This window comes from Staurois parvus, unplaced genomic scaffold (assembly GCF_062004578.1).
Source record: "Staurois parvus isolate SC_StPar_1 unplaced genomic scaffold, SC_StPar_1.0 ptg000137l, whole genome shotgun sequence".
NCBI classification, from domain to species: domain Eukaryota; kingdom Metazoa; phylum Chordata; class Amphibia; order Anura; family Ranidae; genus Staurois; species Staurois parvus.
The window spans coordinates 3,932,785-4,188,742 of NW_028317933.1; the positions used below are offsets into that span (position 1 = coordinate 3,932,785).

At 42.8% G+C, this 255,958-nt stretch overlaps 1 protein-coding gene and 1 pseudogene across 1 annotated transcript; one reads left to right on the top strand and one right to left on the bottom strand.

The window, feature by feature from the left end:
* Positions 1-16,004: 16,004 nt before the first annotated feature.
* Positions 16,005-16,132, top strand: LOC149465756 (U2 spliceosomal RNA; annotated as a pseudogene).
* Positions 16,133-25,900: 9,768 nt separating this feature from the next.
* On the bottom strand, positions 25,901-239,580 carry LOC149465757 (fer-1-like protein 4). Its single transcript, XM_089673264.1, has 45 exons — positions 239,366-239,580; positions 200,519-200,574; positions 190,116-190,204; positions 188,515-188,614; positions 173,816-173,904; positions 171,898-171,942; positions 167,965-168,117; positions 167,108-167,165; positions 159,751-159,882; positions 157,388-157,450; positions 152,696-152,780; positions 152,360-152,519; positions 148,668-148,851; positions 146,943-147,129; positions 145,655-146,037; positions 145,107-145,215; positions 133,458-133,662; positions 129,823-129,943; positions 127,510-127,610; positions 127,137-127,224; positions 122,457-122,573; positions 121,874-122,026; positions 118,468-118,651; positions 113,464-113,588; positions 111,472-111,606; positions 109,803-110,003; positions 107,483-107,596; positions 104,993-105,154; positions 101,786-101,939; positions 95,830-95,927; positions 93,019-93,144; positions 89,661-89,703; positions 84,215-84,312; positions 78,947-79,078; positions 78,748-78,858; positions 75,212-75,339; positions 64,709-64,879; positions 59,572-59,726; positions 57,963-58,141; positions 52,390-52,475; positions 51,597-51,695; positions 51,091-51,332; positions 46,987-47,276; positions 38,794-38,894; positions 25,901-31,416 (listed from the first exon to the last, which is right to left on the bottom strand). The coding sequence occupies exons 1-45, from the start codon at positions 239,442-239,444 to the stop codon at positions 31,236-31,238; spliced, it is 6,072 nt and encodes a 2,023-aa protein (XP_089529390.1). The 5' UTR covers positions 239,445-239,580; the 3' UTR covers positions 25,901-31,235.
* Between the last annotated feature and the right edge of the window lie 16,378 nt (positions 239,581-255,958).

A 255,958-nucleotide genomic window follows, 5' to 3' on the forward strand; every position in this document is an offset into this window, starting at 1 on the left:
GCCTCCTCTCCTTCTCACCAGCAGCTGCAAGCACACAATAGGATACTTCAGGATGGAGAGTGGAAGTAGGATCCAGTAAATATTTATTTTATTTCAGGTACCTATATAGCACCGTCAATGTATGCAGCGCTTTACATTTATATTATACATTCATATCAGTCCCTAACCCTCAAGGGGCGTACAATCTAAGGTCCCTAACTTACATTCATACATACACATATTAGGGCCAGTTTAGACAGGATCCAATTAACCTACCAGCACGTCTTTGGAGTGTGGGAGGAAACCCACGCAGGCACAGGGAGAACATGCAAACTCCAGGCAGGTGGTGCCATGGTTGGGATTTGAACCAACGACCCTAGTACTGCCAGGCGGAAGTGCTAACCATTTAGCCACTGTGCTGTGTCCCATTTACCAGCCCCTGCCTTTCCATGAATTAATACAATGAGTGATCAGTACTGATCACTCATTGTGTTCATTCATAACTGAAGCATAGTAAACAGAGTCTTTTTTTGGGGGGGGGGACCCTGTCAGGTCAGCTCTATGGGGCCCCGTGGTTTCTAACAGCAGCCCTTGGCAGAAAGCACAAGAGGCTGAGCTACAGTGAATGAAGAGTATTGTCGTTCCAAGAGTACAGTATTGTATTGTATCTCTTTTTGTTATCACCTTTTTTGACAATTAAATTCATACTTTTTTAATACTTCCAGTACTTTCTAAGCCCTTAAAGTCCCAGTGTTAGGGGGTCTCTCCTTTTTCCAATTGTTCTCTTGGGGATGTTGGCTTATAATCAGGAATTTTCCCTTCTTTCCAAGAGTACAGATGTCCTCGGAGGATGGCTGATCCAATACATAGGCAGAGTTGTGGTACAGAGATTTGCAGATGGACCACTATAACTGGCAGGTAGAAGATAGGCAGAAGGTCGGTCCAGTTGGCAGACAGAAATGAGGTCAATAAATGGGCAGTTCAGGTGCCATGCAGAGACATGGTAAAAAAAAAAGGCAAGGGAGTCCGTGCACAAGGGATCAAATACAGTCCAATACTAGCATTTAGGGAAAATCCTTAATTACACCTGGCATAGGGTCCATAATGTCTGAATCAGGTGCCTTTGGATGGATGAACCAATTAGAGCAAATAGGAGGATTGAAGAAAGGCGACCAGAGGTCGAGAAGCTGAATCAAAGGAATACCACGCAACTGCATGAGTCAGAGACTAATGGAGAGCTGGGAGATAGAGGAGCCTGAAGTGCAGTTTCATTGTCTGGGTGACAGGCCACATAAGTCGCTAGCGGTGTACGGATGAAAGAAGGACCAGCGTGGGACACAGGGAGTTCGCAATCAGAAACTGCTGAGGCAATTAACACATTGGTCAGGGTGGAATATGTAATGTACAGTGGTGAGGACTTTGTTACGTACAGCACAGTGTATGGAGTACCATGGTCAGCACCAGGGGCGGACTGACAACTCATGGGTCCCCGAGCAATAGAGGATCATGGGGCCCCTGTGTCCTTGCCCAAACTCAAAAAAGCCTATGAAAAAGGTACCAGGGGCATCTCATGGGGCCCCCTACTGACCCTAGGCCCTCGGGCAGTACCCGAGTTTCCAAATGGTCAGTCCGCCCCTGGTCCGCACTATATGTCATGATGCCTTGTATATTGTTGGGAAGAATTAGGAACAGATGGCTGATGTCAACATGAGTTACAAAATGGCTGGAGTCAGTGGTCAGTGGAGGAAAAAAATCTCCAGTGTTGATGGTAAGGGGGAGATTGTGGGGTGGACTTACTAAAGGCAAATAGACTGTGCACTCTTCAAGTGCAGTTGCTCCAGAGCTTAGTAAATGAGGGGAAGCTCTGTTGACTTCCATCATCCAATCATGTGCTAGGAAAAATGCTGTTTTTTCATTTTCCTTGCATGTGGTTGGGTATTCTTTGCAAAGTGAAGCTTCACCTCATTTACTGAGCTCTGGAGCAACTGCACTTTGCTTAGTAAATCCACTCCAGAATGTCTGGCATCAGTAATCATGGAGAGCAGATACCCAGTATTTGTGGTTGTAGGGAGGAAAAACAGGCCATTGTCAATGGACACTGGAAAGAAAAAATGTTTATTATATTAATTTTGATTCAAAAGATCTATGTGTGATGTGATTTGTGGGTTGCTTTGTTGTATTTAGTGTAAGGCCTCTTGCAACATGGTACTGATGTTTGAGCACCTGTTTTTTTTTTTTTTAATGTAATTTCAGGCACTTCTTTTTTGCCTATTTGCGCAGACATGTGCGTATTTTGGTGCTTATGTACGTTCATGCATTTACACACACAATATATTCTCAGTCAATAATATTTATGCTTATATGCGCATATTCACACGCATATGCGCACGCACAGAGTAAATTACTTATGAAAAATGCAGATTTTCCTTTTTTTTCTACTGAGGAATACGTGGCGCTTATTTGCGCGCCTGTGTGCACAGGCACTTTGTAAATAATGGGCTACATTTTACCTCAGTAAAAAAAAAAAAAACTGTACTGAGCCTTTTTAAGCTGCAGTGTGCAAGAGGCCTACGTGTGTAAGGCATTGTTTTTAGGAGCAGCATTTAAAGTGGTTGTAAAATCTATACAATTTTTTTACCTTGATGCATTCCTTGCACTAAGGTAAAAAAAAATGTTTCCGTTAATGTTTTGCCCCTTCACCCCCCCAATACTTTCCAGAGTCCAGTCTCAATCCAGCGAGGGCCGTGCCCATGTGCTGTGATTCTCTAATCTCCTTCCTGCTTTCATGGGCTTTGCTGAGAGCAGCGGGAGCCATTGGTCAGTCAAATTCTGTGACATTGGGCAAGGCCAATCTTTGCTGTCTGTGTCAATGGACACAGACAGCGGGGCTCGGGATCGAGCACACAGGTATGCAAAGATAGGAAATTGCTTCCTATGGTGGCACACTGACATGAGTATCCAGGAGCTAGGGACCCGAGAAAAGGAGCTTTCTGGCCTGCTATTTGCAATTTCATTGAGCAGGTAGGTATACACCTGTTTTGTTATTAAAAAAAAAAATAAAAACATTAGACTTTACAATAACTCTAAATTTCATTGTATCTTCTTTGTATAATCCTAATAAAGGCTTTCTGGTCTGTTCTATTCTATTCGAATGCAGGGACTGCCCACTTACAGCCCTATTGTCCCCCAATTAATGCCTTTTGAGTTACTGCACAGATGCCATAACTCAAATAAAGTTGATGCTGTGATCCAAGGACATGGCCTGAGACACAGCATGGGTGAAACATCTATGATCTGGACCAGCTTGGCCCAGCGCAGGCTGCACATCATTGATCTGGACCAGCTTGACCCAGCGCAGGCTGCACATCATTGATCTGGACCAGCTTGGCCCAATGTGGGCTGCACATCATTGATCTGGACCAGCTTGGCCCAATGTGGGCTGCACATCATTGATCTGAACCAGCTTGGCCCAGCGCAGGCTGCACATCTATGATCTGAACCAGCTTGGCCCAGCGCAGGCTGCACATCATTGATCTGGACCAGCTTGGCCCAGCACAGGCTGCACATCATTGATCTGGACCAGCTTGGCCCAGCACAGACTGCACATCATTGATCTGGACCAGCTTGGCCCAATGTGGGCTGCACATCATTGATCTGGACCAGCTTGGCCCAATGTGGGCTGCACATCATTGATCTGAACCAGCTTGGCCCAGCGCAGGCTGCACATCTATGATCTGAACCAGCTTGGCCCAGCGTAGGCTGCACATCATTGATCTGTACCAGCTTGGCCCAGCGTGGGCTGGACATTATTGATCTGGACCAGCTTGGCCCAGTGTGGGCTGCACATCATTGATCTGAACCAGCTTGGGCCAGCGCGGGCTGCACATCATTGATCTGAACCAGTGTGGCTCAGTGTGGTCTGCACATCATTGCTCTGGACCAGCTTGGCCCAGCGTGGGCTGCAAATCATTGCTTTGGACCAGCTTGGCCCAGCTTGGCCCAGCGTGGGCTGCACATCATTGCTCTGGAACAGCTTGGCCCAGCGTGGGCTGCACATCATTGCTCTGGACCAGCTTCTGAACAAGACTAAGGATCCATTCACACAGGCATATGCGTATTTTCTGCATGAATGCAAATATGTATCTAAAGTACTTGTGATTAGATGCATACAGCGTTTAGTCACCGTCATACCGCTGCTATTTAAAATTGCTTGATTTGTGTGCAATTTCAGCGCGATTCCAGGTGCGATTTTTAAAACTTTATTGCTACTTGTGAAGATTTTCAACGATTTATTGCAGTTTGAATGTGATTTCTATTATATTCTAAGTATGTGAAATCACAACAAAACTGCAGAAAAAGTAATGCAAGAACTACTTTAGAGATTGCGCTGCATATGTTAAGACACTGACATTCACATTCATTAGTTGTGATTTCAGGTGCGATTTCAATTCACAAATGGCACCTGAAATCGCACTGGTGCGACCGGGCACTTAGACCTGTACAATTCTTTTCATTCAAATGAATGGCTTACATATATGCATATACACGTTTGTGGGCATTCATGCCTAAAATCTGAAGATCTGTGCGGCCCTGGACACAGAGGTGTCCTACTTTTTTTCTGTACAGCTGAACACATTTTCACAGATAAGTGTAGCTGTGTGTATAGACTCATTGACTGTGATATTGCTGCATTTAGATGAGCACAAAGCTATGCAGTGTTTTTTGTCTGCCTGTGTAAATTGCCCTAAAAATTGCCATTTTCAGGCACATTACACAGGCATAGTCCCCTGTTGCCACTTTCAAGAAACCCAGGGTGAAAAAAGGTTAAAACAATAATTTTCTGAAAATAAAACATAGTAAATGTTTAAATTGCACAGTGCTATAATGTGCTAAACATCACCCGGTTTATATCGACTTTGAATAAAAACATAATTTTAGCAGAAAAGATCTCTCATTTAATCACTGTCATGCAGTCATGCAATTGTGGTCACTCCGTTTTAAAGAAATTCATTATCCATCTTAACATTCAATATATCTTTTAAGATAAAGGCAATTTTAAGACATCGATTTCCCCAGAGGTTGAAAAGATGGATGCCTTTGTTACCGGTCTTCAATAGCTTGTCTTATTTCTTCTGTTTAAGATCTTTAAAATATACACACAGGGGACCTCTATAGGCATATCAAAATTCTGTCAAGTATAATCATTGTAAAAAGAATTATGCATAAAACAAAAGTTACTGGGGCCGTAATTAGCAAACGTTTCATAATTACCTTTATAGAGCATAAACCAGTCTACGCTAGGCTGTACACTTTCAGTATCTTAAAGGTGAAATTTATTCAGCCTATAATTTGTCTTCCCTGGTCTGTTTCCTTCCTCCCCCCTCATTAACATTCTAATGACATCTTTAAATTATACCTCATTTTCATTGCCTAATTTTAGACCCAGTAATGTCATTGCTGAGACTCTGTGCCTCTCTATGCACTGCAATGCAGATCATGGTGCTTGAGAGCAGTCCTGCCTCAGCGCTAGGGCAAGCAGTGGGGTTGGCTCTTGGGAGGTGTTAGGCAAATATTAAAATCCCTCATGGGTGTGTATCACCTGCTAGGTCAACAAGCCCCTTTAAGACATATAGTTACATAGTTATTCTGGCTGAAAAAAGACTAAATTCCATCCAGTTCAGCCATTAAAAAAAGTTATAATCTGATACCCACAGTTGATCCAGAGGAAGGCAAAAAATCCATCAAAGCATGATCCAAATTCCTTCCTGATCCTCCGAGAGGCAATCGGATATTCCCTGGATCAACTTTACCTATAAATGTTAGTATTCAGTTATATTCTGTGTGAAATGAATGGAAATACCACAAATAGCACTCATAACTCTCAAATACACTTAAATAAATGTAAAATTATATAACCAGTGTATAAATAAATATAAATAAACATATAAATATCTAGGAAAGACTCCAGGCCTTTTTTAAAGCCATCTACTGAGCTGGCCAGAACCAACTCTTGAGGGAGTCTATTCCACATTTTCACAGCTCTTACTGTGAAGAAACCTTTCTGTATTGGGAGAATAAATCTCTTTTCCTCCAGATGTAAAGAGTGCCTCCTTGTCCTCTGTGGTGATTTCAGGGTGAATAGCTCTACACCGAGTTCACTATGTGAACCACTGATGTATTTATAAATGGAGATCACATCCCCCCTTATGTATTATACATGGAGATCACATCCCCCTTATGTATTATACATGGAGATTATATCCCCCTTATGTATTATACATGGAGATCATATCCCCCTTATGTATTATACATGGAGATCATATCCCCCCTTATGTATTATACATGGAGATCATATCCCCCCTTATGTATTATACATGGAGATCATATTCCCCCTTATGTATTATACATGGTGATCATACCCCCCTTATGTATTATACATGGAGATCATATCCCCCCTTATGTATTATACATGTTGATCATATCCCCCTTATGTATTATACACAGAGATCATATCCCCCCTTATGTATTATACATGTTGATCATATCCCCCCTTATGTATTATACATGGTGATCATATCCCCCCTTATGTATTATACATGGAGATCATATCCCCCCTTATGTATTATACATGGAGATCATATCCCCCTTATGTATTATACATGAAGATCATATCCCCCCTATGTATTATACATGGTGATCATTTCCCCCCCTTATGTATTATACATGTTGATCATATCCCCCTTATGTATTATACATGGAGATCATATCCCCCTTATGTATTATACATGGAGATCATATCCCCCCTTATGTATTATACATGGAGATCATATCCCCCCTTATGTATTATACATGGTGATCATATCCCCCTTATGTATTATACATGGAGATCATATCCCCCCTTATGTATTATACATGGAGATCATATCCCCCCCTTATGTATTATACATGGTGATCATTTCCCCCCCTTATGTATTATACATGTTGATTATATCCCCCTTATGTATTATACATGGAGATCATATCCCCCCTTATTCTCCTCTTCCTAAGAGAGAATAAATTCAGTTCCTCTAATCTTTCCTCATAGCTGATCTCCTCCATGCCTCTTATCAGCTTGGTTGCCCTTCTCTGCATTTTCTCCAGTTCCCCAATGTTCTTCTTGTGAATTGGTGCCCAAAACTGAACTGCATAGTCCAGATAAGGTCTTACGAATGATCTCGAATGATATCTCTCTCTCTGGAGTCTATACCTCCTTTAATACAAGAGAAGATTTTGCTTGCTTTAGAAACCGCAGCTTGGCATTGCATGCCATTATTAAGTGATCTGTCAGAACTCCCAGATCCTTCTCCACCATTGATTCCCCCAGTTGTACCCCCCTAGTATGTATGATGCATGCATATTCTTCGCCCCCAAGTGCATAACCTTACATTTATCAACATTAAACCTCATTTGCCACATAGTTGCCCAATTAAACAGTGCATTGAGGTCGGCTTGTTAGTTGGAGACATCCTGTAAGGACGTTATTCCACTGCAAAGCTTGTGTCATCAAGTGTTCCCCCTCAAAGCTGCTCATATCTTCAACCATTTTGATTGAGAGCTGCAGAAAGAGGAAGGTTGGACTAATGATTTTATTAGTGGCTATGGCCAGATCTTTAACCTTCCACTAGCAACATGTAGGCAGATGCAGTCTATTTTCTCCACTGTAGGTGGTGCTTGTCCAGAGCAGTACAGCAGCTGGAGGGGAAGTCAAGGGAAACCTAGTTTCTGTATGGTTCCCTGGAGTAGCATTCTGGTTAGCTACACTGCATTCAGAAGATCCAGAAGAGGCTTTTTAAAGCGGTAGTAAAGTCTCATTCTTTATTTTTTAAAAATGGTCCCCTGTGCAGGCTTAGGTCATAATGTACTAGTTTGCACCGCATGCTAACACATTATGACAGATTTACCTGCAGATGGAGCCCTCCAGTGCTGCGCTGACATAGCTTTCCCTGGTCTCTGGTGGCTTCCATCTTCACCCAGTCTACCTTCCAAGTTCCCGATCTTCAGTCACTTGAATGGCTGGGCCGCAGATAATGTCACTTCGCCGTGGCACGATGAGCGGGCCGTAAATGTGGTCTGAGCTGCGCATGTGTGGCTCAGATCACATTACCCGCTGACTTTCAATTACAATACTTTAATACCATTTTGTGTCCCTGCCCCCACGTTTTGGCGCACATCTGCAAAGTGGCTGGTGTAGGGAGAGCATACCCATCTGTCAGAGACAGCACTAACTGTAGGGAGAGGTTCCGGAGCAGTAGGGAAAGAGCAGGGCCTACGTCTGCACTTCTGAAACCTCCCTCTGGAGTTGGACCAGCCAGGCTGCATTCCTTCCGTGACAAGCGGCGTTCTTAGTTCAGGCCTACTACCGCTGACTGTTAGCTGAAAGTTCCTAGTCTAGTGAGCTCCCCACCGGGTTGTTGTACTGTTTGCAAGTTCTTCAATACGCCATTTACTGCACTCTAGGCCTTTGTGTGATTACTGCCACTGCACCACTCAACAAACAGGAGGGGCAGGAGGATTCCTGAGTGAAGTCTTAGAGCAAGTGGGCCCAGGAAGAGAGGGGAAATTGCCCCCTTGTGCTGCTGGAACATAGTGTGCCAGGAACTAGTTGTTTTTATGCATAGACAAAGCTTTAAAGTGAGCCTGGGGATTGGGCTGAGCTGTTGAAGTACCCACACCAGAGAGAGAGAAAGCAGTTGTGGTATGGCCCGGGTCTGATTGTGCTTAGAGGAGCATGAGACTTTTCTTCTGTTGTTCTGTGCTGTTGTGAAGAGACCATGTTGTGATGAGCCATTCTGTCTGTAGGAGAAACTGATTGCTGAGAAAATCAAGCTGCTGTTCCAGTACCCTGTGGTTCCTGTACCCTGTTGTTCCAGTATACAGTTCCAGAATACAGTTGTTCCAGTATCTGGTCATCTCAGTGTTGCTATTGTTGTAGAGTTGCTTCAGGATCTTTGGAGGCAGTGAAAGCACTATTGCATTTTCCCACTAAGTCCACTAAGTCCATTCTGCCAAAGGGGACTGCTATCTATTTACACCCTGGGATTACAAATACTTCCTATCAGGAGTGGGTACTCCATCGTGGAACCCAAGGGCCCCCAGTGCTGGCACACTTGCCAGTGGTTTAGGTGGGAAATAGGTAGCCAAAAGTCATTATTGATTTGTACACGATTTTGCTGGTTCCTCACACTTTGCTCTTTGGCCTTGTTTATCTCTGTATGGTTTATTGCTGTATTTTATTGTATAACCAATCTTTTGCATTTGCCTTGGTCTTTTGCCTTAATAAAGCACTTTGAAAGGTGTTCAGGTCTGTAGGTGGTCCAGTATAGATCAGGTCATCACTGGTGTAGGGCAGAGGGATGTAAACAATCCAGCAGCACCTACAGGAATATTACAAGTGTGGGTTTCGATATCACTGTAAATGTTCTAAATTGAATTTTCCCCACAAGGCTTTTGTCTTTAAATAAAGTCCCTCTTTGTAAGTCACTAGGTGTTTCTGTGAGTTTTGGGTCAGTTTTGGGCAGGCCAGAAGGACAGAAGAATTTGACCAACAGTAGGTTCTTTGAGAGTGAGCGCTGCATATGGATGTCAGTCTTGAGAATTGGGTGTTTCTAGACAGGCTGCATTTGCATGCCGACTTACCTAGGTAATGCTCACATGGGATCCTAAACCACCATAATTAAAATAACTGAAATCCAATGAATGAAAAGGGCGGACAGGGGCCAATAAGCCTGGGGAGGAAGGAACTAGATGATGCTGGATTTGCTCAACTGCAGGTTCAGCCCCTAGCCCATAGTTGCCAACCCTAAAGTCCTATTGCAAGTATTTTTCTTTTAATTTTACCTTTTCAATGCAGGGTCCTTCATGGTTACACTGTGAGTACTGGGCACAGAGGTGGCGCCCCCTCAGGGAGTTGCTCCGGTAAACCCTGTACTCACAGTTCATTCTCAGTCTTCTCAGAGTATTGATGCCTGGTGTCATTCTGGAAGATTGAGGACATCTAGTAACGTAATGATATGACTATGACAGAGCAGAGGTGAAAAATGCAGTCTTTGGTGCGTATGTTTTAATTTTAAACCTTGTGGAATGACTATTGAACAAATGTATCTTGGTGTTGGGTTTTAAATGCTTTTTCCAACCAGCCAAATTCGACCACTCATTTTTTTGTTGGACCAACGGACTGCAGCAGAAAGTTTGTAACAGCACAGGTAAACGACTGAATTGTGTGACAAGGAGTACCTGTAACTTGCAGGTGAATTGACAAGTGTAAAGTTATGAACAATAAAGAAATGCCCGTAGCAAAAAAGAAAGAAGAAATGGCGCAGGGCATACATGACTAGGCCCAGAGTGGGGAAGGAGGAACAGAAAGGGTTAAGGCAGATCCAAGGGGTTTGTTTTGATAGTGGGGGTATTTGGTTGGTGGAAGGTTGAGAGTAGGTGGGGTTTCCTGCACCTTAGGGTGGGGGGTTTCAGTGAGGGGGCGTCAGTTGAGCTGGAAGTCAGGAGTGTGAGCTTCCCTCCCGCCCTCCCTGTTTTTGGTGAGTATTGGGTCCCTCCAGGTAAAGGGGGGTTATGTTGGTTCCTGGGCGGTTGTTGGTCTTTGGAGGCGGTTCTTATCTTGGAAGGTGAAAACAATGGTGTGGGACCCATCGGTGGTATGGGATGCCCGGGGACATTCCCAGATAACCAAGGTTTAACTGGAAGGTGGTGGTGCTGCACTGCGGACGGTATGGTTGTCTCCGAGCTGGTTGGTTGCGGCTGGAGGCCTAGTGTAGATGGTTGTCCGCAGGTGCATTTCGGATTGTTTGGGGGTGCCTTTGAAGACCAACAACAATTCTTTGGGTTTCTGTTATAAGGAATGGTTGGTGTATTTAAATTTGTGTTGTTAATAAAAGGCCATGTTGGCCATTTACTCCAAAATTGGTGTCATGTGTTTTGTAAGTATAATTGGTTAAGGGGAAAGGGGGGTTTGTACAGAACGGTCATGGTGGTAATGGGGAGTGGACAAGCCTATGTCTGGTGCAATAGTCATGTCAAACAGATTCAGCAAGGCAAAAACATGCATACAATGCAGAAAAATACAAAACAGATTTTGAAAGCTGCACAAACATTGACTCTTCACCGCAATGTCTCTGGGGCACAATCAGGCTAATGTGTGGTTGCATAGCTTAGTTTCTATAAGATCCCATTCACACCTGCGCAACTTGTCAATGCTACTTTGAACATCAGAGTTGTATGACAAGTCGTACCCCATGTTTTCCAATTAAAACCGTTTATATATGTTGCAGCGAAATCAAAGTAGTTCATGCACTACTTTGGTTCAATTTTCATGGAACTTGAGGCCCATAGACTTCAATGTTAACCCTCAAAATTGGCATGAAAGTCATACTGTATGTTTTACTTTCAACAGTGGTGCAACAGTGGGTCCGATATTGTAGAGGGACAAGGCAGATCCAAGTCAGACCCATCCAAAGTTGCGTCAAGGTTGCACCAAAGTTGCACTCAAGTGTGAATACAGCCTAAGACTCTAGCAACTCACTAACTGAAAATCATACCTTACTACCCAGTAGGGCAGTTCACGACACCAATGGTTGCTTGCATGTATCCTCTATAAATGGCATCCCTCTCAGTAATCTGCAGGGTAGCTCCATTACCACAGGTGAACAGCAGGAGGGATTCAGAACTGAGAACACGGGGGCACCTCACTGAAACTGCAGTAGCAAATGAGATGTTTCTTCTCATAGTTGCTGCATCTTCTGGAGAAGCTGTATGCTATTAGTCTCTGGCTTGGCTGCCCACACGTTGGTTCTGACAGTGGAGGACCTATGACCTGGCTGCATACTTTCCTAGCTACCTCTTCCTCATCAGGTGTGTCCTCTCTGAGATGCTGAAGGAGGAAAGCAGAGAAATATATCTTCCCTGGGCACGTCCGGTATGTTTTCCAATAGTATGCATTGTTTGGAAAGAAGCCCTACATAAAACTGTGTATTTTGTCTATTCTGCTTATGTTGTATGAGGCACCAAAATGCCTCATGGCAGCAAACGAGAAATAATTTATGTTAGTTATTGCTCTAGGGGTCAATATTATGTTTCCTTGTCTTTGTATAGAAGTTTTAAATTGATATTATAATGACAATTACTTTCAGAGTCCAATGAGATTTGAAAATTACAGTCACATGGGTAAAATTTAATTCCTTAACACTGGGTCAAAGTCGTGTGCTAAAAGGGATTGGAAATCCAAAATTTTACAGTTGTTATTGGAACAGAAGGTCATGGGGGAATGTTCCAGTGGGAATATTTGTTACGTATATCTAAGAGGAGATTTTTGTACAGAACAGGAAGTGAAGGGAAATCTCCCCAAAGAGACACAGACCGTATTTTCTCCGAATTTAACTATCTGCAACTCTATTTAAAATATAAAAAGTTAACGTATATGTAAACCCTAATAAACAATAGCTTATTTTATTTTTTTATAAAATACTTGTTTTTTACATCTTTGTTGCATCTCAGTACACTTTTGCAGCCTCTTTGTAACTACTTCCTGTCTACATGAACTCCAATAATGGCTGCATGGTAATTTTGAAGTTGAAATAGTGAGAACAGCGGACCATGCCTGCCTAATGTATTGAAATGGCAAATTGTAGTCTCCAACGGATGCCCATGTGACAGGGTGACAATGCAGGAGACCAACTAGGAGACAAGGTCAACCCATAATAGTAATTCTATATGGAATGCTGAATTTTATCAGCAGTTAGATTCTCCGTTCATTTGAATGTGGACACTCTATGATATATCATAACCAAGCTAATTCTTATATTTAGATGCTTGCCTATTATGTTTGCGTGTTGTTTTTTTTAAACAAGGACCTTAATGGCAGGATCACCAGGTATTCTTTCAACAAAAGCTGCACATTTTAAAATAATTGAAAATGATTCTTGAAATGACATATAGCTTAGATGAGAGTTTACTGATTGGGTTTAAATATACTTTAGACTAATGTAAATTAAGTGATGCCACCATTACAAGGCAGGGTAGCCTTTTGTCGAGCTCCCCGACTTACCAATAATCAGGTGTGGTTGTCAACCTCAAAGACATTTAAAGAAACACAGAGCAGCTGCGAAGAGTAGACTGCCAAAGTAGGTACGGCAATTATTCACCCAAGCAGAGTAGCTCACAAAATATAACTATGCTTTATTAGTTTCAGATAAAAAATGTGTGATATCTTCCAATAGTGAAAACCTTACACAACCACCTAAAAACACCATATAAAACCAAAACAATCCGGATTGTATAGCGCCAGTGGTACCTATTAAACAATAGTGAAGCATAGAAATTGTTGACGCTAAAAGTAATCAATGGTAATATATAGCATGTAATCTTAGTATTATCAATTTTGGACACTATAGAGAATATTACCTATTGTTAATACTAACATTACATGCTATATATTACCAATGATTATTCAGGGAGATTTATTGCCCAATCTAGGTGTCCGTTTATGACGCAGAGAATAGCTGCGATTCAGAGGATCATTCACAGTTTATGACACTCAGGAGATCAGCGGAGAACATGTTCAGCCCTTCACTGGAGATCTGTGTTCTCCCTCCAGATTCTCCAGCCCAGAGCTGGAGAATCGGAGGAACCGCAAACCAAGCAGCGATAATTTACCTCTGTTTAGTAAACTGATCTTTTACTGTAATCTCATGAGATTATAGTAAAATCAGCCGTTTTCCAGCATTTGTAGACCGTTTTCCAGCGTTTGTAGATCGTTCTCCCTTCGTTTGGAGAACTGATCTACACCGCTTCATAAAAGGCATTCACAGGAGAACTGTGTTCTCCGAGAATGCCGGAGAACTGAGCAGCGATCTATTACCGCTGGTTCATAAACGGACACCTTAGTTTCCATTTGTGAACTTTTAGCGTCAGTAATTTCTTTGCTTCACTGTTGTATAATAGGTACCATTGGCTCTTTGCAGCTGCTCTGTGTTTCCTTACACCTACTTTACCCAGAAATGGTTTTCATTTTTTCAATTTTGTTATACTGTGTGAAGTATTTGTAAGCATTATAGATATTATTATCTTCTCGGCTCTAGGATCACATTGTGTGCTAAGGGTGGTGCAGTAATATGGTATTTTGTATGTTCATAAGGTTTAAACAAATTTTTTTCCTTTTTTTTTTTTTTTAAAGCTGAACTCCATTCTGAAATAAAATACACACTTTAAAGGAGAAGTATAGTCAAACTTTTTTGGCTTTACTTCTATGGATCATAGGAGTGCAGTTACTTCTTGCAATCCGCTGAAAACCTGAGCCAGCCCCTCCCTCCCCCTCCACAGCCCAGTGTTCCAGTGAGCGCTGTGGGGAGGAGGAGCAGAGAGCTGGAACTAATCGATCACGGTTTTTGATCACTCAGTTCTCTGTGCAGAGCAGGCCGAGGACTCCACCTATGTGAGTATAATGTTTTCTTTTTTCAACAGCCAAATACTATAACCAGTACAACCAGATGTTAAGTTGATTCGACTTCTTTTTAAAATATCTACAGCCCCTTTCTCTTTTCTTATCTTTTTTTGTTTTGTTTTTTTGGCCAGTCTTGTAAGTGTGAGAGGCTTCAGTAGTATGTATATACCACATTTTGTCTACTTTTTAAATCTGGGTAATAATGCCCTTTGAAGTAACAGGAGCCAAGTGCACTTCTCCCTGTTAAGTGTGTTACCATTGCAGCATTATAACATACACCAGAAATTAATTGTACACTGTAGAAATAAAATAATAAGCAATTAATCCAGTAAGAGAAAAATTGCAAATGTGCAGATGGGAAATGATTATAAGGATTAATTAAAAATTTGGCAATGTCTGGAGTGAGAAAGGAATCAGTAGTGGCCAATTGGCACTGATGTGTTGGGTCACATGACAAGCACAAGAAATTTGTGTCACAATCAGGGAGGGCGCTAGTGAAAGCACCTTCCTGTCTGTTCACAATGAAGTAGACCTGTTACAATAAAATATAGTTTTGGTGTCCGTCTTCTGGTCCTCTCAGTGTCGAAAACATTTTCACATTCAGAAGAAAATAAACTGCACGTAGCATGAAGTCCACTTCTAATTAGCTAGACTTCTAGCCAATCAAGATTTACTTTCCTGGTGGAAAAATCTTGCCCCCTTCCTAGGGAAATTTTCGAATGCTTATATCTCTAAGGAACGTCCACCAAAAGATTGGTGACAAAAGAACAGGGATCACTATATACTGGAATGCTTATGTCCTTCTCAAAAATATATTCCTAAAGGTATAGGCAGGTGCCTAAAGCCCTGCTTCACATCTACCCGGTTTCCCTACGGCCCTATTTGCTCAGGCATAGCAGCCCATGCATTTGAATGGGCTGCTGTACCCTCCACAAAATGCAGGAAATAGGTCCCTGCGCCTTTTCAGAAAACACGGCTACAGGAGAACCACATAGTGCAGTGCAGTAATGGTCCAACCACACATCTCTTAAATTGCTGCACATTTTATTCAGCCCACACTATTGTGAACCTAGCCAAAATTGTTTTTTCGTATTATGTCTTTGTTGCTTTTTCAAATGTTTTATTTTGTATTGACTGCTATACTATACCGTCAAGTCCGAAAATATTGGGACATCGACACAATTCTAACATTTTTGGCTCCATACACCACCATAATGGATTTGAAATGAAACGAACAAGATGTGCTTTAACTGCAGACTGTCAGCTTTAATTTGAGGGTATTTATCCAAATCAGGTGAACGGTGTAGGAATTACAACAGTTTGCATATGTGCCTCCCACTTGTTAAGAGACCAAAAGTAATGGGACAATTGGCTTCTCAGATGTTCCATGGCCAGGTGTGTGTTATTCCCTCATTATCCCAATTACAATGAGCATATAAAAGGTCCAGAGTTCATTTCAAGTGTGCTATTTGCATTTGAAATCTGTTGCTGTCAACTCTCAAGATGAGACTCCCAATATTTATGGACCTGACTGTATGTCACATCTCTGCCTTTTGACTAAGATCAAGTGTAGTATCTGTTCTTATCAGTTTTCAGTTTTCCCCAGTTGATGGAAGAGCTCTCCCTAACTTCTAATGTCTTTCTGATTTGATTGGGGCTGCATTTGTGCTGAGATGGAATGTGCAGGTAATTGGGAGGGGGGGGGGGGAGGGTCTGCCCTGATGTCAAGGGGAGGTTCTGTGGCTTTTGGGTCTTTTGGCTCTCCCCATCCGGAGGGATCTCTCTTTGGGAGAGCCCCTCAGAAAGTACTTGGCGAACCAGACTCAGCTGGTCCCTAAGGAGTATGGTCCAACTGGCTTTAGCCTAGGTAGACCATGCCGTACTTTGCCTCTATCAGGAGCCTTGCTCCTTGGAAGGTTCAGGGTTAGAGGCCATTTCCCTTCAGAGGACTGGCCATACTGTACCCTCTGGGCACTTTTTTGTGTGCTGTAATTTCACTTTAAATCTTTTACTTTTTTTGTTTATAGGGGCTTCAACAAAGCACCACATCGAAAAGCTAGAAATTAAAAATTGACTGCTATACTGTGTCTTTAACTGCTTCCTCCAGGGAAGGAAAGGTTAAGCACACTATTCCTTTCACAGGTGTTCATTGGTGCTAACCCCTATCGGTGGAGATAAATATAAGAGAAGAGCAGCTTTGCCAGCACTTACACCATGTATGGGAACTAGAAAGGAGATTATGTCATTATGTGATTGAACTTTGCCTAATCATTCTCCCCTTGGTGAGAACCCAGTTGGGGTTCCTAGGACATGGACATTATGGACCTTCTCCTTATTGAGCTATGAGCTATTATGGGGCAATGGAAACAGGAGGTACCAGGAGCTAGAGGAGTCAATGACTGTGGAATTATGTTAACAAGAATTGTACTTTGAAGATGTAATGGATAAAGTATCATCACCAGTTCTGTTGTTTACAAGTTCTGCCTGCTCTGAAGTGATTCAAGTATACATAAATGGGGTGCATGCATGGCATTTTACATAACAAAGGCACATCAGGGGCCAAGGCAAAGCATAAAGGAGATGCAGTGTCCTAAAAGGGGTCAAGGTTACCTTATAAGAGTTGGGCTATTATTACCAGCGACCACAGGACTAATGTCTAAGTGCAATATAGCAGCCATTCGAGAAGCTAAGGTGGCTTGAAATAAGTGATGGAGGCGAGCACTAGAGCCTGTGTGCTTGAGGTCCTTCCCTAATGATCGGTACCCAAACTTGGGTCCCATTATGTTATGCTAGGGACCCTGCCAAGAAGACACGGAAAGATGGAATGAGGCCTGGGAGCATTAAAGCACAGATAAAAATGGTACAGAGTTTTCTGGTATACAAAACTAAGAAGGGAGATGAAGATTTAAACATGCTTACTAGTATCACTGAGATGAGGTGATGATTACTGAGCTGGTGGAACCCAGTACACACTACGTGTCTCCAGCTTTGGAATTCCGCATGGAAGAAGTGTGAGAAGGAGTTCATATCTGTGCTATCCAGTTGGAGAGAAGAGAGAGCTGAGGAACAAAATCCAAGAGGTAACGAAATGTCTGCAGGGAGAAAATGTCTCTCATAATGGAAAGAGCCATCTTAATTCCATACACCGTATGAGTATGCTGTCAACTCAGAGCGCTGTGCTGCAGCCCTGACTCCCATGCGCATGCAGGGGAGTGACTTCAATGTGGCTAGATCATTCAAAGGGCCGGGGCCCGCAAACCTGAAAAGAAGACTGGATGAGGAAGGAAGCCCTGTCAGCAGTGAGAGTGCACCACAGGAGTGCTTCGTTATACAGGTAAGTCTGCCATAATGTGCTAGTATGCGGTGCTATGCAGTGCATACCAGCCTGGCAGAGTGGTAGGATGTGCCCATATAAAATTAGGGTGATTAGCCAGTAGGGGTTGGTTTCTGGTTGGAGTATGGAGTGCTGTGTCGAGTATTGTGAGGCCTGGAGGGGAGCCCAGGGGTGGGGGCTCTGCCTCCAGGCAGGAGCTGAGGAAGGAAGGAAAGGAGCAGTTTGATCAGAGGGATCTTCACCACCCTTCAGTCTCGTCCAGGGGACACTCTGTATGGCATAGGAGGACTTGTACAGCAGGAGGTCTGAACAGCAGTCTTTGCCGAGCAGCAGGATTTTGGGACAATGTGAGTACCTCAAAATACCACCCCCAGAGCCAACAAAGGGAGATGGCAGCCAAATGCAATATTTAGCTAGCCTAAAAAGGGACAGTGTCACAACTTACCTTAACCCCACCCTTGCTCTTGGATTCAGTCATAGAAGCCAGGTGGGCTGGTATTTTCTACATAGAGCTCCTGCATACAGTTGGAACTTTGCTATTTATACTAAGAGGACATAGAGCTCCTAAAAGCATATTGGATATTTGCTGCTGATCCATTTTGTTGTCCAAATTGTACATGGAGATGTTGTCCTCCAGGTTAGGCATCTCATAACTCCTTATCCCCATCCAAGTTTATATTCCCTCAATAAAACATAAAAACAAGCCCAAGGACTGGTTATTGACCAAGAATGCCAGCTGGAAAAATGTGTGTTGCCTGGCTGTGCAGTCAATGGGGGACCCAAAATCCAGCGGCTCCTCAGGGAGCAAAGCTACACATAAATACAAATTCTTTGGTAGGTAGGATAGCTCTTGTATATGTCCATATCTCATCTGTGCATTTAACAGCTTGCTTGGAGTTCAGCTTTAAAATACTATAGGTCTTATTAAGACTCATTACATCACAACACCTCCAAAATTTGCCCAATGTTTAGTCCAGGGTTGGACAATACAAAAGAATTGCAGTGCCGCTATCCTCACAAAGAACCTATTTCGGTAATACAAATCTAAACCAACATGGCCACTGTCCTGAGGCAGTCAGGCTAGGAGACAACACCTTATGAAATGGTCTCATTATTCATAATTAGAATATCTGTCCAGACACCCTAAACACACATCTTGCCTATGTCCTACATGAGTTCTCATTGATTTTATCCTTGTATCACTTCAGGTGTAATGAGCCTTACATTCAATTGTATTTTATTTACTTGCACATCAAGAGATCCTTCGATTTTTCTGGGTCTATTTATCCAAGGCTCACTCCCTTTATGACTCTGTATGGCCTCCCTGTCCACACATTGTGTAATCATGGTATGTGCCCCCATTCTTGTCTCTTTTGTGAATTTTTTGTCCTGTCTAGCAGTAAACCAGAATTTATAAATTTAAAGCTGAATTCCAAAAATGTAAAAAAGAAAAACAGCACAAGGGACAGTAGTACATACTTTAAATGAGAAGTGTGCCGTAGGCTGCTGGCTGCTGTTTTAGTTGAAATTTCAAGTCATTAGTGGGATCAAATTGTAGTTTGTTTTCAACTGGAGCGGCCAGAAAATTCAAATGAGCAGAATGGAGATTTTTTATCGAATGAACAAATTTCTAACAGTGAATGTTGTTTTCATTTGAGAAATAAAGTAAAATTTCAGGATAAATCTAACTAATCTTAAAAATCTCCCCTCCCCCTCCTAAAACCTACTTTTACTAGCCTGTGTAAGAAAGATCTGTATACTTACCTATTTTCAGGCCCGCTCTGGTCCGGTCACATGCTCTCCCTTGTGTCAACCAGCTCTGATGGGACACCTGATGTAAAAGTGGACACCTGATGGGTGTTTATTTAACCACTTCCTGTCCAGAAACTTTTACCCTCTTCCTGTCCAGGGCAATTTTCATCTTTCAGCGCTATCACACTTTGAATGACAATTGCGCGGTCATGCAATACTGTACCCATATGAATTTTTTACCATTTTTTTGAGACAGATAAAGCTTTATTTTGGTGGTATTTATACACCGCTGGGATTTAAATTTTTTTTGCTATGCTTTGCTATTTTGAAAATAAATAATCTTTCATCATAAATCTTGACCAAAATGTATTCCGTTATATTTTTAGTAAAAAAAAAATAAGCCAAATTAGTTTATAACCAAACATTATAATTTTTAAACATTTTTTTTACATTTTTATTTTATTTTTTTATATTATTATTTATGTTTTTTTTGTTTTTTTTACATACTGTCACCCTAGCAGTACAGTGTCACCATGGTGACACTGTACTACTTGTGGGGGGTGATGAAATTTTTTTTTTTTTTTTTTTACAGTGATTGCTTTTACACCGATATAGGATGTAAAAGCAATCATTTCTCTTTCTCTCTGTCTGCATTCTTGCAGCCATTGAGAAATACTGAGTGAGCTGTGATTGGTCACACCTTGTCACATGGTACAAGGCTGTTGTGAATAGCCTTGTACCATGTGACCTCTGTGATCATTCACAGATTTCACACGTAGTAAGCAATGATGTCAGAAGTGCTTACTACTTTGCATGTGATCACTGATTGGCCAATCAGTGATCACATGTTCGGGACCTCGTATAGAGGTCCCGTCCAACGATGTGTGATTCACTGTGTCCGGAGGACACAGCGGGCACAGGATCGCGGTGCTGCGCGCTCCCAGGGAGCGCGCACAGCTAGAAAAGGCGGGTGCCGTTTATGAACGGCAACCCGCCCCTATAGTGCCACCGCCCTGCCATTTATAAACAGCAGGCGGACGGCAAGTGGTTAATATTTATTCTTGTAATTTTATTCTGCATAAAACATTAAACAGCGTCATTTCATGGAATAATTTACGAGGGCATGTTTAGGGGCGAGTTACTTTTAAGGTCTGGCTGGTAGCTCAGGATTTGAAATTTTGAGCCCTGCTATAGCCCTTCCAATGACTGCTCTCCATCGTTTCTCCTGCAGCTGCTGCTGGCTGACACAGGGGAGCCGGATCACGTGACCAAACTGGAGCAAACTTCTTACAGAGTTTGGTCAGCATCGGTGTTAGGAGGGGGGGAGGGAGCTTTTGTAAAGTTAGTTATGTTTATCCCGGCATTGATCGCAAAATCAAAGCAAACAAAATTTTGAAGTACTTTCAAACAAAATTCATCTGGTCATCAAATGTTGCAAATAATATTTGTTTTACCCCCTTCATTACCAAGCCATTTTCCAGTTTGGCACTGTGCTACTTTAAAGGGTAATTGCTTGGTCATGCAACATTATACTCAAATTAAATGTATATATTTTTTTTCACACAAATAGAGCTTTCTTTTTGGTGGTTTTTGATCAACACTGGTTTTTTTTTTTTATTATATAAATGAAAAAACTGAACATTTTGGGGGGAAAAAAACCAATATATTCCACTTTTTTGTATAAAACATATCTAATAAAAAAATAAAATTTTTTTTTATAAATTTAGTCCAAAATGTAATCTGCTACGTCTTTGGTAAAAAAAATCTCAATAAGTGTATATTAATTGGTTTGTGTGAAAGTTATAGATTCTACAAGCTATGGTATATATACTGGAATTTATACAGCAATTATGCTATAATGGCGGTGATCAGTGACTTATAGTGGGACTGTGATAGTTGTGCAGGCAATCTGGTGCTAGCTGACACTGACTGGGAGATACACTGACACTGACATCAATAGTGACACTAATACAGTGATCAGTGCTAATACTGTACAGTGTCACTGTACTAATGACACTGCCTTGGAAGTAATTAACATCTAGAGGCAATCAAGGGGTTCATTGTGTGCCTACCAATGTGTAATGTGTGTTATAAGTGCTGCTTTTACTTTACTGTATGGCTCTTTACTCTCCCTGCAGGGAGAATAAACAGCCAGATCACTGTTCCCTGTACACAGAGTTCCCTGTTTTGTAAACGCACAACTCTGTGTGTAATTGGACACAGACGATTAGTTGATTTCAGCCAAATTCATTGTATGAAATCAGCTGCCAAACTCGTGCTGTGTCCAAACACAGTGCAGGTCGGCAGGGGGCGTGGCCAGGGGTGTATTTACCACAAGGCAAACAAGGCATTTGCCTAGGGTGGCATTTTTCATGGGGGCAACGCTGCCCCCTGGAAGAAGAGACAGGAGAAGGGACACACGCGTCATGGGGACCGGGTGGGATCCAAGAGAGGCTACGGGCTCCTTGACGGTGTATGCAGAGCATGATTCTCATTCCAGGGGATGCCTGGAGCTGTGAAGGTGAGTGGGATCTCTCAGGGGGGTGGCTGGTGTATGGAGGGTGGTGGTAGTGGAAGGCTCTATTGGGTGAGGGTGGTAGTGTTGGTTGGTGTCAGGCTCTCTCCATGGGGGGCATCCAAATTTTGTGTTGCCTAGGGCAGCACAAAACCTAAAAACACCACTGGGCGCGACGTACTAGTATGTTGCCTGGCCTGGCTGTGCCAATCGCCAGCAGTACATGTACTGCTCGTGAGTGGCAAGTGGTTAAAAAAATCTACTAGCCAGGTTTTGTCTCTATATCATGCTGGTACCTTTATCTGTTTGACAAGTAGTAGTGTAGGTTTGTAGTAATCTGATAGCTGAGCTGGACAGAGATAACGTCTTTGTTCAGCAACAGATGTTCAGCTTCTGGAATATTGCCAATATAGACCTCTAACATATTAATGTATATGGTGTGCTGTTTGCATGAGATGAAGGGACTGCATGCTGTTTCAATCAATGGATTTCTCAACATCGCCAAATTTATGGCTTTTTTTTTTTTAAACACAATAAAAGAGCCACTATTGTTCTGTTAGCCTTTCTGATGGATCCATGAAAGGTGCCATTTGATCATTGATTCGGAGGTCAGCAGTGCAAGCAGTGCCTGTGGCAATAGGGCTCCCTGATTGGCCAAAACTGATGCTGAATTCTTGTTTTTTATAAACATCGGCATTATTTTCTGCTGTAAAACCTAACATAATATAAAATTCAATTGCTCATTATGTATTTTATGATTTACAAGCCACATTCCAGAAGACTTAAGGTGGACCTTAACTCAAAAAGTAAAGATTTGATATCTTATAACAAACATCTAGAAATTTTAATTTTACCTCAGCTGTACCATGAATATGTTTCCTTTTGTCTGGAATTCTCTCTGAAAAATATCAGTACACTTAATGGTATATGACGGTGTCTAGGCACTTCTGTGACTATAGCCCCCATAGTTGTATGTCTACAGTGAGAAATCTCAGGCACATTACCTCTGAATACTAATCTAACGAGATATGGAGTAAGATTTAGTGATATGTATCACTACTGGGCTGTTCCCTGTTCTCCTTGCTCAGACACGAGGAAGCAAAACCCTGCCTATACCAAGATGACTGTCTTCACAAAGTTAGTAAAGGTAAAGATCATCTGGGAGACCACAGGCAATACTGGTGAGTAAACCTTTGATCTCAACCTGTTTTTTTGGGCATAGCCTCTAGAGTTTAGTTCCTCTTTACACTGTTACAAAGTTGGTTTTTACCTACCTTCCTTCAGAACAGTTTTGAGTAAAGTTTTCTTCACCTACCTTCCTCTATGACAGTTTTGAGTAAACTTGGCTTTTACCTACCTTCCTCTAGAACAGTTTTGACTAAAGTTGCCCTTATCTACCTTCCTCTATGACAGTTTTGAGTAAAGTTGGTCTTTACCTACAGTGTCTTCCTCTAGAACAGTTTTGAGTAAAGTTGTTTTCACCTACCTTCCTATATGACAGTTTTAAGTAAACTTGGATTTTACCTACTTCCTCTAGAAAAGTTTTGAGTAACGTTGTACTTATCTACCTTCCTCTATGACAGTTTTGAGTAAAGTCAATCTTTACCTACCTTCCGTTAGAACAGTTTTTAGCAAAGTTAGTCTTCACCTACCTTCCTCTATGACAGTGTTGAGTAAAGTTGGCTTTTACCTACCTTCCTTTAGCACAGTTTTGAGTAAAGTTGGTCTTTACCTACCTTCCTCTAGAACAGTTTTGAGTAAAGTTGGTCTTCACCTACCTTCCTCTATGACAGTTTTCAGTAAAGTTGGCCTTTACCTACCTTTCTCTAGAACAGTTTTGAGTAAAGTTGGTCTTTACCTACCTTCCTCTTTGACAGTTTTGAGTAAAGTTGGTCTTTGCCTACCTTCCTTTAGAACAGTTTTGAGCAAAGTTAGTCTTCACCTACCTTCTTCTATGACAGTGTTGAGTAAAGTTGGCTTTTACCTACTTTCCTTTAGAACAGTTGTGTGTAAAGTTGTTCTTTACCTACCTTCCTATATGACAGTTTTGAGTAAAGTTTGTCTTTACCCATATTCCTCTAGAATGGTTTTGAATAAAGTTTGTTTTTATCTACCTTATCTACCTTCTTGTTTTTTTATAAACAACGGCATAATTTTTCTGTTGTAAAACCTAACATAATATAAAATTCAATTACTCATTATGTATTTTATGATTTACAAGCCACATTCCAGAAGACTTAAGGTGGACCTTAACTCAAAAAGTAAAGATTTGATATCTTATAGCAAACATCTAGAAATGTTAATTTTTCCTCAGCCGTACCATGAATATGTTTCCCTTTCTCTGGAATTCCCCCTGAAAAATATCAGTACACTTAATGGTATATGACAGTGTCTAGGCACTTCTGTGACTATAGCCTCATAGTTGTATGTCTACAGTGAGAAATCTCAGGCACATTACCTCTGAATGCTAGTCTAAGGAGATATGGAGTAAGATTTGGTGATATGTATCACTACTGGGCTGTTCCCTAGGATCCTAGTGGATATTGGCAGGGCAACCGATGATCCTGTGGCTATGTGAGTAAGTGATCCCAGTGCTGAAGTGTAGTGACTGAGTATAGTTTTTAAACTCTGGAAGGAGTACAGGTCACCATCAGCATAGAGATCATGTGGGATATTATTTTTTTCTGCACAGTACAGCCAGAAGTTGTATACAGTGCAGCCAGACGTTGAGGAGTCCCTTGAGTTGTTCAGTTCCACAGTTTTATGGGGTATCCCATGCTCCCTCTCTATATCCAAATTCATTGTTCCCAATACATATTCAAAAAGAAACCCCTAGACTGTTGTTTGAAACCAGTGGAAGAGGGCAAAACATTTTTGTGCCTGGCTATGTGTGCTCTAAGTGGGAAATAGGACTACATACACCAATGGCTCTTTAGGAGGTGCGCTACACCTCTCATGCTTATTTAGTGGTTTTGATACTTTCTGATGCACAGATTTGGTAGAATTATACAAAGTAGGGCCAGATTTGTACCTTGGGGAGCTTAGGGCACTTCAAGTTTTTGGGGGGTCTCTCATACACAGAATTGGTTTACATTAATGTAATGTGTGGTTCGCTTGAGCTGCCAAAATTCGTTTTTAAAAATGATACAATATGCCAGTCCAAAGTAAAAACTTTTACATTTTATGGCCAGCAATATATTACTTTACAAGATACTTTTATTAAAAGAAAGTTTTTTTTTAAATTTTATATTTTATACTATTGTATTATTATTTATTTTTTTCTATAATGTTTTTATATTGTTTTATGTTATTTTTGTATGGGGAGGGAGGGGGGCCTTTTGCCAGGAAGCCCAGGGCAGTTGCCCCTTTTCCCCCTTATAAATCCAGCACTGATACAAAGCATGAGTTGTGATTTGTAATTACATTCTAATAAGCATGCTTGTTAGGGTCACTAAATTTGAAAGTGTGGAAGATAACCAAGCAACTAGCATTTGCTGAAAAAAGTGAGCATTAGCAACTGCTGTATTTTTTTCTAAAGACAGGTTTCCTCTAAAAAACTGATAAGGGATTCAGGCACCCAGAATCTAGCCAAAACTGAAATATAAGTTTTAGGTGGACTAATCCTTTAAGCCCTCTTTTTCTTCTGCTTGCAAGAAAAAATAATCTTTACTAAACCAGGAAACTTTATTCTCCATTTCAAGCAATGGACTGATCCATATTGCACTACCTTGGCTGATTTACCTTTGATGTGCAGCTCAGAATATCACCTACCTTATCTAAACTGCACTCAGAGCATATTAATGAGGGACAAGAATAAAATGACGTGACTAAATTCAGCATTAAAAAGCAATAGCTTTTTTTATTTAATTTATTTAGTACAGCAGTAATTAAATACATACATTTGAAATCTTATCTATTATATATTACTCTCAAATAAAATTCATAGATTTTCACATTTATTAAACACTTAATTTCCTATATTAAAAATATCTATTAACAAAACTAATCAGGTGGAATTCCACATTCCATGCGTGTATGTATTAGCATTTCCCTAATGACATCTCGAACAAGGTTCTTTGACATAAAAAGTATTCTTAAATGATTTTCTGCAGTCTCAGATGTTGTTTAGCTATAATCTATGAACATTTTAATGTTGTTTTTGAAGATGGCAGGGCAATTTGCAAATCAGTTAAAGAGACGAAAAATCAGTTAATGTAACAGTTAAAGTGACAGTTAATGTGACAGTGTCTCTGTAAATGACCTGTAAAGGATTGTAGTAAAGAAAGTGTCCTTGTGCTGCACATTGTACACAGACCCGTTTAGGAGAAGTGAATGGCATTCTCAGCCTGGGCTCAAGCTAGGCCTTGCCCCAACATGTTTCACTCCACCCCGACTAAATTCCGAGGGTCAGTGCGAAATGTGTTAGAGGCGTGGCCTGGCTGGACCCAGGCTGATGCTGCCTTTCACTTCTCCAATACAGGTCTGTGAACGATGCGCAGGACACTCTCTTTGCTACACTAAAGTTTGGAGCTGAGGCTAGCTCCGTTCCCGGCCATCGCTCACAGTGGTTGGTTATGGACCAGTACCTCCAACCATGAGCGGCTCCCATTGTCTGTTTTAAGTTTTTTTTTTTAAATTGTGCCAAATGAATAAAGACTGGCAGAGGCAATGTCTAGTCTCCAATGCCTTTCTGTATGGCTAATCAGATTCCTTCACAACAGACAGTAGGTCACGGCCATTGGCACCATTAGAACCCTCCCTGTATAAACAAGCTTTTATATAATTACTAAATTTCCTTGGATGATGGGAATTCAAAAATCATTATAATATTTATACAAGGAAAGCCACCTCTTTTCCTCTACAGCCCATAGGCACAACACCACATTACTCAATGTTAAACTGGAACTTCACTCTCTCAATCAACAGTGACTTTTTTGAACCTTATGAAGCTAGCAATAGTAAATGGATAGAAAATCTATTATATTTACTTGTGTGAAACTTTTTTTCACATTTGTGCAGTTACTTTCTGGTTTCCAGGCCTAGACAAATGATGGGTGTCCAGTGCACTCCTCTACCTTTAAGGGGGGGTGGGCGATACATTAAATACATGTGCCTCTACTATGGGGACCAGGGGCGGACTGACCATTTGGAAACTCGGGTATTGCCCGAGGGCCCGGGGTCAGTAGGGGGCCCCATGAGATGCCACTGGTACCTTTTTCATAGGCTTTTTTGAGTTTGGGCAAGGACACAGGGGCCCCATGATCACCTATTGCCCGGGGGCCCCATGAGTTGTCAGTCCGCCCTGATGGGGGCTCTCAAAATTTGTAGCATTAGGAACTACAGAATATCAGGGTGCTCTGTAGCTTACGCATGCATTCCAAATGTGTGCTAACTAAACCCCTGTTAGACAGGTTAATTTGGTTTGTTTGAAGACTGGTTGGCAAGTTGAGACGGGAATTTTTCTCTTTTGTTGTTTGACTAGACAAATGATGTCATACATCCAGGGGCGGACTGACAACTCATGGGGCCCCCGGGCAATAGGGGATCATGGGGCCCCCGTGTCCTTACCCAAACTCAAAAAAGCCTATGAAAAAGGTACCAGGAGCATCTCATGGGGCCCCCTACTGACCGTGGGCCCTCGGACAGTGCCCGAGTTTCCAAATGGTCAGTCCACCCCTGCATACATCCCAGGTGTTTTCAGGTAGAGAGGAGTGACTTTCAAACCTCAGCACACCCCCCCTGCCTGTATGCCTGAGCTAAGGGCAAATGGATTCCAGGACGTAAATGTTACATGAACCATATGCCCTTACTCAAGATGGCCATGGATTTTTCAATGTGATTTCCCAACAAAATAAAGCATGTAGATATGGACGGATGGGGGAGTTTGCTTTGATTTTTAAAAATGTATTACTAGTGTTTTTGGTTTGTGGTGCTCAGATACAGTGTAGTTCCACTTTAAATCTGACGTGATGGCTAATGAGAATGAAGGAATGGGAACAGCTAAAACTCCAGGTAGACAGGTGCACAGAAAGGAATAATGAAAAGGAGATCTCTTACTTTATAAGATGCCAGCAGTTGACTTAGCCTACCATACTCCACCCAAAACAATAATATTACCTTTGGGAGTATTAGTTTGAGTAATACAGCAGTTCCTATAAGACCTCAGCAAGTTTTTCCTTTTCAAAATGTTATGGTTTCCTTTGCCATTTGCAATTTCAACAGGTTTGAATATAGTTTTGATAGTAGAAATGGCTGCAAAAGGATTCAAGAAGTGGCCAGTTCTATATCTTTTGGGTGGAAGTAGGTCAGTGCATCTAACTGCCATGTAATATGTATGATCAGCTTTAGTGAAATCTCTATAATTGGGATCTAACAAGCCAAATCTGGGAATGTGAAGATGTGAGATTCCAAACTCAAATCTATGCATTGTATTAACATTTGTTAGTATTACAAGAACTTCAAATATTTCTTATGTACTACTGTCAGTCGTTTACATTCCAGTTATAGACAGGCAGCGTTTTACAAGACAAGACGCAGAACAGCTTGGTACACCTGATGCACACCATTGTACTGTGATGTACTAATCACCTATTTAAAGTACTCAGCATGAACCTTGAGGGCCCATTCACACTAGGAACTGAAAGGAAATTGCACAGGAACGTTGCGTGTTCCTGTACAGTTCACATGCAGTTCTGTGCAGTGCGATTTCATTTCATTTTCAATGGGCTGAAATCGCACCACACCAAAATTAGTGCATCAAAACCGGAACGCATGGTACAAACGTACGGGTGCAGGCAAAAGCACTGCGTTTGTGACCTGCATTTGGGGTGTCGTTAACATTGCCCTGACACCCGCAAAGGTAGTGCGATTTGCATGCAGTTCAGGAAAACCAGCATGAGACACGTTCTAGAGTGAATGGGCTCTAAATCTGTCTAAATTCATAAAAAGGCAAGGGATTAAAATCATTGCTGATGTTGTCTCTGTGTGTTTAAAAGTGACTATGGAAAAGATAATAGCCGAGGGAAAATGGATCACATCATATAATGGAAATATTTGTTGATGCCGACATCAGTGGGAAATGTATCAAGTCATATAAATGGAAACATATTTGATACTAATGTTATTATCAACTTGAGTGATGGGTATACTTATGGATTATATATGACTCGGGGCCATAATAGAGATGCAATGGAACAATATATGGAATTAGCAGATAAATCTATATTGCTGTGCGGAGAACTTTTTCTCAATTAAAGCGGTAGTAAACTGCAGCAAAAAACAAAACAAAAAACAAAATCAATAAACACTTCCTGCCAGGGGCGGACTGACAGCTCATGGGGCCCCCGGGCAATAGGGGATCATGGGGCCCCTGTGCCCTTGCCCAAACTCAAAAAAGCCTATGAAAAAGGTACCAGGGGAATCTCATGGGGCCCCCTACTGACCCCGGGCCCTCGGGCAGTGCCCGAGTTTCCAAATGGTCAGTCTGCCCCTGGGTGCGGTATATCGCATGTGATTCGCGCAGGAATCGCACCGCATTCCTGTGCAAGTCACATGCGATTTGTGTGCGTTGCGATTGGAGCCATACATTTTGTATGGCTCTGATCGCACCGCACCCGCACCAAAAACGTGCAGGACCCTTTTTTTGGGTCCGCACTAGAATCAGATGGCATGGGTATTCACACCTATGCGATCCAATTTTGCACATCACACCGCATTTTGTGGACCGCTTTTGGGGTGTTGTTAACTTAACATATGCACCCGCAGCGATTCGCATGAATGAGGTGCGATTCTGATGATGCGGTGCGAAATTCGCACAGAAAACGCTGCGAATTCCGCACCGCATCAGTGTGAACCAGGGCTCCAGCATGAGACGATGAGATCATGGGGTTGATTTACTAAAGACAAACAGGCACTTTGCAAAGGAATTAACCTTAGAGCTTAGCAAATGAGGTGAAGCTCTGCTGACTTCCAACATCCAATCACGTGCAAGCAAAGATACTGTGGTTTTTTTTTTCCTTGCACATGATTGGGTATTCTTTGCAAAGTGAAACTTCACCACATTCACTAAGCTCTGGGGCAAATTCCATTGCAAACTGCATCTTGCCCTGTAAAGTGAATAACCTATTTGCCTATAATCACCCTATGTCTCACTCTACTGTCTATTGCTATCAGTACCTTTGCATGGAGCATATTTGATATGTTCACAGACCTTCCCTACCCTCACTCCGTCTGTGCTCTGCTGTAGTGGGAGTAGCAAGAACTAATTCTTGTTTATATTTTTATACTTACATTAGTTGCATTTAAAAATAATAATGATTTGTTGATACATGATTTTACTATATTTTACATTATTATTATTGTACAGGATTTATATAGCGCCAACAGTTTGCTCAGCGCTTTACAATATAATGGGAGACAATACAGTTCAATACAAGAGGGATAGGAGTGCCCTGCTCCTCAGAGCTTACAATCTAGGAGACCGTTCCATTTGCCTGGAGTTCGACTTTAACTGTGCAAAAAAATTAAACGCAATGACTCACAGCTACCAATTAGATCTCAGCTCTCTGCAGGTTATCATAGTCAGAACGGCAGTTGGTGTTTATTGATTGGCCACTGTGGGCTACCATGTTTTTTGTCTTGCCATTTGCTTTGTTAAAAGAAAACAGACTTTCAGAGACAATTAATAATAATTAATTATCACTGTACCTGAGATAATAACCATATAAAAAAAATTAATAAAGTGTGACCCTCTCCGATAGACCCACATCGAGAGCAGGGGTGGACTGACAGCTCATGGGGCCCCCGGGCAATAGGGGATCATGGGGCCCCTGTGTCCTTGCCCAAACTCAAAAAAGCCTATGAAAAAGGTACCAGGGGCATCTCATGGGGCCCCCTACTGACCCTGGGCCCTCGGGCAGTGCCCGAGTTTCCAAATGGTCAGTCCGCCCCTGATCGAGAGTATGGTCCTCCAGTCTACACCCCACTTAGCCAAGACCACTTATAGAACCATGTCAAGTCCCCATGTCCATGCGCTGCCATTAATCCAACTGGAGCATCATATTTCTGTAAACACAAGAAAGGTAGCTCTCCTCTGAAGAGGAGATATTCAAAACAATATATACAGATTGAAGTCAGATTATTTACACCGTCCATTATAAGGAAAGACGTTATCCATTGATGATCTTCTCACTGATGTATCCAGGCATAGTGTACAGGATGAGGACTAGGAAAACGGTCAGGATAGCGATGATGAGTAAGGCAATGATGTACTTCTTGTATTTCTTCCAGATGAAGAAAACAAATGTTTTTAGAGGGTTCACGAACCAGTTGAATGAAGTTTTGGGGCGGCTGAAAGAAAAAAAACCTCATAATATCAATGTATATATAAATCACCTGCTATGTGCTGTGTTTCAGGCAGTAGAGCAGGGTTTCTAAACCAGGGTTCCATGGAACTCTAGGGTTGCTAGGAGTTCCTTGAGCAATGAGCAATTTTTGCCTCTCAGATAAGTTCCTACTCAAACCACTGATCTTTTTAGCTATCTGCAAGGGGGCAATTCTTTCCAGTGACCACAATTGTAAGGAGCATTCTTCCCAGGGCTTTTTTTTCTCCGGAACATGGCGGAACTTCATTCCACCACCTCCGGCTCTGGTCTGCTGCTCCCCGCTCATTACTCTCACTTCTAAACACAGAAGTCCGCCATCTGCATTTAGATGTGACACCGTAGTTTTACCAGTGGCTTGCACAGATCCCTCTGTCTCCTACACTCAGGGCAGGACAAAGGAGATGCCGGAGCCCATAGTACAATGTGGTTATGGGCTGGAGGAGGGTGTCACATGACAGGCGTCACCCTCTGGTGTATCTCGTCTGTTTTCTGATGGCTGGATGCCGACACCCTACTGGATGTGAGAGAGACAGAGCCTACAGTGTTCAGGGAGGTAGCAGGACCAGTTGGGTGGTTTAGCAGACACAGCAACAACAGTAAGACATGCCGAAGTCTTCATTGTATACACAGCACAGCCCCTGAAACTGCATTCTATACATAGCGCAGCCCTAAACTTTGCACCCTACACATAGCGCAGCCCTAAACTCTGCACCCTACATATAGTGCAACCCTAAACTCTGCATCCTATACAGAGCGCAGCCCTGATCTCTGCACCCTATAGACAGCGCAGCCCTGAACTCTGCACCCTATATAATGCACAGCCCTGAACTCTGCACCCTCTACAATGCGCAGCCCCGAGCTTTGCACCATATACATAGCACAGCTCTGAACTCTGCACCCTCTACATAGTGCAGTCTGGATTTCTGCACTCAATACATAATGCAGCCCTGAACTCTGCACCCTTTGTATAGCACAGCTCTGAACTCTGCAATCTGTGTGTAGTGCACTCCTGAACTGTACATAGTGCACCACTGAACACTGCACTCTCTATGTAGGGTATCCCTGAACCCTGCACTCTGTTAGTAGCATACTTCTGAACCCTGCACTCTACTTAGCTGCACTCTATACTTAGCGCACCTCTAAACCCTGCACTCTGTACTTAGCGCATCTCTAAACCCTGCACTCTGTACTTAGCGCATCTCTAAACCCTGCACTCTGTACTTAGCGCATCTCTGAACACTGTACTCTATACTTAACACATCTCTGAACACTGCACTCTATACTTAGCACACCTCTGAACACTGCACTCTGTACTTAGCACACCTCTGAACACTGCACTCTGTACTTAGCACACCTCTGAACACTGCACTCTGTACTTAGCACACCTCTGAACACTGCACTCTGTACTTAGCACACCTCTGAACACTGCACTCTATACTTAGCACACCTCTGAACACTGCACTCTGTACTTAGCACACCTCTGAACACTGCACTCTATACTTAGCACACCTCTGAACACTGCACTCTGTACTTAGCACACCTCTGAACACTGCACTCTGTACTTAGCACACCTCTGAACACTGCACTCTGTACTTAGCACACCTCTGAACACTGCACTCTATACTTAGCACACCTCTGAACACTGCACTCTGTACTTAGCACACCTCTGAACACTGCACTCTATACTTAGCACACCTCTGAACACTGCACTCTATACTTAGCACACCTCTGAACACTGCACTCTGTACTTAGCACACCTCTGAACATTGCACTCTGTACTTAGAGTAACTCTGAACGCTGCACTCTGTACTTAGTGCATCTCTGAACACTGTACTCTATACTTAACACATCTCTGAACACTGCACTCTGTACTTAGCATATTTCTGAACACTGCACTCTGTACTTAGCACACCTCTGAACACTGCACTCTGTACTTAGCACACCTCTGAACACTGCACTCTGTACTTAGCACACCTCTGAACACTGCACTCTATACTTAGCACACCTCTGAACACTGCACTCTATACTTAGCACACCTCTGAACATTGCACTCTGTACTTAGAGTAACTCTGAACGCTGCACTCTGTACTTAGTGCATCTCTGAACACTGTACTCTATACTTAACACATCTCTGAACACTGCACTCTATACTTAGCACACCTCTGAACACTGCACTCTATACTTAGCACACCTCTGAACATTGCACTCTGTACTTAGAGTAACTCTGAACGCTGCACTCTGTACTTAGTGCATCTCTGAACACTGTACTCTATACTTAACACATCTCTGAACACTGCACTCTGTACTTAGCATATTTCTGAACACTGCACTCTGTACTTAGCACACCTCTGAACACTGCACTCTGTACTTAGCACACCTCTGAACACTGCACTCTGTACTTAGCACACCTCTGAACACTACACTATAATTAGCGCACCCCTAAACCCTGCACTCTGTACTTAGCACACCTCTAAACACTGCACTCTGTACTTAGCGCATCTCTGAACACTGCACTCTGTACTTAGCGCATCTCTGAACACTGCAGTCTGTACTTAGCGCATCTCTGAATGCTAAGCTCTGTACTTAGCGCACCTCTGAACCCTGCACTCTGTACTTAACACACCTCTGAACCCTGCCCTCTATACGTAGCGCATCTCTGAACCCTGCACACTGTACCAAGCGCACCTCTGAACCCTGCTCTCTGTACTTAGCGCACCTCTGAACCCTGCACTCTGTACTTAGTTCACCTCTGAACCCTGCACTCTGTACTTAGCGCATCTCTGAACACTGCAGTCTGTACTTAGCGCATCTCTGAATGCTGAGCTCTGTACTTAGCGCACCTCTAAACCCTGCGCTCTGTACTTAGCTCACCTCTGAACCCTGCACTCTGTACTTAGTACACCTCTGAACCCTGCCCTCTATACGTAGTGCATCTCTGAACACTGCACACTGTACGTAGCTCATCTCTGAACTCTGCACTCTGTTCTTAGTGCACTTCTGAACCCTGCACTCTGTCCCAAGCGCACCTCTGAACCCTGCTCTCTGTCCCAAGCGCACCTCTGAACCCTGCTCTCTGTACTTAGCGCACCTCTGAACCCTGCACTCTATACTTAGCTCACCTCTGTACCATGCACTCTGTACATAGTGCAGTCCTAGTATTTACTGTCCCATTTAAGACCCTGGTCGGGGTGTGTTTGAGTTCCTGCACCTATTTTTTGGAGAAAAAAAGCCCTGATTCTTCCCACTGACTGTCACATTAATGTATCATGAGTTGTAGATATAGTAATTTTTATCAGAGGTTCCCTGAGACAGAAAATATATTTCAATGGTTCCTCTGTGTTGAAAAAGTTGAGAAAGGCTGCAGTAGAAGAAAAAGGACTAGGGACATCTCCAGTGGTGACACTCTGGTCGGATGCTTCTACTTGGTGGAAAGAAGGTGCAGAACAGCTAACACAAGCTTTCATTTAGCGGCCTTGTCAAACAGAAAAACTACTACTGCAAACAAGACAGTGGCTTTCCACCTAAAAGGGAAAACTAGTGATGTTTTCAAAAATGTCAAGAAATTTGGTTACTCTATGTAGCACAAACCCACCTCTTGTTAAAGAAGTCCAATAGTTTTAAAAAATAAAATTCAGCTGCTACAAATAATGTAGCTGCTGACTTTTATGAAACAGACACTTACCAGCCCAAGCTGTCTTCACTGATCTTCGTATCCGCAGCACCTCCATCCTGAATGTGGGAGCCAGCTGTGATTTCCTGCTTTTTCCCAGCTGACTCCCCACTGCGCAAGATCGTGCCGTGCTGTCATGTTGGTCCCGCAGCCTCCTGGGACGTTTGTCCCAGGAGATTGTGGATGGGAGGGGGGCAGGCTAAGCTTGGGTAAGTGGGTGTGGTTACCTGTCAGAAAAAGGTACTCACCCCCCCAAAAAAACAACGACCACCTATGTTGTGGGGGGGGGGGGGGGGGTGGAGGTGTGTGAGGCCTAATACAGCAATGCATTGATCCTGTAATCAAGTCAGTTAAAGCTTAACTATGGAATATGCAAATAATTTCCAATTATAACAACCGTGTGTATTCTTCCTTGAATTTTGGTGTGCTTTGTGTATTTCTTCCAGATCTGTGCAGTAATCCAATGTAAAACTTTATCTCTATACAGGAGCTTCCTGTAATAAAGACCAGTCACTGCTGTTCTCACCCCTTATGCAGGGTGACTAGTCTGGTCTCCGCCCCTACTGTAGTTTTCTGCAGGCAGCCTGTAGTGGGTGGAGCTGCTGAGCCCCTCCCACAGTTCTGATCTCTGTACAGACTATGTACAGCAGAGTGATAATGTCACTGCTACTTTCACAAAGGAATATCTGTGTTTCCAAGGACATTCGGTGTACACAAAGTTTCTATTTTCTATCGTTTATGGCTATATATTTAAAGTGTTACTAAACCCAGGACCCTGCATTCACTATATCTGGTCTCCCAGGACCCTGCATTCACTATATCTGGTCTCCCAGGACCCTGCATTCACTATATATGGTCTCCCCGGACCCTGCATTCACTATATCCGGTCTCCCCGGACCCTGCATTCACTATATCTGGTCTCCCCGGACCCTGCATTCACTATATCTGGTCTCCCCGGACCCTGCATTCACTATATCTGGTCTCCCCGGACCCTGCATTCACTATATCTGGTCTCCCCGGACCCTGCATTCACTATATCTGGTCTCCCAGGACCCTGCATTTACTATATCCGGTCTCCCCAGACCCTGCATTCACTATATCTGGTCTCCCACGACCCTGCATTTACTATATCCGGTCTCCCCAGACCCTGCATTCACTATATCTGGTCTCCCCGGACCCTGCATTCACTATATCTGGTCTCCGAGGACAATGCATTCACTATATCTGGTCTCCCAGGACCCTGCATTCACTATATCTGGTCTCCCACAGTACACAGAACATGGAAATTCAATTATTTTATAAATATAAACTGCTAAATACCTTTTTTCATCAGTAGAATAGAGCAGTCTTGTTACTTCTATCAGTGTCCAGCTGAGAACTGGTTAAAGCTTGCAGGAGCTGTTTTCATTGTGCTGTGACTGTCTTATGAGGCTGCATAACCCCTTCCCCTCTGTCTGGATTGGCCCTGTGCTGATCATATGCACCCTCCCAAAGAAAAAAAAAAACAACTCTCTAGCAATGCACACCAAACTGAGCATGTGCAGAGTGCCTCCTAGAGCTCTGTACTATCAGCAGAGGGATTTCGGACAGTAGAAGAAGGGGAGGATCAGAGAAGACAGGATCAAACAGCCTTTTCTACACAGTGAGAGGGATTAACCCCCCAGGTTCCACAGAGAGTATAACAAGCATGCTTTACTGCATATACAGACTGATTTTACTGTTGTAGGTTTAGCAACACTTTAAATGAAAGGTTCTTTGCCCGGAGTATAGCTTTAACTCTGCATAACAGTCACAGTATGCAATACAGTATTTTAGCAATGCAGATGGTAAATGAAGAAAACTAAAGTCCTGGTCAAATATAAGATGCACTTTTTCCTGCATTCACTGACTTGTAAACTGACAGATTTTTACAAATGATTATAAGGCACAGCTCATTACACCTGCACAGCTTACACAGCTCATTACACACACATTCATGAATTTAAGTGTTAAAAACAAGAGCAAAAGCTGGAATTCGTAAGCAATGGCTTGAAATGCAAAGCACACTGTAGCGATAATGAATTGGATATTGACAAAAAGATGACAAGCATCAATACAGACAAGATCTGCATAAAGGCACTTGAGATGCCGGGATAACTCTTTGGCTTAAAGTGATGCTATGCTTTGCCAATGTTGGCCAAGCAACAGGTGCTCTTAAAGTGCAACTAAAGGTTCATTTAAAACAAAATGGCCGCAGGTTGGTTTTTATGGCAGAAAAGAGTTTGTTGGTTATTTCTGCCATAAAACCTCCCAATTGCTAACATTTTTTTTTAATACACTGACTGATGCGCATGCGCAGCTCAGTTTCAAATCCCCAAATCTAATAGCGGGGTGCAGGGATGAAGATTATTTTTTTTAATGTCTACCTGGAGTTCAGCTTTAAAAATACCTCTTATACATAAGCTGAAATCCAGCAGTCTCCTGGCCTGTCACATGACATCTTTGGGCCATCACCCGTTGTGGCCACGAGCAGTCTTCACCAGGGGCGGACTGACAACTCATGGGGCCCCCGGGCAATAGGGAATCATGGGGCCCCTGTGTCCTTGCCCAAACTCAAAAAAGCCTATGACAAAGGTAGCAGGGGCATCTCATGGGGCCCCCTACTGTCCCCGAACACTCGGGCTGTTTCCAAATGGTCAGTCCGCCCCTGACCTGCACATACTTGTACCAGCCTCCAGAGCCTTCCCATCAAGTCCAAATGGTAACGCTTTAAAACTTTCAACTACTGCCCGAGTTTCCAAATGGTTAGTCCGCCCCTGGTCTTCACTATGCATTACTGTGTTGTGAGCAGTGGTGTATTTAGGTTTTGTGGTGCCCTAAACAACACAAAAATCGTCTGCCCCCCATGGACACCAACCAACACAACCCCCTTCCCCCTCCCATGGAGAGAGAATGACACTGACCAAAAACACCCATACCCCCCCCCCCACCCAGGAAAACCTTCCACTCCCCGCCCCCCCCCCCCCCCGACGATTGAGAGACACTCACCTTCACAGCTCCGGTCATCCCTGGGAGCAAGAGTCAGGCTTTACATGCACCATCAAGCAGCCTGCAACATCTCTCAGATCCCACCTGGTTCCCGTGGTACACGTGTCCCTTCTTTCATCCCGTCTTCTGGGGGGAGGTGCTGCCCCCCCTGAAAAATTCTGCCCTAGGCAAGTGCCTTGTGGTAAATACGCCCTTGGCTGTGAGCCCAGGCTAACACAGTGATGCACCCCAAGACAGCCTAGGCTGACGTGAAATGGGGTGAATGATGCTGGCCATCGTTCAGCCCAGAAAAGACAAAATGAGCTTTTCAGCCAGAGCTGTTTTTTTTTTTTTTTTTTAATTTCCCAATATGCCTGAATATTTTGTTAAGTTGAATTGACACTTTAATTGGCCAACCCTTTGCTGCCAATACTCATCTTCCCTTTGCTCCACTGACACCCCCTTTGCTTGCCAAAGCAATGAAATTCAGGTACATCTGGGTATGGGGAGCATGTGACTCTCTCCCCTTCCAATCATGATGCAGAGTAGGTGGCCTGTGCAGCCAATTGGCTGGCCCGAGAGAACACTTTGCCATATATAAAATCCACACAGACTGGCTTGGAGCTTACACAAGGCTTACAAAATGATACAATTGCTAATACATACTTGGGTTTTTCCAGAGGTTCTGGCTCTTTGCGTCCCAGGCCTACTGGACTCTTCTCTGCCTCTTCCACAGTCAGTAGCTGGAACTCTGCTTCAACTTTCCCCTATAGCAAGAAAAGAGGCTTTGTTATCAAATAATAATTAAGTCTTAAAAGAGAAATAAAATGGCTTCTGGTTAGTTTTGCTTAACCTGATTATTCCTAAGTTGAACTCACGTCACTTTTTTCAATATATTGAAATACAATTCAAATAGGTGCAGTGTGGTGTGGCGGCAGAACACACTCAGTGGCCAGGTACAGAGTAACAGAAATATATTGCAGTAGAAGTTCTGCAATGCACAACATGCCCGACTGGAAGGCAACCTGACCGGGAGCACTCACAGGATGTGACAGCGATTTATCAGTAGCAGAGGGTCTCAGGTGTACCTACAACATCTGTCTGGAGGAGTGGAATGCGGCCTGGCTGGTTCACACCCAAGAGGAGGCTTCCAGGTAGGATGTTGTGTCTCTGCACTTTCCCTACTCTTCTGGAATAATAATAAGAAAGATAAGAAAGCAGGAACGTGGAGGTTTAAGTGTAGATTAATTGCAGAATATTTATTTTAAAGAAAAATTGAGGTGGGAAGTTGACCTTAGAATCCAGCTAGGGATTCACTGAACACTGAATGGGGTATGACCAAGTTTGTAATGCTTCCAATGTGGAAACAAATTGCAAAGAACTTCTTTGGTGGTACCTCGTGCCAAGCCATCTTGCTTGTGCGGCCCAAGTCCACTCTCCCAAGTTCTTCCACAGTTGTCTAGAACCAGACACATTTTATCATATACTGTATGATGGTCCTGTCTGGTAGCCCAGGGATTATGGTCATAGCTATGTTGACTCTATATTCTTCTCCAAAGATAGCTTCCCAAAAACTGTGTGACTTGGAATAGTAGAAAAGAAGGAATGCCCGATGTCCCAAAGAATGCACTTTTGAAAGCAGATTAGGAAGCATTTATTGACAGTAACAACAAGTACATCAAGCAAACACATTTCAGAGAAAAGACTCTCCCTTCGTCGGGGCTGTTGTTGCACGCTATTAAATGGGAAAAATTCCCACGTCGGTTATATATTTTCCAGATTTCGAAGGAAAAAATGACAGAGTGACCGCTGTCATTCCAGGGGCAGCCCTTCTACTATACCAAGTATACGTGTGGAAACGACCTTAAGGCTATACCAGAAAGGCAGCAGCCCAAACCCTAAGAGGGTTTACCACCAGTGTCCACCATTGGGTACAACTGATTGGAGGTACTTCACCCTACCCACCCACGCAACCACATACCTACGGCCAATGGCTAATCTAGTCAGTCCAGCGCAGTCTTCAGCACAAACAAGAACTGGGTGAGGCACTCCTAAACTTAAAAGCTGAGGGTATCTTAGAGCATCAACTTACACTGTACTGATGGCCACAAAATGAACAATTGCCAAGACATAGTTGCCTTGGCATGGTCTGAGACCCTTCATGTGTCTGAAGTTAAAAATAGATTTAATTGGACTCTGATCAATGACCAAATTGGCGGCAAAGCTTCAGGGCACCATGCCTAAATTCAAGAAGGTCGGGGAACTGAAGGGTCTCACCTGCCTTCTCGAATTCTGACATGAGTGGCACACTCCAACAACTGCGCATGGCTAGCTCCAATCTACTGCTGTCCTTTTCCTACCTGTTCTTTCCTTCCCCCCTCCTCTCCTCCCTGAATGCTTTTTTTCTTCTTTTGTTCCTTAATTGATCTCTCTGATGCATACACTACCTGTATATATTCCCAAATGTTGCCTAAATAAACTACTTATACTGTACATTTAAAGAGTAATCACATTTTTGTGAAGAAAAAATCATTCCCCTCTGGGTGATCTCTGTACATTGCAGGGATTTAACAAAACTTGTTGCAGATTCCTACCTTTTTATTCTGAAGAAATAGCTGTTTGTCTGTGTCCATGTGCAGAATGAATGTGAATGGGAGTGACTTTATAATTATCAGTCAGCTGCTGCAATTGCAGTGCTCTAATGAGGAAAGTGTCAGGGTCTGCATCCCTTTAGACGTGATTTCCCTTTGGGAGTATTTTTGTTGCAAGGGTGCCCAAACTCTGACAGAAAATCGATAAGAGAATCACACAAGCAGGAAATTACATTTCTAGGAGGCATTCCATATACCATCTATGTACAGCAGTGGTTCTCAACCTTCCTAATGCCACGACCCTTTAATACAGTTCCTCATGTTGTGGTGACCCCCAACCATAAAATTATTTACCCAGTAATTATAATTCATGAGTGTCGTTTTACCTCCAATACTGCTGCTTTCAACACAGTAGCTGCTTTTAACAGAGTAGCTGCTTTCAACACAGCAGCTGCTTTCTACACAGTAGCTGCTCTTTACACATCGGAAATATGTGTTTTCTGATGGTCTTAGGGAACCCCTGTGAAAGGGTCGTTCGACCCCCAAAGGGGTCGCGACCCACAGGTTGAAAACCACTGATGTACAGAATGCCTCCAGATTGCCATATTGCATCAGATTTTTACAGGTAACTACAGCGCTGCAGAATGAGAATAAAAGCTATTTTTTAATAACATTCAGTTACAATATGAGTTGTGTTACAATTGCATATGCTATAGATTTTTTTTTATTTGCTGTTCTTTTCCACGAAAGTGGAGTTAACCTTTAACTCTGGCAACTTCTGTGACTTTGAAAAGTTATTTTATAAAAATGATTGCACAAGAACAAAAAAAACGAAAAGGCTTTACATTCCCTTTAATGAGCAGGATGTTACATTCTCTCAAGAGAAAGCAGAGTACCGGGTGATTCTGTTCTGTATCACCGCTCAGCACCCTACAATTTGCTGTTTTGTTCAATTATACTGCAGAGAAGTCAAAGCCAATTGTAGCTTTGATCTATTATGGGCTAGCTGGGAAAATCTGTGTGACGCTGTGTAAAAATGGGGCAGGGATTGACGTTTTCCTGATCTGAGATTCTAAATGTTAGAAAGCATGAATATAAGCCTAAATCTCCTCTGAGCAATGGCGTCAGTCTCTTTGAGGTATGAAAATCCTGAAACCAAAAGGTATTTCTGTCCGTGACCTAGCTGCATCAGATGCATGTGAACTTAGTAATGGTGGAGCACATCACCATTGCGAGCATGTCCTCAGTAGCGGGGGCCTCTAGGTATCGCCATCACAGCAAGAAGACACAGTCACTGCTCTTGAAGCACTTGTAATCCCAATCACTAAAATCTCATGTTTAACTATTTTAAATATTTTCAATATTTTGAAGTCTATAGCTCTCATTAAATGAATACCTGCTTGTTTGATTAATTACTGTAAGAGATGTTGTTAAATAAAAGAAAAAAAATAAAAAAAACCTGGTTATTCAACAATGGAAGGTCCTTGTCAGGCACTTCCTGTTATAGTGTGACAATGCTCTGTCACTGCCTCCCAATTCTGATCCGGCATTGTCATCCTGGCATGTGTCTGATAGAAACTGCAATGTGTTTCAGCACACATTACACAAACACTTTCCGCTGTTGTTACCTTCAGGAAACTCACCCTGAGAAATGTCATACAGCCATCACTGGAGTGCATGTAGCCATGAAGTGGCTGTAAAGAGGCTAATAAAAGGTGAAAACAAGTATTTCACTAAAAAAAAAAAAAAAAAAAAAAAAAAAAAAAAAAAGCATGTGACAAAAAGTGCTTTAGCAAACTAAATGTCATTCAGCTAGGGAAACTGTAATTGTCTGTGGTCAATTGTATATGTTATATCTGTTTTTTTAACCTTTTTTAATTCAGGTACTTACACAGCACCATCAAAGGACACAGCGCTTTACATATATATATATATATATATATATATATATATACGGAACATAATACTACACAAACATTAGATGTTGCCATGGTTTAATTGCACATAACATGTAAACATTCACAGTGCAGGGAGGAAAAAGTATGTGAACCTTTGGACTTGCAAAAGAGCACCTGGATGTTCCACAGCACTACTGGCAAAATATACTGTGGACAGATGAAACCAAGATTAACTTGTTTGGGAAGAACACACAACACTATGTGTGGAGAAAAAAAGGCACAGCACACCAACATCAAAACCTCATCCCCACTGTAAAACATGGCGGAGGGAGCATCATGGTTTGGGGCTGCTTTGCTGCCTCAGGGCCTGGACGGATTGTTGTCATTGATGGGAAAATGAATTCCAGAGTTTATCAAGACATTTTGCAGGAAAACGTACGACCATCTGTCCGCCAACTGAAGCTCCGCAGAGGATGGGTGATGCAACAGGACAATGACCCAAAGCATACAAGTAATTCAACAAAACAATGGCCGCAACAGCACAGAATACGCCTTCTGGAGTGGCCCAGTCAGAGTCCTGACCTCAACCCGATTGAAATGCTGTGGCATCACCTTAAGAGGTTATTGGTTGAGGTTATTGCTGCCAAAGGAGGGTCAACCAGTTATTAAGTCCAAAGGTTCACATACTTTTTCCTCCCTGCACTGTGAATGTTTACATGTTATGTGCAATTAAACCATGGCAACATCTAATGTTTGTGTAGTATTATGTTCAGCAGACTGTGTTCTTCTATTGTGACTTAGATGAAGTTCAGAGCACATTTTATGCCCAATTCATGCAAAACTCCACGTAATCCCAAGGGGTTCACATACTTTTTCTTGCAACTGTGTATATATATATATATATATATATATATACACACACACACACACATCCAGGGGTGGACTGACCATTCGTACACTCAGGCACTGCCCAAGGGCTCGGGGTCAGCAGGGGGCCCCATAAGATGCCCCTGGTACCTTTCATATGCTTTTTTGGGAGTGATTTGAGTGTGGGCGAGGACACAAGGGCCCCATGATCCCCTATTGTCCGGGGGCCCCATGAGTTGTCAGTCTGCCTCTGCACATATACATATATATTAGGGAAGCAGTAATACCGTTTTTCTATTGGCAAGTACGAGTACCGATACGTTCAGTGCTCACCGATACCGATTACTGATACTTTGCGGTGCGTTTTGCGTTAATGGATGCAAATTGCACCGCAAAGAATAGCATGCCTTTTTGAACAGGAATGTGATTCCTGTCCAAATCGCATACGGTTTCCCCACTGCTCCTGTGTGAACCAGGGCTTGTCATAAGAGCAGTGCGGGAAACCTCCCTGTAGGCATTCCAGGATGAGTGTCAGTGGTAGGAGAGGAGAGAAAGCGTTGGGGATTTGAAATCCCCGCCACTTTCTTTTTCCTCTCCTTGCAGCGATAACAGTTCGGGCTCCGCAAATGATCGGTTAATGTATCGGTAGTAATTTCACGAGTACGAGTACTCTTGAAAATACTGGGCATCAGTGCATTCCTAATATATATATATATATATATATATATATATATATATATATATTTACATCAGTCCCTGCCCTCAAGGAGCTTACAGTCTAAGGTCCCTACCTCACATTCATACATACACATACTAGGTACAATGTTAGATAGGAGCCAATTAACCTACCAGCATGTCTTTGGAGTGTGGGAAGAAACCCACACAGGCACAGGGAGAACATGCAAACTCTAGGCAGATAGTGTCATGGTTGGGATTTGAACCGATGACCCTAGTGCTGCTAATTGGAAGTGCTTACCACTTACCATATGTATACGATTTCTTTTTGTATTCTTACTATTTATTTTTTACAAATAAACAGGATTTCCAGAGTGTTATATGTCATGTAAATTTCCAGCACAGCAAATCTAGCCTAGTTTCAGGCACCCTTTATCTTAGATAAACTTCTGACAACGCTATCCACTAAAGCATGAGTCATTGCAGTGACAGCTTGAGGTATTGATCTCTATAAAGAGCAGGCCTTCTACAACACTGTAGTACAGAAAAAACTGGAAAGCACATTAAAAAGGAGGATAGAACTCACCTCTGCTAGCTGGCTTTAAAATTGTACTGCATAATATTTTACATTTACTTGTTAAAGGAAAAATTTTTTAAACATTTTATTGTCCTTTAGATTCCTGATAAAAATTAATAAAGGAAAATATCTACAAAATCATTATTTAATCCTTTCAAACTAAATGTAAACCCTAACTGGATGACATTTAGTTTACTAAAGCACTGCGTTCATAAATGCTACTTTTTTTTTTACTTTACAAAATACTGTATTTACCAATTATTCTCCCTTTGTTGCATCTCAAGCCTGCTGATCTCCTGCAGCTTCTTCGCAGCCACTTCCTGTCTATATGCACTTGCTCTGGGGGAGCTACCATGATGAGCCAAACTGGCTCAAAACAAATGTCCCTATGACAGATTAATCTGTCAGCCCGCTGGATGTGCGGTATATACAGTATACTGCGCTGAGCCAAGCGGTTTCAAAACGTACCGGTACGTCCCTACTGTAATCAGCCCGCTGGATGCGTGTATGTACGGTAGCTGAGGCTACATACAGTATACACTGGGCCAATCACGGCGAGTGATGTATTCTACTAATAAATACAAAGCCTGCTCGGATTGGCTGAGTCAGAGAGGTGGGCTGATCATGTCACAACCTCAGCCAATCCGAGCAGGCTTTGTATTCATAGATGTCATTCATGAACTTATGATGTCAGAGGATGAACATGAGGATTTTGAAGGATTTTAAGTACCGGTAAGTCATAACTATTTCAATTAAAAAATCTGATGGTGTTGTCTCGGAAGGGGGGTTGTCTTATACGACAAGTATAACCCAAAACCTATGTTTTAACTGGAAAATTAGGGGGTCGTCTTATACACCCAGTCGCCTTATACGCCGGAAAATACGGTAGTGATGGTGCAAGCACTTATGGTTGCCGCATGTGACAGGATGATAAAGCAAGAGCACTATTGATAGAGATAGACTTAGGGATTGATTTACTAAAGGAAAATAGACTGTGCACTTTGCAAGTGCAGGTGCTCCAGAACTTAGTAAATGAGGGGAAGGTCTGCTGGCTTTCATCATCCAATCATGCTCAAGCAAAAATACTGCTTTTTTATATTTTCCTTGCACGTGATTGGGTGTTCTTTGTAAAGTGAAGTTTCACCTCATTTACTAAGCTCTGGAGCAACTGCACTTGCAGTGCACAGTATATTTGCCTTCAGTAAATCAACCCCAGAGCAGGGGCGAACTGACTATTTGGAAACTCGGGCACTGCCCCATGAGATGCCCCTGGTACCCTTTTCATAGGCTTTTTTGAGTTTGGACAAGGACACAGAGGCCCCATGATCCCCTATTGCCTGGGGGCCCCATGAGATGTCAGTCCGCCCCTGCCCCAGAGTGTTATCATCCTATAACAGGAAGTGCCTGAACAAGGACATTTGTGGCAGGATCAGCAGGTATTATTTTAATGATTTAAAAATGCTGAAAATTACCTTTTGATAGTACAGTCACATGGCAAAGCATAAATGTGACTTTACTGATTGGGCTTACATACACTTTAAGTTTGTTCACATACCATGCTACAAGGTAATGCTAAAGTAGTTAGATAAGGAAATCTTTGCACTTAGTGATACTTTCATGTCCCATTTAAAGCAAAATAACTGGTTTGTTAACTGACAAGGAGGAAAGAGCAGAGAGGTGGCCTCATGAGCCCATTGCTGTTCCTTCATTGTCTAATTCCAGGCTGGGGCTAAGGAGATGACCTGGCTGTGTTGCTGAGCTGCAGAAAGGTTGGGTTGTCCAGTAGGGCTGTAAAGACCTCAGGACTGACGGACAGAAGAACAGCTCCCATATATGTATTATAATTCTACTTTTAGCTGTTTGCTTGGAGTCCAACTCTAAATTCTCTAAATGTGAGCCACAGTGATTTGCAGGCCTCCCTGTAGGACAGTGGTTCTCAACCTGGGGGTCGAACAACCCTTTCACAGGGGTCGCCTAAGACCATCGGAAAGAACATATTTCCAATGTGAAAAAAGCAGCTACTGTGTAGAAAGCAGCTGCTGTGTTGAAAGCAGCTACTCTGTTAAAAGCAGCTACTGTGTTGAAAGCAGCAGTATTGGAGGTAAAATGACACTTCATGAATTATAATTACTGGGTAAATAATTTTATGGTTGGGGGTCACCACAACATGAGGAACTGTATTAAAGGGTCACGGCATTAGGAAGGTTGAGTACCACTGCTGTAGGATGGATGTGATTTTCTCATGACTTACCGCCAGAATGTAGATGTTTCCACTGGAATCAGTATACTGCACATCCTCTATTTTAACACTTTTCTTCTTCTTTTTCTTTTTCTTATTCTTCTTTTCCTCCTCCGCCTCTCGTTCTTCCCTCTCAATGTCCTCCTCACTCTTGAGCTTGACAAATGGCCACCAGCCTTTCATGCGCTTATTTCTAAAGATGGAGAAGCGTGGTGTGGCTTTGTCCTTGGCCAACTTGATGGTGCATTGTCCAGACGTCTTTGCACCTCGCACCATGTCGCTTAATTTCAGTTCAATCGATCCTGAAATATGAAAACGAATGTTTGTCGATCCAATAAATATTGTTTCTACTGTACCCAATTTAATTTCAACAGAAGTAAAATGCTGATGCAAAAATTAAGGCGAACATCTAATTTATTCCTGTGGGAAAAGTCAACACATTCCTTTCTTGCAGCACACGCATTTTATTTTTATTCCCAAATGTGTCTCAAATAAATTGCTAAAGGTAAATTACATTAGTACTTATAAATTTATTTTTTTAAAGCCCAAATGAGCTTTCAGTTGAAGGGTTCAAGCACACAACCTAAAATAGGTATTTTTTATGCCTAACCTAAATCTCCTGGAGCCACATACGGCCTGCTGTACAAGTGAATGGTTGTGTGCAGCCCAGGGGCGGACTGACAGCTCATGGGGCCCCCGGGCAATAGGGGATCATGGGTCCCCTGTTTCCTTGCCCACACTCAAAGCACACCCAAAAAAGCCTATAAAAGGTACCAGGGGCATTTCATGGGGCCCCCTACTGACCCCGGGCCCTCGGGCAGTGCCCGAGTGCTCGAATTGTCAGTCCGCCCCTGGTGCAGCCTTACTCTTCTACTTTGCATTGGCGCTTACCTGTGCATTTACATAGGACTTATTTTCTGTATGTGAAACCTCTGCATTCAGAAGTTGTGTCTGTTGTGCATGCTCCAGCAAACATCAATGCAAAGAAGCATCAACAGTTACAAGAGTACAGCTGCGTATAGCCGTCCATTTGTACGGCAGGACTTACGCAGCATATGTGGCTCCCCTGGTACAGGAAAGCTCCAGGAGATTCACGCTAGGTATAAAAAATGCCTATTTTAGTCAATGTGCATGATCCTAATCAACTAAACACATTCCATGTATTTCTAGTTAATTTTCTTTAGAAAGCAGCCACAATTTGAGTAGAAAAGCCTGTCCCCTGCCAGAATGCTGTAGAGAATGACCTTTGAGCTCATTCTGGTCTCTCTGCAGAGGTCTGACACACTCCCCGGCTGGAGATTTCCATTCAGCAGAGAGCATAAGATTTGCTGATTGCAGAGCTATATGTCTGAACCAGCAAGGGGTATGCTGGACCTTTGCAGAGGGGCTACTGTTTCCACACAGAAAGCAGAGGGCTCTTTTCTCTACATGATGCTGGCATGGGACAGGATTTTCTACTCAAGCAATGTCTGCTTTCTAAAGAAAATGAACCATAAGACTTTGCAGACCTTTTTTTATTTACCTGCAATGCATTTAGCGAATGTAACCTAAAGATTCCTAGATTGTAAGCTCCAAGGAGCAGGGCCCTCCTATCCCTCTTGTATTGAACTGTATTGTTCCTGTATTGTCTCCCGTTATATTGTAAAGTGCTGAGCAAACTGTTGGTGCTATATAAATCCTGTATAATAATAATAAAGGTTTTATAAAGAATTTAAAATAATAAAGAGAATATTTTTAAGATAACAACTAAGTATTAGTGAGCCAATGAAGATGGGTCTCTTAATGCAGCTGCACACTGATCCGTTGCAGTTTGACTGCAGCGTACTCGCGGAGGAGCGGTGTTTAGTACTTCTTGGGAGGTGGTGTGACCAATTGCAACTGAGGGGCGGGTTCCTTTTGGGTATTTAAGGGAGTGATGACAGGAGATGGACGTCTTGAGAACCCCCGATGGGAGGGGTGAAACGCGTTGACGTATTTCCGGTCTGCACTCCATGCGTCTGACGTCATTTCCGGTGAGTTGAGCGCACGCTGAGCGGTGCGTTTCTGCGGCCATCTTTGGGAACTGTGCTGGTCTGTGAGGATCCTCTGCTTTATCCTGTGGCTGTGATGTGGGATTCCTGAGTTAGGAGGCTATAAAGTGCTCATTTTCCATTTGGAGGCCATGGTTTCAATAAATGTGCTTTTTAAAGTTGCTGACATGTGAGTGGCCTTAATCTTTGCTTTTAATTATATTGTTGATTGGCAATATTACACTATTTGAGATTTTTTTCTCCCGGTTGAACGGTGGAGCCTATTCTGATGGTGAAGAATTCCATAGAGTGGATACTAAAGAGGGTTTAGGATCCCTTTAAAATCCCTAAAGGCTTCTCATTCATCAATATCTGGTGAGTGCATTTGATGTTGGTTTGCACGGGTGGAAGGTGGAAGCTTCTTTACATTTGAAGAATTTTGGGAAATTTCTATTTTCATCATACACGGACTTTTGATGTTTATTATTAGTGGGGACATTCACTATTAATTTATGGTTTATGATATATTTATTAGTATTATTCACTTTATGTAAAAAAGTTTTATTTCATTTAGAGGTCTATTTTTGTGCTGTTTATGTATATTTGGTATTATATCGGGTGGTTTTGATAGGTTTTCTAAATTTAAAAAAAAAGCACCAAAACCACCTGATATAATAGAAGTCTATGGCAAAGCGTGGCTAACCTGCACAAAAATTGTGGAAACACTGTGCTGCATCTGCACTCGATGGGAAACCGCAGCAGATCAATGTGAAGCCACATACTTTCTAGTCAATGGCTAAGTCATTTAGCAAGGATAAAGATTCGAGAGTTCGAAATCTTGCACATTTAAAGCTGAGATTCGGACAAATAGTTAATGCGGTGTTTACAGAAGAATCATTAAAGCTGCAACTGCAAACTGTTTGCATAATTTGAGCATATGGAAATCGGATTTATTCTTGTGGACGGGACATCTATTTTGAGCCCCAATAAATGGTGGCATCTCAATAGGGATGGAGAGTTTGCATCTTTCTGTGAAACACACAGCATGGATCTTCCAGGAGTGTAGACAGGTGAGTATATAACTTGGATGGATAAATATGCAAAAAAAAAAATCTCTGTACATCAGCTTGAGAGAAGGTCAGTACTAGAAGCCTGCTTCAGTCCAATGCTGATAGAAAGAGAGAGTAGGTTGAGTAAACCAAACCTTTGATTCTTCAGGGTGCTTTCATCTTTAAAGTGAACCTGTGCTTTGCTCCTGCATTATTCTCTATAGAGTCTAACGGAGCCATATCCCTACAGGCTTGCTGATGGACAGCTTTACCATTTGGGCATTTGGAGAAAAGCCACCTATACACAATACCATGCAGGCCAGTGGGCTTCAAAGATGATAGAAGTACTTCTCAGCTAGCAAAGGTTATGACTCCTACACTGGGTGCCCCTTGCTTTGAGCTTTATCTATCTATCTATCTATCTATCTAGTCGCATCCAACCCTTGGCGATTGCATGGACCGTCACTCATAAGTGACTTTTTTCTATGAATTCTCTTAGCAATTATTTTACAGGGTAGGTTGCCAGGTCTTTCCCCAACCCCTACCATGCAGGAGATCCCACGTGGCCAGGGATGAAACTAGGACAATTTAGACTGAAGCCAATTAACCTACCAGCATGTCTTTGGGGTGTGGGAGGAAATCGGAGTACCCAGAGGAAACCCACACGAACACAGGGAGAACATGCAAACTCCATGCAGGAGGCGCCATGGTTGGGAATTGAGCCCATGACCCAATTACTGCAAGGCAGAAGTGCTAACCACTAAGCCACTGTGTTGCCCATTTGAGCTTTATACAGGGGGTATATATTAGTTCGAAGAGGACAAAGGTAGGTAGGGCTATTAAGTTTAGGCTGTTTAAAAGGTATAGCTAGCCTAAAATAAAAGTATTTTTTTATATACTGTCTTGCAAATCTTATTACCATATCTTCTATACAAAGCAACTTTATTGATCTTAGGTGAAGACACAATTCATAAAATCTCATTTGCCTTTTTGTTAAATACAGTCACAACGTATAGTAAAGTCTTATGGAAATCCTATCTGGACCATAAGTTACATACCTAAAAAGTCGTTGGTAGATATACGATCATAGTCCCACACTTGAAGTGCTAGCACAGCAGGTTCCCGAAATTCGGACTCTTCTAGGGAAAAGAAGGACTCTTTCTTCTTGTATGTGATCTCCTTCTCTGTGGGAAGGTAGTCAAACCGGTACACAAACCTCCAGTTGAAGTTTCCCTCCCCAGTGAGGGAATTGAAATGCACATCTGTTTCTTGCTTTTCACCATCCAATCCTCTTATCCATCTAAAAAAAAATGATAATGTCTTTAGCAGCAACAACTACAGAGTCTATAAATCCATATGCTGCAATGTTGGGCACCAGTCATATGAATCTGACATATTTCACTTTTATCTCAAGAGGAAAAAAATTACTTTCAGCCCATTGAATACACTGTAAATTTACTCGAGACATGCAAATATCAGATGAAGTGCAGGTAATCTGTGTTGACTTTACATCGGAGTTTCAACACCGGCAAATAATAGAGAGTGTGAAAGCCATAGCACGTACCCTTTCACGTAAATGTCACTAGATGGCTCGCCAGTAAACGGGTTAATATCATCCAAGATGACATCGTCTGTGTTCCAGATGACCACACGCAACTCGTAACTACAGGAAAGACAAGTCAGGATGGAGAAAACCACTTAGTATCACAGCGCTGCTATCAAATAGTCGTAACATTTAATTGACCTTCAAAATAACTACAGAAGTTTAACGAGCAGATGGGGCTGGAAGGCAGCCGTTCCTTATGTGCTTTAATGAGATAATTAAATATATTAATTAGAGATATGAAGTATAGGAGTATAGAAGAGATAACTTACAGTGGTGGTAACATACATTTAAAGGGTACCTATCTCAAAAGATGATAAACTGGCATCTGGACTGCAGAGTAGTCACCTCCAGATGTCTACATGAATCTTTGACTCATTTCCAAAGCTCCCTTAGGAGCAGGGGCGGACTGACCATTTCGAAACTCGGGCACTGCCCGAGGGCCTGGAGTCAGTAGGGGGCCCCATGAGATGCCCCTGGTACCTTTTTCATAGGCTTTTTTGAGTTTGGGCAAGGACACAGGGGCCCCATGATCCCAAATTGCCCAGGGGCCCCATGAGTTGTCAGTCCGCCCCTGCTTAGGAGGCACAAAACTTGAGGCACTCTGTTATGTAAGCAAAGTTCAAATGGTTTTGCCATTCCACTACTCCCCATTATAATATTATTTGCCCCACTGAGGAGTACTTTTTTGGCCCCAGTTATGGCTCCAGCTCTCTGCAGGATGGAGGAGTTTGGAGACGTCTTGTATGCATACCTTATTGGTGCTCGTGGTTTGATGTTAACAGGAGGTGGTGCTGGAACATCGGTTGGAAACAAGTCAATCCACATATGAACAGATCCCTGAAAGACAAAATGATCTCCTTTATATCGTGGTTGAAGAAAAAGACAAAGGGTTGGCCTGTAGAAATTCTTAGCATTGTGGAAGGCAAGACACAACTCTTGCGGGAAGTCAAGGCACATTTCATAATACAACTGGCTCCAGTTTTGATGATCATGGGCTTTACTATTTTGTTCTGACCCCATAAACAACTGCTAGATAAATTCCTGGAATCAAAACATTCAACCTTGTCAATCTGGTGACACCAAGAGCACCAAAAGACTCTGACTGCAGCAGTCACTAATGTGTTACTGTACAGTCTCTTCTGTAAATACGTACCCTGATTTCACTGCACATTGTGAGTTTCTTACAGTGTGCATTAGAAACTACAGTGATTTAAATAGAACGTGCCTCATTTCCTGGCTGAAGGACACCCAGCATCATCTAACCATTTTTCATCCCAGCCTGACTGCCCCTGGCCTGCCCCTTTATTCATTGGAGTTCAGTTTTTGATCAGCATCACATGTGAGAGTTACACAGGGCAATTTGTATGCAAATGAAGTCTGCCTGGCAGGGGCAGACTGACCATTTGGAAACTCGGGCGCTGCCCGAGAGCCCGGGGTCAGTAGGGGACCCCATGAGATGCCCCTGGTACCTTTTTCATAGGCTTTTTTGAGTTTGGGCAAGGACACAGGGGCCCCATGATCCCCTATTGCCCAGGGGGGCCCCATGAGTTGTCAGTCCACCCCTGCTGCCTGGGAACGCTCACTCCTACAGAATGACATGCATCCATCAAGGTATTTGGATATTTGCATGACCCCTTCCAAGCGCCAGCCCACTTTTTGCATCAGGCCTGAAGGCTCCTAAGAGCAGTACTGACACAGAGTACTGACATCTTCAGGATGCTTTGTACAGTAGCCTGCCAGCCCCTTCCTCCAGCCATGATCTGCCTGCTTTGAAAAGAGAATTTCCGAGACCCAGTGATGACATCACTGGGTCTAAACAAAAGTATGTCATAAAAATAGAAATGTTTTACAAAAAAAAAGATAATAAAGATATTATTGAAGAGGGTAATAAGGCACCAGGGAAGGCAAAATATAAGCAGATGAAAGTGGTTGTAAACCCTTCCATATACTCAGTGAAGTGACTGGCCTCAGGTGATACACGGTGATGACAGGTGTACTTGTCTATCTGCAGTCTTCCCTTCTCTACATCCGTTCAAAGTGCAGACTTTATAAAGCATGTCTGAGAATTCAGGAAAAAAGGGAGGGTTGGAATTACACACAGCAGAGTTCAGTTAGGAGAACTCTGGGAGCTGATTGGAGGGAAGAGTGAGCCTCAGCCTCCTCCACACAGCACACAGGAGGCCATCAATCTGTTGGAGATCCCTCCCCTGTCACCATTTTTCTCTTGTCAAAAAAACTTGTCAGAAGTGCTTCATGCTGATAGCAGAGGAACAAAGCAGCAGACAGAAATGACACCTAGTGCTCTTAATGGAGACAAGTACACACTATAGAGGGATATGCTTTGTTCATATTTCATCTTTAAGGTTGACAACCACTTTAAGCTTCAGCTGTAAGCCACCTGATCAGGGTTGTACAGGCAGTAGATATGCCCCTGTGTGAAGCTGCCCATCTCATAGAAGATAATCACTCTTTGGTTAGGCAAAGGGAACTCTCAGCTAACCTGCTTGGACTTTTGCCCCTGAGATCCCCTTCCCACTCAAGACAAACATAGTGGATGAAATATGTAATGAGATAATAACCAAATATTTTAGCACTGAACTAGGCAGTTTGTGAACGTTTCCGTGAGAAGCTATATCACTCTGGTGTCTATAGTTCAGATCTAAAGTTACTAAACCCACAACGGTAAAATCAGTCTGTATATGCAGTAAAGCATGCTTGATATACTCACTGTGGAGCCTAAGGGGTTAATCCTCTGCATTGTGTAAAAAGGCTGTTTGATCCTGACTTCTCTGATCATCCCCTTTTTCCAGTGCCCTCTCTTATCTTCTGATAAGACATATCATGTGGAGTCACTCTGCACATGCTCAGTTTGGTGTGTATTGCTAGAGAGGTTTTTTTTTTTTCTTTGGGAGAGTGCATGTGATCAGCACAGGGCCAATCAGCACTGTCCAGACAGAGGTCAGGGGTCCTGCATCTTCCACAGCAGAAAGAAAACTCCTCCTACAATATTTAACGAGTGCTCTGCTGAAGTACACGATTGCTCTAATGGCTGATGAGAAAAGGTATTTAGCAATTTATATTTACTAAACTAATTGCACTTCCATGTTCTGTGTACTGTGGGAGACCAGATATAGTGAATGCAGGGTCTGGGGAGACCAGATATAGTGAATGCAGGGTCCGGGGAGACCAGATATAGTAAATGCAGGGTCCTGGGAGACCAGATATAGTGAATGCAGGGTCCGGGGAGACCAGATATAGTGAATGCAGGGTCCTGGGAGACCGGGTATAGTAAATGCAGGGTCCTGGGAGACCGGATATAGTGAATGCAGGGTCCGGGGAGACCAGATATAGTGAATGCAGGGTCTGGGGAGACCAGATATAGTGAATGCAGGGTCCGGGGAGACCGGATATAGTAAATGCAGGGTCCGGGGAGACCGGATATAGTGAATGCAGGGTCCGGGGAGACCAGATATAGTAAATGCAGGGTCCGGGGAGACCAGATATAGTGAATACAGGTTCCGGGGAGACCAGATATAGTGAATGCAGGGTCCGGGGAGAACGGATATAGTGAATGCAGGGTCCTGGGAGACCGTAAATAGTAAATGCAGGGTCCTGGGAGACCGGATATAGTGAATGCAGGGTCCGGGGAGACCGGATATAGTAAATGCAGGGTCCGGGGAGACCGGATATAGTAAATGCAGGGTCCGGGGAGACCGGATATAGTAAATGCAGGGTCCGGGGAGACCGGATATAGTAAATGCAGGGTCCTGGGTTTAGTAACACTTTAAGATATAGTGAATGCAGGGTCCGGAGAGACCGGATATAGTAAATGCAGGGCTCTGGGAGATCGGATATAGTGAATGCAGGGTCTGGGGAGACCAGATATAGTGAATGCAGGGTCTGGGGAGACCAGATATAGTGAATGCAGGATCCTGGGAGACCGGATATAGTGAATGCAGGGTCCGGGGAGACCAGATATAATGAATGCAGGGTCCGGGGAGACCAGATATAGTGAATGCAGGGTCCGGGGAGACCGGATATAGTAAATGCAGGGTCCGGGGAGACCGGATATAGTAAATGCAGGGTCCGGGGAGACCGGATATAGTAAATGCAGGGTCCTGGGTTTAGTAACACTTTAAGATATAGTGAATGCAGGGTCCGGAGAGACCGGATATAGTAAATGCAGGGCTCTGGGAGATCGGATATAGTGAATGCAGGGTCTGGGGAGACCAGATATAGTGAATGCAGGGTCTGGGGAGACCAGATATAGTGAATGCAGGGTCCGGGGAGACCAGATATAGTGAATGCAGGGTCCGGGGAGACCAGATATAGTGAATGCAGGGTCCGGGGAGACCAGATATAGTGAATGCAGGGTCCGGAGAGACTGGATATAGTAAATGCAGGGCTCTGGGAGACCGGATATAGTGAATGCAGGGTCTGGGGAGACCGGATATAGTAAATGCAGGGTCCTGGGTTTAGTAACACTTTAAGATCTAACTTTGCATTATACACTTGCATAACCATGCTGTAAATACCGTATTTTTCGCGCCATAAGACACACTCCCCCACCCCCCAAAAAAATGGGGGAAAATGTCTGTGCGTCTTATGGAGCAAATATGTCAGAATACAGCAGAACCTTACCTGTTCCTTGGTCCAGCTCTGTCCTCACTGTCTTCTATCCCGGCGTCGGCATCTTTAGTGTGGGCACCCAGCTGTGACAGCTTGCGGCTTCACATCCGGGTGCCCACTGCACATGCGCGAGAAGTGCTGCGCTTTGTGAATGGTCTGGCAGTCTTCTGGGGAGACGGGGAGGGAAGATAACTCCATGGAAGTGGGAGCGGGTACCTGTCAAATTCGGGTACCAGCTCCCCCCCCTCCCCAAAGGTCCACAGTCTCTGGTCATCTGTAGTGTGTCTGCAGTCTCTGGTCATCTTCTGTACTGTGTCCGCAGTCTCTGGTCATCTCCTGTACTATGTCCGCAGTCTCTGGTCATCTCCTGTACTATGCTGCAGTCTCTGGTCATTTCCTGTACTATGTCCGCAGTCTCTGGTCATCTCCTGTACTATGTCCTCAGTCTCTGGTCATCTCCTGTACTATGTCCGCAGTCTCTGGTCATCTCCTGTACTATGTCCGCAGTATACACGATGGAACCCTGGTTGACCAACTGGCTAATGCGTTTTGAGGACACAACCTCTTCCTCAGAGCTATTTATGTTATTATGTCCATTGTGAGTATGATACCTATTTTTGTTTCTTCAATAAATTATTTTAAACGATAATGCACTAGGTCAGTGCGCCCTTTTTCTGTTTCTTCATTTGTATCCAGTGTATTTGGACCACCCCGGTCTGTTGAGGGCAGCAAGCAGTGCATATTCCAGAAAATTCCAGAACATTCCTATTGGGCCTACTGAGTCCTTTCCTAGCGCAGGAGTAAAGTGTTTGTTGTGTTGGACTATGTCCGCGGTCTCTGGTCATCTCCTGTACTGTGTTCGCAGTCTCTGGTCATCTCCTGTACTGTGTCCGCAGTCTCTGGTCATCTCCTGTACTGTGTCCGCAGTCTCTGGTCATCTCCTGTACTGTGTCCGCGGTCTCTGGTCATCTCCTGTACTGTGTCCGCAGTCTCTGGTCATCTCCTGAACTATGTCCGCAGTCTCTGGTCATCTCCTGTACTATGTCCGCAGTCTCTGGTCATCTCCTGTACTATGTCCGCAGTCTCTGGTCATCTCCTGAACTATGTCCGCAGTCTCTAGTCATCTCCTGTACTGTGTCCGCAGTCTCTGGTCATCTCCTGTACTATGTCCGCAGTCTCTGGTCATCTTCTGTACTATGTCCGCAGTCTCTGGTCATCTCCTGTACTATGTTTGCAGTCTCTGGTCATCTCCTGTACTGTGTCCGCAGTCTCTGGTCATCTCCTGTACTGTGTCCGCAGTCTCTGGTCATCTCCTGAACTATGTCCGCAGTCTCTGGTCATCTCCTGTACTATGTCCTCAGTCTCTGGTCATCTCCTGTACTATTTCCGCAGTCTCTGGTCATCTCCTGAACTATGTCCGCAGTCTCTGGTCATCTCCTGTACTATGTTTGCAGTCTCTGGTCATTTCCTGTACTGTGTCTGCAGTCCATTGGTTCAGAATTTTTTTTTTCTTGTTTTCTTCCACTAAAACCTAGGCGCATTTTATGGTCTGGTGCGTCTTATGAAACAAAAAATACGGTATGTGCAGATATATTGCAGTGTTATCTCTTTGTATGTCCTGTTTCTGTTCTTTAGGAACTATTGTCTAAAGGGATATCCTCCTACAGTTTTCTTGTAAAGATGGTCCTTCCCTACCTGCCCCATTCCAGGACTGTCAGAGTTGTAGAGGGTCCGCACTTCTACATGTTCTGGTACTAGCTTGGTACCAAACTCTGGCATTTCATCCCAGTGCTGCAGGACATACAAAGCCTTGTGTTCATCATACGCAGATAGCATTCCGTCTTCTTCCTTGTTCTTGTCTTTTGTGAAAGCCTCTGGAATACAAGATAGATGCTAGGATTATTGCTTATTCACAGTAAGTAGTTTCAGACTGGAGCTTCTGATAGTGAAGGTTATATGTCACATAAAGGGAAAGAGAAAATCCAAGATTTGATCCAATTTAAAAAGTGGAAAATCACTATATCAGAGAATCAAGTGGTACCAATGAGTTACAGTATAATTCTAATATATGCAAACAGAACTGTTTAACCATTCAAGGACCATCCCATAGCAGATGTACTGCCACAGGGTAGCCACGCTGTGCAAAATCACATAATAATCAATAAATACATGATTTTGCATTTTCAGGTAGGGAGTGCGAAGATGTAGAAAGAAGAAATCTTTGGATACTTCATTCTTTCAGTGTTGACAGTGCTGCCTCTTGCTGAGATGGTGATCGTTGACTTGCAATATGTTCATATTTAAACACTAAGGCTACACTTGTGATTGGGGAGGGGGGGGCAGAAAATCTATGCATTTGCCATGTGTTTTTGCCACCCGCCCTCAACCACGCCCCCTTAAGCTGCATTAGGTGGCGGACAGGGGTGTTTAAATGTGGAAGTGCCACAAACACCCCTGCAATGCGTTTGTCAGCACAAATGAGGTTAAAACAGGCGGTAAGGAGGCGTCCCATTCCTTCCTCACTGCCTGTCAGTAGCCTCTGAAGCACGATCAAATGAGGATCATGCTTCAGAGAAAAGAGAGATTTAGATGCACATTTAAATCTACCCTTATTGGTCAGCTACACATAACTCAGTACCAGGGGCGGACTGACCATTTGGAAACTCGGACACTGCCCGAGGGCCCGGGGTCAGTAGGGGGCCCCATGAAATGCCCCTGGTACCTTTTTCATAGGCTTTTTTGAGTTTGGTCAAGGATACAGGGGCCCCATGATCCCCTATTGCCCGGGGGCCCCATGAGTTGTCAGTCCGCCCCTGCTCAGTACTGCAAACTGAAGGGCTTAGCAAATGTTCAAAATGCATCTTGCTACTGTATAAAACTACGTCAGAGCTTATTTAAAGTTGACCAAAGGATTTCCCACCATTGTGGGTATTCTAAGGTACTGAGGCATATTTAATATTAGATTTGGAAGGACAGAAAAGAATTGCTTTAATGTGACTTGAAATTAATTGTTCAAACTGAAAACTGCCAATGAAAACCAACAAGTGGTTAGTACAGATAAAATGTCTTTATTCCTTTTGTCATAAACTATAGAATCATTCAAAAATAGGCTTCGCTGATCACTAACTTTTACTGAAAACGCAGCATATCAAAAAATCAGGGCTGAAAGATTACCCAGCAGGGTTCATATCTAACATAACTTGTCATGTCTGCTTCATGTCTGCTTCTGTATCTTCTGTGACTTTGATCAGGCAATTAAAAAGCATATTCATTGACCATCATTATTGGGTCCACATCTTCTTACCTTCAGGAAATGCCTCACTGGGTATCTTAAAGATCTTATTATTCACTTTGATCTCCTCCTTCCTATACTCTGCAGAGGGCAGGTTGTGCTTTTTACACAAAGCGCTGAGAATCTGGCAAGGTTTGAAGGTATCTCTCCATGCATTGTAGCCTTCACTGAAAGACAAAAACATAATACATTACAGAACAAAAAAGACAAAGGACATTTTATCCACTGGACCAGCCTTTCTCAACCCCAGATGAGCTCTTGAAAAGAATTTCTAGGTCTTAGGTAACCCCTGAATAAATTATTTTGAAAGGGGTCACTGGGAAGAGCGTCTTTACAGCGGGGGTCATTATGCCACCCTTACTGACAGCTAAAATATCATTGGTGTCATGCTGCCAAGTGGCACTGGTCATGGAACTATGCAGAAATAATCAGATGGGAGGCCAATCAGCCACAGCTCAAGGAACCCCTAGAAACCTCTGGAGGAACCTTGGATGAGAATGGCTGCACTAGACTAAAGGTCTTGCAAATATAGGAATCTGTGTATCATGAAGAAAATGGATGGGGAAAATGAAATTGCACCAAGTCCTTTTGAAAATGCATCTTTTATAAAGCTATCATGCACTGTAAACCTTAAAACATTGATGTAGACGAATATAAATGTCAGGGCTGGATTTCCATCACTGGTGCCTATAGGATTACAACCTCAGGCAATAACCCTCTGCTGGGATCACATCTTTTACATAGCCCATTTTCTTGTTTTGCTGGTCCTAACCTGGCTTAAATTGTGGCAGTGTGTATACACTCACCGGCCACTTTATTGGGTACACCTTGCTAGTACTGGGTTAGACCCCCTTTTTGCCTTCAAAACTGCCTTAATTCTTCGTGGCCTAGATTCAAAAAGGTGTTGGAAACATTCCTTAGAGAATTTGGTCCATATTGACATGAGTTACTGTTGCCTTTCTATCACCTCAAAGCAGTCTGCCCATTCTCCTCTGACTTCTGACATCAACAAGGCATTTTCGTCCACACAACTGCCACTCAAGGATATTTTGTCTTTTTCTGACCATTCTCTGTAAACCCTAGAGATGGTTGTGCGTGAAAATCCCAGTAGATCAGCAGTTTCTGAAATACTCAGACCAGCCCACCTGGCACCACAACCATGCCACGTTCAAAGTCACTTAAATCCCCTTTCTTTCTTGTTCTGATGCTCGGTTGAACTCCAGCAGGTCATCTTCACCACATCTAGATGCCAAAATGCATTGAGTTGCTGCCATGTGATTGGCTGATTAGCAATTTGTGTTACCAAACAATTGAACAGGTGTACCTAATAAAGTGGCTGGTGAGTGTATAACTTGTGTGAGTTTTCAGCTGATGATAGGAAAAAGCCTGCATTAGGATAACTACACTGTAAAATGTTGTCCATTTTGCTTCTGCTATCAGTAGTTAAATAACTATTAGGAAATCAAGTGTTGATAAATACGTTTGTGTGTATTTTTATGATTTTTGAACTACAAAAAACTAAAAATATTTTCAAAGACCCCTATTCCCCATCCAAAATTTTATGAATGCATTAGCTAAATCAATATACCTGTCTTCCAGTCCATCAGTTCTGCTGCTCTGTGTCTACAGGGGCTGACCACTGTCCACACCATGGTGCAGAGGACACAATTCATAATCTTTGTTCTAATAGGCTCAATAATGAGGCATCTTTCTATATCTCAATTTTAATCTCCTGTTATATAGCTACAGCAGGTGCAGCGATCCCTCCACGACTTACTCTCTTAATGGCATAATAACGGGCAGACTTGGTAAGGAAAGAATGTGCCACTTCTTCCCCTTCTTTCCCACTTCCACTTGGGCCAAGAAAGTGGCTCTTGTCAGGCTTTCCGCCTGCTCTGCCCCCTCCCCATTGGTTGCAGCGGAAGACCAACCAGAGAGGCAGAGGGAAGCATCATAGGACATGTCCCGAAGACTGGCAGCCCCATTGGAACAAAGAGGGAGCAAACTACAGCCCAGAGAAGGAGGAGAGAGCCAAGAGCCCAGGAAAAAGGGCTTTCAGGGGAGTGCTACGGGGGCCAGGGTGGTGAGAGGACTGCGCTGGGGGATGCCATCTTAGAGAGAAAGAGACTGAGCAACTGGAGAGCAATTATTTTATGGGGGAGACCAGAGTATTGCACTGTCACCTGCAACTGGAGGGATGGGGCTCCTGCTAGAAACCAGTCCCCACTGTGACAACTACCTGAGTCACCATGGACGACCCACAGTGAGCTGACACCTGATTGGAGGGATCTCTGTCGCTGTGTCACTGGATCTAGTGGAAGGGCTCGTTGGCCATTATCTACTACTGTCTTTGGAGACAGCCATTTGGAGACACTTAATTGACTATTTGAAAGATTTAATACAGCCTGCAGACTTTATTGACTGCCGCACAGCAATGGTTAAAAAGCTCCAATGTTTTAGCTGCGGAGCGTAAGGACTAAAGACTGCCGTTAACCATTGCCTTCCAAAGCCTTTGCCCTTTTGGCCAGTTAAAGAGGTACCTCGTAGGTGACGCTGTGCTATACCCAGACCAATCCCTTGGGTGCACTCAAAACCAGTGTAGAGTTATTATTCTCCTTGCTGCATTTAGTTTATTCTCATTGCCCATTGTGGAATTGCTAATCCATTTATTGATTCTAGTTATTGGTATAGAACCTTATTGGTTGTTTTATTTTACATGGGCACAGCCATTGCTCTGTCTATCAGACTGTGTTCTGATTTACCTGTTATGAGCTTTTGCAAGCTCAAACTGCCATTTATTCTAATCGATATCAATAGATTAAGTGTGCCTACCACTATACAGTTGTGTTTATTTATTGGTAATACCGCACTGCCAGGCAAAAGGTATTTTACACCTGTTATTACTTGTGCTCGCAGTGATTTTATTCAACCAGGTATGCCAGAGGGGATTAGGTTGTTCTTGGAGTCGAGACGCAGAACAGAGAACCCGAAATTACCAAGTGGCTCCTTTGGTGGTGGCGCTACATAGCCAAATGCAACGTTATCTTCTTCTTTACATATCTCTCACTGCTTCTCTCTGATTGCTTCCGAACTTCTCTTCTGCCATTGCCTTCTTCTGGAACTACTTTTCAGCTGAATATACTGTCCTCTGAAGATTTGTCCATCAACAAGCTGTGTATCCTTACCCCAGGACATCTCCAGCACATTATTTTCCTGGCCATCTCTCACAATGGCTCCATCTACTACACAGGTACTACTGTAACATCTAGCTAATCTAAAGCTAAACTCTGGTTTAATAAAATTCTATTAAAGAACATATTCCTAATTCAAAAAAGTTTCTTCTATTGCTCTTGGCCTCATATATTTCTGAGTAGGGCTTTAAAGAGACTGTCATAAAAAAAATGAATTAATGAAATGAATATAATTGCTGCAGGTGTAAAGAGCAGGCACCTAGAGGTACCTAGACATGGGCAAAGCTCCATCACTTCTGGGCAGTGCCAGAGCTTCAGGGGCGGACTGACAACTCATGGGGCCCCTGGGCAATAGGGGATCATGGGGCCCCAGTGTCCTTGCCCAAACTCAATAAAGCCTATGAAAAAGGTACCAGGGGCAGCTCATGGGGCCCCCTTCTGACCCCGGGCCCTCGGGCAGTGCCCGAGTTTCCAAATGATCAGTCCGCCCCTGCAGAGCTTGCTGCTATTTCCTGCCATAGCCCTCATTTGCTTTTCTCCCATAGCTGAAGACAGAGTAAGGAAGGTGTTGGAGCATGGAGCCTGGGAGGGGTCCCCAGGGAGGGGGGCCTATCTACACTTGAAAAGTGCAACTACATTTGCAAACAGGGCTGCTGTTAGAAACCACGGGGCCCCAAACAGCCAACCTGACAGCCCCCCACCTCCAACAAAACAGAGTTTACTATGCTGCAATTATGAATGAACGCAGTGCTGGGTAGCCTTGCTGACCAGTGTGATGTGCAGGAAGAGGCAGGTAAACATCAGCAGTAGTTGGAAGTTCCAAAGCGTTACCATTTGGACTTGATGGGAAGGCTCTGGAGGCTGGTACAGCTATGTGCAGGTCAGGGGCGGACTGACCATTTGGAAACTGCCCGAGGGCCCGGGTACAGTAGGGGGCCCCATGAGATGCCCCTGGTACCTTTGTCATAGGCTTTTTTGAGTTTGGGCAAGGACACAGGGGCCCCATGATCCCCTATTGCCCGGGGCCCCCATGAGTTGTCAGTCCGCCCCTGGGTGCAGGTAAACCTAGTATCCTGCACTGTATGCCTGCAGCAGTTTTCTTTTCAATTCAAATACAGATTCTGCACAAAGGATAAACAAGCCTCAGACCAGCCCAATGAAATCAGTATAAGTATTGGCCTCAGCCGCTGCTCCAGCCATGCCTGGTAACGTGTTTCGTCCTGCTCACTGGGGGCTTGGTCACCTCTGTGGCTGGAGCAGTGGCTGAGGCCAACACTTATACCAATTTCATTGGGCTGGTCCGAGCAGCATTTATCCTTTGCATATTCACACTCCTGGATTGTGTTATACCGGCAGCTCCCCCTCTGTGTACCGGCGGGGTAACTCTATGCTGTCCAGCTTCGAATCTTCCAAATAACAGATTACTGTACCTTTAAAAATTATATAAATCCATAAAAGATGAGTGTACTGGGACAGGGTTTTGTCCTTGCAAAGACCTGGATGTGTGCATGTGCCCTGCAGCCTTTCTCAACTTTTTCAACACAGAGGAACCCTTGAATTAACTTTCTGGTCTCAGGGAACCCCTGCTAAAAATGACTATATCTACAACTCATGATACATTATTGTGACGGTCAGTGGGAAGAATGCTCCTCCTTACTGATCGCTAAAAAAAAAAATCAATGGTGTCAGTGGCACTTATTTGAGAGGTGTAAATTGCTCATTGCTCAAGAAACTCCTAGAAGCCTCTGGAGGAACCCTAGTTGGGAAACCCTGCTCTAGTGGATTTTTCATTGGAATAAATGGAAAAGAAACTCAGGCTGCTGACCCCTATATTTCACCTGAGCTCTCTGGATGTCATCACTGAGCGGAAACAATGTCTACCTTCCATACTTTTCTTTTTATAGACCCATAAAGGTGAACACTTTGTGCCTTCTGCAGTTGGAATATTCCATACTTACACATCATACTGTAGGGCCAGACCACAGTTTGCTCGATGGTTACTGTAGAAACGATTTTCCAGATCCAGCTTTGTCTCGCCAATCAAGTCGTCTGATCCAATAAGGTCATGGTCGTATATAAAGACTGTCATTTCTGAGTCCACTGGGAAGGAGATCGTCAGTTCGAACACCCTGCACAATGGATGGAAGGAGATCATCAGAAACAGTAGAAGAGCTATAAATAACATTTATCAATTGTATTGGGAATGCAGCTCTATGTATACACACAGCTGAGCACACTGAATGTTTTTATCTGTCTTTTAAAAAAAAAATTTTTTCCCATGTGTATGTGAATATCTCAACATTAAGGGGTGTATTCATAAAAAATTCACGGAGCTATTTGTCCAGCAAAACTGTAAAACAGCTTACTTCTGTGCGAATGCTGACAAAATTGAATGTTACTCGCCAGGTCAGATGTGCAAACCAGGAAAATACAGCATGATGGCCACTAGAAGGCGCTGACAATCAAAGTAAGTACGTTTATATTTCCAGTGATCATCAGTGGCCATAATTATGAGTTTTCCAGATTCACTCTATTCTGTATGACAGAAGAACATCTGACCTGGAGAGAAAATAACCTAGTTTTGCTCTACAAATTTTTTTATACACCCCAAAGTGTATGTATATCCTGTGTTTTTTGTTTGCTTGGTTTGGAAAGAATATGGAAGGGTTGAAGCTCCTGTCAGTTTATCTATTTGTTGTGTTCTGCTGGGGAGATTTCCCTTCACTTCCTGTCTTGCAGCCAACAACAAGAAATGAAAGGAATTCTCCCCAAAGTGAGGGCAGTTCCCTTCTAGGACAGTGACAATGACCATCAGGACAAATAGAGGGGGAATCTTTCCAGCAGGGACACTGACCCGCAATAAAGACTTGAGAAAGGGTCTAATCACTCAATACTCAAAACTAAAAAAGAAAAACTTTTCCCTTTTAGATACATTTTAAAGCAAATCTGTCTTTTGTGCATGAGCGCAACGCAACAGGTTCCTTTGGCATCTAAGAGTTTGAGGCGTCATCAGGGGCGGACTGACAACTCATGGGGCCCCTGGGCAATAGGGGATCATGGGGCCCCTGTGTCCTTGCCCAAACTCAAAAAAGCCTACCAGGGGCATCTCATGGGGCCCCCTACTGACCCCGGGCCCTCGGGCAGTGACCGAGTTTCCAAATGGTCAGTCTGCCCCTGGGCGTCATTGACTCCTTCCTCAGATGTGACAACACTGACTGCCTGTTTTCAGCAGTGTCACATAGGGGTTGGGAAAGAATCCTATTATGAATGCAGTGGAGAGGAAGGGGGTAGGGGAGCAAGTATGTAGTAACTAGGTGGCTCCGTGCAAGAATAGTGTCTGGTTACAGCCAGGGGCGGACTTACAACTCATGGGGCCCCCGGGCAATATGGGATCGTGGGGCCTCTGTGTCCTTGCCCAAACTCAAAAAAACCTATGAAAAAGGTACCAGGGGCATCTCATGTGGCCCCGTACTTACCCCGGGCCCTCGGGCAGTGCCCGAGTTTCCAAATGGTCAGTCCGCCCCTGGTTACAGCAGACAGTGTCATCAGGTGCTAGACGCCTTTTAGTTAGTGCCCCCTGTAGTGATGTCATGGGTAGGGCAGCACCCATACATAAGCCAGGTTGAGAGGAGCCTTCGTGCAGTTGAGGCATGGGAGCCAATCAACCCACACCAGTACAGATATAGCCAGCACTTCAAGGCCCTGGACAGGGCTGGAGGCCTGGGAGAAGTAGACCTGCACCCAGGAGAGCTGGCTGTAGCCTTCCTGACCCTTATTGAAGTGGGGGCTATGGCGGGTTGCAAAAGGCATTAAAGGCATCGCCAAGAGTTCCTTCAGTGGGGCTGTTCTCCTGGAAGGTCACAGGAATGGTGTACCCAGGGTCAGACTGACCATTTGGAAACTCGGGCACTGCCCGAGGGCCCAGGGTCAGAAGGGGGCCCCATGAGATGCCCCTGGTACCTTTTTCATAGGCTTTTTTGAGCTTGGGCAAGGACACGGGGGCCCCATGATCCCCATGATCCCCTATTGCCCGGGGGCCCCATGAGTTGTCAGTCCGCCCCTGGGTGTACCTATGTTGGAGGTAACTACAGAGATCCAATTCCAGTATGTACTAATGACCCCGGGCGGAGGGAGAGAATGTTAGAGGGAGATAGCTGTTTGAAGTTTCAGATGTGACTGCTGCAGACCGTCCATTAAAGGTGATTGACTATGTATTGTCAAGTGATTTGGGAATGTATGACAATGTGATGTGACAGTTCTACCATTTCCTGAGTACCATTAGTAAAGTGCAGCAATTCTACTGATATGTGCAGACTATCCTTCCTTGGCATATAAAGGTCAACAGGCAGGTATGTCGTGTGGAGGCCTTTGGCATGGAGTGGAGCACAATATGGTGGAGGATTCTGCCTCAGCAGGAGAGATAGTGTTCTAGCAATAGGAAAGGAGCAGGGCAAGGACTTGTGGTCTTGGCATCATTGCTAGCCAATTGCACAGCCCTTCTTACAAATATAAGCAGCTGATCAGGTCTCCATTAGAGTCAACCTGTTACTTTGTCCTGCATAGGCAAAAAACAGGTTCCCTTCATTGTATACTGTATAGTTTAATCGATGTGTGGTTGGCCTTGGTCATACTCTAGAAAACACAGGGCACTTGGCAGGCAGTACAAACATCTGCCAACTGTCCCTCAAAAAACAGGTCCCAAAGTGCTTACCATCCAAAAGTCTTTTGACGCACATTAACATTGGGGTAATGCACTCCAAACTATTATTTGAGACAAGGCTGACTATGACTTTGTATTGCTCCCTGTGACAGAAAGAAAGGGAAATCTGAGCATTTGACAGCTGTTGCTGATAAAGGAAGTCATTGGGGAAATCCAAAGTTTGGCAGTTGTCACTGAAACAAGGAATTCTTGAGGAAATCCAAAATCGGACCGATAGCAATAAAGCCAAAAGATATGTTCAAACCACAAAATGAAAAGGATTTGGCTGCAGTTCCATTTTAAAGTTCTAGCACAGAGTGTTGACAGGGGGGGGGGGGGCATGATAGGGGTACAGCATTTCCTACAACACTGTGACTGACAACAGGATAGGATTGATATAAGACGCACTCACTTGGCAATAATGTTGCAAATTTTCAGCTAATGTCCCGCTACGGCTTGTGTGCTACGCCTTCAGAAAATACTGTAGGAAGTTACTTTGTTTGCCAAAAAAATCCTTTTAAGTATACATAATTTACTTTTTTTTATAGTTCACTTTTATTCTTTGAATCCAAATCTGTTTCAATGCGGCTCAAGCTGGGCAGTTCATAAGAGCAGTAATTTTCGAGCAAAGCATTTGTCTCAATGACTTGTAAAAATAGGATCCGGCTGCGGTGAACAACATCGATGCTACATCATTAATTCAGTCAGCTTGCATATAGGATTCTCCTTTATTTCACCAATAAATAACCTTTCTACCACCTACGCTCTGCAATCCTTGTTAGAGGATGATAAACGGCAGCCCAACTGGATAACTAGACAGGGTATGTACTATACTGCGGCCTGGAAGTAATCAGATATATCGGGCTCTATGTTATTGTCTTACAGCCATGGACAAATATATTGGCACCCAGGGGTGGACTGACAACTCATGGGGCCCCTGGGCAATAGGGGATCATGGGGCCCCTGTGTCCTTGCCCAAACTCAAAAAAGCCTATGAAAAAGGTGCCAGGGGCATATCATGGGGCCCCCTACTGACCCCGGGCCCTCGGGCTGTGCCCAAGTTTCCAAATGGTCAGTCCGCCCCTGTTGGCACCCCTGCATTTCTGTCAGATAATGCACCACTTTGCCCAGAAAATTGTTGCAATTACAAATGCTTAGGCATTCTCACGTTATTTCTTTTGTTTGTATTGGTATGACACAAAAAAGTGGAAAAACAAAAGGCCAAATCTCCTTAGGGTACCTCAAAAGCCACAGGAGCTCAACAAACAATGTCTCAGTTGTCAGACAGTCCACATTTTTTTCATATCTGTGAACTACTCCACTCCATCTCATCAACACCTGCTAGCTGTTTTCTGTTCCTTTTCTGGCCTCTCCTGCAGGTGGGTCAACTCTTTCAGTGTCAAAGCCCCTGTAATCAGGAGCTGGAGGCTCTTTTCCACTCAAAGGCTCTCTAAGTCCCAAATGAGGCCTTCCAATCCAAAGAGTACTGTAAATCAGTCCCCTCCTCTCCAACCGGACTACCCAGAACCCCTCACCACGCATGGGAGAGAAAGCCTGGGTACTAGACATTAGTCCCCATAACCGAAATAGTGGGGAAATATTGTATACCTTCCATCCAGAACCAGTCCTTGGCATCCTGTACATAATATACAGTGTTTATATATATATACTGTATATATATATATATAAACACACTATATTGTCAAAAGTATTGGGATACCTGCCTTTACACGCACATAAACTTTAATGGTATCCCAGTCTTAGTCCGTAGGGTTCAATAATGAGTTGGCCCCGCCCTTTGCAGCTATAACAGCTTCAACTCTTCTGGGAAGGCTGTCCACAAGGTTTAGGAGTGTGTCTATGACCATTCTTCCAGAAGCGCATTTATGAGGTTGGGCACTGATGTCAGATGAGAAGGCCTGGCACGCAGTCTCCGCTCTAATTCATCCCAAAGGTGTTCTATGGGGTTGAGGTCAGGACTCTGCAGGCCAGTCAAGTTCCTCCACCCCAAACTTGCTCATCCATGTCTTTATGGACCTTTCTTTGTGCACTGGTGCCCAGTCATGTTGGAACAGGAAGGGGCCATCCCCAAACTGTTCCCACAAAGTTGAGAGCATTAAATTGTCTAAAATGTTGTGGTATGTTGACGCCTTAAGAGTTCCCTTCACTGAAACTAAGGGGCCAAGCCCAACCCCTGAAAAGCAACCCCATACCATAATCCCCCCTCCACCAAACTTTACACTTGGCACAATGTAGTCAGGCAATGATAACTCCAGAGAACACCTCTTCACTGCTCTAGAGTCCAGTGGCAGCATGCTTTACACAATTGCATCTGGCACGTTGCATCGCACTTGGTAATGTAAGACTTTGATGCAGCTACTCGGCCATGGAAACCCATTCCATGAAGCTCTCTATGTGCTGTTGTTGTGCAAATATGAAGGCCACATAAAGTTTGGAGGTCTTTAGCAATTAACTCTGCAGACAGTTGGCGACTGCTGCACACTGTGCGCTTCAGTATACATACACTGTATATATACATATATATATATATATATATATATATATATACTGTATATATATATATACACACTCTGCTCAAAAAAAATAAAGGGAACACTGTGAAAACACATCAGATCTCAATAGAGAGAAATATGCTGGATATCTATACTGATATGAACTGGGTAATGGGTTAGGAACGTAGGCATGCCCCATCGTTTGATGGAAATGAAACTTATCAACCCACAGAGGAATGAATTCAAAGACACCCCGAAAATCAAAGTGATGCAGCAGGCTAGTCCATTTTGCTGAAATTTCATTGCAGCAACTCAAAATGGTACTCAGTAGTTTGTATGGTCCTAAGTGCTTGTATGCATGCCTGACAACGTCGGGGCATGGTCCTAATGAGAATGGTGTCCTGGGGTATTTCCTCCCAGATCTGGACCAGGGCATCACTGAACTCCTGGACAGTCTGAGGTGCAACATGGCGGCGTCGGATGGACCAAAACATGATATCCCAGAGGTGTTCTATTGGATTTAGGTCAGGCAAGCGTGGGGGCCATTCAATGGTATCAATTCCTTCATCCTCCAGGAACTGCCTGTGTACACTCACCACATGAGGCCGGGCATTGTCGTTCACCAGGAGGAACTCAGGACCCACTGCACCAGCGTAGGGTCTGACAATGGGTCCAAGGATTTCATCCCGATACCCAATGACAGTCAGAATGCCATTGTCTAGCCTGTAGAGGTCTGTGCATCCCTCCATGGATATGCCTCCCCAGACCATCACTGACCCACCACCAAAACGGTCATGCTGAACGATGTTACAGGCAGCATAACATTCTCCACGGCTTCTCCAGACCCCTTCACGTCTGCACATGTGCTCAGGGTGAACCTGCTCTCATCTGTGAAAAGCACAGGGCGCCAGTGGCATACCTGCCAATTCTGGTGTTCAATGGCAAATACCAATCGAGCTCTATGGTGCTGGGCAGTGAACACAGGTCCCTCAGGCCACCCTCATGAAGTCTGTTTCTGATTGTTTGGTCAGAGACATTCACACCAGTGGCCTGCTGGAGGTCATTTTGTAGGGCTCTGGCAGTACTCATCCTGTTCCTCCTTGCAAGGAGCAGATACTGGTCCTGTTGATGGGTTAAGGACCTTCTACAGCCCTGTCCAGCTCTCCTAGAGTAATTGCCTGTCTCTTGGAATCTCCTCCATGCTCTTGAGACTGTGCTGGGAGACACAGCAAACCTTGTGGCAATGGCACTTATTGATGTGTCATCCTGGAGGAGTTAGACTATCTGGGCAACCTCTGTAGAGTCCAGGTATTGCCTCATGCTACCAGTAGTGACACTGACTATAGCCAAATATAAAACTAGTAAAAAACAGAAAAGATGAGTAGGGAAAACATTGTCAGTGACCTCCACCTGTAAAACCATTCTTGTTTTGGGGGTTGTATCACGGTTGCCCATCTAGTGCACCTGTTGTTAATTTCATTAACACCAAAGCAGCTGAAACTGATTAACAACCCCCTCTGCTACTTAACTGACCAGATCAATATCCCAGGAGTTGAATTGATTTGATGCTATACTAATACTATACTGATTAAAAAGTGTTCCTTTAATTTTTTTGGAGCAGTGTACGCACACACAGATGCACACGCACGCACACACACACGGCAATGCTCCCTATGGCTGAGGGTAACCCCTAAAATACCCTAATGCTTAGGGGATCCTGAGGTCTAGTGTGTGTATATTCCCACACTAGATCCCAGCATATACCTGTTAAAGAGGTAGCCCTGCAGGTGCTGTCATAATGTGCTAATAAGCCCTGTTTGAATGACTGGGCCTCGATGACATCACTTCTGCATGTCATGTTTGTGGCACAGCTCTCTCTCATTGGATGGCATATTTGAGCGTGTCGTTCATTGAGAGCTCAGTACACAAGTGCCTGTGATGTTACCAGCTGCTACACATGTAAATATCTCCTAAACCGTGCATGTTTAGGAGATATTCACTTTACCTACAGGTAAGCTTTATTATAGGCTGACCTGTAGGTACAAGATAAAAAGAGGAGTTTGATACCACTTTAATATGAAGATAATAAAATCCCTTAGAGGGGCCTTCATAAATAAATGTGTTTTAATTTATATCAGGACAGTCCTGTGTTATTAACATTAATTTTATTTTTTAAAACTTATTTTGTCAAATTTTATATTTTACTTTAGGTTGATGAGTATTTGAGCCCCTAATCTCACAGGTTCATGGGTTCAAGCCTCACTTCCGCTACACATCACGACCATTCACTGTGATCACAGTTGCAATGCTCTATAGACTTGAATGCAAACATTTAATAAATTCATATTTTTTCTATGATTATTGTGGAGACATTTATTCAATATTTGCAAAAGTAGGACTATTCCTTTAATGTCAAAGTAAAGGTATGCCTATAGCAGGGGCGGACTGACCATTTGGAAACTCGGGCACTGCCCGAGGGCCCAGGGTCAGTAGGGGACCCCATGAGATGCCCCTGGTACCTTTTTCATAGGCTTTTTTGAGTTTGGGCAAGGACACAGGGGCCCCATGATCCCCTATTGCCCGGGGGCCCCATGAGTTGTCAGTCCGCCCCTGGCCTATAGTTAGATACTTTAAAGCGGAGTTCCACTCACGCTGTCAAAAAATAAAAGTCAGTAGCTACAAAAACTGTAGCTGTTGACTTTTAAAAAACACACACTTACCTGTCCCTCTATCCCGCGGTGTGTCCTCTGCAGCCTGTTTTACCGGCCGTCTTCTCTCCCTGGGCGTCGGCATCTTCAGTGTGGGCACCCGGTTGTGACAGCTTGCGGCTTCACAGCCGGGTACCCACTGCGCATGTGCGAGTAGCGCTGTGCTTCATGAATGGTCCTGTAGTCTTCTGGGACCTGTCCCAAAAGACTATGGGGAGGGAGGACACCTTCCACTTCTGATTGCCTAGGTGATCGGAGCAGTGGGAGCAGGTACCTGTCAAATTCGGGTACCTGCTCCCCCCCCCGCCCCCCAAAGGTGCCAATCCTTAATGGGTAGCGGGGGACCAGTCTTTAAAGTGGAACTTCCTTTTGGGTGGAGCTCCGCTTTAATTACAACCATGTCAGGGCTGTACAGAATGATAAAGGTAAAAGCTAAACCACAAACTAGAATTTGCTGCATTCATAAATGCCTGTTACAAATTACAGTTGAATGGAGTGTAAATTGTAGTAGGACAATATCCTCTGCTGGTCATTCTAGTTAACTACATCATCATACAGCAATTCCAATATACTGTATACCCAAGTATGTAGCTGGCATGCCTTTCCCAAAACTGAAATATACATTCCTTTTTTCTCTTTGTTAAACTTTACCACAACACCTATACTGTGATATTGTGTAGCTTTTCACTGTCCTATTTTGGTTTTTGTTTCTTTTGTCGTTGTAACTATATTTGTATAACCAAATAAAAATTTATTATGGAAAAAAAAACAACTGGATTAAAAAAACAAAACAAAAAGAAAACAAACTGAAATATACATTTTAGATACAGTGTTTCTTTAGGCTCACCATACTAGGATGCAGACTGTTGTACCATGTGAACAAACTTAATGCAACTGTGAAAATTTTAAAACTAACAGCACAGGGAAAAAATATTGAAGAAATACTCAAAGAAAGGAATACATGTCTGATCATAGAGGTTGAATACTTTCTATTGGTATTACTGCTGTACTGCCCTTAAATCCCTCTTGTATTGAACTGTATTGTTGCTGTATTGTCTCCCGTTATATTGTAAAGCGCTGAGCAAACTGTTGGCGCCATAAATCCTGTATAATAATAATAAATAATAAAAATGTAGAATCTGTACTGAATAGTGCATATTCAAACAAGAACAAAGTAGAATGGTCTGATCATGTTTTTATATCTTTTTCCCCAACAAGCAGTTCATTTTATATTTGTACTTAATTAGCGCAAAGGGAGCTTGCGAAAAAAGTCCTGTTGGTTGTCCGATTGGCAGAGGCGCCCAGAGTGAGGTGTCAAAGAATAGGTGAGAATCACCTGTTTTGTAGAAACATAACATTTTTTTATTTCATCCAATAATTATAATAATTATTATTGGGTGAAATAAAGAAATTGTATGTTTATACAAAACTGACAACTCTCACCTATTCTTTGACACTCCACTCCAGGTGCCTCTGCCCATCAGACAACAGACGGGCCTTTTTTGCAAATTCCCCTTGATTCCTACTTGATTCCTTACACCTGCCTGAAAATTCCACTGAGGACCCAGGATGGGAACCACTGAGACAGAGAGAAACCACCTCAATCTTGCAGGTTTTCTCCACCCAGAAGGTTGCATGTTTTCCACATCATTATATACTCTATCTCTTTCCTTCCCACTGTGGAACCATTCTCTAGTAATATAACTTCTTTTAAACATTCTTTCCCTTATTTTTTTCAATATACTATACTATAAGGATTCCCCCACCTCACTCTTGGCTTTTCTGGTAGACAGAGGTCTCTAGCCAGCTCTTTAAGACCATATCCTTCAGATCGTGTTTGACCACAACACCTTAGACATCATCCTACATTTGGTAATGTTCAAATAAAGTAGAGTTCTAAAACCTATATTTTAGCTTCAGGATCCATTCACACTATCGCAGTACATTAACACACATGCATTGGCACGTGTTACGTCATGCATCAACATGCTTTTTTTGGTAGCCTATCCAAAATAAATGGGTGGCCAACATACCAAAAATGGTGCATGCAACATTTTCTTCCAGCATACAACAATGCGTGTTAGTTGGCAACGCACATCCACTGGTAAGGTAAGGAAGGGTTCCAACATCTGTCAGGATTTTATTGCTTTCCACATTGAGAGTGACTCCTATTCCAGTGACAACAGTCAAAGGTTGTGATTAACCCTAACTTTAGGGTGACTTCCTATCACTTTCTGTCCAGAGACACAACAGGGAGTGAGTAAAAATTTCCCCAGAAAGTTGTTAACAGAATAGGAGTCTCTCATTGGTGGAGATCCTCTATACTGCTAACTAGGTGACAATAATAAAAAATATTGGATTCCATTTTTGTCCTGATAACAGTACTCACTGGGATGAGTAGCGAGGATAGACCTCCCTGACCAAAGGTCTAAATTCTGTTCAAAACTCATTAAAGTTTTTGCTGAAGTTCTACTATAAGTAACCAGTACAGAAGCCTTGACATATTAAAGCAATTTCCTATTTGCAGCTGATGTTACTTACTCTCCAAACACTGGGTTCAGCTGCTTGGGGATGTATCTGTCCCTGCTGTCCACCGACTGGTCACCAACTTTTACTAATATGTAAGGATCTGATTTTCCATTAGGGTCAGCTGGAGCTAAGTTTGTTGCCTATAATAAAAACAAAAAAGTTAATATTACAGTTTGCCTATATCTCTAGCTGTCACCAGAAACATAAAATTTAAAGCAAAACTACACTTAAAATAGATTTCTATATCTCGGGTGTATTGGGGTAGGGTTCATTCCCCTTGGTCTTTCCTGATTTTGTGGATGAAGTCATGGAAATTTCCCACTAGCCTTTCTCTAGAGTTGTTAGATTTTGACAATGCAAGCAGCAGACATATTGGTTTTAGGGGCTTATCAAGAGTGTATCTCACTTTAACCATCAATGTTCCCAAAGCCATCACCAATCCCTTGCATTTAATTTCTCCCCAGACACTTGAAGGAAACCGCCAGGCATTGTATGGCTTCTACTGCTAACCTCTCTTTTTGCCTGGCTATGTTAATCAAAAGCCTTCAATATTTTTCTGAGCCTACAAGTTTTCATTTTAGGAGTTATGACCTTCCCCTGGCTTCACTAGGGGCATGCTTGTTCCAGGTCTGTGACTTGGAAAGTAGAAGCACCGTCTCTATTATATCAACCACTTCATTTGATCTTCAGGAGCAAAGAGATAAGGACTTCCTTCCATCCTCATGTATATCTGCAGGATGCTGGAGTTGCCCAATCACTAATGCTATCACATAGAGGAAGGAGAGTAATGCCGGCCATACACTAGTAGATTTTTGAATGAGAATTTGCACATCCACACAAAACTTTTCAGTACATTAGGTGGCTTGATGAATTTTGTTCACTTTAAACATTAATTTTGGAATGAATGGGCTTTACCAAATGAAATGCCCATTCACTGTTACAAATTTATTTGTCTGAGAAAATTTTTCTATTCTGCTCATTCGATTTTCTCACCACTGCGACTGAAAATGAACGTCGATTTGATCACACTAACTATTAGAAAATTGAATAAACTTTCTTAAATGGAAAACTGAACAAGATTCCACTAGTGTATGGCTACCTTAGGTCACATGATGCCCCAAACGTATGCTGAGTATTTTGTTTGCTCCCAACTGAGCTGCCAGTAGGGCTGGCATTAAAGTGTTTTTTTTTTAGTTTTAGTACAGAATGGTCAAAACTCCATAATTTTTTTTTGCTGTCTCTATTCCATTGTGGAGATTTCCATTTATTTCCTGTCACACAGACACAACATAAAGTAAAATAAAATCTTTCTAAAAAGAGGGGAATCTTTTAGATCAGGGGTGGCAAAGTCAATTTCATTGTGGGCCGCATCAGGATTATGGCTGCCTTCAAAAGGCCAGTTGTATCTGTAAGACTAGATATCCAGAGCACCCCACCCTCCTTATATCAGTTGTCAAGAGCCCCCCACCATCAGAAGTCAAGAGTCCCCCACCCTCCCTTACATTTCAGTGCACCCCCTTACCTTGTTCTACTACTAGGAAGAAGCTGGGGTGGACTCTGCCAGAGTCTGCTGAATGCTGAGACCAAGGGAGGTGGAGATAAGGGGTGCAATGGCAGCAGAGAGAAGTGCAGGATCTGTGGAGGGAATTCTGTCCTCTCTGCTGTCGACTACTGAGATGGGGGGGGGAGTAGAGATGATCCTCTTTTCAGCTGCACGGAGAAGTGCAGGATCTGGCGGAGGAGTTCTGTCCTCCTCTCTGCTGCTGACTGCTGAGACAAGGTGGGAGCGGAGACAAAGGGGGTGCTGCAAGATAGGTGTGAGAGCCACATGAAATTGCCTAACGGTTCAGATTCAGCCCATGGGCCTTGTGTTTGACACATGTATTTTAGATAGTTGTCACTGGAACACATGTCCCCATTGAAAGATTTCCTCATCTGTTCCTGTTGAAGTGACAACCCAAAAATGTAGGATATTCCCTTTAATATCAGTCCTGGTGAATTTTTTTTTTATTAAAACAGATTGTTACAGATGAGATTAAAGCTGAATACCAGATATGTTATTTTTTTATATAGTTACATTGGTCCAGCTTGGACCAATGTAATCATATACAGTATGTGCTATACCTGCAGGATCGCCCTGAAAGCTGAAAATCACTGTAGTAGGCACCAAGACTACAGTGATCCCCACTAGCTTCCAGGCACCATGCCAAATGGCTGCCCTTCTGCTTACTGAATCCCTAAAGTCACCTGTTCAACATGGGCACCATTCAGAGAACACTTTGCATTTTCGGAAAGAATGTTGTGCACCTGTGGTGCTTGTGCTGTGCAAGCGGTCACCTGTGTTCACAGTGCAGCAGGGCAGCCACTTGGCACAGGACCCTTAAGTTAGTGGAGATCAGGGGCGGACTGACAACTCATGGGGCCCCCGGGCAATAGGGGATCATGGGGCCCCTGTGTCATTGCCCAAACTCAAAAAAACCTATGAAAAAGGTACCAGGGGCATCTCATGGGGCCCCCTACTGACCTCGGGCCCTCGGGCAGTGCCCGAGTTTCCATATGGTCAGTCCGCCCCTGGTGGAGATAATTGTAGCAGTGGTGTTCACTACAGTGGTTTCCAGCTTCCATAAGGATCAAGCTGAACAAAATGTAACTGCATAAAAATTGCCATGCCTGGATTTTAGCTTTAAGTACACTTAGGTTGTTAATCTGGAGGTGGAATTTAGGACCCTAGATTAAAAAAGCTATTATAATAATATTGCTGATGACCAAGACAGCAATCTTGCTTGAAGGATCAGAACCCCCCAACAAGTATATATAACACCAAACATCCATGATTAGCTCCTCAGCATCTCCCTTTAAAGCATATGTAAAGGACATTTTTTAAAGTTTTGGGACAGAGTAGGTGATACTCAAGGTCCCTGTTTGTTGTTCCCATTGGGAAGCTTTTCCTTCATCACAAAGTAAAAGAAAATCTTTGCAAGATGAGCTGAAATCCTCTCTTAGTTGTCACTGCAACAAGAGTCCCAATTACAATTACAATGACAACTCAAAGTTTTGGACTTTGTCACCAGGACACATAGATATGTCAAATCTCCCCACATGGAACACTGAAAGAGGGTCTAACTCCACCTTTCCCAACCTTTTCAAGGAACCCTTGAAACAACTTTCTGGTCTCAGGGAACCCCTGCTAAAAATTACTATATCTAGTGTGATGGTCAGTGGGAGAAATGTTCCTTACATTTGTTGTCATTGGGAAGAATTACTCTCTTCAAAGGATCAATGGTTTCAGTCGGAACGTATCTGAGAGGCAGCAATTGCTCATTACTCCAAGAACACTTAACAACCTCTGGATGAAACCTAGGGTTCCATGGAACCCTTGTCTAGCCCTTCCTTACTTCATCCAAAACAAAAAAAATAACTCTACATACACAAGGTAACCCCATCGATTTGTCCTGCATGGTTGACTTTAAGCAATGAATTTAAGAGCAATGTGGTCAATCTGTTCCTGAATTATGTGTAAAGTCCACCAGCTAATGTGAGTCACTCACCTTAACTATGTAAATGCGGACAAGAACTTTCACTGGCCTGTTCCTGGGGACTCCTCTCATTATTTGGAACTCATCAGTGGCTTCCCCAGCTGGGTAGATATAAAAAGAGCCCTAGAGAGCACAATTATAGGAAGCAAATCAGTGTTGGTTCTCTAATCTGAAGAATGGTACACTGCAGCTCACATATCACTAAACATACCTTGTATTTTCCCATAAAATTATCATCATCATTAGCATCCTCATCGTCAAATGCTTTGCCCCGATACAGAGGAAACACATAAAGCCAATCTTCAAATTTGTCAAACTCGTTTTCCAGTTCTCCTTTGTATACCTGCAAAAAAAAGTGTTACTGTTAATTTAAAGTGGCTGTATAGATTTTTTTTTAGGTACACATAAACAAGAGTTTAATTAGGTGTAAATACTATTATCAATATGCATTAAAGCCCAAATCCAGGGATTCTACAAAATCTACCCTTGCAGTGGAACCCCCCCACACTGAAAGGGTTAACTGCTCATTAGGTTTAGGGGCGCAGAAATAAGGAGTAAAACTTACTTTGTTCCTTGTGCCTGTAGGCCCCCTTCATCCTGTGACCTTTACTACAAAGCCTCCTCTCTAAAAGCCCTCTTGCTTATAGTTGCATGCCTGCTTCCTTCCACGGGCAGACTAACCATTTGGAAACTCGAGCACTGCCCGAGGGCCCGGGGTCAGTAGGGGGCCCCATGAGATGCCCCTGGTACCTTTTTCATAGGCTTTTTTGAGTTTGGGCAAGGACACAGAGGACCCATGATCCCCTATTGCCCGGGGGCCCCATGAGTTGTCAGTCCGCCCCTGCTTCCTTCTCATACAATGCAAGGTTAATGGCCCTGCATTGTAAGTGAAGATGGCAAGAAACTGCTTACAGCACTGAGCACCAGAGGGGAAAAATGACAGCACCAGAGCCTGCTATATTGAATAAGAAGGCAAAAATATGGACTAGCAAGCATGTACAAAAATGTGAAAGTCATATGTAGAAATACTTAAGAAGAGCTGAACTCTGAAAGCTGTGCCCAATAAAAAGGCAGGCTGAATGTAATGATGAGCTAAGGTTCAAGCTGAACTCAATTTGACCTGAACCTGCAGGAACCTTACAAATGATATCAGGCGGTTGGTCCAGTCAGCTGTGGATGTGGAATGCTCTGTCCTGCAGTTGCGCATAACAATCTGACAGTGACATAATCAACCTAATCTGGCCACAGTTTGGCCTGAATCATAGCTCATCCTTAGTTGAGGCTGTGACAGACTGCCTGGCACCCCTGTGCAACTTACTGCAGTAAGTAATTCCGGTAGAGAACTGCTTTCTCAGCACTGGGACACAGAACCAAGGTATTCTAACTGGGCATCGCACCCAAGAATAGGCGACATACACTTCAGAAATAGGGGCAGTCCCCACATGAACAACAAAACCAAATATTATACATTGGGATAAACATCCCACACTGATTAGATAATGAGGTAAAGCTGACACAAGACTAATCCCATCATGTAGGAACCTCCAGGAGGACTAGCAAACAGACAAATAATAGATGACTCAGTTAATTCAATTAGCAACGGAACAGAACACAACGGTAAACAAAACTTAACAAACACCCTAATAAACAGATTACAGCAAGAGACCTCAGCATCAGTTTGTTTTGAGCTGATAATTTTAACATCTGCTCTGAGTCTAGGAGGGGGGTTGAAGCAGTAAATGCTCTTTTGAGCTACAAATCTGTATCCATGTCCTCCAATTCTCAGAGTTTGTGTGTTTCGGGAAGATATGGACTTGAATCTGAAGTAAAACTACTCCAAAGGTCCCCCCAGGCACACAGCTCCCAAAAAATAGAGCCCACTCAGATGAAAGGGTCCATGGTCAGTAGGCAAGAGGCTAGCTTCTAGTCCCCTCCAAAGCCCCTACCCCAGTTGAGTCTGTCACAGAGGCCTTTGCAATCCAAGGACCTACATCATCTGGTTTTAGCCCTGAAGAAGGGGGAGTGCTGAGCCCCGAAAATGCTTTAGATGTTACAAAAAAAACTTTTAAAAAGTCTGTACAAGCTGGTGTGGCGCTCCCATCCTTTCAAATCTTCAACAAACTCCTCTGGGGGTCCAGCAAGACCCCGCAGTTGCTAGTGAGCAGCCCCTAAAACTGCAAAACACCTATTGCATGTGCATAAGGTTCAGTGCTCCTGTCACCCGTATTAGTGTATTAGGATTAGTCACTAGTATAGCCAATGGACTCCTTGAAACTAATCTTTTCCCCATTACTGTCGTACCATAGATTTTTTGCTTTGTATGGAGGCAGTCATTTTGGTAGGCACTGGGTTTTGAGTTCTTATGTCAGAGCTTCCAGCAACGTGAAGGGTGAGTAGTGCAGTAGTAGCATCACCAAATCTCCTGAGACTAGTAATCAGAGGCAGCAGTGCCTTAGATCTCACACTGCAGATATGAGGCTATAGGCACACTGGTCCTTAGCTACCCTTGCATATGACAAGTGCACTGCTACTTTTTATGAGGAATTTTAGACAAAAGGTACATTTGTTGGGGTACTAATTTTACCATTTCTAGATGTTCCCTATAACATAGCAAATCTTCACTTTTGAGTTCAGGTCCACTTCTCATTTAGTTTAGCTGGGATTATTTGATGGACTAACAATAAGGAGTTCCATCCTTGCACAGCTCCCAGGGTTTACTTGAACGTTGAAGGGCCTTTGTATAAAAACGTTTATAGGAAAGTTATTTTTGGCCTGACATTGATGACCACTTTTTCTACAAAATGCTAGTTGTATGGCTGTCATGCTGATCTAATGACTAAGTATTTTGGTGTGTGACCTGGAGTATTCACATCAGGATCCTGAGTGCAAGGTACACGTTGTAACCATGGTCAGGTTGGGAGTGGTGGTGGTTAGGGGCAGAAGTTGCCCTCCAGGTGTTTCATGGGACCAAGATGTTCAGCTTGACTGTTGGAGCCATAAACTGGAAACACTAAAGAAATTAAATGCCTTACGATGCAACTTCTCCCAGCCAGTTATGGGTCAATATTGCTATAGACCACGGGGATGGTATAGCAGAAGGTTTCCAACCCACCATCTGTACACATACTAGCAGGCAGGGGCGGACTGACCATTTGGAAACTCGGGCACTGCCCGAGGGCCCGGGGTCAGTAGAGGGCCCCATGAGATGCCCCTGGTACCTTTTTCATAGGCTTTTTTGAGTTTGGGCAAGGACACAGGGGCCCCATGATCTCCTATTGCCCAGGGGCCCCATAAGTTGTTAGTCCGCCCCTGCTAGCAGGTCTACATGGGTTGTAGTAGAACCAATATATACTGAAATAGGATGCCTCTGGACCTGCCTACATGCTTATTCCTGGTCGGTGACTCAGTAAGTATTGAATCATTATTGCAGAAACAGCCAGACAACAGCAAAGACTGCCTTCATATTTCTCTAATGACAGATGCTATTTAAAGTCAGTTATAACACCATGGAAAATTTATTTTCCAGTCTTCCTTTCTCAAAAATAATGGATGACCCTAGGTCCAACATCCTGAAATTATGTGAAATATACACATAAATAGGAAAAAGTGATAGGTTTATTAGAGCTGATTTAACAGTAAAAATAAATCTCTGCTGAAAAGCAGAGAAAATAAATTGCTTCGGCATTTCCTACTAACTTGATGTGTGATTTTTCTTTTTTAATTAAGGCAAAGCATCCCTTTTCTTTGCAACCCTTTCCTTTGCCAAAGCTTACAAAAAGCTCTGCCAAATATAACATTTTTCAGCTTAAAGCGGAACTATACTCACCTCAAGTGATGTGACATCCTCGAGCAACCTCGCCAGTGCCAACACTTGATCTTCTTCCAGGTTCATGATCTTCGGCCAGCTTGATTGGCCTCAACGTGATGACATAGCTCCCATGCATGCATGGGGCATTTATCATGGCAGTTACCAAAATTGTTCACTGAGCTGTGCATTTGCCTTCCTCTGGATCAACTGTAGGTGTAGGATTACAACTTTTTTTTTTTTTATGGTTGAACAGGATGGACTTTTGTCTTTTATTCAGCCAGACTAACTATGTAACTATGTATACATTGTACAGAAGATTTCAAACAGGCAGGTAGGAATCCTTTTATGCAGTAGAGACACAGTGGGGTTAATTTACTGAACGCAAATAGACTGATCACTCTGCAAGTGCAGTTGCTCCAAAGCTTAGTTAATGAGGTTAACCTGTTCACACCGGCCACACACAAATGTGCGGCCTCCCGGCGTCTGGGCCTAGATGCCTAGCGGCTGCGCATTTGTGTGCAATTAAGAAAAACATATGTGCTGAGAGCGCGTGCCCTGCGCGCTCCCAGCACACATGTCCGGTACTCACGGAAAGGTCCTGATCTCCTCTTTCGATCGGGACCTTTCCCGATCATGTGACCCCCGTGACGGCGAATCATGGTGGTCACATGTCCCTACAACCCCGCCCCGCCTCCAAGCTTCTGAAACCCTTAAAGGGCCGGGAGGCGCCAGCACCAATGGGTTAAGTTTCACTTTGCAAAGAATGCACTTTGCAAAGTTTTTGTTATAAAAGTAGGATAATTTTCCTAGATTGTAAGCTCGAAAGAGTAGGGCCCTCTAACCCCTCGTGTGCTGTTTGTAGTTGTTGTACTGTTTCATGTATTGTCCCCCCTCTCTATTGTACAGCGCTGAGCAAACCCTTTGGCGCTATATAAACTCGATGTAATAATAATAATACCCAATTGGGTGCAAGGGAAAAAAAAACATTTTTGCTTTCACATGATTGAATGATGTACGTCAACAGAGTTTCTGCTCATTTACTAAGCTCTGGAGCAACTGCTCTTGCAGAGTCTATTTGCTTTTAGTAAATCAACTGCAGTAAGTCTTTTCTGCAATAAAAATCCTGTGTTTGCACATTTTGAATTTTTACTTAAAGTTTTATTTTAAATACAACCAGTGAACAAAAACAAAAGCTCCAATCTATCTCCAGAGATTAAGTGATTCCCCTTATTGGTAAGACAAATCTGTTCCTATGATAGCCTAGAACGGGAGATAAGGGCTGTTGACTTTTGACAAAACTGTCAAAATTTTCATACCAGTAACAAATTATTAGTTATACTTATAGTGCAGCTTTCAGGGAAAGAAGGAATGCATTTGAAACAGCTGAAGAAGTGAACTAAATTACCACAATGTTGACCTGCTTTGGGAATAAAAAGGTTCATTCTAACTGCTTGGACGTTGTTTTGACCTTCAGTAGTGCATCCTTTATTCTTGATGAGACCTTAAACAGTATGTTACATCATTATATCATTGTTTTAGTTTTTTAATGTTTTATAGCTGTTTATAACAGTTACCTTGGTAATGAAATTAAAGCTTTTTAGATATTTTAGTGTTTTGTAACATCTACAGAACTATGTATTACAGTGAACCATGAGTAAGACACAAAAATACCTTCAATGTAGAAATAGGTTTCCTTTTTGGCTTCGGAGCCTCCACCTCAACATATTCTACCTCCTCGCCACCGTCTAAGGCATGGATATTGACTCCCTCTGTAATACAAACACTGGAAGCTATAATACATCTACATAGTATGGCTTTTGTACATATAGCTGGACATCTGTCCACATTGTAATGCAAACCCCACAATTTGGTAACAATCTGCAGGGAATATGGCCTGGCACAGTGCTATACATATCCCGTCCTTATGGTATACAGTGGGCTTAGCCTGGATCTTTATGACAGTATGGAATGTGCCCATTAATCCACCATGTGTTATTCTAACCAATCACATGATAATCAGTCATAGATTTGATCACTTGCAAAATAACTGTTCAACACAGCAAATAGGTAAATATTATTTATTTAAATATTATTTAAATGAACTTGTGAGCCACTGGAGTTAAAAAGCAGTGTATTAGATCGCTGGAATTTTTTTCACCCTCATAAGATGTGAACTACATAAAAATAATTGATAATTAACCGTGCTCTAATATTACCGTGCCGATACTATATACTTAAAAAATACCACTAATTAATATATACTGTGACAATATCAACTTATCAACTGCATTACCAAAATTAATCAAATTATATTACCACAGTGTTTGGTAAGAAATATAAATAAAAAATGTGTGAATAAATCCAATAGTGATAATTTTACAATATAAATATCTCATTAAAAATAAATAAATTCATAAAGTTCACTGTGCAAATGTGTAAAACAAAAAATGATTATAAATATCTCATTAGAAATAAATAAATAAATTCATAAAGTCCAATGTGCAAATTGTGCAAATCAAAAAATAAATTTTATATATATATATATATATATATATATATAATATAAATAAATAAAAAAAATTTAAAAAAAATATATATATAAATTTATACAGTTCAACAGCAAAAATGTGCAAAAAAGTTTTTTTGAAGTTCAGCAGGGAGAAGATGCTGATAATATACTCTCCTTTCAAGCTGCTTATGGTGGTGTGGCTGGAAACCTACGGATTATCTTCTGAGCCTATACCGGCATAAGGATTTCTCCCTCCTAGAGCCTCTCCTCACTCCAATGCTCAATGTATCATTGTTTCAACAATAAGCACGCATGTATTGTAATTTAAGCCGCAGAGTGCGGTAATGATCAGCCTCGTAGGAGTGTTAACACACTCCGTCAGTACTCGCCGATACGTGGTGACGTCACTGCCCCTCCCCTAGGTTCTATATTAGTGACATTGCACTGGATTTTCCCCAAGAATTGACTGTTGCGATGAAAGCAATTATTTATTGATCATGTTGTTTGCTTAGTGTTATCTGTTTCTGAATTATGTGCTTATATCAAACGATTATATCATTATGTGCATGCTCAGTATTGTGTTAAATGGCGGATGGCCTTCGGTCTTATAAGTAACAAGTGAAAAAAAGGGGAGGAGGTCCTAGTCATTAAAATAGGAGATTTAATTCAGTTTTAATAGAAGATGGAGAGTCAATTATGGGGTAATTGGTAAGAGTCTGATTGATACCATTGAGTATATTGAAAACATAGCATTATAAATTTTGAGGTATTTACTTGCAAGGTTTGGATGAAGGATTCCCAAACATTAAAAAAATTTCCCTTATGCAAAGATGCCTCTACCCACTCCATGCAAAACAAAAGGTAGGATAATTTTTCTATTGACAAAGAGATAGTGGGGGCTCCGAGTAAACCCACTAAACGCCCCTGACGACGTCAATTGGATGATGAAGCGCGTCGGGTGGAGCTGCGGTTTGTGACGTCATCAAATTTTTTAGAGAGACGGTGGCCATTTTCCTGGTTGGAAACTTGATTCAAATGCTGGTAACCATCCAAAACAATATACGAGTAACTTGTAATTAAACACGGTGATTGTATTACTTAACCACTAGCCTACAGGGCACTTATACCCCCTTCCTGCCCAGGCCAATTTCCAGCTCTCAGCGCTGTCACACTTTGAATGACAATTGCGCGGTCATGCAACACTGTACCCATATGAAATTTTTATAATTTTTTTGTGACAGATAAAGCTTTATTTTGGTGGTATTAATCACCTCTGGGTTTTTATTTTTTTCTTAAACAAACCAAAAACTGCTGAAAATTTTGAAACAAAAAGTTTTTTTCTTAGTTTTTGTTATAAAATTTTTCTCCTTCACTGATGTGCACTGAGGCTGCACTGATGGACACTGATAGGCTGCACTGATGGACACTGATAGGTGGCACTGATGAGGAGGCACTGATAGGTGGCACTGATGTGCATTGACAGGCATTACTGATGGGCAGTGAAAGGCAGCACTGATAGGTGGCACTGATAGGTGGCACTGATAGGCTGCACTGACTGGCACTGATAGGCAGCACTGACAGGCACTGTTAGGTGGCACTAACTGGCACTGTTAGGCGGCACTGATGTAGACTGATAGGTGACACTGACTGGCACTGATAGGCAGCACTGACTGGCACTGATAGATGGCACTGATTGGCAGCACTGATAGGTGGCACTGATTGGTGACACTGAAAGGCAGCTCAGATGGGCACTGATATGTGGCATTGATGTGCACTGGTAGGCACTGATATGTGGCATTGATGTGGCACTGATGGGCACTGGCACGTGGCACTGTTCTTCACTGACAGCTGGCACTGATGGACACTGACAGGTGGAACTTCTGGGGCCACACTGATCATCAGGGCACATTGATCATCAGTGGTCTGATGATCAGTGTACATGTCCCCTCCGCGGAATGCCGATTACCGTCTCTCCTCTCCTCACGAGCTGTCAGCGTGACAGCTTGAGAGGAGAGAAATGCCGATAACCAGCATTTCCCTGTTTACATGTGATCAGCTGTGATTGGACACAGCTGATCACATGACCACGCCGACATCTTCGGCTCTTTCCGCAGATCGGTGATCCTCTGTGTCCGAGGGACACAGCGCCCCACCGATCGCCGTGCTGCATGCTCCCTGAGTCGCGCATGCGCGGTGAGAATGGGAGGACATCATATAACGTCCTCCCAGAACGAGAGAACCACCGCCTGTCCGTCATTGGACTATATGGCGGGCGAGAGGTGGTTAAATACAACACTATGAGTGGCCATTTCTTCTTATTCTTTTCGGAGTCTTCTTTTAGGACATTTTTCAGATCTTTGAGGGGAGGATTGATATCCATCTGGATGAAGATTGCTGTTTCCATGATCTACACATATTCATCTCCCATTTGAGTTGCCTATATTGACCGGTGTGTTTCATCAGAGTTCTGGTAAGAGGCTGAACCATTTGTTTGTCCTGGTGATGGTGGATTGTGGGAATTACATTTGGGACTTTTTAACTGGAACTTTTTTGATTTATTGAACCTTATGTTTTTTTGATTAGTGCTGTAATTTTATTTTTATTTACTATTATTTTAATGCCTGATGTGTGAGCTGCTTTTCTTTGTCATTTTTTAAGATTAGTTTATTTACCCAAGCGCAGGTTATTTGTATTTGAAACCCACTAATGTACAATGTTTTTCCACCCCACAAGGGATATTATTATTATACAGCATTTATATAGTGCCAACAGTGTGCCAGCATTTTACAAATATGATAAGGAGGGTTTGCAGGCCCCAGGGGCGGACTGACCATTTGGAAACTAGGGCCTGAGGTCAGTAGGGGGCCCCATAAGATGCTCCTGGTACCTTTTTCATAGTCTTTTTTGAGTTTGGGCAAGGACACAGGGGCCCCATGATCCCCTATTGCCCGGGGGCCCCATGAGTTGTCAGTCCGCCCCTGGCAGGCCCTTTAAGTTTTAAAGCTGGGATGTTGAGTAGACCAAAAAGGACCCATTCAGGGGTTAAGGGTAGGTAATTCACTATGTATGTGGTAGCATAGTGCACCACTGAGTTCAAAAAATGTTTAATTCCAGGGCATGCCCAGAAGTCAACATCTAAATGTCCACATTTTGGGTAGCAAGAGGAGGAGCTTAGGACTATGAAGTAGGATCAATGTGGGGATCTATAAGAATGATGAAAAGTCAAAGCATGATTTCGTAGTACATTGTGGCTTTGATCATGCCCCAGATACACATTTTAGGAGAATGTCAACCTGAAAACTGGGGGAAACTCCTGGTCCATCTGTTAAGACCAGTCAGCCATTGAGGTCTGGGACACTCTCCCTAGATTGCTGGGCTTTGTGATGCCCTTTAACTTACAGTTGCAAGAAAAAGTATGTGAACCCCTTGGGATTACGTGGAGTGTTGCATGAATTGGGCATAAAATGTGCTCTGAACGTCATCTAAGTCACAACAATAGAAGAACACAATCTGCTGAACATAATACTACACAAACATTAGCTGTTGCCATGGTTTAACCCTTTGAGGACCAAGGGACGTATTCGTCCCATGTTTGTAATTGCGTGTATCATCTGATTAAGAACTTAAAACTCTTTTTTTTTTTTGGTTTGAGTCAAAATATTAGTTCTTATCAACAAACAACAAATGGATCTAGCTTTTTGCCAATTATTTCATGAAATGGCTTAGTTACAGCAACTGAAGTGTATGAACTTTAAAAACAAAAAAATTGATTCTTTTGGCATTCCAAAACCTTACGGTCCTCAAAGGGTTAATTGCACATAACATGTAAACATTCACAGTGCAGGGAGGAAAAAGTATGTGAGGCCCTAGCTTAATGACTTCTCCCAGAGCTAATTGGAGCCAGGAGTGAGCCAACCTTGACTCCAATCAGTGTGATGATATTGGATGTGTTGCTGACAGCTGTCCTGCCCTTAAAAAACACACACCTGTTTTGGGTTTACTGGTTTCAAGAAGCACTGTCTGATGTGAACTCCACGTAATCCCAAGGGGTTCACATACTTTTTCTTGCAACTGTAGTTTATTCCTATATAATGGAGTAGCAAAGGGTCTAAGACACAGGTGTCAATCTAGCGGCCCTCCAGCTGTTGCACAAATACAAATCCCATGAGGCATTGCAAGGCTGACAGTTACAAGTATGACTCCCACAGGCAGAGGCATTTTGGGACTTGTAGTTCCGCAACAGCTGGAGGGCCGTCAGTTTGACACCTCTGCTCTAAGAGATATATATCCATTTCTCAGTTGCTAACCTATATCCACCAAGTTCTTCAATATTAGTTTTAGATGAATAAAAATGCATACATTTTCAAAGACCAGCATTCAAGAGGCAAATTTCATATTAGAAATCAAAATGACGTTGGGGATTTGAGTATTCAGTGTATAGGCTCTGCTGTGCTGGATATGTAAAGGTGCAATTAAACGTGCTATTCCTGCAGAATGAAGCTAATATTAGCAAAGAAGCTGGCACAAGCCCACAAATAATCTCACAGTGAATATCTACACTATCCTGCATAATAAAACGACTAAAATAATACTGAAAAAAGGTCTTGCCTCCTTCATTTTCTCCTTCTTCGTCATCTTCAGCAGTCTCCATCTATAACAAAAATAAATAAAAAGAGATAGAGCACCCATAATGGATTCCACAAACTAGTTAAATGAACTCCTTCATTAGCACATGGCCAAGTGATGATGGTGCTTTGCCAGGAACTATGGCCATCTGTTGCCTACCCAAGGATCATCTCAGTAGCTTTGTGCGGTATGCAGTACTGTGGGAGCACACATTTCAATGCATAACCATTTTGAAAATAATATTAGCTCAAACAAAATAATCCATAGAAACACATTTTTCCAAATATCAAACTGTGGGCTATCACTTGCTTTGGAGGACTGCTTTAGATGATGTGACAAGTTGGGGAAATCATGTACTATAGTCTTTATTTTAGGCACACATCTTTGTATCAAGTTCCAAGTGGGATTATTTCAAACACATCTTTTCATTTTGTATGGGGAGGAAAAGGAATACAACCGCTTTCATGTGAAGCTCCGCAGGTGGGATTCCCCATCAACACTGACTGTGTTCATGGGGGAATCGAGTGATTCACAGGTTGCAGGAAAGAAAACCGCATCATCTCCTAGATTGTAAACTCGAAAGAGCAGGGCCCTCAATCCCCTCATGTTTTGCATTGTATTGGTATTGTTCTGTCACATGTTCTGTCCCCCTTTGTAATGTACAGCGCTGAGCGAACCATTGGCGCTTTATAAATACTGTATAATAATAATAATCTATGGCCTGCCTTAGACAACTGTCACCAAAACAGGTCCCCAATGAAAGATTTCTCTCCAATCTTGTTCTGGTAACAATTTATAATGTTGGATTTTCTTTTACCCTCAGTCACAGTGACAATGGTCACAGGACAAATAGAGAGGGTAATTCCCCCCCGCAGAGCCACAGACAGCAATATTATTTATTTCAGGTACTTATATAGCGCTGTCAGTTTACGCAGCACTTTAAATATATATTATATATTCACATCAGTCCCTAACCCTCAAGGGGCGTACAATCTAAGGTCCCTAACTCACATTCATACATACACATACTAGGACCAATTTAGACAGGATCCAATTCACCTACCAGCATGTCTTTTGGAGTGTGGGAGGAAACCAGAGTACCTGGAGGAAACCCACGCAGGCACAGGGAGAACATGCAAACTCCAGGCAGGTGGTGCTGTGGTGGGGATTATGAACCAACAACCCTAGTACTGCCAGGCAGAAGTGCTAACCATTTAGCCACTGTGCTGCAATAAAAATCTGATCACAGTTCTAATCCTTCAACACTAAAAAAAAGGTTCTGGCTTTCAATACACTTTAATTCATATATTTATAAGACATGACTATGATTGTTTGTGAACTGTGCCATCATTTCTTGTTGGGTCATACCCTATATACTTTCATACTATTAAAATTTTCTTAAGCAGTATCTTATACAGTTTGTACATATTCTATAATTTGTTTTGTTTTGGGTTTTTATATATTGCATTCAACTTCAGGAATTAATTTTTATCAGAGAAAATGAATTTCTGTCACCTAACATAGGGCTTTGAATATGTGCAAAAACATACCCTTTACTCTGCTATAAATCCAGTGAGCTTCTAACTTGTGGTTACTGCTGTGCTATAATCATAATGTTTCTTACAAAAAGTTAAATTAGAGAAAGAACCTTCCCTCAGACTTTTCTGAAGCATACATTTTCATACATCGCAGATCGCAGGGGAAGCCTAGGCATGAATCCTTGCATTTAGGTTGGGCGAACCCTTTACCTTGGTAAGGTGCCTATAATAAAGTCTAAGACAGCCTTTTTCAACCAGGGTGCAGAGGCACCCTGGGGTGCCTTCAGGTTTCTTCAGGGGTGCCTTGGCTAAATGCCTAAAAATTGCCCAAAAAGTGCATACAAGCCAGCAGGTGGACCTATCCTGCCTTTTAGTACACAACAGGTTTTCATTTTGCACTTTTATGACCTTTTAGCTGCCGGCATCCTAACAACCAATGACATCATTAGTTGATAAAGAGGATGTCGGGTGCATGCACATCATCCTTGTTTGCTCCCCCCCCTCTCTGTCAGTGCTGGGGTCACATTAGCAGAGTGATGGAGAGAAACTGAGAAAAAAAAACTGGAATACTACCAGTACCAGTACCAGTGTGCAAATATATATTTGCTTTGAAAGAATAAATGTGTGGATGTTTGTAGAATTGTTATTTTACATTTCAGAATGGGGTACCCTGAGATTTTGCAGAATTTTTAAGGGTACAAAGAAAAAACTGGTCACCTACCCAGGTCTAAAACTGGCTTTTTAAACAGTGAACATGGAAGGCGTCACAAAGTAAAAAATAGGACTATCCAGTTCAACTTGCCAGCCTACCCCAGTCTAATAATGGCTATTGTTGGCAAGGAACATGGATAAGTATAACTTATCAAAAGAGGGGGATAAGAAAGCCAGAGTTCATCCTTAAAAGGACCCCGGCTGACCACACTGTATACTTATACATGCGTATTATAATTACGCATTGGGTGAGTGCGTAATTTTACTATATTCCTGGCACATCACTGAGTAATCATATTTGGCACGAGGAACACCAATTTAAGATCACTTTTACCAGGATCCAGGGGCGGACTGACTATTTGGAAACTCGGGCACTGCCCGAGGGCCCGGGGTCAGTAGGGGGCCCCTTGAGATGCCCCTGGTACCTTTTTCATAGGCTTTTTTGAGTTTGGGCAAGGACACAGGGGCCCCATGATCCCCTATTGCCCGGGGGCCCCATGAGTTGTCATTCCGCCCCTGCCAGGATCTTCACATATTTGCCACTATTTATGGACATTGATTTGTCACTTGTTTATTATTAGATTTGATCATTTCTCGCTATTAGCACTTTACTATATTAGCACTTTATTTGCACCTTATTATTCGCACATTTCATCTTGAATGATACTCAGAGTTTTATAAGTTTTTAATGTGTATTTTATTAATGGATATTTAGCGCTGCACCTATTAGTATAACAAGCATGCTTTTCTGCATATACAGACTGATTTTACTGTTGTGGCTTTAGTAACACTTTAAGGATATTGCTGTACCAGATTGATAGGCAAACCAAAATATTATACATGTCTCTGGAACAGGAGGTGACAGATAACTTCCAAAGTACCTGATCCAGGGGATTTCCACTCACTTCTTGCTGTGTAACCGGGACAGAAAATGAAGGGAAACATTCCCAACAGGGACACAGACAGCTACAAAATTACTGACTGGGGTTATAACCATTCCCTACCACCATTCCACCAGGTTCACATCAAAAATTAAATCTGCATGAATTTGTTTTAGTCCTTGCATCTATGGACAGTCAATGAACACTTACCTGGTCTGTTACTTCTCTTAGCGATTCATAGTATTTTGACCACCAGTCAAGCTCTTCTGCTTCCGGCCTTTCTTCTTCCAGCTCTTCCTCCTTAGCTATTGCTTTACCAAAACTCTTCAATGGGTCCTACAAAACACAGATTACACAATTTGAACTGAAAACGATCCAGTCCCTCACCCAACACCGCACACTCTGTCTGTCTAGATCAACCCTATTGTATATTGAAGCTTCAGCCACCACCAAAATGGCTTAAATAACACAGTTTGCTCTGTCCTGGGGCAGGGCAACAATCCCAGGCAGTGGCTGCGACCAATGAAAATTCTGCCCTTCGGGTTCTCATTCCAGCTGCTGGTACGGTCAATTCCAGTCTTCCTTTAGCCTTCAGCTCCCCTAAAATGGTTCCCATCCCTTCTGTACATAGGACACTTTCTTCCTCTAGCACTGTCCATCAATCACAGGGTGGGAGTAACAGGTTGCTACATGGAAGAATGTTCTGCAGGGCTGCTATAAGGGGCCACAAGTCAGGCTACATTTGAAAAGGTCTTTTAATGGTGAATTCTAATAGTTGAATGAGATGCAGACTTTGGGGGGAAAAAGGGAAGGGGTTGGGGTTATCTGTGCTAAGTCAGGTAAATTTAGTTATTTTCCTCTCTAATCATTTATTTCTTTACCCCTCTCTAATCATTGTAGCTGCTTGTGATTGCCCTGGCCTGCTTTGAATTTCACTGGCTGTGGCTTTGTCTGCTTCCCCCTACCTTCTGGATAGTTCTGCAAAGTAGAGGGCTGGATGAAGCAAATCAGCAGCTGAATATTTGTGTTGTCTCAGCCATTCCCTGGGGGAGGGTGCCCAGATGGTGGCTGGGAGTGAGCATAAATAGCCTGAAGCCTGGAGCTGCCCTGTTCTTCCCCAGGAGGAGAGGTTACTTGCCAGAAGGGTTGCTACCCTTCCTGGCAGTCTAGCTAAAGATTCAGAAAGTCTCATCAAGGTCCCAGCTGGGCATAACTGGGGTACCTATCCTGCTGCAAATTCTTTGAGCGCTAAAAAAGGGGTTTAATCAAGGTTCCAATCTAGAGGTTTCACTGAGGAGGCTGCCTGGAGGAAGACATCCACGTCCCAGGGACACTGAGTACAGACCTGAGAGAAGGATCCTAGTGACTGTTGCTAATGTTAACCTATTGTGCACTAATATTAATTTTAGGTAAACTTTACAATGATGAATCAATTTGTGTCCTCACTGAAAGTACAAATTGGTGTCTAACCACTTCCAGTCCGGACTCTTTTACCCCCGTCCTGTCCAGGCCAATTTTCAGCTTTCAGCGCTATCACACTTTGAATGACAATTGCGCGGTCATGCAACACTGTACCCATATGCATTTTTTCATTTTTAAAATGTATTCACCACTGGGATTTGTTTTTTTTTTTTTGCTATATAAATGAAAAAGTCCAAAAATTTAGAAAAATAAAGTGTTTTTCTTATAAAATTTTGCAGCGATCGGTGTTCCCAGGGAGTGCGCACAGGCTAAAATGGCGGGTGCCGTTTATGAACGGTAACCCGTCCCTACACTGCTCCCATCCGGCCAATGTATATAAAGTGGTTAACTGAATAAAATGGTCCCTGCAAGCCCATTTTTTATTGTTATCTGGTCATCTCTGCCTTATATGTACTGTCCTGAAAGTATGAGATGTCTTAAAGCTGATTCGTTAAAGGATGTCCTTTTTCTACTGTAGTAAAAGAGAAGTATGAAAAAAAACAAAACATTAAACTCACCTAGGCAGATGCAGCACCAATTCGATGCTGCATCTTTCCCCAGCTGGCTATGCACGGGGAGTGATCAAACCCTGTTGATCACTCAGTTCTCCACTTTGAGCAGAGTGTGGTGACTGTCAGTCTCCGGCTCTCAGCTCTGCCCATCCAGTGCTCACTGGAGTGCTGGGTTGTGGAGGGGGCAGAAGAGGCTGGTTCAGGCTCTTAGTGGATCGCTGAGAGGCTGAGCCAAGTCCCGGTCAGGGGCGGACTGACAACTCATGGGGCCCCCGAGCAATAGGGGATCATGGGGCCCCTGTGTCCTTGCCCAAACTCAAAAAAGCCTATGAAAAAGGTACCAGGGGCATCTCATGGGGCCCCCTACTGACCCCTGGCCCCCAGGCAGTGCCCGAGTTTCCAAATGGTCAGTCCGCCCCTGGTCCCGGTCCAGGCTTCTGGCTGGATCTGACCACATGGTCGGGATCTTTTAAGAGCCTGGACCAGCTCTGTGATGTCAGCTGACAGCTGGCTGAAAACAGGTTACAGGAGTACAGAACGAACTGCATTCATGTGACCCATAGGAGAAGTATAGCCAAAAGAGCTCTGGCTATACTTCTCCTTTAAATGATTGACCACACTCCAAGGAAGACGGGGAAGCAGGTCTATGAATGGTCAAGATTCCTTCTGTGTCTCCCACCATCAATCAATCCTAGCTCTGTAGCCTTGTCAGTGTCTTTGACACATCTGGGAGTGTCAGATGCCCGAGTTCCTGGGGTTCTCATGGTTCTATCCACTGGTTCCCATGTCTCCACAGGACTCAGCTTTGATGTAGGTGTCAGAGGATGGAACCACTCCATGAAGCAAGAAGGTAGGAGATGGGGTCCACCAGACAGGTGAGAATGATAACTCTTCTCTTGCAGGGACCTTTCATATGTATATTATTTTGACCTGACAGGGCTGCTTTAAATATTATCACAAATATCAATAAATCTAAAGATAGAATAGCAACCACTTTAAAATGACATTTCACACTATTGTTTCTGCTTGCATTGCCATTCCCACACACCTTTATGATGTTGAGAGGGTTGAATTTGTTGTCTTTATCCTCTGGTACTATATTTAAAACAGCTGGCATGGAAGCCTTCCGAGCAAGGAGTTTTTTCTCTGTGAACAAAGAACAATTTCTTTAATATTCATGTAAGTGCATGCTTTGGTGCAAGCTAAATAATTACACAAACAGCCATGCTCAAGCAATTTTTGAACGACTAGCATTTGAATCATTGGTCGACTTTCTTGAGTTCATGGATATGAGATGTCTAAAATGAATCTTAGGACACATTAAAAAAACATATAAAGTACTTCTCTCAATTGCATGCTCTTTACTACACGTTCTGTACCTGTAAAAATGCTGCAAGTGCACAAAAAAATACCAGTGGATCTGCCAGAAATCCAGTATACTTCTAACTGCTGCTTGGTCAGGCTCCATTCACACTGAGCTGAGCGTTTTTCAGGCGTTTCTTCATTTAGGCATTTTTACTGTGGCCAATAAAAATAGCTGCTGTTTGAGCTGAAGACGCCTGAAAAAAACACTTGGAAAAATGCTCATTCCCACTGTTCAGGCATTTTCTATTCAAGTCTATGGGAACAAAATGCTCGGATCTGCTTGAAAAGTAGCACAAGTACTTTTTTGAGCAACAGCCGTTTTGCCACAGGCGAAAGGACACTCAAGTGTGAATAGGGACCATTGAAAAAAATGGGATTTTACTTTTTTAACATTTTTGAGCATCGAGCTTCGAGCTGAAAAACGCTGAAGTGTGAACGGGGTCTCAAGCTAAATATTATTATTATTATACAGGATTTATATAGCGCCAACAGTTTGCTCAGCGTTTTACAATAGAATGCGAGACAATACAGCAACAATCCAGTTCAATACAAGAGGGATTTGAGGGCCCTGCTCCTTGGAGCTTACAATCTAGGAGGGAGGGGCTAGTGGTACAAAAGGTAGTAACTGTGGGGGATGGACTGGTTGGAAGAGTAGAAGATTCCATTATTAGCTGAAGGCAGGATAGGCTTCCCTGAAGAGATAGGTTTTCAGAGATCGCCTAAAAGTGAGCAGAGTAGGCGACAGTCTGATAAATTGGGGTAGAGAGTTCCAGAGCATGGGGGAAGCTCTGGAGAAGTCCTGGACACGAGCATGGGATGAGGAGACAAGGGAGCTAGAGGGTAGGAGGTCTTGCGAGGAGAGGAGAGGACGGTTTGGGTGATATTTAGAGACAAGATTGCTGATGTAATTTGGGGCAGAGTTATAAATGGCTTTATACATTATTGTTAGTGTTTTCAATGTTATCCGTTGGGCAATGGGAAGCCAGTGGAGGGATTGTCAGAGAGGGGTGGCAGATACAGAACTGTTAGTAAGGTGGATGAGTCTGGCAGCAGCATTCATGATAGACTGAAGAGGGGATAGCCTGCGATTAGGTCGGCCAATGTCAGGGAGTGTGGAGCCAGACACGCAAGGAGGTGCAATTAAAGGTAGGTTTAATATCAAATAATTAATTAATATCAAAATAAGACAAGAGTCTATGCAAGTCCAACAGTGGAAATCGTAGCCAAAGCCAGGATCAAGAGCCAGGAAGAATCGTCGCCAGAGCCGGAATCAGGAGCCAGGAAGAATCGTCACCAGAGCCGGGATCAGGAGCCAGGAAGAATCGTCACCAAAGCCGGGATCAGGAGCCAGGAAGAATGGTCGCCAGAGCCGGAATCAGGAGCCAGGAAGAATCGTCGCCAGAGCCGGGATCAGGAGCCAGGAAGAATCGTCACCAGATCCGGGATCAGGAGCCAGGAAGAATCGTCACCAGAGCCAGGGTCAGAAGCCAGGAGGAGTCTTAGCCAAAGCCGAATCGGTATCCAGAGAAGCAATGAGTAGCTAAACAGGAGCTTGCTGCTGTGCAAGAGACAGGACACGAATGCAATGAACAGCCACAAACAGCAGACTTATATGTGATAAGCCGCCACCTCCTGGGGGAGGAGCCGCAGAGGGCTGAAAGCATAAAGGATCCCAAAATGCTTTGCAGACACCTAAGATGGATGCCAGCACATGGAGCAGCACAAGGTCTGAGGAAAGGTAGGACCTTGACAGCCAATGAGGAGGGAGTTACAGTAGTCAAGGCGAGATATAACAAGGGAGGCAATAAGTTGCTTAGTGGTTTCCGGGGTTAGGAACGGCCGTATCTTGGAGATGTTGCAGAGGTGAAGTCTACAAGATTTGGACAGTGATTGGATTTGGGGCTGATAGGACAGATGGGAGTCTAGGATTCCACCTAGTACCCTGGCATGAGGGGAGGGAATGATGATTGTAATATTGATCTTGATGGAGAAGTCAGGCTAATAACATTTGCTTCTGCTGCATTGAAATCCCAAGCCATGTTGTGAGCCCTGTGGGCTGGAAGAATTTTGCGTATTCCCCACCCATCACTTTCTCTCTCCATGCATAAGTTGATTTCTTTCAAAGCAAAATTATGCCGCTGCCTGGACTCCCAAGAGTCTGCTCACAACACTGTACGTAGGGAAAGAGCTCTTGGGAGATGTAGTTTCAGGGGCATGCCTGTGTATATAGCAATCCTTGTAATGATGTCACAGGGAGTAATAAAAGCTGTTTCCTGCTACAAGAACAAAAAGATAAAACAAAATGATGCTAGACTTAGAGGGGGAGCAGGGAGGTCTAAGGGTTAAATATGGGTATTGCCTGCCTTGCACTTTATCTGCAATCGAAGTTCACAATTCTCCAGATGTAGAGCAGACACAAAAACATTTTTGGGTCTAACTGCATTAGAGCCAAACTAAACCTTCCTGTTAAATGATGTACATTCATTGAGGGTACATCAAAATAATCAGTGTGCAAAACCTTACTGTTCAATTATGATTTAAGGATTGATAAGGAAAGCAATTCAATGCATCTTATATATTTTTTTTTTTTTGCATGGAAACACTTTACAATTTTCATCCAGTTTAAGATTCAGATGACATTTACTGTTTTCACATGACCATGTATACAGAAATCTACAGTGCTGCATGTAAATCTAATGTGAAGTACACCCTCTAGGAGGTTGTGTTTTCTCTGACATATTTACATAGTTAGTCTGGCTGAAAAAAGACAAAAGTCCATCCAGTTCAAAAAAAAAAAAAAGTTATAATCCTATACCCACCATCAGTGGCGTCCCGAGGCAGGTGCGGGGGGTGCAGCCCGCATCGGGTGACACCGACCACACGGGGTGACATCCTGTGGGGATTGTCGGCATGCAACCTATTCGGGGTGTCTCCGGACCCGCTCCATGAAAAGGTAAGTTGTAAAGAAAGCCAACAATCCCTGCAGGATGGATCGGATCCACGGATTGAGCATAATGGATCGGAGTCCGCTCCGATCCATTATGCTCAATCCGCAGATCCGATCCGTTCTGCGGGGATCATCAGAGGGGGTGTCATCAAGTGTTACCGCACCGGGTGACACCAACCCTAGGGGCGCCCCTGACCACCATTGATCCAGAGGAAGGCAAAAAACCCAGCAAAGCATGATCCAATTTGCTCCTGCAGGGGAAAAAAGTCCTTCTTGGTCCCCCGAGAGGAAATTGGATATTCCCTGGATCAACTACATCTACAGCGATCAGCTATAACATCGTGACCACTGAGAGGTAAAATGAATAACATTGATTATCTCATTACAATGGCACCTGAAAGTGGGTGGGATATATTAGACAACAATTGAACATGTTGTCCCTGAAGTTGATGTGTTGAAAGCAGAAAAAATGGGCAATTGTAAGGATTTGAGAGACTTTGACAAGGGCCACATTGTTATGGATAGACAACCGAGTCAGAGCATCAGCTAAACTGCAGCTCATGTAGGATAATCCCAGTGGTTAGGACCTACCAAAAGTAGTCCAAGGAAGGAAAACCAGCAAACTGGCAACAGGGTCATAGGTGTCCAAGACTCACTGATGCACATGGGGAGTGAAAAACTGACCCGTGTAGTCCAATCCAATAGAAAAGCTACTGTAGCTGAAATTGTTGAAGTTAATGCTGGTTACTGGTCAGAACACACAGTACATCGCAGTTTGTTGCATGTGGGGCTGCATAGCCACAAGACTGCTCAGGGTGCCCATGGTGACCCATATCCACAGCTGAAAGCATCTACAATGGGCTCATGAGCATCAGAACTGGACCACAGAGCAATGGAAGAAGGTGGTCTGATCTGATGGATTCAAGAACGGTTTGAGGAACACAACGAGTTTGAGGTGTTGACTTGGCCTCCTTATTTTCCAGATCTCAATCCAATTGAGCATATGTGGGATGTGCTGGAAAAACAAGTTCAATCCAAGAATGTCCTACCTCACAATTTACAGGATTTAAGAGATCTGCTACTAATGGCTTGGTGTCAGATACCACAGCATGCCTTCAGAGGTCTAGTGGAGTCCATGGCTCAATGGGTTATGGTGGATGGTCATGATGTTATGGCTGATCGGTGCATAATATACTATTCTGGGTAGGTTTAGTACACAACTATAAAAAAGCTCAAATAATTAAAAACAATCCTATTCACAGGGTGAGAATTCAAGGGAAGCTTTTTCCAACATTTATAACAATAAATGTATTCTCTATGTATGCCATGTTTATAAAAATAAAGCATTATTATGAATTTCACATAAAGGGGATCTTCCCATGTTTGCAATTATGCATTTTGAAATGTACCGATACCAAAAGTATTATTTTTGTTTTAAGTGAGCTCCAGTCCAGTGACTTTGCCTTGGCTGAGATGATGTCATGAGTCTGCTGCAGGCAGCAGGGAACATTTTATCAGTCTCCTCTCCTCCAATTTTGGACTGAAACATTGTAACTTTGCACCGAGCCGCAACGTGGTGGGGCTGATCCATATCAGATGTTTGTAGATACAGCCAAGAACTGCACAGACCGCAGGATTTACATACAGTCATCTCTGAGCTAGTGAGCTAGTAGATGCTGATCCTGGCTGGTGTCTGAACAATGATGGTGCCACCCTTCTGGAGAGAAAAGCTGATGAAGGCATTGTCATTTGCACTAAGGATACATTTTCTTTCTTTTTCTTTTTTAAACCTAAGGTAAGTGTCACTTTAATTCTGTTCTTTATAAATTGGATTACTATGTTAAGGCCTCTTTCACACGGGTGGTTGTTCTGCCGCTTATAATTGTATGCTTTTTTATTTTGAAATTCCAACACTCCTGGCACAGAGATCACTTTTGTTTGTACATTTCGTTTATCTGCGATTACTTGCATTTCCATGGGGCTGCATTTAGCTGTGTTAGCAAATCCTTGCTTTTTCTATAAGAACCGTTTATCGATTTTTTTCTTTGTACTACAATTACCTGCGTTTATGTACAGATAGCTATGGTACATTGCTCCTGGATGCTGTCAACTTTATTTTTTCTAAACGCATGTAACTGTATGTTATGGAAACAATGCTAAATGCAGTGTGTGAACCAAGGGCGGAATGACAAGTCATGGGGCCCCGGGCAATAGGGGATCATGGGGGCCCTGTGTCCTCCCCTACACTCAAACCACACCCAAAAAAGCCTATGAAAGGTATCAGGGGCATCTCATGGGGCCCCCTACCAAGGATGGACTGACAACTCATGGGGCCCCGGGCAATAGGGTATCATGGGGCCCCTGTGTCCTTGCCCACACTCAAAAAAGCCTATAAAAAAGGTACCAGGGGCATTTCATGGGGCCCCCTACTGACTCCAGGCCCTCGGCAGTGCCCGAGTGCTCGAATGGTCAGTCTGCCCTTGCACCCTACTGACCCCGGGCCCTCGGGCAGTGCCCAAGTGCCCAAATGGTCAGTCCGCCCCTAGTATGAACAGAGCCATAGGGATGCATTGTCTGCATTTAGCTGTGGTAAATAAATTCCTCTAACCACAGCTAAATGCTGAAATCTAACCACCAGTGTGAAAGAGGACTAATTCCATTTGCAGAATCCAAGCAGTACATCGTTACTCACGTTTCTCCTCAATGCTTTCTTCCAGTTCTTTTGGAGCAAACTTCATGAGATTAGCGACAACAGCAGACCCAACCAAGACAGAGCTGCCGAATGAACGTTTCTCAACTACGAAAATACTCAGTGGTGGATGGAGGTACACTTGCTCTGGAAGCTCCTGCAATAACATGGATATCATCACATCGATCTGTGGTATTTTTCTGTTTGCTTAATAAACGTTGCAGCAGATTAAATAATAATATCCCAGCCATGGGTTTCGTTATACTTTTAAAAATATAGACTTTGGAGTTGCTGGTGCCAATGTTGGGTCCACAGTGGCCTTACAATGAATAATGTGAGATCACTGATTTCTGTATAACATCTAAAGTGGTCTTTCTCAACCTTTTAAACATGGATGAACCCTTGAAATAACTCTGGTCTCAGGGAACCCTGACTAATAACTATTTGTATCCACAGATTAAGGTACATTAGCATGATGGTCACTGGAACAAATGCAGCTTACATTTGTGGTCATTTGGAAAAAATCCACCCTTACAGATATCTAAGGTCATTGGACATAGGGTCATTGGAGTTGGTGGTTACTTACCTGAGAATCAGAAAATGATCATTGCTCAAGGAACCCCTAGCAGCCTTTGGAGGAACCCTAGTTGAGAAAGGTTGATGTAAAGCTTCAAACATGCACTGATGAAAATATTCAGGACTGGAGGTAGAGGGTGTCAATTCCATTTCCTCTTGCAAGTTCATGTGGTAGAGGGGTCTCCAGCTTTTAGCAAAAGACCTAATCATAGCCTACTAACTAGTAGAACTAATAGCTGAACTCCAGACAACACTTTCCTTAGTTTTAGACAGATTGGTGAAGGGATAGAACCTTCGTCAAGAACAAATATATATTTTCTTTTTTTTTCAAAAGTTTTGCCTGTAGTTGGCTTTAATAGCCAGCAAAAAAAAACATTAAAGAATGTAAACATAAAATTATTGGTCCATGCCTTTCTATACCGATTAGCATCCATAGATATTGAGGGTTCAATTATACTCATAGCAGCACAACTACTATGGGCGACCCAATGTACACATAGACACAGGAGACCCAGTATAGAATTTGGCAGTCACTTTGGATACCAGGAATATGCATTTAGTTCAGGAACTTTGCAATTTTCCTATTATTGCAGTTCATTATTAGGGATGTCCTTGACGTTCGAGTCAAACATAAGTTCGACTCGAACATCAAGTGTTCATGTGTTCTGCAAACACACGAATGGTTAGTGCATTGTGATTGGCCAAAGCAATGCAGGTCCGGTGCAATGCTTTGGCCAATCACAGCATAACTGGGGAGAGCTAGCGGTGACATCACCGCTAGCGCTGCCAATTTGTTTACATCTGACCTGCAAATGTCAGATGCGGTGAGTGCTCGGTGGGTGTGGACGGGTCTGCAGGCGTCAGGAATTTTTTCATTTCGGCAAGTCTGTGTAGTTGTGACAATGCTGGATGCCGTGATTGACGATGGATTACCTCAATGGAACCAATTTTTTGTCTTTTTTTTAAAATAAAGGACAGGTCAAAGACTGTCTACTATCATTGTTTACACTACACTTTATTTTTTGAATGAGTAGCTGTACCCCATACTCATTTACAACATGGGGGGTGGGATCTGGGGGCCTCCGTGTTAAAGGGGGCTTCCAGATTCTGATAAGCCCCCCACAACCACAGGCCAGGGTTGTGCGTAAGAGGCCCTTGTCCCCATCAGCATGGGTACAAGGTCCTTTTTTGGGGGGGAGCCCCTCTGCCCCAAAGCACCCTCCCCTATGTTGAGGGCACGTGGCTTGGTATGGTTCAGCAGGGAGGGGCACTCACTGGTCCCCCCACCATCCTGACCTACCAGGCTGCATGCTCGAATAAGGATCTGGTAAGGATTTGGGGGGGACCCCATGACATTTTTACAAAACATTTTTAATTGCCGGCAATTCTTTTTCCATTCACCTGTCAGTGGGGAACCCCGCTGACAGCTGAAACATTACCCCGTGTTTTCACAACTAAAATAACGCATAGCAATAAAATAACTCATGCGGTATTTTTAGTGAATGCTGTGTGGTATCTTACTGCATACTGAATACTGAATAGTGAATTGTCCCAAGGAGTTTGAAGTTTGCGGTTAAACTTTCATAAGGTTCGAATGTTCGACCGCAAACAGAACGGGGGTGTTCAGCCCATCACTATTCATCATGTTATATTGTTTGTTTTAAAGAAATGTATAACCCCCCACACTTATATTTTTAATTCTTGAATTACAAAAGGATTAGGTCCCCTGTGAAGTTTTTATTGCTGTCCATGTTCCCCTGAGGAGATATACTCAGTCTATTTGTCCAAATGACCATTTTCATTAAGTTAGAAAATGCTGGAAAATGTAAAGTTTATGGCAGGACATACACTGTTAGAATTTCAGTCAATTCAGAGAAATTCTACCAGTGGGTGATCCTGTTGGCTTGACAATAGGTAATTAATTACTCAATCTACTTTTGTTAATGGAGCCAGACCAAACTTTATTGGCCGGAAAGAACCCGTGCCCAATATTTGGGTATTCTGACAGCCAACGCTAGTGCAGGAAGGTTGTCCACCCATGTCCAGGGGCAGCAGGAGGTGGATGGGCAGGAGTCTCAACCCTTGAGTAAAAAGAACAGCAATCCTAATCCCAAAACATCAATTACCACTCAGTTGAAAATCTAGCTACTGATACAGTAGCTGCTGCTGTTTACACCAGATAGAGACTGGTGGACTACATACACCACAAAACAAAGCACAAAGCACAATAAGCTACCTGCAATCAAATTAAAATATAAAGTATGTCTAAATAGATGTACATTTGTATAACAAAAGGATATAATGCAAAGCATCAAGCATACAAAATGTAAGGGATTAAAAAAAAGGAAAGTTTCAAAACAGTCTGTATAGATTTAATTATATACGTATGCATATATGTAGCCTATTGCACATCAAGTTCTGTTTTTTGGGGTCTTAACCCTTAAACAAAAAAAAAAAGTTTTGGCTATATATACACGCACTTTAACAAGGCACAGGTGTCAAATGTGGAAAACAGTCAATTTATTCTACAATGGGCACTCAACAAAGATTTCTTAATGGATTTTCATATATTCAGTGTCAAGCCAGTCAGCCAGTTCAGACATCCACTTCACTTACATATCTATCAGGACTCACCACATCCACGCATTTCACCAGTTCTGTGAAATTGGGAAATTCCTTGTAGTTTATAACGACTTCAGATTCCACCTTTTGCCCGGCACATTCAATGCGCACTTGAGGTTCTTTCACTTCAAACAAGTTGATCCTCCTGAGATCTCGCAGCCCCCAGAAAAGCACCTGTTAAGCAAATTAAATCTCAAGCTTTTTACAGCAGCAAAACATTTTCAGGATCCTTATCTTTAAAGACTAACTCTAACAAAAAAGGTTTGGATAGAGTGGGGAGAGTTTAAAGCCAGTGGGCTAAACGAAAACAAAAACAAAAAACAGAGCAGCTCACAAGAAGGTCTCCGTACTATTCGAAGTTAGTACAGCGATCTCCCTGCTGTGCTATTGTGTTCTGACAGAGGGACTGCCCTCCACCAGAACACCCCGGCCATCAATCGCAGCCAATGACTGACAGCGCTGATCGGGTTCCAATTGGCTGCTGGATTTCCAGCATGCTCGTTGGACAGAAGTCGGTAGTGAGATCAACATCTGCCAAACAAGGACCTGTACACATGGCCGAATGTTGGCTGGAATATACTGTACTGGCTGATTTCTGCTGATATTCATCCCTTGTGTATGGGGTTTAAGGGTTAGACTTTTTATCACCTTATTTTGTTGTCTGTGTTGCACCTGGGGAGATACACCCCTCTATTTGACCTGGTGACCATTGTCATCAAGATAGAAAGTAAGGGGAAACTCAGAATTTTAGACATTTTACCAGATCAAAAGATGAGTGTAAATTATCCATTATTGTGGAGACATTGGTTCTAATGACAACTGTCTAAGACAAGAATTCCCTTCATTTTGATGTGATTTCATCTCATTTCCTGTTGTGTCTCCAGCCCAGGAAGTAAGGTTCATTCTCCCCCAGTGGGATACAGATAGCAAAAAAACTGGATATGGGTTTTAATCCTTCCCCACTCTATTCATAAAAAAGTTTTTGGCTATACATACATTTTAAAATATTACTAAATGAAAACCTTTTTTTTTTTCATTCTGGATAGAACAGAGAGGGATTATAACACTGTCGGTTTTTATTGCTGGAAAGGTAGTAATTGAGCGCTGGGAATAATGATAATAAAAATAAAAATGATAATAATAATAATAATTAAAAAAAGCCGCTAGCATAAAGGCAACCTCTAAACCCAGTATAGGAAATATATAAAATAAATATGCAGCGCTAATGTGAGTAAATAAATATTGATAAAATCTGGTGAAGAAACAAATAAATAACACAATGTCATATGCTAAATCACATATGTTAGATAGCTCAGTCCTTTTAGTGATCAAGCAAAGTGATTATGTGCAGGTGTTCCAAAGGTCCATGGTCAAAGATAAAGGTGACTCTTGTGTACTTGTGAATGTACAAACAATGCACTAAACAGATAGCGCATTAATTGCGCGTGGAGCAATTAAGACCTGCTCCTGGTGCTCTGGACTTGTGATACCAGGCAGATGTCATTCGCAGATCGGCCACTAGATGTCCTCAGTCTAGGTGCATTATCAGGATCTGATAAGGCCACCAATCAGGATGGCGTTGTGGTATATGCACATAGGTCAGGGGCACCTTCTGACGCGTTTCGTGTAAAAACACTTCCTCAGAGGGAGACTTTATTTATTTATTATAGAGGTTTTTATTGCTGTCTGTGTCCACCTTAGGTAAATTCACCCTCTCTATTAGTTCTGAGAAAATCCCAAATTTTGGGTTTTCACAAGAACAGGAATAGAGAGGAAATTTTCCATTGAGAACACCAGTCCTGGTGACAACAAGAAATTTTCTCACGTTTAAGGGATTTTGTCTCACTTCCTGTTTTGGCTATGGGACAGCAGGTAAAGGGAATTCGCCCCAATGGGACACTGACAGAGGTTATAACCCTCCCTTGCTCTATTCAAAATGAAAAAATGTTTTGCCTTTAGTTCTACTTTAAAGCTGACCTAAACTCAAAACTTTATTTCCACTGCTTGTTGTTGCAAATAAGTAAAAAAAAAAATAAAAACTATGGTTTAACATTTATTTAGGTAAAGGAGATTTCCAGTGCCCCATCCCCTAGTCTTCCTCCCTCTTTGAATTTCCCTCACACCTATTTTTTTTTTTTTACATCCATACATACCTTAATTTTAGCTGTCCCCTTGTTGGTCTGGTGACGTCACCTCTCCTTCCTTGTCCATTGGCTTTGATGGATGGTCCTTACTGCAGAACTGAAGGACCCTTATGTAATGATCTGTGAGTGCTGTAGTACTGTGAAGCAAGGCTGGGGTGATGAAACACCCCCAGGGAATGTGATTGACCCCGGCTGGCACACACTGAACCTGCAAGTGGGCAGCAATGGAGGCCTAAATAGGGTGCTGTCGTGTGGAGAGGGTAATAAAGGGAAGTGGATTTTTTGGAACATGGAGGATTTTTGCTTTAAATTTCTTTTATGTGAATCTGTGATTTTTTTTGTTTAATGATATATTTACCTCTATTCTGAATTCCTTTAGGACAGGCCGGATGCCTCTTGGAATAATGTAACGGTCAGACTCTTCATCCATGTATTCTGGATCCCTGGGTGTTATGTATTCTGGTAGGGCTGGCTAAGGCAAAGAATGTAACAATTTAGAAAAAAATAACTTAGTACAAAGAAGTAAACAAAAAAGTACAAATAAAAGACAATCAATGTAAATTCCTGAATAGGAATTACAAAGCTTTCTCCAATAATTTCCATATCAATCATTAGACAGTTGACAAAACCTGATCTAAATCCTTACTGGATGATTAATGCTTGGGGATGATTGGACAGCACAGTCGCTAAGTGGCTAGCACTTCTACCTATTAGCACTAGGGTTGTTGGTTTGAATCCCAACCATGGAACTACCTGGCTGGAGTTTGCATGTTCTCTCAGTGCCTGTGTGGGTTTCCTTCCAAAGATATGCTGGTAGGTTAATTAGCCCTAGTATGTGTGTATGTGAGTTAGGGACCATAGGAGGGCAGAGACTATTGTGAATGTATATGTGTGAAGCACTGCACTATGATGGCACTTTGGTGTCCTTTTATGAAACAGAGATCAGGAGTGATCCTGAGGATCGTTGCTGATCTCCGATCATTAGTGGTTTAGGAAACAGAGATGATCAGTGGAGAACATGTTCTCCGCTGATCATCTCAGCACACAGACTGCCAGTATATGAATGAGTGATGTCAGCCCTTCACTGGCGATCTGTGTTCTCCCTCCAGATTCTCCAGCTCAGAACTGGAGAATCGGAGGAACCACAAACAAAGCAGCGATAATTTACCGCTGCTTAGTAAAGGTGTTTGACTGATCTCTTGCTATTTTCATGCGAGATTATAGTAACAGCAGCCGTTTTCCAGCATTCAAAGCATTTGTAGATCGCTTCTCTCTTCATTCGGAGAAGTGATCTACACCACTTCATAAAAAGGCATTCACAGAAGAACGTTCTCCTCTGAGAATGCTGGAGAACTGAGCAGCGGTCATTTACCACTGCATGATAAAAGGACACTTATATAAGTACCTGAAATAAATAATTATTCAAAGCATTGTAAACATGTTTTTCTTCAACTATTTTAGTAACCTTTTTTCTATACCTTGTTGTATTTCAGAGCTGCTATCCATAACATATGTATGTGCCCATTCAGCCAAAAGAGCATTTGTGAGGTCACATACTGGTGTAGTATGAGAAACCCTGGATTAAGGTTGGGGCTGTTTGTATGCCATTTTTTAGTTCTTCCAACAAACTTGTGAAATTATGTTTTATCGACCTGTGTTTGTGCACTTAAACTTAAACTCAGTAAATTTGAGGGGGTCACATACATTTGGCCATAGTGTACAATAGAGCCCATCAGGATAGTGTCACAGAAGCTGGGATTTTACTAGTGGAAATTGTAGATAGACAAACGAGGGCAACATCACATAAACAGATCTGTTAGAATGTTACGTGGTACCCCCGATGCTGGTACTGTCACATGGCAAAGAGAGAAGGCAATGTAAGGGTTGCTCAACACAGCTCTTTGAGAAGAGGTGATACCCTGCCAGAACAGTATGTACCCAGGGTAATAGTGGTGGGAAATACTTGATGTTCCAATCTGTATGTCTAGACAAAGTCCCTCTAATCTAATCCAATTTTCCTCATGTTAAAAAAAAAAAAAGTAGTTTAACTTCATGGAGAGGAAGAACCCCAGGACAGGGATCTTCAGGATATCTTCAATTGTTTTGGCTTATCTGTAGGGGAACAGTAACAATCGGAAAAAGTAAACTGGTCACATGATTGATCAGCTAGGCCTGGGTCTCCATACTTTCTAAACAAAGAGCCAATTTACTGTCCTTCAGACTTTAGAGGGGGCTAGTCTGTGGCCATTGGGAGTGGAAAAGGTCCCTACATCAGTGTGAAACAAACGATTCCCAATCGTTGGTGTCAGTGGGAGGAATTGTGCCTCATTGTTGGTGGCATTCAACCCAAATGTTAGTGTCATCAGGAGAACTTGTTACCCATCATTGGTGTCACTGGCAGGAATTGTGACCTATCACTGGTGTAATTGGGAGGAATTGTGCCCTTCATTGGTGTCAGTGGTGGTGGTAGGGGGTTATACCCCATTGTTTGTATCAGTAGATGAAATAGTGTCCCAAGCAAGCAAAGGGCAACATCTTGTCCCAGGGCCGCAGTTTGGAGACCACTGAGCTAGGCTGTCTAAAGATATCACAGGGATGAGATGGTCACTTAGACTGTCCATTTTCATTAGTAAACTCTCGTGTGCGTTCTAACACTTTTGGCAGATCACTGGACTCACCTCTTTCATGTAGGTTCTGTTTTCAAGTTCAATGAGCTCAAATGTAGCTATAAGCTCCCCACCGGGAATATTGCCTTTTAAGATGTCAAAGAACTGCAGGGCGGGTTGGACATATTTAGGCCCTGTGTCTTCTGTTTCTTCTTCATCCAGTAATGTCACAATAGGAGTTGCAAAGGCACGGCCAAGATAATCAGGGCCTCCCTAAAAGTTATCAAAAAAGCAAAAAAACAGCCTTAAAATGAAACTGGAAATCTGCAGGCATGAAGGACAGGTTTCCTTCATTCAAAAAATGTAGCCCAAGGAGCAGGGCCCTCCTAACCCTCTTGTATTGAACTGTATTGTGGCTGTATTCTCTCCCATATTATTATAAAGCGCTGAGCAAACTGTTGGCGCCATAAATCCTGTATAATAATAATTATAATAGCCTCTTTATTTAATGAGAGTGCCTGTAGTGGTTGCTGAAATGGGAGTGAGGTTCAAAAGCTGATGTGATTAATTCCCTCAGTCTCTGTCCACCTGCTTTGGCCATATTTTAGAAAGACATAAAGGGTGGGGAGATATTTAGACATTATACAAGATTCAGGAAAAAATGGGTGAGGCCACAATAAGAAATTATTATTACTATACAGTATTTATAAAGTGCCAATAGTTTGCTTAGCGCTGTACATTACAAAGGGGGACAGAACATGTGACAGAACAATACCAATACAATGCAAAACATGAGGGGATTGAGGGCCCTGCTCTTTCGAGGTTACAATCTAGGAGGGGGGGGGGGGATAGTGGTACAGGAGGAGATAGCTGTGGGGGATGGAGTGGTAGGAAGAGTGGAGGAGGTCGGCAAGTTAGCTGGGGGCGGGGTAGGCTTCCCTGAAGAGATGGGTTTTCAGGGTGTGCCTAAAGGAGAGGAGAGTAGGTGATAATCTGATGGGTTGGGGCAGGGAGTTCCAGAGGATGGGTGACACCCTGGAGAAGTCCTGGAGGCGGGCATGGGAGGAGGAGACCAGGGAACTAGAGAGAAGGAGGTCTTGTGAGGAGCGGAGTGTGCGTGTTGGGTGCTACTTGGATATTAGGTTGGTGATGTAATTTGGGGCAGTATGGTGGACAGCTTTGTATGCCAGTGTTAGGATTTTGAATTTGATCCGTTGCGCAATCGGAAGCAAGTGGAGGGATTGGCAGAGGGGGGTGGCGGAGACGGAGCTGTTGGAAAGGTGAATGAGTCTGGCAGCCGTATTCAGGATCGACTGAAGCGGGGATAGCCAGCGGCGAGGCAGGTCAGTGAGGAGGGAGTTGCAGTAGTCGAGTCGTGATATGATGAGGGAGTGGATGAGCTGTTTACTGTTTTCTGGGGTTAGGAAAGTGCGGATTTTGGTGATGTTGCGGAGGTGGAGTCTGCACGAGTTTGTTAAAGAAATAACTGCAGCTTTGGAAAATGTAGTCTCACTCTTCATATTAAATGCATACATAAGTACAAGAGGTTGCTGACAGATACCAACAACTGGCTGTATAAGAAAAGAAAGGTAGCATTCATTACAACTGCACAAAACTGGAGTACCTCTTAAAATAGACACATGTTGTGTCATCTGGAGGACCAAAACATGGAACTCAGAGCTAACAGAGGGTATGGAAGCATTATCAAAGCAGATGAGGGAGACCAGCGGTGTGTACTTACAAACTTGTCTTGATCATAAACATTAATAATAACAAGAGGTGGATCATTCCTTAGGTGTTCCTTATTCCCATCCATCAGGAGATTGTCATAGACAAGCATTTCATTCCACATGGGTGCCAGAGTCTCATTAATAACCTGCAGAAACCACAAGCCAGAACAATGATGATGTGGACAGAGCCCTGCTGCCCCCCATAACTAGAGTAAGCATTCCTTTAAAGAGGGTTTATTATTAATTGTCATTTAGCCTAACCTGCGAGCCCCAAAATAGACAGATTCAGATGGGCCCAAGACAAAGAACCCAAGTCCACTTAGGAAAGAAAAGTTTATTATTTAAATGTCTAACGTTATATTTTTTCAAAAAAGTATCACTGCTCTGAGTTGGTTCATACATAAGGTTCATACACAGGACTAACAGTAGAGTACAGTTAGAATGGGATACTATGAACATTACAATCAGGGACTGACAACTCATGGGGCTCCCAGGCAATAGGGGATCATGGGGCCCCTGTGTCCTTGCTCAAACTCAAAAAATCCTATGAAAAGGCACCAGGGGCATCTCATGGGGCCCCCCACTGACCCCGGGCCCTCGGGCAGTGCCTGAGTTTCCAAATGGTCAGTCTGCCCCTGATTACAATGCTGATCAAGTTACATTATTCCTTTCTTATTCCTTCCCATTTATTCTCTTTCTTTTTTTTTTTGTTTAATTCTTCTGTTGTTTTTTTATCTTTGCTTCCTTCTTTTCTCTTTCTTCCTTCTTTTTTCTTACTAACCCCCACCCGCTTCTATTTCTCCATTAATTTCTTCCCCACCTTCCTTTTTTCTTTACTTCCTTCTCTCCTTTATTCTTCCCTTCTTTTTCTTTCTTCTCTTCTATCACTCCTTCTCTCCTTTCTCTTCCTTCCCTTTCCGCCTTCTTTGATTTTCCCAGCAGTTCTTTCTTTCAAAATGTATTTTTCTTTCTATCATTCTCATTTTAGTATTTTCAATATTTTTCTTTTTTGATATTTACTAATTTGGTATGCATTCTACTGTAAAGTTACACAATCACCAAACTATATTGGCCTGGCTATTTCAGATGACTCTGTCAGAAAATATATTAGTACACATTTCATTGTTCCAGAATGACCAAAACTTACAACTAATTTTGCTAAAATCATGAGAATTTGCGGTTAACAAAAATGTGATTTTCCAGAATAATTGAATGCAGATCTGGAATTCATCCCTTTGCGTCGTTGTGATTCATGAGCTCTACAGATTGGCTGAGATTTTTTCACATATTTTGGTGAATCCAATCATATGTTATTCATAGACTGTCTGATTTGCAAATTGATTTGCTCATCAATGCATACATGTCTTTAATAAATTCCTTAAATACTGTATACATGGTGTAGAGGTGTTTGGTGTAGAGTTATTCACCCTGAGGTCATCACAGAGGATAAGGGGGCACTCTTTACGTCTGGAGGAAAAGAAATTTAATCTCCAAACACGGAAAGGTGTTTCCGTGTTTGGAGATTAAACATGGAAACACCTAAACACAGTGAAAGCTATGAGAATGTGGAATAGACTCCCTCAAGAGTTGGTTCTGGCCAGCTCAGTGGATTGCTTTAAAAAAGTCCTGGATTCGTTCTTAGATACACAGAATATAACTGGATACTAACATTTATAGGTAAAGTTGATCCAGGGAATATCTGATTGCCTCCTGGGGGATCAGGAAGGAATTTTTTCCCCTGCAGAAGCAAATTGGATCATGCTTTGCTGGGGGGTTTTTTCTGGATCAACTGTGGGTGTAGGATTATAACTTTTTTTTTTTGTTATTGGTTGAACTGGATGGACTTTTGTCTTTTTTCAGCCAGACTAACTATGTAACCATGTATACATAGATGTTTGGCTTCTTGTTTTCCTTCTGCAAACCTCAGGCATTGAAAGGTGAATTATGGTTGTTTTATGCTTTGTATCTGTCTCAAGCTGTAGTAACCCAACATTTTTTCTTACCTGTGTATTTTGACACAAGTTGCCGAACATAACCCTAAGGAATGGATCAGACAAGCCATTGTCATCGGCAGGTAGTATTCCGCGAGCCTGGTAAAGGTGAGCCCTCAGCTGGAAATAGCGGTAATCTACAGAGATCATGAGGACATGTTCACTATATGCTGTTAGTTATACCTCTAACACCTTGCAAGATTCTAGAAGATAATATTAAGATACCTTTACATAAGACAGGTATTATTTTTTTACCTACTGAATTATTATAATGTTGGCTTAAAGAAGCACATAGATCAGTCTCTTACAATCTTTACGCTGATCAACAGTCATATGTTCTTGGGCCAATTTCACCATCCGAAAATAAACCTACTGGTATGTGTTCCAGCTGCAGAAAGAAGTACCTGAAGGAAACCCCTGTGATTACTTAGGTTATACTTTATATTGCTCTAAATATAACCAACTGTGCTCAATCAGTGCAATCTAATGAATGGACCAAAATATTCTGTGAACAAAGTAATAGACAATAAGTAATTATTGACTAGAAGTCAACCAACCTCCCTTGTTGCTTGCTGAACACAAATAAAGTGAATCACACCTCACTCTCTATATATATTCCTCAAACAAAAGTGCAGCACAACTAAATATATTCTCCCCTGAATTTGGAGAGGCTGAGAGAATCCTGATGAACACATAATAATTTCTGAGGTTAGCAGGTTTTTCACCTGGTGTGGTGGTGGTCAGAGGCGGACTGACAACTCATGGGGCCCCCAGGCAATAGGGGATCATGGGGCCCCTGTGTCCTTGGCCAAACTCAAAAAAGCCTATGAAAAAGGTACCAGGGGCATCTCATGGGACCCCCTACTGATCCCGGGCCCTCGGGCAGTGCCCGAGTTTCCAAATGGTCAGTCCGCCCCTGGTGGTGGTGCACTGAACATTGGAAAAAAAGAGGGTTCACGTAGATGCACTTATAAGACATTGGGTGTATTTATGGACTTTTAGTTTCTGGAACGTTTATGATCAAGATTGTTATTTATCACTGTTAGTGGTATATTTATGGTTAAGAAGGGGGGTGAATATATTTAGCTGCGCTGTACTTTTGTTTGAGGAATATACTTTATATTGCAGTAAATGGGTCATGGCTTTGATTCCTGACCATGGCCGCTCCTGCATGGAGTTTGCATGTTCTCCCTGTGCTTGCGTGGGTTTCCTCCGGGTGCTCCGGTTTCCTCCCACACTCCAAAGACATGCTGGTAGGTTAATTGGATCCTGTCCAAAATATTGGCCCTAATATGTGTATGTATGAATGTGAGTTAGGGACCTTAGATTGTACACCCCTTGAGGGTTAGGGACTGATATGAATGTTCAATATATATATGTGTAAAGCGCTGCGTAAAATTGACAGTGCTATATAAGTACCTGAAATAAATAAGTAAATAAATATTGATCCCTGTGCCCCTATGGAGCCCCTTGGATCCTAGTCCAAAGCTGTTCAATAGCAGGCCTGGACTGGGACAAAAAATAGGCCCAGGCATTTTGGACTGAGCAGCCCCAAGCCCAGGGACCCTTTCCTTGAAGTCCGGGGGCGGAACGCCAGGGTCCGGTCACAAAAGCGACCTTTGCGACCCTGGTAGTTCTAGTATCAGTAGGTTTTTGTTTTTATTTATTTTTTTACAATTTTATATATATATATATTTTTTTTTTGTAGGAGGGAAAGAAGAAAGAAAGAAAGGAAAGAAGGAGGGAAAGAGGGGGGGGGGGGAAGGAGATAAAGAATGAAGGAGAGAAAGAAAGAAGGAGGTAAAGAAGGAAAGAAGGAAGGAGGGAAAGAAGGAAAGAAGGAAGGAGGGAAAGAAGGAAGGAGGGAAAAAAAGAAGGAGATAAAGAAGGAAGGAGAGAAAGAAGGAAGGAGGGAAAGAAGGAAGGAGGAAAAGAAGGAAGGAGGGAAAAAAAGGAGAGAAAGAAAGGAGGGAAAGACGTCAGAGAGAAAAACAGGAAACAGAGAGAGAAAGAAAGAGAGAAGTATAGACTAAACAGACTGTAAGCATTGCTTTCAAAATAAATTTAAGTACTTAAGGTTCACGTTAAAGAGTAACTCCGCCTTTGTCAAGAAAAAAAACTTCCCCTATGGGTGATCTATGTGCATTGCAGGGAATTTTACAAACATTGTTGCAGATTCGTACCTTTTGTTATTCTGAAGGAATAGTTTGTTTGTCTGTGTTCATGTGTAGAGTGAATCTGTATGGAAGTGTTTTCATAATTATCAATCAGCTGCTGCACCTGCGGGGCTCTAATGAGGAAATTGGCATGGTCTGCATCCCTTTAGACATTATTTCCATTAGGGAGTATCTCACCAAAAATGATATTTTTGTTTTAGGGGATGCCAAAAATCTGACTTGTATCTTAGTGCAGACTTCTGGGAAAATCAGTGAGCCAAGCAGGAAATTACATTTCAGGGGGGTTCTGTACATCATCTGTGTACAGAACACCTCCAGGTTGTCATATTGCATTGCATTTTACAGACAATTACAGCACTGCAGATTGAAAAGGAAATGTAACTTTTAATAACATTCAATTACAATATGACTTGAGTCGCAGTTTTAAACGCTATATTATTTTTTTTAATTTGCCAATTTTTTTCCCACGAAAGTGGAGGGACCCTTTAACTGTTTAAAAGCTTGCATTTGAAATGTATTAAATGAACTCCTTTATGGTGTCACTTGAATTCTTAATATTTACTACTTGCAGCTAGCAGTTGGACAGCTCTATGGAAAACCAATCACTTTCAGGGGGTTCCTTTAACAGCTGTCATGTTATAGGTACATTTGAATAGCAAGAGAGATCAGGTTGCTGAATGACTCAGAGGAGAGGTACATGCCCTCTCTGTACAGGTAGACACAGGACCATCTGTTTTAGTCATTTAGAAAATTTTGCTTTTTTTTAGTCCAGTACGCCCCACGGTCCACCACTTTGTTTAACTAAGCTGCAGGGAAGGAATGCACGGGTTCGCAGCGTGTGTTTAGGAGTCCGGCTAGATATGAGTTTGGAAGATACCAGAACTCATCTCTAAACAGACTGTAAGCATTGCTTTTGAATTTACAGACTCAGTGTCTTTGATATACTATATTATTACATTTATTTCTAAAATTATATACAGTAGAACAGGGGTAATGAATTATTTCAGCCCTCTCCTACTGTATATCACAATCCCTATACTTCAGTGTCCTAAGAGCCCCACCCCCCATACATTACAGTCCCTAACTTCACATCAGTTTCACCTTCACAGTAGTGTTCTCAGGCCCCCTGCACATAACCCCCCACCCACTCCTTTACAGTACACCCCCATTATTTTCAGCAGTCCTCAACCCCCCTTCAAATCATCACCCCAGTGCCAAACTACTGTCCTCTGCCCCTTCACATCTCTCCTCCACACTACTGTCCTCTGCCCCCTTCACATCTCTCCCCCACACTACTGTCCTCTGCCCCTTCACATCTCTCCCCCACACTACTGTCCTCTGCCCCTTCACATCTCTCCCCCACACTACTGTCCTCTGCCCCTTCACATCTCTCCCGCACACTACTGTCCTCTGCCCCTTTCACATCTCTCCCGCACACTACTGTCCTTTGCCCCTTTCACATCTCTCCCCCACACCACTGGGTACCCCTTTACAGTACACCCCCATTATTTTCAGCAGTCCTCACCTCCCCTTACATCACAGTCCCTAACTTCACATCAGTTTCACCTTCACAGTAGTGTTCTCAGGCTCCCTGCACATAACCCCCCACCCCTTTACAGTACACCCCCATTATTTTCAGCAGTCCTCACCTCCCCTTCAAATCATCACCCCCGTGCCACACTACTGTCCTCTGCCCCTTTCACATCTCTCCCTCACACTACTGTCCTCTGCCCCTTTCACATCTCTCCCTCACACTACTGTCCTCTGCCCCTTTCACATCTCTCCCTCACACTACTGTCCTCTGCCCCTTCACATAACCCCCAGCAGAACTGTGCCCCCTTCACATCCCCCCACAACACTGCCCCCCCCTTTACATCTCCCTCCCCACAGCACTGCCCTCCTCACATCAACCCCACCCCCCACTTCACATCCCTACCCCACAGTACTGTCCTCTGCCCCTTCACATCCCCCCACCACAACACTGCCCCCCCTTTACTACTTTACATCTCCCCCTCCACAGCAATGCCCCCTCCTCACATCACATATCCCCCCTTTACATCACCCCTTCACAGCACTGCCCCCTTTACATCACCTCCCCCCCCCCCACCCCCACCACCAGTGGTGTCCCTGGCCCCCTTTCACTCTCCTACCTAAGAGCGGAGAGCGGGAGGCGGAGCATTTCTGGATCGGGTGTGGAAATCAGAGTGCATCATTGAACAGGGCCGCTTCTTTCCCCCCATCCTCCATCACTGTTATAACAGCAGAGCGGACAGCAGGAGACAGAACATTTCTGGAACAGCATTGAACAGAGCATGGGAGAGGGAGCTGTCATAAAATTTCTGGATCGGATGCGGGAAGCTCAGCACAGCATTAAAAAGAGCACGAGAGCTGCGGGGGCTAACTTTCTGAATTAACCAGCAGATGATTGGCTGCTAGCACTGCCCTGCTTCCAATCAGCCGCTGGTTAACTCGCGCTCTATCCAATGCTGTGCTGTGCTTCCCACATCTATTCCAGAAATGTCATATCAGCTCCCACGCTCTGTTCAACACTATACTGTTAGTCCACATGCGTTCCAGAAATGTTCTGTCTCCTGCTGTCTGCTTTGCTGTTACAACAGCAGCGGAGGATGGAGGGAAAGGAAGTGGCTCCTAAATGGCATGATGGGGTCCGGATGAACCAGTGGCTAGGTCCGCATCTGGACCGTGGTCCGCCATTTAGTGATGCCTGCAGTAGAACATCAATTTTAAACTTAAAATTCACTAAGAACCATTGCAGTGTCTCTATAATTTGAAGCTTTCTGCTGATCTATACTGTAAATAACAAAATGAAGCATCTCACCATCCCTCCGAAGCAGGATTGGTGGGTTGGGAGTTGGAGTATCCACCAATTCTCCATTTCTGTCATAGAAGAACTTGTAATCCTCAGGAAGATCTGCTGTGCTGTTCTTGACATACTTCTTTACTCCTAGCCACATGTAGATTTCAGCTTTGGCAAAGATTTCACCGCTGTATGATCCTGGAATCTGGGATCAGAAAAAGACTCACTTTAGAAATGACCTCCAATATCTTATGGCCTAATGCCTAAAGGCATTTTTTTTTGCTAGCATGAGTGTTTGGCATGCTTCAATACTAACCCATCTGCAGCATTGCCCTTGGTTGTAATTGGCCATTGTTCTTGACTGAGCAGTATTGGCCAACTGGACAAATTCTTCAGAGTCGTAGTTAGAATTAACAACTTTGACTTCTTAGTCTTAGGTTGGCCACTGGCACCTATCTTCCAGTAGCACCCTCCTAGTTAGGCTGTTAGGTAAATTTAGTTTTTGGAAGTAGTTGTTTGGTCTGCTCTGTTCAGGGCTTTACAGGCTGGGAGTTTCATTGCCTCCCCCTGCCTCCATAAGAAGTTTCTGGAGCTAAGAGAGGGAGAATTCAAATGACAAGCCTGAATATTAATCGGGGCCTAGCGAATCCCTGGGGAGGTGTGCCCAGATGGTGGATGGAATGCTGTCAAATAGTATTTTTCTTTCCTGAGGGATTTGATCTTTGAGCTGAGAGGAGGTGGGCTGCACCTATGGACTGATCTTGTTCCAGGATCCTGTAAGTAGAGCTTCCTTTCTGTGCTGTACCTCAAAACTACTTCAATGTCCCCTGCTATGAACCTATAGATTGCTCCAGTCTAGCTATAGCTATACTAAAGCTACTTCATGGTCCCCAGCTTTGAACCTGTGGACTCTTCCAGTCTAGCTATACCAGTGCTAAAGCTCTTTAATGGCCCCCAGGCTTGAACCTGTGGACTGTTCCAGTCTACTGTTACCTTATCTCAAAGCTACTTCATGGTCACCAGCCTTCAACCTGTGGACTAATCCAGTCTAGCTATACCAGTGCTAAAGCTATTTAATGGCCCCCAGGCTTGAACCTGTGGACTGTTCCAGTATACTGCTACCTTTTCTCAAAGCTATTTCATGGTCCCCAGCCTTGAACCTGTGGACTGTTTCAGTCTAGCTATACCAGTGCTAAAGCTATTTCATGGTCCCCAGCCTTGAACCTGTGGACTGTTTCAGTCTAGCTATACCAGTGCTAAAGCTATTTCATGGTCCCCAGCCTTGAACCTGTGGACTATTCCAGTCTACTGTTACCTTTTCTCAAAGCTACTTCAAGGTCCCCAGCTGTGAACCTATAGACTGTTCCAGTCTACTTGTACTTGTGCTACTGTTACGGAAGGAGAGAAGTGTCCTTTGCTAATAATAAGAGAAGCAAAAGAAACCAGAATACCTGATGTTGTGGAGTATCCCACATAACCCCAAATCACCCCCTTCCCCACAAGTTTCTACTAGCAAAAAAACCTTAAAAGACAACACCTAGACTGTTCAATGAGACGGATTGAGTGGACTGTTGGCATGTACCTGGCTGTATCTTCACTGTTTTGGGAAAAGAACCTGCTAAACTACAGTGGATCTTTTGGGGGCAGCACTACACCCCTCAATAAATGTGGGAAGATACCTACCTGTCCTCAACCAACTCATTCCAGTGTCAGGAGTCACCATATCAGGAGGCAATGTCACTTTGCCCTGAATGGGCAGCATCTCTTGAAGGAAAATTGTACTCACAAAAGCAGGCTGTCATTGCTGACATTCTTCTAAAATGCCAATTGCATGGCTGTTCCTGGCTTTAGTACTTTAGCATAATGAGCCAGAAAAAGAATGCAGAACAGGAAGGTTAATGAAGTCTAACTCCTAGAGCCCATTTACACTATTGCATTACAGTAAAATGTGGCAACACACACTACATGCATTTTTGCAATGCGGTGCCATACATTCTCTATGGAACCCCCAACGCACCTTGCCAACAGACGTTCTTTGCAGCGATACACGTGACAGTGCAATAACATGCATTTCGATGTGCTGTGCTGCCAAAAAATGGTGCAATCGCCTTTTTCACTGTGTTAGGCAGCCCATTCACATGAATGTGTTACCTAAACACTGCATGCATTAATGGGTGCACTAAAGCACTACAATGGTGTGAACGGGGCTTTCAAGTCAGTTCCCTGTACTTTCTCCTCTATGGAAATGTTCTATACTGGTTGAAATAGAAGCAATACTGGCGCAAGAACGCCCCGAGAGATTCAGGAAAACATGGGGATGTTGGAGTCACTTCAAAACCACCACTACCTACCACACAACACTACATGACCAATCTAGACCCCCAGACTGAATGGTTATACATAATGATGTTTCAGAGAATGCCCAGTGCATTAAGGAGATTTTAGATTTACAAGTAGATGGGTTGAAAACTTGTTGCATAACGGGCGTTGGAGTTTTTGACCCATATCTTGCCCCTTTGATTGTCCATATGCATATTATCTGCTAAACTAAATGATGACTGTACCGGCTCGGCTTCTACATAATAATATGATCCCTTTAACCGCACTTGTCTGTCCTTCCATTGGTTCTTCTCCTTCCCCCAAATTCATATTTGGGGGAGAGGGGAAAGGGGAGGAGGGAGAAGTAAAGGAATAATTTATTATTGTTTTTGTTTTTTTTTTCATTTTTTCCCCCCTCCACACACCCCCCCTCTAATTACACCACTTCACATTCCTTTCTCTACCCGTTCTATTTTCTCCGGCTTATCTTTATTCTTCCTTTAGTAAATACTCACATCATCCACATTTCCTCAACAGAATATAGCAGTTACTTCCTTACAGACGCAAATACTTCTAGGTAACACACATTCTCTAATCCGGATACACAACACAGAACACGCAACCTCTTCAAAGCTACCCTTACCCGACACTTCTTACCCCCTCATCATTAAAGCTCATTATTACATGGGTCAGTTCCCTTTACTATCTTCATTACCTCGTCTAGTAAACTCTTCATATCTGCAGATATGTAATATACACCTGTCTTACTCAGGAGCGGACTGACAACTCATGGGGCCCCCGGGCAATAGGGGATATGGGGCCCCTGTGAAGCCTATGAAAAAGGTACCAGGGGCATCTCATGGGGCCCCATACTGACCCCGGGCCCTCGGGCAGAGCCCGAGTTTCCAAATGGTCAGTCCGCCCCTGGTCTTACTGCATTGTTACGCTATGATTGCAATGTAATCTACCTGTCTGACCCGTCTGCGATACGGGACGCCATTTATTGTGTCTATTCTCGGACTGCGATCAGTAGTTGTATTTGCTTTGCTATGCCTTATTCTTTAATAAAATATTTTTGGAGAAAAAGAAATAGAAGCAATATTTTCACCTTGAAGTAGACGGTGGAGATCTTGCCACAGTCCTTTCCCTTTTCCTCCTCCACCACGGAGTACAGGATGCTCTGCGCTGGGATGCGTGCATAGGCCAGTCGCCTGTTGTTGCTGAACATCCATATCATAATGTCAGGCAGCGTGCACTGAGGCTGGAACAAAATGAAACCACACAATCAATTGGTAGGAAATTCCAATAATAATCAGCGCCATCTAGTAGTCATCTAGTGGTATTTTCCATGTTAAACCAATAAAAAACATTCAACCAGTGCAGGAAGTAGACTAATAACATTTGTTTTTTTCCCAATTTGCATGGAATGAATGTACGTACACTTTTAATGGTTAAATTGATATACATTTTTTTTATAATTACACCCCAAGGAGTAATGTCAGTTATGCATCCCCTTCCCCATGACTTTTCATTGTCTTTACTCTGGTTATAATATAATGAAGAATATAATGCCATGCAGAATATAAGAGTATATAATTCCCATCTTTGGCATCTGGGGTCTAGTCAACCTATTAACAAATTGCGGCCTGTTTTCCTGCAAAATAGTGTACACATTTGTAAGAAGAGCAAACCTCTTTAGTCAAGAGTCGGACTTTGGCTAAAATCTTCTTCCCATCGTTCATCTTCTCTTTCACATTGTGCTTGGTCAGCTGGCGTCTGGCTCTCATTGCTTGTTTGGCATAGAGAACCTAAAGGGATAAAATCCATTTGACTGGTTAAGAGACTGATGGTGACTTCAGCTGTGTGCATGCTTAGTTCCACTACAGAGTACTCTGATATGGAGTTATAGCATAATCCTAAAATTTGCTTATACATCGATAAAGCTTGTTTTCAGGAGCGGACTGACCATTTGGAAACTCGGGCACTGCCCGAGGGCCCGGGGCAGTAGGGGGCCCCATGAGATGCCCCTGGTACCTTTTTCATAGGCTGTTTTGAGTTTGGGCAAGGACACAGGGGCCCCATGATCCCCTATTGCCCAGGGGCCCCATGAGTTGTCAGTCCGCCCCTGCTTGTTTTAGATGTGACACAGCTGTCAGTTTGGGAAGGGTAGGTAGGCATTCTACATTACTTTTCTACAAATGATATGGATTCAAGCAGAAATATCTTCAAGAGAAGCATCTGCGACAAGGCAGCGCAGTGGCTAAATGGTTAGCACTTCCACCTGGCAGTATTAGGGTCGCTGGTTTGAATCCCAACCATGGCACCACCTGCCTGGAGTTTGCATGTTTTCCCTGTGCCTGCGTGGGTTTCCTCCGGTTGCTCCGGTTTCTTCCCACACTCCAAAGACATGCTGGTATGTTAATTGGATCCTGTTTAAATTGGCCCTAGTATGTGTATGTATGAATGTAAGTTAGGAACTTTAGATTGTACACCCCTTGAGGGTTAGGGACTGATGTGAATGTACAATATATATGTAAAGCACTGTGTAAATTGATGGTGCTATATAAGTACCTGAAATAAATATTAATAAACATATACAATATTAAGTTAGGCCTCATGCACACTGGGCATCACAAATGCTACTTTCAAGGATATTTTACATTTTTTTCTGCTTCTAAATTCCCTTCCATGATAACCTATGTGTTTATAGGTGTTTACAAGCTTGTGGAGGCAGACAAAATACATCATTTGCCAATTCAGGAGAACAGCAATCCAGCAGAAAAAGTGCCCAACGTGCCTAAACGTACCTCGCAGTTCACACTACTGATACCTGAAAGTTGCACGACTTGCTGTGTGACTTGAGTACTACTTTGAAGCAACTTTCAGGGAATGCCTGGGTAATCCTCCTGTAATGTTGGATCTCCAAATCACATCAATATAGATGAGGGTCTGACTTCCATTAAAATCTATGGGCAGAAGTCCAATAGAAGTCACCTTGAAGTAGTACAGGAACCTTTTCTAAAGTTGGAGTGACTTCAGTAGTGCTAATTAAGATAGCTCTCATTGACTAACATGGAATTTCACGTATCATGTGACTTGGGGTCTCACAAGTCTGATCCCAAGTTGCGGCAGTGTGAACCGAGCCTTAATGCTGGGAGCATTTAGCACTTGAGCATTCAGTCATTTCAATGGCCAGAATAAATTAATATTCTGGCCAATTGAATGAATAAAGAGCCAAACGATTAATTTGCCTTAATACGTCTGACTTTAGGCGCATTTTTTACACTGCTCTTCTCTTACCAGGAGAAAAGGCATTCAGAAAAGCTGGGGGAAAAGGCCCAGTGCGCAAGTCTTCATACACACGGGGCGTTTTTACAGCAGCTGTTTTTGGCTTTTGGCATTTTTTTCTACAGCCAGTAAACCCCCCAGCATGTTATCCTATTGTCCATGCACACATAGACTGGAATCAATGTTTTTTGGCAGAGATGTTTTTTGGCTGGACAAAAAACCCAGGACTAGTGAGTTTCTAGAGGAGTTTTTTAGCGGTAAAAATGCTCTAATGCTGAAAAACGTGGTAAAATGCAGTAAAACGCCACAAACCGGCATTTTTGGACTTTTTTTACCAATAAAAATAATTTTTTTTATAAAACAAATACTAAAAAAACGCAGGAAAAAGCAGGAAAACCCCACAAAACGCTGATGCAAAAACGCTAAAAAACTCACGTTCTTAACGTGACTTTACACAGCTAACGTTACCAGCGTTATCAAAACACCCCATGTGCATGTAGCTTAATAGTGACAGATGAAGTAAACTTGGCATAAAAAAAAAAAAGAAAGTGTAGAGTATGGGAGCAAAACGTTGGCTCTGGTAAATTTCAACACAGAGGGGTTTGCCTTCAATGCAGGAAAGGTTAATGAGCAAACAGGGAGGTTTAGTGTTAGGGGGAGGGTTAGTGTCACCCTGTGAGTGTTCAGGGACCCACACCCTCACCCACATGGATGTCATATTGGGCCACAGTGGGTCTGTCCATGCATCTACTGGGTCACAATGGACAACAATAGGACTGCTGGCACAGGGATGAATGCAACACCTGTGCATCCCTGTGCCAGCAAAACATGGACCTGCATGGGGAATGGATGGTATTGCCCCATGAGAACAAGGCCTTAGTACTAGGGATATAAGGAGAGTTAGTTTGAGGGTGATGGTATGAGTACTTATTCCATTTCTGTCAGAAAAAAGATCCCCAGAGCTGTACTATCCATTACCCCATCATATATAAACACCCACAATGTTAATGCACCTTGGTATTTTATATTTTATATGCAAATATCGTATTGCTATCTTTCTTCTTACTTTTGTCATATTTGCATTACTTTGAATACATTTGTATTAGGTGCACAAGATATTACTTACATTTTATGTAATGTATGAATGTGTGTACCGGTAAGGGCCAGTAAGGGGTGCTTAGGCATGCTGGAGGGTTTGTTGTTGCTGGTGGTGGATCTATTGTTGATGGTGAGTAACATATTGTTGCTTGGGGGATCTACTGTTTGGAGGGAAGTCTATAGTTGCTGGCTGCTGAAGGGTTTACAGATGCAGGCTGCTAGGTTATCTAATGTTGATTGTGGGGGTCTATTGTTTCTGGGGTGGATCTATTGTTGTTGGTGACAGGTATTTTGTTGCTAGGAGTCTATTTTTACTGTGGGTGTCTGTTGTTGCTGGGGAAGATCTATTTTTGCTGAGGGGCATCCATTGTTGCTGTGGAATCAATTGTTGCTGAGGGAGTCTATTGTTGCTGGGGGGATCTGTCGTTGCAAGGGGGTCTAATGGGAGAAGAATAGCAGGTAGGGACAAGGGACGGTGCTTTAAGGTTGACTGAGGGCAGGGGCAATGGGTGGAGGGGGAGTACCTGCACCTATTTCCTAAGGAAAAAAAGCCCCGAATATATGTATGTTAGTGCATATGTATCTACCAGGGGTCTCCAAACTATGGAGGTGTTGAGGAACTGCAACTCCCATGAGGCCTTGCATATCTTTATACACTCAGTAACGAAACGCGTTAGGGCAAGATCGAGCAGTGACATTATCACGTACGCCGCGTCACGTTTCCAGACCACGTGACCTCAGCTACGCCATCTGTTGCAGGCTGGTGAGATGCCACTGTAGGAGCAGGGAGCACTGTGAAAGATTTTAAATCCAAAAATGCTTGTTTTGTACTGACTCAATGTGAGTGCGGTTTTATGGGGGTTGCTTGGAAACAAACAGTTTCAAATGCTATTATACTATGGCAAGTGTTCTCTAGTCTATTCACATGGGATCTATGGAGTATATGGGATCTTTCAGCTGGAGAGAGATAAGCTGTGGAGTGTATCACAATCATTAAGTATATAAAGATATGCTGCTTTTTCACCAGTATCTGGTGAGTTTGCATTTTGATGGGGTGTTGAGCACTGGAATATATATCGGTGAAGGAAGATTCTATAACTTCATTTGATTGAAGATCATATATATATAATTGATATGTGGACTTTATTGAATGGACTTTATGAGGATCTAATGATTATTTTATTTTCATTTATTTTTATTTTATTTTTTCACACTTTTTTTGGTGGTGGATTAATACTTTATTAGTACGCTATTATTTATTTTTGTGAGCACTATTATTTGTGGTTATATTTTATTTTCACATATTAGTTATTATCTGAAGTATTGTTGCATAATAGCAGCTCCTATATTATTTATTATTTATATATATATATATATATATATATATATATATATATACACGCTATATTTCATGGTACTACATTCTAGAGGCGCGATGATGTAGTCTTTGGAATATATTGATATATTGAGATATATATATATATATATATATATATAATGGACTTATTTATTTTTTATGTGCACATATGTGGTGGTGGATTTATTCATTGATTTATTAATTTATTGATTTATTATTTATCAATTCATATTTATTTAAATATTTACTTATTTATTGGTGTAGGGTTGCGCTATTATTTGTGGTTGGTTTTCTTCTCACATTTTTATTATTTATATTGATATATTATTGATATTATTCACCAGGGTTTATTTTTTTTATTTATATAATAATACCCAAACTAAATTTTATAAAACTGGGGACCTGTGGATGAAACACTTGGTGGTGGACTAGTGAGACCTCAGAGACGCCCTCTTCTACTTTTTCTCTTCCTTTTCCTGCATGTACAAATACTGTATATGTAATACTAATGTAACCTTTCCCTAAAGACCCATGTCTGTGCTCATTGTATTCATCTTCAGTTGTGCTTTCATTCCACTGTCTTTGGTTAAGGATGTTGATGGTGACAATATGTCCATCACAGACTTACCATATTATGAGTAAGAGATTTCATCCTGCACCGATCCAAGTTGTTAGGACGAGCCATGGTCCTCTTTCCAGCACTTTGTGAGTACTGCCTGCAAGAGAGCAAATCAACATTATCAATAATATTCAGAGAATGGAATAATTTAATTTAGTCTCAGTTTGTCTTAGTAGAATACCAGAGAATCATTAACCTTTAATCTACATCATACATTGAACAACACAACATCTTCTAACTACCTGGAGGACCCTGCATATTCCACCAATGACATACTGCCTATAGCACACTTTGATTTTAAAATTTTGCATAACCACATGACGTACTGTAGTTACTGTAGTAATTAAACTGTGTATTTAAAAGTTTTGGCAAAATCATTAACCTGCCACCGGCCACAAATTCTTCTAGGACTTGCTTCAGACGGTTTTCTGGGTTGGATTTAGGTCGTCTTGTGAGTTTCTCCACCTCATTGAGTCCGCGTTCCTGCAGAAGGAATATGTACAGTTACTTGATAACCTCACGTCATTAACATTTTGAGCATCTGGTAAGGAAGCAAAAGCAGCAATGAAGGATTGTTTGAAGACAAATTTTACAAACAAATTATCTTATTTAGTAAGTGTTGCAATGAGAAGCCTTTATAATTTTTTAAGCTGATGCTATCCATCACACAGCTCCAACAACACTGAATCCTGAGAGGGAGGTTGCATGTTCCGCACATGAATGTGCTGCTCTTACAAGACGCGTGTAGGCAGGTGCAGTCTGATTTCTCTGCTGTAGGGCGGTATCATAGCCTGGAGACGAATTCAGGAGAAACTCGGTTTCTTTCCTGGTTCCTGGAGGCAGCATGCTGGCTACGCTGCATCCAGGTGATCTCTGGTGCCCATGTTTGCATCAGCAGAGTCTTTATAGGTAGAAAATGTATATTATATAGTGCACGCTTGTTGGAGCCCAACCTCTGTAGCTGTAGGATAAAGGTGCCAGATGGATATCAGGGATGGATGGATGGGAGCAGTAACACTGAGGCAGCTCTTCTTAGAGTGGAAGCAAGGCTCTAATGCAGTAAGAAGAAAAAGAGAGGAAGGCGCCTCTAAGTGCAGTATTGACAATTTATTTAGTAAACAATGGATAAATTGCACTTACAAGACCTCTGAAGAAGGAGCCTATTGAGCATGCTCCGAAATGCATTACCGCCCCCTTCACCTCCTACATCCGACTCTGCTCTCCTAGCTTCATTTTGATCCACAGGCACATCCTGGACTCTACTTCCTGATCCTATAGACAGAGTTTGCTGCTGGATGGCTGGATGTCCCACCTGGATCTAATTACCACACAATGAGTCTTTTTAACTATTTATCTTGTAAGTGCAATTTATCCATTGTTTACTAAATAAATTGTCAATACTGCACTTCAAGGCGCCTTCCTCTGTTTTTCTTGTAAGAGTCTTTATAAGTCCCTGCTCCCAGGTTTTGGTGAACATTTTGCAAAGTGGTTAGGTTAGGGAAAGAGCACCCGCCTGTCAGGGAAAGTGATAGCGGCAGGGAAAGGTTCCTGAAAAGTAGGGACAGGCTAAGGACTCGCAAACCTGTACTGTAGCCTCCCTTTTGGGACCGGACCGACCAGGCTGCACGCCGCCTTCTCAAGACGTATTCTGTTAGTGCATCTTTACCTGCTGACCCTCAGCCAAGAACTGAACTGTGAGTGTTACCGTTAGCGGCGCTCTCCCGATGGGGTTTTTTGTAGGTGGCAATTTGTGTTAAAGAGTTCCAGTTTATCTACAACCGGACTCTGTGTCTTTACTGCCACCGCATCCCACTGCACCCACCCACACACGCATAGGTGCCATTAATTGTAAATGGCACCCCAAACGCACCTCACAAATGCAGCTCCTATCCAGCCACCACAGTACCATGCAGTTTGATACAGCGTGATTTGAAAAAGTAGTGCTTTTGGTAGTCCATAAAAATAAATGGGCCGTCCCAAGAGGACAGCACGAGAAAACGTGTATTGAAGTGTGAACCAGCCAGGGGCAGACTGACAACTCATGGGGCCCCCGGGCAATAGGGGATCATGGGGCCCCTGTGTCCTTGCCCAAACTCAAAAAAGCCTATGAAAAAGGTACCAGGGGCATCTCATTTGGCCCCCTACTGACCCCGGGCCCTCGGGCAGTGCCTGAGTTTCCAAATGGTCAGTCCGCCCCTGGAACCAGCCCTTAAAACCTAATGACAAACTTTTCTCTGTCTTTTACAGAGATTGGAGTATTTGAAACCTCTGTTTTTCTTTCACTCTTTGTTCCCGATGGAGAGACCTACCCACACCTATCCCAAGAGCCACAACGAAGGGAATTGATGGGATAACCCTCAGATGGGGACAGAGACAGTAAAAAAAGTACATTTATTTTGTAGAGATGGGGAAGGGTTAGAACATGTATTGGGCTTATAGTGCTTCCTGTGTTATCTTGTTCTGATGACACCAAAACCCTCTCATTTTGGCTATCTCTGTCATCACCAGAAACTAAAACGTGAAAGATGTTGTTGTCTGCCAAGTCTATGAGAAACGGGGATAAAAGTTTTGGGCTTTAGCAGTGGTGCTTCCTTTGTTAGCTCTTTTTGTGCTATTTTATTTATAACTTAAGCTTGCCCTTCAAATTAGTGAGTACCATGGAGAAGTGAGTTCTATACCAGGTTCTGACTCTTACCAGCCGCTCTGCTATCTTGACTATCCAGTTGGAATTGTACAGTCTCCAGCTGTGATCCTCCCAGTAGCTCCACACATAGACACATGGCCTGTCGTTACCCAGATGTATGCAACTGAATGAACTATATAAGCAAAAAATAGGTAAGAGAGTAAGAGACTTACAATTTCATCTTTGGCTATACAAGCATTTACAAATCAGTATATCGACTGCAGAATAACTATTCATCATAAGGTGGCCAGACTGTGATCATACAATCAATACAACTAACGTAGATCAATAAACCAGTGCTATCAAAATCAGCTAATCAAATATCAGTGTAATGCTAAATCTCCTAAATCTGCTAAAAAAAAAAAAACTAAAAAAACATACAGTATGTATTATGTACATTACAGTATGCATCCCTGCAGTTAAAAAACAGTACAAAATAAAATAAACATTGAAAATAGAAAACACACAGTAATATGATAAATTGTTCACAATTTCAAATAATACAATGCTTAAATACTTCAGTGAAGAACATGTGACATAAATCCCATACAACAGCACTATGCATGGCAGCTCATCAAAGTCTTTTAGTCAGTGTATCCACAGCATGCTGGTTCTCCTTCTTTCCTTAATCCTTGACCTCCATGCACAAACACTTGTAAATCCAAAGCATTCACCAAATTTATAGGACCCCTTAGTTCTAAAATGGTTATAAATTTCCTGAGATTAAAGTTAGGCACCAGCTGCACCCCTCTGCTTTCAGCTTTCCCTCGAGTTAAGGTCCTTTATTATCCAGCCCTCCACTCAGCCCCATAGACAAAAACCCCATAGTGTAGCATGTAAAACACTTTTATTTAAATAATAAAATTGTACAGCTCTGGTCAAAAGTTTTGAGAATGACACAAATATTAATTTACCTGCAAGGAAACTTGCAGTTATCATTGATTTGCACAAAAAGGGATTCACAGGCAAGGATATTGCTGCTACTAAGATTGCACCTAAATCAACCAATTATTGGATCATCAACAGGGGCGGACTGACAACTCATGGGGCCCCAGGGCAATAGGGGATCATGGGGCCCCTGTGTCCTCACTCACACCCAAAAAAGCCTATGAAAAAGCCAATGAAAGGTACCAGGGGCATCTCATGGGGCCCCCTACTGGCCCTGGGCCCTCGGCAGTGCCCGAGTGCTCGAATGGTCAGTCCGCCCCTTATCATCAAGAACTTCAAGGACAGAGGTTCAATTGTTGTGAAGAAGACTTCAGGGTGCCCAAGAAAGTCCAGCAAGTGTCAGGACTGTCTACTAAAGTTGATTCAGCACCAGTGCAGAGGTTGCTCAGGAATGGCAGCAGGCGGGTGTGAGTGCATCTGCACGCACAGTGAGGCGAAGACTTTTGGAGGATGGGCTGGAGTCAAGAAGGGCAGCAAAGAAGCCACTTCTCTCCAGGAAAAAAATCGGGGACACACTGATATTCTGCAAAAGGTAAAGGGATTGGACTGCTGAGGACTGGGGTAAAGTAATTTTCTCTGATGAATCCCCTTTCCGATTGTTTGGGGCATCCAGAGAAAACCTTGTCTGGAGATGAAAAGGTGAGCGCTATCATCAGTCCTGTGTCATGCCAACAGTAAATCATCCTGGGACCATTCATCTATGGACCATTCAGGTGCTCCGAGAGCAACTTCTCACAACCATCCAAGAACAGTTTGGTGAAAAGCAATGCCTCTTCCAGCATGATGGAGCACCTTGGCAAAAGGGATAACTAAGGGATGACTAAGTGGCTTGGGGAACAAAACATCGTAATTTTGGGTCCATGGACAGGAAATTCCCCAGACCTTAATCCTATTGAGAACTTGTGAAATTCTGACGAACTCCAAGCATTGATTATGCAAGAATGGGCTGCCATCAGTTAGGATGTGGCCTGGAGCTGATTGACAGCATGCCAGGGAAAATTGCAGAGGTCTTGAAAAAGAAGGGTCAACACTGCAAATATTGACTTTTTGCATTAACTTTATGTAATTGTTAATAAAAGCCTTTGACACTTATTAAATGCGTGGAATTATATTTCAGTATACCATAGAAACATCTGACAAAAAGATCTAAAAACACTGAAGCAGCAGACTTTGTGAAAATTAATATTTGTGTCATTCTCGAACCTTTTGCCCAGGGCTGTACTCACATAAATAAACTAGAACAAGATCTCATATAGCAAAAAGCTGAGGAACTTCAAGGTTCCGCACAGTATCTGACATCTTGTCCACCCTCAATGCGTTTCGTACAAGGACTTCCTCAGGAGACAGTTTACATTGCTTCCTGAGGAAATTCTCGGGATTAAACGCTTTGAGACAAAATTTAATTTTTACTGGATTTTCACCACAGGGATGTATTATGTATTTAACACATATTGGTTTATTTGGTGGAGATTTAGAATTGCACTGATATTTAATCAGTTAATTTTGATAGCGCTGGTTTATTGATCTATATATCATCATTTTTCCGGGGGGGGGGGGGATAATGTTTTGCAGCTGCTTTTAGGGAACAAGTTGGGTGAGGATTGAAGTGCAGGTGGTGTGTGTTATTTAATGTGACTAAAATGATCTAATTGGATGAAAATCACATTAAAATGAATGAAAATTGCTAAATATTCCAACCAATCGATTTAGGTAGCTCTTAATTAATTTTCACTTTGCCAAGATGATCAGTTGCTGTGAATACCTGCGTGCTTCATGAGAACTGATCAGATTGAATAAGTGATCATTTTTTTTGGGAGTGAGACTCCAATGATTTTCACATCCTAACAACAAGTCAGCACATGGGGGTTGCTAACCAGGAGTTTTTAGCCAGGTCTACAGATAAAAGATAAAATGGATGGTAATTGTCTGTTAATTCACCTAATTTATTTATTTAATATATATTATTATATATATTATATATTAATATATATTCTTTCATATATATATATATATATTTATAGACACACTTTACTGACATCCTAGCTAAGTAATTAGTTTGAAATAAAACTTTTAAACTATGTTAACTATATTGAATAAATAAATCAGGTGAATTACAGACAAGCACCAAATCGATGATCATTTTACAAAACTGCACAGATTTTGAATATCTACTGGGGCACCTTGGCTGCATAGACTATTTTCTAGAAAAAGATGAACTTAGCTCTAAAGCTATAAAGAGCTAAAAACAATCCAAAACTCTCCAATGGGATGTTTTTAAATCTCTCTCTGATTCAGCACTCCACTTCCAACCTCCAAGTGGAGTGCTGAATCAGATGGAGATTTGAACAGCATAGCAAGGAAACACACTCAGAGATTTGGAGAGTTTTCAGAACTTTAATAACTTAAAGTTTTGGTTGATATGGTTAATGTTGTGTCATATGGGTGCCATGTCACAACATTATTTGTGGTTCAGTAAAGCTCAAAAATGCTTGTATCAATAATTATGATGTAAGGATCAATCTGTGTACACACGAATTCCAACTAGGAAGTCGGTATCACTTTGTGTAGATGAAAATGTTTGCTGCAGTGCCCATGTATGAGCCCAAAGAAGGCATTTTATTCTGCTCTCCTTAGCTGCAACATTGCAACTGCTATTAACCACAGGCTTAACCATTATTGCAATCTTTGTGATATATTACTCGTCTGGTTCTGTGCGCTGAGGTCTCCTTCCAGGTGTCACTGATTTGCCATGTTGGTCCATTTTTAAGGTCACTTCCTCTTCAAGATCTACACTGAGTTCATCCTCTGACCCAGTGTCCAGTAGACCCTGACGTTCCTCTGGTACAGTCTCCTTCTTTTTCGAAGGTTTAGAAGTGATTATTTCAGTCGTTTTACCATAGTTACCTGTGCAACAGAAAATTTTTACTGATATTTTACATCACCTTTTTCATCATTTGCATAAAATCTTTACTGGACGAATAAGCATTTACCACAGGGTGCTTCCATGATAACAGTTTTGCAGAGGCAGTCCTGGGCTTTCTCTTACCAAAGATTTTATTAAGCATATTAAAAAACATACAAACCATAACAAATCGAATGTTACAAAGCAACAACTAACAATAAAAGGCAGGGAAACATCACACAACAAACACAGGGATACACATATGAGACCCTCTCTGGGGTTTAGATAACACTATGGAAGGCAAAGGGCCATAAAACCTGCAACCACCTACAAAAAATACAAAGATTACATACAAAATGATGACAAAAAAGAAAACACATAAAGAGCCACATTCTCATGAGGGACAGTAGTCCCGGAAAGTCATAGACCTGAAAATAACAATAAGAACTGAAAGGCACTTGGTCTAGTATAAACAAACCATACAAAAAACAAAAAAAAACAGAAAAAGAAACGGAAAAAAAAGCAGAGAGAAAAAGAGACAGACCAGCAAAGAAGAGACATTCGGCTAGGGAGGAGAGCTTGGAGACACGACCCCCACACAAGGGGAATGGAGGGGAAACACATCATAGATTAGTAAGTTTTGCAGTGAAACGAGAAACAGGTTGGTAATCCACCCACGGTTGCCAAACAGAAAGAAACTTATCATGTTAGTCCTCTAATATCTCTGTCAGCTTTCCATTGATAAATAAACCTTGGATTCTGGACCTGACCTCCTCAAATTGGAGAGTAGGGGATTTCCAAGAACTGGCGATAGTCTGCTTAGTAGCCATGAAAAAAAAATTAACCAATGAGCGTGGTCCATGAGGTAGGCCACGAAGTGGCTTAAAAAGTAAGGCCTCAATAGGGTTTTTTTTAAAGTTAATGGATGTAACGGAATAGATAAGATTATAAACTCTAGTCTACAGGCGGTGGGCTACTGGACAGGTCCACCAAATATGGAGCATCGTACCCTCTAAAGAGCAGCCTCGAAAACACTGAGAATTAATCCAATATAAATTTAGCTAATCGAGATGTAAAATACCATCTCAAAATCACTTTATAGGAATTCTCCAATGCCGGCATATTGTGAGAACAACGAGAAACCCCTTGCCACATACACCCCCAATCCTCAGTAGAGATTTCGATCTGAAGCTCCACATGCCACTGCGCACAATAAGCAGGTAGTGCTGGGCTTTCTAATAAGAAACCCCAGCACTGTCTCTTCACTTATTGACTGCTCCTTAAGATGAAAAATATCCAAGAACAGAGATGGTTGGTGTGTGTTCCTTCTAACTCAGAAGTGTGTGTAAAATTTAATATCCTGCTATTCAGATCTATTCAATATACATATCTAGAGATGAGCGAAGAAATGAAAAATTCGATTCGACTGATTCGGCGAATTCGTGGACAATATTCGATTCGAGTCGAATAAATTCGCTGTGAATTTAACTTAAAAAAGGGTGTTTCTAGGCTTCAGAGAGACTTAATATTAGTGCAGAACACTGTACCTTTAATTTAAATGCCCTTGGAGTCTGCTGGGGAAGAGAAATAATACTGTCTGTCAGTATGACATGCAGATGAGTGCCGTCGATCTTAGAATCACTGCACACTTCACTCCTTTGGCCAGTCACGGGGCCAAAACCAGTGTTTGGAGCCACAGTGTGGCGGTGGAGGCAGCAGCAATGGGAGGCCATACAGCAACCTATGACAAAATGGAAACCAGCAGGAGCGTGAGGAGACCTGAAAGTGGCACATGGCAGAGTGGGAGCAATGGGAGGCGGTACAGGGACCCAGGTCACACTATGGGCCCAGCAGCAGCGTGACCAGGCGGTACGGGGGCCCATGGCCGATATGGGGCTTGGTGGCACCTATGGAAGGCCTGTAATCTGCCAGCAACCTATGACAAAATGGACAACCGCAGGAGTGTGAGGAGATTTCAAAGTGGCACATGGCAGAGTGGAAGCAATGGGAGGCCGTACAGGGACCCAGGTCACACTGTGGGACCAGCATCAGCGTGAACAGGCGGTACGGGGGCCCATGGCCGATTTGACCTCATTCATCCCATAGTCCTGCCGACTCACGAATAGCGTGGCCTCCTCAAAGGGCCTGAGCAAGCGCAGGTGTCACACATGAGCTGACAATGGCTGACATCTAAGTTACACAGGGAGTACCTTTATCCGCTTTTAACATCAGGAAATCTGTGATGGCCTTTAGCTGTTCGTAAAGGCGGTCTAACATATGTAGGGTTGAATTACACCTTGTTGCAACGTCACAGCATGAGGAGTCGGTACGGGGGCCCATGGCAGATTACATGTCTGGCAGCAGCAATGGGAGGCCCGTAATCTGCCAGCACCCTATGTCAAAAAATTTAACACACCAGCAGTGTGAAGAGACCTGAAAGTGGCACATGGCAGCAGAGTGTGGCGATGGAGACAGCAGCAATGGGAGGCCGTACAGGGACCCATGAGAGACTCTGGACTTGGCAGCAGCATGAGGAGGCGGTATATAGGGGCCCATGGCAGATTAGGGGCCTGGCAGCAGCTATGTGAGGCCCGTAATCTGCCTGCACCCTATGTCAAAAAATTTAACACACCAGCAGTGTGAAGAGACCTGAAAGTGGCACATGGCAGCAGAGTGTGGCGATGGAGACAGCAGCAATGGGAGGCCATACAGGGACCCATGACAGACTCTGGACTTGGCAGCAGCATGAGGAGGCGGTATATAGGGGCCCATGGCAGATTAGGGGCCTGGCAGCAGCTATGTGAGGCCCGTAATCTGCCTGCACCCTATGTCAAAAAATTTAACACACCAGCAGTGTGAAGAGACCTGAAAGTGGCACATGGCAGCAGAGTGTGGCGATGGAGACAGCAGCAATGGGAGGCCGTACAGGGACCCATGAGAGACTCTAGACTTGGCAGCAGCATGAGGAGGCGGTATATAGGGGCCCATGGCAGATTAGGGGCCTGGCAGCAGCTATGTGAGGCCCGTAATCTGCCTGCACCCTATGTCAAAAAATTAAACACACCAGCAGTGTGAAGAGACCTGAAAGTGGCACATGGCAGCAGAGTGTGGCGATGGAGACAGCAGCAATGGGAGGCCGTACAGGGACCCATGAGAGACTCTAGACTTGGCAGCAGCATGAGGAGGCGGTATATAGGGGCCCATGGCAGATTAGGGGCCTGGCAGCAGCTATGTGAGGCCCGTAATCTGCCTGCACCCTATGTCAAAAAATTTAACACACCAGCAGTGTGAAGAGACCTGAAAGTGGCACATGGCAGCAGAGTGTGGCGATGGAGACAGCAGCAATGGGAGGCCGTACAGGGACCCATGAGAGACTCTAGACTTGGCAGCAGCATGAGGAGGCGGTATATAGGGGCCCATGGCAGATTAGGGGCCTGGCAGCAGCTATGTGAGGCCCGTAATCTGCCTGCACCCTATGTCAAAAAATTTAACACACCAGCAGTGTGAAGAGACCTGAAAGTGGCACATGGCAGCAGAGTGTGGCGATGGAGACAGCAGCAATGGGAGGCCATACAGGGACCCATGACAGACTCTGGACTTGGCAGCAGCATGAGGAGGCGGTATATAGGGGCCCATGGCAGATTAGGGGCCTGGCAGCAGCTATGTGAGGCCCGTAATCTGCCTGCACCCTATGTCAAAAAATTTAACACACCAGCAGTGTGAAGAGACCTGAAAGTGGCACATGGCAGCAGAGTGTGGCGATGGAGACAGCAGCAATGGGAGGCCGTACAGGGACCCATGACAGACTCTAGACTTGGCAGCAGCATGAGGAGGCGGTATATAGGGGCCCATGGCAGATTAGGGGCCTGGCAGCAGCTATGTGAGGCCCGTAATCTGCCTGCACCCTATGTCAAAAAATTTAACACACCAGCAGTGTGAAGAGACCTGAAAGTGGCACATGGCAGCAGAGTGTGGCGATGGAGACAGCAGCAATGGGAGGCCATACAGGGACCCATGACAGACTCTGGACTTGGCAGCAGCATGAGGAGGCGGTATATAGGGGCCCATGGCAGATTAGGGGCCTGGCAGCAGCTATGTGAGGCCCGTAATCTGCCTGCACCCTATGTCAAAAAATTTAACACACCAGCAGTGTGAAGAGACCTGAAAGTGGCACATGGCAGCAGAGTGTGGCGATGGAGACAGCAGCAATGGGAGGCCGTACAGGGACCCATGAGAGACTCTAGACTTGGCAGCAGCATGAGGAGGCGGTATATAGGGGCCCATGGCAGATTAGGGGCCTGGCAGCAGCTATGTGAGGCCCGTAATCTGCCTGCACCCTATGTCAAAAAATTAAACACACCAGCAGTGTGAAGAGACCTGAAAGTGGCACATGGCAGCAGAGTGTGGCGATGGAGACAGCAGCAATGGGAGGCCGTACAGGGACCCATGAGAGACTCTAGACTTGGCAGCAGCATGAGGAGGCGGTATATAGGGGCCCATGGCAGATTAGGGGCCTGGCAGCAGCTATGTGAGGCCCGTAATCTGCCTGCACCCTATGTCAAAAAATTTAACACACCAGCAGTGTGAAGAGACCTGAAAGTGGCACATGGCAGCAGAGTGTGGCGATGGAGACAGCAGCAATGGGAGGCCATACAGGGACCCATGACAGACTCTGGACTTGGCAGCAGCATGAGGAGGCGGTATATAGGGGCCCATGGCAGATTAGGGGCCTGGCAGCAGCTATAGGAGGCCCGTAATCTGCCAGCACCCTATGTCAAAAAATTAAACACACCAGCAGTGTGAGGAGACCTGAAAGTGGCACATGTTTGAGGCATGATTCATGGCGGATTTAGTCAGTTGTGTCAGGAACTGGTGGTTTGAAATCCAGACTAATCCACGCCTGATTCATTTTCACAAACGTGAGTCTCTCCACACTTTGGGTGGACAGTCGTGTCCTCCGCGGAGTTACAATACCTCCTGCCGCACTAAACACGCGCTCCGATGCCACGCTACTGGCCGGGCATGACAGCCTTTCAAGGGCAAATTCAGCTAGTTGGGGCCAAAGGTCAAGTTTCGTTGCCCAGTAGTCAAGGGGATTGTCTACCTCGGTTGGCAGGGTGCTGTCCAAGTAGGCCCAAGCCTGTTGTTTGAGCTCCTGCTCCAGGTCCACCTGATGCTGCTGCTGCTGCTGCGGCTGGTTAGTAGTTTCCTCACTGCGCTGGTGAAGAAAGCTACTCATCATCGACTGCAGACTGAGGCAGCCACTGCTGGTGGAGCTGCCACTGCTCCTACCACCCCACCCCTCCCCTGCTGCCATGCCAGCGGAACGCGAGCGCACAGGGCCCACAGTGTCTGAGAATGGACGTTGGCGCACAAAGGCAGAGACCAACTGACTACATAGGTGGTTTTTATAGTACGTAATTTTGGCCTCCCTCTCAGCAGGTGTGAAAAAGGCCACCATTTTGGACCGGTAGCGAGGGTCCAACAAGGTGGACAGCCAAAAGTCATCCCTCTGTCTGATGGTTATTATTCGGCTGTCGCTACGCAAGCAACCGAGCATGCTATGGGCCATTTGTGCCAAGGAATGCGAGGGACTCCCTGCCTCCATCTCCACAGCATACTGCCACGGTGCGTCTGGGTCCTCTGTCTCCTCCTCCTCCTCCTCTACCAGATGCTCCTGCTCCTCCACTCCTGTCCGCTGAGTGGAAAAACCACCCATTTCACTCAATAATTCCTGAGCACAAATGTCCTCCTCTACCTCCTCCTCTTCTTCCTGTCCTGCCCCCACAGGGGTCATGTGGCGTTGAGATCTGTGCGCCACGTCTACCGCACCCTGACCAGCCATTGTTAACAGCATTTGTTCCAGGACGTGCAACAGAGGAATGACGTCGTTCATCCCATAGTCCTGCCGACTCACGAATAGCGTGGCCTCCTCAAAGGGCCTGAGCAAGCGGCAGGTGTCACGCATGAGCTGCCAATGGCTGACATCTAAGTTACACAGGGGAGTACCTTTATCCGCTTGTAACATCAGGAAATCGGTGATGGCCTTTCGCTGCTCGTAAAGGCGGTCTAACATGTGTAGGGTTGAATTCCACCTTGTTGCAACGTCGCAGATCAGGCGATGCTGTGGAATTCCGTTCTGCCGCTGCAGCTCAATGAGGGTGTTCTTTGCGGTGTAGGAATGGCTGAAATGCATGCACAGTTTACGTGACATTTTAAGGATGTCTTGCAGTGGGATGGTGGATTTTAGGAACCGCTTGACAACCAGATTGAACACGTGAGCCATGCATGGCGCATGGCACAACCTTCCTTGACGCAGAGCAGACACCATGTTCTTTCCGTTGTCAGTCAACATGGTTCCGATTTTTAGTTTGCGCGGAGACAGCCATCTGTCGATTTCTCTGTTCATTACACTCAGCAGTTCCTCCCCTGTGTGACTACGTTCGCCAAGGCATACCAGGTGCAGCACAGCGTGACACCGTTGCGCCCTGCACATGTGATATGCCGGTCGGGTAATGGGACTTGGCACGGGGGTGGCGGCTGAGGACACGGCGGAAAAAGAGGTGGTAGAGGCGGACATGCTTGCTGGACCAAGGACGTGCAAACGTGGAGGCAAAAGCGTCGTGACCTGTCCAAGTTGCTGGTGCGGCTGTGCCGGCACCACGTTCACCCAGTGGGCCGTAAATGACATGTACTGTCCCTGACCGTAGTTACAGCTCCACACGTCGGCGCTGCCGTGCACTTTGGCAGAGACCGACATGCTCAAAGACTGGCCCACCATCTCTTCTACATGTGAATGCAGGGCTGGCACTGCCTTTTGGGCAAAGAAATGACGGCTTGGCACTCTCCACCGCGGCGCGGCACAAGCCATCATTTCTCGGAAAGGTGCTGAGTCCACCAGTTGGAAAGGGAGGGACTGCAGCACCAGCAACTTGGACAGGAGGACGTTCAGCTTTTGCACCGTCGGGTGCGTGCTCGCAAACTGTTGTCTCTTGGATACGGATTCCAAGAAAGACTGTTGACGGAATCCGAGAAGAGGAGTAGCAGGAGAAGGAGCATCTGAACGAGCGGAAGATGCCAATGAGCGACAACTCCCCTCAGCAGAGGTGTTGGAGCCTTGACTGGCTGATAGAGGGCGATTGACGACGTCGGGTGACGGAGCAAGTAACGGAGCGGGTGATGGAGCGGGGGCTGGGGCAGGCAGAACCGCCGTATGTTTATCACGGTTTTCCCAGGCCACCGAATGGTGACGCTGCATATGCTGACGCAACGCTGTAGTCCCAACATGGGCCCCCTGGCCACGCTTGCATTTCTGGCCACATAGTCGACATACGGCTACGTTTACTTCCTCGGGCGGCTTGAGGAAAAATTGCCACACCACCGAGTAGGAAACTTTGCCCCCGCTACTCTTCACTGGCTGACTGCTACTTCCTCCGTGCGCACCGGCACCACTACTGGCCGTGGTGGTAGGCTGCAGTGGAGCTGGTGCTCTACTCCGTGGACGTTTGGCTCCACTGACACTGATGCGACCCTGCTGCTGTCTCCTGGGCAACCCACCGACTGTTTTGCTCGCTGCCAAGCTGCCACCCTCTTCTCCTGATGATGCGGAAGAAATTGCCTGATGACGACGAGGCTGCCAAGTGCGATCAACCTCCTCATCATCAAGTAGGGTCTCCGCCTCACTACTAGCCCCCTCGGCTGCGTCTGGGTCAGGAGACAGACCTGTCTCTAGACCGGCTACCGAGCCACTCTCCTCGCCAGTACTTGTTCGCTTGGCTGCTGAAAAGGCCGATGTCTCCCCCCGTTCCTGACCGCCCTCTGTTAGCTCTTCCTCACTGTACAGTGGGGCTGAGCCCACAGCATGCGATACTTCGCTTGGTGAGGGAACAGCAAAGGACAGGGGCAGGTAGAGGACACGTGATTTCAGTGGGCTTGGTCCCGGGCCATGCCAACTAACGGTTGTGTCTGACGTACCCACCGACCGTTGGCTGTAGGTGTCAGAGGTGACCTGGGAAGAGGAAGACGACCGAGCCAACCAATCAATGACGGCAGGGTTGTCGGTGGAGACACGACCGCTGGATGACACCGGGAGCACTGGCCTCTGGCTGCGAATACTGCTGCCTCGACCCCTTCCTCTGCTGCCACGTCTGCTCGCTCCTAAAACATTGCCTCCTCTGCCACTCCTCTGCATGTTGTCTGACATACTATTTAATTCAACGATTAGGTGTCCCTGAGTAACAATTCTCTGGCACTCAGTAACAATTCTGTCTGTCCCTGAGTATGAATTCTGTGGCCCTGAGTAACAATTATGTGTCTGTGCGAGTAACAATTCTGTGTCTGTGCGAGTAACAATTCTGTGTCTGTGCAAGTAACAATTTTGTGTCTGTGCGAGTAACAATTCTCTGGCACTCAGTAACAATTCTGTCTGTCCCTGAGTAACAATTCTCTGGCACTCAGTAACAATTCTGTCTGTCCCTGAGTATGAATTCTGTGGCCCTGAGTAACAATTCTGTGTCTGTGCGAGTAACAATTCTGTGTCTGTGCAAGTAACAATTTTGTGTCTGTGCGAGTAACAATTCTCTGGCACTCAGTAACAATTCTGTCTGTCCCTGAGTAACAATTCTCTGGCACTCAGTAACAATTCTGTCTGTCCCTGAGTATGAATTCTGTGGCCCTGAGTAACAATTCTGTGTCTGTGCGAGTAACAATTCTGTGTCTGTGCAAGTAACAATTTTGTGTCTGTGCGAGTAACAATTCTCTGGCACTCAGTAACAATTCTGTCTGTCCCTGAGTAACAATTCTCTGGCACTCAGTAACAATTCTGTCTGTCCCTGAGTAACAATTCTCTGGCACTCAGTAACAATTCTGTCTATCCCTGAGTATGAATTCTGTGGCCCTGAGTAACAATTCTGTGTCTGTGCGAGTAACAATTCTGTGTCTGTGCAAGTAACAATTTTGTGTCTGTGCGAGTAACAATTCTCTGGCACTCAGTAACAATTCTGTCTGTCCCTGAGTAACAATTCTCTGGCACTCAGTAACAATTCTGTCTGTCCCTGAGTAACAATTCTCTGGCACTCAGTAACAATTCTGTCTGTCCCTGAGTAACAATTCTCTGGCACTCAGTAACAATTCTGTCTGTCCCTGAGTAACAATTCTCTGGCACTCAGTAACAATTCTGTCTGTCCCTGAGTATGAATTCTGTGGCCCTGAGTAACAATTCTGTGTCTGTGCGAGTAACAATTCTGTGTCTGTGCAAGTAACAATTTTGTGTCTGTGCGAGTAACAATTCTCTGGCACTCAGTAACAATTCTGTCTGTCCCTGAGTAACAATTCTCTGGCACTCAGTAACAATTCTGTCTGTCCCTGAGTAACAATTCTCTGGCACTCAGTAACAATTCTGTCTATCCCTGAGTATGAATTCTGTGGCCCTGAGTAACAATTCTGTGTCTGTGCGAGTAACAATTCTGTGTCTGTGCAAGTAACAATTTTGTGTCTGTGCGAGTAACAATTCTCTGGCACTCAGTAACAATTCTGTCTGTCCCTGAGTAACAATTCTCTGGCACTCAGTAACAATTCTGTCTGTCCCTGAGTAACAATTCTCTGGCACTCAGTAACAATTCTGTCTATCCCTGAGTATGAATTCTGTGGCCCTGAGTAACAATTCTGTGTCTGTGCGAGTAACAATTCTGTGTCTGTGCAAGTAACAATTTTGTGTCTGTGCGAGTAACAATTCTCTGGCACTCAGTAACAATTCTGTCTGTCCCTGAGTAACAATTCTCTGGCACTCAGTAACAATTCTGTCTGTCCCTGAGTAACAATTCTCTGGCACTCAGTAACAATTCTGTCTGTCCCTGAGTAACAATTCTCTGGCACTCAGTAACAATTCTGTCTGTCCCTGAGTAACAATTCTCTGGCACTCAGTAACAATTCTGTCTGTCCCTGAGTATGAATTCTGTGGCCCTGAGTAACAATTCTGTGTCTGTGCGAGTAACAATTCTGTGTCTGTGCAAGTAACAATTTTGTGTCTGTGCGAGTAACAATTCTCTGGCACTCAGTAACAATTCTGTCTGTCCCTGAGTAACAATTCTCTGGCACTCAGTAACAATTCTGTCTGTCCCTGAGTAACAATTCTCTGGCACTCAGTAACAATTCTGTCTGTCCCTGAGTATGAATTCTGTGGCCCTGAGTAACAATTCTGTGTCTGTGCGAGTAACAATTCTGTGTCTGTGCAAGTAACAATTTTGTGTCTGTGCGAGTAACAATTCTCTGGCACTCAGTAACAATTCTGTCTGTCCCTGAGTAACAATTCTCTGGCACTCAGTAACAATTCTGTCTGTCCCTGAGTAACAATTCTCTGGCACTCAGTAACAATTCTGTCTGTCCCTGAGTAACAATTCTCTGGCACTCAGTAACAATTCTGTCTGTCCCTGAGTAACAATTCTCTGGCACTCAGTAACAATTCTGTCTGTCCCTGAGTAACAATTCTGTCTGTCCCTGAGAATGAATTCTGTGGCCCTGAGTAAGAATTCTCTGGCACTCAGTAACAATTCTGTCTGTCCCTGAGTAACAATTCTCTGGCACTCAGTAACAATTCTGTCTGTCCCTGAGTAAAAATTCTGTGGCCCTAATAACGTTTCTGTGGCCCTAAGTAACAATTCTCTGGCACTGAGTAACAATTCTGTCTGTCCCTGAGTATGAATTCTGTGGCCCTAACTAGCGTTTCTTTGTCCCTAAATAACGATTCTGTGGCCCTCATTAACAAGTCTGTGTCCCTGAGTAATGGTTCTCTGTCCCTAAGTAACTTCTCTCTGTCCCCAATTCTCGTTTCTGTGGCCCTAACTCTGTCCCTGTCCCTAGTACAGAGCGGTCTGCCTCTGTTCAATGACTGCAGGCAAATGAAGATTTCCAAAATGGCCGCTATATATACCTCGACCATTACACAGTGCTGGCTGGCTGGCTGCTGATTGGCTGATGCGATCACATGTCGTTGAGGAATGCATTATGGGGCAGCGCGCCTTGTCTGCGCGCCTTCCCCGACATCCCCGCTCCGTCGCCGCACATGTCAGCCGCCATTTTCGGAAAAATTTCGATTCGCGCGTCCGAATTAGGCTGTTTTTCGGATTCGGCACGAATCGAAATTTTTCCGATATTCGACTCGAATTCCACTTCGGATACTTCGATTCGCTCATCTCTATACATATCATTCAGGCTATTCACAGCCTAGTAGATAGTACTTCTTAGAACCTGGAATACTAGCCTTGTACTTCTTGGCTGTGGTAAATATTGAAAAATTGTATGTACTTTTTTCATTTACATGACTGAAAAGGTTAACTTAAAAAATAACAATATATACTAAATACATATATACATGCAGGCTATACATTCACTTTAAATATTAAATCTCAGAACGTTTTTTTAGAGCTATCAGAAAACCATTAATACTCACCTATGGAGAATTCAAATTTGACAGTTTTGTTTCCAATACTGGGGTCCATCATTGTGACCTCAAATAGCACTCCAAACAGAAGGAATTGCTCCTTTACCCCTAAAGCATTCTGTGTGAAAAAAAGGATAAAGATCAAATACAAATGGCATAGGACTTTATTAAAATTGTGTACGGCACTTCTGGTAAGCCTTTGGTATGCATATGCTGCTATCAGAACATGCTTCTTATTTAAACTTGATATTGTAAGCCATCACCCCCTAAGTCAATACCCCACCAATTTGCATTCTTTATGATGTAAACATAGCAGAAAGGGTAAGACTCCTTTAATAATGGGTGTGAAGGACCTGTGAAAGCAAGCGCAGAAGTCTCACCAATAGAATTCCAGAAACCTGTCACCCCAAAGCTGGAATATAAGGTTTGTTTGAACTGGCCCTTGATAGTAGGACTATGATATTAGGATAAACCTGCATGTTCATAGCATTTATGAATGCATTCAACCTACAGACCCCTTCCCAATTCCCATAAATCCTCCCTTGTGCTCTGGGTACCTCTGGCAAGGGCAGGATATCATCCACTTCCACAGTGACAGCGTTTGGCTGTTCAGCATTTTCTGAGCCATCTTCTCCATCAGCACCCTCTGCTGCTGCTGAAGCAGCGGCTGCATTTTCTTTATCCTTCTCCTGTGCTTTTTTGCTTTTTTTCTTCATCTTCAGCTTACTGAAGGCATTTTTGAGGGCTTGCAAGGGCTTCTTCTCCTGATTGCTATTATTGGAGAATAACTCTAGTGTTACAGAAACCAGGATCCGACCTCGGTAGAAGATCCCCTCGCCAAGACCTTCGTTCAGATCCCGATGGACATCTCTCAGTGTATAGTTCTGAGGAGACCCATACAAATTGACCCAGGCTGGGCCAAATGTTGGGTTAAAGCCAGCTAAAGACAAAGAAATAGAAAATTAAGATGCGTGTAGGCTTGGAGGAACAGCTTCCATGTATGTTAGAAAAAGAAGGTTTTTGTACTACTAGTGTAAATTATTTTGCTTGGCTGTTTTAGTGCGTCTAGACCAGTCGTTTTTCAAGTAGAGATCCTTGGAACACAAGGGTTCCTCTAGGTTTTGCTAGTTGCAAATTGATCTCCCATCTGAAGGTGCCTGTATAGTTCCTGCTCCGATACCACTCTGTAGAGCAAGTGGTATGAGACCAGTGGTGTGGTTCTTCTCTTTCAAGTAAGCGACCACTGACACTAATGGTCTTTCACTTCTTTGTAAAGGGCACTGTTCCCAGTGACCGTTACTGTAACTAGCATTCTTTCCATTAACCCTCTTTGTAAGCGGTCCTTCCTTCCACTGACCTCCAATATAGGTAGGGGGGCTCCCAATGATAACACTATTACACTATGAGTTGATGATTCCCTGGAACCTGGAAACTATCTCAAGGTGTCCTCTGTGATAAAATGGTTGAGTAAAGCTGAACTAGACTATGGAAGCCAAAACTGAAGGTGCTCAAAGCTGATACATTCCTGGGTGGTAATATGTCAGCTGCCTATGTCAAGAATACAAAGTAAACTCCATGTGACTGAAAGCAGCTGCTTAGCTATAGCACTATTTGAAAATCAACTTTTGGTGAGTTGTGAATCACAATCTCAGCAAAAGTTGGTTGTTATTTAGACATTCTCTAACGTAAGGGATTTATATACACAAATATGTGAAAGAAGACATGTCCTATCTATTTTAATTAGCTTTCTAAAAAAATGAAGTTTATGTATATTTATATTTATACATTTGTTCAGCACCCTAGCCTAACTGTGCCTTTATTGTGACCGTGAACTATTTGTCTCACCATTTTTGCTTGGGTCAGATATCTGCTGCAGATCAATAAAATGAGTGGCCACAGCCACATCCCCAATGTGAGCATCATCCAGGACCTGAATTTTTATCTTCCGAGAAAGAGGAGGGAAAAGTTCAATGAAAATGATTTGCTCGTTCCATTCTGGGATGTTGGTGTCAGTTTCCACAGAGGTTTCTCCCTAAATAACAAAAAGGTTAGCAGGACAGTTGGGCTTTTGGCTGCAAAAACTATTCATCAATTAATTTAACAGTATTATCAATCACAAATGTAATGCAACTGTGCTACAGAGGCTGTACAAACCCCTAGTCAATGACTGACACATCATGTAATTTGTTTGTACCAAAGTCTAGACAGACAGAGGGAATTGTACAACAAGGCTCCTATATAACAGACTAAACAAGCACTAAATCCAGTTACTGAGATGCACAACACTCACAATGTAATCAAAAAACTTTTTTTTCCTTCCCTGGCTGAGACAAATCCTTCTTTATTTGTGTCCCACACGCTCCCCTTCCCAGACACTGCAGCTCAGAGTAGGAGGGTTTCAGCAACAGAGACAGTGAAGCCAATCCAAAAAGCAGGGGACAAGACTAGGTGTGGCCAGATGATGATTGACAGGCTACAGACTTGGAAATCAGCTGTGACAATGCTGACTCACCCCTGCAAAATGTTCTCACCCCACTGTAGTCCAAGCAAGGGCAACCTACTTGAGAGTGGCAACTCTGCTCCGAATTGAGGAGTAGTGCAGCATTGTTGCCACACCATCAGAGGAAGCTGCATTAGATGGACCTCACTAGCAGGATCAATAGGTATTTGTGGTACCTTGCAGGAGGACTAAGAAAAAACGGTAAATGTGCTTAAAATAAAGTGCTGCAGCACATTCTTTTCTTAATGGGAAGCCATAGTTCTACTTTAAGGTATAACTAAAAGCAAAGTATTTTTTAAGTTTTGAATAGAGAGGAGATGGACTAGAACACCTATAAGGTTTTTATTGCTGTATGTGTCCACGTTAGGGACACCCTCTCTATTTGTCCTGTTTACCATTATCATTGATAGTGAATGTAAAGAAAATCCCAAATTTTGTCCTGTCCCCAGAAAAGTAATAGAGGGGAAATCTTCCAACAGAGACACTAGTTCTGGTGACCTTGGGGCTCCAAGGGATTCCCTTAATTACAGAGATTTACTCTCACTTTCTGTTTTGGCTCTGGCACAAGAAGTGAACGTAAATCTCCCCAAGGGGACATAGATGGCAAAACAAAATCTGACAAGGATTATAGCCATCCTTTACTCTTTCTAAAATTAAAAAAAGTTATTCCTATAGCCCTCCTTTAAATGGAATTTAAATTTTTATACCATTTTGATGCCACCAGGGATGGAACCACACCAACAGATGGCCTTGCTGATCTTCAAACACAATCTCTTCATGTGAGAGGTACTTACTGTTTTTTTTAACACAAAACTCAAAACAAAATAAATGGGTTGTATAGGTGGGGCCTTACATAAAATGGTTTTGGTAGATCTAAGAGATTGTGCAAACAGTTAGCAATGTTTATGGCCAGCTTCACCATGTATGGGAGCTTAAACTGCAAGCTCATCTACACTTTGTAAAATTTTTTGCTATAGACCGGTACTACAAGAATAAAGACAATCAATAAGAGCCACTGAGAGATATACTGTACATCTAGACTGATATACAGTAAAGATGTTGGACCATACCTGCTGACCAGCAAAGAAAACCTGTACATATGGATCAATGAAGACCTTCTTGTCCCCCATGATCTTAGAAAAACCTCCCACGATGCCTTCACTCATGCTTGGTAACCCTTCAGCTTTATAGATTTTAACACTGACTTTTGACCATGGCCTCTCGGCTGGAATCCTTCTGGGGAGCAATAAGTTCCTACAAAAAACAAAATGATGACATTATATAATCCTGAAGTAGACCTGACTGTGGAGGGCACAAATCCACATGTAACTGTAAAGAAAAATAACCATTTTTAATTTTTAAGGGGGAAGGCATAGTGCTTTGTAATTATCTTTACTTTTTTTAGTCAAATTATTAGCAAGTACTCTTAGAATTAAATTTTTTTCAGCTAGCAGCTTACCAGACTACCTAATTCTCAAAAAGGGAGTTTTTTCTCCCTGCAACCCCCACTTTTTCCATTCTGCACAATTTGAAACGACCCTTTGTTTTTTGTGTGTTTGCATTCTTAAAGATTTTTACTACAGGCCTGTCCCCCACCGTGCACCACCCAAACTGTATCTGCTCTTGCAGCTTCTTGAGGTATGCACATCACAGGGGCGGACTGACAACTCATGGGGCCTCCGGGCAATAGGGGATCATGGGGCCCCTGTGTCCTTGCCCAAACTCAAAAAAGCCTATGAAAAGGTACCAGGGGCATCTCATGGGGCCCCCTACTGACCCCGGGCCCTCGGGCAGTGCCCGAGTTTCCAAATGGTCAGACAGGACAGGTGTGGAGAAGTTTAAAGCAGGGTTAGGTTATGTAAAAAATATTGCAAGCTTTGAACATCTCATGGAGCATTGTTCAATGGAAAGAGTATGGCACAACTGCAAAGTTACCAAGACATGGCCATCCACGTAAACTGACAGACTGGGCAAGGAGAGCATTAATCAGAGAAGCAGCCAAAAGGCCCATGGTAACTCTGGAGGAGCTGCAGAGATCCACAGCTCAGGTGGGAGAATCTGTCCACAGGACAACTATTAGTCATGCACTCCACAAATCTGGCCTTTGTGGAAGAGTGGCAAGAAGAAAGCCATTGTTGAAAGAAATCCGTAAGAAGTCCAGTTTGCGAGAAACCATGTGGGGGACATACCAAACATGTGGAAGAAGGTGTTCTGGTCAGATGAGACCAAAATGTTACTTTTTGGCCTAAAAGCAAAACGCTATGTGTGGTGGAATACTACACTGCACATCACCCCGAACACACCATCCCCACTGTGAAACATGGTGGTGGCAGCATCATGATGTGCATATGCTTTTCTTCAGCCGGGACAAGGAAGCTGATCAGAGTTGATGGGAAGATGGATGGTGCCAAATACAGGGCAATCTCAGATAAAAACTTGTTAGAGTCTGCAAAAGACTTGAGACTGGGGCAGAGGTTCACTTTCCAGCAGGACAACGACCCTAAACATACAGCCAGAGCTACAATGGAATGGTTTAGATCAAAGCATATTCATGTGTTAGAATGGCCCAAAGTCCAGACCTAAATCCAATTGAAAATCTGTGTCAAGACTTGAAAATTGCTGTTCACAGACGCTCTCCATCCAATCTGACAGAGCTTGAGCTATTTTGCAAAGAAGAATGGGCAAAAATGTCCCTCTCTAGATGTGCAAAGCTGGTAGAGACATCCCCAAAAAGACTTGCAGCTGTAATTGCAGCGAAAGGTGGTTCTACAAAGTATTGACTCCAGGGGGCTGAATAAAAATACATGCCACACTTTTCACATATTTATTTGTAAAAAACCATTTATCATTTTCCTTCCACTTCACAATTATGTGTCACTTTGTGTTGGTCTATCACCAAACATCAAATATATTTACATTTTTGGTTGTAACATGACAAAATGTGGAAAATTTCAAGGGGTAAGAATACTTTTTCAAGGCACTGTAGATTCTTATGACATGAATAAACTATTATGCTGTGTATATTAAGAGCCTCTGCAATGCGTTCTCTTGCACTTCAGTCCCCATGTCTTATTTCATAGTTCATTCAACAGAGAATGCACAAGGAACCTTGATACTCCTCAGGTAAATCAGGAGGAGACCTTATTTCTTGTATAACTGACACTGAATATAACTGTCAGGTTTCCTAAATGCCAACATACACTATATTTCCAAAAGTACTGGGCCAGCCCTCTAAATCATTGGTTTAAGGTGTTCCAATCACCTCCATGGCCACAGGTGTATAAAATCAAGCACCTAGGCATACAGACTGCTTCTACAATCATTTGTGAAAGAATCTCTCAAGAGCTCAGTGAATTCAAGCGTGGTACCATGATAGGTTGCCACCTGTGCAATAAGTCCATCTGTGAAATTTCCTTTCTAGATAAATATTCCACAGGCAACTGTTAGTTGTATTATAACAAAGTGGAAGCAACTGGGGACAACAGCAACTCAGCCAGGAAGTGGTAGGCCACGTAACAAGACAGAGCGGGGTCAGCGCATGAAGTCACCAACTGTCTGCAGAGTCTATAGCTACAGACCTCCAAACTTCGTGTGGCCTTCAGATTAGCACCACAGCAGTGCATAGAGAGCTTCATGGAATGGGTTTCCATGGCCTAGCAGCTACATCCAAGCCTTATATCACCAAGTGCAATGCAAAGCATTGAATGCAGTGTAGTAAAGCATGCAGCCACTGGACTCTAGAGCAACGGAGATGTGTTCTCTGGAGTGACGGATCACTCTTCTCTGTCTGGCAATCTGATCGACGTGTCTGATGGTTGCCAGGAGAACAGTACTTGCCTGACTGCATTGTGCCAAGAGTAAAGTTTGGTGGAGGGAGGATTATGGTGTGGGGTTGTTTTTCAGGGGTTGGGCTTGGCCCTTTAGTTCCAGTGAAGGGAAATCTTAAGGATTCAGGATACCAATACATTTTGCACAATTTCATGCTCCCAACTTTGTGGGAACAGTTTGGGGATAGCCCCTTCCTGTTCCAACATGACTGAGCACCAGTGCACAAAGCAAGGTCCATAAAAATATAGATGAGTGATTTTGGGGTGGAGGAGCTTGACTGGCCTGCAGAGTCTTGTCCTCAACCTAAGAACAACTTTGGGATGAATTAGAGTTGAGACTGCGAGCCAGGCCTTCTCGTCCGAAATCAGTGCCTAACCTCACAAATGTGCTTCTGGAAGAATGGTCAAACATTCCCATAGACACCCTCCTAAACCTTGTGAACAGCCTTCCCAGAAGAGTTGAAGCTGGTATAGCTGCAAAGGGTGGGACATCTCAATATTGAACAGTGCATATGCGTGTAAAGCCAGGCATCCCAATACTTTTTGGCAATATAGTGTATCTCAAAATAATTTACTTATAAATTCATGATTATGGTATGTAATTGCACTACTGAGTGTTTCATTGGCCTGTGGTTTGAGGAGCCTGGGTTGGAAGATCTTCTGGGGTCTTCAGACAGAAGAAGATAATGGTTGATTCAAGCCACTAGTGTTCATTTGGAGTAAAACATTGTTTTTTCATGGACTGATTCTTTAGACATTAGTCTTTAAAAGGGAATTTTAGCATTAGGAAACACTCAATTGATGGACTTCTGGACCATGGTTCAGCATGGTGTGTGCACCGAATGTTTATCAGTGGGTAAGTGCAGTTTGCTGTGATTCATGATGGTGAAAGGAATCTGGTGAGTTGGGACTACAGTTAGATATTTTAAACTTACTTTTCAATGTCATCATTTTGGCTGCTTGAGGTCGATGGAGGCGCAGCCATTGTCTCTCCCTTTGTTACTACAGACAGATTGCATTTCACAAACCCTTTTATACCTGCTCGAGTATCTTTAGGATCAGTAAGCACTGCCCATTTCTGCAGAAATCTGTGATCTGAAAAAAACAGATTGAGTGTGGGCCTTATCATTACAGTTGGCAAATATTTAAAAAAAAATAAAAGTTTTTCTAAAAAAGGACTTTTTCTTAAAATACAGCATTTGATTATATAGCTTGTGTATAACAGTATATTTATTTGGCACTGTATGCAGGAATCATGCTGGTTACTGTACCTTGTTGGTGATAGACAGTTCCAATATCTATTTTAAATGATCCAATGTGTGTTCCAAAAATTGGTATCAACTTGGCATGAACAACCTGGGAAGAGACATAGACTGTAATGTAGAGAAATCAGATTCTTTTATTCCTTGCAGTGTGAAGAAGTATCAGCTGGCACGTTATGTTTTATTTTGGAATCACATCTGCATGCTATGTACGCAAGCACTTTTACAGGGGCTTTACATGTGTTTTGGACAAGTTTCTGTATGCAACGCATGATTTTCAAAGATTCAGCAAGCAAGGCTTTTTTTACAATGCACAAATGTGAATAGGGCCTAAATCACAGTTAAAAAGCGTGTCTATGGAAATGAAAGAAAATGCATGGGTTCATGGCTCTTTGCATGTTTTCTTTACTTTTAAAAACACCCCCTTACCCCCACAACTTCCCTAATATACAAACATTGATCACATCTTCTTCAATTGATGTATTTTCTGCCCCCTCCTACACCTCGTATCTTGCAGTTGTGCAGGGAGGACAACCATCCTACACCTTGTATCTCTCAGTTGTCCAAGGAAGACAAACCATCCTACACATTGTATCTTCCAGTTGTCCAGTGAGGACAACCATCATACACCTTGTATCTTCCAGTTGCCCAGGAAGGACAACCATCCTAAACCTTGTATCTTTCAGTTGCCCAGGGAGTATAACCATTTTACACCTCATATCTTCCAGTTGCTCAGGGAAGGCAACCATCCTACACGTTGTATCTTTCAGTTGCCCAGGGAGGACAAAAATCCTACACCTTGTATCTTCCAGTTGCCCAGGAAGGATAACCATCCTACACCTTGTATCTTCCAGTTGCTACCATCCTACACCCTGTATCCTCCAGTTGCCCAAGAAGGATAACCATCCTACACTTTGTATCCTCCAGTTACCCAAGAAGGACAACCATCCTACATCTTGAATCTTCCATTTGCCCAGGGAGGACAACCATCCTACACCTTGTATCTTTCAGTTTCCCAGGGAGGACAAAAATTCTACACCTTGTATCTTTCAGTTGCTCAGGGAGGATAAACACCCTACACCTTGTATATTCCGGTTGTCCAGGGAGGACAACCATTCTACACCCTGTATCTTCCATTTGTCCTGGAAGGACAACAATCACTTTTAGTGGCAAATAGGAAGCCAGTACAGGGCTAAAGGAAGTCAGCCAAATATCAACCACAGATGCATTTTCAATTAAAACTGCACAGTATGCAATTTTGTTGCAAATTCAACTAGCTTAAAAACAAATTTCATCAAGAAAACCCACCACCAACTGAGGACGGAAAGAAGAAACCAGGGAAGGCGAAAAATAAGAATAATAAACATCAGCTTTCTGAACATCATAAGAGGTGCTGAAATTGACATGCTAAGCTATGATAAGTGAATCTGCCAGGGTTTGGCAAAATTCACAAAACCCAAACATAGCGGCAAAACGCCATTGAAGTCTAAGGGGGGGGGAATCTTATTAGTAAGTAGTTCTGGCTATTTTTTGGACTAATAAGCAAATTACTGTCAAAAAAGGTGTGTGAATGAGGGCACTACCATGGGGGTCAAGTACCAATGCAAAAAAATGCCTTCAGAGATGCATACCTTATGGTATTTTAAAAGCAACACTGAAAAACACAAACATTTTAATTACATTGCCCAGGAGATGCTTTAAAACTGTCTTGTTGTGGTACAGTAAAGTTTTCTTGGACAGACCGTAAATCAATCATGGTAGCACCAAACCTGTACCCTCATCCCTAATGATTCCCTACTGTACAGGTGTATAAAATACAGGAAGTATTTATTGATTCATTTGGTTTATGCAGTAGAGCAACGTGCAGTAGAAAACAACTACTGTGTATAATTTTTCAGAAATTTTCACAAGAATCAGTCTTCCTGGTACCAGTTCATTGTCTAGGTGATATACATATGCATTGTATGAACACTCAAGCATGTAACCCAAGAGACACCAGTAGGGTGGCTTAGTGGTTCGTTTTTTGAATCTGTGCCCTTCCTAGGTTAATTTCTGACTAGGATTGTCTGCACCAAGTTCCCGTTTTGCACTCCTTCTGTGCCAGTTATGATTGGTTTCTGCCCTTCTTGATGAAATTGTAATTATTTTATATTATGAAGTATGTAATAAGAGGTTTTAAAACACACAAAGGTGGACTAAAACACACAAAACTCCCAGGTGGTCAGATACAGAGTTGGGAGTTATGGCAGGTAGGGCCAGATTTAGACCTTAGGGAACCGGGGCACTTCAGGTCTGCAAGACCCCTCATACACAGAGTTGGTTTACATTCTCAATGGCAGTCACACATTTTTAAAATGTATGACACAACGTCATTTCTGAAGTCATGTGTGCACACACACAGTAATAGGCCACCTTCCTTAAAGTGGAGCTCCACCCAAAAAGGGAAAGTTCTGCTTTAGGGCCTCATCCCCCAATCCCCATTAAGGATTGGCACCTTTGGGGAGCGGGTACCCAATTTTGACAGGAACCCACTCCCACTTCTGCTGCAATCACCTAGGTCAGTGGTCGGCAAGCCGCGGCTTGCGAGCCACATGCAGCTCTTTACACACGCTAATGCGGCTCTTCTGTGTGCCGGGCGCCCGCTCCCCTCCCTCCTCTCGGGCGGCCGCCCCAAAAGTCAGGACCTTTTAATCCGGCCCGCGGATGTGGCTGTCAGGATGTGTGTAGGCGGGGCAGCGTGACGAGCGTGAGGGGAGCTAGGCTCCTCTCACAGTCCGCCCTGAAGACCGGAACGGCGCGGGAAAACGGCGAGAGGAACGCGCGGAGCAAAGGTAAGTGAATTGACACAGGGGGGACTTGGGGACTTAATATGGGGAATGAATTACTATGGGGGATGAATTACTATATGGGGGATGAATTACTATGGGGGATGAATTACTATAAAAACTTATTGAAACTAAAAACAGTGTACCATCCTATGTATTTTCAGTTTTAAAAATGTGGCTCTCAAAATAAATTTCAATTGTGGTTTTGGTGAGATTTGGCTCAGTTGAAAAAAAAGGTTGCCCACCACTGACCTAGGTAATCAGAAGCAGAAGTTGTGCTCCCTCTTTCCCTCCCCACAGTCTTCTGGGACACGTGACAGGTCCCAGAAGACTACGGGACCATTCACAAGGTGCAGTGCTACTCACGCATGCACAGCCGGATGCTTACACTGAAGATGACAGCACTGGGGAGAGAGGATGGCCGGTGAAATCGGCTGTGGTGAGGACACTGCTGGATCGAGGGACAGGTGAGTGTCTATTTTTTAAAAGTCATCAGCTACAGTTGATCACTCTATGTGTCGTTTATTTCAGCTGCCAAAATTAGTTTTTAAAATTGATACAATATATTGTTTACTACATTATTGGTCGATGTATTATTATGTGCCTATATATTTCATGACTTTGATTGTTTTGCTACAACTCATCATGTGGGTGGGTTAAGTTTTCTATATTTCTGTATACTGTTTTTACAGATTTTCAATAAAAATATTGAAATATAAAATTGATACAATATACCAGTCCACAGAAAAAACTTTTACAGATGATAACAGACAAAAAACATACACAGAAAATAAAAGGTGCGGCGCTGATAGATATAGCATAGGGTCTATATGCTCATGTGTATCTTAAATGATCAGAAGACACACTGTGATGTATAACAGAAAATAGTAATAATTATGAACATAAAGTAGATATAAATGTAATGTCCAGACAAACAGACGCAGGATCTTGCATAGAAGCTACTAAGCCCAGGATCCCACGGTAAAATTGCGCACTCACCGGACACGCTAAATAATTATTATTTAGCGTGTCCGGTGAGTGCGCAATTTTACCGTGGGATCCTGGGCTTAGTAGCTTCTATGCAAGATCCTGCGTCTGTTTGTCTGGACATTACATTTATATCTACTTTATGTTCATAATTATTACTATTTTCTGTTATACATCACAGTGTGTCTTCTGATCATTTAAGATACACATGAGCATATAGACCCTATGCTATATCTATCAGCGCCGCACCTTTTATTTTCTGTGTATGTTTGAAGGTTTTGCTGGGATTGCCTTTGGGTGCATTGGCTGCTGTCGAGAGAGCGCTCACTTTTCATATATATTTTTATTTTGATAGACAAAAAACATACTTTCCAAGATACATTTAATAGAAGAAAGTAATTTTTTTATTATTACATATTTTATATTTCTTTTGCATTTATGTATTATTATTTTATACAATTTGTTTTTAATAATTTAGATTATTTTTGTATAAAGGGGGCCCTTTCTGTCAGGGGGCCCAGGGCAGTTGAACCTTTTGCCCTCTTATAAATATGCCACTGATGGCAGGGAGTCCTCACTGATGGAATACTTAAGACATTTTAAAAAAGCCAACAGATGGTTCAGCGCAGGGTGCCCTGCCTATAACTAATATGCCACTTTCAGGGGGATTGATCTGTTAAATTAATCTGTGATAACCATTTTCTAGATATTCCTTAATTGGAAACAAGAGTCTGGTGTTACATGAGATCCATTGCAAAGTTTCAGATGATACCAGTATCCCTGAACCCCTGATGTGCACTGCAATACTAAACATTATTATGCCTGGGTGGAGCTGATCTATAACTTAAAGATACTCATCTGCTCAGTGCATAAACATTTTATAACTCACCGATATCTCAATAAGTTTATCGAATACAATCTCACGAGGCTCAAGAAACTCAAACACGAAATACTATGGGAAAAGAAAATTTCAATTTAGATTTTAAATGTCACTGAATATAAATATCTGATCACAAACTATGCTTCAAAGATTTTAGAATGATTGTATGACACATAGTGGTTGATTTACTTAACCACTTCCTGTCCGGACACTTTTACCCCCTTCCTGTCCAGGCCAATTTTCAGCTTTCAGCGCTATCACACTTTGAATGACAATTGTGCGGTCATGCAATACTGTGAACACATATGAATTTTTTAGCATTTTTTTGAGACAGATAAAACTTTATTTCGGTGGTATTTATTCACCGCTGGGATTTTTATGTGATTTGCTATATAAATAAAAATGTCCAAAAATTTTGAAAGTGTTTTTCTCATAAAATTTTGCAAATAAATAATCTTTCTTCATAAATCTTGGCCAAAATGTATTCAGTTATCTTTTTAGTATAAAAAAATAACCCAAATTAGTTTATAACCAAAAATTATAATTTTTAAAACTTTTTTTTACATTTTTATTTTTTTTATATTATTATTTATGTTTTTTTTTAACATACTGTCACCCTAGCAGTACAGTGTCACCATATTGACACTGTACTACTTGTGGGGGGTGATGAAGATTTTTTTTTTATTACACCGATTGCTTTTACACCTATAAAGGCAATCATTTCTCCTCTCTGGCTGCATTTTTGCAGCCATTGAGAAATACTGTGTGAGCTGTGATTGGTCACAGCTTGTTACATGGTACAAGGCTGTTGTGAATAGCCTTGTATCATGTGATCATTCACAGATTTCACTAGTAGTAAGCAATGATGTCAGAAGTGACATCTTGCTTACACCTATTCATGTGATCACTGATTGACCAATGCCCCCAATGCGTTTCACTCTGCTCCTTAGAGTGAAATGCATTGGAGGCGTGGTCAGGCGAGAGTCCAGACTGAGACTACCATTCATTCCAACACCAGCAGGTCTGCATAAATGAGCGGCTTCATGGAATCCATCCATTGCTTAACAGGTCTAGCACTAGCGTTAACCCCTGCAGCATCGGGGGATTACAGATGTGGGGTATGGCGCAATACCAGTGGATCTGCATAAATGTGGGGCTTCATGGGATCCATCCTTTGCTTAGCAGGTCCAGCACTTGCATTAACCCCTGCAGCATCAGGGGATTACAGCTGTTGGGTATGGCGCAATACCAGTGAGTCTGCATAAATGAGCGGCTTCATGGGATCCAGCCATTGCTTAACAATTGCTTGGAGCTGAGAGGAGCTCCTTCCCTGGCCTGCACTCATAGTGGTGGACACAGGATTGATTTCCCTTGTAGCCTAAGTGGCACAGTTTCCATTACTGGTTCACAAGTGCTGGACCTGTCATATTCACTTGTCAAGAGTACTGACTATGTCCGCCCTTTCCACCACCCACATCGCTTCATAGAAGCTGCACTGTAGCTTGTATGAAAAGTGCTCTGTGAATGGATGAGATAGACCTCTCATTCATCCACCCGCCCACCATTCATAGAGTGCTTCCCACTCTTGGAAGCTATAGTATAGCTTCTATAAATGGAGGTGGGGCAGAAAGGGCGAACATAGTCGGCTCTCTTGACGAACGCATATGACATATCCAGCGGCTGTATTAACCCCCACGGCTACTGAAGATTACGGCTGTGGGTGAACCTCACATTAATGGTAAGTACCGTCAGTTTTCCTATTTTTTGTCTCTGAAATATCACCGAAGCTTTGGCTTTAACGATGAACCTTTATTATATATTGTAGACAGTGGTCTGGAGCAGGGGCGGACTGACCATTTGGAAACTCGGCACTGCCCGAGGGCCCGGGGTCAGTAGGGGGCCCCATGAGATGCCCCTGGTACCTTTTTCATAGGCTTTTTTGAGTTTGGGCAAGGACACAGGGGCCCCATGATCCCCTATTGTCTGGGGGCCCCATGAGTTGTCAGTCCACCCCTGGTCAGGAGTGTCTTTTTTTTTTTTACATAACTCCAGACACTGAGTTCTCTGACTTCTCACATGGCTTTATCAACCATCAGGAAATCTGTAGTGACAGAAACTGCAGGATTATCAGTAGCATAACAGGAATAAGTAAAAATAGCAAAGCATATATTTGCAATATAGCTTGATTTGCTAAAAAATATTATGTGTGGGTGGCTATAGGCAGCCCCTTGCAAGCCTGTCGCCCTTGACCACTGCCCATATTGGCTTTGCAATAATCTGGCCAACCTAAACCACCTAAAGGTAGATCTTCACTAGAAATATAACATAATAAGCAAGATAAAAGTAGTAGAAATTGTTAACCCCTTACTGACCTGATTGTAAAAGGGGCAGTTTGTTGATTTTTGGGTAATTGTGTGTCTTTTTTCATCCCCAATTCTCACATGTACCACTGGATTAATATTGACCCCTATGAGTTTCTGAGCTTGACTGATTGTAACTGCAACCTGCAAAGTGATGTCACATTGTTAATACAAATATATAAAATGCAATTTATAAAAATGTTGTACGCTACTTCCTTGAAAGCCCATCACCAGTAAGTTTTGAAAGATAAGAATACTATAATAAAGGGCCTGTTATTAGCATAGAGCAAATACAAATATGTGCTTTCCAGTGGACACTGCAGAGTTTACCTCGCACTGCACCTGTAGTTTGCAAGTAATTCATGAAATATCGACTATGGAGTGGTGCCTTCTGCATCCCACTTTTTTTATAGCATAATGCTGGAGAGAATTACATACGGGGGGGTAAAACTGGGGGAATCAATGGTTAAGTAGGATCTGGGAGTTCTGGTAGATCACAAGCTTAATAATGACATGCAATGCCAAGCTGCGGCTTCTAAAGGGAGAAAAATCATCTCTTGTATTAGGAGAGGTATAGACTCCAGAGAGAGAGATATCATTTCCCCTGGTACAAATCATTAGTAAGACCTCATCTGGAATATGCAGTTCAGTTTTGGGCACCAATTCACAAAAAGAACATTGGGGAACTGGAGAAAGTACAGAGAAGGGCAACCAAACTGATAAGAGGCATGGAGGAGCTCAGCTATGAGGAAAGATTAGAGGAACTGAATTTATTCTCTCTTGAGAAGAGGAGATTAAGGGGGGATATGATCTCCATGTTTAATATATAAGGGGGATATGATCCCCATGTATAATACATAAGGGAGATATGATCCCCATGTATAATACATAAGGGGGGATATGATCTCCATGTATAATACATAAGGGGGGGATATGATCTCCATGTATAATACATAAGGGGGGATATGATCTCCATGTATAATACATAAGGGGGATATGATCTCCATGTATAATACATAAGGGGGGATATGATCTCCATGTATAATACATAAGGGGGATATGATCTCCATGTATAATAAATAAGGGGGGATATGATCTCCATGTATAATACATAAGGGGGGTATGATCACCATGTATAATAGATAAGGGGGGATATGATCTCCATGTATAATACATAAGGGGGGATATGATCTCCATGTATAATAAATAAGGGGGGAAATGATCACCATGTATAATACATAAGGGGGGATATGATCTCCATGTATAATACATAAGGGGGATATGATCTCCATGTATAATAAATAAGGGGGGATATGATCACCATGTATAATACATAAGGGGGGATATGATCTCCATGTATAATAAATAAGGGGGGAAATGATCACCATGTATAATACATAAGGGGGGATATGATCTCCATGTATAATAAATAAGGGGGGATATGATCTCCATGTATAATACATAAGGGGGGTATGATCACCATGTATAATAGATAAGGGGGGATATGATCTCCATGTATAATACATAAGGGGGGATATGATCTCCATGTATAATACATAAGGGGGATATGATCTCCATGTATAATACACAAGGGGGGATATGATCTCCATGTATAATACATAAGGGGGGATATGATCACCATGTATAATACATAAGGGGGATATGATCTCCATGTATAACACATAAGGGGGGATATGATCAACATGTATAATACACAAGGGGGGATATGATCACCATGTATAATACATAAGGGGGGGATATGATCTCCATGTATAATACATAAGGGGGATATGATCTCCATGTATAATACATAAGGGGGATATGATCTCAATGTATAATACATAAGGGGGGATATGATCTCCATGTATTATTATTATTATTATTATTATACAGTATTTATAAAGCGCCAATAGTTCGCTCAGCGCTGTACATTACAAAGGGGGACAGAACATGTGACAGAACAATACCAATACAATGCAAAACATGAGGGGATCGAGGGCCCTGCTCTTTCGAGCTTACAATCTAGGAGGGAGGGGGTGGTGGCACAGGAGGAGATAGCTGTGGAGGATGGAGTGGTAGGAAGAGTGGAGGAGGTCGGCAAGTTAGCAGGGGGTGGGGTAGGCTTCCCTGAAGAGATGGGTTTTCAGGGTGCGCCTAAAGGAGAGGAGAGTAGGTGATAATCTGATAGGTTGGGGCAGGGAGTTCCAGAGGATGGGTGACACCCTGGAGAAGTCCTGGAGGCGGGCATGGGAGGAGGAGACCAGGGAACTAGAGAGAAGGAGGTCTTGTGAGGAGCGGAGTGTGCGTGCTGGGCGGTACTTGGATATTAGGTCAGTGATGTAGTTCGGGGCAGTATGGTGGACAGCTTTGTACGTCAGCGTTAGGATTTTGAATTTGATCCGTTGCGCAATCGGAAGCCAGTGGAGGGATTGGCAGAGGGGGGTGGCGGAGACAGAGCGGTTGGAAAGGTGAATGAGTCTGGCAGCCGTAGTTCAGGATCGACTGAAGCGGGGATAGCCAGCGGCGAGGCAGGCCAGTGAGGAGGGAGTTGCAGTAGTCGAGTCGTGATATGATGAGGGAGTGGATGAGCTGTTTAGTGGTTTCTGGGGTTAGGAACGTGCGGATTTTGGCGATGTTGCGGAGTTGGAGTCTGCACGAGTTTGTTAAAGATTGGACTTGGGGCTGGAAGGATAGGTTGGAGTCCAGAATGACACCCAGTACTCTGGCCTGCAGGGCGGGTTTGATGGTAGCGTTGTTGGACGTGACGGAGAAATCAATGGGGGGTGGTGTCCGGGCTGGGGGGAAGACAAGAAACTCGGTTTTGGAGAGGTTCAATTTAAGGAAGTGGAGCGACATCCAGTCTGATATGTCGCTCAGTAGGTGTGTGATTCGGGCGGAGACCGAGGGGGTGAGGTGGGGGGTTGAGAGATAGATTTGTGTGTCGTTGGCATAGAGGTGGTAGTTGAAGCCGTGAGAGTGTATGAGTTGGCCAAGGGAGGAGGTATAGATGGAGAAGAGAAGGGGCCCGAGGACAGAGCCTTGAGGGACCCCAACAGAGAGGGGGAGTGAGGGGGAGGTGGTAGCATTATAGGTAACGCTGAAGGAGCGTTGTGACAGGTAGGATGAGAGCCAGGAGAGAGCAGAATCTCTGAGGCCGAGGGAGTGTAGTTTTTTGAGGAGGAGGGGGTGGTCGACTGTGTCGAAGGCCGCAGAGAGGTCAAGGAGTAGGAGCACTGAATAGTGGTCATTAGCTTTGGAGGTTAGCAGGTCGTTGGAGAGTTTGAGTAAGGCAGTTTCGGTGGAGTGTAGGGGACGGAAGCCGGACTGTAGGGGATCGAGGAGGTTGTTGTCGTTGAGGTGAGAGCATAGGCGGGTGTAGACTAGGCGCTCGAGGAGTTTAGATGTAAATGGGAGCAGGGAGATGGGTCTGAGGTTGTTCGGGTCATTGGGGTCCAGGGAGGGCTTTTTAAGTATGGGGGTGATGTGTGCATGTTTCAGAGGGGAGGGGAAAGTGCCTGAGGAGAGGGAGAGATTGAAGATGTGGGTGAGGGAGCGTAGGATGGAGGAGGAGGAAGGTCGTAGGAGTTGTGAGGGGATAGGGTCGAGGGGGCAGGTGGTGAGGCGGGCATCAGAGAGGATCTTGGAGACTTCCTCGATGGTAGTAAGGTCAAAGGTGCGGAGTGTGGAGGGAGCTTCAGTATGAGGAATGTAGGGTGGGGTGGAAGAGGAGGTCAGAGCAGTGGTGGGCCCGTGGGAGAGGGGTGATGAGGGGGTAGCTGAGTGAGGGTGAAGGGGGTTGGAGAGAGTTTGAGCAGCGACGAAGTCCCTGCGGGTTATGTCGAGGGGGAGGGGGGGATAAGGGGGTAGCTGTGTGAGAGGGGACAGGTTTAGAGGGCGTGTGAGTTGTGGCAATGTCCTTGCGAATTGTGTCAATCTTGTTTTTGAAGTGATTGGCAATCTCAAGGGCAGTGAGTGAGGTGCTGGGTGGAGGTGGGGGTGGAGAGAGTAGAGAGCTGAAGGCAGAGAAGAGTCGGCAAGGATTGGAGGAGAGGGCCTTGATGAGGCTCAAGAAGTAGGCCTGTTTGGCAGCATGGAGGGAGGAGGTGTAGGTGCGGAAGGCAGATTTATAGCGGGTGAAGGCTATTATGTATAATACATAAGGGGGAAATGATCTCCATGTATAATACATAAGTAGGGATATGATCTCCAGGTATAATACATAAGGGGGATATGATCTCCATGTATAATACATAAGGGGGGATATGATCCCCATGTATAATACATAAGTAGGGATATGATCTCCATGTATAATACATAAGGGGGGATATGATCTCCATGTATAATACATAAGGGGGGATATGATCTCCATGTATAATACATAAGGGGGGATATGATCAACATGTATATTACATAAGGGGGGATATGATCTCCATGTATAATACATAAGGGGGGATATGATCAACATGTATAAATACATCAGTGGTTCATATACTGAACTCGGTGTAGAGTTATTCACCCTGAGGTCATCACAGAGGACAAGGGGGCACTCTTTACATCTGGAAGAAAAGAAATGTAATCTCCAAATATGGAAAGGTTTCTTCACAGTAAGAGCTGTGAAAATGTGGAATAGACTTCCTCAAAAGTTGGTTCTGGCCAGCTCAGTGGATTGCTTCCAAAAAGGTCTGGATTCTTTCCTAGATACACAGAATATAACTGTATATAACATTTATAGGTAAACTTGATCCAGGGAATATCTGATTGCCTCTCGGGGGATCAGGAAGGAACTTTTTTTCCTGCAGGAGCAAATTGGATCATGCTTTGCTGGGTTTTTTGCCTTCCTCTGGATCAACTGTGGGTATAGGATTGTAACTTTTTTTTCTATGGTTGAACTGGACTTTTGTCTTTTTTCAGCCAGACTAACTATGTAACTAGAATTCTGTGATTGGAGGATAGGCTGGTCACATGACTTTGACCGGTCACTTGACCAGGCTCACCTCCTCCCAGCTATTTTTTCTATTAATGGAATAAATGTTGCCTTAAAGCAAGCAGAACATAATGCATATTTGAAAAGCATGTTGCTGTACTTTATAAGGCCCCTTTCACACGGGTGTACTATAACATGCACCCATGCAAGGGTCATGTTTGTCCGCTTAGGGATGCACAGGTGTTCCTGATGCATCCATTCTACTGATGCGCACTGTCTGTGTTCAGGGCCGCGCATCTGCATGGCTGTCAAATTGGTAGCAGCAGCTGTGTCAATGCAGTCGCTGTATCCCAAATGACATAAATGGGACTGCCTGAACAGAGATACATGAAAACCTGTCCATCCCTGTGTGTGCATACATGGCCCTCACAGACATGTACACTGTAGTATGCCCATGTGAACAAGGCCCTAATGTGCCGGAAATTTTTTTTTAAAAGCGGTAGTATGGCAATACTGCTTCATTGAAAGGCGGGATTTGTGTTCAATCATTTTGGAGGACAATCTAGAGGTGGCTGCGGTACTGATAAAGACATATCTTTATTTCAAGTTGATTCAAATATGTAATATTATAACTCTGCTCGACAAACTACAGCCTGCAATAACTGAAGAAACATTTTTCTAATAGGGACAAAACAACATTTTTACTAAGAAAAGGTAGAACTGCTGACAACTTTTTTTTTAATTTATTGTCTGTTCTTTCCTGACCAAGTGACAGCTGCACTTCCATTTCTAGTTCTGGTGTCACAAGTACTTCTACATGTAGAAGAAGCAGAGCCCAGTTGGTAGACTTTTGGCAGTGAGCTGCCCATTGAAGATCTAGGAGGATGTAAGTACATATGTAAATGTAAGACTCAAAAGGTTGAATGTGGTAGCAAGGACATGTAAAGGATATCTTCATTTTAGGATTCAGTCCCAAAGTTCTGGATATGGTGTGCAAACAGGGGTGCAGGGAAGCACATCTGACAACTTGCAACTGAACACCAGACTAGAGGGTTAGATGGACCAGTCACAGGTAAGATATGGGGAGATAAGGATTAAAACATTTGCAACGCCTAGACATAAAAGGGTTTATTTAATCAGACAGTGGATCCTGTCAGTACATAGTAGGATTGTTTGATTTTGAGGTTTTGTGCTTTTTGGTATCTTTCCCTACCCCCCCCCCCCCCACTAGAAACATCCTCTGGTGAGTTGGCATGCATCTTGTTTAGTTAGCAAGTTGCCATACTGTCCACTCAGAAGGTATGTCTTTTGAGGAAAGCGACATTTCCCATATCGAAGAACAATATATTTGAAATATATTTTAAAAATATTATTCCCAAATATATTGACATATATTTGAAATGCTACAATTTTGGCCGTATTCAATATATTATAAAATATATGTCAATAAATATATCTATCTATATACTGTATACAATTCTACATTTTTGGAATGCATTTACAAACATATGTAAAAATATATGTTAAAATGACTTTTTTATATGTTAAAGAAACAATTGAGTACTGTCCGTGATACTTCTTTTATTTGCACTAACATACAATTTTGAGGACAAGCTCTCAAAATTGTATGTTAGTGCAAATAAAAAAAGTATCACGGACAGTACTCAATTGTTTCTGTCGCAAATGCACTAATACGGCTACAATCACCTCAAGCTTATATGTTAAAAAAATCTGAAGAATATATTTTTAAAACTATATTTTTAAAAATATATATTTTTTAAAATATATTCTTCAGATTTTATTTTAACATTTTAAAAATCATTTTAACATATATTTTTACATATATGTAAATGCATTCCAAAAATGTAGATTTGTATTTTTAAAGACATACAGTATATTTGAAATGTATTTTTAAAAATATTTTTCATGTATTTTGTAATAAAAACACATTTCAACATACAGTATATATAAATAAATATATATATATATATATATATATTGAAATATATTGAATATGGCCAAAATTGTAGCATTTCAAATATATGTCAATATATTTGGGAAGAATATTTTTAAAATATATTTCAAATATATTTTTCTGCCATGCCATGCTCCTCACAGGACCTTCTTACTGTAAACAGCGGGTACTGTACAAATTATCTGTGTTCCCCAGAGACACTTAAATGCGTTTTGAAGAAAAAATAATAGTTCTAAAAGTTTTCTTCAATTCGTACCTAAAAAAAGTTTCTTTAACATAGTTATTGGTATATGTAATTTTGCATGGCAAGGTGCTAAGTGTATTATACATCCAAATTTGTGTTTTTTTTTAGTCTCTCCTGGTGTTTACTTAAAAAAAACCCACTGGATTATAGACAGTACTGGTTGGTGTAGTGGGATACCAGCCCCTTGCTCAGTATGGTAAAAAATAAACATATATCAGTACTATACCTGAAAATTTCTTGGTTTTGGGTTGGCTACAAAATCTCTGAAAGGAATACTGCAACGGCTGCAAAAGAAATAAATATAAACTTGTATAGTGGCCATCCAAGCAGTTACGATAATGTCTCAGTTACGGTTATTATTTTCGATACAGGTACTGTATATACTCGTGTGATGAAATAATCATAGTTTTTACTTTTAGGGTGTGTTAGAGAACCTGCAAACCCAACTTTCATTCATTTACGAATACCATCAACGGGAATGTAATTGGACTAGCTTATTGGAAACAGCGCAACACTTAAACCAGTAGCTTTTGGCATTAAAAGTGTAATATTCCTGGGTTTACTTAGTACAGCTGGGCTTCTCCACTGCAATTATTTATAGTTAAAAAGATGTCAAAGCGACTGTGTAGTCAGCAACGGCAGCTCGGATATTTATCCAGACTACCTTCCTTTAAAGTTACATTAAACCCAAAAGAGATGTTTTAGGTTGAACTTTAACGGAGTCAACCCTTGGATTCTTATATGCCTTGAATGTGCCATCAGCCCGCTTGGGAATTTTGGGTGTTTCTATCCATTTTTGTGTGTTCCAGCTCCACCTGCTACATTTTCTCTAAAATAAAATAAACATCCAGCAGCAATGGTGGAAATCCATCATAATGGTCACCGCAAAAGTGCAAACCCGGGTACTCAGTGCAAAGATCTCACCAATGGAGTTTTGTAGAACTATAAGAAACCAGCAGAAGGTTTATCTCCCTAACATCTACCATGAACTAGAATATCAGTTCTAAGTGGAATGATCCTTTAGGTTATACATCTGGCAGCAATAGGTGTATTTAATTTCCAAATAATTCAAGCTACTGTTACCTCAGTACAGGAGTAAAGCTGACCCCAGAAATCTCAATATCTGATTCATCATAGGAATCGTCCTCATCGTCATCATCATCGGATCTTTTCACCAGCTTCTTCCCTATTTTGACGGCATCAATATCTTTCTTGCGAGCAACTTCAGCTTCGGCACTAAAGGCAAGAGGATGAGATACGTAATCTTCCACATTGTGTGTTGGAATGATGTGCCACTAACTACGTGCTTGGTTAATGGTAATGGAGAGGCCCTTGGAGATAAAAATCATGGAGTATGTTCTTAACATTTCCTTTTGCCACTTGGATGAGGAGTGAACTGTCTTCAACATTAATGAACAAGTCCAGATGAGTGTGACTAATTGCTACTAGTTATTTTGATATGTAGACTTTGCTGATGGTGAGCTTTGCTTAGGTATGTTTTTCATCATTGGCTTACTTCAAATAGTTCAGGTTCCTTTACTGTTCAATTGCACTTCTTTGAGTTGTTGAAGGCTATAAAATCAGAGAACAAGACTGGGGAGAAATTGTCCTCAGGACTAGTATAGATAATATAGGTTGGATTGGTGGCCCTGAGTGGAGAAACTCCCTGATTCAGACCTCAACAAGAGTTGGACCTGCAGTTAGTGACATCTGGTGGGTGTTACTAGGGGCGTCCCTAGGGTTGGTGTCACCCGGTGCGGTAACACTTGGTGTCACCCCTCGGATCTGCAGATTGAGCATAATGGATCTGGTGCAGGGGAGGACTGACCATTCGAGCACTCGAGCACTGCCTGAGGACCCGGGGTCAGTAGGGGGCCCCATGAAATGCCCCTGGTACCTTTTATAGGCTTTTTTTGGGTGTGCTTTGAGTGTGGGCAAGGATACAGGGGTCCCATGATCCCCTATTGCCCTGGGGCCCCATGAGTTGTCAGTCCACCCCTGATCTGGTGAATGTTACCAGGGGCGTCCCTAGGGTTTGTGTCACCCGGTGCGGTAACACTTGGTGTCACCCCTCCAACAATCTCCGCAGGATGTATCAGATCTGCGGATTGAGCATAATGGATCAGCGTCTGAAACGTGTCAAGGGAAGTGACGTCGGCCGCACAGGAAAGGAACCGGAAGTGGTGTGTTGGCCATTTTGGAAGTTGGCAAACCCGCATGGCAAGTTGAGAGGAAGCTGCTCGACAACCCTGAGTGGCTTTGGGCATGGGAATATGCATTTTTTAAATCTTGAATGTAAGCAGTTATAATAAATGTATAATCTTATAAAAAACGGTATAACACTATATATTATATCCATACATCTGTTACATGAGCACCCTGGAGTCTTGGGAATGTCCGTTTAAATCATGAGGATGCTCAGGAGGATATGGTGGATGACATCCTAAGAGGTATACTTCAGGAGTGGAGGAAAGGAGTGAAAGTATGCTGATGATTCCTACTATATGAATAAGGCATTTTTACTTTTTTATTCTGGTAAGAGTGTATATGCTTTTTCACTATAGAAGTATACACTGTTGTGGTCACTTGTTTTTTTGCTGTATTCAAAGAGTGACACACTACTATTCACGTTGCACAGTATGCACTATTTTTTGCACTACTTTGAATTTTTGCACTTTTTTGGGGAAAAGTATGATACTTTTTTGATTTATTTAAGGTAATACACTATGTAGTGTTTTCTTTCTTTTGAGGTATTTTCTGTCTTCTATGAGCCAGTGGAGGGGTTCAGCACCAAAGAATGTGACAAGCTGGATGTTGGACAGTTATTTTGTTGCAGTGATTTTATTTTATTTTTGAGTGGCTATACACAATTCATTTTTTATTTTGGTCATTGGACTGTTTGTTTTTGGGATTTATAGTTTTGAGTTTAGCACTTGGGTTTATAATGTGGAGTATATAGACATATTCGTTTTTTTGGTTTAACCTCCTTAGCGGTCTGATTATGTCCATATTTCTGTGCTCAAAGCGGTACATTTTTTTGCATGGAAATATGTAGTTTTTTTTATTGTAGGCCTGTAATTTTTAGGAATAACTCACTGAAATCTGTCCGAACAATAGTCTAGTAAACATCCCGGGTATGATAAAACTTGAAACACAAAATCATAAATTATAATTTAATAAATAATCATAAAATATAATAATAAATTTAATTCAATAATATAATCAAATCAAAAATACTGAAATTTGAAATATAGCGCCAAGTTCGCACATCACTGAGCAAAGTCGCAGAATCGTTTTCAGTGTCTGATGACGAATTTCCCCCACGAATCATTATCACTCAATTCTGCAAGTGGTTCTGATTTACTATCGCTGTTCTCTAGCTGGTCTAAAACCGCTTTTGACATAAAGGGACGCTTTTTGGGCGCCATGGACATTTCTCAGTTTCCAGGCAGAAAGAACAGTAAAAATGCAGGCAGGGCGCCGGACAAAGCACTCGGGACAAAATGTATGTGAAATGGTTTGATACAGTAATGTTTTACTATGTGATTTTAGTGTATTTAGTGAATGTCACTTTTTGTCATTTTCAAATTTCCTGCCATTCTGTCCCCCGTACGTCCCGACACTCACAGGGGACGGAACCCAGATGACAGATGCCAGCATCCGCCGGATTACATTGCCGGGGACACTGCAGGAGGGACATCGCGGGAGCGCAGGACAAGGTAAGTGAAGAACAGATCCCGGAACAGCGCTTTATGGTAAGCCTGAGTGTAGCTCGGGGTTACCGCTTGTGGTACTGAAACTTTACCCCGAGCTACACTTGGGAATACCGCCAGGATGTAACTATGTATATTTTTTTTAGATCTATGGGAAGATTACCACCACTGGCTTCCTTTTTGACTCTGAGGCGTTAAAGTGTTACTAAACCCTAGACCTGCATTCTCTCTCTCCGGTCTCCCACAGTACACACAACATGGAAGTGTAATTATTTTAGTAAATATAAACTGCTAAATACCTTTTCTCATCAGCAGTTAGAGCAGTCTAGTGACTTCTATCAGTGTCCAGCCGAGCACATGTTTAAGTTTGTAGGAGGAGTTTTCTTTTTGCTCTAGGAGGATGCAGAACCCCTGACCTCTGTCTGGACAGTGCTGATTGGCCCTGTGCTGATCAAATGCACTCTTCCAAAAAAAAAAAATATCTCTAGCAATACACACCAAGCTGAGCATGTGCAGAGCGACTCCATGTGATATGCCTTATTAGGAGATAAGATGGGGACACTGGAAGAAGGGGAGGATCAGAGAAGTCAGGATCAAACAGCCTTTTTACACAATGCAGAGGATTAACCCCTTAGGTTGCACGGTGAGCCTAACAAGCATTCTTTACTGCATATACAGACTGATTTTACTGTTGTGGGTTTAGTAACACTTTAAGTTATTAAATACATAAAGACACAAAGGAAGTCAATGCTGGCAGAATACAAAACTGTGAAATGTATTGTGCTCAGGAAGCCGAACGATAAGGACCATTATTGACTATGGCATGAGATATAATATAGTAGTTAGTATAGATGAGTCTGTGTATTTTTTGTCACCTTGGTAGGCTCATAAAGTACTTCTTCATTGTTCATTTCTTACAATCCTCCTTCTTTAGCATGTACAGTAAATGTGAAAAAGTATAAGAAGGTTCATTACTATTGCATTCAGATTTGACTACACAAGCACCATTTTTTTTTACTTCTCACCATGGTGCTCTGTCAACAGTGAGCGGAAGTTTACTATAGTATCAATGTTCCATCGAATCTACGGCTCTACAACTCTCCCAAAGCAAGCAGCAAAATGTCAATATTTCTAAGTGGATGGATCAGATGCTTCCAATGCTTACATTAGTATGGTTTGTCAATGCTAGATACCAAGTATCAAATTTGTCAGCAGTGTGCAAAATGAATCAGAATGATTTAAACTCATTGAAAAAGGTAAGGTTGGTCTTGTAGGTTAAAAACTGTGCAGTCGCCATACTTACATATCGTCTTCTTCAAAGTGCACATTCCGAATAATGTAGTCTGAGCTGTAAAACAAAGATGGAAATGTATGTTCGTGATCTTTGAATGCACGCATAGGCATGTTTGTTCAAATGGTTTAAAAGGCAAATGATAATTTTTGGAGGTAAATTCCATTTTGTAAGTTTATATCTATTTTAAACTGATGTTATTTTTTTTATACTGTTTATGAAGTAAAGTATTTAACCTCCCTAGCGGTCTGATTATGTCCATATTTCTGTGCTCAAAGCGGTACATTGTTTTGCATGGAAATATGTATTTTTTTTATTGTAGGCCTGTAATTTTTAGGAATAACTCACTGAAATCTGTTCGAACAAGAGTCTAGTAAACATCCCGGGTATGTTAAAATTTGAAACACAAAATCATAAATTATAATTTAATAAATAATCATAAAAAATAATAATAAATTTATCTCAATAATATAATCAAACCAAAAACACTGAAATTTTAAATAGAGCGCCAAGTTCGCACATCACTGAGTAAAGTCGCGAAATAATTTTCAGTGTCTGATGACAAATTTCCCCACAAACCATTATCACTCAATTCTGCAAGTAGTTCTAATTTACTATCGCTGTTCTCTAGCCGGTCTTGACCTAAAACCGCTTTTGACCTAAAGGGATGCTTTTTGGACGCCATGGATGTTTCTCCGTTTCCAGGCAGAAAGAACAGTAAAAATGCAGGCAGTGCACAGGACAAAGCACTCGGGACAAAATGTATGTGAAATGGTTTGATACAGTAATGTTTTACTATGTGATTTTAGTGTATTTAGTGAATGTCACTTTTTGTCATTTTCAAATTTCCTGCCGTTCCGTCCCCCGTACGTCCCGGCGCTCGCAGGGGACAGAACCCAGAAGACAGATGCCGGCATCCGCCGGAGGACATTGCCGGGGACACTACAGGAGGGACATTGCGTGAGTGCAGGACAAGGTAAGAGAAGAACAGATCCCGGAGCAGCGCCGCATGGTAAGCCCGAGTGTAGCTCGGGGTTACCGCTTGTGGTACTGAAACTTTACCCCGAGCTACACTCGGGAATACCGCCAGGGAGGCTACTACTGGGTGTGCCCATGATACTGTTGTTACAAAGAATTATGAGTTTCCTAAAGAGAGACAACAGCAGAGACTGTTTGCCTTCGGACTCTTTCTCTCTGACACAGCGGGAGGCAGGGGAGTGACAGATACAGTCAGGTCCATAAATATTGGGACATCGACACAAGTCTAACATTTGTGGCTCTATACACCACCACAATGGATTTGAAATGAAACAAACAAGATGTTTTGTTATTTTAGCCTAATGATGGCTTGCTTCACTGATAGTGACAGCTCTTTGGATCTCATCCTGAGAGCTGACAGCAACAGATTCCAAATGCAAATAGCACACTTGAAATGAACTCTGGACCTTTTATCTGCTCATTGTAATTGGGATAATGAGGGAATAACACACACCTGGCCATGGAACAGCTGAGAAGCCAATTGTCCTATTACTTTTGGTCCCTTAACAATTGGGAAGCACATATGCAAACTGTTGTAATTCCTACACCATTCACATGATTTGAATGTAAATACCCTCAAATTAAAGCTGACAGTCTGCAGTTAAAGCACATCTTGTTTGTTTCATTTCAAATCCATTGTGGTGGTGTATAGAGCCAAAAATGTTAGAATTGTGTCGATGTCCCAATATTTATGGACCTGACTGTATATCTAGTAGAGGACAACTTTTCAATAATGTATATTAAATGTGAAATGTACACATAACATTTTTAGATGTTAAACATGCTAATTAGTGTTTTAGAAAATATCTAAAACCCTTTCAAGAAAAATATTGCACAACAATCACAGACCAAAAATGTGCTAACATTAGAAAATACGTTTCTTTGAACTTACTGGTCTTCTACTGTAAAAAAGTCATCTCCCATCCAGGATCCTGCAGTTCCATCTGGTGGCTGATAACGAATGTCCAACTCAACAAAAATCTGTAGAGGTAGGGAGAATAGACAGCATAAAAGGCTATTAATGTAAGGTTTATGTGTTTCTATGTTTTAGGGCTCATGTATACGGGGCGTTTGGAAAACACTTCTGTACGAAACTGACTGCTGGAAAACGTAGGTGAAAAAATGTCAGTTTAGCCGTGTTTGCATACCGCGTTTATGCGTGTTTATTTGTTTATGTGTGTTTGCGTTCAGAAGCGTTTTTAAAAGATAACCTCAGGCAACCTTCCAAAATGCCCAGAATCCACTGAAAAATAGTAAATAATTAACTATTTCAGACATTTTGAGAGAAATAGAGAGAGCAGAAGCAGAGAGAGCAGTATGTGTTGAGATGACCTGTCTTTTGTGGTTGTATTCACTATGGATCCCATCATGAGCATAATGCGGCACGTTCCACCATTTTTTTCCTTCATGGGAAACCTGGAAATTACTGCGCTGGTGTACTAGGTCCATTTGAATACATGGAAAACGCTTTGCATGGTGAAAAAAGGCTCTGGACAGGATTTGGATATGGAACAGTTAAAAACCAATTCTAAATGCAAACGCTTATAAACACGGTTAGCCGCATTTACACGCGTTTACAAGCATTTGGCATTTGAAACGCAGGTAAAACCTACTCCTGAACGCAAGTTTGGTGCGTTCAAAAAAACGACTATAAACTCTACTGCCTGTAAACGACGATGTGTACATGGACACGTAGCAAAACATTAGGGAGAGTAAAGGGGCTGCTGAAAAAAATGCTGAACACCTCCTGAACGTCAGTTTTGGAGCTTCAGTGTACATGAGCCCTTAATGAGTTGCCACTTTAAAATTTAACTCTAGGCAGATGGGAAAGAGAAAAACAACTTAATTCAGCCACTAGATGTTCTTAGTGTTCCGAGTTGAATGATGTCCATCATCAACCCAAAAAACTGAGAACGTACAGTAAATCCAGGCTGTTGTGAACCTCATGTCACGACACTACCCTACACTTACACTTTAATGATGTAGATCAGGGGTGTCAAACTGGCTGCCCTCCAACTGTAGTGAAACTACAAGTCCCATCACGCCTTTACCTTTGGGAGTCATGCTTGTAACTGTCAATCTTGCAATGCCTCATGGGACTTGTAGTGTGGCAACAGCTGGAGGGCTGCCAGTTTGGCACCTGTGATGTAGATGGGGACACTGATGTCACCACATCAGTCCCACTTTCTGCATCATTGAGGATTGCCCACCACTGGCAGAAGGTCCAAAAGAGAAGAGGCCTCTGCATGACCTGACTCGCATGCAAATTTAAAAATAAGAAAAAAATTAGGCATGGGGTCCACCGAGGGGAGGGGGGGACACCGGGGAGGTGGTTAAGGTGAGCCCAGAGATGGACTTTAGGAATATTTATTCTAATGTGAAGTCTTCAGAAAAAGAATAATCTGCAGTCGGCATATCTGGTGTCTCCCATCACAATGGAGTCCACATGCTCAGATATTCAGCTAAGCTATGTTGTGAGTAGCCATAAAACTTCTTAAGGGGCAATGCAGTGGATGATATCAGAAGTGGCTGAGCTCTGCACAAAAATAACAGCTAAACTGTGACTAACCCAAGAACACTATACCCTTTACTAGAAAGACCTTTTGCACATTGAAAAAAAAAGAGTACCTAACAGTCAATGGGCCTGTGTAAATAAAATACTGAATCTGCAGAAAGCAAACATACAACACACGGAGAGCAAACTCCAGCATACTCTCAGAGCAATATAACATGTGCAGACCGTGTGCCTGAAACTTCAACAGCCCAGTATAGACCTACTAAGTACATAATACTCTTCAAAGCGGATCTAAACCCCCAAAAATGTTACATATTACAGCTTACAAATCCTTAGATGTAGCGGCAGAAATAGTTTTCTTCTCCTAGGGTGACAATACTCATTTATTATACTGTATCTTTGGAGAAGTGGTATTGTCACCCAAAGACAGGTCTACAAAACACTTCCCCTTAATCTCCACTCCATAATCCAGAGGAGTAGTGTTCTGTAGTTCTCACATATAGCTGTGACAATATAACTGATAACAGTCAATAGGGGAGAGAGCACAGGAACTAAGGAGATCACTGGATTTTTTTTTTCATTCTTCTTTCCTCCATTCTTCATCATTCTCTCTTTTGTCAGTTATAGTGGGTTATGTCCCATCATTATTTGTTCTAAAACATTGATCCTGTCTCAAACAACAATTACTCTGTATCAGGGGCGGACTGACCATTTGGAAACTCATCCACAACCCTTATCTGGCCATATGTGAGGGACTGATACAGTGGCAGAGAAAGGGAAGAGGGAGGGAACTGCGAAGGGAACCAAGAGGGAGGTGATTTAGGAAGGGAGGGCAAGGGATAGAACCATTGTTCATGGACCTACAATTACACAGAGCAGGGGCGGACTGACAACTCATGGGGCCCCTGGGTATTGGGGATCATGGGGCCCCTGTGTCCTTGCCCAAACTCAAAAAAGCCTATGAAAAAGGTACCAGGGGCATCTCATGGGGCCCAAGGTCAGTAGGGGGCCCCATGAGATGCCCCTGGTACCTTTTACATAGGCTTTTTTGAGTTTGGGCAAGGACACAGGGGCCCCATGATCCCCTATTGCCCGGGGGCCCCATGAGTTGTCAGTCCGCCCCTGCTCTGTGTAATTGTAGTTCCATGAACAGTGGTTCTATCCCTCGCCCTCCCTTCCTAAATCACCTCCCTCTTGGTTCCCTTCGCAGTTCCCTCCTTCTTCCCTTTCTCTGCCACTGTATCAGTCCCTCACATATGGCCAGATAAGGGTTGTGGACCTTGGTCTAGATTCTCCAGTAACTACTCTACAAAGTCTATCGTTTCTTGTTGAATATTTTATATCCGATTAACTTTGTTACTTGCGTTTTTCTACAATCTACATACTTTGACAGGACATTGTTCATTTGTATTACTTATTATTTGAAAAATTGTTTAATAAAAACTATTGGAATACATAAATGTGACTGGCTACTAGCTATTCTAATATTTGTTTTAGAAAATAGTAACAGACTCCATACATAATACTGCTAACATAAAAAAGGCAGAAAGAGTTCCTGTAAGGTGATTAATCAATTAGAACAAAAGAAAGAAAAAGAAGAGCAGCTACCTAGTCCTCGAAAACCAAGGTGATTTGTAAGGTGAATAATAAATTAGAACAGCGCTCCTCACCAAATTTATCTCTATTAATGCAAAACAATTGATGTCTACATCAATATTAGTGCAAAAGAAAAAACCTTTCTACTATACAAAATATGTATAATGACCATCAATAATATGAATTGTGATCATAATTTTACCAGCATGAAGCTCTGGTGAGTTTATTCATTTTGTCTGGTGGTGGATTTCATGTGGTGTTGGTGTTGCACAACACAGAAGGTTTAATGAGAAGATTCCTTCAGAACAGGGGTGTCCAAACTTTTTTCAAAGAGGGCCAGATTGGATGAAGTGAACATGGTGGAGGGCCGAACATTTTTCCGAACATTCTTTGAACCATTACAATTAAATGCAAATAAATTATTTTATGCCAAGTTAATTGCAAACGACATACTTTTCATTTCATAACATTAAGATCAACTGACAGCTGAGTTTTCACAATGTATTGAAAATAAATTTAAAAAAACTTACCTGCACTAATGTGAAGGGTGAAAAAGGTAGCTGGAGCTGAAGTCTCTGCTCGGCAGCCGGGAGGGGAAGAGAAACACACTTCACGCTGAAAGCCCGGCCCTGACGTCACCGCCCTCTGTCGCTCCCAGCGCGGTGCAGTCACGCATGCACACTGCTCTCAAGCAGAAGACTGTCTGCCACAGAAGGGAGGGCCGTGCGACAGCCGCATTTACACAGACCAGGGAGAACGCGCCGCAGTCAGGCATGCGCACTGCCCTCTGCTCTCAAGCAGAAGACTGTCTGCCATAGAAGGGAGGGCCATGGGAGGGCCACATTACACAGAGCAGGGAGGGCTGTTGGAGGGCCGTATTAAACCGACCCCTGGGCCTTAAATGGCCCGCGGGCCGGACTTTGGACATGCCTGCTTTAGAAGATACTGTATATATTTTTTAATTTTTTTTAAATTTTTTATGGACATTTTGGACACAGAGTTATTTATATACACTTGGATATACAGAATATAACTGGATAATAACATTTATAGGTAAAGTTGATCCAGGGAATATTCGATTACCTCTTGGGGGATCAGAAAGGATTTTTTTTCCCTGCAGGAGCAACTTGGATCATGCTTTGCTGGGTTTTTGCCTTCCGCTGGATCAACTGTGGGCAGGGGCGGACTGACCATTTGGAAACTCGGGCACTGCCCGAGGGCCTGGGGTCAGTAGGGGGCCCCATAAAATGCCCCTGGTACCTTTTTCATAGGCTTTTTTGAGTTTCGGCAAGGACACAGGGGCCCCATGATCCCCTATTGAGGGCCCGGGGTCAGTAGGGGGCCCCATGAGATGCCCCTGGTACCTTTTTTTCATAGGTTTTTTGAGTTTGGGCAAGGACACAGGGGCCTCATGATCCCCTATTGCCCAGGGGCCCCATAAGTTGTCAGTCCGCCCCTGACTGTGGGTGTAGAATTATAACATTTTTTTTTTCTATGGTTGAACTGGATGGACTTTTGTCTTTTTTTCAGCCAGACTAACTATGTAACTATCAAGAATTCTGTGATTGGAGGATAGGCTGGTCACATGACTTTGATCGATCACTTGACCAGGCTCACCTCCTTCCAGCTGTTTTTTCCATTGATGGAATAAATGTTGCCTTAAAGCAAGCAGAGCATAATGCATATTTGAAAAGCATGTTGCTGTACTTTATATGGCTCCTTTCACATGGGTGTACTATGACATGCACCCATGCAAGGGTCATGCTTGCCCGCTTAGGGATGCACAGGTGTTCCTGATGCATCCATTCTACTGATGCGCACTGTCTGTGTTCAGGGCTGCGCACCTGCAGCCGCATGGCTGTCAAATTGGCAGCACCAGCTGTGTCAATGCAGTCGCTGTATCCCAAATGACAAAAAATTATTTTTTTTTAATGGTTGAACTGGATGGACTTTTGAATTTTTTCAGCCAGACTAACTATGTAACTATGTAAATGATTATTTATTTATAAACATTTATTTCATACAGTCACTTGTTTACACTTACAGTATATATGCATGATTTATTGTATATGAGTTTGACTAATTATTAGATCTTGCACAAAGTATTCATTTACTTTTCACAATTTATATTATTGATGGTTTTGTATAGTAGAAATGTTTTTTCTTTTGCACTAATATTAATGTAGACATCAACTGGTTTGCATTAATAGAGATAAATTTGGTGAGGAGCGCTGTTCTAATTTATTAATCACCTTACAAATCACCTTGGTTAGCTGCTCTTCTTTTTCTCCCCCCCCCCCTTTTTTTTTATATTTATATATCCAGTGGCGCCGCCCATTATATACAATAAGAAAGAGTTCCTGAGCTTGGACATTCACATTAATGGCAAGGACACTTTTGCCCATCAGGCACCTATCCCTATGACATTTGTATTCACAACACTCTACCATTGTGTTGTTTTATGGCCGTGCATTGTTCAAACATCATGAAATTTGATCAGAGAAGTAATAATAATGGATTGCAGCAATAAGCGCACCAGTGGCAAACTGTTAACAAGCAGAACCAGCAAGTCAGATGAATTCCTATGGGGTGAGGCAGAGGTGGGTGAGAACAGGTGTGCCGCTATGTGGGAGACAAGACACGTCTATCTCTGTCATGGGACTCTGTGATTAGTCATCACAGAAAGTGACAGTCGCCCGCAGCTTGTCTATTACAGCAGGTTGGAGGTGGATGACAATAAATGACTGCTACTGTCATATAATGGTTTTAACCACTTGCCCTCCTGACGATTTACCCCCCTTAATGACCAGGCCTCTTTTTGCTACTCGGCGCTGCACTAATTCAACTGATAATTGCGCGGTCATGCAATGCTGCACCCAAACAAAATTTACATCCTTTTTTTCACACAAATAGAGCTTTCTTTCAGTGTAATTTGATCACCTGTGCGCTTTTTATTTTTCACGCTATAAACAAAAAAAAGCCAAACATTTTGAAGAAAAACAATATTTTTTACTTTCAGCTATACAAAATATATCGTAAACTCAAAGTTAGTTATAAATTTAGGCCAAAATGTATTCTGCTACATGTTTTTGGTAAAAAAAATCCCAATAAGTGTATATTGATTGCTTTGTGTGAAAGTTATAGCGTCTACAAACTATGGTATAGATACTGCAATTTACACCATTTTTCTGCTATACAGCGCTGCGCTAGTTTAACGGACAATTGCGTGGTCATGCAATACGGTACATAAATGAAATTTACATCCTCTTTTCCCCACAAATTGAGCTTTCTTTTGGTGGTATTTGATTGCCTGTGCAGTTTTTTTATTTTTTGCGCTTTAAAAAAAAAGGCTGACAATTTTGAGGAAAAAAAAACAATATTTTGGACTTTTTGCTATAAAACATGTCCAGTAAAAAAAAAAAATGCAAAAATCAAATTTAGTCATAAATTTCTGCCAAAATGCATTCTGCGACATGTCTTTGCTAAAAAAAAAACCCCAATACGTGTAAATTAATTGGTTTACGTGAAAGTTATAGCGTTTACAAATGGCGGGAAAGATACTGGGATTTTTAGTTTTTTTTTATACTAATAATGGCGGCGATCAGCGAATTATGGCGGCGATCAGGGACTTATGGCAGCGACCAGCGACTTATGGCGAGACTGCGGGACTGCGGCGGACATTCTGACATTGGGGGGTACTGACTTGGGGTCACTGACAACCCCAAAAACACTAATACAGTGATCAGTGCAAAAAAAAAAAACACTGACACTGTACTAATGGCACTGGGGAGGAAGGGATTAACTTTATTTTGCAGGGAAGGGTTATCTGAGTGAGGGGAGTGTTTTACTAGGGGGAGGGGGTGTGTACTGGACAGGACAAGGCTGATCGAGAGAGAGAAACTATTCTTTCTCGATCAGCTCGTCCTCGAGCTGTCAGGGAAGTGACAGACAGCTACTGCAGCTGTGCTGTTTGTCACTGTTTGCCGCCGATTGGCGGGAAACAGTCGGTAAAGACCACATGGATCCACATGGTGTTAGGAGGTGGAAGTGAAAATCGAGGATACTGGCAGGAGGAAAAATTCATCCCATCATACAGCCCTCTTGATGTGTGTTTCTAAGGCAAAAGTGGTTTTGGAACATTGGTAAGGGTATTGACTCCTTACTCTAGTAGAAGTGTACTCTGTCATGTGTTTGGAGCACATAAAGAGTGGTTCACTTGCACAGTTTTGCACTACATCTTGTGTTTGCACATGTGTTTATATATATATATATATCTTTTTGCTTACACTTTTTTTCACTTGGGTGAATTATCACTGGAGGAGCTTTATATAATTTATATTTACTAAGGATAATGCACTATGTGGCTCTTATGTTTTTTTCTTTGAGGTAAATCAAGTTGCTACAAGAGGCTGAGGATTTGAACATAATTTTTTTTTTGGACACAAAATAATTTTGGACACTTGGACTTATTTTTCAAAGGGACATATGACTTTTATTGAGAGCTTTTGATTGCTTTATGGGACTTTATTTTTCACAAATTAGGGTATAGGTTTAATATTATTTATTATTGAGCATATTAGTGTTTATAGTCGGTAAAGACCGGCTGTGACCCGGCGACTGACATCCGCGGCACTGATTGGTGGGAAAGACAGGGCGGTGGTGGCGCGCCTCGCACGCGCCCCCTATCTGTTTACTAAACACGCGTTTTAAAACGTGGTTTTGCCTGCCAGTGCCACCCTGCCGCCGTATTTCTACAGTGGCAGGGCAGCAAGTGGTTAAAGTGATATTGAGCCCTGGTTCACACTGATGCGGTGCAGAATTCACAGCGTTTTCAGTGCGAATTCCGCATCGCATCAGAATCGCACCCCGTTCATGCGAACCGCTGCAGGTGTGTATGGGCTTGAACTGGGCTTTTTTCTGTAGGGCCGCATATTTGCGTACCTGTCTTTGTGCTGGGAGCGTGCCGCACAGCGCGCTCCCAGCACAAAGACCACGGTGTCACTGAGAGTACAGGGTCGCTGTGATAGCCTCTGATTGGCTATCACAGTGATCAGTCACTATGCAGCCCGGCCCCCTTGTTTTTTTCTCTCTCTATGAATGGAGAAGAGAGATACATTGTATCTCTCTAACTCCTGGCATAGAGAGGAAAACAAAATGTATAAAAAAAAAAAAGATAAATAAATATTAAAAAATAAAATAAAAATTAATGTAAAAATACCTAGATCAAGGGTTGATCTAGTTCAGTGCCAGGGTTAGTGTTTGGGTCAAGGTCAGGGTCAAAGGTCAGGATTTAAAAAAAAATTGGTATCAGTGTCAGTTAGTGTCAATGTCAGTGTGTTTTAGGTAAAAAAAAAAAGGACAAAAACAAAATGTGCACTATTGTTTCTGGGCTGTCCTACGGGTACAAACAACATACACATATATGATATCGCTGCGATTGTCAAGAGCTGGAGAATTTATTTTGGGTTGTTCTTTGGTGGTAGGTTATGGTAGTAACAAGAAACACACAGCTATATAAAAAAAAATATTTTTGTTTACTATTTTGGGCCACTTTTCCTTTGATAATAAAAAGAAATTAGGAGATATCCATTACCATTTACCACCAAATGAAAGCCCAATTTGTCCTGAAAAAAACGTGGTATAATCCACCTGGATGTACAAAGTAGTTGTGGTGATATGTACGGTTTTACTAACACATGTCAACATTGCAGAATTGTGCTTGGGCATTTAGATTTGTTTTACCCTTAGGCGTGAAGGGGTTAAGCTAACAACACCCCAAAAGTGGGCCGCAAAACGCGGTGCGATGTGCAGAATTGGATCATATAGGTGTGAATACCCATGCAATCCGTTTCTAGTGCGGACCCAAAAAAGGGTCCTGCATGTTTTTGGTGCAGGTGCTGTGTGATTAGAGCCATACAAAATGTATGGCTCCAATCGCACCGCACACAAATAGCATGTGACTTGCACAGGAATGCGGTGCAGTTCCTGTGCGAATCACATGTGATATACCGCACTGCATATATGTGAACCCAGGCTAAAGCTTCGTTTTTGTTTTTTTTTTCTAAATTGTAGCACCCTCTTAGCAGTGGTGTATTTTGGTTTTGTGCTGCCCTAGGCAAGACTAAAATCGGGCACCCCCCCGCATCTAACTTTGCCCCACCCTTTTATCTGAAAACCCCACCCCTTCCTATTTAGGCCCCACCTCTTCCTATTAGAGCTCCGCCCACTGACAGCGATTGGGCGCTATTCCTCCCACTGACACTAATGATGGGGCACTATTCCTTCCACTGATACCAATGATGGGGCACTATTTCTCCCACTGACACCAATGATGGGGCACTATTCCTCCCACTGACACCAATGATGGGGCACTATTCCTCCCACTGACACCAATGATGGGGCACTATTCCTCCCACTGACACCAATGATGGGGCACTATTCCTCCCACTGACACCAATGAGGGGGAACTATTCCTCCCACTGACACAAATGATGGGGCACTATTCCTCCTACTTACACCAATGATGGGGCACAATTCCTCCTACTGACACCAATGATGGGGCATTATTCCTCACACTGACACCAATGATGGGGCACTATTCCTCCCACTGACACCAATGATGGGACACTATTCCTCCCACTGGCACCAATGATGGGGCTTGATTCCTCACACTAACACCAATGATGGGGCACTATTCCTCCCACTGACACCAATGATGGGGCACTATTCCTCCCACTGACACCAATGATGGGGCTTGATTCCTCACACTGAAACCAATGATGGGGCACTATTCCGCCCACATTTCAAATATACCGTATGTCTTTAAAAATACAAATCTACATTTTTGACGTGCATTTACAAATATATGTAAAAATTTATGTTAAAATGACTTTTTTATATGTTAAAAAAAATCTAAAGAATATATTTTTTAAATATATTCTTCAGATTTTTTTTAACATAAAAAAAGTCATTTTAACATATATTTTTACATATGTTTGCAAATGCACGTCAAAAATGTAGATTAAATATTTTTCACATATTTTGTAAAAAAAACACATTTCAACATACAATGTATATATATATATATATATATATATATATATATTGAATATGGCCAAAATTGTAGCATTTCAAATATATGTTAATATATTTGGGAAGAATATTTATAAAACATATTTCAAATATATTTTTCTTTTAGGTGGGCGAGTACAGACACTGAGAGATCTTGGGGACTCTGTGTGCTTTGCTGCCCCTCTGGTGCTGGAAAGTCAGTGTGGGTCTGAAAAAAGGGAACATGGGTAGTCTTCTAGAGCTTGTCCAATTGTTGCTACTGCAAAGGACTTTGCTCAGTTCTTATACTCCTGAACTGTCGCAGTCTGCCGTACCTGGCCTATACCTGAGGAGCTCAGCCCTGCAACTACTACTACAGCCCAAAGGACTTGGCTCACTCCTAAACTACCTGCTGCTACATTTTAAAGAGAAGTCTGCTATCTACTTTCAGCCGGGACTCCTATATTGCTCAGCTAAGAGATCAGCTACAGTATATGTCCTCAGTTGTGAATAGTTCTAATTTTGGAGAATCCTACTACAATTCCCCATCCCTATACCAGTTATATACAGTAATAAAACTCCAAAAACAAACATCCCCTAGACTGGTCATTGAAGACAACAAGCCGAAGTGTGTGCGTGTGCCTAGCTATGGGTTGAAGCAAGGGGAAACCGGGGCAAAAATACAAGCAGCCCTTGCAAGGGTCTCATTACATAAATAACAATCATGTTATACTTAGCTGCTCTGTGCAATGGTTTTGCACAGAGCAGCCCCAATGCATTTCATCTCAGCGCTCCTGGCTCCTCCCCCTTGACCAGTGCTCCTAATAATAGCAAGCCGCTTGCTATGAGGGGATTGGTGCGTGCTCGCTCCCGAGCCCACCTCTGCATTCATAGGACACATAGAGCTGTGGCTCAGCACCGCCCCCTGCTCTCTCGTCATTGGCTCACTGGCTGTGTTTGACAGCAGTGGGAGCCAATGGCTTCTGCTGCTGTGTCTCAGCCAATGAGGAAAGAGAGACCCGGGACAGCTGAGGCTTCTGTGCACATTGCTGGATCGCAAGAGAGCTGAAGTGAGTATTGGGGGAGTCTGTGGGGGGAGCAGCACACAGAAGGTTTTTTACCAATGGATGAAGGTAAAAAAGCTTCAGCCTTTACAACCACTTTAAGTCATTTTAATTTAATTTTTTTACATATTTTTTTCAAACCAATATTTAAAATCGTGTTTTATTATGTATATAAAATCTTTATAAAAATGAAAAGCCTAACTCTGGGCTCTTCCAGGTGGATGAGGGAATCACTCCCGCTATGCTATTGTATTCTGGCAGAGTGGAGCCTTCCCGGCTGTCAGAATACAATGATCAGTGCTGCTGGCTATAGCTGACGATGCTGATCGAGCGTGGAAATTCCGACAGACTGGTTGTATAGAATTCAATTGTTTGATTGACTCTTGTACAACCGGGGTGCCCATACATGGATTCACATTTGGATGGTCTCTATATGGCCGGCTTAAGGAAAGGCTGTGAATGCAGGGGGAAATGTCCCTGCCCCATGAGCACAGCACCCTACACTTAGGGGGAGATTTACTAAAACTGGGGTGCCCAGAATCTGGTGCAGCTGTGCATACTAGCCAATCAGCTTTTGACTTCAGCTTGTTCAATTAAACTGTGACAATAAAACCTGGAAGCTGGAGTTGCACCATATTTTGGACTTTTCAGTTTTATTAAATAACCAATGTAATGGACCCCAGACACCCACGACTGGGTATCTCCCTCAAGAAGCTGCTTCTCAGGCTCTGGAACACGAGACCAGTGAATCTGGGTATTGCTACCCCAAGATCCAGACTACACCAGATTTGAAGTAAACCAGGAGGTAGACTACTTTATTTGAACACAGATACAAGATATATACACTAAGAGGACAATCCCCCCTCCCTGCATAATGTCACAGGGCGCGGCAATCTACATTTAGTAACAAGAGACACACAGATATTCAAACTTCACACCAGCAGACAGTCCCATCAGGAGGGAGGGCTGCTGGAGACACCCCCCACTAAGCTAATACACATAAACACATACATCCCATAATAGTTTTCTCCCAAGCCAGACACACACTAGAACAATGGGATGCAGCCACATAACATTAAACAATCCACAACCCCCACTCCACCTATCTCCTGAACATGGCTACACAGTCTGAGACAAAGCCCACACAATATTAGGACAAATCACCCTGTACCCCTAACAGGCACACACAAGAGGGATATGGGGAGCTGAGACAGGGGTCTCCCCACCTCTCAAAAGTGAGCCGGGTTCCATGGGCCCCCCACCCAAAGTGACTCTCGTCACAACCCACATTAAGTGCATTGATGCAAAAAGCGGCGCTGATATCTGAAATCAGGGGTACTCTCCTTATCAGCCCTCCTGAGGAAGGACCAAGGAGGAAGAGGACTAAGTGAGCCATGCGACCAACCAAATTACATCAGAAAATGGTTTTACATAGCATAAACTACTGCCGGCAGGGGCTGTGAGGAGGGGGAACCGAGATTTGGGCTTTAACCTCCCTAGCGGTCTGATTATGTCAGTATTTCTGTGCTCAAAGTGGTACATTTTCTTGCATGGAAATATGTTGTTTTTTTATTGTAGGCCTGTAATTTTTAGGAATAACTCACTGAAATCTGTCCGAACAAGAGTCTAGTAAACATCCCGGGTATGATAAAATTTGAAACACGAAATCATAAATTATAATTTAATAAATAATCATAAAAAATAATAATATAATAATAACAAATTTAATTCAATAATATAATCAAAGTCGCAAAACCGTTTTCAGTGTCTGATGACGAATTTCCCCACGAATCATTATCACTCAATGCTGCAAGTGGTTCTAATTTACTATCGCTGTTCTCTAGCTGGTCTAAAACCGCTTTTGACCTAAAGGGACGCTTTTTGGACACCATGGACGTTTCTAAGTTTCCAGGCAGAAAGAACAGTAAATATGCAGGCAGGGCACAGGACAAAGCACTCGGGACAAAATGTATGTGAAATGGTTTGATACAGTAATGTTTTACTATGTGATTTTAGTGTATTTAGTGAATGTCACTTTTTTACATTTTTGAATTTCCCGCCAGTTCCGTCCCCCGTATGTCCTGTATGTCCCGACGCTCGCAGGGACCGGAACCCGGAAAATGGATGCCGGGATCAGCCGGAGAAGATGGCTGGGGACACTGTAGGAGGGACTCCGTGGGAGCACAGGACAAGGTAAGTGAAACAAGGAATCCCAGAGCAACGCTGCAGTGTATTCCCGAGTGTAGCTCGGGGTTACCGCTTTTGGTACTGAAAGTTAACCCCGAGCTACACTCAGGAATACCGCCAGGGGGGTTAATAACATCGTTGTCATAGTGCAGACTCCACCTCCGCTACATCGCCAAAATCCGCACGTTTCTAACTCCAGAAATCACTAAACAGCTCATCCACTTCCTCATCATATCATGACTCAACTACTGCAACTCCCTCCTCACTGGCCTGCCTCGCCGCTGGCTATCCCCGCTTCAGTCGATCCTGAATTCGGCTGCCAGACTCATTCACCTTTCCAACCGCTCCATCTCCACCACCCCCCTCTGCCAATCCCTCCACTGGCTTCCGATTGCGCATCGGATCAAATTCAAAATCCTAACACTGACGTACAAAGCTGTCCACCATACTGCCCCGAACTACATCACTGACCTAATATCCAAGTACCACCCAACACGCACACTCCTTCTCTCTAGTTCCCTGGTCTCCTCCTCCCATGCCCGCCTCCAGGACTTCTCCAGGGTGTCACCCATCCTCTGGAACTCCCTGCCCCAACCCATCAGATTATCACCTACTCTCCTCTCCTTTAGGCGCACCTTGAAAACCCATCTCTTCAGGGAAGCCTACCCCACCCCCTGCTAACTTGCCGACCTCCTCCACTCTTCCTACCACTCCATCCCCCACAGCTATCTCCTCCTGTACCACCATCCCCTCCCTCCTAGATTGTAAGCTCGAAAGAGCAGGGCCCTCGATCCCCTCATGTTTTGCATTGTATTGGTATTGTTCTGTCACATGTTCTGTCTCCCTTTGTAATGTACAGCGCTGAGCGAACTATTGGCGCTTTATAAATACTGTATAATAATAATAAAATAATAATTATGGTTTTTTTAAAAAAAAGAGAGCACAGAAGGTGATGTTTGCCTTCAGACCCTCTCTCTTTTATTGTTGGGCAGGGCAGAGCGTAGGGCAAGTCTTTCAGCTCTGACTCATTTACTTGTTCCTGTACATTTCAGCTTTAGATATCCACATTCTGGAGGAAACCGAGAATACAAAATATATATTCATAGGCAATATCAACCATAATAAATAATTTATTCAAAGGCACCATAGTGTCTAGAGACGATGCAGGAAAGCTCTTACCCTGGTGACGCTGTAGTTTTTATCTACAAGAGCCTCTTTGAGATTCAGCCGGCCACTCTTCGGAAGATGCTGAAGGCTGATAATCAATTTTCCCAACATTCTGGTGATGAAGAACAGGCACAGTATACAGTATCTGCTATCACAATGGTGCAAGCACACACCTTCATGACATTTTTATCATTTTTTTTTATATATATAAATGAAAAAAGACAGAAAATGTTGAGGGGAAAAAAATATATTTTTACTTTCTTCTATAAAACATATTCAATATTTTTATAATTTTTTTCACATTAATAGAACTTTATTTTGGTGGTATTTGATCATCACTGGGGTTTTTTGCTTGTTATTATATAAATAAGAAAAGACAGAAAATTTTGGGGGAAAAAATTTTTTTTTTTACTTTCTGCTATAAAACATATTCAGTATTTTTATCTTTTTTTCACACCAATAGAGCTTTCTTTTGGTGGTATTTGATCGCCACTGTTTTTTTTTTTTTACTTTTTATTATATAAATGCAAAAAGACTGAAAATTTGGGGGAAAAAATATTTTTTACTTTCTGCTATCAAACATCCGATAAAAAAAAATCAAATTTCTTTATAAATTTATGCCAAAATGTATTCTGCTACATGTCTTTGGTAAAAAAAAAAATCCCAAAGGATGTATATTATTTGGTTTGCATGAAAGTTATAGGGTCTACAAACTCTGAAATATATACGTGAATTTCTTTTATTTATTTTTTTTATACTAGTAATGGTGGTGATCTGCAACCTATAGTGGGACTGTGATAGTGTGGCTGGCAATCTGACATTAGCTGACACTGACTGGGGGGCACACTGACTGACTAGCTGACACTCATCACTAGTGACATTAATACAGTGATCTGTGCTAATACTATACACTGACACTGGCTAGGAAGGGGTTAACATCTAGGGATGATCAAAGGGTTAACTGTGTGCCTAACAATGTGTAATGTGTGAAATATGTGCCGCTTTTACTAAGCGATCTTGCTTTGCAGAGAAATAAAAAAACAGCAAGATTGCCTGTCAGTGTACAGGGCTCTGTGTTGTTTACCAACACAGAGCTGTCATCCATGAATCACAGCCATCATGGCTGCCCTGCTGCAGTAAATGTATGTCGCTAAGTGGTAATTACAACACAGTGCTTCTGTTGCACTGATATTCCAAGCAAGGTGATCCGCCCTGCTCAGCCTCCTTTTGACACTACAGAACAGCTCCTCTTTTTATTATGGAGATGAAGAGGGAGAGGTGTTCTGTAGTCTTGGTGGGGGAACTAGGCAGTACATAGGATTTGCAGCAGCAGCCTTAAACAGGAATTTAGGAGCTCACTTGTTTTTTTTGGGCAGATTAACAGCTTTTTTTATAGCTGCAGCATTTTAAAGGGATAAAACATGGGAAAGTGTCGATGTACTGAATATGTTTTTTTATGTTGTCTTTCCCATTTTATGTCATCCTTCCAACAAAACATCCATGGGATGGAGATTTTGCATGGCATCCATCCCAACAAATACAGTGGGTGTACTGAATACGTTGTTTTTATGGCGTCCATCCCGTGACATCAGGAAAAAGTAGTGCCAACTTACCTGTGTGTGAAGACTTTGCTGCAGTTGTAGACCTTAACAGTTAGGACCTCATCAGTTAGTATTTTTCCATAGTGCGGCCATCTGAAATGCTGCATAGAAACCCAAACAGGATATGTTAGAGCGGATTACTCTTCACTAAAATTTTAACAAAAACCGCTATGGGTAAGGAATTTTCGTGCTCACCTCCAGGACTTCTCCCAAGCTTCTCCTATCCTATGGAACTCTCTACCCAAATCTGTCCAGCTGTCTCCTAATCTATCCACCTTTAGACAATCCCTGAAAACCTTTGTCTTTAAAGAAGTCTATCCTGCTTCTACCTAGTAAACCGCCATTTCTTTCCTCCATCAGCTCATCCCCCCCACAGCTATTACCTTTTGTATCACTCAACCCTTCCTCCTAGATTGTAAGCTCTGATAAGCAGGGCCCTCTGTTTCCTCTTGTACCAAATTATATTGTAACTGTAATGTCTACCTTCATTTTGTAAAGCGCTGCGCAAACTGTTGGCGCTGTATAAATCCTGTATAATAATAATAAGACTTAATTTAATAATTAAGTAAGACGGTCCTCACAATTTCTCGAGCCTCTGATTCAGTAGAGTGTATAGAATAGAGCAAGGGCAGACTGACCATTTGGAACCTCGGGCACTGCCCGAGGCCCCGAGGTCAGTAGGGGGCCCCATGAGATGCCCCTGGTACCTTTTTCATAGACTTTTTTGAGTTTGGGCAAGGACACAGGAGCCCCATCATCCCCTATTGCCTGGGGGCCCCATGAGTTGTCAGTCCACCCCTGGAGTAGAGTATATTTAGTGAACATATTTCACTGCACTTGTATTAGTAGCTCATAGGCTTTCTACCAGCCAGCTTGTATGGCAAACGCCAGACATGCCAGAAAAGTAGCCATGCTTGTCAACCGCAGCTCAATGGGGGTAACAGATTGGGTCCTATAGAGGTTCTTTAGCCCAATCCATCCAAAGTGATGGAATGATAGCATCAATGGCACAATACAGAATATATCTAAACTGACTGTTTAACATGATCCCCCAGACTTTAACTTTTGAATAAAGTTTTGAGTGTGGATGGGTTTGATACCCTGTCTGTTTTTATTGCTGTCTGTGTCTTTGCTGGGGAGATTCACCCTTTATAATTTTCCCGGTGACCAGGGGCGTAACTACAATTGGCAGAACACAATAGTCTGGCAGGGGAGATTCTCCCTTCATAATTTTCCCAGTGACCAGGGGCGTAACTACAATTGGCAGAACACAATAGTCTGGCAGGGGAGATTCACCCTTTATAATTTTCCCGGTCACCAGGGGCATAGCTACAATTGGCAGAACACAATAGTCTGGCAGGGGAGATTCACCCTTTATAATTTTCCCGGTCACCAGGGGCATAACTACAATTGGCAGAAAACAATAGTCTGGCAGGAGAGATTCACCCTTTCATGCTTATAGCATGTAAGGATGAATCTGTTAGATGTCTTTCATTCAGACTGCAGAAATCTATACATGTATGGCCAGCATACCGGGTGAATCTCAAAGTGTTGGCCAAGATGACCTGAAGCTTCAAGGTAGAGATGAGCTTGGGTGTCCTCCTAACTCATCCAAACACCTCAACCGTACAATCAGCTGCTGGGCGGGTCATGCCCCTCAGCACATATAAACAAAGGAGTGGGATGCTGGTGAAGTCAGTGCCCTTCTTTAGACACATGCCCATATTCAGTCAATATCACTGGCTGAATCTGTCCATATAAGGACAGTGACATCACCAGCCTTTGTTTACATGTGCTGCAGGGAAGGGAATAACCCAGCCCACAAATGACTGAAGTGAACAAAAGCACAATTTAGAAGTTCAGATAGGGATGAGTTGGGAGGACCCCATATGGAAGAAAAATATATTTGAAAAATATTTTAAAAATATTCTTCCCAAATATATTGACATATATTTGAAATACTACAATTATATATATATATATATATATATATATATATATATACATATATACACTGCATGTTGAAATTAGTTTTTATTACAAAATATATGAAAAATATTTTTAAAACTACATTTCAAATATACTGTATGTCTTTAAAATTACAACTCTACATTTTTGGAATGCATTTACATATAAAAATATATATGTATATTTATAAATATATGTTAAAATGACTTTTTTATATGTTGAAAAAATCTGAAGAATATATTTAACCTCCCTAGCGGTATGATTATTTCAGATTTTTGGTGCTGAAAGCGGTACCATTATTTTGCGTGGAAATTTGGCGTTTTATATTGTAGGCCTGTAATTTTTAGGAATAACTCACTGAAATCTGTCCGAACAAGAGTCTAGTAAACATCCCGGGTATGTTAAAATTTGAAACGCAAAATCATAAATTATAATTTAATAAATAATCATAAAAAATAATAATATAATAATAAATTTAATTCAATAATATAATCAAACCAAAAACACTGAAATTTGAAATATAGCGCCAAGTTCGCACATCACTGAGCTTAGTCGCAAAATCGTTTTCAGTGTCTGATGATGAATTTCCCCACGAATCATTATCACTCAATTCTGCAAGTGGTTCTAATTTACTATCGCTTTTCTATAGCCGGTCTAAAACCGCTTTTGACCTAAAAGGACGCCATGGACATTTCTCAGTTTCCAGGCAGAAAGAACAGTAAAAATACAGGCAGGGCACAGGACAAATCACTCGGGACAAAATGTATGTGAAATGGTTTGATACAGTAATCTTTTACTATGTGATTTTAGTGAATTTAGTGAATGTCACTTTTTGTCATTTTCAAATTTCCCGCCGTTCCGTCCCCGTACGTCCCGACGCTTGTAGGGGATGGAACCCAAATGACAGATGCCGGCATCCGCCGGATTACATTGCCGGGGACACTGCAGGAGGGACATCGCGGGAGCGCAGGACAAGGTAAGTGATCGAGGGATCGCAGAGCAGCGCCGCATGGTAAGCCCGAGTGTAGCTCGGGATTACCGCTTGTGGTGCTGAAACTTTACCCCGAGCTACACTCGGGAATACCGCCAGGGAGGCTACAAAATATATTTTTTAAAAAATATATATATATTTTAAATATATTCTTCAGATTTTTTTAACATATAAAAAAGTCATTTTAACATATATTCCAAAAATGTAGATTAAATGTATTTTTAAAGACATACAGTATATTTGAAAATGTATTTTTTAAAAAAAAATGTAATATATTTTGTAATAAAAACACATTTCAATATACTATATATATATATATATATATATATATATATCTTGAATATGGCCTAAATTGTAGTATTTCCAATATATGACAATATATTTGGGAAGCATATTTTTAAAACATATTTAAAATATATTTTTCTTCCATGTGGGACACCTCAACTGATCTTCATTTGAAGGCAATAAATCTACTTACAGATAGAGACGATGCAAAATCAGTCTATGCCTAGCAAAAGAATGATCCCAAAGCATGCTCCTTTGCATCTGATATCAATTCTTTTGGAATGAAGACATCAGAAAACCTCCCTAGTGGAGCCCCCTCCCTGGCTTGTGTTCAATAGCAGCAGGGAGGACCGCTATGGCTGTAGTTATGCCACTGCTGGTGACCATTGTCTACACTACAAAAAGTGATTGGAAAACCAAAAATGTACACTTGTCACCGGAACAGAAAAAGAGCAGAAATATTCCAACAGGTACAACTGTTCCAGTGAACTAAGAAGTAGCTTCCCCTCATTTTGGAGAGGTTTACTCTAGAGATGTGCATGCCAAAAAATAATTGTTTAGGACTCATTCATTACAAATAGAGATGAGCGAATTTCTCAAAAATTCGATTCGGCTGATTCGGCGAATTCCAGTGTGAAATTCGATTCGATGCGAATTTCTTCGCTACGAAGATGACTTATAAAAAGGGTTTCTAGGCTTCAGAGAGCCTTTAAATTAGTGCAGAACACTGTACCTTTAATTTAAATGCCCTTGGAGATGAGGAAAGAGAAGGAGAAGGAGAAGGAGAAGGATGAGAAGAAGGAGAAGGAGAAGGATGAGAAGAAGGAGAAGGAGAAGGATGAGAAGAAGGAGAAGGAGAAGGATGAGAAGAAGGAGAAGGATGAGGAGAAGAAGGATGAGACGAAGGAGAAGGAGAAGGATGAGAAGAAGGAGAAGGATGAGAAGAAAGAGAAGGATGAGAAGGAGAAGGATGAGAAGAAGGAGAAGGATGAGAAGAAGGAGAAGGATGAGAAGAAGGATGAGAAGAAGGAGAAGGATGAGAAGAAGGAGAAGGATGAGAAGAAGGAGAAGGAGAAGGATGAGAAGAAGGAGAAGGAGAAGGATGAGAAGAAGGAGAAGGATGAGAAGAAGGATGAGAAGAAGGAGAAGGATGAGAAGAAGGAGAAGGATGAGAAGAAGAAGGAGAAGGATGAGAAGAAGGAGAAGGATGAGAAGAAGGAGAAGGATGAGAAGAAGGAGAAGGAGAAGGATGAGAAGAAGGAGAAGGATGAGAAGAAGGAGAAGGATGAGAAGAAGGAGAAGGAGAAGGATGAGAAGAAGGAGAAGGAGAAGGATGAGAAGAAGGAGAAGGAGAAGGATGAGGAGAAGGAGAAGGATGAGAAGAAGGAGAAGGATGAGAAGAAGGAGAAGGAGAAGGATGAGAAGAAGGAGAAGGAGAAGGATGAGGAGAAGGAGAAGGATGAGAAGAAGGAGAAGGATGAGAAGAAGGAGAAGGAGAAGGATGAGAAGAAGGAGAAGGATGAGAAGAAGGAGAAGGAGAAGGATGAGAAGATGGAGAAGGAGAAGGATGAGAAGGAGAAGGATGAGAAGAAGGAGAGGGAGAAGGATGAGAAGAAGGAGTAGGATGAGGAGAAGGAGAAGGATGAGAAGAAGGAGAAGGATGAGAAGAAGGAGAAGGATGAGAAGAAGGAGAAGGATGAGAAGAAGGAGAAGGAGAAGGATGAGAAGAAGGAGAAGGATGAGAAGAAGGAGAAGGATGAGAAGAAGGAGAAGGAGAAGCAGAAGGAGAAGGATGAGAAGAAGGAAAAGGAGAAGGATGAGAAGATGGAGAAGGAGAAGGATGAGAAGAAGGAGAAGGATAAGGATGAGAAGAAGGAGAAGGAGAAGGATGAGAAGATGGAGAAGGAGAAGGATGAGAAGAAGGAGAAGGAGAAGGATGAGAAGAAGGAGAAGGAGAAGGATGAGAAGAAGGAGAAGGAGAAGGATGAGAAGAAGGAGAAGGATGAGAAGAAGGAGAAGGATGAGAAGAAGGATGAGAAGAAGGAGAAGGATGAGAAGAAGGAGAAGGAGAAGGATGAGAAGAAGGAGAAGGATGAGAAGAAGGATGAGAAGAAGGATGAGAAGAAGGAGAAGGATGAGAAGAAGGACAGTTCTGTGACAGTTTCTGTCTATTTCTGACAGTTCTGGGACATTCACTCCATACAGCTGTTTCAACCGCTGTATGGAGGGAATGTCATGGAACTGTCAGAAATAGACTATTAATGACAGTTCTGGGACTGTTCTTCCATGCAGCGGTTGAAACATTGTATGTATTTGTTTCCATAAATGGATCCATTTATGGAAACAAATACATACAATGTTTCAACCGCTGTATGGAAGGACAGTCCCAGAACTGTCATTAATAGTCTATTTCTGACAGTTCTATGACATTCCCTCCATACAGCGGTTGAAACAGCTGTATGGAGTGAATGTCCCAGAACTGTCAGAAATAGACTATTTATGACAGTTCTGGGACTGTCCTTCCATACAGCGGTTGAAACATTGTATGTATTTTTTTCCATAAATGACATTCTGCAAATACACTTAGAGGAGCGCTGCAGATACACTTTTTGCCGGCTTGGAATTAATCTTATTTTCATCCTACTTCTTCTTCTTCATCCTCATCCTCATAAGAAGAAAAAGAAGAAGTAGGATGAAAATAAGAATAATTCCAAGCCGGCAAAAAGTGTATCTGCAGCGCTCCTCTAAGTGTATCTGCAGAATGTCATTTATGGAAAAAAATAGATACAATGTTTCAACCGCTGTATGGAGTGAATGTCCCAGAACTGTCATAAATAGTCTATTTCTGACAGTTCTGGGACATTCACTCCATACAGCTGTTTCAACCGCTGTATGGAGGGAATGTCATAGAACTGTCAGAAATAGACTATTAATGACAGTTCTGGGACTGTCCTTCCATACAGCGGTTGAAACATTGTATCTATTTGTTTCCATAAATGGATCCATTTATGGAAACAAATAGATACAATGTTTCAACCGCTGTATGGAAGGACAGTCCCAGAACTGTCATTAATAGTCTATTTCTGACAGTTCTATGACATTCCCTCCATACAGCGGTTGAAACAGCTGTATGGAGTGAATGTCCCAGAACTGTCAGAAATAGACTATTTATGACAGTTCTGGGACATTCCCTCCATACAGCGGTTTCCGGCAAAAAGTGTATGTGCAGAGTTCCTCTATTCTGCAGATACACTTAGAGGAGCTCTGCAGATACACTTAGAGGAGCTCTGCACATACACTTTTTGCCGGCTTGGAATTATTATTATTTTCATCCTACTTCTTCTTCTTCTTCTTCTTCATCCTCATCCTCATCCTCTTCTTCTTCTTCTGAGGATGAGGATGAGGATGAAGAAGAAGAAGAAGAAGTAGGATGAAAATAAGATTAATTCCAAGCCGGCAAAAAGTGTATGTGCAGAGCTCCTCTAAGTGTATCTGCAGAGCTCCTCTAAGTGTATCTGCAGAATAGAGGAACTCTGCACATACACTTTTTGCCGGCTTGCAATTATTCTTATTTTCATCCTACTTCTTCTTCTTCTTCTTCTTCTTCATCCTCTTCTTCTTCTTCTGAGGATGAGGATAAAGAAGAAGAAGAAGAAGTAGGATGAAAATAAGATTAATTCCAAACAGGCAAAAAGTGTATGTGCAGAGCTCCTCTAAGTGTATCTGCAGAATAGAGGAACTCTGCACATACACTTTTTGCCGGCTTGGAATTATTCTTATTTTCATCCTACTGCTTCTTTTTCTTCTTCATCCTCATCCTCATCCTCAGAAGAAGAGGATGAGGATGAGGATGAAGAAGAAGAAGAAGAAGAAGAAGAAGAAGAAGTAGAATGAAAAGAAGAATAATTCCAAGCCGGCAAAAAGTGTATGTGCAGAGTTCCTCTATTTCTGACAGTTCTCTCACAGCTTCTTCACATGTACAGCGGTTGAAACATCTGTATCCTAAATGGAAACTAATAGATACAAATTGTATCTATTAGTTTCCATTTAGGATACAGATGTTTCAACCGCTGTACATGTGAAGAAGCTGTGAGAGAACTGTCAGAAATAGAGGAACTCTGCACATACACTTTTTGCCGGCTTGGAATTATTCTTCTTTTCATCCTACTTCTTCTTCTTCTTCTTCTTCTTCATCCTCATCCTCATCCTCTTCTTCTGAGGATGAAGATGAAGAAGAAGAAGAAGTAGGATGAAAAGAAGAATAATTCCAAGCTGGCAAAAAGTGTATGTGCAGAGTTCCTCTATTTCTGACAGTTCTCTCACAGCTTCTTCACATGAACAGTGGTTGAAACATCTGTATCCTAAATGTAAACTAATAGATACAATGTTTCAACCGCTAAACATGTGTTCCTTCTGTCAGAGAAATGTCAGAAATAGCGGAGCTCACTGCAGGGACACTTTTGCCGGCTGATCGGGAAATGTTCGATTCGCGCACCCGAAGTAGGCAAAATTTCGGTTTCGCCGCGAATCGAATATTTCCTGAAATTCGACTCGAATTCCGGTTCGCCTGGTTCGATTCGCTCATCTCTAATTACAAATCATTTCTTTTCATCAAATTTGTTATGTTAGAATGATTCATTTTTGGAATTCATTTTGTATATTCGGATTCATTTGGCATGTTCATTGTTCCGAATCAGTTTGTATCTTTGGAAGTTATTTCAGAAGATTGGCTGCATTCATTTTAAAAATGAGAGAAGCAGCGGCATCTAAGTGCAGCAATAAAAACAAATAATTTATTTCCACAAAATTGGCAACCCACAAATATTGTAGTCAAATGAGCATTTGTCAGACTGGTGTCAAGCGCTGTGCAACTCCTGTCCAGGTCTCCAATGCACTGTCCTTGGCTGTGCTAGTGGCTCCCAGCACTTCCTGGACAGCACAGCCAAGAGCAGTGCATTGGAGACCTGCCTGCAGCAGGACCGGACAGGAGTTGCACAGCACTTGACACCAGTTTGACAAGTGCTCATTTGACTACTACTTTTGTGAGTTGCCAATTTTGTGGTAATAAATAAATAATATATAAATTAAATTATTCTCCTTTTTATGGTTCACAGAGTCTCTTCTAGCTCAGTTTAAATCAGCTGCCACTGAGTTAAGCATTGTTGGATTATCCCTTAACCACCTTTGGACTTTAAGGACTTTATTTGTGTGGTTCATATACTAGCCATCACATAATACTTCTTTTTCCTGTTAATGTGCCAAATATCTCTCTATATTCACTTTAACATGTTAATTTGTTATTTCAGGAGATTACTTATACACTCTGAGTCATTCCTGCTAGTCCAACCCACAAAGAGAAATTGAATGAGCTGATTGGACAATATTGAGTTGTGTGCATCCGAAACTAACGAATGGAATTAAATTAATTTCGGATTCATTCACTATGTTATGATTTGGAGATTCTGATGGATCCACCTCCATCCAACCCAAACACAATGAATAGGAAATATATTTTTTCACTTCTATACCCTACTGTATTTATTTCAATATCAGGGGCGGACTGACAACTCATGGGGCCCCCTGGGCAATAGGGGATCATGGGGCCCCTGTGTCCTTGCCCAAACTCAAAAAACCCTATGAAAAAAGTACCAGGGGCATCTCATGGGGCCCCCTACTGACCCCAGGCCCTCGGGCAGCGCCCGAGTTTCCAAATGGTCAGTCTGCCCCTGTTCAATATGTTTCCATTTCATATGTAGAGCATTTTTAGAATAATGAAAAATGTTAATGCAAAAGAATTGGCTGAATATCCAAGGGTCAAAGACTACTGCAACACTTTCATCTGAAGAAAGGATCCAAATCAATTTGGATCATTCGTTATGTTATTACATTATTTCGAATGCTTAAAAAATTAACAAAAGGCCCAAACTATTGCATCATGTCATCCCAATGAATACGAATGAATTTGTTATTTTTGTTATCATTTATTTTGGATTCATTGAAATTCATTACTATTGTGATTCAAAGATTTGGATACATTCAAATTTCCAAATAGTGAACATTTCACATGAATTTCAATTCTAATTGCACATGTCCAGTTTACTTTGGCTTTCTGTGTTGTCTCCAGGATGAAAAAGAAGAGAAACTCTCTAAGAGGACACGGAGCAAATAATAAAATTGTAATCTACCTAAACCATAAAAAGATTTCGGCTTTAGATACAGTCTGAGATACACATTTCACTGAGTGAGCCAGGCTCTGGTGTGTTAAAGATGGCATTGGCTGAGTGCACCCCTCAGATATGCTCATTTTTATTTATTTTTTCAATAAGATACTATGAGCCTAGAATTATAACAGACAGCTTGGTCTGTATGTTACAAAACTTTTCCATATACTAAAGCTAAACCCCAGCCAGATATAAAAACACAGCTGAAAGCATTTCTATGATAGATGTCCATTCAATAAGCCCATTTGTTGAAACAAATTATTGTTTTATTATTTATATATTATATTATATAAAATATTATTATAAGTCTGCAACATGATAAGGTGGTAAGACGTAGACAGTGCAACCAGGTCAGACATCCAGGTAGCCAAGAATGTCATAATTACACAACTTTCTTGACAGTGGAAGGAATGTTACTGGAAGCTATTTCAGTTTTAACAAGTTGTCACTCCTGACCTACCCACTAGACAAATAAACCAAGAAATCACAGTGTGCAGTGTGAAGAATAAACCGGTTCAAAGTATCATATATAGTAGGAAAGTGATGTAGGTAACACCTCGGCCTGACAAGAGGAAGTGTCACAGAAAATAAAGAGTATTGGGTTAAAATAAAATCACTTTATGCTTTTTTTTCCAAATAAAAGAATATGGATGCATTGAGGTTGATTTACTAAAACTGAAGAGCACACAATCTGGTTCAGCTCTGAATAGAAACCAACTAATTCAACAAATTCAATAAGCTAAGTTAGAAGCTGATTGACTACCATGCACAGCTGCACCAGATTTTGCGCGCTCTGGTTTCAGTAAATCAACCCCATTGATTTGTGTTGGTTTAATCGAATGGGATATACATCCTGAAGTTGAATTTCATAACTTCATTATTTCTGCTGCACTGTAACCTTGTCCAACCATAACATTGACTAAGACCAACACCTATAACAAAGGACTCACCTCACCAACATCAAATATGGGGCCAGTGTTGACTTTCTTGGTCTTGTGAGTGAAACCTTAAAAAGAAAGATAATAATAAGCAAATGTCAATCCATGGTTTTTAAATAAATCTGGAAAAACAAATGATGGAGTCACCTCATCTAAGGAGTGGTAAGCTGAAATGTATTACATTTTTGTTCTTGAGTTAAGAGACACATGAAAACCAAGGGACTTCCCTGGACATCAGATACATTTTTTGGCATTCTTTATTTAATTTTACTTTCAGAATTTCCAATAATGAAGATACATCCAAATAGAACAGATCATAAGGTGGTATATAAATTATAACATAAACATCAAGGTCTCACAATGACAGCGTTACATGTTAAATTTATGTTCAAATTGTATAGGGAGATATCCTACATCATAACAATATATTATCATAAAATAACAGTAACTAGAAAAGCTACAATTTCTGGGGAAATTGTGTTAAGTGTTCTTGCCTCCACCAGTAGTCTACAACTGGAGTGGGCGGAGTAACTGGGTGGAGTGGGCGGAGTAACTGTTGTGTGGTTGGAGTGGCTGGAGTAACTATTGTGTGGTTGGAGTGGCTGGAGTAACTATTGTGTGGTTGGAGTGGCTTGAGTAACTATTGTGTGGTTGGAGTGGCTGGAGTAACTGTTGTGTGGTTGGAGTGGCTTGAGTAACTATTGTGTGCTTGGAGTGGCTGGAGTAACTATTGTGTGGTTGGAGTGGCTGGAGTAACTATTGTGTGGTTGGAGTGGCTGGAGTAACTGTTGTGTGGTTGGAGTGGCTGGAGTAACTATTGTGTGGTTGGAGTGGCTGGAGTAACTATTGTGTGGTTGGAGTGGCTGGAGTAACTGTTGTGTGGTTGGAGTGGCTGGAGTAACTATTGTGTGGTTGGAGTGGCTGGAGTAACTGTTGTGTGGTTGGAGTGGCTGGAGTAACTATTGTGTGGTTGGAGTGGCTGGAGTAACTATTGTGTGGTTGGAGTGGCTGGAGTAACTGTTGTGTGGTTGGAGTGGCTGGAGTAACTATTGTGTGGTTGGAGTGGCTGGAGTAACTATTCTGTGGTTGGAGTGGCTGGAGTAACTATTGTGTGGTTGGAGTGGCTGGAGTAACTGTGAAAAGGTTGGACTGGGCAGAGTAACTTTATGGAGTCAATGAATGTCAATGGGCGGGGCGTGAGTTGCAAACAAATGGTCATATTGTGAAAATTATCAGGACTATGGCTTAGCCGTGGACATTTTTAGTGGCAGCAGGGATAGCTGAACGTTTTGAAATAAGATTTGTGTAGGTGGGTTTGAAAATGAGGGAGTGATGGCAGTTTAGAAATCATGTCCTGATTTTTCTGCTCACACTCTAGCTTTTGTCAGCTCCCACTCTAGTTTTGAACATTCCGCCATTCATTCCTCCGGGACCAATTTCACCACAAAAATGCAGATATTTTGTGAACCATTCGGCGAAACGTTCCACAAAGTAATAGCACACCAATCGAAAACAATCCGCACGTTTTGGTATATTACTGTCTATGTAGTGGGAGGAGTTAGGATTTAAAATTTGGCTATAATAATAAGAATATATATGTGAGATAACAGTAAGTGGTCTTGCCATGGAAGAACACTTAATAAGTGTTCAATCAAGTTAATATATATATATATGAGTGTTTTAGAGTGAGGTCTATTGCATTAGAAATGGCTATTATTACTAGGCGTATATAGATATATGCACTTTTATTTTAAAACATTTATTATATATATATATATATATATATATATATATATATATTCAGTTGTTTTTGTGTATTCAGCTACATTTGACACGTGTTGGTCCACTGTGCACCATTGGGTGTGAAGAGTATTAATGCACCATTGGGTGTTGCAGACTGGTCCACTATACATCATGAGTGTTGTGAATTGATAAGCGATAAGGGGCGTAGCATGTGCTAAGAAAACCCTATAAAAATGTGACCTGTAATCAACTTAATCTGATGGGCAGGGCATAGCTGCTCTCATACAGCTGTATTATCAATAAATATATGATTTGGAGCTCTCGTTTGCAAGATTGTTTATTTCAGGTTTAAAGCCGCGAAATCTCCTAAACAAAATGTAAACCTGAGAGAAAACCACTCACAGAGGTTAGCAGTATAGAGGAACCAATATCACATCAGGAGCCCCATTCATCCTTAACGTGTAAATGTGCCATACCTTGAGTTCATATTATGAATGTCATGATAGATTATAGACAACTCCTTGTTGCACTGATTTGACCTAAGAGACACAAAATGTGGGAATTCCTCATCATGGAATGGAAGACTTATATAGTTGGTCAAAAAGGTATGTCTTAGTAGAAATGGAGGAGCAGGGGTGTAAAGGAAAACCAGAGGTGATGGGGAGGACATACAGTTGTGTTCAAAAGTTTACATGCCCTGGCCTGTATTTCTTTTGAGGATGCCTGTGGGTTTTTCTTTGAATCCCGGATAATTCTTCTGGCAGTTATGGCTGCAATCTTTCTTGGTCTACCTGACCTTGGTTTGGTATCAAGAGATCCCCGAACTTTCCACTTCTTAATAGATGATTTAACAGTACTGATTGGCATATTCAAGGTTTTGGACATCATGTTATGTCCTTTTCCATATTTATAAAGTTCCATTACCTTGTTACGCAGGACTTTTGACAGTTCTTTTCTGATCCCCATGGCAAAGTATCTAGCCTAGTCAGTGCTTCCATGTAAGAGCTAACAAACTCATTGACTATTTATACACTGACACTAATTGCAATTTAAAAAGCCACAGATGTGGGACATTAACCTCTAATTGGCATTTTAACCCGTGTGTGTGTCACCTTGTGTGTCTGTACCAAGGCCAAACATTCCAGGGAATGGAAACTTTTGATCATGGCGATTTTGGTGATTTCTGTTATCATTTTGATTTAAAAAAGATCCAAACAACTGTTTGATAATAAATGGCTTCATATGATCATTATCCTTCAATAAAAGAGCATTTTTGGCATGATCAGTCATATTTTCAATATCAATGGCAAAATTGCACAATGTCTGCCAGGGTATGCAAACTTTTGAGCACAACTGTATGTTCCTCTCTCGTATACTCTCTTTTGGCCCCTGAGGATGAGTAGGTTGTCGGTAAATAAAGTCTAGGAGGTTTTAGTCCAGTCCAATCTGATATATTAATTGGCTGAGATGCATTTAAATTCTCCTGCACAAGAGTAAGCAGTCCATTAAAACCATGTCTCCCTCATCATATCACGACTCGACTACTGCAACTCCCTCCTCACTGGCCTGCCTCGCTTTTGGCTATCCCCGCTTCAGTCGATCCTGAATACGGCTGCCAGACTCATTCACCTTTCCAACCGCTCCATCTCCACCACCCCCCTCTGCCAATCCCTTCACTGGCTTCCGATTGCGCAACGGATCAAATTCAAAATCCTAACACTGACGTACAAAGCCGTCCACCATACTGCCCCGAACTACATCACTGACCTAATATTCAAGTACCGCCCAACACGCACACTCCGCTCCTCACAAGACCTCCTTCTCTTTAGTTCCAGGGTGTCACCCATCCTCTGGAACTCCCTGCCCCAACCCATCAGATTATCACCTACTCTCCTCTCCTTTAGGCGCACCCTGAAAACCCATCTCTTCAGGGAAGCCTACCCCACCCCCTGCTAACTTGTCGACCTCCTCCACTCTTCCTACCACTCCATCCCCCACAGCTATCGCCTCCTGTGCCACCATCCCCTCCCTCCTAGATTGTAAGCTCCAAGGAGCAGGGCCCTCGATCCCATCATGTTTTGCATTGTATTGGTATTGTTCTGTCACATGTTCTGTCCCCCTTTGTAATGTACAGCGCTGAGCGAACTATTGGCGCTTTATAAATACTGTATAATAATAATAATGTCTTATGGCATTTGTCACATGTGCCTTTCATGTAGCTTGTCAGATTTTCCATTGTTCTGTTGTCTTCTCTCCTATTAAACCATTTTTATATCAGATATGTTACATCTATGGTACAAGCCTGTAGTTTCCTATTTGGGGTTATGCATTAGCACTAGCAATAGTATTATGCTTGACAATGCTATTCTTCAGTAAGAATTCTTGTTATTAGTGACATTTTATTACAGGTTACAGGGTAATGTAGATTTCTGTAATCTATGTAATAAATTATAGCCTATTGAGAAATAGTGTAGTGCGTTAGATTGAATACGGCTCTTGACCCCCTTCAAAGCAGAATTTGCATCTTTCTAACAATGTCATCCAATATATACAGCATTCTCTTAGAGAGAACTTCATACCCTCATTGTTGCCATTATACTTCATGGAATGTGGATTACAATGGTTAACACAAAAGGCTGCAGTTGTCCAGAACAGGGCTGTTTTTTTCCATTAAACAAAACACATACCCTTCATACCGAGAAATGGATTCTATTAGCTGGAACAGTGCTTCTCAACCTTTTTCTGTCAAAGCACCCTTTAAAAGTCTGCACAAACTCGAGGCACCCCTTTCTAAAATGTTAAAAACTAAACTAACAGTCTTACATAATGCAGCGGCATCCACACATGTAGGACACCCAACGTTAGAGGTGATTTATTCTTCCAAAGCAAATACACCTTTGCATTAATGACTAATACTCCAATATTTATCTTCTCCTCCACTCAGCTAATGTGACCCCAGTGCTGATGGAGAGGAGCAAGGGAAGAGCAAACAAGGATGCTGTGCATAATAACAATGAAAAATTGCTGCGCTACATCTAAAAATGCACACACCATAAGCAAAGAGTGGTGATAGCAAAAAACAAAAAAAAATAACACCAAAAAAAATTAGAATAAAATAAATACATAGTCCTCAAAAAAAAGGATGATGTGCAGGGGCTCAATGTCCTCCTTATCAACTGATAACATCATTGGAACACTGACGGCTAGAAGGCTGTAATGGTGCACAATGAAAACCTGTGGCTTTGTAGACCTAAAAGACAGGCTTCATCCACCCATTGGTTTGTATACAGTTTCTGGGCAATTTTTAGGCATTTTGCCATGGCATTCCTGAAGAAACCTGAAGGCACCTGGGCACCCTGTTTGAAAAAGGCTGAGTTGGAAGATGAACACCAGCCATATATAAAACACTATTTATTCCAGTTACTAAATAAAAAATAAGTCTAAATCCAAAATGTTTGTTTTCATTTCAGAATAGTTTGAACCTTTAAAGTGTTTTCCCTTTAAATCCTGTCTTGTAGACACAACAGGAAGTGGAAAGAAATTTCTCTAAAATTAGGTAAATTGTTAGTGGAACAGGTGTCCCGGTTGGAACATTTCACCTCTATTTCTGCTCTTTTGGCCACTCAAAGTTTTGGTTTTTCTTATCACTTTCAAATGTACCTTGGAAATTTGTAAATCAGTGAGCCTAAGAATGGGGATGGAGCAGGGGAAAGGTTAATAGCAGCACGTTGTACCAAAACACATGCTGAAATACTGGCAATAATATTGCCAGTGAGTCAATGTCAGTAATAAATTCAAGTGGTCGGTGGTTTCAGGAGGAGAGAGGAAAGGGAAGCTCAGAGACTAGGGTGAAGGGGCTGTGTAGGGTGCATTGAGTTAAGGGGTCCCAGGTGAAGGAAAGGAGATAATTACCATCATAGTAGGTAGGGTTGCTATGGGGCTCTAGAAGGCATTGAGGGGCAGAGGGGAGTTCTGGGGCTGAGTTGCTCCACACCCATGCTGCGTGCACTCGCAGTTCAGACCTCCTGAAGGCACCTACTTCTTCCCATTTTTGGTCATGTGAGATTTCATGAGACAGGAGGAGACAGGAGGAAGGTCAGTCCACCCTCAACGCCCCCCCCCCTCCAATTGTTTCACATACTGAGAAAGAGGTAAGTTCCCAGCAGTTAGCCTTTCTTGCTGCTCTCTCTCACCCTCAGCAAGCTACCACTGGAGGGAGGAGAGAGCAGCTATTGCAATCCCCGATCTGCCTGATAGGAGTGACGCTGTTGTCACTCCTGTAACTCAGTAGGAAGTTACAGAATGGAAGCTGGTACCCGGAGAACTGGTAGCCTATAAGAAAATCCAGAATCCCTGTGCAAAACCCAGAAATTTCCTAGGCAGGGGCGGACTGACAACTCATGGGGCTCCCTGGGCAATAGGGGATCATGGGGCCCCTGTGTCCTTGCCCAAACTCAAAAAAGCCTGTAAAAAAGGTACCAGGGGCATCTCATGGGACCCCTACTGACCCTGGGCCCTCGGGCAGTGCCCGAGTTTCCAAATGGTCAGTTCGCCCCTGTTCCTAGGTAAGCAAAATGAGAGGATGACTCTCTCCAGCAGGGACACAGACAGCAATTAAGACATGACAGAGGTTCTAACTCAACACCAGTTTTGTTTTTAGATACACTTTTTACATATGACTAGTATAAGTACCTGAATCTGTCCTCGTATCAGCCTCCTATACAGCAGCCCAGACTATGAGAGGGAGGGGCAGAACAGTAAGCCAATCAGGCTCTGATGTATGCACACATGAATGAGAAGAGTTGACAACTTATCAGTGTGTTGCTTCTCTTTCACTGTCCAACCAGGAGGTTCTGGGTGGAGAGGTGACAGCTGAATGTCACCAAAGACTGATGGGTGAATCCTGTAAAATGTTTGGAATAATCTTTTTGGTAAATATTCAGTGGGCAAATTGTCCAGTGAATCTTTGATAAATACCACCCTAAAGGTGGCCATGCAATTATTAAAACTCAGCCAGGCCAGCAAGGACCACCAAATTTTAGTCAATGCATGAGCTTCGCAGCTCAGGAGATAAAATAACCCAAAACAAACACTCCTGCAGTATATAAGCAACCCCGAAACCAAACTAAGCTCAGTCCTTCCCTTCCCATCTCCCACACCTCTTTTTTGGCCTGTGATGCTACCCATCATAGATATAAGCCAATAGAAAGAGGGTAAGCTTGAACGCAACTTCTTTTGCTGAAGTCCTAATTTGCATATCAGAGTGCCTCGGATGTTGATGACCCTGAAATATTCTGAAGATCACCCAAGTAGGGTGGACCCAATGTTTTCTTAGGGCAATTTGTGCATTTCAAACTGATTTTGCATTCCTATACAAAGTCAATAGGAATGCTAAACCCACTTGAAGCAACTCAAATGTAGGTCAGAAGCAGGTGAGCTGCTGGTCAAATGCACCTGTCAATGAATTCTGAATGATTTCAGAAGCGTAGAAAACTGGCGTCAAACTGAAGCCATCAACACAAACCCAAAGCCTGTCGTACAAGTACTTAAAGACTTTCTTTCGATATTCCATATTCTATACCGTAGGTTGTGTCTCTGCTCTGTTCTGGCTTCTGTGCTGGCGAGAGGCGGTCACATAATTATATAAGCAAGGAAGAGGGAAACCTGAGAATATTACAGAGAGAAAAATTAGCTTTTTCTATTATTTACAGAGAATCATGTTTGACTATGGGTAGTTGTTATTAATTCAATTGAAGTGCAACCGGTATGCCGATATTAAAATAAAACCTGAGTCTCCTCCAGCTCTCCCGCTTTCCCTTGATATCACTCTATCTCTTTACTTACTGCTGGCAATACCCAGGGGCAGATTGACAACTCATGGGGCCCCCGGGCAATAGGGGATCATGGGGCCCCTGTGTCCTTGCCCAAACTCAAAAAGCCTATGAAAAAGGTACCAGGGGCATCTCATGGGGCCACCTACTGACCCCGGGCCCTCGGGCAGAGCCCGAGTTTCCAAATGGTCAGTCCGCCCCTGGCAATACCTATACATACTGCTATTACAATATCCGAGTGACCTGCTGCATATCAGCCTGTTTTTTTTTTGTTGCCCTGCCCTACTCCCCCTCGCACTCTGGTTTATTCCAAGATGTATATTTTTCTATGTATTTGTAATTGTCTTTGTCTGGTCCATTATCCCTGCTTGTACTATACCCTGTCTTACAAATGAGATCTTTCTGGTCTTATTGCATGCAGCACACTTTGCTTTTGGTCGGCATTCTCTCTTATACTGTCACATTTGTATTTGTCACAATGGTTGTTGTTTGCCTTTTTTGTATATGATGTCTTGCATAAAAATATAGATAAAAAAATTACAAAAAAAAAAACAAAATAAAAGCATATCTCATATAATGTAATGTAACTTTCATGTTTTTCTGGGTTACCAGGGTAAATAATCTTGTATAATACAGTAAAGCCACTAGAGATCACATCAGTTATTCCTGTACTTAAAAAAATAAACTGCAGAAAAAGAAGGCCATACCCTCAATGACATAAACGTTAATTGTAACTAAAATATCACTGCACTAAGGGCAAACATGGCACGGCACATGGTAGAAAAGCATAGCTTTGGTCAGCTTAATCAATGGCTGGAGTTTAATCACATCCTGTCTGGTATGCCACAATGAGAACGTAACCCAAGCTAATCTTAGACAATTGTATCCGATAGATTTGCCTAAAGCAGAGCTCTGTACCTTGCTGCCAACTATACAGTGATGATTGACAGTGACTCCTGAGTCAGCGTGGCTTTGGCTTGGTGTCAGCAAGACTTCATAGATCCTAGCTGACACAGGGGGCACACACATACCTGTAGTCATCCAGCATGGTGGGAGCACAGTAAGCGGAGCAAGAACCTCTAAATATTTTCTAGCACCGCTTGTCTTTTCTTTTCATTTAAACAATATTTTAAAGTTGATAAGCTGACTCTGTAAATGCTCTAAAACAAAATAAAAGAATGTATTGCCTCTTTAAAGAATGCTACTTTATTGTTTATTTTATTTATTTATTTATTTATTACAGTGTCAGGGCAGGGCTGTGGAACGGACAGGGAGGCCTAGTGGCAGGGTAACGCGCTGACTGATGACAACCACCACCCACAGACCGAAGTCCCTCAGGGCGCGGAGTCTAAGTCCCAGGATGCCCTTCACCAGAGCCCCTGATAGTGGGGATGGACTTGACGCAGCCAGGAACCAGGCTGTGGCCCCCGAGATATCCGGCTGCGGCAATGGCCACCGCCAATGGCGTGTAGCTGGTAGGAATGACAATAGCGTAGTCAAGCAGGCCGGGTCGACAACAACGGGACAAAACAGTACAGAACAGTGGACAAGAATCACAGGTCACGGGCCGGGTTCAGCAACGGAAGGTCAGATCAAAGGAAAACACAGAGAATGGTCTAGTCACAAGCCGAGTCAGATTCCAGGAGAGTCACGAGAGTATACACAGAGCTGTAGCAACACAAAGACACAAGTGCAAAGGGCATGTGCGGATCACAGGCTTATATGTAATTAGCCACACCCCTCTGGGGGATGGACCTCAGAAGCCTGAAGGCATAAAAGACTCCCACCATGCTCTGCAGAAACCCAAGATGGACGCCAGCACATGAAGCAGCACAATCTCTGGGAAAAGGTAGGACCCTGACATACAGGTACTTGTATAGCACTGTCAATGTATGCAGCGCTTTACATATATATTGTACATTCACATCAGTCCCTAACCCTCAAGGGGTGTACAATCTACAGTCCCTAACTTACATTCATACATACACATATTAGGACCAATTTAAACAGGTGCCAATTAACCTACCAGTATGTTTTTGGAGTGTGGGAGGAAACTGGAGTATCACGAGGAAACCCATGCAAGCACAGGGAGAACATGCAAACTCAAGGCAGGTGGTGCCGTGGTTGGGATTTGAACCAATGACCCTGGTACTGCCAGGTGGACGTGCAAACCCTTTAGCCACTGTGCTGCCTGATTATTGTAAACTTTACAATATCCCTGTTTGGGCGTGGCAGCGAGTGATACAGTCATTTATTTCAAAAGGTAAGAAATCTAACAGATGCTTTTAATGGTGCATGTTTCCTTTAATAATTGTAGTGCCAGCTGCTGTTTGTGTGTAAGGTCTCATGCACACTGGGCATTTAGATCCAATGCATAGGACTCTGGCATTTAGGTGCTGGTGCAAGGCACAGGTACACATGCAGTCCCACGGCCACCAGCCTATAAAATGCTATGAGAGGCTGACAGCTACTGTGCCTGGATAGGGCTGAACAGTACATGAAGCGGAGCTAGTATTTAGGTCTGCATGTGCCCAGGGGGAATATAGAGTTTTACAGGCTGCCGGCAGTGAGGTTGGAAGGTGCACCTGTGCCTTCCACCTACATCTAAATTTGAGAATTTCATGCACTAAGGCTAAACATCCAATGTATACAAATAAAGAAAAAAAAAATCAGTGCAAACAGACTGAAAGCAAATCCTATTAATTGCAAGCTGAACACTAAGGCAAATTCCACATTGCCCAAGAACATGTATAGTTCAGCGCATAGATAAAAAAGTCCAGAGGGGAACCAAAAGAGAGATATCGTGGCAGGATAACAGGAAACAATCAGTGATGGAAGGTATAACGTGCATAAATCTCCAATTGTGGATGGTGTACATCCCCCTTCACCAACAAAATCATTGCCGCTCACCTCCAGGGTATGACCTCTGAATTAACAGAAAGGTCATGAATGCAAGATAATCGCAGGTGACGTCACAGGCGTGGCTCCTCCCCCTGTATGCATTACGTTCTGGGGCACGACTTCGTCAGCGAGAATGGAGCCATGTAATCACCTACACTACTACTACACTATCCTTATGAGTGCATCCCTGTTGCTATGGCAGCTGTGATGTTATTTAAATAGTTTGGGTGATTAGGTGGCTCCATTCCAGCTGACGAAGTCCTACCCCAGGACGTAACGCGTACGGGTTTGGAGGAGCCACGCCTGTGACATCACCCGCGGTTATCTTGCGTTCATGCTTTATGATTTTGAGCACTCAGATATGCACTTTGAAAAAGTGCCTTCTTTGTAAGTGTGTTTTTATTGTATTAAAAGTTTGTTATACGGAGAGCACTATCCTTTGCCTCTTTCTATAGGTGCTTTGTATTGCGTGGAATCTAAATTATCCGAGATTGTTTTGAGTCTTCATTTATATGCCCTACGAGGGGTGAAGCGATGTTTGACCTTTCTGTTAATTCAAAGGAAAATAGAAAATATCGTCGTTGTTGTTGTTGTTGTTTTTCAAACTTTTTGGTCTTTTTTCATTTATATAATAAAAAACCCAGAGGTGATCAAATACTACCAAAAGAAAGCTCCATTTGTGTGAAACAAATTATATAAAATTCATTTGGGTACAGTGTTGCATGACCGTGTCATTGCCAGTTAAAGTAGCGCAGTGCCGATTAGCAAAAAAAAAATACCCTGCTCATGAAGGGAGTAAAACCTTCCACCGCTCAAGTGGTTAACTATAATTTTTGATTATAGTTTGCTTTCTATATGTGTGGCACATTGCACTTTAACACTTTGTTAGCTATAAGTATTTTCTTCACGAGAATTTTTTCTTTGAAGTGTGGATTGACTGATTGTTTATGGATTATTAATTGTTTTAAATTATTTATTTAATTTTTGGGGGTTTTTTATTTATGTAAGTCTATTCTAAGCTTATAGCGCTACACTAACTACATATTTATTCGTCCAATTTGGTATCACAAAATTTGAGTGTTGACAGCTTCACCCATTTAGAGGTTAATGTGAACCACGCAGCAGATTACTATGAAGAAGCAGCATTGTCACTATAGGCTAATTATTTGGGCCGTGGATAAGGGGTTACCACCAGTCCTCTTGTACGGGGCCCAGGACAGCAGGGGGGCCCAGGCAACTAGGTGAATTGGATGTGGGCAGGAGGGTGATCAGCACAGCATGGAGGGGGCAATTACTGGAACCGATCCCCTGTATGGTTCTTTCTGCAGCAGCTTAAAGCTGGCTTCTTCTCTTCTACCTCCCTCTGGCTTTTAGCTGCTGTAGAGAGAGCCATATAGGGGATTGGTTCCAGTAATTGCCCCTCCACCGCACCCATCTCCCACCCTGTGCACCATACATTTACCCCTGCTGTCCAAGCCACCCTGCGTGTCCCAATCTCCACGGTGCTTCCGACTTCCCTCCTCTCCTTCCCAGTGCCAGCTGCAAGCACACAATAGGATCCTTCAGGATGGAGAGTGGGGAAAGGGTCTGGTAAATATGCCACATTTACTTTACCATCCCCTTCCTTTCCTGAATGAACACAATGAGTTATCTGTACAAATCACTCACTGTGTTCATTCATAACTGAAGCATAGGTGTGTTTTTTTGGTGTGGGGGGGGGGGGCGTCAGACAGAATGGGACTCCTGGTTTCTAACAGCAGCCCTGCAAATACCTTCCCTTCTCCTTAGCTCTGGGAAAGGGAGGGGGGTTGTATTTCACAAAAAACAGGGTCCTGGGTTTAGTAACACTTTAAGCTTTGGCAATAAAACCTGGACCAGGGGCGGACTGAAAACTCATGGGGCCCCCGGGCAATAGGGGATCATGGGGCCCCTGTGTCCTTGCCCAAACTCAAAAAAGCCTATGAAAAAGGTACCAGGGGCATCTCATGGGGCCCCCTACTGATCCCGGGCCCTCGGGCAGTGCCCTAGTTTCCAAATGGTCAGTCCACTCCTGACCTGGACGCTGATTGGTTCCTATGCAGAACTTCACCTGATTTTGCACTCTCCAGTTTAATACATCCCAATCTGTAGTCTTGAGTCACCAGCTTGAGAGTTTTTGATGTGAGATAATTCCAGGTGACACAGGGGTTTGCAGTACACCACAGATCTCCCTTCTATGTACACTATGATGAAGTACAAACATTTCAGGAAACCGCACTGATCTGTATCTGAGCTGCAAAGCCGCCTTGCTCTGCATACACATGTGGAATCTCCAGCACTCACGCAGGTCTATAATCCCATAATTATACTGCCCTGCGGATAGAACTGTGTATACGTCTCCTGCAAGTACACATACGGGTGTTTAGTGCACAGCAAGAAATCACAGGTTATTGTCATGATTTAGAAAAAGTTTAAACACAGCAGTGTAACATACGAGAATATTACCTGGACAATACATTGATGCTTCCATGCCTCCAGTATTTCCTGCAGCCATTATCAGACACTGTGTCCGCTGTGTGGGTCTTGGGTAATCTTTGGATACTACAGTGTTTGTTCTGGGCTGATTGTCTATAGCAGTGGTCTCCAGACTGCGGCCCGGGGGCCAGATGTGGTCCACTGCTTGCTTTTATCAGGCCCTTGGGGCACTATTTCATCCACTGTTACCAACAATGGGACATAATTCCCCCAATTGACACCAACAATGGGGCACAATTTCTCCCAATGACAACAACAATAGGGCCCACTGACACCAATGATGGGGCATACTCCCCCCCAGGGGCGGACAGACAACTCACGGGGCCCCCGGGCAATAGGGGATCATGGGGCCCCTGTGTCCTTGCCCAAACTCAAAACAGCCTATGAAGAAGGTACCAGGGGCATCTCATGGGGCCCCCTACTGACCCCGGGCCCTCGGGTTTCCAAATGGTCAGTCAGCCCCTGCCCCCCCCCCCCCCCACTGACACTAATGGGTACTATTCCTTCATATGATGTCTATGGTGGGGCACTATTCCTCTCAATTATGCCAAAGATGGGGCACAATTTCTCCCAACGACACCAACAATGGGGCCTACTGACACCAATGATGGGGCATAATCCCCCCCTACTGACACCAATGATGGGGCACTACTCTTGCATATGACATCAATGATGGGGCACATTTCCTCCCAATGATGCCAGCAATGTGGCACAATTTTTCTCAATAACACCTTCAATGGGGCCCAACGACTCTACTGATGGGGCACAATTCCTCTTACTGACACCAAAAATGGGGCATTGTTTTTTCCCACTGACATCAGGACCTTTTCTACTCCCAATGGCCATAGTCTGGCCCCCTTAGAGTATGAAGGACAGTAAACTGGCCCTTTATCTACAAAGTTTGGAGACCCCTGGTCTATAGGTAGCTGACACTGTAAGTTTTTGTTGGGATCAAGGTAAGAATAATGCTGTGATACGTATTAATGAATATGCTTCTGATATTTGTATCTATATTACAGAGTGACCATAAGGCCCCTTTCACATGGGGCAGACCTGTCAGCGCATCCACCCGCAGAGCCCCGCTAAGCAAGCGGAACACAGGTCCATGTCCGCTCTGCTTATGCAGAGCAGGCACAGACATCAACTGCTGTCCTCTATGGGCTGTCAGATGGAAACGGACCGCCTGTCCCTTTCCATCCGACTGTCATCCAATCCAATCCACCAGACAAATAGGACATGGATCCCCATCCGTTTATTTTTAGTGGACAGGATCGGAATGGATGCATGCGGGTGTAAACAGACGCATGTCCGTTTACACCCACCACTTCATAGAGAGCAATGGAGCATCCGATCAAGTCCGCTTGAAAGACAGACCTATGGGCCCAGTCGGTTCAATGGTGTAAAGGGACCTAAATTTAATAGTGAGAAAACTGTTCTAAGTGCTTACATTGAACCCACATTTTACAGCTGCACTCAGAAACATAAAAATACATAAAAATACAAATGTTGCAAACAGGGGCGGACTGACAACTCATGGGGCCTCCGGGCAATAGGGGATTGTGGGGCCCCTGTGTCTTTGCCCAAACTCAAAAAGGCCTATGAAAAAGGTGCCAGGGGCATCTCATAGGGCCCCCTACTGACCCCGGGCCCTCGGGCAGTGCCCGAGTTTCCAAATGGTCAGTCCGCCCCTGGTTGCAAATAATATAACCAAATACTGTTGCACTGAAAAATATCTTAAAGAAGAAGTACAGCCAAAGCCTGTCTGGCTGTACTTCTATGGATCACACGAGTGCAGCTCATTCTGCACTCCTGTGACCCATTTTCATCACTCAGGCTGGGGAAAGATTTAGCTCGTGTTCACACTTCTGCGGTGCGGCATATCGCATGTGATTCGCACAGGAACCGCACCGCATTCCTGTGCAAATCATATGAGAGTTCTGTGTGGTGCGATTTGAGCTCCACTTTAAAAACTGTATATCTACTGACATGAACAACTAAAAATGCATGTAAAATCCACAGACACAATTGCTAGTACCGGCTTCAGCAGGCGCTGGTGATGTCAAGACAAACTCCGCCTCAACGTACATTTCATGCGAAAAGATGTTCTCAAGGGAGTCACAAGTACACATACTGTAGATGGATTGTTAAAGTCATTTTGCACATGGTATTAATTTCTGCAGTTCAGTGTGGATTTTATTTGTATACATTATTTTTACTTTTTACACTTGGTTTGTTTATTTTGTATATTTTGTTTGTTACTTTTTACATTTGGTGTATCTGAGCACCACAAACCAAAAGCACAATTTAAACTTGCCCTCCAGAGGATTTATCCCCCATACTGACCAGGTCATTTTTTGTGATGCGGCGCTGTGTTACTTTAACTGACAATTGCATTGTACATAAATGTATGTCCTTTTTTTCCCCACAGATAGGCGGTATTTGATCACCTGTGCATTTTTAATTTTTTGTGCTATACACAAAAAAAGACCAACAATTTTTAAAAAAATATATATATTTTTTACATTTTGCTATAAAACATATCCAGTAAAAAATAATATAAAATAAAATTTCTTCATAAATTTAGGTCAAAATGTATTCTGCTACATGTCTTTGCTACAAAAAAATCCCAGTACGTGTAAATGAATTGGTTTACATGAAAGTATAGCATCTACAAATGGCGGTATACAGTATATACTGGAATTTTTATTTTTTTGTATAATTCCTTTATTTATAAATTTTTCTGGTAAAGTAGCCAAAAAACATGCAATAAAAGGTACACAGAAGCTACAAAACATATGGCAATAAAATGAGCCAAGTATAATAAATAGACAAGTAAACGAGCAGTATTATGGTTAAAACCGAAATAGGCAACAACATACAGTAATAAAATCATAATAAGTCAAGCAGTTACGTAATCACAGTAAAGCCCCGAAATAGCTAAGAAGACAAAGCTCTAATCACAAGCAACCAGCTGTATGAGCCATATGGGAAACCAAGGTATCCCGAAATCTCAGAAAAGGGGAAAGGAGGTCCCACAGAGAGATCTCAGGTAACAAACAGGGAAGAATTTCCGATATAGAACCCACAGATCGGGAGACCATGGATACACAGGGGAGTCAGAATAGGAAGAAGAACAAAGTGCAAAGAAAAGGGAAAAGGAACAAAAAATAAAAGGGAGTGGAGAAAAATAAAGAAAAACAAAAGAGAGGAGGAACAAGGAACAAGGAAGTGGGAACAGAGACAGGGGAAGTCAGACAAGAAACCAGAGCATGGAAAAAAGGAATATGAAATGAAGAAGAAACCAGCGGAGGAAGGAGCAGCAGAATAGAGCGGATCGGCTCTCCCATTCGGGGGCCACGGAGAACCAAGCAAAACAGGACAAAACTAGACAGGACAGGGCCCCCTCACACCAGCATGGAGGGTGCCTGGAAATAAGAATCAGTATAGACAAAGTATTGCCACCGTCTCCAGGTGTCTTGAAAAATTTCACCCCGGTCATACAAAGAAGCTGTGAGGTCCTCCATGTCTCGTAGCTCATTGACTTTAGGAAACCAAAGGGACCTTGTAGGTGGGTGCACAGACCTCCAACACAAGGGAATGCAAGCTTTAGCCACATTTAACAATTGAATCATCAGGGAGGCCTTATACTTTTTATTAGGGTGGTCCATAAGATGCAATAAACATGCCGCTGGGTCACAGGCCACATCAACACTCATCGGGTCATTAATGGTGCTAGTCACTATCTGCCAAAAAGGTTTGATTTTAGGGCAGGCCCAAAAGATATGCATTATCGTACCCCTATCAGCGCCACACCTCCAACACAGGTACAAGATCTAGGAAAAATTCAGTGCAGGGTCGTAGGGACCCTATACCACCTGGTCAGGATTGGAATTTTTTTTTACTGGTAATGGCGGCGATCAGCGACTTATAGCAGGACTGCGGAGGGCATTCTGACACTGGGGGGAACTGTCTAACTGTCACTGACATCCCCAGTGACACCAATACAGTGATAGGTGCTAATAAAAAGCACTGACACTGTACTAATGACACTGGTCATGAAGGGGTTAACATCTGGGGCGATCAAAGGGTAACAGTGTGCTGGTTTACATAGTGTGATGTCTGTGTGATTTACTAGGACCACAAGCTGCTTTGTATTGCTCTGCTGTGCAGAGCAATACAAAGCAGCCTGCTCATACTGACAGGTGAGAGATCTGTGTTGTTTACCTCTCCTGTCAGCTCCACCAATGATCACCAAGTCCCAGCCATGAATTGGCACCCCAGACCCGGTTATTGACATGCCAAGGAGCCAATAGTGGCGCAGGTAGGGAGTGTGCACGTGTGCGCCCCCTACCTAGAAAAGCAAAATCAGGTATATATACGTGATTTTGCGCATCCCTGCCACCCTGTCGCAGTACTTCTGCTATAGGGCAGTCAGTTAATATTCAAAGCAAACTTCCCTATCAATCCATGTCTCCATGCTTTATTTTGCAGAGAAATCACTTAGAAAAACACACCTTAGCATTTCTGGCCGTGACCATCTTGAGTAAGGGCAGACTATTCAAGTAGCAATTACTTCCTGGAATCCATCTGCCCTTAGCTCTTGAATACGGGTGGGAGAATAAACCCCTCCTCCCCTCCTGAAGACTCCTGGGATGTATGACATCATTTGCCTAGGCTTGAAAATTAAGAAGTAACTAAAGAAATGTAAAAAAACTGTTTAAAACAAGTAAATATGATATACTTTATTGGTATCTATTTAGTAATGATAGCAGCCTAAGGATTAAAAATAATCAGCTGATTATTATCAATGATTGAGAGAGTGAAGTTCCACTTTTTCAGTGCTACAGTTTTTGCCTATATTACAGAGTGACCAAAGTTATCTTTATAAATAAAATATTACAGAGTGACCACCTATCTCTCTGAACAATCGGTCAAAATCTGATTGATTGTTGAATTTTATTGATGTAATATGTGTGTTGGGAACTCTAGCTGGCAGCATGGAGACTTACTGGACATTGAGCACCTTCCGAGAATGGGCTGAGAGATATAAACTGGTGTTGTAAGCCTGATGAAGGGTTCCTGCATTGACCTGAAACCTTGCGCTCTTATTCTATGATGAGGACACCTTGAATAAAAACATTTGGACATTATTTGAAGATACATAGTATATGTTTATTGATCTTTGGATATCGGAATGCATTGGACACACCTAATGTCTTATTCTGAACATTCTAGCGATGGCTCTAGCTCTTCAAAAGAGCAAAGACTGGAGTCAACGGAAGGTACATGGTAGGTATTATACCTGTACTTTCCAATGCTCTTCTCAATTAACTTTTCTTATAACATGACCGTTACCCAGCCCAAAACGAAAGAACAGATGAAGCCAGCCTCCCACCATCCCCGGCCTTATAAACTAATTATGAGAGGTTGTCTTGATTTGCTCCATTGTAATTGTGCTAGAAAGCTGGTAACTCTTAGCAGAAGTTGCTGAAAATTATGTATGGCCAGCATTACATCTATCAAAGGGCAAAATGATAAAAGACTTACAAATGTACACATCATAAGCGTAACGAAACAGTAATTACCAAGGCAAAAGTAACGTCTCATCAAAGTCAGGGGAAGGCAGTGTGTAATCCAAGGCTTCCAGGTCAGCTTGAACCTTTCAAGCAGATCCTTTTCCAATGCTTCCATTTTGGCGTGCACAATGACACGGTACATTCTATGTTTAGTCTCAGCCAAGGTTAAAGAGGGGGACTGCCATGCCTGAGCTATAGTCTGTTTAGCGGATGTCAGAAGCTGAAGAAAGAGTTTAAATTGTCTGCAGGATAAAGACGCAGGTTTAAGATTAAGGAGGGCAGTGGTAGGGTCAGGTGGCAGACTTGTCTCAAACATGGTAGATGCGAGCGCAAAATTTTTCGTCCAAAACTAGTAAACCACCGGACACTTCCACCAAATATGTGAAAAAGTACCCAGGTGAGGACAGCTGCGAAAACAGAGAGCTGAGCTATTTGGAGCAAATTTAGCAATTCAATTGGGAACGAGATACCACCTGGTCAAGATGTTATAATTAGCCTCCAACGCCATTACGTTGGGGAGGATGATTTGGTAACCTGCCAGATCTCCTTCCAGTCATCTGGATCCAGCAGGCAGCCTAAATCCCTCTCCCATTTTGTAACATAAGATGGTGTATCACAATTAGGTTTAAAAAGAATCTGTTTATAAAGGGACGAAACAAGGCCTCTGGCGTGTGGGTCTTTAAGGCATGTTCGCTCAAACTGGGAAGGATGTGTCAACACTCTGTGGGCAGCGATGTAAGGAGAGTAAAAGTGCTTAATTTGCAAATATCGAAAGACCTCAGAGCGCAGGAGACCAAAGGATTCGCAGAGAGTGGGGAAGGACAAAAAAGAGGAAGCATTGTCCAACCTATATAGGCATATAAAGCCTGTGGCATTCCATGCATGAAATGAGGTAGGACTTTCCCAAGCCGGGTGAAAGGCAGGGTTTTTGAAGAAGGAGAGCAACAGATTATAAGCGGATTGTCTATCCCAGATAGACAAAGAATGTTTAGTGATGGGGTTGTGTAAAGAGATGCGATCTGCCAGTCGGAGCCACAACAGGTTAGCTAACATCAAAGGGTCCCAATCAACTGACTCTATAGATACCAGGGGCGGACTGACCATTCAAGCACTCGGGCACTGCCCGAGGACCCGTGGTCAGTAGGGGGCCCCATGAGATGCCCCTGGTACCTTTCATTGGCTTTTTCATAAGCTTTTTTGGGTGTTGGAGAGGACAAAGGGGCCCAATGATCCCCTATTGCCCGGGGTCCCATGAGTTGTCAGTCCACCCCTGATAGATACCCATAAGGAAGTTTCACCAACAGTGTGATACTTAGGTAATTGAACTAACTGAGCTGCATAGTAGTAGGAGGAAAAGCAGGGTAAACCCAACCTGCCGCAAGGCTTGGGAAGAAACAATGTGGAACTGGGTATCCTCGGTTTTTTAATTCCCCAAACAAAAGTCAAGGCCCTTCTCTGCAAAATATGAAGGAAATAAGCCGGAATAGGGATTGGTAAAACTCGAAAGAGATATAGTAATTAGGGTCAGATAACCATCTTTAGGACATTAATCCTGCCTATCCAAGAAAATGGAAGAGAGGACCAACGAGTCATCAAAGAAGATACCAATGTCAGCATTGAGAGGTAATTAGCGGCAAAGAGGTCAGTATGAGCAGCAGTCAACTTGATGCCCAAGTAACAAAGGTGGTGTGAGACCCAAGAAAAGGACAGAGCTGCCTGGGATAGCCATAACTCTCCCTCCAGTAACAATATGTTAAGGGCCATCAATTTTTGAGTGTTTACTGAGAGACTCGAGAGAGAAGCAAAATGAGTGAGCGTGGCTAGCAAGTTCGGCACCAAAATTTGTGGGGTGGATAGGAACAGCAGGGTGTCATCTGCAAAAAGGCACAATTTATGCTGGTGTCTGATGTTGGGATCCGAATGAATGTGCTGGGCTAAAGGCTCAATAAGAAGAGTGAATAACATAGGAGATAAGGGACAACGTTGACGTGTACCTCTGCCAGTGCAGAAAGGGTCCAATTTATAACCAGCATACTTGACGTATGCTCTCGGAGAGTTGTATAAGGCTGAAATCCAGCGGAGAAAGTGGGGGCCAAATTTCCATTTTTGTAAGGTATAGTGTAGATATGACCATGACACAGTATCGAATGCTTTTTTAATATCAAGTGATAGGAAACAAGAGGGAATACGTCGTGTTCTGGCCGCATGCGCAATCAACACAGCTCTGTGGATATTATCTCCGGCCTGCCTTACTGGAATGAACCCTACCTGATCACGATGAATAAGCTTCCCAATCATGGTATTCAGTCTGGTCGCCAGTATTTTAGCTAAAAGCTTAATGTCCAGATTTAGAAGTGAGATAGGATGATAATTAGTCCAGAGTCATCAGAATGTGGTTTAGGGAGCATACAGATAATGGCCATTAAGGATTCAGAGCAGAAAGAGCATCCATCAAGTAATGAGTTAAAAGCGGTAGTGAGCAGAGGAGTTAATGTCTCAGAAAATGACTTGTAGTACAGGGCGGGATAACCGTCCGGTCCTGGACATTTGTTTATGTTCAAGTCTTAAGACCCATATCCCTACTGCCATTTACCTCTAAACTCCTAGAACACTTAGTCTACAATCGCCTGAGCTCCCATCTCACCGACAACAACCTTCTCGACCCTTTACAGTCCAGCTTCTGCCCCCTACACTCCACTGAAACTGCCCTACTCAAACTCACCAATGACCTACTAACTGCCAAAACCAATGGCCACTATACCATACTCCTACTACTTGACCTCTCTGTGGCTTTTGACACGGTTGACCACCCCCTCCTCCTCAAAAAACTGCACTCTCTTGGCCTCAGAGACTCCGCTCTCTCCTGGTTCTCCTCCTATCTATCGCAGCGCACCTTCAGTGTTACCTATAACGCTGCCACCTCCCCTTCACTCCCTCTCTCTGTCGGGGTCCCTCAAGGTTCTGTCCTCAGACCCCTCCTCTTCTCCATCTACACCTCCTCCCTTGGCCAATTGATTAACTCCAACGGCTTCAACTACCATCTCTATGCCAACGACACACAAATCTATCTCTCTACCCCTCACCTCACCCCCTCAGTCTCCAATCGCATCACCAGCCTACTAAGTGACATATCGGACTGGATGTCACTCCACTTCCTCAAACTCAACCTTTCCAAAACTGAGCTCCTAGTATTCCCCCCAGCCTGTGCCCCCCCCCGACTTCTCCATCAAGATCAACAACACTATCATCAGTCCCACCTCTCACGCCAGGGTACTAGGTTTAATCCTAGACTCCAATCTGTCCTTTCAGCCCCAGGTCCAAATCGCTGACAAACTCATGTAGACTTCACCTCTGCAACATCTCCAAGATACAACCATTCCTAGCCTCAGAAACCACTAAGCAACTCATTCACTCCCATATTATATCACGCTTGACTACTGTAACTCCCTCCTCATTGGCCTACCTCATCGCAGGCTATCCCCCCTCCAGTCCCTCATGAATGCTGCTGCCAGACTCATTCACCTTACTAACCGCTCTATATCTACCACTCCTCTCTGCCAATCCCTTCACTGGCTTCCAATTGCCCAACGGATAAAATTCAAAACACTAACACTGACGTATAAAGCCGTTCATAACACTGCCCTAATTACATTGCCGACCTTGTCTCTAAATACCACCCAAACCGTACTCTCCGCTCCTCGCAAGACCTCCTACTCTCTAGCTCCCTTGTCTCCTCCTCCCATGCTCGTCTCCAGGATTTCTCAAGGGCTTCACCCATCCTCTGGAACTCCCTACCCCAATCTATCAGGCTATCACCTAATCTGCTCACTTTTAGGCGCACTCTGAAAACCCATCTCTTCAGGGAAGCCTACCCCGACCCCAGCTAATACTGGAATCCTCTACTCTCCCTACCACTCCATCCCCCACAGCTAATTACCTTTTGTACCACTGTCCCCTCCCTCCTAGATTATAAACTCCAGGGAGCAGGGCCCTCTAATCCCTCTTGTATTGAACTGTATTGTTACTGTACTGTCTCCCTCCATAATGTAAAGCGCTGAGCAAACTGTCGGCGCTATACAAGTCCTGTATAATTATATAATAATAAAAAAGTCTTTAATGGCCAAAGCCATCCCAGGCTCAGTGATAGGGGAATCCAATTTGGAGCGACTGGCCTGCGAAAGCTTGGATATGCGAAAAAGGCCTCTGCAGTCGAGACGTCCAACGCACAGGTGAGTACAGGGAAGCTAGGTGCAATTGAAACTTGCGTAAAATTTTAACTGGATTGCTGGTATAGACATCTCGTGCCACCTTAAGCCTGATGGGCTTAGAGGGCTTATCCAGTGACCTGAGGGTGCATGCAAGCAAAGAGTCTGGCTTGTTAGCTTTAAGATAAAATCTATGTTGGGAGTCTCATGGATTTATCTGCCGAGTCGGTTAAGAATAGGTAAAATTCTAACCGGGCCTTGTCTAGTCGAAGTTTGTTAGTCGGGGAAGGGTCATCTTGGGATGTAGTATAGCAGGAGTTAAAGTCAGATTCCAGTTTTTGAAGCAAAGATTTGCGTTCCTTTTTAAGAAGGGCCAATTGGCGGATAATTGCCCCACGGATCACCGGCTTATGTGCTTCCCACAAAATAAGAGGGGACACATCTATTGTGGAATTATGAAATAAATAGTCCTTAAGAGCTATCTCAATGTCTACACGAAGAGACAGGTTTTTAAACAAAGATTCATTAGGGCACCAGGAGGTGTCCTCGGCCATTGGAATATGAGAAGCTATTGTGGTCAGCACTGCACTATGATCCAAGTAAATGGGATAATGAAAGATGGTAAAAGTTCTGGAATCATGCCGATACTCAAAAAGATGTGACCAATGCGCAAGAAAGATTTATGTGGATGCGAATAGTAGGTATAATGTTTTTTAACGGGGTTTAATTCACACCAGGAGTCAACCAATTTGTGCTTGATAAGTAGATGATTAAATGAAGGCTTAGTAGGACTAATTGGCAGGGAAAGGGGCAATTTATCCAAAAAGGGCATTAAAACCTGATTGGAATCACCACAAATTAGGACTGTGCCCAAGCTATGGGAAGTCACAATTTTTATATATCTCAATAAACACTTTTTATAACGAGTATTCAGAAAGGACCATGTTCTGCTTTCTAAATTCTACCATATAAAAGGAAAACAAGCCCTCAAAAATTGACAGATTGGGGAACAGTCCTCTTTTGTCTAGAACTCGAGGAGCAACCATAAGCATGAGATGGCACTTGGAAGGCATGACTGCCGAGAGAGTTTTTTTTAGAATAGATGCTTGTATAAATAAGAATAACTATTTCAGCTGAATATATTTTTTTTGCAACAAACACCATTTTTTTTCCACTGGGAAAAAACACTGTTCATTTGGACCATCAATTCAGAAAGTGTCTACAGAAGTTGCATTACATTGTTGTTTCCTACTTCATCCATTATTGCCTGCATTAGGTGTCGATCAGCCTATGACTATAGGTAATTTAGGGATTAGGGCAGCTTTAATCAACCTTTGAACCATTTAAATAATTCTCAGGTCTCAGGGAACCCCTGGTAAGATTAGTCTAGTGAGGACCAATGGGAAAATACCCGTTTACATTGGTGATGGTCGGTGGGAAGAATGACACTCTTGCAGTCATGGTGCTAGCTCTGCCAAGTGGTATTGGACCTGGAGCTATGCAGGTAACAACAGATAAGAGGTCAGTTAGCCACAGCTTATGAAGCCCCTAGCTATCCCTGGAGGAACCTTAGAGTACCACTGAAACCTGGTTGAGAATATCTGGATTAAGGTATAGCTGAAGGTAAAACTTTTTTTGGTTTTAGATAGAAGAGGAGGGATTACAACACCTGTCAGTTTTTGAACACCTTTTGTGTCCGATTTGCCCTCTATATTTGTCCTAGTGGCCATTAGAGTAAAAGAAAATCTCAGATTTTGAGTAGTCACCAGAGCAGCAATAGAGGGTAAATCTTTCAATGGGGACACTAGTTCTGATGACCCATGTGCCTACCAGGGATTCCCCCCCACTTTGGAGGGATTTCCTTTCACTTTCTGCTTTGGCTATGGGACAGGAAGTGAAGGGAAATCTCCCCAATGGAAAGGCAAAGATAATCTGACGAAGAATATAACCTTCATTTATTCTATACAAAAATGAAAAACACTTGACTCTAGTTCTACTTTAACCATTGTGCAGCATCACTAAGCCAAAAAGCAGAAGCTGCATCTGAATGAGCAAATATGGCTGCCCCATGGATGTATATAATCACTAACTATACACAGAAAACATTTTTAAAGAATATGTAAACCCAACATTTCATATTCCTGATGTGTGCTTGCTGTATTTGAAAAAGTCTCCTTTTGTCTTTGTATTGCTTACTTTGTGTGAAATCCCTGCGGCTCCTTCCAGTCCCTCTGCTTCCCTAATAAAAACTGACCACATTAGGCGTGAGAGCACAGCATTGTCAGTTCTCGAGCTATGCTCTCCTCCAATGATCAGACTTGTTCCAACTTGCCCCCTGCATAGCAACTCACTGGGAAGATTAGTGTAATGCTGTTTCTTCTCCCCCATCTTTTAGGCTCCTTTCAGATGGGTCGGATCCAGGGGCGGACTGACAACTCATGAGGCCCCCGGGCAATAGGGGATCATGGGGCCCCTGTGTCCTTGCCCAAACTCAAAAAAGCCTATGAAAAAGGTACCAGGGGCATCTCATGGGGCCCCCTACTGACCCTGGGCCATAGGGCAGTGCCCGAGTTTACAAATTGTCAGTCCACCCCTGGTCGGATCTATCAGCGTGATCCGCCTATTGTCCTCTGACACCTGTAGGTCCATAGAAGTCTATGGATGGACCTAACGGGTCCGTTTAAAAAACGGACAGGCGAACCCCATCGGTCTGTTCTTGTGAAATGGGCCTAAGGCAGCTGAGAACAGAGGGTATCACTTATAAAAACAGAAAACTGTTTATTATGGTTTTTTTATAATCATACACAAATGTTTTGCTTTCCACTTCTATTTTTAACTGAATGGGTGGTTTTACAAGGTGGGGGTTTACATAGACTTTAACCCCTTACCCTCCAGAGGTTTTACCCCCCTTCCTGACCAGGCCATTTTTTGCGTTATGGAGCTGCGTTACTTTAACTGATAATTATGCGGTCATGCGCAAATTGAGCTTTCACTTGGGGGTGTTTGATCACCTCTGTGTTTTTTATTTCTGCGCTATAACAAAAAAAAAAGACCGACAATTTTGAAAAAAAACAATATTTTTTACTTTTTGCTAATAAATTTAGGCCAAAATGTATTCTGCTACATGTCTTTGCTAAAAAAAATCCCAATATGTGTAAATTAATTGGTTTATCCATCTGCTGATAGTACAGAGCTCTAGGAGTCACTCTGCACATGCTCAGTTTAGTGTGTATGGATAGAGTTTTATTTTCTTTAGGAGAGAGCATGTGATCAGCGCAGGGCCAATCAGCACTGTCCAGACAGTGGGTCAGGGGTCATGCAGCCTCATAGGGCAGTCAGAGGAGAATAAAAACTCCTCTTACAAGCTTTAGCCAGTGCTCTGCTGGACACTGATAGAAGTCACAAGCCTGCTATAACTGCTGATGAGAAAAGGTATTTAGCAGTTTATATTTATTACAATAATTGCATTTTTATGTTCTGTGTACTGTGGGAGACCAGATATAGTGAATGCAGGGTTCTGGGAGACCAGATATAGTGAATGCAGGGTCCGGGGAGACCAGATATAGTGAATGCAGGGTCCGGGGAGACCAGATATAGTGAATGTAGGGTCCTGGGAGACCATATATAGTGAATGCAGGGTCCGGGGAGACCAGATATAGTGAATGCAGGGTCCGGGGAGACCGGATATAGTGAGTGCAGGGTCCAGGGAGACCGGATATAGTGAGTGCAGGGTCCAGGGAGACCAGATATAGTGAATGCAGGGTCTGGGGAGACCAGACATAGTGAATGCAGGGTCCAGGGAGACCAGACATAGTGAATGTAGGGTCCAGGGAGACCAGACATAGTGAATGCAGGGTCCGGGGAGACCAGACATAGTGAATGCAGGGTCCGGGGAGACCAGATATAATGAATGCAGAGTCCATGAAGACCAGATATAAAGAATGCAGAGTCCATGGAGACCAGATATAATGAATGCAGGGTCATGGGAGACCAGATATAGTGAATGCAGGGTCCTGGGAGACCAGATATAGTGAATGCAGGGTCCGGGGAGACCAGATATAGTGAATGCAGGGTCCGGGGAGACCAGATATAGTGAATGCAGGGTCCGGGGTGACCAGATATAGTGAATGCAGGGTCCGGGGAGACCAGATATAGTGAATGCAGGGTCCGGGGTGACCAGATATAGTGAATGCAGGGTCCGGGGTGACCAGATATAGTGAATGCAGGGTCCGGGGTGACCAGATATAGTGAATGCAGGGTCCGGGGAGACCAGATATAGTGAATGCAGGGTCATGGGTTTAGTAACACTTTAAGCCGACTCTGTTCACAAGTATAGATAAAAAATAATATAAAGGATTATTTCCCTCTTTAGAGGAAACCGTTAATATGTCATTGCCGACCTCTCTGAAAATGCTAATTGAAGGGCTTATATAGGGATCCAGTGGTTATACAGCTTTTAAAATCCCTGACCTGGCATATGTATGCAGATGAGATGCTTTGACTTCTCTCCAACTTCACTTGCTGCATACTTGATTCAGATCAATCACTTGGCAAGCATTGAAGCCGCAAAATCAGAATTATACGTCTCTGGCTTTAATGCTTTCTCTTCCACTAAGCAGAACAAGCATGGAGACAGTGAAGTCAGACAGAAATCCCCAATCAGCATTATTCTCCTTGGTCACTGTCTGAAAAATTATTGAAGCTACTGAACCAGCATTTCCAAAAGTAGAGCTCAGCCTCTATGTGATGTAAATAAACTGAGCACCTTCTCTTACTATCCAAGGAGTATATTGACCAAAATGGGTTACCCTATTAAAAAAGAGCAACCACTTAAAAATATAAGTTGGTGTTTACCAAAAATCAACAGTGTTGTGTACCAGTAACAATAAATTATAATGTGCGAGCTGTCCCTTAAAGTGCAAATACACTTTCATAAAATACACAAATAAAGTGCTTAGACCGTGAAAGCATATACGAATTGGTATATTGAATCCATAAAAGTCCCAAACCAATTGTGTGCCAAAAGTTATATAAATTCTTCTAGTGCCCAGTAAATTGCTTTCTGCAAATCCACTTTGTGCTCCACCATCGTGTGCCAATATACAGTCAGGTCCATAAATATTGGGACATTGACACAATTCTAACATTTGTGGCTCTATACACCACCACAATGGATTTGAAATGAAATGAACAAGATGTGCTTTAACTGCAGACTGTCAGCTTTAATTTGAGGGGGATATGATCACCATGTATAATACACAAGGGGGGATATGATCTCCATGTATAATACATAAGGGGGGATATGATCACCATGTATAATACATAAGGGGGGGATATGATCTCCATGTATAATACATAAGGGGGATATGATCTCCATGTATAATACATAAGGGGGGATATGATCTCCATGTATAATACATAAGGGGGATATGATCTCCATGTATAATACATAAGGGGGGATATGATCTCCATGTATAATACATAAGGGGGGGATATGATCACCATGTATAATACATAAGGGGGGATATGATCACCATGTATAATACATAAGGGGGGGATATGATCACCATGTATAATACATAAAGGGGGATATGATCACCATGTATAATACATAAGGGGGGATATGATCTCCATGTATAATACATAAGGGGGGATATGATCTCCATGTATAATACATAAGGGGGGATATGATCACCATGTATAATACATAAGGGGGGATATGATCTCCATGTATAATACATAAGGGGGGATATGATCACCATGTATAATACATAAGGGGGGATATGATCACCATGTATAATACATAAGGGGGGATATGATCTCCATGTATAATACATAAGGGGGGATATGATCACCATGTATAATACATAAGGGGGGATATGATCACCATGTATAATACATAAGGGGGGGATATGATCACCATGTATAATACATAAGGGGGGATATGATCACCATGTATAATACATAAGGGGGGATATGATCTCCATGTATAATACATAAGGGGGGATATGATCACCATGTATAATACATAAGGGGGGATATGATCACCATGTATAATACATAAGGGGGATATGATCACCATGTATAATACATAAGGGGGGATATGATCACCATGTATAATACATAAGGGAGGATATGATCTAAATGTATAATACATAAGAGGGGATATGATCACCATGTATAATACATAAGGGGGGATATGATCTCCATGTATAATACATAAGGGGGGATATGATCTCCATGTATAATACATAAGGGGGATATGATCACCATGTATAATACATAAGGGAGGATATGATCTAAAAGTATAATACATAAGAGGGGATATGATCACCATGTATAATACATAAGGGGGGATATGATCACCATGTATAATACATAAGGGGGGATATGATCTCCATGTATAATACATAAGGGGGGATATGATCTCCATGTATAATACATAAGGGGGGATATGATCTCCATGTATAATACATAAGGGAGGATATGATCTAAATGTATAATACATAAGAGGGGATATCATCTCCATGTATAATACATAAGGGGGGATATGATCTCCATGTATAATACATAAGGGGGGATATGATCTCCATGTGTAATACATAAGAGGGGATATGATCACCATGTATAATACATAAGGGGGGATATGATCTCCATGTATAATACATAAGGGGGGATATGATCTCCATGTATAATATATAATTGATCTAAAAGTATAATACATAAGAGGGGATATGATCACCATGTATAATACATAAGGGGGGATATGATCTCCATGTGTAATACATAAGAGGGGATATGATCACCATGTATAATACATAAGGGGGGATATGATCTCCATGTATAATACATAAGGGGGGATATGATCTCCATGTATAATACATAAGGGGGGATATGATCACCATGTATAATACATAAGGGGGATATGATCACTATGTATAATACATAAGGGGGGATATGATCTCCATGTATAATACATAAGGGGGGATATGATCTCCATGTATAATACATAAGGGGGGATATGATCTCCATGTATAATACATAAGGGGGATATGATCACCATGTATAATACATAAGGGGGATATGATCTCCATGTATAATACATAAGGGGGATATGATCTCCATGTATAATACATAAGGGGGGGATATGATCACTATGTATAATACATAAGGGGGGATATGATCACCATGTATAATACGTAAGGGGGGATATGATCTCCATGTATAATACATAAGGGGGGATATGATCTCCATGTATAATACATAAGGGGGGATATGATCACCATGTATAATACATAAGGGGGGATATGATCTCCATGTATAATACATAAGGGGGATATGATCACCATGTATAATACATAAGGGGGGATATGATCTCCATGTATAATACATAAGGGGGGGATATGATCTCCATGTATAATACATAAGGGGGGATGTGATCATCATGTATAATACATAAGGGGGATATGATCTCCATGTATAATACATAAGGAGGGATATGATCTCCATGTATAATACATAAGGGGGGATATGATCTCCATGTATAAATACATCAGTGGTTCATATAGTGAACTCGGTGTAGATTTATTCACGCTGAGGTCATTGCAGAGGACAAGGGGGCACTCTTTACATCTGGAGGAAAAGAAATTTAATCTCCAAACACGGAAAGGTTTCTTCACAGTAAGAGCTGTGAAAATGTGGAATAGACTCCCTCAAGAGTTGGTTCTGGCCAGCTCAGTGAATTGCTTCAAAAAAATGCCTGGATTCTTTCTTAGATACACAGAATATAACTGGATATAACATTTATAGGTAAAGTTGATCCAGGGAATATCTTATTGCCTCTTGGGGGATCAGGAAGGAATTTTTTCCCAGCAGGAGCAAATTGGATCATGCTTTTCTGTTTTTTTTGCCTTCCTCTGGATCAACTGTGGGTATAGGATTATACTTTTTTTTTTTCTATGGTTGAACTGGATAGACGTTTGTCTTTTTTCAGCCAGACTAACTATGTAACGATTAGAAAATCGACCGATCGGTCATCCGACATCCGAAAGACGTTCGTTCGTTGGTCGAAATCGTGGCCCACATTAACCAATCTAAAAAAATTGTTCATCGGGCAATACGTAGTATTGACATCTTCCGTACAAGTTGAAGTGATGCAGTGTGGGTGTGATCTTGAAGCCACACCCTTCCGGCCAGAACGAACGATATACACAACAATTACCAGCAATGAGTATATTGTTTATTACATGACCTATATAGATAAATAGTGATACAGAAATATAATCTGCAGAATTCTGGTTTCATTATCTCAATAGGCCAATCTACTTTTAACATTTGGATTTTTCGTTCGTGTTTACGAACATTCCTTGGACATAAACATCCGGATCATCTTCTGTTTCCGCTCATGCGTGATAGCGCTTTATAGATTTTTTTCATACGACCGTCATACCACCGCATAGAAAATCAATCGCTCGTATGCGAAACGACAACATATTTCACTGTTGTTCAACCGGATTTTTTTTGTTCACAATATCGTTATCGGTTAAAACATCCTGCTCATCAACGAAGAGAAAATCGTTCGATCAGTGGAAATTTTTCATACAATTTTCTTATCGTGTGTACGGGGCATTAGCCTCTATGTATCTGCCAGCGCAGGTCTCCTTTAAAGACGTCCTTTCCCATTGCAGCTGTGCTCCCCGTGTTTGCATGTAAATGCCGCAGAACATCAAGGACAGAATTCTAATTAATTACCAGACTTTACAGACTTACTGAGAAATCCTTTGATCCTCAAATCAGAGCAATTTTCATTAAGCCCAATTCAAATCCTTCCTAATTGAAACATAGTAGCAGTCCATTTATTAATCAACCATTAGCATCCGAGCAAAGGTTACCCATCTAGAGGAAACCTAATGAGTAGAGCCCAGCTCGTTACTGCCTACACCATACACTGCTCCCTATTAAATGAGGATTGCATGTTCAAATCAGAACATTGTTTTGTAAATGGGATGCCGCCTGTGATTTGTTCTTTTTAACAAGAAAAACATTCTAAACAAAAATTGTAATTTTATCCCATAAAAGTTTTTGAAGATAGCAGAGCTGTATGCATGGGGGGTGTGGGGGGGTAATAAAAAAAAAAGTACATTAAGGTCCTGTTCACACCGATCTGACTTCGAAATCGTGCAACTTCACTAGCCACAGCAGGGCAGAACAATGGCTAAATGGTTAGCATTTCCTCCTGGCAGTACTAGGGTCGCTGGTTCAAATCCCAACCACAGCACAACCTGCCTGGAGTTTGCATGGGGGGTGGGGGAAGGTTATAAAAAAAAAAAAAAAAAAAGTACATTAAGGTCCTGGTCACACCAATTTGACTTCGAAATCGGGCAACTTCACTAGCCACAGCAGCGCAGCACAGTGGCTAAATGTTTAGCATTTCCTCCTGTCAGTACTAGGGTCGCTGGTTCAAATTCCAGCCATGGCACCACCTGCCTAGAGTTTGCATGTTCTCCCTGTGCCTGTGTGGGTTTCCTCTATGTACTCTGGTTTCCTCCCACACTTCAAAGACATGCTGGTAGGTTAATTGGATCCTGTCTAAATTGTCCCTAGTATGTGTATGAATGTGAGTTAGGGACCTTAGATTGTACACCCCTTGAGGGTTAGGGACTGATGTGAATGTACAATATATATGTAAAGCGCTGTGTAAATTGACGGCGCTATAGAAGTACCTTGATGCTGACGTCACACAAATACGTGGCCTCACAGAACTGGGCTTTTTTCCATGGGGCCGCATATTTGCGTACCTCTCTTTGTGCTGGGAGTGCGCCCAGCACAGAGACCGCGGTGTCACTGAGAGCATCGGGTCCCGTTCTAACGACCCAGGACTCCCGATTCCAGGTCACATGATCGCTGTGATAGCCTCTGATTGGATATCACAGTGATCAGTCACTGTCCAGCCCGGCCCCCTTGCTTTTTTCTCTCTCTATGAATGGAGAAGAGAGATACATTGTATCTCTCTAACTCCTGGCATAGAGAGAAAAAAAATATTTGTAAAAAAAAATAAAGAAGATAAATAAATAAATATTAAAAAATAAAAGAAAAAAGAAAGAAAAATACCTAGATCAAGGTTTGATCTAGTTCAGTGCCAGGGTTAGTGTTTGGGTCAAGTTCAGGGTCAAAGGTTAAGGGCAAAGGGCAGGGTCAAAGGTCAGGATTTTTAAAAAATTGGTATCAGTGTCAGTTAGTGTTAATGTCAGTGTCAGTGTCGATGTGTTTTAGGTAAAAAAAGACAAAAACAAAATGCGCACTATTGTTTCTGGGCTGTACTACGGGTACAAACAACAAATAACATACACATAGATGGTATCACTGCGATCGTCAAGAGCTGGAGAATTTATTTTGGGTTGTCCTTTTGTGGTAGATTATGGCCCTAATAAGAAACACACAGCTAAATAAAAAAAAATGATTTTTTTTTTACTATTTTGGGCCAGTTTTCCTTTGATATTAAAAAAAAATCAGGAGCTATCCATTACCATTTACCACCAAATAAAAGCCAAATTTGTCCTGAAAAAATCAAGGTATAATCCACCTGGATGTACAAAGTAGTTGTGGTGATATGTATGGTTTTACTATCACATGTCAACATTGCAGAATTGTGCTTAGGCATTTAGATTTGTTTTACCCTTAGGCGTGAAGGGGTTAAATAAACAAAAAAAGCACACAGTTATCCCTTTGATCACCCCAGACATTAACTCCTTCCTGCCCAGTGTCATTAGTACAGTGTCAGCATGCTTTTTATTAGCACCAATCACTGTATTAGTGTCATTGAGATGTCAGTGGCAGTTAGTCAGTCGTCCCCCCCCCCAGAATGACCACTGCAGTCCTGCTATAAGTTGGTGATCATTACTAGTAAAAAAAACAAATAAATAAAATTGCAGTATTTATACCGCCATTTGTAGATGCTATAACTTTCACGTAAACCAATTCATTTACTTGTATTGGGATTTTTTTGTAGCAAAGACGTGTCGCAGAATACATTTTGGCCTAAATTTATGATGAAATTTGGATGGATATGTTTTATAGCAAAAAGTCAAAAATATTGTTTTTTTCACAAAATAAAAACCACAGAGGCAATCGAAAGAAAGCTCTATTTGTTGGAAAAAGGACATAAATTTAATTTGGGTGCAGCGTTGCATGACCGCGCAATTAGCAGTTAAAAAATAACAGCGCCATATCGTGAAAAAAATGGCCTGGTCAGGAGGGGGAATCCTCTGGAGGGCAAGTGGTTACGCTTCAGCTTTAAGGCAAACTCTTCCTTTGAAAAAATAAAAGCATACAAAGGTGCATACAGGATATTTAGTTATTAGTTATTAGTCCTCACGCACACCTGATATTTTACAGCGGCTGTTTTTGGCTTTTGACATTTATTTTTACAGCTAGTAAGTCCCCCCAGCATGTTATCCAATGTGTCCATGCACACATAGACTGTAATCAATATTTTTGGCTGTAAAAAACCCAGGACTAGTGGGTTTCTAGAGGAGTTTTTTAGCAGTAAAAACGCTTTAACACATTGAAAAATGCAGTAAAATGCTGCAAACCGGCGTTTTTGGACTTAATTTGACAAAAAAAAATGTTTTTCTGTAAATAAAAATGCTAAAAACGCAAACGCAGGAAAACACTGCTATACGCTAATGCAAAAACGCTAAAAAAAGCTGAAAACTCATGGTTTTAATGTGACTTTACACAGCTAACGTTACCAGCGTTATCAAAACGTCCCGTTTGCATGAGGATTTAATTGCTGCCTTTTCACCCACTTCCTGTACTAGTGACACCACAACAAGAAAATAAGATAACTGGTGTCACTAGACTAGAACAAGACATAAAAATATAACCTGACCAAAATTTGGGACAGAATTTGACCCTTCCCTACTGTTCCCTAAAAAAAGAAGGTTTTTGGCAGAGGTTGTATTCCATGTTTGCTCCAGTAATATTTGTGTGAAGTTTCTTTCTTTTTGTGAAATGTAAGCACTTCAGCGTGGCAACATTTCCACAATATAGTAATAAAGTAATAAAATATATGAAAAATAAGAGTGCAGCTGGATTGGATAATACAGTGCATTGGAATACCAATCGAAATAAATAGCAATCCATCGCAATGTAGTGTGCTGCCACAACACGTAAAACGCAAGTTCTAAGATACATTAAGGAGCACAGAAAGATATGAATCTAGCCTAAAGATTTAGACAGTTTAAAGAGTAACGTCATTCCCTAGTGATTATTTTTTTAAATCCCCTCTTATATTTTAAGCTGAGTTATCCTAAAAAATGTCCTCACACATCCGGCAAATCCAGCGAAGGTCTGCTTGTGATCCATGGCTTTGTGCCGCACACCGGATCTCAAGGTGCCATCTTCATTTCTGACCTCATCGGGAGCCTGCTGTCTTATCCTAGTTCAGGCAGCCGGCCCTCTGATGATGCACCACCAGATCTGCCTCTTCTGGCTGCTGTAATGATGCGGATTCCTCCTGGAATAAAGGATGTGCGTATCTCAGGAGGAGACTTCGGGAATGGAGGAGACTTTGGGAGCAGAGGAGACTTCGGGAGCAGAGAAGACTTCGGGAGCAGAGAAGACTTCGGGAACGGAGGAGACTTCGGGAGCAGAGGAGACTTCGGGAACGAAGGAGACTTCGGGAACGGAGGAGACTTTGGGAGCAGAGGAGACTTCGGGAAAGGAGGAGACTTCGGGAAAGGAGGAGACTTCGGGAGCAGAGGAGACTTTGGGAACGAAGGAGACTTCAGGAGCAGAGGAGACTTTGGGAACAGAGGAGACTTCAGGAGCAGAAGAGACTTCAGGAGCAAAGGAGACTTCGGGAGCAGAGGAGACTTCGGGAGCAGAGGAGACTTCGGGAGCAGAGGAGACTTCGGGAAAGGGAGAAGATTTCGGAAACGGAGGAGACTTCGGGAGTGGAGGAGACTTCGGGAGCAAAGGAGACTTTGGGAATGGAGGAGACTTTGGAAACGGAGGAGACTTCGGGAGCAGAGGAAACTTTGGGAATGGAGGAGACTTCGGCAGTGGAGGAGGCTTCGGGAGCAGAGGAGACTTCGGGAGCGGAGGAGACTTCGGGAGCAGAGGAGACTTCGGGAAAAGGAGAAGTTTTTGGGAACGGACGAGACTTTGGGAATGGAGGAGACTTCAGGAGCGGCTGAGAATTCGGGAACGGAGGAGACTTCGGGAACGGAGGAGACTTCAGGAGCGGAGGAGACTTCAGGAGCGGAGGAGACTTCAGGAGTGGAGGAGACTTCGGGAAAGGGAGAAGATTTTGGGAACGGAGGAGACTTTGGGAATGGAGGAGACTTCAGGAGCAGATGAGACTTCGGGAACAGAGGATACTTCAGGAACAGAGGAGACTTCAGGAGCGGAGGAGACTTCAGGAGCGGAGGAGACTTCAGGAGCGGAGGAGACTTCGGGAAAGGGAGAAGATTTCGGGAATGGAGGAGACTTCCAGAATGGAGGAGACTTCAGGAAAGGGAGAAGATTTCGGGAATGGAGGAGACTTCCAGAATGGAGGAGACTTCAGAAAAGGGAGAAGATTTGGGGAATGGAGGAGACTTCCAGAATGGAGGAGACTTCAGAAAAGGGAGAAGATTTCGGGAATGGAGGAGACTTCAGGAGCGGAGGAGACTTCAGGAACGGAGAGACTTCGGGAGCGGAGGAGACTTCAGGAGCGGAGGAGACTTCAAGAGCGGAGGAGATTTCGGAAGCAGAGGAGACTTCAGAAGTGGACGAGACATAATTCTTCCCTAGACAACAGGGCCATAGGTATTTTTTTCTGGGGGAGGTTCAGCTTTCTCAAACTCTAAGGCTGGCCATAGAGGGTTATTATTTTAACAGATTCCTCCATCCACACAAACATGGTGGATGGAGGAATCCCTCCCACATGGACACTGGTCATCAAAAAAAGTTTTCCAACATTCCCCTTCGATGGATATCAATCAAAGAACTGGGCAGGATGCTCCTGGGGGGAAGAGGGGGATTGGACCCCCCCTACCCACCTCCTTATCTACTCCTATGCTAGATGAGAATGGAAGCAATGGGTGGTCTGTAGTGCAAAAAATGTGCACTTCAGATTGCAAGGTTGGGGTATTACTCTGCCCTGGTTCACATATATTGTTAGGAATGGACTGGCCAGCAATGGTGGGACTCACCTGCCTTTTGATCTGCAGTACCAGGGCTGGCCAGCGGGTGCTCCCAGCAATCAGAGACTCAACCTTTCAGCCAGCTAACACCTGGAACTGATGATGCTGGGGTATTTAAGGGATGGCCAGACCCACAGACTCTGCCTTGGTGTTGTGTTTGTCCTGGGCCCTGTATCTGTCCTGCATCCTGTTTCTGTCCTGCATCCTGTTTCTGTCCCTCTGCCTGACCCTCTGTACTACGCTGCTTGTTACCTGTTTTGATCTCTGGCTTGTGACCCTGACCATCCCTCTGCCTGACCCTCTGTACTACGCTGCTTGCTACCTGCTGAACCTGGCCTGTGACCCCGACCATTCTCTGCTTGCTCCCCCTGTACCTACCTGCCCAATTGATATTGACCCGGCCTGCCTGACGACGCTTGCTTGTATGTACTGTTATCTGTGGGTGGTTTGGTTTGGTTTGTTTGCACTGTATTATGTTTAGTATTGCACTGCGTTTATGTTTGTATGGTTAGTGTTAATAAATTGTATTGTTTATCACATATCTGAAGTCTGCGTTTCCCTGCATCAGTCACACACCTCTGGTCATACCTGGGAGCCCTGACATATATGCAAATTGATGTGTTTTGAACTGCATCCAATTCGCATGACATGTGAAGCTGGTTCTCATATGTGCAGTATAATTTTTTTAAAAAGAGTCGGGTACAATTTTGAGTTCAGGTGCGATTTATAGTGTCATACACTTTAAAAATTTGCAACTGAACTCCTGAACGAAACAGCACCAGACTGTTTTTACAAATTGCACTTAAATCGGCCCCGCACATATGTAAGTAAAATGTATTTTTTACATGAAGGTTGATGCTTATAAAATTAATATACAATATATTTTGCGACCAACCGTGCCCAGTTGATTTCTAAAAAATGTTATCGAAAATCCATCAATCAATATTATCAATCGATATTTAGCTTGAAAGATTAGTTTTGATCAATGATCCATTGATGTTAATGGCCAAAAAGTAAACTTCTGATCGCACATGGGATTGTTCTAAACTAAAACAAATTGGATGCTAAACTTGACATTAAATGTCGATGATAAAGTTGGCACAAATTCCAATGGCAATTGAATTCGATGTTAAAGTTGACTTAAAAATTTGGTGACATTAGAATTCAATGTTAAATTTGACTTAAAAAAAATTGGTAACATTAGAATTCAATGTCAATGTTGACGTAAACATTTGGTGACATTAGAATTCAATGTTAAAGTTGACTTACACATTTGGTGACATTAGAATTTGATGCTAGAGTTGACTTAAAAATTTGGAGACATTAGAATTCGATGTTAGAGTTGAATTAAACATTTGGTGACATTAGAATTCGATGTTAAAGGTGACTTAAACATTTGATGACATTAGAATTCGATGTTAAAGTTGATATAAACATTTGGTGACATTAGAATTCGATGTAAAAGTTGACTTAAACATTTGGTGACATTAGAATTCGATGTTAAAGTTGACTTAAATATCTGGTGACATTAGAATTCGATTTTAAAGTTGACTTAAATATCTGGTGACATTAGAATTCGATGTTAAAGTTGACTTAAATATTTGGTGACATTAGAATTCGATGTTAAAGTTGACTTAAATATTTGGTGACATTAGAATTCGATGTTAAGAGTCGACATAAGAATTCGGTGTTAAAGTTAACAGTTGTTGGTTGACGAACAAACTTTAAACAGTCGATCTAACTAAGCTGGGAACCCATTCTATGATCACTGTGCATGTGTGGATTGCCATAAAGAAGACAGGCAAGTCCCGAGGCGAGAACCCTTCCTTGATCTCTGTTTTGTGCAACAACAATGAAAGTTGGTGTGTGGACAAGGGAGGTACATAGAGTAAGTTCTTACCTCTAAAGGTCAGAGCTATTTGTCGTTCATGTTTTCCTGGGAGATTGGTCACCCTCTTCAGACTGATGCTGAGAGCCATGATATCCTGGTCGTCGTATGACTATACAGGGGTCCTCCTAGGTGGGTATCATTCCAGTGCAGAGGGTGTACATAGACTGACTGGCAGCTACAAGAGCGATCTCCCACCCCAGTGTGCTTTGTCCTGGCCGCATACTAGCTCTACAGGTTCTTCATTACGCTGCATACTTGCTGAGCAGGTTCCACACACCTCAGTCCCAGGACACCCGCCTCAAATAGTTTCCTTAAACACACAGATGTATGAGGAACCTTATCACATCACTGAGGGCTACAGAAGTCTGTGTGCAAGCTGCCATCTATTGCCTTCCCTGCCTTACTGTGCTTCTAGAAAAATCCTCCATTACTTTTTTCTTTGACGAAACTAAATAAACCATTGGATCATTGGGTCATTGGATCATTGGGTCATTGGATCATTGGGTCATTGGATCATTGAAACATTGGGTCATTGGATCATTGGGTCATTGGGTCATTGGATCATTGGATCATTGGGTCATTGGGTCATTGAATCATTGGTTCATTGGATCATTGGGTCATTGGATCATTGGGTCATTGGGTCATTGGATCATTGGGTCATTGGATCATTGGGTCATTGGGTCATTGGGTCATTGGATCATTGGGTCATTGGGTCATTGGATCATTGGTTCATTGGATCATTAAATCATTGGGTCATTGGATCATCGGGTCATTGGGTCATTGGATCATTGGGTCATTGGATCATTGGGTCATTGAATCATTGGGTCATTGGGTCATTGCGTCATTGGATCATTGGATCATTGGCCCATTGGATCATTGGGTCATTGGGTCATTGGATCATTGGGTCATTGGGTCAGTACAGTAGAACTAAAGGCACATTTTTTTCATTTGGCATATGGCAAGAGAAGGTTGTAACCCCAGTCAGATTTTTTTTTTGTCCATGTGTCCCATAGCCAAACCATGAAGGAATCCCTTGATGTCACTAGGCCAACATTCCATTGGAAGATTCCCCGCTATTCCTGTCCTGGTGACAACTCAGAATTCCGAGATTCTCCTTCACTTCCTGTGATAACAGTCACCAGGACAAATAGAGAGGGAACCCCCCTAATTGGGACACAGACAGCTATAAATACCTGACAGCTGGTCTAATCCTTCTCCATTCTAGCCAAAAAAAAAGGTTTGCCTTTGACCACTTCCATGCAAGGCACTTTTACTCCCTTCCTGCTCAGGCCAATTTTCAGCTTTAAGCGCTGTTGCACTTATGAATGACAATTGCGCGGTCATGCAACACTGTACCCATATGAAATTTTTATCATTTTTTTTCACACAAATAGAGCTTTCTTTTGGTGATTTTTATTCACCATTGGGGGTTTTTTTTTTTTTTTTGCAAAATTAAAAAAAAAAGTTATTCTTTGTTTCTATTGTAAAATTTTGCAAACAGGTCATTTTTCTCCTTCACTGATGTGTGTTGATGAGGCTGCACTGATAGGTAGCACTGATGGGCGCTGATAGGCAGCACTGATGCGGCTGCACTGGTGGGCATTGATGAGGAGACACTGATGCTGCTGCACTGATATGTGGCACTGATAGGCGGCAATGATGGGCACTAATAGGTAGCACTGAAGGGCACTGACTGGTGGCACTGACAGGCACAGATTGGCAGCACTGTTGGGCACTGATGGGTACTTTTGGGGCTGCTCTGATAATTGGGGCACTGATAATCAGTGCTCTGGTTTTCAATGCAGATGTCTCCTTTGACAGTTGGTTATCGGCACTACTTTCCTCACACTGTGACAGTGTGAGGAAAGTACTGCCAATAAACGGCAAGTGTATTTACTGTACATGGTGGTCAGCTGTGATTGGACACAGCTGATCACGTGGTAAAAGGCCACTGTGATCGCCTTTTAACATGTCATGTGATCAGCTGTGTCCAATCACAGCTGACCACCATGTAAATAAAACCAGAAAATGCAAAATGTGGCAAAAACACGGCAAAAATGCACTACATGCGTTTCAGCAGCTTCTCCATTGAACTCTTCTGTAGCAAAAATGCTGTTTTTTGCAGTTAAAAAAGTCCCTGACCCTTTCCAAAACTGCAGCAGGTCATAAACGCATATATGTGAACATGTCCCATAGGAAACCATGTTAGATGGACTGTAGTGTGTTTCTGCAAAAAGCACTAAAAACACAATTGGTGTGAACCAGGCCTTAAAGTGATATTAAAGGCAATAAAAAAAACGTGTCTATACTTACCTGCTGTGTGTAGTGGTTTTGCAGAGAGCAGCCTCAATCCTCCTCTTCTTGGGTCCCCTACCAGCGCTCTTGGCCCCTTCTTTCTGCCGAGTGCCCCCACAGCAAGCAGCTTGCTTTGGGGGCACCCAAACAGGCTTGCTTCCTGCTCTGCATGTCCATTTACACCCTGCCCCCTCTCTCTCCTCATTGGCTCACTCGCTGTAATTGGCAGCAGCGAGTGCCAATAGATGAGGGAGAGATCCAGGAGAGCTTAGGCTCTCGTGCACATCACTGGATCTTGATGGGGCTCAGGTAAGTATTGGGGGGACAGCTGCCCATCGAAGGTTTTTTTTTACCTTCTATAAAGGTAAAAAACCTTAAGCCTTTCAAATCATTTTAATGCATTTTATACATTACGGTAAAATAATCTTTCAGTTCCTGTTTCTCCCTCCTTCCTCCCAAAATACTTACCTAAGTCCTGTACAGGGGCGGACTGACCATTTGGAAATTCAGGCACTGCCCGAGGGCCCGGGGTCAGTAAGGGGCCCCATGAGATGACCCTGGTACCTTTTTCATAGGCTTTTTTGAGTTTGGGTAAGGACACAGGGGCCCCATGATCCCCTATTGCCCGGGGGCCCCATGAGTTGTCAGTCCGCCGCTGGTCCTGTATCAATCCAGCTTTCTGCTCATCTGCCGCTCTCCTCCAGGCTTGGCTGAGATCAACAGAAGCCATTGTCTGCCAATCAAATATATTAATCATAGAGCAGGCTGTGGGGCCGAGCCACTCTGTGTGTGTCAATGGACACACACAGCCCGGCTCAAGATCAAGCCGCATGTGTGCCACCATAGGAAGTGACTTCCCATGGGGCACATGGAGAAGAGCCTAGAGTGCCAGAAGGGGACTGCAGAAGATGAAGTTCCAGGCTGCTCTGTGCAATACCATTGCACAGAGCAGGTAAGTATAACAAGTTTTTTTTTTTTTAGAAAAAAAAAAATCCTTGCAACCACTTTCAGCCTCTTATAGCCCCATGCAAAGCAACAATTAGTGGGTTGTTTAATTTTTATTTATTTTAACTTTTTTTTAATGTACCTGTTTGTTTGCACTGCTGTACATCTTCAATAAATGCAATTGTTAAAAAAAACTGTTAAAAAAAAAGAAAAAAATTAAAAAAGGAACATTTAGACTGGAAGAGGGAGGTCAGGACTAGGAGTCAACTAGCAAAGTGAACAGAGTGTTGCACCACAATATGGCCACTAGGTAGAGCTGACAATCATGAGAAATAAATACTTATTACTATGATCGTCAGCTTCATCTACTGACCGTAATGTGGTAGTTTCCTGATTCACATTCCTATGAATAAAGAACATCCAACCGGGAGAAAAAATAGCCTAGTAATATTTGTTTTTGCCCCCCATTTGCAAAGAATGAATGAATGTAAATGAAGATTTGCAGGAAATATAGCTCTGCAAATGGTTCCATGTTCCAATTACATTTACATGTTAAAGATTGTTTTCGATTTATGTTGTTTTACATCTAATTGAATTATAAGATATCACACAGTGGCTAAATGGTTAGCACTTCCGCCTGGCAGTATTAGGGTCGTTGGTTCAAATCCCAACCACAGCACAACCTGCCTGGAGTTTGCATGTTCTCCCTGTGCCTGCGTGGGTTTCCTCCCACACTCCAAAGACATGCTGGTAGGCAAATTGGTCCTAGTATGTGTATGGATTAATGTAAATTAGAGACCTTAGATTGTACTCCCCTTAAATTGGTCCTAGTAAGTGTATGGATTAATGTAAGCTAGGGACCTTAGATTGTACACCCCTTCAATTGGTCCTAGTATGTATATGGATTAATGTAAATTAGGGACCTTAGATTGTACACCCGTTAAATTGGTCCTAGTATGTGTATGGATTAATGTAAGTTAGGGACTGATGTGAATGTACAATATATATGTAAAGCGCTGCGTAAATTGACTGCGCTATATAAGTACCTGAAATAAATAACTAAATACATCCCTTGAGGGTTTATTTCAGGTACTTATATAGCGCTGTCACTTTAAGCAGCACTTTACACATATATTGTACATTCACATCAGTCCCTAACCCTCAAGGAGCGTACAATCTAAGGTCCCTAACTCATATTCATACATACACATACTATGGCCAATTCACCTACCAGCATTTCTTTGGAGTGTGGGAGGAAACCCACGCAGGCACAGGGAGAACATGCAAACTCCAGGCAGGTGGTGCTGTGGTTGGGATTTAACCACTTCCCGACCGGCCGTTGCATATAAACGGCCGGACGGTGGCAGTGCAGGGTCGGGTGGCCGTTTATAAACAGCCTCCCCGCACCCTGCTCCCAAGGAGCGCGCAGCACCGCAATCCGGTGCCCGCTGTGTCCTCCGGACACAGTGAAACACCGATCATCGGACGGGACCTCTGTATGAGGTCCCGATCATGTGATCATTGATTGGCCAATCAGTGATCACATGCAAAGTAGTAAGCAAGATGTCACTTGTGACATCATTGCTTACTACGTGTGAAATCTGTGAATGATCACAGAGGTCACATGGTACAAGGCTATTCACAACAGCCTTGTACCATGTGACAAGCTGTGACCAATCACAGCTCACTCAGTACTTCTCAATGAGTGCAAGAATGCACACAGAGAGAAAGAGAAATGATTGCTTTTACACCCTATATGGGTGTAAAAGCAATCAGTGTAAAAAAAAAAAAATCTTCATCACCCCCCACAAGTAGTACAGTGTCACCATGGTGACACTGTACTGCTAGGGTGACAGTATGTAAAAAAAAAATTAAAATAAAAAATAATATAAAAAAATAAAATAAAAATGTAAAAAAATGATTAAAAATTATACTTTTTGGTTATAAACTAATTTGGATTTTTTTTTTTACTAAAAAGATAACGGAATAAATTTTGGCCAAGATTTATGATGAAATATTATTTATTTGCAATATTTTATGACAAAAACTTTTTTCAAAATTTTTGGACTTTTTCATTTACATAGCAAAAAAAATAAAAATCCCAGCGGTGAATAACTACCACCAAAATAAAGCTTTATCTGTCTCAAAAAAATGGTAAAAAATTAATTTGGGTACAGTGTTGCATGACCGCCCAATTGTCATTCAAAGTGTGATAGCGTTGAAAGCTGAAAATTGCCCTGGTCAGGAAGGGGGTAAAAGTGTCTGGTCTAGAAGTGGTTAAACCGAAGACCCTAGTACTGCCAGGTGGAAGTGCTAACCATTAGGGACTGATGTGAATGTATAATATATATGTAGAGCACTGCATAAATTGACAGCACTATATAAGTACCTGTAATAAATAAATGACACAATCCTGCCCATTGGTTGACTTCTGGAGCCTGCAATGATAACACGATGCTGTATATTGGACGCTCAGGCAAAGGGTTAAACCCACACCTGAAATACACAAACGTGGGTCACATTTCGGCAGGTCTTTATAGCAAGAGGTTGGACTTTAGAGAAGATGTAATCTTTCCCGGACTGTACATTTCCTTGACGTTGGTTGCCAATCTCAGAACAGATAAAACAGCCGCACTCTCGTCTTCCTCCTCGGCATTCTAGAAGATTGTTCACAAGGAAGAAATGTGTTCTTTTTAAGCCTGTTTAAATATCTGAAAATCTATGTGAAATGAGGCATACGGGAACATCTGTGTCTCTTCTAACAACGAATCAAATTTCAGCTTTGATTTTTCTAATGCTGTAATTAAACCATACAATCTGATTGGCCAATCGTCTTCAAAGTAGCCACACACTTTACAATCTGATTGTACAATTTTATTTAGCTGACATGATTTGATACAAATTAAAACCTAAGGCAGCCCATGGAGTCTAGACGATTCATTTGTTTTCATTCAAAGAGTGGGTTGGATGAACAAAAGGAGACTCGATTCCTCCGTCCACACAGTTAGGACATTTTCACATTGTTCTGCCGCATTTGCGTTTTTTGCACTGTTTTGGTCACGCTTGTGGTGCGTGTTTTAAAGGGCATGCAACTCAAAAACTGCACCGAAGTGCTTCTTGGATGTGGTTTTTGCTGCGTTTTCCATTGATGTTTGGTGCATTTTTTTTAAGTGTTACTAAACCCAGGACCCTGCATTCACTATATCTGGTCTCCCAGGACCCTGCATTCACTATATCTGGTCTCCCCGGACCCTGCATTCACTATATCTGATCTCCCCGGACCCTGCATTCACTATATCTGATCTCCCCGGACCCTGCATTCACTATATCTGGTCTCCCCGGACCCTGCATTCACTATATCTGGTCTCCCCGGACCCTGCATTCACTATATCCGGTCTCCCAGGACCCTGCATTCACTATATCCGGTCTCCCAGGACCCTGCATTCACTATATCCGGTCTCCCTGGACCCTGCATTCACTATATCCGGTCTCCCCGGACCCTGCATTCACTATATCCGGTCTCCCCGGACCCTGCATTCACTATATCCGGTCTCCCCGGACCCTGCATTCACTATATCCGGTCTCCCAGGACCCTGCATTCACTATATCCGGTCTCCCAGGATCCTGCATTCACTATATCTGGTCTCCCAGGACCCTGCATTCACTATATCTGGTCTCCCCGGACCCTGCATTCACTATATCTGGTCTCCCAGGACCCTGCATTCACTATATCTGGTCTCCCCGGACCCTGCATTCACTATATCTGGTCTCCCAGGACCCTTATTCACTATATCTGGTCTCCCAGGATCCTGCATTCACTATATCTGGTCTCCCAGGACCCTGCATTTACTATATCTGGTCTCCCAGGACCCTGCATTCGCTATATCCGGTCTCCCAGGATCCTGCATTCACTATATCTGGTCTCCCCGGACCCTGCATTCACTATATCTGGTCTCCCCGGACCCTGCATTCACTATATCTGGTCTCCCCGGACCCTGCATTCGCTATATCTGGTCTCCCCAGACCCTGCTTTCACTATATCCGGTCTCCCCGGACCCTGCATTCACTATATCTGGTCTCCCCGGACCCTGCATTCACTATATCCGGTCTCCCCGGACCCTGCATTTGCTATATCCGGTCTCCCAGAACCGGATATACCTCTTTCATAGGCTTTTTTGAGTTTGGGCAAGGACACAGGGGCCCCATGATCCCCTATTGCCCGGGGGCCCCATGAGTTGTCAGTCCGCCCCTGGGACGAATGTTATTGTATTTTGACAGCTGGCCCCACTGGCTATCAAAGTACACAGACAGATCTAATTGGATAATCCCAGCCATGTCACCTCCTGCCTGGAGTTTGCATGTTCTCCCTGTGCCTGCATGAGTTGTCAGTCCGCCCCTGGTCACAGCGGAAGGAAAGTACTGGCGATAACTGGCAAATGTGACAGAGGAAATCTGCTCTGATAATCAGGGCACTGGTTATCAGTGCCACCCAACAGTGCCACTCATTGGTGCCCAACAGTGCCGCCTGTCAGTGCCGCAAGTCAGTGCTGCCTATCACTGCCCATCATTGCTGCATATCAGTGCAGCATCATCAGTGCCTCCTCATTAATGCCCACCAATGCTGCCTCATCAGTGCCGCCTCATTAGTGCAGCCTATCAGTGCCCATCAGTGCTACCTATCAGTGCCGCCTCATCAGTTCCCATCATTGCTGCATATCAGTGCAGCATCATCAGTGCCTCCTAATCAATGCCCATCAGTGCCGCCTCATTAGTGCCACCTAGCAGTGCCCATCATTGCTGCATATCAGTGCAGCATCATCAGTGCCTCCTCATCAATGCCCATCAGTGTCACCTCATTAGTGCAGCCTATCAGTGCCCATCATTGTTGCATATCAGTGCCACTTCATCAGTGACGCCTCATCAGTGCCCATCAGTACCACCTATCAGTGCCCATCATTGCTGCATATCAGTGCAGCCTCATCAACGCACATCAGTGAAGGAGAAAAATTACCTTTTTGCAAATTTTATAATAGAAACTAAGAAAACTTTTTTTTTGCTTTTTTTTTTGTTTATAGTGCAAAAATACACCCCCACAGTGGAGACTAAACACCACCAAAGGAAAGCTCTATGTGTGTGAAAACAAATGATAAAAATTTCATTTTGGTACAGTGTTGCATGACCGCTCACTTGTCATTCAAAGTGCGACAGCGAAAATTGGCCTGGGCAGGAAGGGGGTAAAAGTGCCGGCAAGTGGTTAAAAAATATCTAATATTTGGGGGTTCTAAGTATTTTCTAACAAAAAATAGTGATTGTTAGATGTAAACAAAAAGTGCCAGAATCGGCTTGGCCTGGGAGTGGATACTGGTCATAGAATTGCAGGAAATAAATCCGCAGGGATTTTACACAAAGTACATTTGAAAACTTCAGGACGGATCAGATTATTAGAAGGCTGGAAATCATTTTTTTTTTATTACAGGTACTTATATAGCGCTGTCAATTTACATATATATTGTACATTCCCATCAGTCCCTAACCCTCAAGGGGCGTACAATCTAAGGTCCCTAACTCACATTCATACATACACATACTAGGGCCAATTTAGACAGGAGCCGATTAACCTACCAGCATGTCTTTGGAGCGTGGGAGGAAACCAGAGTACCTGGAGGAAACCCACGCAGTCACAGGGAGAACATGCAGACTCCAGGCAGGTGGTGCTGTGGTTGGGATTTGAACCAACAACCAGGGGCGGACTGACAACTCTTGGGGCCCCTGGGAAATAGGGGATCATGGGGCCCCTGTGTCCTTGCCCAAACTCAAAAAAGCCTATGAAAAAGGTACCAGAGGCATCTCATGGGGCCCCCTACTGACCCCAGGCCCTCAAGCAGTGCCTCAGTTTCCAAATGGTCAGTCCATCCCTGCCAACAACCCTTGTACTGCCAGGCAGAAGTGCTAACTATTTAGTCACTGTGCTGTCCAAAACTTGGCATATATTGCGGAAATAAATTCATGATTTTATTTGTTCTCCATAGATACGCTATAAGAATACAGAATTGAATAGAATCTTTTTTACTACATTTAAACCAGAGTTCAATGTCACTTTACTGCCTCCCAGGAGTGGCCATGACGTCGGGTACATTCCTGTAAACTTCAGAAACACCGTCTACCTGAACAATCTTCTGAGATTTCCCCGATAGGATGACTCATTGTGTACAGGCTTGTCCTGTATGGGGAAGAAGGTGGACTGCATTTGTCCTGATTGGTGAGCTGGTTGAAATGTGACTCACGCCATGCCTAGAAGGTAAACTAAGGCAGTTATAATGGCAGATTGCAGTATTGCGGGGCCTCCAGGATACACGGGGTTAAAGGGACAGTCAGTACAATAAAACAGATTCATGACATACAAGATTGGGAAATACTGGCCATGAATATTACATTATCACCTCTGTTGGGTCCAATCCTCCTCTCCAGCAGACTTTGATGTGCCGCTAAAATCTTCTACATTTGACACTTCTGGGTGTGTCAGAGTGTGTCTGATGCATCTGTTGCTGCAGCTCTCCCCACCTGGTTGCTACATCAATAGCGCTTCCCTAGAAAGGGGGGGGGCTTCCCTAGAAAGGTGGGGGGGGGTCCTAGCTTGCAATCTTGAGGATTCTACAAGGCAGTCATTGAGGATCCATTCACACTTAAAGTGTATGTAGACACAAAGACAAAAATGTAATCTAATGCAGCTTACCAAACCTCTGATGTGGTGCCTGCATTAGTTTTCTTCTTTTTTTTTTCACCTGGTGACTGTCTAGTTCACATCAGTTTACATCTGTTTTTCATCAGTTTATATCCAATTTTCATCCATTTTTCATCAGTTTACATCTGTTTTTCATCAGTTTTTCATCAAGTTACATCCATTTTTCATCAGTTTACACCTGTTTTTCATCAGTTTGCATCCATTTTTCATCAGTTTATATCCATTTTTCATCTGTTTTTCATCAGTTTACACCCGTTTTTCATCAGTTTACATCCATTTTTCATCAGTTTATATCCATTTTTCATCAGTTTACATCCTTTTTTCATCAATTCACCTATCAGCACCCCCCCTTACATTAGGGCCCCCATCAGAGTCCCTTCTTACTTTAGGGCCCCTATCAGCATCCCCCTTACATTATGGTCCCCATCAGAGTCCTCATCAGAGCCCTCACATCAGGGTCGCCCATCAGAGCCCCCCTTACATTAGGGCCCCCATCAGAGCCCCCCCTTACATTAGGGCCCCCATCAGAGTCCCTTCTTACTTTAGGACCCCTATCAGCATCCCCCTTACATTAGGGTCTCCATCAGAGTCCTCATCAGAGCCCTCACATCAGGGTCCCCATCAGAGCCCCCCTTACATCAGGGTCCCCATCAGAGCCCCCCTTACGTTAGGGTCCCCATCAGAGGGCTCACATCAAGGTCCCCATCAGAGCCCCCTTAAATTAGGGCCCTCCTCAGAATTCCTTCTTACTTTAGGGCACCTATCAGCACCCCCCTTACATTAGGATCCCCATCAGAGCCCCCACTTACATCAGGGTCCCCATCAGAGCCCCCATTACATTAGGGCCCCCATCAGAGCCCCTTCTTACTTTAAGGCCCCTACCAGCATCCCCCCTTACATTAGGGTCCCCATCTGAGCCTTCACTTACATCAGGGTCCCCTACAGAGCTCAGCTTACATTACAACCCCTGTCAAAGTCTCTTCTTACTTTACGGCCCCCATCAGAATCCCTCCTTACATAAGAATCCCCCCACTTTAGGGTTCTCATCACAGTCCCCCTTACATAAGGGCCCCCACTTACATTAGGGCCTCTGTCAGAGTCCTTTCTTTCTTTAGGACCCCCATTAAAGCCCCCTCTATGGGGGACTCTCTCAACTGATCTGAATCTGACAGTATGCCACTGACCCTAGCTGTGGAACAGAAAAAATCTTGTGGCGGGCCAGATGTGGCCCACGGGCCGAAGTTTGGAGTCTCCTGTTTTATGCAGTAGGAAAAGGAAAGAACATCAAGTTACATATATAATGACATCGTAGAATAAAGACACGGGTCCAGGGGCGGACTGCCAGTTTGGAAACTTGGGCACTGCCCGAGGGCCCGGGGTCAGTAGGGGGCCCCATGAGATGCCCCTGGTACCCTTTTCATAGGCTTTTTTGAGTTTGGGCAAGGACACAGGGGCCCCATGATCCCCTATTGCCCAGAGGCCCCATGAGTTGTCAGTGCGCTCCTGTATTCAATTCAACCAGTGTAAGATTTTTATTGTGGTCTGTCTCCCTGTTGGAGATTCTCCCCCACTTTCTACCTGGGTGACAATGGTGTCACCAGGACAGGAAGTGATGGAAAATCTCTCAAATCAAGGCTCAGCCACCAGCAATAACACCCTTGGAGAGGTTTGGCCGGAGTTACACTTTCCAGTTGTACTTCATAATCGTTGCGGAAACAAGTGAACCCTCGGAGCTCCGGCCGGTTCCAGCTTTTGCCTCTGTACACAGATTTGCTTTTTAACTTTTAAATCCATTCTAAGATCACACCCTCAGGGCTGAGTGTTGGCAAACAGCATTGAAGGCTTTCCCACAAGTGGATGACTGCTAATGGACACGCCAAGGTTTGCACATCATACCAGCTTCTGTGTACACGGCTAGGAGAAGTCAGAGGATGGTCTGTGCTTTTGTTTTGTCACTTTTCCCTGCAAGTCTTTTTTTTTTTCATGCGATTTTTTTCATTATTCACCTTCGGGTCGCATTTAGGATCCTCCTTCAGATTTCTAATTTTAGTGATCAAAGCTGAACTTCAGGCAATCAGCCAAACGCACAGATGAGATACATGAACAGGACTTTTTTTTTCCTTTTGCATTAAAATGTTATTAAAGTTTTCAACAAATAAATAAAACAACACAAAAACATAGAAGGGATAAAAATGGTGGTTGGGGGGGGGGGGGGATAAACAAAAATAAAAGTAAATCTGGCTAAAAACAAATATTTTTCTTTAGATCAGCCTGCAGGTTCCGAAAAAAAAACCCAGATTCCTTTCCTATACAGGACAGATGGACGAACCAGGGGCGGACTGACCATTTGGAAACTCGGCACTGCCCGAGGGCCCGGGGTCAGTAGGGGGCCCCATGAGATGCCCCTGGTACCTTTTTCATAGGCTTTTTTGAGTTTGGGTAAGGACGCAGGGGCCCAATGATCCTCTATTGCCCGGAGGTCCCATGAGTTGTCAGTCCGCCCCTGGAACGAACGTTATTGTATTTTGACAGCTGGCCCCACTGGCTATCAAAGTACACAGACAGATCTAATTGGATAATCCCAGCCATGTCACCTCCTGCCTGGAGTTTGCATGTTCTCCCTGTGCCTGTGTGGGTTTCCTCCGGATACTCTGGTTTCCTCCGACACTCCAAAGACATGCTGGTAGGTTAATTGGCTCCTGTCTAAATTGGCCTTAATATGTGTATGTATGAATGTGAGTTAGGGACAGGGGCAGACTGACCATTTGGAAACTCGGGCACTGCCTGAGGCCCCGGGGTCAGTAGGGGGCCCCATGAGATGCCCCTGGTACCTTTTTCATAGGCTTTTTTGAGTTTGGGCAAGGACACAGGGGCCCCAAGATTCCATGTTGCCCGGGGGCCCCATGAGTTGTCAGTCCGCCCCTGGTTAGGGACCTTAGATTGTACGCCCCTTCAGGGTTAGGGACTGATGTGAATGTACAATATATATGTAAAGCTCTGCGTAAATTGATGGTGCTATATAAGTACCTGAAATAAATAATAAAAACAATTAAACCTGCGCTTAGATTGATACACAAAATATATAACTTAAAAAAATAAAAAAATATTAATTTAAAATAGAAATCAAAGAAAACAGTTCGCAAAAAAGGCAATATAAATAATTAAAAAAATGTAGTGCTGCATTTTTTAATTACTTATTATTTATATAGATCTAATTGGATGCAGCTGCTGTTCGGCTGACAAATTCCAAGCCAGCTCCATTGACTTTTTTTAACAAGGGTGACAGGGTGATAGGGCCACCCACTGATTTAAGTTTGTCTGGTTCATCAAGTACTGGCTGAAATTTGCATAGTTCAACCATTAAAAAAAAAAGTTATAACCCTACACCCACAATTGTTCCAGCGGAAGGCAAAACCCCCAGCAAAGAATGATCCAATTTGCTCCTGCAGGGAAAAAATTCCTTCCTGATCCTACGAGAGGCAATCGGATATTCCCGGGATCAACTTTACCTATAGTGTATGGCCAGCTTAAGACATAAGAGGGGCTACATAATACTGTACATTAAAACCTACATTTAGACAAAACTTAAAGTGTTACTAAACCCACAACAGTAATATCAGTCTGTATATGCAGTAAAGCATGCTTGTCATACTCACTGTGGAATCTAAGGAGTTAATCCTTCGCATTGTGTAACAAGGATGTTTGATCCTGTCTTCTCTGATCCTCCCTTTTTTTCTACTGTCTCCAATCCATCTGCTGATGGAACAGAGCCTTGGGGCAAGCTGCACATGCTCAGTTTGGTGCGTATTGCTAGAGAGTTTTCTTTTTTCTTGGGAGAGTGCATGTGATCAGCACAGGTGCTAATCAACGCTGTCCAGACAGAGGGTCAGGGGTTATGCAGCCTCATAGGACAATCAGAGGAGAATGAAACCTCCTCCTACAAGCTTTACTCAGTGCTCTACTGGACACTGATAAATGTTCCAAGACTACTGTAGCTGCTGAGAGAAAATGTATTTAGCAGTTTATATTTACTAAAATAATTGCATTTCCATGTTCTGTGTGTACTAAAAAAAAAAATCAGCACAAGTTACACTTTACATTCACTATAAGTACATTCCTTGTGCTGATTTTTAATTTTTTTGGTAGTACACACAGAACATGGAAATGCAATTATTTTAGTTGCTGGCTCCAGTTTTAGTTGAAATCCAAAGTCCTCTGATTCCCCCTCCCCAACGCTGCAGTAATTTTCTGGTGCTGCAGGGGTTAATAGAGCAAAGGGACATCTTTGACAGCCCCTCAGTCAGCTTCTCGGCCTCTCAGGTAGCCCAGCTGAGGCCTCACGAACAGCAAGCACATGGCAGGATCGCCCAGAGGGAAGCAGGCCCTCCAGGCTGGACTTCTGCTCTCCAGGAGAAGATGATTCTGCCCAAGTCTCAGACAATCAAAAGCTGTCTAACCCAGCCTTTCTCAGCCAGGGTGCCTTGAGGTTTCTTCAGGGGTGCCTTGGCAAAATGTCTAAAAATTGCCCAAAACTTGTATACAAGCCAGTGGGTGGAACAAGCCACAGGTTTTCATTGTGGACCATTACGACCTTCTAGCCGCCGGCATCCTGACAACCAATGACATCATCAGTTGATAAGGAGGATGTCGGCTGCCTGCACAGCATCCTAGTTTGATCATTCCCTCCCCTCTCCATCAGTACTGGGGTCACATTAGCTCAATGATGCAGAAAAACTGAGGGAGAAGAGAAACACTGGAATACTAGTCAGTACCACTGTGCAAAAGTGTATTTGCTTTGGAAGAATAAATAATAATAATAATAAAAGAATAAAAAGTTGGGTGTTCTACATGTGTGGGTGTCGCTGCGTTATATAAAACTATTAGAATAGTTTTTCACATTTTAGAATGGGGTGCCTCAAGACTGTCCATAATTTGAGGGTTCCTTAGGACTGTCCGTAATATTAAAGGGTGCCTGGGACTGTCCATAATGTGAGGGTGCCTGGGGACTGTCCATAATGTGAGGGTGCCTGGGACTGTCCATAGTGTGAGGGTGCCTGGGGACTGTCCATAGTTGTAAAGGCTGCCTTGGTACTGTCCATAATTTTAAAGGGTGCCTCGGGACTGTCCATCATTTAAGGGTGCCTCAAGACTGTCCATAATTTGAGGGTGCCTCGGGACTGTCCATAATATTAAAGCGACCCTTGGGACAGTCCATAATTTTAATGGGGGCCTCAAGACTGTCCATGATAGTAAAGGGTGCCTCAGGACTGTCCAAAATTTTTAAAGGGTGCCTCGGGACTGTCCATAATTTAAGGGTGCCTCAAGACTGTCCATAATTTAAGGGTGCCTCAAGACTGTCCATAATTTGAGGGTGCCTCGGGACTGTCCATAATATTAAAGCGACCCTTGGGACAGTCCATAATTTTAAAGGGGGCCTCAAGACTGTCCATGATAGTAAAGGGTGCCTCAGGACTGTCCAAAATTTTTAAAGGGTGCCTTGGGACTGTCCATAATATTAAAGGGTGCATCTGGACTGTCCATAATATTAAAGGGTGCCTCAAGACTGTCCATAATTTAAGTAAATAGAAATAAAGCATTGTACCAATTAATCAGTGCAGCAAAGGGTTTGACCAAAATTTTGGTTAGTGGCAGAGGTTCCGAGGGTGGTGGATTGGATAGATAGAGTGGAAAGCATTTTCAGAATGGAAGAACTGAGAAGTTTAGAAGAGGATAAGATGGGAATATTTAAAAGAATATGGAGTGTTAGGTTAAATTTTAAAACCGCAGAATCTTATACAGAACTAAGGAGGTAGCCCAAGAAATCACAATGAGATTGGTCGGAATATCAAGTTATGGAGAAATGGATACAGATAGAGAAAGATAAGACAATGATGGGGGGATGGGCGGGGAGGGGTTATAGAATGTATTATTCATTTAGGGGAGAAAAAAAAAAGAGAAAAGACTGTCCATAATTTGAGGGTGCCTCAGGACTGTCCATAATTTGAGGGTGCCTCGGGACTGTCCATAATTTAAGGGTGCCTCAGGACTGTCCATAATTTGAGGGCGCCTCAGGACTGTCCATAATTTAAGGGCGCCTCAAGACTGTCCATAATTTGAGGGTGCCTCGGGACTGTCCCTAATTTAAGGGTGCCTCAGGACTGTCCATAATTTGAGGGTGCCTCAGGACTGTCCATAATTTGAGGGTGCCTCAAGACTGTCCATAATTTGAGGGTGCCTCAAGACTGTCCATAATTTGAGGGTGCCTCGGGACTGTCCATAATTTAAGGGTGCCTCGAGACTGTCCATAATTTGAGGGTGCCACAGGACTGTCCATAATTTGAGGGTGCCTCGGGACTGTCCATAATTTGAGGGTGCCTCGGGACTGTCCATAATTTGAGGGTGCCTCGGGACTGTCCATAATATTAAAGGGTGCCTCAGGACTGTCCATAATTTTAAAGGGTGCCTTAAGACTGTCCATGATAGCAAAGGGTGTCTCAGGACTGTCCATAATTTTAAAGGGTGCCTCAACTGAAAAAAGGTTGAGAAACCCTGGTCTAGCCCGTACTGTCATCAATGCACTGAGAGGAGAGAAAGCCATTGGGATTTCAAATTCCCAGCTT

What these genes read in the sequence shown, in the direction of transcription:
- LOC149465757 (XM_089673264.1), bottom strand. Translation starts at nt 239,444, where the DNA reads ATGGCTCTCAGCATCAGTCTGAAGAGGGTGACCAATCTCCCAGGAAAA. An exon ending in CAGCGCACAGAACCAGACGA is followed by an intron (nt 129,944 to 133,457) that starts GTAATATATCAC and finishes TTGCTTATATAG; the next exon opens with TTCATTCAGTTGCATACATC. An exon ending in ATCTACCAACGACTTTTTAG is followed by an intron (nt 47,277 to 51,090) that starts GTATGTAACTTA and finishes TTCATATTTCAG; the next exon opens with GATCGATTGAACTGAAATTA.